The 288,358-nt window shown below is 44.1% G+C and overlaps 4 protein-coding genes and 2 long non-coding RNA genes across 12 annotated transcripts; 3 read left to right on the top strand and 3 right to left on the bottom strand.

The window, feature by feature from the left end:
• Positions 1-22,760: 22,760 nt before the first annotated feature.
• Positions 22,761-50,160, bottom strand: KDELR2 (KDEL endoplasmic reticulum protein retention receptor 2). Its single transcript, XM_056536582.1, has 5 exons — positions 49,888-50,160; positions 43,701-43,801; positions 34,871-35,029; positions 25,164-25,416; positions 22,761-23,583 (listed from the first exon to the last, which is right to left on the bottom strand). Exons 1-5 carry the CDS (start codon positions 49,976-49,978, stop codon positions 23,549-23,551), a joined length of 639 nt encoding a protein of 212 aa, XP_056392557.1. The 5' UTR covers positions 49,979-50,160; the 3' UTR covers positions 22,761-23,548.
• A 33,330-nt stretch (positions 50,161-83,490) lies between these two features.
• Positions 83,491-195,367, bottom strand: OTOA (otoancorin). 3 transcript variants are annotated; one of them, XM_056536572.1, is made up of 29 exons: positions 195,318-195,367; positions 189,457-189,542; positions 164,655-164,683; positions 164,139-164,169; positions 162,365-162,392; positions 162,172-162,256; positions 161,357-161,488; positions 160,376-160,611; positions 158,004-158,107; positions 147,379-147,485; positions 145,708-145,847; positions 143,537-143,660; positions 127,360-127,575; positions 125,378-125,545; positions 119,402-119,542; positions 116,839-116,894; positions 114,402-114,519; positions 113,063-113,136; positions 110,622-110,751; positions 110,200-110,390; positions 110,006-110,108; positions 104,174-104,303; positions 97,478-97,665; positions 97,236-97,391; positions 89,447-89,589; positions 87,594-87,730; positions 86,213-86,310; positions 85,786-85,984; positions 83,491-84,756 (listed from the first exon to the last, which is right to left on the bottom strand). In XM_056536572.1, the coding sequence occupies exons 1-29, from the start codon at positions 195,350-195,352 to the stop codon at positions 84,692-84,694; spliced, it is 3,450 nt and encodes a 1,149-aa protein (XP_056392547.1). In that variant the 5' UTR covers positions 195,353-195,367; the 3' UTR covers positions 83,491-84,691. The 3 variants fall into 3 exon arrangements, with proteins under 3 accessions (XP_056392547.1, XP_056392548.1, XP_056392549.1); XM_056536573.1 differs by having other exon boundaries at positions 110,015-110,108; XM_056536574.1 differs by lacking the exons at positions 189,457-189,542; positions 195,318-195,367 and adding an exon at positions 168,657-168,841.
• Positions 87,676-110,174, top strand: LOC130285241 (uncharacterized). Its single transcript, XR_008847304.1, has 3 exons — positions 87,676-87,781; positions 104,023-104,209; positions 110,051-110,174. It is a non-coding gene; the product is annotated as an uncharacterized LOC130285241 (long non-coding RNA).
• Positions 158,524-189,582, top strand: LOC130285242 (uncharacterized). Its single transcript, XR_008847305.1, has 4 exons — positions 158,524-158,658; positions 160,378-160,437; positions 161,384-161,470; positions 189,299-189,582. It is a non-coding gene; the product is annotated as an uncharacterized LOC130285242 (long non-coding RNA).
• On the top strand, positions 195,168-243,745 carry IGSF6 (immunoglobulin superfamily member 6). Of its 4 annotated transcripts, none has more exons than XM_056536580.1 (6): positions 195,168-195,249; positions 228,672-229,001; positions 236,245-236,348; positions 240,197-240,256; positions 240,341-240,421; positions 243,637-243,745. In XM_056536580.1, exons 1-6 carry the CDS (start codon positions 195,195-195,197, stop codon positions 243,688-243,690), a joined length of 684 nt encoding a protein of 227 aa, XP_056392555.1. In that variant the 5' UTR covers positions 195,168-195,194; the 3' UTR covers positions 243,691-243,745. The 4 variants fall into 4 exon arrangements, with proteins under 4 accessions (XP_056392555.1, XP_056392556.1, XP_056392554.1 ...); XM_056536581.1 differs by lacking the exon at positions 195,168-195,249 and adding an exon at positions 223,242-223,929; XM_056536579.1 differs by lacking the exon at positions 195,168-195,249 and adding an exon at positions 223,242-224,028.
• METTL9 (methyltransferase 9, His-X-His N1(pi)-histidine) lies at positions 220,695-254,398 on the bottom strand. Of its 2 annotated transcripts, none has more exons than XM_056536575.1 (5): positions 254,049-254,395; positions 248,321-248,511; positions 247,286-247,495; positions 245,386-245,570; positions 220,695-221,338 (listed from the first exon to the last, which is right to left on the bottom strand). In XM_056536575.1, exons 1-5 carry the CDS (start codon positions 254,205-254,207, stop codon positions 221,136-221,138), a joined length of 948 nt encoding a protein of 315 aa, XP_056392550.1. In that variant the 5' UTR covers positions 254,208-254,395; the 3' UTR covers positions 220,695-221,135. The 2 variants fall into 2 exon arrangements, with proteins under 2 accessions (XP_056392550.1, XP_056392552.1); XM_056536577.1 differs by lacking the exon at positions 220,695-221,338 and adding an exon at positions 243,706-243,881 and having other exon boundaries at positions 254,049-254,398.
• Between the last annotated feature and the right edge of the window lie 33,960 nt (positions 254,399-288,358).

The raw sequence follows: 288,358 nt of genomic DNA, 5'->3' as shown, positions 1-288,358 counted from the left end.
TTAGGTCTCCCCCTTTTTTTGTCCGACAACTGCTTTACCTGGGACGAGGACACCGGGAGTGAATGGAGGGTTTCCTCAAAGGCAGGCAGTACAGCAGGAGTGGGAATGGGGAGGGAGGGCAGAGGGAGAAGCTTGGCACGGGGCAGTGTGTCACCAGGACGGGGGCCATGAGGAGGCACTGAGGCTTGCCTGACGGGACTGGGAGGGGGGGAGAGGCATTTCTTATGGCAAGCAGAGTCCCAGTTCTTGATCTCCCCGGTGGTCCAGTCAAGGGTGGGAGAATGAAGCCGGAGCCATGGCAGACCGAGGAGGACCTCAGAGGTACAGTTGGGAAGGACGAAGAATTCAATCATTTCGTGATGGGGTCCAATACACATTAAGAGGGGTTTTGTGCGGTAACGCACGGTGCAATCCAATCTGACTCCGTTGACCGCGGAAATGTAGAGCGGCTTGACGAGACGGGTCACAGGGATGCCGAATTTATTCACCAAAGACTCCAAAATAAAATTCCCAGAGGCACCAGAGTCCAAGCAGGCCACGGCTGAGAGGGAGGAGTTGGCAGAAGGAGAGATCCGCACGGGCACCGTGAGACGTGGAGAAGCAGATTTTGAACCAAGAGACGCCACACCCACGTGAGCTGGGTGCGTGCGTTTCCTAGACGTGGAGGACGAATAGGGCAATCCACCAAGAAATGCTCGGTACTGGCACAGTACAGACAAAGATTTTCTTCCCTACGGCGATTCCTCTCTTCCTGGGTCAGGCGAGACCGATCCACTTGCATGGCCTCCTCGGCGGGAGGCCCAGGCGTAGATTGCAAAGGATACTGTGGGAGAGGTGCCCAGAGATCTAAGTCTTTTTCCTGGCGGAGCTCCTGATGTCTCTCAGAAAAACGCATGTCAATGCGTGTGGCCAAATGGATAAGTTCTTGCAGGTTGGCAGGAATCTCTCGTGCGGCCAGCACATCCTTTATGCTACTGGATAGGCCTTTTTTAACCCCTTAAGGACCAAGGACGTACCGGTACGTCATTGGTCCTGCTCTTCTGATATAACGCGGGGTTACACAGTAACCCCGCGTCATATCATGGCGGGCCCGGCGTCATAGTGAAGCCGGGACCCGCCTCTAATAGCGCGCAGCGCCGATCGCGGCGCCGCGCGCTATTAACCCTTTAGCCGCGCGCTCAAAGCTGAGCCGCGCGGCTAAAAGTGAAAGTGAAAGTTCCCGGCTAGCTCAGTCGGGCTGTTCGGGATAGCCGCGGCTAATCGCGGCATCCCGAACAGCTGACAGGACAGCGGGAGGGCCCCTTCCTGCCTCCTCGCTGTCCGATCGCCGAATGACTGCTCAGTGCCTGAGATCCAGGCATGAGCAGTCATGCGGCAGAATCGTTGATCACTGGTTTCTTATGAGAAACCAGTGATCAATGATGAAGATCAGTGTGTGCAGTGTTATAGGTCCCTATGGGACCTATAACACTGCAAAAAAAAAGTGGAAAAAAAAAAAGTGAATAAAGATCATTTAACTCCTCCCCTATTAAAAGTTTGAATCACCCCCCTTTTCCAATAAAAAAAAAAACACAGTGTAAATAAAAATAAAAATAAACATATGTGGTATCACCGCGTGCGGAAATGTCCGAATTATAAAAATATATCATTAATTAAACCGCTCGGTCAATGGCGTGCGCGCAAAAAAATTCCAAAGTCCAAAATAGTGCATTTTTGGTCACTTTTTATATCATTTAAAAATGAATAAAAAGTGATCAATAAGTCCTATCAATGCAAAAATGGTACCGTTAAAAACTTCAGATCACGGCGCAAAAAATGAGCCCTCATACCGCCCCATACACGGAAAAATAAAAAAGTTATAGGGGTCAGAAGATGACAATTTTAAACGTATTAATTTTCCTGCATGTAGTTATGATTTTTTCCAAAAGTCCGACAAAATCAAACCTATATAAGTAGGGTATCATTTTAATCGTATGGACCTACAGAATACATATCAGGTGTCATTTTTACCGAAAAATGTACTACGTAGAAACGGAAGCCCCAAAAAGTTACAAAACAGCGTTTTTTTTTCAATTTTGTCGCACAATGATTTTTTTTCCCGCTTCACCATAGATTTTTGGGCAAAATGACTGACGTCATTACAAAGTAGAATTGGTGGCGCAAAAAATAAGCCATCATATGGATTTTTAGGTGTAAATTTGAAAGAGTTATGATTTTTTAAAGGCAAGGAGCAAAAAACGAAAATGCAAAAACGGAAAAACCTCCGGTCCTTAAGGGGTTAAAGGTCGCGCAGAGAGCCTCGTTATTCCATGATAATTCGGAAGCAAGAGTACGAAATTGGATGGCGTACTCGCCCACTGAAGAATTACCCTGGACCAGGTTCAGCAGGGCAGTCTCGGCAGAAGAAGCTCGGGCTGGTTCCTCGAAGACACTACGGACTTCAGCGAAGAAGGACTGGACTGTGGCTGTGGCAGGATCATTGCGGTCCCAGAGCGGTGTGGCCCAAGACAAGGCCTTTCCTGAAAGAAGACTCACTACGAACGCCACCTTAGACCGTTCTGTAGGAAACAAGTCCGACAACATCTCCATATGCAGGGAACATTGAGACAAAAATCCACGGCAGAGTCTAGAGTCCCCATCAAATTTGTCCGGCAGGGACAAGCGGAGGCTAGGAGCGGCCACTCGCTGCGGAGGAGGTGCAGGAGCTGGCGGAGGAGATGGTTGCTGCTGTAGCAGAGGCAGAAGTTGCTGTAACATGGCGGTCAACTGCGACAGCTGCTGTCCTTGTTGGGCAATCTGCTGCGATTGCTGAGCGACCACCGTGGGAAGATCAGCGAGACTCGGCAGCGGCACCTCAGCGGGATCCATGGCCGGATCTACTGTCACGATTCGGCTTACAGGTTGTGGATCCTCTGTGTCAGCGAGGGATTGGCGTGGACCGGTTCTAAGAGGCTACTGGTGTTCACCAGAGCCCACCGCAAAGCGGGATGGTCTTGCTGCGGCAGTAGCAACCAGGTCGTATCCACTAGCAACGGCTCAACCTCGCTGACTGCTGAGAAGGCGTGGGACAGAAGGACTAGGCAGAGACAAGGTCAGACGTAGCAGAAGGTCGGGGCAGGCGGCAAGGTTCGTAGTCAAGATGGATAGTAGGAGTTCAGGTAACACAGGCTTTGGACAACACTAAACGCTTTCACTGGCACAAGGCAACAAGATCCGGCAAGGGAGTGCAGGGGAAGTGATGTGATATAGCCAGGGAGCAGGTGGAAGCCAATTAAGCTAATTGGGCCAGGCACCAATCATTGGTGCGCTGGCCCTTTAAGTCTCAGAGAGCTGGCGCGCGCGCGCCCTAGAGAGCGGAGCCGCGCGTGCCAGCACATGACAGCAGGGGACCGGGACGGGTAAGTGACTTGGGATGCGATTCGCGAGCGGGCGCGTCCCGCTGTGCGAATCGCATCCCCGACGGCCATGTCAGTGCAGCGCTCCCGGTCAGCGGGACTGACCGGGGTGCTGCAGGGAGAGAGACGCCGTGAGCGCTCCGGGGAGGAGCAGGGACCCGGAGCGCTCGGCGTAACATTCTCAGTGCTGTCTGTCAGTAATAGCGCCCACATATAGCATAACAGTGATCTTCTCAGTGCTGCCAACCAGTAATAGGGCCCACATATACAATAACAGTGATCTTCTCAGTGCTGACTATCAGTAATAGCTCCCACATATACTATAACAGTGATCTGTGCTGCTTGTCAATAATAGCGCACACATATACTATAACAGTGATCTTCTCAGTGCTGCCTGTCAGTAATAGCGCCCACATATACTATAACAGTGATCTTCTCAGTGCTGCCTGTCAGTAATTGCACCCACATATACTAACAGTGATCTTCTCAGTGCTGCCTGTCAGTAATAGCGCCCACATATACAATAACAGTGATCTTCTCAGTGCTGCTTGTCAGTAATATTGCCCACATATACTATAACAATGATCTTCTCAGTGATGCCTGTCAGTAATAGTGTCCACATATGCTATAACAGTGATCTTGCTGCCTCAGTGCTGCCTGTTGTCACGATTCGGCTGGCTGGAGGTGGATCCTCTGTGCCAGAGAGGGATTGGCGTGGACCGTGTTGGTGGACCGGTTCTAAGTTGCTACTGGTATTCACCAGAGCCCGCCGCAAAGCGGGATGGTCTTGCAGCGGCGGTAGCAACCAGGTCGCATCCACCAGCAACGGTTCAACCTCTCTGACTGCTGAAGATAAGCGCGGTACAAGGGAGTAGACAAGAGCAAGGTCGGACGTAGCAGAAGGTCAGGGCAGGCAGCAAGGATCGTAGTCAGGGGCAACGGCAGGAGGTCTGGAACACAGGCTAGGAACACACAAGCACTGGCACAATGGCAACAAGATCCGGCGAGGGAGTGCAGGGGAAGTGAGGTATAAGTAGGGAGTGCACAGGTGATAACACTGATTAGGCCTGCTGCGCCAATCAGTGGCCCTTTAAATAGCAGAGACCCGGCGCGCGCGCGCCCTAAGGAGCGGGGCCGCGCGCGCCGGGACAAGACAGACGGGGAACGGGTCAGGTACGGGAGCCGGGATGCGCATCGCGAGCGGGCGCCTCCCGCGTCGCGAATCGCATCCCGGCTGGGAGTGATATTGCAGCGCACCCGGTCAGCAGGTCTGACCGGGGCGCTGCGAATGAGAGGATGCTGCGAGCGCTCCGGGGAGGAGCGGGGACCCGGAGCGCTCAGCGTAACAGTACCCCCCCCCCCCCCTTGGGTCTCCCCTTCTTCTTGGAGCCTGAGAACCTGAGGATAAGACTTTTGTCTAGGATGTTGTCCTCAGGTTCCCAAGATCTCTCCTCTGGGCCACAGTTCTCCCAATCCACCAAAAAAAATCTTTTACCTCTGACAATCTTGGAGGCCAGAATCTCCTTCACAGAGAAGACGTCAGACGAACCGGAAACAGGAGTGGGAGAAACAACTTTGGGAGAGAAGCGGTTAAGGATGAGTGGTTTAAGGAGAGAGACATGGAAGGCATTGGGAATACGGAGAGAAGGAGGAAGAAGGAGTTTGTAAGAGACAGGGTTAATCTGACACAAGATTTTGAAAGGACCAAGATAGCGTGGTCCCAGTTTGCAACTGGGGACACGAAAGCGGACATACTTAGCGGAGAGCCATACCTTGTCTCCTGGAGCAAAAATGGGGGGAGGTTTTCTCTTTTTATCAGCAAATTTTTTCATCCGGGATGAAGCCTGTAAAAGAGAATTTTGGGTTTCTTTCCATATGGTGGAAAGATCACGAGTCACTTCATCCACAGCGGGCAAACCAGAGGGCAAGGGAGTAGGGAGGGGAGGAAGAGGGTGACGGCCGTACACCACGAAAAATGGGGATTTAGCAGAAGATTCGGAGACTCTGAAGTTGTATGAGAATTCGGCCATGGTAGAAGATCTGCCCAGTCATCCTGGCGGGAGGAAACAAAATGCCGTAAATAGTCACCCAGGACCTGATTAATTCTTTCTACTTGCCCATTGGATTGGGGATGATAAGAAGAAGAGAAGTTTAATTTGATCTTGAGCTGTTTACAGAGGGCCCTCCAGAATTTAGACAAGAATTGGACGCCTCTATCCGAGACGATATGCATGGGCAAACCGTGAAGGCGAAAAATGTGTATAAAAAATTGCTTTGCCAACTGAGGCGCTGAAGGAAGACCAGGAAGAGGAATAAAATGTGCCATCTTGGAAAATCGATCAACGACCACCCAAACAACTGTGTTGCCACGGGATGAGGGCAAGTCCGTAATAAAGTCCATACCAATCTGTGACCAAGGCTGTTCAGGAACAGGCAGAGGATGAAGGAGACCAGCAAGCTTCTGGCGAGGAGTCTTATCCCGGGCACAGACAGTACAGGCCCGCACGAAATCAACAACATCAGTCTCCAGAGTCGGCCACCAATAAAATCGAGAGATGAGTTGAAAGGATTTTTTGATGCCCGCATGGCCTGCGAGGTGGGAGGAGTGTCCCCATTTGAGAATCCCGAGACGCTGGCGTGGAGAAACAAAGGTCTTCCCTGAAGGAGTTTGCCTGATGGAAGCTGGAGAAGTGGAGATCAGACAGTCCGGAGAAATGATGTGTTGCGGAGAGGCCTCTACTTCAGAGGCATCAGAAGAACGAGAGAGGGCATCGGCCCTAATGTTCTTGTCAGCAGGGCGAAAATGGATTTCAAAGTTAAAACGGGCAAAGAACAACGACCACCTAGCCTGGCGAGGGTTCAGTCGTTGGGCAGACTGGAGATAGGAGAGATTCTTGTGATCAGTGTATATAATAACTGGATATTTTGATCCCTCAAGCAGGTGCCTCCATTCCTCAAGCGCCAATTTAATGGCCAGTAGTTCTCGATCACCAATGGAGTAGTTTTTCTCCGCCGGAGAGAAGGTCCTAGAAAAAAACCCACAAGTAACAGCATGCCCGGAAGAATTTTTTTGTAGAAGAACTGCTCCAGCTCCCACTGAGGAGGCATCTACCTCCAATAGAAAGGGTTTAGATGGGTCAGGTCTGGAGAGCACGGGAGCAGAAGAAAAGGCAGACTTGAGATGTTTAAATGCGTCTTCCGCTTGAGGAGACCAGGACTTAGGATTGGCGTTTTTCTTGGTTAGAGCCACGATAGGGGCCACAATAGTGGAGAAGTGTGGAATGAATTGTCTGTAATAATTGGCGAACCCCAAAAAACGTTGGATAGCACAGAGTCCGGAGGGGCGTGGCCAATCTAACACGGCAGATAGTTTATCTGGGTCCATTTGTAGTCCCTGGCCAGAGACCAAGTATCCTAGGAAAGGAAGAGATTGACATTCAAAGAGACATTTTTCCATTTTGGCATAAAGTTGATTGTCCCGAAGTCTCTGAAGAACCATGCGGACATGCTGGCGGTGTTCTTCTAAGTTGGCAGAAAAAATCAGAATATCGTCCAGGTAAACCACAACACAGGTATATAGGAGATCACGAAAAATTTCATTAACAAAGTCTTGGAAGACGGCAGGGGCGTTGCACAGGCCAAAGGGCATGACCAGATACTCAAAGTGTCCATCTCTGGTGTTAAATGCAGTCTTCCATTCATCCCCCTCTCTGATGCGGATGAGATTATAAGCACCTCTTAAGTCCAGTTTGGTAAAGATGTGGGCGCCTTGTAGGCGATCAAAGAGTTCCGAGATAAGAGGTAAGGGGTAGCGTTTTTTTACCGTGATTTTATTAAGTCCGCGGTAATCAATGCAAGGGCGTAGGGAGCCATCTTTTTTGGACACAAAAAAAAATCCAGCTCCGGCAGGAGAGGAGGACTTGCGGATAAACCCCTTTTTTAAATTCTCCTGGATGTACTCCGACATGGCTTGGGTTTCTGGAGCAGACAGAGGATAGATTCTGCCCCGGGGTGGAGTAGTACCCGGGAGGAGGTCAATAGGACAGTCATAAGGCCTGTGAGGAGGCAAAGTCTCTGCTTGCTTTTTGCAAAAAACATCAGCATAGTCCAGATGGGCCTTAGGAAGACCAGATACCGGGGGAACCACAGGGTCACGACTGTGAGTACTGGGAACCAGTTTAAGACAGTCCTTGTGACAAGAAGTACCCCAGTTCTTGATTTCTCCTGTGGACCAATCAAGGGTTGGGGAATGGCGTTGAAGCCACGGTAATCCAAGAAGAATTTCTGAAGTGCAGTTAGAGAGGACCAAAAATTAAATTTTTTCGTGATGGGGTACGATGCACATTAGGAGAGGTTCCGTGCGGTAACGCACGGTACAGTCCAATCTTTCATTGTTAACAGAATTGATGTAGAGGGGTCTGGCGAGACTGGTCACCGGGATGTTGAACCTGTTGATGAGAGAGGCCAAAATAAAATTTCCTGCAGATCCGGAATCCAAGAAGGCCATAGCAGAGAAGGAGAAGGTAGAAGAAGATATCCGCACAGGCACAGTAAGGCGTGGAGAAGCAGAGTTCACATCAAGAGCTGTCTCACCTTTGTGCGGAGTCAGCGTACGTCTTTCCAGGCGGGGAGGACGGATAGGACAATCCTTCAAGAAATGTTCGGTACCGGCACAGTACAGGCAAAGATTCTCCATGCGGCGTCGTGTCCTCTCTTGAGGTGTCAAGCGAGACCGGTCAACTTGCATAGCCTCCACGGCGGGAGGCACAGGAACGGATTGCAGAGGACCAGAGGAGAGAGGAGCCGGGGAGAGAAACCGCCTCGTGCGAACAAAGTCCATATCCTGGCGGAGCTCCTGACGCCTTTTGGAAAAACGCATGTCAATGCGGGTGGCAAGATGAATAAGTTCATGCAGGTTAGCAGGAATTTCTCGTGCGGCCAGCACATCTTTAATGTTACTGGATAGGCCTTTTTTAAAGGTCGCGCAGAGGACCTCGTTATTCCAGGATAATTCGGAGGCTAGAGTACGGAATTGGATGGTGTACTCGCCAACAGAAGAATTACCCTGGACCAGGTTCAGCAGGGCAGTCTCAGCAGAAGAGGCTCGGGCAGGTTCCTCAAAGACACTTCGAATCTCCGTGAAGAAGGAGTGTACAGAGGCAGTGACAGGGTCATTGCGGTCCCAGAGCGGTGTGGCCCATGACAGAGCTTTCCCAGACAGAAGGCTGACTACGAAAGCCACCTTAGACCTTTCAGTAGGAAACTGGTCCGACATCATCTCCAAGTGCAGGGAACATTGTGAAAGAAAGCCACGGCAAAACTTAGAGTCCCCATCAAATTTATCCGGCAAGGATAATCGAAGGCTGGAAGCGGCCACTCGCTGCGGAGGAGGTGCAGGAGCTGGCGGAGGAGAAGATTGCTGGAGCTGTGGTGATAGCTGCTGTAGCATCACGGTCAGTTGAGACAGCTGGTGGCCTTGTTGCGCTATCTGTTGCGACTGCTGGGCGACCACCGTGGTGAGGTCGGCGACAACTGGCAGCGGGACTTCAGCGGGATCCATGGCCGGATCTACTGTCACGATTCGGCTGGCTGGAGGTGGATCCTCTCTGCCAGAGAGGGATTGGCGTGGACCATGTTGGTGGACCGTTCTAAGTTGCTACTGGTATTCACCAGAGCCCGCCGCAAAGTGGGATGGTCTTGCAGCGGCGGTAGCAACCAGGTCGTATCCACCAGCAACGGCTCAACCTCTCTGACTGCTGAAGATAAGCGCGGTACAAGGGAGTAGACAAGAGCAAGGTCGGACGTAGCAGAAGGTCAGGGCAGGCAGCAAGGATTGTAGTCAGGGGCAACGGCAGGAGGTCTGGAATACAGACACAAGGGAATGCTTTCACTGGCACAATGGCAACAAGATCCGGCGAGGGAGTGCAGGGGAAGTGAGGTATAAGTAGGGAGTGCACAGGTGATAACACTGATTAGGCCTGCTGCGCCAATCAGTGACGCAGTGGCCCTTTAAATAGCAGAGACCCGGCGCGCGCGCCCTAAGGAGCGGGGCCGCGCGCGCCGGGACAAGACAGACGGGGAACGGGTCAGGTACGGGAGCCGGGATGCGCATCGCGAGCGGGCGCCTCCCGCGTCGCGAATCGCATCCCGGCTGGGAGTGATATTGCAGCGCACCCGGTCAGCAGGTCTGACAGGGGCGCTGCGAATGAGAGGATGCTGCGAGCGCTCCGGGGAGGAGCGGGGACCCGGAGCGCTCGGCGTAACACCTGTCAGTAATAGCGCCCACATATACTATAACAGTGATCTTCTCAGTGCTGCCTGTCAGTAATAGTGTCCACATATGCTATAACAGTGATCTTCTCAGTGCTGCCTGTCAGTGATAGCGTCCACATGTACTATAACAGTGATCTCAGTGCTGCCTGTCAGTAATAGCACCCACATATACTATAACAGTGATCTGTGCTGCTTGTCAATAATAGCGCACAAATATACTATCACAGTGATCTTCTCAGTGCTGCCTGTCAGTAATAATGCCCACATATAACTATAACAGTGATATTCTCAGTGCTGCCTGTCAGTAATAGCACCCACATATACAATAACAGTGATCTTCTCAGTGCTGTCTGTCAGTAATAGCGCCCACATATAGCATAACAGTGATCTTCTCAGTGCTGCCAACCAGTAATAGCGCCCACATATACTATAACAGTGATCTTCTCAGTGCTGCCTATCAGTAATAGCTCCCACATATACTATAACAGTGATCTGTGCTGCTTGTCAGTAATAGCGCCCACATATACTATAACAGTGATCTTCTCAGTGCTGCCTAATAGTAATAGTGCCCCCATATACTATAACAGTGATCTTCTCAGTGCTGCCTAATAGTAATAGCACCCACATATACTATAACAGTGATCTTCTCAGTGCTGCCTAATAGTAATAGCGCCAACATATACTATAACAGTGATCTTCTCAGTGCTACCAGTAATAGCCAGGGCAGGATTATCATTGGAGCTTTTGGAGCTCCTGCTCTGGGCCCCCCGCACGGCCAGGAAAGAAAGGGGACCCTACTCCCCCGGGCATCATCAAGAATAATACTGCCCGTAGGAATGTCCATCAGAACTTAACTTGGCGGGAACGCTCTGCCTTGCAAGATCTCAGCAAGTCGGACGACAGACTGACATGGGTGGGGGCGTTGTTTTTTTTTTTTCAAAAAGAGCTTTATTATTGTCAGTATTGTTTTACACACATCTTAACAATATCTGTAGTCTGCATTATAAGTCATGCAAGGAAGAAAAAAAAAAAGAACAAAGAAAAAAGAAAAGATAAAGAAAAGTTTAAAAATAAAATTAAGTTAAAAAAAATATATAAAAAATAAATAAAGTAAAATAAAAAAAATAAAAAATTTGCCTTCTCTACTTTCGAATCCATTCTCTCCCCTATATTTTCTCTCTCTTTCTCCTTCTCTTCCCGGCCTCTTTTCCCTCCTTATAGCTTCTCAATCCATCCCTCCCTCCCCTTCCGATAGTAAAGCTGATAGTTTATTACTTAGTTGTTCCCATATTTGTGTTTCTTTCTTAACCCTATTTGAACTACTCAACCTCCGCAATCTCAATATCTCCATTGTACCTACATATTTTAGGGAATTTATTATTTCTTTTAACGAGGGGGTCTCCTGGGACTTCCATTTTTTAGCTATTGCCAGACGAGTTATAGATAGTATATGAAATGTTATTATTTGTTTAAAGAGTGGTAATTTATCTAATCTTAATGATAGCAGGGCTACTTCTGGTCCTCATGGTATTTCTTTTAATAGTTTCCCCAATAAATCCCGAACCTCTCGCCAAACCTGGCATATGGGTTTACAGTAGGGGTGTGAATCGCCAAGAATTTGGCGATTCGATTCGAATCGCGATACCAGTGTGGCGATTCGATATATCCCGATATATCGCGATACCGTCTAGGTGACGATACATCGCGATATATCCCGATTCTGTCTAAAAAACAATGTCTTTTACACTTTTATTAAAACTTTATTTTTATTTAATTTTTTTTGTACACTTTATTAGTCTTTTAGGAATCATTAGATTCCTCAGACAGATGAATAGAGTTCTATTGAACTCCATTTATCTGCGATCCATTGATAGAGTCTGGTCCAGCCAGGCTCTATCAATGGCAGAGCCACGGAGAGCATACACATCTCCCTTTAGACGCCGCTGTCAGCTTTGACAGCGGCGATCTAAAGGGTTAATAGCCAGCCGCGGCGATCGCCGCATGCTGGCTATTAGCGGCGGCCCCCGGCTACTGAGAACAGCCAGGGGCCGCAGAGTATGGAGCGGGCACGAGTCGGGAGCCGCTCCATACACACTGCAGAGCACCGCATGCTGGATACTAGCGGCGGTGAAGCATCAGCGGCCCCCGGATACTGAAATCAGCCGGGGGCCGCAGAGTATGGAGCGGGCACGAGTCGGAGCCCGCTCCATACATCCAGAGCGCCGCCGCCGTGTCAGATCCGGCTGACAAAATATGGAACTTGTATCTCCTGATGCCCGGGACATGCTTTCTGTGCATCAGGAGATACAAATTCCACATCACTAAAAGAATCGATTCAAAAATATTTTGAATCGATTCAGTATCGGCAAGTGAAAAATCGCGATAATCGTGGGAATCGATTTTTTCTTACATCCCTAGTTTACAGTTCCACCATATGTGCAATAAAGACCCCTCTTCCACTCCCCACCTCCAACACAAATCTGAAATCCCAAGTCCCATTTTCACCATTCGTTGTGGAGTAAAGTACCAACGATAGAGCAATTTACGGGACACTTCAAAGTGTGCTACACAGTGTGAGACTTTGGTTGGGAGAGAGGAGGACGGTGACCATATTTCTATGGGTATCTCCATACCTAAATCCTTCATCCAGTCTTGTTGGAATTTAGTTAAGCACTGTGTAAGGTCTTGTAAGCTAATGAGATTCCCCCCTTATTCCTCCCCTGATTGGAGAACACTATCCCAAAAGATAAGGAAGGGGGCTTCTCCTTGAATTTAAATGTGTTAATTAAGTGGCGCAACTGTAAATATTAAAAAAAATTCTCTACTAAGAAGCTTATATGGGTGGGGGCATTGTTAACCTTGACAAGGGCCTGTATCGCAAGTTAAACATGGATATGCTTGGTGATTATGCTACATACAGACCCTTGCTGAGTGATCCTACCCCCATATTTAGGGAACATCTTAAAAGCTTTGCAGACTTTGGGGTCACTTTACGGTGAAAGAGGCTGAATTCATTCTTGTCCAACATCCCGTGACCCCCATTTTTCACTCCCTTCCAAAAATCCATAAAGAGGTTTTTCCTCCCCCGATGTGTCCCATAGTAGCTGTCATTTCCTCCCTCGACAAACGTTTATGCGCATGGGTTGAGCTGTGACCGCTGATCGGGGAAATGCCAGGCTACATTAAGGATACAGGACACCATCTTTCTGTGTTTGATAATGTGGTGTGGCAACCTGGTTGGGTTTGGGTCACTGCTGATGTTACATCCTTATACTCAGTGATACCGCATGATCAAGTTGTGACTGCCCTTGCCTGGTTCCTGCACACATATTCTGGGTACTCTGGTGGTTTGCAGGAATTCATCGTTGAGGTGGTGACATTTTTACCCACACACAATTTTTTTATGTTTGATGGCGATTTCTTCCTGCAAACCACCGGAGCATCTATGGGGGCTAAGTTCTCCCCCTCTCTGGCTAACATTTACATGTGTTGGTGGGAGAGGGGGACTCTCTTTTCTCCCCATAATCTGTTTGCACCCCAGATCCGATGGTAAGGCCGCTACATCGATGATCACCTGTTTATTTGCGGATCCGATGTAGCGGCCATTGAGGTCTTCTCTCAATACCTCAACACAAATAAGGCGAATTTGCGCTTCACAGTATCTTTGGGGACTGAGGAGGTCCCCTTTTTGGCTCACAAATTATATGGGTGCTCTGAGACAGGAAAAATTGTTACCCGCTCATTCCGCAAACCCAGTGCAGTTAACTCTATTCTTGAAGCTGCCTCGTGCCATCCACCCCATGTGGCAAAAAATGTGCCTGTTGGGGAGATGTTGCGGGATAAGCGTATTTGCACTTGCGATGCAGATTTTGAAGGAAGCTAAAGAAATAGGAGTACGTTTATTGAAGAGGGGGTATCAAGAATGGCAGATCATAATTATAGGTCCGTTCTTGCTGAGGGATACAGGTGTGTGTCGAAAGAGCACCGACTATAGGTCAGTTGGTCTCTCCTAGTCTTTTTACATCTAAAATTGTTTGACCATCCACGTGGCTGACCAATACAGGCAGTTATAAATGTGGCCATGGAAGGTGTGTATGTTGCAGTATCATGTTCATATCTAAAGAATTTCGCTCTTCCTCAGGAGAGAGCGATGGAAAACGGCAGTGATGGAATAAAGGGTGGTTGTAGATATCATTTAATTCAAAAAGCCCCACAAAAAGGTTGGCGAAGCTAGGGGCAAAACGAGTCCCCATAGCTGTGCCCTTATTTTGTTCAAAAATCACTTGGTTGAACTCAAAATAATTATGCTTGAGGATAAACACGATTGCATCCAGAACAAAAGTCTTTTGAGGAAGTGGCATATCTGGATCTAGAGATAAAAAATGATCAATGGCTTTGAAACCTAAATTGCGGTCTATTACCATATATAGGGAGACAATCGTCCTCCCAGGGTACTTGTTTGATGGCCCGGATGAAATCTGCAGTATCTTTCAGATAGGAAGTAAGGGAGAGAACAGGTTTCTGTAGTAAAATATCTACATAGTGAGATAGATTACAAGTCAGTGAATTTATACCAGATATAATTGGTCTCCCTGGAGGTTTAGTGATGCTATTGTGCACTTTTGGGAGAAAGTAGAAAATTGGGAGAGATGGTTCATTGATCAAAATGTAATTCATTTCATGTTTGGTTAGAATTCCAGTTTCATATCCTTTAGTGATTAGTTTTTTCAGAATAGCAGCGTATTCCGTAGTAGGGTTGTATTTGAGTGGTTTATAAAAGGTGGTGTCTGATAGAAGTCTTTCCTGCTTCGGTGATATAATCTATTCTGTTCATGATGACGATTCCTCCACATTTGTCTACTGGTTTTATAATTATGGAGTTATTTTTAGCTAGAGATTTTACTGCTTTTCTCACCTTGGTAGTGAGATTTTGATTTTGGAAGTTACTAGGGGACTTAGTGATGTTTCCAAGATCCCCTAGAACTAGTGTAGAAAAGGTGTCAAGGAAATTATCTTTGTGTTGAATGGGGTTAGAATTCAACACAAAGATTTGGGTCGCAGGTTGGCGGGAATGGGCAAAGGAATGCAGGGTGAGTCGGGAGTAGTATTATTGTTGGATGTATCGGGGGGGGGGGGGTGCATTCTGTTTATTGATGGCAAAAAAACTTCTGATGGTTAGTTTTCTAACAAATCTATTGGTGTCTAAAAAAAAAGTTTGAAGTCATTACTAGTATTAGCATGGCATCAAGATAATCCCCTATCTAAAACTGATTTCTCAGTGGTATTTAGAATGTGTGTTGATAAGTTGAAGATCTTGACAGTGTTAGCTTCTGGTGTTATATGTGTTGTATATGTTAGTATTTCTTATTTTCTTTTTCTCTTCGTTTTGGTTCGTCTTCCTCTGCATCCTCTCTTTCTGATAGTTTTCCTTTTGGGCTTATTGGTGGGGCTAAGTGTACCTGCTCCATCTGTTGGTGTTTCTCTAGACTGGTGATTTCCAAGTGCTGAGGAAAAGGGGACTTGGTGGTGGGTAGTCCTATAAAAACAGTGGTATCAGTGAGGGGATACGTTTGGTTGGGTGATGTAGAGGGTGCTCCCTTGGGGGTAAAAAAAACATTTGTTCAGAGGCGCGTCTGCTATCAGGTATGTAAGGTGTAGCATGTATGTATGGTTAAAAGGGAATCCTCCAGAGAAATTTCTGAGGTGTCAAGAGAAATGTTAAGAGTAGATAAAACTTCAATGGTTGGAGAGTGAATCTGAGCTACACAACAGATGTAGGGTTTGTGTGAGCCTGCAGTGGTAGCAGGAGGTAGAATATTTGGAGGTTGATGGGTAGAAGGAGGAGGAGAGTTATGGGCCTGAGATGAAACTGTATTGGAAATGATATTGGAAGTGGAAAGGTATAAAGCAGATGTGATTATAGTCTGAGTATAGGGTTTTGATTTGGGAGATGTGAAATTGTGTGTACCAATAGGTGTGTTTTGGTTCTGCGGTTTGGTGGATAATGACCAGATTGGTTATTGACAACTCTGTCTGGGAGGATGGGCCGGTTTGGTTCTGGGGTCCCTCAACTTACAATAGCCTTAGGTTACAATATTTTCAACATACAATACTTACTCTGCGCTATAACACAGGCCTTTATGCCTTTTTGTTCAATGTTTGCACAGACAGCAGAAGAGAAAACAAACTGTCTCACTACTCTGTGTTATTACAGCTATGGTGTTAGGCGTGTGCCGTAAAACAAGATTGGCCGGTTTCACATAGATGTAATATGGATGCTATTTTGCGTCTGTATTTCCACTGCAAGTCTCGGCCTGAGCTCAGGTGTTATGACCTGCGTTCAGGTTTGGATTTGCCTACGGTCGCAAAAATGCAGCCTTACTGACTTTTTAAAAACAATTGCAGAATTATGAATGAAGCTCTGACATATAATGACAGGCAGGAACTCTGGCAAGATACTGTGCATAAGATAGGTCTCATTCATACTGGCCTATGGGTTTAAAGGGAACCTCAGAAAAATATTAAATAAGTGTCTATAAAGTGTAAAACTTGTATTTGCTATCCTTAAGCTGTATTTTAAGTAAATAAATGTAAATGTTTACCTTAGCACCCAACTGACATTTCCGTTATTTTGTACTTAACACATCTACACTAGGACTTATAGGCCCTGTCAGTAACATCGGCTGCTAGTTGTATTACCGAGTGATATACACTTAAAACTCTGTCTGTAATATTTAACTATATGTATTCAGGATGTAATATCAAGACCAGTTTTTTTTTTTTTCAAACAATGTGTCTCCTGCTGTTGCAAAACTACAACTCCCAGCATGCCCAGACAGCCTTTTTTATTTTAAAAGTTGTAGATTTGTACCAGCTATATATCTCCAAAGCCACCACACTTCCTGGATGTGTTGTTACCTGTAAACAATCCTGCCTGATATACATGGATCCTGTTGCCTCTGTTGTTTTCTCTGGCTGCTTGGTATTCTTTGCCATCCTTCTCTCCCATTTCCTACATTTCCCAGCAATCATTGCAGCTCTGCTCTGCCAGTTAGCTTACTCTCTGAGGGCAGCCCCAACCCTTCCGTTCTGAGCAGCAGAGAGAGGCTCAGTGTTTGATTGGCTGAGGCTGCGCACACCTTCCTGTTCTCAGCACTAAAGAGATCATGACTCATCAGTGCAGGGTAGAAACCAGCAGGTGGCTGCTTTAAGAAAAGGATTTGGAGAAAGACAGAGTGGATGGCAGGATGATGTAATTCCCTCACTTCATGCTTGTAAATAACAGTCAAAGAGGGGAAACTGCTCTATATAGCTAATAAATGATATTTAGACAATTAAATAGGTTGATGAGAGGGAAAGGATGAGCTATGGGTTTAATTCCCAGGAGTTCTCCTTAAAGACTACAGTCACATGCAGAAGATTGCTTGGAGAAATTTCTGACAGAAATTCAGTTCCTATCACATGGATTTCGTTAAAGCCTTATGACAGCGTTTCCAAAGCAGTGTGCCTCCAGCTGTTGCAAAACTACAACTCCCAGCATGCCCGGACAGCCTTTGGTTGTAGTTGTAGTTTTGCAACAGCTGTAGGTACCCTGGTTGAGAAACACTTCCTTACGGAGATGAATACATTCCCATATATTTCTGAAACAAGTCATTCACAAGTCATGTTAATATACCCTCGTGTTCACAAATTATATTGGCGTGCATTATGGCACAAAATATATGTAGAAAAAAAAACATTTCAATGTGTGCCCATTGTTTTCTAGGGGAATATCCACTGCAGTTCATACTGTGGGTTTTCAATATGGCAGAATAAGGGTCGTGTCACTTATTCTGATGTATTCCTCAGGAACACACCAGCCACCGATTATCCCCGTTGAGCTACATAACCTCCCTGTTGCTTTCTTACCTGATTGACATAAGTAAGCCATTTTGTTCATTTTCCCAGCAGGTCTTGAAATAGCCGGAGCAAGACATTGATCACATCACCGCTGCCCGAATGTACTATTCCAGACACTGTATCCCTGTTGATACAGACATGAGACTAAAAGCATCAGATGGGACAGAGGTGAATAGAGTGATGATCCCAATCTATGTAAATCCCTGAGGAATAGGCCTGGTCCTATTATACAAGAAATGACTGATGGTATGCCGATAACCTGTGTAATATGTAAGTGCCTTATCCTAATATGACTCGGCCTCTATAATGCGGTTACTCGTCAAGCACAGATAATGTAGTACATACCTTTATAACGTGACATAATGCACGTCTATATTGTTTGTGATCCCATTACACTTGCTTATGTATCTATATAAATCTCACCTTGTGCATGTATGTTCCAGTATAACTTGCAAATAATGCAGGAACATACACAAACACATATGGTGAGATATTTTGATGTAACTTGGTACATGCTACTTATAGGGGGAGTTAAATCAACCCTAACCCATCCCCCATGCAAGTGTGGGGTTTCTCTCTTAAAGAAATACTCCGCCCCTAGACATCTTATCTCCTATCCAAGGGATAGGGGATAAGATGCCTGATTGTGGGGCTCGTGCCACTGGGGACCCCAGGGGATCTCCCTGGGGTACCCGCAGTTCATTTAGAGCGTCAGGTGCAGCTCCGGAGGCTTGTGACGCCCCCCTCAATGCAATTCTATGGGAGGGGCGTGACATCACGAGTGGGGCATGACCGTGACGTTTTGAGCCTCTGCCCGGCATCAGCAGTCATACGGCACGCAGCTAACTTCGCTCTATGCACTGGATGTCTGGGGTCCTGCCGCTGGATAGGGGACAAGATGTCTAGGGGCGGAGTACCCATTTAAGTCTCATGCAAGTCTATGGGACTTCCAGTAGATCTTCTGATCTAGTTACTCTTGGTCTGCACATTCACAATGGCTTTTAAACATCCTGCCTCTGGACCAATGTGATGGTAAAGTATGATATAACTGTCTGGAAGGAAGGTGCTGGGTATGAGCTATAAGGACAGGATATGAAGCTACTGGAAACTACTCGGTGAACGGTCTCCAACGTCATGAGGTATTCCCACAGGACTGGTGTAGATCAAGCCCCTTCCTGCATGTCTGCAGCCTCTAAAGGTGGGTGGGACGCTGACGACAGCTGCATAAACAGCATAGGCCATGGTGTCAGACTGTTGGTGCAATTCTTCTTAAAGGAGTACTCCGCCCCTAGACATCTTATCCCCTATCCAAAGGATAGGAGATAAAAGGTCTGATTGTGGGGGTCCCGCCACTGGGAACGCCCGTGACCTCTCCTGCAGCACCCCTTGTCATCTGCCGCCAGACATCCTTTGGATAGGGGAGATGTCTAGGGGCGGAGTAACCCTTTAATGTCAATGGGAGTTGCACAAACTGCATAAAACGGCCTGCTCAGCTGTTTTCAACTACCTCCAGGGGTAGCAACCAGGACTCAGGGTGCCTCAATCTCCACCTAGGAGGGAGTTACATCTATTGGAAGTATATATGGTATTATCCTATTGATTTGCAATAAATGTCCATTTATGAATAACCCTCACAGTTACTTAACAAGCAAAACAAAACCTTTTGACATGTCACAGAGACACGTCAAAAATGTTGATTGGTCAAAGACTTAATGGGGCCACAGGACATTGATCACAGAGTTGGTGAGTGGCACGTGATCATGCTTGGAGGGTCTCTGAACTTAGATCCCGGGAGATGGAAACTCTGGACATGTCTTTGTAACTTGTCAAAGTTTTTTATTTTTTTATTTTTATGACAGGCACACTTCAAATTATTTAAAGTTTATCTTAGTGTATCTTCTAGCAGCTGCCATAGCAGGAAATAAATAAGAAAAAGTATGTTAAAGAAAAGGTATTTTTCTAATATGTAGTATAAGCAGAAATCAACAAGTAAAAAAAATCAGATCATACCTATCTCCATAGCAGTCTCATTACTACATTACAAGATGTGGCAGAGATATATTGGGACGTGTAAAGTGTCAGTAAGATGTCACTGATTAATGGGGTTCTTCTGCACCCTCTTATGTAATTCCTTCTCCCTCCTATGGCACCACTGCTGAGTTTTCAAACCACCTGTCTAGATTAAGGGTAGGTTCACACTGCGGAATAGTAGCTGAATCTCCGCTCGAGGAATTCAGTGAGCGGAGGTTCAGCCGGCGGTGTCAGTAGGACCGCGTGGCACTGCGCCGTCACCATTGATGGCTATGCAGTGCTCACGGACTTCCGCACAAAGAATGAACATGCTCTTTCTCTGCGTGGAACAATTTCAGCGGCGAAATTGTCTGCTGCTGAGAATCCAGTGTGAACGTATCTCACAAAAAGACCCATTCACACAGATGCTAACGTTCACTGTGCGGAATTTTACTCGTGGAATTCCGCTCACGGAATTCCACAGGGATTCCGCAGTGTGAACATACCCTAAGAATGTATACAATTCTTCATGTATCTTTATAAGGGAATTCTGACACAAAGCTCCCTTCACACAGACATAATGCTTTGTGACAAAAACCTGTCCTTAACCATCCCTTGGGGCAACTCTGTGCATATAATTGAGTATTCCTTCCACTTAATGAATATTTCATCTAGACTAAGGCTGCTGTCACATTTTTTTTTTAACCCCTTAAGGACTCAGGATTTTTCCATTTTTTTTCCTCCTCACCTTTTAAAAATCATAACCGTTTCAATTTTGCACCTACAGATCCATATGAGGGCTTGTTTCTTGCACCACCAATTGTACTTTGTAATGACAGTCATTATACTAAAAAATCTACAAAAATAAAAAGTGGGACAAAATTGACCAAAATAAATAAATAAAATTGCTGTGATCTCAAGTTTTTATCAGCACCATTTTTGTTTTGATGGGACTTTTTGAATACTTTATATTAAAAATTTATAAAAAGCTAAGTAAAAGGGGTGATTCAAACGTTTATTAGGCGTTAAATCACTGTTATTAACTTAATTTTTTACACATTTATAGCCCCCATAGGGGACTATAACATGCAATCTCCTGATTGCAGACAATGATCAATCTCAGGCATGGAACAATGAATCGGCAATCAGACTAGGAAGGTAGAGACCCTCCTTGTGTCCTCTCAGCTGATCAGGACACCGCGGTTGTACCAGTATTAGCCACGGGTCCTGGCCATTGCTACTTGCTGGGACCTCATGACAGAGAGGAGGGAGGGGGAAGGAGATGAGCTCATCATACTCCAGGGGAAATGGCCCCAGCCTCTCAGAGAAATGCAGAAAAACTCATCACAGTAATACATAGATCTAGAGGTATTTAGCATATTAAAGGGTTACTCGGCTCCCCAGCATCCGGATCTCAATGTTCTGAACGCTGGGTGCTGGCTTCAGTGTTCATGCCCGCCCCCTCGTGACGTCACCCCCCTCAATGCAAGTCTATGGGAAAGGGCGTGACGGCCGTCGCGCCCCCTTCCCGTAGACTTTCATATATTTAAGTCTGCATACCACTCCATTATGGAACTGGTTCCAACAGCCAGCTGCTCCCGCTCCAGGATGACACCAACCTCTCTGTACTTTACAGCGCTGTGCCTGCCAGTGCAGCAGATGAAGGTGAGCACTGTATTGAAAGAGCTAGAGCATTACAGAGCACCATATCTGCTTCCCCCACTTTTTCCATAAATATATATATATATATATATATATATATATATATATATATATATATATATATATATATATATATATATATATATATATATATATATATATATATATATATATATATATATATATATATATATATATATAGTAATCTAAGGGGATAGAAAAGTACTGCCGGGTGACCGAAAATTATCTATTTCGGTGTGTACTTAAGCAAGTTACTTGTTGCTGTCAAATGACTTTCATAGTTTGGAGGTGGAGAACGCCTTGTGTACTTGTTAAGTTTCTTTTTTTTATCTTTATAACAATGATAAGTTGGAAATTTAGCAAACCATAATACTAAGTAGGAAATAGTAGGGTGGAAGGAAATAATGTGTAAAAGTGAAGTCTTCTGGGATTGCAAGAAGCGTCAACCCATTGGAAGGGTAACAAAAAAAATGGTGATAATATCTGCTACTTGTCTGGGGTGGGGAGTAGGTTGGGGATTTGGAGGGATAACATGTGAAGGCTTCTTTTAATGTGAATTTTGGACATTAAAAATAAAAAAAGTTAAAAGGAGAACCCCAACCAAAACAAATGAATCCCCTATCCACATGATAGGGAATAAGTAGCTGATCTCGAGGGGTGGGACCATTGGAACCCCCGTGATCTCCAGAACAGGAGCCGGCTCTCAGTGAAGTGCATGTGCTGCAGACTGCACGTGCTCAATTCATTTCTATGCGAGTGCTGAAGAGACCAGAGTACAGAACTCTGGCATCTCCAGTGCTCCTATAGAAATAAAAGGTCTCCAGGTAACAAACAGACAGACAAACAAACAAACACACACACACACACACACACACACACACCTGTGGTACCTTTTTCAGAGATCATGTTTGTTTGTTTTGGTTAGAGTTCTCCTTTAAAAGGTAAAAAAAAAAACAAAAAAAAAAAAAAAACATTCTATCATAGAAACAAATGCAAGGTTAATTTTGGCCCTAAATGATGTGAATAGTTGGAAGGAAGAGAACACCTTGTGTACTCGTTAAGTGAGTGCGCTAAACAGACAAGAAAAACTCAGTTTTGAACATATATACTTTTACTTCAAACCTTGATATTTCATATCAATTTCCTTTTCAACACAGAATGTACTGCATGGGTAGATTCCAGAAAACAGTGAGACGTCAGGAATGTTGTGACTGAGAAGCTATCAGAGGCCATACCCATTGATACCTTGATAGATGCTGAGAGTTGTAGTTCCAAAAACTTGTCACATGTAAGCCACTGGCATACGAAAGTGTGAAAAGGGCTAGAAATCATATATATGTTTTTATCCATGACAGGGCCAGAGCTCAGTGCCTGCACCAATAAAGCCATTGTTCATCAGAACCAATGTCCTATTCATCACTTTCTAGGGACAAAAAATAAAATTAAAATAAAACGTTTCAAAATTCAGTTTTTCTATAAAAAAAAAAAAAAGGTACACGGTTCCTTTCAATTATTTAATGGCACTTCTCTTTAGGGAATCTCTCTGTAAATACAAAGAAACCTACACATACACTTAGTGACACGTATAAAATGTCTGAGTTGTTTATCCCATAAAGGGACATAACCCAAGTACCCTGCAACATGCTGACATTGACACACTGCAATCCATACGCTTTATTCCGAGAACCCTTTCATGAATACGGCTTAAAGGAGACAAATATCCTTAAGAGATTGGATTATTTCAACACGAGCAGGTTTTCCTCCCCAAGAGAAAATAAATTATAGTGGAATGACTGGAAAATCTTGGAGTTATTAAAAACAGACTAATAGCATTGAAAGAAAAAAATATGACAAATCATGGACTCTAGAGAGTCAGTAACTGGGGAGGAAAATAAACTGCAAAAATCTGCACTTAAATCTAGTTGCTGTAAACTGCACAAAAAAAAGTCACTTTTTTTTAACAACTATTGAATTGAAACTGCGCTCTGGATCTATTACAGTATACCTTTTATGTAAAAAATCTTTATACATCATAATAAAAAACAAGGAAGGCAAGATGCGTAAAACAAATCAGCTGGTATCCGAGAGTCAATCATTAAACCACTTTGCTGTTGGAGGGGCTGGCATCACATTCTGTCCCGGGGCCTCTCCGGCAGCAAATAGGGCAATTCTGCATAAAAAAGTAGTGTGTATCTGACTCTGCTTCAGGCATCTTACACCTTCGCTCATAGTAAAGATTGTTCTGTCCAAACAGTGTGGAGGACAGCCGCTGGTCCGATCTTTGGCACTTATGCTGGCAAACTCAACTTCTTTCCTTTTAGTACTGTAAACAGATAAAAAGAAAAATAGATCAATAAAGTTGTAAACTTTATACACAACATTGACCAAGCAGACTTTGTTTAGGTATTAATAGGAGATCAATAAGCACCCAACACCCCAAGGACTCCCCCTCCCCAAATCTGCAGAATGAAGAGAAAGTGGTTCTTGAGTCAGAACTGGGACCTTTTCAATTTCCATCAAGCCACAGCAGTGCATCCTTAAAGGGGTACTCCACCCCTAGACATCTTATCCCCTATCCAAAGGATAGGGGATAAGATGTTTGATCCAGCGGTGGGACCCCCGTGATCTCAGTGCTGCACCGGGCGTTCGTTTAGAGCGTCGAGTTCAGCGCTGGAGGCTCGTGACATCACGACCGTCAAGCCCCCTTCCAGAGACTTGCATTGAGGGGGCATGGCCGCGACATCACGAACAGGGCATGACCGTGACATCAGAAGCCTCTGTCCTGCATCGCCAGTCATTTGGATGTCTGGGGTGCCGCAGCAGAGATCGTGGGGGTCCCCAGAGATCAGACATCGTATCCTATATCCTTTGTCTAGGGGTGGAGTACCCCTTTAAACTGTCCATACACAAAAAAACTGCTGTTTCCGAACCTTTATTCAGCTGACAGCAATCTCTCCCCATAACCCCATAATCATGCACGCTCAGCTAGACCATGTGTGCATCTGTTCTCAGTTGAGAGAAAGTTGCTTATCTCCCCAAGAACAAGAGGATTAGGGTAGCTAATATTTAAAATTCCAGATCCTTCTCCTATTCACTTGCATTGCAACTAATAACAGTATGGTGACTGTAAGTAGAGGAAATCAATGGAGACACTAGTGTTTACCTGTATATAGTGGTCCCAGATGATTGGCAGGGGTCCAACTCCAGGAACCACTGTCGATCTAATATTTATGGCCTATTCTGAGGACAGGCCATCAATTTTTAAATAACCACAGTGCAAGCACCAACCGAACACAGTCAAAAACCAGGCAGTGGTTATTTTATTAAAAATAAAAGTTAATATAGGGAGACTAAGTGGTTAAAATGGTAAAAAATGTATATATATATGGCAAGCTCAGGGATGACAGAAACCTCCCGTGGAGCAGAATATGTGTGTGTGTGTGTGTGTGTGTGAGTCTCTCTCTCAACTGGCTCCAGAAAGTTGAACAGATTTGTAAATAACTTCTATTAAAAAATCTTAATTCTTTAATTTCTTCTGAGCTGCTGAAGTTGAGTTCTTTTCTGTCTAAGTGCTCTCTGACACGTGTCTCGGGAACTGCCCAGAGTAGAAGCAAATCCCCATAGTAAACCTCTTCTACTCTGTGCAGTTCCCGAGACAGACAGAGATGTCAGCAGAGAGCACTGTTACCAGACAGAAAAGAACAACTCAACTTTAGCAGCTGATAACGACTGGAAGGATTCATTTTTTTTTTTATAGAAGTAATTTACAAATCTGTTTAACTTTCTGGAGCGAGTTGAAAAAAAAATATATATATATTTTTCCTGGAATTTTTAACACAAACTGAAAGGCATACGGTTCCCTGAGCCAAGATAATGCGTGATTTGGAAGAGAAGCGCACTCACCTTTTGTAACATACAAGTAGAAGAAGTCGCAGTACAGAATGGTTTGCACCACTCCTGCCACTATGGCAATCAGGTCGAAGAAGCCTTCAAAGGAATAGCGCCAAATCCAGTTGAAGAGATACAAGGCACGGTACAAGCCCAAGAAGAAGAGGTAATGGGTAGTGATTGTCTCCGCTTCACCCGTTTTGCTGATCATGAAGAGCTGAGGCAGGATGGCCACGGACTCCAGATAAATGGAGAAGGTCCATAGGATCTGCAGAAAACATAGGGGGAGGTAAAAGTGGAGATTATTATAGGTTACAATAAGGCAGCCACACAACACCCATTAAAATTGTTTTTTTTTGGTCCCCTTCTATTTAGTTGATATAACGGTAAAACTAATGGGGATTGCAGCAGTGAAGGCTGTACTAACCACAAGGGAAAAGTTAACCAGTTACCCATAGCAACCAGATTGTTGTTTCATTTTTATAAAGGCTTCTGAAAACTAAAAGAAGCAATCTGACTGGTTGCTAAAGGTAACAGAACAGGTTTTGATAAATCTCCAATGGTTTTAGTCAGAAAACATTGTAAATGCGTACAAGGGAAGTTACAGCAACATTCCACTAGAGGGAGCGATGAGCAGACAGCATAAGATTAACCCCTTAAGGACTCAGCCCACTTTCAATTTAAAGGGTTACTCCACTGGAACACTTTTTTATTTTTTTTTATTTTTTTTATCAACTGGTGCCAGAAAGTTAAACAGATTTGTAAATTACCCCCATCCCCGGTGGCATAATTACCCTGGTCGGGTCCACGCTGCTGCAGGCCTCCGGCGTGCGTCCCCTGCGTCGTTGCTATGCACGTCGCGGCGCACTGACGTCATGCGCCGCGCCGTTCAGCGCATAGCAACTACGCTGGGGACGCACGCCGGAGGCCTGCAGCAGCGCGGACCCGACCCAGGTAATTATGCCACCGGGGATGGGGGGAGGCAATGGGTGCCGCTGCCCCTTCTCTCCCCCTGGCTGTCGGCGCCGCTTCTCTCCCCCTGGCTATCGGCGCCGGCAATGGGGCGCCGGCACCGATAGTTAGGGGGACAGAACGGGCAGCGGCACCAATAGCCAGGGGGATAGAAGGGCCGACAGCAGCGCTGTAGACCCCAGGAAAGGCAGGGGGAGAGAAGCAGGCAGCGACGGCCTCTCTCCCGCTGCCTCTCCTGGGGGTATATCGGGGTATACACGCGCACACACGCACCCTCATTTTACCATGGATATTTGGGTAAAAAACTTTTTTTACCCAAATATCCTTGGTAAAATGAGGGTGCGCGTTATAGGCCGATGCGTGGTATACCCCAATAAATACAGTACTTCTATTAAAAAAATCTTAATCCTTCCAGTACTTATCAGCTGCTGTATACTACAGAGGAAGTTCTTTTCTTTTTGAATTTACTTGCTGTCTGACCACAGTGCTCTCTGCTGACACCTCTGTCCATTTTAGGAACTGTCCAGAGCAGTTTGCTATGGGGATTTGCTCCTACTCTGGACAGTTCCTAAAATGGACAGAGGTGTCAGCAGAGAGCACTGTGGTCAGGCAGAAAAGAAATTCAAAAAGAAAAGAACTTCCTGTGGAGCATATAGCAGCGATAAGTACTGGAAGGATTAAGATTTTTTTAAAAAAAAATTTAAACAGAAGTAATTTACAAATCTGTTTAACTTTTTGCCACCAGTTCATAAAAAAAAAAAAAAAAAAAAAAAAAAAAGAAAAGTTTTCCAGTGGAGCACCCCTTTAAGGATAATTTTTGTTCTAAAAATAAATTTTTCACCTACAGACCCATATAAAGGTCTTGTTTTTTTGAGTCACCAATTGTACTTTGCAATGACATAACTGATTTTATAACAATCAGTGGCGAAAGAAAAAAACCAAAAACACCATATTGCAACTTTTTAGGGCTTGTTTCTACGCAGTGCACTTTTCTGTAAAAAAAAGACACATTATCTTTATTCTGTAGGTCCATACGGTTACAACGATGTACAATTTATGCAGATTTTATTTGACTACTTTCAAAAAATTATAACTACATGCACCAAAATTAGTATGTTTAAAATTGTCATCTTCTGACCCCTATAACTTTTACATTTTTCAGTATACGGGGCTATATTAGGGCTCAGATTTGCACCGTGGTCTGTAGTTTTTTTCTGTACCATTTTTGTTTTAATGGGACTTTTTGATCACTTTTTATTAATATTTTTAGGTATATGAAGTGACCAAAAAATGCACAAATTTGGACTTTGTTTTTTTTTTTTTTTTTTAAAGTGTACGCCATCGACCATAAGGGTTTTGCTAACTTTATATTTTAATAGTTCGGACATTTACGCACACGGTGGCACCACATATGATTTATTATTATATTTTTTACGGAATTTTATTTTAAAAAAAATATAGAAAAAGGGGGGGGGGTGAGTCAAACTTTTATTAGGAGGGGCTTATAGCTTATTCACATTTATTCTCCTGTCATCCAGTTAGCTGATCAGGACATGGTGATTCTGTCGCAATAGTCCCGATCAGCTCCACTGAGCTGCCAGGATAGTTTCACTTGAGACACCGCAATAAACTTTGAATGTGGCATATAAAGGGTTAATGCCAGGCAACAGCTCAATCGGCAGTGCCTGGCATTATCCCTGGGTCCTTGCTGCTGATAGCTTGATAGTTTGAACTGTTCTCCGCTCGTGAAAACGTTTTAAACCCTGGTAACAGGATCAGGGTGTACAGGTATGCCCTTGGTCCTTAAGGATTCGGGAATGGGGGCGTACCTGTACGCCCTGCATACTTAACTGGTGAAATAAGAACTCGGGAACTTTTGTTACTGTTGCTTATATAGGGAAGCATAGACTATTAGAAATTATAGTGGTTCTTGTGTAAGTCTTCTGCTTACCTGTTTTACTTGATGTGGCTGGTATGGCTTTACAGCCATCACAGATTATTTTCTTATACTGCCTACATTTCCCATGAATCCTCTGGCTTTACAGAGAGGGTGAGGAGTTATAGCATTGCCCCATGTCCCCTAATAAGGCTGCTGAATTCACCCAGGTGAAGTTATTAGGCTTGTAAGTGGGTTGTGGTGGGTTTACATTATGTGACCCCATAGTGATAGCAGCAGCATACATATAAGAGGGGTCTGGGAGCTAGCAGGATTCATCTAATCGATGATGTCATCCTGTAGATCACAGGAAGTCAGCTGATCCAGGACAGACCACCTCCTTTGAAACATTAAAAGGGGTTTTCCAGTAAAAACTCCTAACGCAGGGAGTCTCAATGGTTGGACTCCCCGCAATCAGATAGGGGATAGAATAATTCCACCTGAATTGCAGCAGGCTGGTGATCATGTGGCCTAGTTACAAAAATTAAACAGATGCAGCTGTGCTGGCATAAAATAAATGGCACTATATGACTAGTGATCGTGAGCATGCATGATACAGGGGATAATCTTTTCACTCCCAATGGGATGTAAAACATTGAGCGCTCAGATATGTCTGAAAGCCCTATAAAGAAATCTAAAAAATGAAGTCAACATGTATACTGGGGGAGGACGAGGGTCTCTCCTCATGATTTGTGGAGGTTTCAACTAGAGATAAGCGAACTTACAGTAAATTCGATTCGTCACGAACTTCTCGGCTCGGCAGTTGATGACTTGCATAAATTAGTTCAGCTTTCCGGTGCTCCGGTGGGCTGGAAAAGGTGGATACAGTCCTAGGAGACTCTTTCCTAGGACTGTATCCACCTTTTCCAGCCCACCGGAGCACCTAAAGGCTGAACTAATTTACGCAGGAAAAGTCATCAACTGCCGAGCCGAGAAGTTCGTGACGAATCGAATTTACTGTAAGTTCGCTCATCTCTAGTTCCAACAGTCAGACACGTTATTCTCCATTCTCTGGATAGGGGATAACATGTCTAGAGGGGAGTACCCCTTTAAAAGGATAGTATAAAGGATAGGTCTCGGCACTCACTGTTCTTTGCAATTCTTTGTGTTTATTCACACATGTAAACGGTTTACAGGACGCTGTAAAGCGTCCTGTAAACCGTTTACATGTGTGAATAAACCGTTTACATGTGTGAATAAACCGTTTACATGTGTGAATAAACCGTTTACATGTGTGAATAAACCGTTTACATGTGTGAATAAACCGTTTACATGTGTGAATAAACACAAAGAATTGCAAAGAACAGTGAGTGCCGAGACCTACCCTTTATACTATTGACTTTATTGTCTGCGTGCACCACGAATTTACACGAGTGCCGACTCCAAAACTGATATCTCCTTTAAAAGGATACGGAGTGGACCTTCTTACTAACCAGCTTCAGAGTATCGATCCCCTTATTACAACACAGGATATTCTCCGTATACAAGACCAGATAACTCCTTTAATTATTCACATAGTTCTTGGTTAACTTTGTACCTTGCTGTCGTCTTAATCCACCGAACCATCTATGTCAGTGTTTCGCAACCAGGGTGCCTCCAACTGTTGCAAGACTACAAGTCCCAGCATGCCCAGACAACCTTTGGCTGTTCTATGTTAACAATAGGTGCACTTTTGCAATGTTTTTTTTTTTTCCTTCTAATGAAAACACTTAGCAAAAACCTTACACATTGTGGGGGAGATCAAAACCTGTCCAGAGGAAAGTTGCAGAGTTGCCCATAGCAACCAGATTGCTTCTATCATTTTTTTTGAACCTCTTAAGGACCAAGCATTCCGTTTTTTGCATTTTTGTTTTTCCTCACCTTTTAAAAACTATAACCCTTTCAATTTTCCACCTAAAAATCCATATTATGGCTTATTTTTTGCGCCATTTCTACTTTGCAGTGACATTATTCCTTTTACCCAAAAATCAACGGCGAAACGTAAAAAAAAAAAAAAAATAATTTGTGCGACAAAATTGAAGAAAAAACACAATTTTGCAAATTTTGGGGGCTTCCATTTCTACGCAGTAAAATTTTCGGTAAAAATTACACTATTATTCTGTAGGTTCATACGGTTAAAATGATACCCTACTTATATAGGTTTGATTTTGTCGTACTTCTGGAAAAAAATCATAACTACATGCAGGAAAATTTATACGTTAAAAGTGTCATCTTCTGACCCCCATATGCGGAAAAATAAGTTATAGGGATGTATGAGGCTCATTTTTTGCGCCGTGATCTGAAGTTTTTATCAGTACAATTTTTGTTTTGATCGGACTTTTTGATCGCATTTTATTCATAAAAAGTTACCAAAAATAAGTTGTTTTCGACTTTGGAATTTTTTTTTTACGTGTACACCATTGACCGTGCGGTTCAATTAACAATATATTTTTATATTTATAGGTTTATATTTTTTTTTTTTTAATTTATGGGAAAAGGGGGTGATTCTGGTTTATTAGGGAAGGGGTTAAATAGCTGATCGAAGCAGGGACCCCCGCAATCTCCGGGACAGGACCCTGGATGTCTTAGAGAGGAGCGGGTGTCATCCACAGGTAGACTGCATGACCTCCATTCATTTCTATGGGAGCACAGATGATGTACCAATGAAGCACGCGCTCCTGCTTCAGCACAGTGATCGTAGGGGGTCCCAGTGGATCGAGGATAAGTTTATTTTTGCTGGATTTCTCCTTTAACCCCTTAAGGACAATGGACAAAATATTTACGTCCATTGCCTTCTCCCGTTATACGAGATGAGCACGCTTCATACTCTGTGGGTCCCGGTCCAATCTGTGCTTTGATGCTCCAGCCAGGCTTTTAAGGCTGAAGCAATTGAGCACAGATAACGCTAGTCAATGCTATGGCATAGCACTGAACAGTGTATGCAGAAGATGAGGTGTTCTTTTTAACGAAAAGTGCACTGTGTACAATTGGAAGCACCCAAAAGTTACAAAATGCCATTATTTATGCACACGGCGAACCAAATATGTTTTTCAATATATAATATATATATTTATTTTTATATTATTTTTTGGCACATTTTTAATTTCCCCATAGGGGACTATTTATACCAATCACTTGATTTGCTAATACTGTTCAGTCCTATGCATAAGGCAGACCAGTATTTTCGGCGATCTTCTGCTCTGGTCTGCTGAAAATCAAATTAGAGCAGAAGATGCCGGGACGGCCGGTAGAGGCAGGTGAGCGGACCTCCGGCCACCATGTTAGCTGATCTGATCCCTGCGTCCGAGCCGCGGGCAATCAGATTAGCCTAAAATGTAGCCGCACTTCCATGATCTGTACTGATCATGGCATCTGAGGGGTTAATGGCGGACATCCACACGATCACAGATGTCAGCCATTACTTGCAGGTCCCCGGCTGGAGATGGGACCTGCCGTACATGGCCCGAGCATGGCTCAATTTTTTTGAGCGTTTGTACTTTCTAATGACCCCTTTTTTTTTTATCATAAAATGTGCGGTAAAACAAGAAAAATAAATTTATTGAAAATAAATCTTCAATTGTGCAACTTTTGTGGGCCATTTGGGTTTTACACAGTGCACTTTATGGTAAAACTGACATGTTCTCTTTATTCTGTAGGTCAATATGATTGAAACGACACAATTTATATTGCTTTTTATTATTGTAAAACTATTCAAATTTTTTTTTACATTTCTTTAACAAAATCACTATGTTTAAAATTCTCCAGACCCCTATAATTTTTTTTTTTAGTTTTCTGTATATGGGGCTATGAGGGCTCATTTTTTGCCCTGTGATCTGTTTGGGACAATTTGATCACTTTTATTGCATTTTTGGCATATAGTTTTTTTTTTTTTTTTTTTTTTTTTTTTACACTTAGGCCATTGACTGTGCTGGATCATAAACATTATATTAATAGTTTGGACAATTTAAACACTGATACCAGATATGTTAACTTTTTCAATTTTTTTGTAAAATTGGAAAATAAGGGTGAATTTTTATTAGGGGAGGGGGTTTTATAGACTTTTACTTTACACTCTGAGTCAGATTGCATTCACTGTATAATGCTATGCCTGTGGCATAGCATTATACAGTGTAATCAGCAATCCACTGATACAGCCTAGCTAAACCAGTGAATTGGTGATCGGAGACCTTACCAGGCAGGGACCCTCCTCCACCATTTTAAGCTATCATACGATAAGCCCCATGGTACATTTTACTTACAATTTTTTCTTTTTGGTTATTAAATGGTTATTAATTAATCATGGCATCTAAAAGGGTTAATGACTGTCAGCAGCGGGATAACTGCTCTGAAGCACACGCAGCTACAGGTACACCCTCGTGCGTTAAGTCCCTGAAAGGCAAGGGCGTACCTGTACACCCTGCGTCTGCAACAAGTTATCCTACGCTTTTCTGCTAAATCTTATAAAGGGGTTAAATTGTATTAAAAAAAAAAAAAAAAAAAAAAAAAAAAAAAAAAAAAAGCAATGTTTTTCTTTTTTACAAAAACAGTACCAAATCTGTCCGAAGGTTAAGGGTTGTATTGCAGCTCAACTCCAATGAAGAGAATGGGTCTAAGCTGCAACACAACACAGGTTTTGTCCTGTTTTTTGAAAAAAGGCAGTAGTGTCTTTTCTGGATAATCCCATTTATTTAATTAATGAAATTTATTTAAAGTGGTACTCTGGTCCTGAGACATCTTATCCCCTATCCAAAAGGATAGGGGATAAGATGTCTTACCGCAGGGGTCCAGCCGCTGGGGACCCCCGCAATCTTGTATTCACAACCCACCTGTTTGAGCTGCACGCCGCGGTGCCAGCTCACAAACAGCCGGGTGGCGACCACGGGGCCGGAGTATCGCGACATCACGACTCTGCCCCCGTGTGACGTCCCCCCCCCCCCTGCTATGCAAGTCTATGGGAGGGGGCGTGAGGTCACACGGGGGTGGAGTCGTGACCCCGGGCCCGTTGTCGCCACCCGGCTGTTTGTGAGCTGGTGCCGCAAGCAGCTCAAACAGGTGGGTGGCGAATACAAGATTGCGGGGGTCCCCCGCAGTTAGACATCTTATCCCCTATCCTTTGGATAGGGGATAAGATGTCTCAGGACCGGAGTACCCCTTTAAGATGCAACAGAGCAATAGAGTTGGTTGCAAAGTCCACAAAAAAAAACAAAACTATTTAGTACAACACCACATATATATTGTGCCTTGTAGTGACACATCCTGGCATGATTGACCTGAAGAGGGGTGCTACACCCTCAAGACGCATTGTCTGATTGCTTTAATAAACTAACATTTATTTGATATCTGCTCTGGAATTATGGTTATTTGTAACCTTATACTGCGGGTAAGTGCTAAAAATGCATCCCGTCTTTGCATGTGTGCATTCTCTCCACACTACGTCATATCCTGGCCTGTGGGGCATCAGTCAGGTGCAGGACTGTGTGAATCCTCAGGACACTATAGCACATGCAGTACTATAAGTTTCATAGTTAGTTTGGGTAAACTTGACGGACAAGTGTCTTTTTTCAAACAAGTTCTTTCCATACATAATGGTAGAATACATACTGTGTATCCCAAACTTCTGGGCAGTTTCTATATGGGAGGAACTGAAAATAATTAAAGTGGTTTATCTAACTCATAAAGTTATTTCCTGTCCACAGGATAAAGGATATGAAGCTAAACGGTGGAGGTCTGACCACCGGATCATGAGAATAGAGGAGGACTACCCCTTGAATAAATGGAGCGCACCACACGTGCATGGTCAGCGTTCCATTCTGGGGAGAGAATTACTAAACTGGGTAAAGCAGAACCTCCAAAAATTGCTTTTAGACGTTGTATGGCTGGAGCATCAACATGTGTTTTATGATATAACAAACGTGGGAAAAATAAAATAACAGACTAAAAACTAAAAGAAACAAAAGTGCTAATCTGTCAATGTGAGTATTTTCCACTACATTTACATCTCTGGCCTCAAATTTACACGCACTTCCAACTTTACAGAGCATGTGTCAAAGTGCTTGCAAGTTTCAAGCGACAAGCAAAATTTAAGGAACTACAAAAATTTATTTTAAAAGTAGTATGTGCTCTTTAAAAATAAAAAAAAATTTCAACAAAAAAAAAAAAAAAAAAAATAATAATAATTTGATGTTGAAGAGACGAATCAAAAGTTTTTTTTAAATCGGTCAGGGTCTGTGTGTTCAGACCCCGACCGATCAGAAGAACGATCCGCTAAGTGTTCTCTCAGGACATGTCAAAAGTTTTTCTTAATTGACAGATACTCTAAGGGGGAGATTTATCAAAACCTGTGCAGAGGAAGAGTGGTGCAGTTGCCCATAGCAACCAATCAGATTGCTTCTTTCATTTTCCACAGGCCTCTTTAGAGGCCTGTGGAAAATGAAAGAAGCAATCTGATTGGTTGCTATGGGCAACTGCACCACTCTTCCTCTGCACAGGTTTTGATAAATCTCCCCCTAAGACCAGAAGTAAAACAAACTACAATAAAATAATGACTAATTCTGCAAGGTATATTGACAAACTAGAATGAGGTTCAAAGGTGAACCTCTCTTAAAAAAGGGATATATTTCAAAGATTCCATCCTCAAACATATGGAAAGTCATTAGTATTAGCAAGCCTTTTATTAATAGGGTTAAATGGGGCTAAAAAAACCTACAATACAAAACTGTCCTCACGTAGTGGACCCACAATACACGAGTTAATAAATTGTTATTGGCTTAGTGGATATGGATCTGACACTTTACTTGAGAAGGTGAGATCACTGCTAAAGTATAAACAGACCTACCTCAAGGGGAGAGAAATCGTGATTGACAAGGACGGACAATCCACCGACCGGAACGACTAGGAACTCCACTCTGAAGGTGTCATGGTTCCCATCATACGTGGCCTTGAACTTCATGTATATCAGATAGACTGTTGCATATGCGCAGCCAATATAGATGAGCTGGTAGAAAGCAAAAATACCACATAAGATAACATAATGCAAAGTTATATATTTCTCAATATTATAATAAGCTGTAAAGCGATTTTAGGCCAGACAGTTCTAACACACACAGATCTGGATTAGGCTGGGTCCACACTACGTTTTGTCCCATACGGGAGCGCATACGGCAGGGGAGAGCTAAAAGCTCGCGCTCCCGTATGTCACCGTATGCGCTCCCGTATGTCATTCATTTCAATGAGCCGACCGGAGTGAAACGTTCGGTCCGGTCGGCTCATTTTTGCGCCGTATTTGTGGTCAACCACGGTTTTAGGTCCGGTTGTAAAAGCGCATACGGCGCAAAAATGAGCCGACCGGACCGAACGTTTCACTCCGGTCGGCTCATTGAAATGAATGACATACGGGAGCGCATACGGTGACATACGGGAGCGCGAGCTTTTAGCTCCCCCCTGCCGTATGCGCTCCCGTATGGGACAAAACGTAGTGTGGACCCAGCCTTACCCGCAGCTCTGAGCTGATGAGAAGACTGTATATAGACTGCTCAGTGCCGAGAGGTGATCCCTGCGCGGGGTCTCATCACACAGTAAAGATAACAAGGTCGAGCCATTCGTTAAAAGGGGTACTCCACTGGAAAACATCTTTTAAATCAACTGGTGCCAGAAAGTTAAACAGATTTGTAAATTACTTCTATTGAAAAAAAATAAAAAAAAATCTTAATCCTTCCAGTACTTCTTAGCGGCTGTATACTACAGAGTTAATTATTTTCGGATTTATTTTCTGTCACGACCACAGTGCTCTCTGCTGACACCTCTGTCCATGTCAGGAACTGTCCAGAGCAGGAGAAAATCCTCATAGCAAACATATGCTGCTCTGGACAGTTCCTGACACGGACAGAGGTGTCAGCAGAGAGCAGTGTGGTCATGACAGAAAAGAAATCCCAAAAGAACTTCCTCTGTAGTATACAGATAAGTACTGAAAAGGATTAAAAAAAAAAAAAAAAAAAAAAAATATTCTGGCACCAGTTGATTAACAATATAAAAAAATAAAAATAAATAAAAAAAAAAAGTTTCCCACCGGAGTACCCCTTTAACCACCACATATAACAATGTTTCCCAACCAGGGTGCCTCCAGCCGAAGGCTGTCAGGGCATGTTGGGGGGTTGTAGTTTTGAAACAGCTGGAGGCACCTTGGTTAAGAAACAATTACATATACAATAACCTTACAGACCGCTGCTTTTACCCAACATGCCCCTCTAGTTAGTTTTCACAGTTAAAATGATAAAGTTCCGCTTTAAACATATGTTCAAGTTTAAATTTAGACAGAATCTACATAAAAATCAGAATCACTCAGTAATTACACTGCATTACTTGTACAGTGTGCACTATAGTCTACTCAGCTCGGATTTCCCAGCATTCCCTGCTGACTCCGTGTACACCACCACAACTGCTGCTCCATTCACATGGTGAAAGTTTCTGAACCGTCAGCTGGTATATAGTCGCCCCCCCTATCCCCTGCTGCACTTGTCCTAATGGTGGTAGGTTCCCATTGAGCAGCACTTATTGCTTTCATCACAACTTGCAGAAAATGCCCACTCAGCTGGCCAAAAAAGGTGTAATGCCATTCAGTATTTGCCTTTGCCAACAGATAAACCAGGATGTACTGAGAAGCAGGACCAGGCAATGGCATGCAGCATGGGACGGGGGATGGCGAGCATTTAAAAAAAAGTTTTTACTCCAACATGAGAATTAAAAGGGGTACGCCGCTACTCAGCATTTGGAACAGACTGTTCCGAAAGCTGGAGCCAGGAGATAGTGATGTCATAGCCTCGCCCCCTCATGATGGGGTGGGGCTATGACATCAGAAGCTCCCGGCGCTGGCTCCAGCGTTCTGAACAGTTTGTTCCAAACGCTGAGCAGCGGAGTACCTCTTTAAATAAATAAAATGTTGAGGTGGTCTGGGAATGCAGCTTAGCAAAATTAATTTGAATAAGCTGGAATACCACATAGCTTAAAGGGGTACTCCGGTGCTTACACATCCGCTACACAAAAGGATACGGGATAAGATGCCTGATCGCGGGAGTCCCGCCGCTGGGGACCCCCGTGATCTTGCACACGGCACCTCGTTTGTAATCAGTCCCCGGAGCGTGTTCGCTCCGGGACTGATTATGGTCGACCGCAGGGCCGGCGGCGTGTGACGTCACGCCTCCGCCCCCGTGTGACGTCACGCTCCGCCCCTCAATGCAAGCCTACGGGAGGGGGCGTGATAGCCCCCTCCCGTAGGCTTGCATTGAGGGGCGGACGTGACGTCACACGGCGCCAGCCCTGTGGTCGACCGTAATGAGTCCCGGAGTGAACACGCGGGACTCCCGCGATCAGGCATCTTATCCCCTATCCTTTGGATAGGGGATAAGATGTGTAAGCACTGCAGTACCCTTTTAAATAGCCAAAAGCTTGTTTTACTTAAAACTATCCGATCCATCTTCCCCCATATACATGCACACTCAGAAATGGGAAGTGGGAATAAGCCTCTGGTGACAGCTTATGATCCTTCTTCCCACCAGGGGGACACACTAACATCCCCCACAAAAATTCCCTGGGTAGCCCAGCATAAGGCCACCATTTTTCTTTCCTCTGAACTCCTTTAGTGCAGGGACCACACGGGGAATACATTGCAGTTTCTTTTAGCACACAATTCCTACATTACCAGAAGTGTGGATGGAATTTTTAAGAAATTTCATTCACACACTGGGGGAAAGAAATAAAAATTTCTTCAGAATCTGACGGATTTTATATTTTCAAATTTTTTTTTCTTCATTTTATGTTGCGGATACTCTGAAGATTTATTGTAGTCAAAATCCACAGTAATATTGTTCTAAACTGAAAGAAAATCCATGATTCATGCCAATTTTTCACTGTTGATACCATGCAAAAACGCTGCAGAAATTCCACTATGGAAAATTTGACGTGCATCTGCTGTGTGTGACCATAGGGTGCCCCGACAGGTTGCTCAGCAATTGTGTTATTGCAATTCTACTTGCAACACGCAACTTGCAGCAAATCCAGGTGCAGAACAGCACTATGGCTGCAATGTTTAAGGCTATGTTCACACTGCGGAATTCCGTGAGCAGAATTCCACGAGTGAAGTTCCGCACAGTGAACGTTAACATCTGTGTTAATGGGTCTTCTGTGAGACCCAATCACACTGCGGAATTTCAGCGGCGGAAGTCCGCGAGCACTGCATAGTCGTCAATGGTGATGGCGCAGTGCCGCATGGTCCTACCGCCGCCTGCCGGTGTCCCTTAGGCTAAGTTTCCACTTTGTTTTTTTCTGGCCCCCAAAAAAATGCAAGAGAAAAAAATAAATAAAAACGCCAGAAAAATGCCATGGCATGCTTCTGTGTTTGTCATTTTCTTCTTGTTTTTTTTTTTAAAGGAAATGTATCTTTTCTTATAACGAAATTTGAATACATTTTTAAAACAGATCAATTTATGTGGGCAGGCAGGGCCCTGAAAATGTAGCAGACAAAAAAAAATACAGTAGTTTTAAAAAAAAATATATAATATATATATATATTTTTTTTGGCAGTACTATGAATGAGTGAGTGGCCGGCCAGCGTACAGAGCAGAGATGCGAGCGCAGGAGAAAGCCGCTCCACATCTCAGGGATGAAGGACGATCGCAGCGGGTGTCAGGAGCACACTCTGCTCCTTGCAGGGAGCTGTAGTATCTGTACTAATAGACATATGGCACCGGTATAACTCTTGACACCTGTTGCAATCTGTCTATTAATGTAGGTACTACAGCTCCCAGCATGGAGCAGAGTGTGCTCCATGTTGGGAGCAGTAGTATCTGCAGTTAAGGAAAGATCACAGCGGATGGATGTACCTCCTGACACCCGCTGTGATCCTCCTGTATAATGTAGATGGGGGTGGTCGGCCGCTCTCCTATGGTCCCCTGCACTGCTAATATATGTGTGGGAAATATGAATAGGTGTGTGTAAAATATATGTTATATATTTTACTAGGGATCGACCGATTATCAGTATGGCCGATAATCACGATTTTGGGCATTATCGGTAATTATATTGCCGATAAGCCGATAATGCCCCGCCCCCGCACCGCCACCCCCCTCGACCCGCCGCACCCCCGACCCCCCACCGTGATGCTAGGCGATATACCGGTATGGATTTTTGCCCATACCGCTATACAGGTCGGGCCCCTCCCCACCCCCTGAGTCAATAAAAAAATTTAACTTACCCGTAATGGGGGTGGTCCGGGTGTAGTGTCCGGGGGCGTTCCGGGTGGAGGGTGAACCGGTCCGGGCTGTCCTTCTCCGGCGGTCATCTTCTCCACTCCGGGCAGGCTCCGGCCTAGTACGCTGCATAGACGCCGCGACGTCAAGTGCGTTGCTGCGCACGGGCGTCACTGCGCAGCGGCGTCTATGCAGCGTACTAGGCCGGAGCCTGCCCGGAGTGGAGAAGATGACCGCCGGAGAAGGACAGCCCGGACCGGACCACCCGGAATGCCCCCGGACACTACATGAACGATGGATGGATGGATGGATGGCCGGACCACCCTGACAGGTAGGAGAAAGAAGCGGGTGGCGGCAGCGGCCTATGGCCCCGCAAAAGCCACTGCAGATCATTGATTTAAAGCGCCCGCTTTAAATCAATGATCTGCAGCGGTGTCGCAAGGGGTTAAATAGCCGATAACTTATACCGGAATATCGGTATAAGTTATCGGCTCTAACCTGCACCGATTATCGGTATCGGTCCTAAAAAACCGATATCGGTCGATCCCTATATTTTACACACACCTATTCATATTTCCCCACAGAGAGTTGTGATTGGCTGGAACCATCCAACCAATCACAGCTCTCTGTGGGAAATATGAATAGGTGTGTATATATATGGCAGTGCAGGGGACCATAGAAGAGCAGCCGCAGCTATACATTATACAGGAGGATCGCAAAGGATGTCAGAAATGACAGCCGGGGTGGTCAATTAGTACAGGTACTACTACTCACATCATAGAACAGTGTGTTCCAAGCTGGGAGTAGTACTACTACTACTTAAAAAATTTTAAAAAAATAAATAAATGAAAAACACACACACTAAATTTTTTATTATTGTCGGCTAAATTTTTAGTGCCTTGCCCGCCCACATAAAGTTGATCCCTGTTTAAAAATTAATAAACATTTTGTTACAAAAAAAGATAAAATTTCGTAGCCCACGTATGTGGGACACTTACTGTTTGCAGTCGCGGTTTTCGAAGCCTCATAGTTTTGTACCGGAGCACATCTCTAGTTGTTCCGTGACCTTAATAGCCTGTCTGGGCCCTACTTTTTTGCTTATTTTCTAATTTCTGTTCTTATACTTGTTATTGGGCTCCGGCCCCTGTGATATTGTTGTATTTGGCCGATAGTATTGGGCTTCAGCCCTTGTGATACTGCTTACATGTTTTCTTTGTTTTTGAATTCATGTCTATGAAAAACTCTTAAAACGCTAAAAATTACAGTTGACCAAAAAAAAAAAAAATTTATAATTTCGTTAAATACAATTTTTTCCATCACTACTGTATATTTTTTTTTGGACTGCTGCAGAGGTACAATATCGACCAAGTAATGGCTGAACAAACACTCTTACTAATAAATACGGTAATATCAAATGTACCAAGAAAATGTCTCATGCACTATGAGCCTTATCAAAGCAAAACTTAATCATATACCCCCATGTTTAAGCAATATTAGCCAGGTAGTAAATCTAGGTAGTTTAACATAGAAATGAGAGCTACAATGCTCAAAATCATATTCCTAGTAACACCAACTGTATCCAATCCTGCAAATACCTATATACCTAGCATGACCTGTGAAAAGTAAACATAGGACTGGCCAAAGTGCTATTTGTAAATATACTAGAAAGTGCCTAAGTGCTTACCCATATTGTCAGGGTGCCTCTGCGCCCAAACGCTGTTTCGTGCCCCCCATTTTTTAAAGGGGCCACCGTCACTGAGACTTAAATCTTCCTGCCCTATATTTACTACCTGGCTAATATTGCTTAAAGGGGTACTCCGCTGCTCAGCATTCGGAACAAACTGTTCAGAACGCTGGAGTCGGGAGCTCGTGACATCATAGCCCCGCCCCCTCAATGCAAGTCTATGGGAGGGGGTGTGACGGCCGTCACACCCCCTCCCATAGACATGCATTGAGGGGGGGGGCGGGGCTATGACGTCACAAGCTCCCAGCTCGAGCGTTCAGAACAGTTTGTTCCAAATGCTGAGAACCGGAGTACCCCTTTAAACATGGGGGTATATGATTAAGTTTTGCTGTGATAAGGTTCGTAGTGCATGAGACATTTTCTTTGTCCATTTGATATTATATATTAGTAAGTGTGTTTGTTCAGCCATTACTTGGTCAACATTGTACCTCTGCAGCAGTCCAGGCATTGTTCTTGTATCCACCTAGTCCATACGTTGAGAGTTGTATTTAAAGGGGTACTCCGGCGCTTAGACATCCCCTTTGGATAGGGGATAAGATGTCTAAGCGCCGGAGTACCCCTTTAACATGTAATATATTTTCAATAAAGACTTATGGTATTAATACAAGTGGTATTCATAACTCCATTTTTTCTTTTGGTTGTATATGACTTTATATGTTTTACATCTTGGCAAAACAATAGTTTTTCTATTATACTTTTTTATTTTTTTAAATAAAGAACATATTTTATTGAAGTAAACTGCCTTCTAAAATCCCACCACTAGGGGTCCCCATACCTGCTGGGACACTGATATGTCCCACAGCAGCATGAGCAAGAATACAGGAGAAACACTGCTGTAACAGAGGTTTACCAAACACGTGCCTCCAGCTGTTGCAAAACTCCAACTCCAAGCATGCCTGGACAGACAATGGAAGTCTGAGCACGATGGGAGTTGTAGTTTTGCAAAAGCTGGAGGCAGAGTAAGGGAGGGGGAGGAATTATCACAGTGCAGGCAAGAGATGGACATGTCCCCTGCCTTTGAGACAATTGAAAAGACATTGAGCAGCTGTAATATGCTATATTTAGTGAAATATGGATGATAGAGACATAAAAATTACATGTACATGATCAAGATCAAGTACATGAGGTACCGATCATTTTTTTTTTTTTTGTTGGGATCTGACAGGTACGCTTTAAAAAGGCCAGAACTGTAATATAGGCTTTTACCAGAAATGTAATTTTTTTTAAAAAAATCTGCTTACCCCTCATATGCACAGTATAGGTACGGGTATATCACAATGGACATAGAGAGATTGCTGCAAGCCAAATTCTTACTCCTCATGTCCAAACAAATAAGATACTCCACCTACAAAAGCTTCTTCATTTATTACATCAACTGGCGCCATAAAGTTAAGTAGATTTGTAAATTACTTCAATTAAAAAAATCTTTACCCTTCCAGTACTTATATGTTACAGAGGAAATTCTTTTATTTTTCAATTTCTTTTTTGTTTTGTCCACAGTGCTCTCTGCTGACACCTGATGCCCATATTCGGAACTGTCCAGAGCAGGAGAAAATCCCCATTGCAAACCTATGCTGCTCTGGACAGTACCTGACACGGACAGAGGTGTCAGCAGAGAGCACTGCGGACAAGACAAAAAAAAAAAAAACAGGAGGTTTCCACCAGAGTACCCCTTTCATGGATTCCCAATAAAAGTCCCATTTATTTGAAGCTAGAGGATTTCTTATTTCCTTACCAAGAGCCACCAGATCTACAGTTAACTGATTAATACAGCTCACAGAGGCCATCATGCTGCATGGAGTAAAGGGGCAGCTCTTCCAGTAACTGGACAGCTAAAATAGGACAATGCTCATTTACTACATAGTCTTCATGAATATGCCTTCAGAGATTTTATAAACTACATGACAATGTGAATTATATTCTTGTGGATTGTTTTCTGTTCAAATTATTAGAAAGCAACGTATGTATGCTTAAAAAAAAAAAAAAAAAAAAAAAAAAAAAAAAAAGGAATGCCAAATGGAGAGACAAGACATTATGAGGCAAACCTGCAATAAACACACGTTCCCTTATTGCTATTCAGCCGCCTATCATCATAACAGCTTATTGAAGAGCTATTGAGAACAGGGAGTAATGACTACAACAATCCTTCCAAGCACAGATTCTAGATGAGATATACAAGACCAGGCAACAAAGTATAATCGTATAAAAGCTCCTATGGACCGGATGTATTCTTGGAGACCCGTGTGTAAATCTTCATCATACTGGCCAGATGACTCCATAAACCTGGACAAAAAGCATCAGCCAGGTACCCAAAAACAAATATTTATTATCGGCACCAAACTTTTTGTGTCTTTTTATGTTGCCATCTGATTTATGAAACAATAAAGCAGATCAGCGCCACCCACAATAGGATCTTATTTTGCACAGAATTTTACTGGGGTAATAAGCTCCAGAAATCAAAGTCCAATCGACTAATGGACTTTTTTTGGGTGGACAAAGATGTCAATTTTTTTTTTATTGGAATGTGGAAGTTATAAGCTGAATCTCTGTAGTGTGCATGGACCCCAAGACTCCGTTGTGTGAATGGGCGAGCTGCAGGTTAGAGATCACCAAGATAACCCAATAACCGATTGTAGCACCTTGCAGCGTCTGCAGAGATCTGTTGGACTACATCATCTTACCTTCATAGAAGTGTTGTACAATGAAATGAACGATGTAAAAAGATCCAGGTACCGAGTAGTAAACACCATCGCAAACAGAAGCTGACTCTTTCCAGAAATACCTGCAAATGACAACATACATTAATAAGAAAAAATGTCAAAAAATAACACACACATTAATTATATATATATATATATATATTATATATATATATATACACACACACACACACACACACACATACACACACACATACACACACTATAAGTGTTCCAGCACTATTGATTCCAAACTATTATACGGACCTGGCTTACAGGTGAAGGCTGCTGGGCTAAATATACAGCAACAGGAGAATACAGCAGCACCCTGCTAGCACAAAGATATAGATAAAACATGAGTATATAGATACAACATGAGAAGCTATTCAGCTATGGTGCAGTAATGAAATAGTGAGATACTTAGCTTACAATTTGGCGGCCGAATAGCTTGAACCGTCCCACCTGTGGTGGGACGGTTCAAGCTATTCGGCCGCTAAATTGCAAGCTAAGTATCTCACTATTTTATTACTGCCCCATAGCTGAATAGCTTCTCATGTTGTATCTATATCTTTGTGCTAGCAGTGTGCTGCTGTATATATCAGAGAGAGTTGTGTCTGATTGGCTCATTAGAACCACAAGACTGAGGTCAGGGATCAAAGAGGGTTCTGATGGGCCCAGTTTCTGATACAATAGGGACCCTACCATAACCATGAGGCCCACATGAAGTGGACACATATAACCTGTGTGTTTCATTTTACAGCAAAGATTACAATGTACTAAGCCCATAAAACTGTGATCAGTTCTTTATAGAGGACAAGGAGAGAGGTTAAACACTTATATTCCAGTCCTGCAAAACGTTTTGTATCAGGCCTCCTCCAGACATCATGGGCATGAGGGAGTATAAGTGGCTCTATCAGGGGTCTTGGTCTTTGAAAATTAAGTGACCCAATCATTGGAATTAGAGCAGGATGCCACTGAACACCTGCTCTTTTGCATCTGTTGGTGTTATTAGGGGGTCAATAACTGCATAGGTTCATAACCAGGGCTCTAGTCCTGCAGGAACTCATGGGAACGGAGTTCCTGCACTTTTTTCACAGCAGGAACTCAGTTTCCATTAGAAGGAGTCCTGCAGGACCAGCCCTTAAAGGCATTGTATACCCTATACAAAGGATAGGGGAAAAGATGTCTGTGGCACCCTAGACATCCGATGCATGGAGTGAAATTTGCTCCATGAAGAATGACTGGCGAAGGGGGGCAGAGGCTCGTGACATCACGGCCATGCCCCCTCAATGCAAGTCTATGGGAGGGGGCATGACGGCCGTCATACCCCCTCCCATAGACTTGCATTGAGGGGCTGTGGCCGTGACGTCACGAGCCTCCGGCGTTGCACCCAAAGCTCTAAACGAATGCCGGGTGCTGCAGGGAGATTGCGGGGGTCCCCAGCGGCGGGACCCCTGCGATCAGACATCTTAGCCCCTTTCCCTTGGATAGGGGATAAGATGTCTAGGGGCAGAGTACCCCTTTAAGTGGAAATCTTGGAAGAGTTCCCACACTTTTTTCCCCAGGACTTGACCCCTGTTCATAACTACAGTGATCCCTCAACATACAATGGTCATCCTGGAACCAATTAATATTGTAACTTCAGGGGCCACTGTATTGTTGATTAAAAGGGGTACTCCGCTGCTCAGCATTTGGAACAAACTGTCCCGAACACTGGAGCCGACGCAGGGAGCTCGTGACGTCATAGCCCCGCCCCCTTATGATGCTACACCTCACTCCCTCAATGTAAGTCTATGGGAGGGAGTGTGACGGCTGTCACACCCCCTTCCAAGAGCTTAACAGCAGAGTACCCCTTTAAGGTCCCAGTTGGTCCCTTGAATATCCAAGTGAAACTGATTGGGACAAAGTTGTGCATTTTTATTTCCTTCTATACGGATCCAATTTTGTTGTGAATTCATAAAACTGGGCGATTACAGGTAGTTTATGCCTAGGTGCACAGTTATGATGGCATGATTATTTGTGTGTGACTAGGTGCCTCATCTATCTTGTGGCTGGCTTAACCCTTTTTTGGAACCCATTAGGACAGGTCATTTTTATCCAAATTTTTGCTTTGATCACAATTAGAGACAGTAATTTGATTCATCACAAACTTCTCGGCTCGGCAGTTGCTGACTCATCCTGCATAAATGAGTTCAGCTTTCAGATGCTCCAGTGAGAGACTCTCCTAGGACTGTATCCATCTCTTCCAGCCGGAGCACCTGAAAGCTGAACTCATTTATGCAGGATGAGTCAGCAACTGCCGAGCCGAGAAGTTTGTGATGAATCAAATTACTGTAACTTCACTCATCTCTAGTCACAATCAAGGGGTATTCTATATTTAAGTAGATATATAAAAAGTTACATTTTATACTGTTGCTACAGTGAATCTTCCTGTATCATGCCAGACTGCTACTTCAAGTGCCCAGGAGGAAGTTCATCCATAAGTGTCCTGGCCCCTCCCCATAGCTCTGAGTGACAGCTCTATAGACCTCCTGATTGGACACTGGAGCTGTCACACAGAGCAGTGAGGAGGGAACTGGGAAGCACTCACAGGCACTTATGAAGAATCACTGTTAGCCCTGTGTACACCAATAATGACTTTGAAAACCTAAGCGTTTTGCGGCAAAACCATATATATCAGCGCATAATGACCTCTAAGCATCTCTCTACCCTAAGGCCAGTTCTTGTGAAATTGGCCCCAAGGTTGAGATACTATTGTCCTGTATCATGGTGGCCCTTCAATATGGTTTCCCTTCTGTATTCCAACACTGACTGCTGTGGATGAATCCCAAAAATAATAAAATCAATAAATAAGCAATGGTAGGTGTATGTTACTTCACTCTAAAACTAGGGACCAGCACACACTAGTTATTCAGATTGTGGGGGCAATGGCTAAGAATTATCAGTATCATATAGTCAACCTAAGACTATGCATTATAGCCAGAACGCTATTTCCTGGCGCTTCTGCACGCAGACTGGTTTTGCGCGGAGCAGCAGGGCAGTCACACAAACATTGTTAAGGATTTCTCATTTTTGTGCAGATTAATAGGAATGCCGGATGTAGGTCTCTCTTGGCCGCACAGAGGGGCTCATTCTCAGTAAATATGTGCCATCCCAGCTGCCAAGTGTCGTAAGCTCCTCTCCAAGATGCGGCCTGCAGATACAAGCAGGGAACGCGATGCACTGCTCACTAATGTGCTGTATACAGGGGAATCTAGCACTCAGCACTTTCCCTATCACTCACTCATCTCTATAGTGATGAAGTACGTGCCGCCATCTCTCCGCAGACACCTGGGACCTAATGCAACCTGCCTTTTATATCAATGAGGATGGGATTTCCAACAAGGGCACCTTCAGCTGTTAAAAACTACAACTCCCAGCATGCCCTGACAGCCGAAAGATTGGTGTCTATTTATAAGCTTAACTAGACACTTCTGGACCCCAATGCTAAATCTCTAACAGGCCCCACATATTATGCTCTATTATAATGTTGGTGGATTTGAGCCCCCACCCCAAACAAGGTTCTGGGTGCTATGTCTACCTCTGCAAAAGTGGTTGTCATCTTTAAGAAAATGGAAAAAAAAAAAAAAATAGATATCGAGAGATATAGAGATATATACACACACACCCACACACCTGTCCATGCATTCAGGTACACAGGGGCGAGAGAAGTCTGATTGCACAAACTATATAGTAAAGCCAAATGGAAAGTTATTAATTAAAGAAGGAGGAGGAAAAAAAAAAAAAAAAATATATATATATATATTCCCTCTTCTCCCTCCCCTTTTGTAATGTCTTGTATTTTTTGTTAAACCTGTATGCAATAAAAAAAATTATATATATATATCTCATTGCTATGCCCTTTTGCATGACTATTATATTATAAACCTGGATAAAGTTTAAAAAAATATGTCTATATTTACAGTGTAATATGACAGCAAGTGATCATCCCCCAACTTTCCTACGAACTGATAGACACAATTGGGTAACCATGTTATTATTAGAGAACATGACGACTCACTTGTAACTCCTATTTATTAGGAACGTCCTTTTACATTTTATAGCAATGCAGCCGCACAACGGAGAAGAACAACAAGTCAGGAAGCGGCAAGACGCAAAAAAAAAGTGCAAAACTGCGTCCCTGGGGAAAGATCTGTCCAATCATCTATACACAGAACAGATCTCACTCATTAAATAGCTCAATAAGGGCATAAACAGAGTCTGTATCCAAAGATCATTCCGCTCAGGATTAGATACACTGTAGCCCGGCACCATGCTGACACCGCAGCAGGTAGCCAATACCAGAGGTGATGATGTGGCTGTATCCTCCTCACCGATAACATTGTCACACAAGACCTGCAAGGATGCCAAATCTCGCAGACTCAACAGGGGGGGGGGGGGGCTCCCCTTCTCTATTATGGACAGTGTCAGGAAAGAAGGGGTTAATAGCCGACATGTAAAACAGGATCTCGTGGATCAGGGTCTCGCCACGCCTTACAGCCGGCTGCCACGTCAGAACCACACACACACACAGAGCACAAGCCGGAGCCTATCCTGTAGAGCATGCACTGATTCATTGCCTACCTACAGCAAATGCATCAGGGCAGGCCTGGCAGTGCGGATGTGCCCGCTCATCGTGGGCAGAACACAGCCCTGGGGAAGTGAAGTCGAAAAGATTTATCTGCAAGTGCAATTTTGGATCCTGAATCTACAGTATTTACCAAAACCCCCTCGCAAAACTACAATTCCCATCATGCCCTGACAGCCGCAGGCTGTCAGGGCATGATGGGAATTGTAGTTTTGCAACAGCTATAATGCCAGACGTTGGGGAAACTCAAGATACTTATCTACAGAAACACAAGATACTCATCTACAGTGCAGAATTCCGTAGCCTGCGGTTATTCTAAACAGATCTAAAAGTCACCTAGAAGTGACAGCGTCTTCCGGATGTGACTGGAGGGCAATGAATGGACAAACAGCACAGCAACCTATAGTCCGGCGCTTCCAACTAGAGATGAGCGAACTTACAGTAAATTCAATTCGTCACGCACTTTTCAGCTCGGCAGTTGATAACTTTTCCTGCATAAAATTAGTTCAGCTTTCCGGTGCTCCCGTGGGCTGGAAAAGGTGGATGCAGTCCTAGGAGACTCTTTCCTAGGACTGTATCCACCTTTTCCAGCCCACCGGAAAGCTGAACTAATTTATGCAGGAAAAGTCATCAACTGCCGAGCTGAGAAGTTCGTGACGAATCAAATCTACTGTAAGTTCGCTCATCGCTACTTCCAACCAGTGTGCCTCCAGCTGTTGCTAAAGTACAACTCCCAGTATGCCCAGTCAAGAGTTTTTGGCTTTCCAGGCATGCTGGGTGTTGTAGTTTTGCCACACCTGGATGCACACCGGTTGGGAAACACTGGACTATATAGTCACCAGGCACCAAAAAGTTATAGCTGACAGCAAGCCATGTGACGCCGGAACGCCAATAGTGAGCCTTGCACTGCGGGTATACTTTGCTTATTTTTAAGGATTCGACTTTGGGAAAAATAAAAAGTTAAAAGAAGACTGTACAGTGTGAATTAAGTCCTAAATCACTGCACACAGGTCACCCCAGGACAATAAAAGCCGCACAGTGTGAATCAAATCCTGCAACCTGCTTGCTCTGGGTATCACATGTCCCCCCCCAGGCCTATGATAGAAGCTGCACAGGGATCACATTGTAGACTATGACAGTGTTTCCTAAGCAGGGTGACTCCAGCTGTTGCAAAACTACAACTCCCAGCATGCCCGGACAGCCAAAGGCTGTCCGGGCATGCTGTGAATTGTAGTTTTGCAACAGCTGGAGGCACCCTGGTTGGGAAACACTGGACTATGACGTGGCCCTATATAAGGTTTTCCTGTATAGGAGGGTACAGCTGGCACTGCCCTCTGCACAGACATACCAACAAGACCCATGCTTGACTTCTATGCAGAAAATATGAAGCAAGAAGAACAAGTTGCAGCATAAAAATGGTATATGGTACATAAAGGAGTGTGCAGCACTGGCACCAGGGGGGGGGGGGGGGTGCATGCCAAGGAAAGTGCATTAAGTGCACTGGGCACAGACTGGCACCTCCAGGTTGGGGGCATCACTTACCGGCACAGGACCGGGTCTTCCAGATCTTCAGCAGCAGGATAATGATGGCTGCCAAATGGGACAAGTCCCCGCTTAACCTGAAGATGTTCATTGTGCTAGAAGATGTGGGATAAGGGACGTACGGTGACCCGGGGAGGGGAGAAGAGAGGGCACAGGTGACCGGGGACCGCGGAGACGAGCTGTGTCGCTGCAGCCGCTGACTTCAATCCGTTAAAATGGCGAGCGCCGAGCTTACGTGGCCCGGGGACGTGGCCTAACTGCAGCGAGCGCACTGCATGCTGGGAAACAGCGCTCAGGCAAGGGTGACGTGTAAGGGACCCCGCCCATAACCGTCTGTCCCACAAAGCCACGCCCCTTAAAGGCGTCTTGTCCTGGAATGTTCTCATTCTGGTGTGTGTTTCTTTCTGCTAGTGCAGCCCCTTACTCCAGTGCTGAGGGGACCACGTGTGTCTGCGAGGCTTCTGGAACTGCTCTCACTTTGGTCAAATTCTAGAACCGTCTTTACTCCCAGGTTGTCACCATATAAATCTCATTGACATTTCTTGCCATTTAAAGCGCCACTGTTATGAACTTGGGGCTATATAACCCACACGCCTTTGTACTGTGTGCAGAAGGTGTGTACAGCACTGATTTTACCTTATTTCTGTCAGTTTTTATCACCCCAAAAAATGCTTTTGATTGCAGCCACACGCAGTGGGATAGGCGTGGCGTGAGGTAAGCTATGCCCCGCCGCCACCGCCACGCCCACCCCTGTATGTCATCACTGGGACCGCTGTGTGATCGACACACAGGTCCCAGCGCATGCGCTCTTCAGCTCAGCTAAGGCTGCTTTCACACTATGAAAAGTACCCGTTATAAAATAGCAGGCGATTGCGGGGTTAAACCGCCATTAGAAAATCCCTAACATACGTTAGAAAATCCCATAATAGTCTAGGATTTTTCTAATAGCCGTTTTAACCCGTTATCGCCCGTTATTCATAACGGATGTTATTTTATGACGGGAGAGAGTAACGGGAGAAATAGGGCATGCATCCGATTTTCTAATGGCGGTTTAACCCCGCGATCGCCCACTATTTTATGACGGGTGTTATGTAACGGGTACTTTTCATAGTGTGAAAGCAGCCTAACGTGCGAGACAAAAACAAGTTTATTCAGATATGCACCTTTTATAATTTATGTACTGTACTCTGTGTCTACTATCTTCTTGTTTCTTGTTTCTTCTCTCCTGCAAATACGCGCAGGACAGTCCCCATTACTAGAGGCAGAGAGGACGTGCGCGCTCTGGCTCTAGCACTGCACAGGTGCACTGAGGAGGCAGGCGGCGGGAGTGAGCGCTTCCCTGGATACCATATGCCGCGGTGCTTGTTAGCTGAGGGGCGCATGCGCTGGGACCTGTGTGTCGATCACACAGCGGTCCCAGTGCTGGCATACAGGGGTGGGTGTGGCAGCGGCGGGGCATAGCGTACCTCGTGCCTAGTGTTGCTCGCGAATATTCGCAATGCGAATTTTATTCACGAATATTCGCGAATATAGCACTATATATTCGTATTTACGAATATTCGTTTTTTGTTTTTTTTTCACAGTACACATCACAGTGATCACCCCTCTCTGCTTCCAGCTTTTGTGGTGTAAAGAAGGCTCTAATACTACTGTGTGAGACTGGTGTGCGAAGTTTCGCATATGCGAAAATTTGCATATGCGAATTTCCCCTTATGCTAATTTTGTATATGCTAATTTCCGCATATGTTAATTTTCGCATTCGCGAATTTTTACATATGCGAAAATAAAACGAGAATATTACGAATATGCGAATATTCGCGAATATATGACGAATATTCGTCCATATATTTGCGAATATTCGCAAATTCGAATATGGCCTATGCCGCTCAACACTACTCGTGCCACGCCTATTCAACTGTGTGTGGCTGCAATCAGAAGCATTTTTTGGGGATGATAAAAGCCGGCATAAATAAGGTAAAACGATGCCGTACACACCATCTGCACACAGTACAAAGGCGGTGTGTAGGTTATTTAGCCCAGAGTTTATGACAGTTGGGATTTAACCCCTCCCGACCCCTCGAATTTTTATTTGTGGCTTACCTTTTGTTCCTCCTCACCTTCTAAGACACATTTTGTATTTATTTTATTTATTTGTTTGTATTAGTGCTTATTTTTTTGTGGGACAAGTACTTTTTACTGACACACTTTATTTTATCATATAATGTACTGGCAGAGTGCCCCTGGTTGCTCTTCCTACCTAAACATTAGGAAAAAACAGCAATAAAGCTCTTGTTCTCATATCCCATCCTCATATCCCGTCCTCATATCCCAACCTCTTATTCCGTCCTCATATGTCATCCCCATAGTCCATTCTCATATCTCATCCTCATATCCCAACCTTATATCCTAACCTGATATACCGCCCTCATATCATTCTCATATTTCGTCCTCTTATTCCATCCTTATATCTTGTCCTCATATCCCGTCGTCAGGTGGGACTGAGCTGTAATGAAGAAATTCTAGGCCAAAAATAGAAGGGGGTTCGGTTGGGCTGGGGGGGGGGGGGACGTTGGGGGACATGGCTTGCAAGCCGAACCGACACATTCACCCGAAGATGTGCAGCTTGTGGAGTAAGGAGGGTCTGAGCTGTGATGAACCGATTGTGGTTGAGGGATCTGGGATGTGGGTGTATTGGGAAAAAATTGTGTTTTCAGCCTTGAGCTAAAACAAAAAAAGGCAGGAAAATAGAATGGACCTGCCTTGTGGGAGGGGTATGGCTCACAGGTGGGTCGTGGCTTAAAATTTTGACTGATGCACTCACCAGGAGATGTGGAGCTTGTGAAATAAGCTACTGGAAGTCCTATAGACTTGCATGGGATTTTAGACAAAAATGGGGGTGGGTAAGCGTTAATTTAATTATCCTATATTTTTAGTTGACTTATAAGTAACATGTGTACCAAGTTTCAGCAAAATATCTCCAGCCATTTGGAAGTGATGTTGAAACATACAGACATATATACATATGTTAAATTTTACATATATATATATATATATATATATATATATATATATATATATATCTATAGATAAATTCCAAAACTAGAACAAAAGTTTTGCATATTGAGCTGTAGTTTTTTAACAGAACTATTTTTGTGTGGTTCTGACTTTTTGACCACTTTTTACTCTGGGATGTGATGTGACCAAAATCAACTATTTTGGCATTTGGATTTTTTTTTTTTGTCTTTACACCCTTCACTTGTGGGATCAGGAATGTAAATATATAATAGTTTGCACAATTCTGCATGTAGAAATACCAAATCTGTTTATTTTAAGTGTTTTATTTGGAAAATGGGGTGATTAAAATTTTCATTAGGGGAGAAAAATATAAAAAAACATTTTTTACTTTTTTTTTTTTGTTTGTTGCAGTTGCAAATTCCATCACCTCTGATCTGGTTTGCATGTGCAATGATCGTTGCATGTGCAGTGATCATCGCACTGTACAAAGTTTGGAGGATTTCACCCAAAAAGTTGTCTCCAGTCCATGCTGTGAGGGCATTATGCTTAAGTTTCCAGCTCCAAAAAAGGAGTGCTGCTTAGATAGAGGAGAAAGTTGAACAAGGACCCCTCTGCATACACTAATTTCTTCAGTGACCTACAGCCAGAGTTAGTGCTGTGCAGCTAGACACCTCACAGAAGTTTCTTCAGTGTATGCCCTGGGTATAAGGTATTGTGCCAATAAGTAAAAGTATTTCCATACGCCAACCTGTGTAGGCCCATCACAGTACAGTTTAATTGGGCTGTTCCTGTGTTATATCTGCAACAATATTTACACGAGTTACACTACTTACATTTTCAGTCAGTGTATCCAGTCAGTGTATCTGCTGTAAAAACAAGTCTTCAGGGGACAGTGACCAACTATTCTGTGCTATTATTACTATTATTATTATTATTCTTATTATTAGAATGTTATTACTGGCCTTGTACAGAACATTCAGTAAAGATCGAAGTTTTTCCACATTATCCAAGTGTCCGGAGTCATGCACTTCACCCTATGAGAACACCTCTGACAAAAGTTTGCTTGAGCTCACAGGGGAACATCAGGTCAGCTATACACCCTGCCATCTACCCCCAGGGGACTATTACACCTAGCTAGCCTACTCTACAACCTCTGCCATGCGCTGCATTTCAGTAAAATAATATTTTACTACATGCACGAAAATGAATATGTTTAAAATTTTCATCTTTTGATACCTATAACTTTTTATTTTTCGGTATCAGGCGGTATCAGGTCTCATTTTTTGTGCCGTGACCTGAAGTTTATAGCGGTACCATATGTGTATTGATTTGACTTTTTGATCGCTTTTTATGAATTTTTTCCTGATATAAAAAGTGACCCAAAATACGCTATTTTGGTCTTGGAATTTTTTTGCGCGTACGCCATTGACCGTGCAGTTTAATAACAATATATTTTTATAGTTTGGACATTTCCGCATGCAGCGATACCACATATGTTTATTTTTATTTACAGGTTTTTTTTTATTGGAAAAGGTGATTCTTACTTTTATTAGGGAAGGAGTTAAATGATCTTTATTAACTTTTTCACACTTTTTTTTGCAGTGTTATAGTGGCTATAGCACGGCACATACTGATCTACTACACAGATCATTGCCGTGATCAGTGTTATCGGCGGTCGATTGCTCAAGCCTGGATTTCAGGCTTGGAGCAATCAATCGCCGATCAGACACACAGGAAGCAGGTAAGGCACCCTTCTGCTGCGTCCTAGCTGATCGGGACATCGCGAATTCACCGCGATGGTCCCGATCAGCCCGACTGAGCTGCTGGGAGTGTATTTTTGTTACTTTATACACAGCGATGAACTTTGAACGCCTTGTCTAAAGGGTTAATAGCGTGCGGCGCAATGATCGGTACCACACGCTATTAGCCCAGGGTTCAGGCTTTCATTAGCCGCCCGGACCGGCCCACTATGACGCGGGGCGTTACAGACCGGGATCGGGGCGTACAGGTACGCCCTGCATCCTTAAGGAGTTAAAGGAGTTTTCCAGCTCTTGTGAAAAACATACTCGCCATACTCACCCCTCTACTAGCTCCCGCCAGTGTGGAAGTGCCTCCCTGATATTTCCTTATGTTTAACACATGATCACTAAGCTAAGTGTTTGGCTGCAGTGTGGTGTCTCGGGGTGTGAAGGTGATGGTGTATGGGGCAGGTGTTATTAACTCCTAAATGTTCGTGACTCCCGGGCGTGGTTTTCCCGGTAACCACCCGAACGGTAGTATCACTATCCCAAGGATAGGCAGGGCAATAATAGTCCAAGACCAGGTTAGGGTTAACGGTAGCTTTACTGAGGTAGACAGATGGAAATAGTCTTTACAGCTAGGCCAGGATCCCAGAGAGGTGGCCAGTATCACAGAAGGACCTCGCAGCTTGCTGGGACTTGTAGTGACTTTGACAGACTTTAGGGCAGCCACGCTGACTATAATAGACTTGACTGTAGGTAGTGACGGCAGACATAGATGAGTTGACTTACTGGCATGTGGCTGTAGGTAGGCTTGAGGCCTCCAGATGTGCTGGACACTAGCACTGAGACGTCAGGTCTTTACTGTGCCTCAGGATCTAAGAGAGAGATTGTAATGGCTGGACCTCTAAAGGGGGGCTGAGCCAGAAGCCCATAGGTCAAGCTGCAGGTCACCTGGTTAGCTGGTGCTCTCTGGGTAACAAACACATCATGTGAACACATTATCATGGGACAAACTCAAAGGTCCTTAACCTCTTAAGGACCAAGGACGTTCTGGAACGTCCCCGCACCCTGGGCTTTAAGGACCAAGGACCTTCCAGAACGTCGTGGTGTTTCTCCGGTCTCTGCCGCGCGCCGGGCAGAGATCGGAACGGCATTCCTGCTGAAATCCTTCAGCAGACATGCCGCGCAAATGCCGAGGGGGGTCCCGCGACCCCCCCATGTCGGCGATCGCAGAAAATCGCATGTCAATTAAGACATGCGATTTTCTCCTATTCCGGACTGATCGGGTCTCTGGTGACCCGATCACCCGGAAAATTGTGATGATCTGACCTGTCAGTGACAGCCCAGATCATCCTGAAGGGTAGGAGTGAAGTCGCAATGCTGCGATTTCCACCTATCCCCTGCCATTGGTCAGAATTGATTCTGACCAATGGCAGAGCAGGACAGTGGGTTGCCATGGCAACCCCCCATTCTGCCCACCCCTGGATGTCGAGGGGATCGTGGGAAGAAGATGGAGGTCGGTACCTGCAGGAGAAGATGCCTGGAGACCCCAATCTTTGCTGGAGACTGCTGGATCCTGGGTCAGGTAGGGAAACTACTGTGGGGGAGGGGGGAATTGAAAGTGAAAGTAAAGTGATCTTTACTGTGGCAACCACTAGGAAGGCCAAACTGCAACTCCCAGCATGCCCAGACAGCCAAAGGCTGTCTGGACATGCTGGGAGTTGTAGTTTTGCAACATCTGGATGGTCACAGTTTGGAGACCACTGTTAACTGTTACAGTGGTGCCCAAACGGTAGCCCTCCAGATGTTGCCAAACTACAACTCTCAGCATGCCTAGACTGCCCAGGCATGCTGGGAGTTGTAGTTCTGTAACATCCGTCCATTCAGATTTAGCAATTTTCATGACATTTTTGAAAACTGCTGCTCTACTTTGAAGCCCTCTAATTTTTTCAAAAAGCAAAAATATGTCAATTTTATGATGCCAACATTAAGTGGACATTTTGTATTTGTGAAGAAAAATAAAATTTATTGGGAATATCCCTTTTCCTTACAAGTAGAGAGCTTCAAAGTTAGAAAAATGCAAAATTTACAAAATTTTCATGAAATTTGGGGATTTTTCACCAAAAAAAGTATGCAAGTAACGCCGAAAATTTGCCACCAAAATAAAGTACAATATGTCACGAAAAAACAATCTCAGAATCAGAATGATAACTAAAAGCATTCCAGATTAATGTTTAAAGTGACAGTGGTCAGATGTTCAAAAAACGCTCTGGTCCTAAGGTGTAAAATGGCCTGGTTCTTAAGGGGTTAAAGGTCCTTAATACATAACACAAATAACACTATACATAAGATACATTTCTATGGGGGAGACACTGCAGGAGGGCTCCTAGGACATTGAGGGACTCAATCTGACAGGGCCTAGGTACTGTACATCACAGCAGCATGGGGACATCACAGCAGCATCTGGTGCTAAGTGCAGGGGCGTCATCGGGGCACTTCTGCTGGGCAGTGGCAGCACACAACCTGTGGACTGGTATGGTGCAATCTAGAAAGAAAGCTGCCATGTTTTTCTAACCCTTAACAACCCAATAAAAGAGAGAAGAAGAGCCCCCCCTGTTTGACAATCTTACAATATGTATAGGGGTTATCCTGGTGTCCCTGAGCATTGTGCAGAAAGGAGCCCATAATCTTTCTATGAGGCGCTAGCTTCTTCTCTTAAAGGGTACCTCTCATCAAAAAAACTTTTGATATATTATAGATTAATGTAGGCAGAATAACTTTACAATTGCATGTTATTAAAAAATATGCTTCTTTCTATTTAATTTTCCACTTTGAAGAAATGACCACTAGGGGTCTCCCTACCAGTCCTGGCAGCAAGCATTTCAGACTCATTCTGGAGTCCTAAACACTACGAGCTGCCAGTCTGCTTTGTTCACAAAGGAGAACACTCAGAGCTGCCAGCCTGCTTTGTTCACAGCCTGTTTGGCTGTGAACAAAGCAGGCTGGCAGCTCTGAGTGTTTAGGACTCCAGCATGAGTCAGAAATGCTTGCTGACAGGACTGATCGGGAAAAATACAATAGAAAGAAGCATATTTTTCATTAACATGCTATTGGAAAGTTATTCAACATTCATTAATCTAAAATATATCAAAAGTTTATTTGATGAGAGGTCCCCTTTAATCTGCTATCATTCATCTCATCACTGCATATTCTGTGATTTTAATCACCTCTATAGAAATCATAGCAGTTCATGTATTGTGTGTTATTTGGCTGCCTCTTTGTTCAGATTGCTTCTCAGAGTAATTCTCCAGTATTGCGGCATAAGTAGTTTTCCATTGTCACTATCGCCTGATCTTCTCAATTACACAGACGTCGCCAACATCTGAATTGATATTTTGTGCGCTAGTAGTTGGGTATAAGAATAAATAAAAACAAAGCAACAATTCACTGCCAAAAGCGGCAACGGCATTCACTTATACTGTGATAAAAGGGTTGTCATAGTAACTGCCAATACCACCGTAATTATTTGGAGAGAAAACTAACAAAATAATGTATAGAGGAGTGAGCGAAAACAAGTGTTACAAATGAGCAGGGCAAAGATAAAATGTATTGATGTGTTATGTGTATAGGGCCTAAGGCCTGTCATGTGTTATCATTATATATATATATATATATATATATATATATATATATATATATATATATATCTCCGGAACACAGGGCTTGTACAGTGGTCCCTCAAGTTACAATATTAATTGGTTCTGGGACGACCATTGTATGTTGAAACCAGAACACTATGGAAACCTGGTAATTGGTTCTAAAAACACCAAAATGTCATCCAAAAATAGGAAAAAGTGAGAATTAAAGAAAAATAAGTAGATAACTAATACAGATAAAGCAAATTCTTACATAGAAAAGTAAGAAAGATCTGCTGGGAGCTGTAAATCACTGTCTATGCCAGTGTTTCCCAAGCAGGGAGCCTCCAGCTGTTGCAAAACTACAACTCCCAGCATGCCCGGACAGCCAAAGGCTGTCCGGGCATGCTGGGAATTGTAGTTTTGCAACAGTTGGGGCCACCCTGCTTGGGAAACACTGGTCTATGTAGAGGACAGGAGCTTCTTCAGGGTCCTGTAAGTAAAAAAGTAATGGAGTCGCCCTCACCTGGTGTCCAAAGGAGCAGCTAACCCTGGTACAGGTAAAGTGTACAGAACATGTAATACCTCCCTCTACTGTAGGGGGCGTTACCAGACACCAGTCAGTGCATACGCTTCAGTAATGCAGGGGTTTTACCAGTGAATGCCCATTTTGATTGGTCGGTTCTTCCAGCCATTGACATGTTTCACAGATCTGGACTGTCTGTACATTGCATGTTGAGTCTGGTTTCAACTTACGATGGTCCAGAAAAGACCATTGTATGTTGAAACTATTGTATGTTGAGGCCATTGTAAGTTGAGGGATCACTGTACTAGGTTATCAACATTCCTGTGTATTACAATATTGTTATTTACAATGTATTGATGGTAAACTTATATAGTCTATACATATACATTTACTTATATAGTCTATACATTATGTAAGTGAATATCAGATTTAAAGCCACTTTATGGACTGTAATATCAGTAATTCCCTGGCAGGATATTCTTAGCAGAAATGTTCTCTTTACAGTCAAGATCCTATAATAACACTGCAGGGGTTGAGGTCATTCAGATTCCACACTATTGCATTACTTTTGCGACACTCAGTGACTTACGACTGGTATTTATCAATGCCCTCCTGCCAGGCGATGCTGTGATACCTGCCAGACGATGCTGTGATACCTGCCAGCGACTGCTGAGAATGCCTGTCACGATGCCGGCTGGCAGGTAGTGGACCCTCTGTGCCAGAGAGGGATTGGCGTGGACCGTGCTAGTGGACCGGTTCTAAGCCACTACTGGTTTTCACCAGAGCCCGCCGCAAAGCGGGATGGTCTTGCTGCGGCGGTAGTGACCAGGTCGTATCCACTAGCAACGGCTCACCTCTCTGGCTGCTGAAGATAGGCGCGGTACAAGGGAGTAGGCAGAAGCAAGGTCGGACGTAGCAGAAGGTCGGGGCAGGCAGCAAGGATCGTAGTCAGGGGCAACGGCAGAAGGTCTGGAAACACAGGCAAGGAACACACAAGGAACGCTTTCACTGGCACTAAGGCAACAAGATCCGGCAAGGGAGTGCAAGGGAAGTGAGGTAATATAGGGAAGTGCACAGGTGAAAACCCTAATTGGAACCACTGCGCCAATCAGCGGCGCAGTGGCCCTTTAAATCGCAGAGACCCGGCGCGCGCGCGCCCTAGGGAGCGGGGCCGCGCGCGCCGGGACAGAACAGACGGGGAGCGAGTCAGGTAGGGGAGCCGGGGTGCGCATCGCGAGCGGGCGCTACCCGCATCGCGAATCGCATCCCGGCTGGCAGCAGGATCGCAGCGCCCCGGGTCAGAGGACGTGACCGGAGCGCTGCAGCGGAGGGAGTGAAGCGAGCGCTCCGGGGAGGAGCGGGGACCCGGAGCGCTCGGCGTAACAGTACCCCCCCCCTTGGGTCTCCCCCTCTTCTTGGAGCCTGAGAACCTGAGGAGCAGACTTTTGTCAAGGATGTTGTCCTCAGGTTCCCAGGATCTCTCTTCAGGACCACAACCCTCCCAGTCTACTAAAAAAAAATTTTTCCCTCTGACCTTTTTGGCAGCCAAAATTTCCTTGACCGAGAAGACGTCCGAGGAGCCGGAAACAGGAGTGGGAGGAACAGATTTGGGAGAAAAACGGTTGAGGATGAGTGGTTTGAGAAGAGAGACGTGAAAGGCATTAGGGATACGAAGAGAAGGAGGAAGAAGAAGTTTATAAGAGACAGGATTAATTTGACACAAAATTTTGAAAGGACCAAGATAGCGTGGTCCCAACTTGTAGCTAGGGACACGGAAGCGGACATATTTAGCGGAGAGCCATACCTTGTCTCCAGGGGAAAAAACGGGGGGAGCTCTTCTTTTCTTATCCGCGAACCTCTTCATGCGTGAAGAAGCCTGTAAGAGAGAATTTTGGGTCTCTCTCCATATAATGGAAAGGTCACGAGAAATTTCATCCACAGCGGGCAGACCAGAGGGCAAGGGGGTAGGGAGGGGGGGAAGAGGGTGACGGCCGTACACCACGAAAAATGGGGATTTGGAGGAAGATTCAGAGACCCTGAAGTTATACGAAAATTCGGCCCATGGAAGGAGATCTGCCCAGTCATCCTGGCGGGAGGAAACAAAATGTCGCAAATAATCACCCAGGATCTGGTTAATTCTTTCTACTTGTCCATTGGACTGGGGATGATATGCAGAGGAAAAATTTAATTTAATCTTGAGTTGTTTACAGAGAGCCCTCCAGAATTTAGACACGAATTGGACCCCTCTATCCGAGACAATCTGGGTAGGCAACCCGTGAAGACGAAAAATGTGTACAAAAAATTGTTTAGCCAACTGAGGCGCAGAAGGAAGACCAGGAAGAGGGATGAAATGTGCCATTTTGGAGAATCGATCAACGACCACCCAAATAACGGTGTTGCCACGGGAAGGGGGTAAATCAGTAATAAAATCCATACCAATCAGAGACCAAGGCTGTTCGGGGACAGGCAGAGGATGAAGAAAACCAGCGGGCTTCTGGCGAGGAGTCTTATCCCGGGCACAGATAGTGCAGGCTCGCACAAAGTCCCCAACATCCGTCTCCAGAGTCGGCCACCAATAGAAGCGGGAGATGAGTTGCACAGATTTCTTGATGCCCGCATGACCTGCGAGATGGGAGGAGTGACCCCATTTGAGGATTCCGAGGCGTTGGCGTGGAGAAACAAAGGTCTTTCCTGGAGGAGTCTGCCTGATGGAGGCAGGAGAAGTGGAGATCAGGCAGTCAGGTGGAATGATGTGTTGCGGAGGGAGATCAACTTCTGAGGCATCCGAGGAACGAGAGAGAGCATCGGCCCTAATGTTCTTATCGGCAGGACGAAAGTGAATCTCAAAATTAAATCGGGCAAAGAACAGAGACCACCGGGCCTGGCGAGGATTCAGCCGTTGGGCCGACTGGAGGTAGGAGAGGTTCTTGTGGTCGGTGTAGATAATAACAGGAAATCTTGATCCCTCCAGCAGATGCCTCCATTCCTCAAGTGCTAATTTAATGGCTAGAAGCTCTCGATCCCCGATGGAGTAGTTCCTCTCCGCTGGAGAGAAGGTCCTAGAGAAAAAACCACAAGTGACAGCATGCCCGGAAGGATTTTTTTGTAGAAGAACAGCTCCAGCTCCTACTGAGGAGGCATCAACCTCCAATAGGAAGGGTTTGGAAGGGTCAGGTCTGGAGAGCACGGGAGCCGAAGAAAAGGCAGACTTGAGTCGTTTAAAGGAGTCTTCTGCTTGAGGAGGCCAGGACTTGGGATCAGCATTTTTCTTGGTTAAAGCCACGATAGGAGCCACAATGGTAGAAAAATGTGGAATAAATTGCCTGTAATAATTGGCGAACCCCAAAAAGCGTTGGATAGCACGGAGTCCGGAGGGGCGTGGCCAATTTAAGACGGCAGAGAGTTTGTCTGGATCCATCTGTAGTCCCTGGCCAGAGACCAAATATCCTAGAAAAGGAAGAGATTGGCATTCAAACAGACATTTCTCAATTTTGGCATAGAGTTGGTTGTCACGAAGTCTCTGAAGAACCATACGGACATGCTGGCGGTGTTCTTCTAGATTGGCAGAAAAAATTAGGATATCGTCCAGATATACCACAACACAGGAGTATAACAGATCACGAAAAATTTCATTGACAAAGTCTTGGAAGACGGCAGGGGCATTGCACAGTCCAAAGGGCATGACCAGATACTCAAAGTGTCCATCTCTGGTGTTAAATGCCGTTTTCCACTCGTCCCCCTCTCTGATGCGGATGAGGTTATAGGCGCCTCTTAAGTCCAATTTAGTGAAGATGTGGGCACCTTGGAGGCGATCAAAGAGTTCAGAGATGAGGGGTAAGGGGTAGCGGTTCTTAACCGTGATTTTATTAAGACCGCGGTAGTCAATGCAAGGACGTAGGGAGCCATCTTTTTTGGACACAAAGAAAAATCCGGCTCCGGCAGGAGAGGAGGATTTACGGATAAAGCCCTTTTTTAGATTCTCCTGGACGTATTCGGACATGGCAAGAGTCTCTGGGGCAGAGAGAGGATAAATTCTGCCCCGGGGTGGAGTAGTACCCGGGAGGAGGTCGATAGGGCAATCATAAGGCCTGTGAGGAGGTAGAGTCTCAGCTTGTTTTTTGCAGAAAACATCCGCGAAGTCCATATAGGCCTTAGGGAGACCGGTTACTGGAGGAACCACAGAGTTACGGCAAGGGTTACTGGGAACCGGTTTTAGACAGTTCTTGGAACAAGAGGACCCCCAACTCTTGATCTCCCCAGTGGACCAATCCAGGGTTGGGGAATGAAGTTGAAGCCAGGGAAGTCCAAGGAGAATCTCCGAGGTGCAATTGGGGAGGACCAAAAGTTCAATCCTCTCATGATGAGATCCGATGCTCATAAGAAGGGGCTCCGTGCGGAAACGTATGGTACAGTCCAATCTTTCATTATTTACACAATTGATGTAGAGGGGTCTGGCGAGACTGGTCACTGGGATGTTGAACCTGTTGACGAGAGAGGCCAAAATAAAATTTCCTGCAGATCCAGAGTCCAAGAAGGCCACTGTAGAGAAGGAGAAGGCAGAGGCAGACATCCGCACAGGCACAGTAAGACGTGGAGAAGCAGAGTAGACATCAAGGACTGTCTCACCTTTGTGCGGAGTCAGCGTACGTCTTTCCAGGCGGGTAGGACGGATAGGACAATCCCTCAGGAAGTGTTCGGTACTAGCACAGTACAGGCAGAGGTTCTCCATACGGCGTCGTGTCCTCTCTTGAGGTGTCAGGCGAGACCGGTCGACCTGCATAGCCTCCACGGCGGGAGGCACAGGAACAGATTGCAGGGGACCAGAGGAGAGAGGAGCCGAGGAGACGAAACGCCTCGTGCGAACAGAGTCCATATCTTGGCGGAGTTCCTGACGCCTTTCAGAAAAACGCATGTCAATGCGAGTGGCTAGGTGAATAAGTTCATGTAGATTAGCAGGAATTTCTCGTGCGGCCAGAACATCTTTAATGTTGCTGGATAGGCCTTTTTTGAAGGTCGCGCAGAGGGCCTCATTATTCCAGGACAATTCTGAAGCAAGTGTACGGAATTGTACGGCATACTCGCCAACGGAAGAATTACCCTGGACCAGGTTCAACAGGGCAGTCTCAGCAGAAGAGGCTCGGGCAGGTTCCTCAAAGACACTTCGGATTTCCGAGAAGAAGGAGTGTACAGAGGCAGTGACGGGGTCATTGCGGTCCCAGAGCGGTGTGGCCCATGACAGGGCTTTTCCGGACAGAAGACTGACTACGAAAGCCACCTTAGACCTTTCAGTGGGAAACAGGTCCGACATCATCTCCAGATGCAGGGAACATTGGGAAAGAAAGCCACGGCAAAACTTAGAGTCCCCATCAAATTTATCCGGCAAGGATAAGCGTATCCCAGGAGCGGCCACTCGCTGCGGAGGAGGTGCAGGAGCTGGCGGAGGAGATGACTGCTGAAGCTGTGGTAGCAACTGTTGTAGCATAACGGTCAGTTGAGACAGCTGTTGGCCTTGTTGCGCTATCTGTTGTGACTGCTGGGCGACCACCGTGGTGAGGTCAGCGACAACTGGCAGAGGAACTTCAGCGGGATCCATGGCCGGATCTACTGTCACGATGCCGGCTGGCAGGTAGTGGACCCTCTGTGCCAGAGAGGGATTGGCGTGGACCGTGCTAGTGGACCGGTTCTAAGCCACTACTGGTTTTCACCAGAGCCCGCCGCAAAGCGGGATGGTCTTGCTGCGGCGGTAGTGACCAGGTCGTATCCACTAGCAACGGCTCACCTCTCTGGCTGCTGAAGATAGGCGCGGTACAAGGGAGTAGGCAGAAGCAAGGTCGGACGTAGCAGAAGGTCGGGGCAGGCAGCAAGGATCGTAGTCAGGGGCAACGGCAGAAGGTCTGGAAACACAGGCAAGGAACACACAAGGAACGCTTTCACTGGCACTAAGGCAACAAGATCCGGCAAGGGAGTGCAAGGGAAGTGAGGTAATATAGGGAAGTGCACAGGTGAAAACCCTAATTGGAACCACTGCGCCAATCAGCGGCGCAGTGGCCCTTTAAATCGCAGAGACCCGGCGCGCGCGCGCCCTAGGGAGCGGGGCCGCGCGCGCCGGGACAGAACAGACGGGGAGCGAGTCAGGTAGGGGAGCCGGGGTGCGCATCGCGAGCGGGCGCTACCCGCATCGCGAATCGCATCCCGGCTGGCAGCAGGATCGCAGCGCCCCGGGTCAGAGGACGTGACCGGAGCGCTGCAGCGGAGGGAGTGAAGCGAGCGCTCCGGGGAGGAGCGGGGACCCGGAGCGCTCGGCGTAACAATGCCTGCAGGGAGACGGAAGGGAACTGGATTCCTTGGCAGCCTTACAGGTTTATTATTGGATTATTCCAACTTCCAAAGTGAGCAATTTCAATGATAACATTATATCAGAGAAAGGCTTAGAGAACAATTCCAGAAAGTCATAGTATATCAGGCTCCAAATTAAATTGTCAGTATTAAAGCTCCTATACACCATTTATTTTAGTATTTTTATTTTGCTAATATTTTAATGTGTCTTAAAGGCCATCAGTAATGAATTAAAGGGGTTCTCCACCATAAGGTGATTTTAGTACATACCTGGCAGACAGTAATGGACATGCTTAGGAAGGATCTGCACTTGTCTTGGGGCTAAATGACTATGTTGTAAGATTACCATAACACTGTGGCTAGGCTGGCTGTTTGTGAACTGGTATTTCCTGTTTGACTTTTCTTTTTTTTTTTTTACTACAAATCCCACAATTCTATCTTCCTCCCTCCCACACATCAGCCACCCCACCCATTGAAACATAAATGAGCTGCATCCATTCAAAAGACCTGTGGTTTTCAATCAGGGTGCCTACAGCTGTTGCATTAGTTGCAGATTTATCTCTCTCAAGCGATCCCTCCACCCATTGAAGCAGACAGGCTCCCTGTCGTTAGCTGACTAGTGAATCAGGTCTCGGCCGCATTGCAACCTGGGAAAAATGTGAGACAACAGTCATTTTGTATGCTGTTAAAAATAAATATTGGAGTGAAAATCACATAAGAATTGTGAGAAAACCATCACACACAGGTACAGACACTATATTATGAACTACACTGACTTTACAGCCCCTGTAGCATAGTCAAATAAAAAAAATTCCTGGAATATCCCTTTAATACTTGTCCCCTATTCATAGGATAGAGATAAACGTTTGATAGCAGTGGCTCCAAACACTGGGACCCCTCGCAATCTCCTGCATGGGGCCACGGCTCTGCTGCGGCTCTCCCGTGCAGGAGGTGTGCCGGTCGCAGCGTGACGTCACGGCTGACACGCTTCCTTCATGTAGTGCTATGGGAGAGGCAGCGTTCGTGCCTCCCCGCCTCTACCATAGAACTGTATGGGGAGGGGGTGTGGAGGGAGCATACCGCCGACCTCTCTGAGGTCTCTTAGCCGCTCACATAGAGCGACAATGCGGGCCTGTTTGGGAGATCACGGGGGTCCCAGCGGTCAGACCCCCCCGTGATCAAACACTTATCCCCTATTCTGTGGATAGGGTATAAGTTATAATTCGCTGCAGATGTCCTTTAATCTAGTAAAATACTTAATCGCTGCAGGTTTTCTGTTGTACATGGGAACGTGAAGTTTTATTCCCATTTTATAAATTGATGCTGTATCACTAGGATATGTTATCTGGGGCCTCCATCTTAATCTTGAGAATGAAGGGGCTATAGTCCTTTTTTAGCACGGTATCCACTTATAAATTATCCCTGCACAGTGGCGCTCTTGGCCACCAAGCTCTGTAGGGATCTGCAACCAGTCTTATTTCCCAGTTAAGCACTATTCACATGCCGGAATCTCCGAGCGTTTCCCGAAATATTCCACTCGGAAATTCCGTTGCAGCAGTCTCCCATTGTTTTCAAAAGGATTCAACTGCACCATGAACACAGCAGAGTTCCCGCAGCGATAACATCTGCCAAGGAAATTAAAATTCTGGACATATCATTTTTTTCTGTGGAATACAGTTGGAAATGCATTGTTGTCTACAGAGACAGCGCATTTCTAAGCCGTCCTAGTGCTGGCTTGTTCTGCTGGCACCTGCCACTTTTAGAATGTCTGTCCAGAACTTTTCTGTATGAAAATTTTGCTGTGTGAATGGGGCCTAAAGGAGATGCAGCATGAGCCCAGCACTGCAGACCCTTTATTATCAAGATCGGCGGGGTCTCCTAAATCAGGCTTTGACGAATCATAACCTATCTTAAAAAAAAACATATGTATTATTATTAAAATAATAAACCATTTTGACAGTTTTTCAAATAAATATAGCAAAGGCTATACATATATATATATATATATATATATATATATATATATATATATATGGTATACTTGAAAAGGGTGGACTAATCAGAACAATTGAATATTCACAGCAGCTCAGAGTATTTCAGGAATTAAACTTGTAGCTTGAGAGGTGATGAATAGCTCATAGTGCTGTGTGTTCGTCACTCTTTGGCCTTTATTATCAGTATATCTAGTGTACCACTACTTAAAGGGGTATTCTAGTAAAAAACATTTTTTTCCCCATATCAACTGGCTCCAGAAAGTTATACACTTCTATTAAAAGGTAAATTACTTCTATAAAAAAAAAAAATCTTCATCCTTCCAGTACTTGTCAGCTGCTGAAGTTTAGTTGTTCTTTTCTGTCTGATATCAGTGCTCTCTGCTGACACCTCTGTCTGTCTCAGGAACTGTCCAGAGCAGGAGAGGTTTGCTATGGGGATTTGCTTGTACTCTGGACAGTTCCTGACATGGACAGAGGTGTCAGCAGAGAGCACTGTTGTCAGACAGAAAAAAACTCAACTTCGGCAACTGATAAGTACTGGTAGGATTAAGATTTTTTTTTTAAATAAAAGTACTTTACAAATCTGTTTAACTTTCTGGAGCCAGTTGATATGAAAAAAAAAAAAAAAGTTTTTTCACTGGAATACACCTTTGAATAAAAAGCATAACTTTATTACTTCCTAAGGCTATCCTCACATCAACGTTCAGAACTGCGTTCGCTAATTCTATTGAAATTACGGGACTGTAGTAGAGATGAGCGAACTTACAGTAAATTCGATTCGTCACGAACTTCTCGGCTCGGCAGTTGATGACTTATCCTGCGTAAATTAGTTCAGCCCTCAGGTGCTCCGATGGGCTGGAAAAGGTGGATACTGTCCTAGGAAAGAGTCTCCTAGGACTGTATCCACTTTTTCCAGCCCACGGGAGCACCTGAAAGCTGAACTAATTTATGCAGGATAAGTCATCAACTGCCGAGCCGAGAAGTTCGTGACGAATCGAATTTACTGTAAGTTCGCTCATCTCTAGACTGTAGTGGAGAAAAAAAAATCCTGCATGTCAATTTTTTTTTCTTTGCTAAAATATTGAAAAATAACAATCGGGCCACATTCAAAGTGAACGGGACCTGTCAGGTTACGTTGGTGTTCTGTCCTAGCCCCAATATTAGCAGTTGTACCATAGATCCATACCGGAGCTCCACAATGCTGATGTGAACAGATACACTGAGCTTATTAAATCACATTCTTTATGTCTTTATGATACGTATAAGGACAGCATTCACCATCTAGGCAGCTCTGTGATTTTACATTGTGTGTGCTGTATCCGTGTAATGACTCAGGTAAGTCTGTAATGAATGGGTAGTCACTTGCTTAAACGCCACCCATAGCTTCCAAGTCATATACACCCGTGTAAGCCTTACAGAGATGATGTGTCCTTAAGAACCTCACAGTCACTGTGTTGATTCTGCTGACATGGAACAGTCCCTGGGTGAGGCCACAGAATTGTCACTGTAGAGCAAATACAGGAGCTCACACAATGGGGGCCAATCTGGAAGCCTGCTGCTCAAATCTCAATGCCCAAATGAAATTAGTCAGCAATTAGTCAGTCATCTATTATACTGGTCTCTTATGGAGAAGATGTGCCTTGGGGCCCACTTAGGCACCAGGGCCCCGGTGCGACTGCTACCTCTGTACCCCCTATAGCAGTGGTCTTCAACCTGCGGAGCTCCAGATGTTGCAAAACTACAACTCCCAGCATGCCCGGACAGCCAACGGCTGTCCGGGTATGCTGGGAGTTGTAGTTTTGCAACATCTGGAGCTCTGCAGGTTGAATATCACTGCCCTATAGTATGGCCCCTGGAAGTAAAGGATGCAATGGGATTGGGATCCCACAGGTCCTGCAAGACCCAATATAAAACCAGTAGGAGCAAGTGTTTTTTAGTCTGGAGCAGGAACAAAACATACAGTGGATCCCGCGAAATCCTACAAACTTCTGAAATGGCACAGGGGACTGAAAAAATAACTCAGAGGGCTGATGAAATGGCACAGGTAGGTCATAAATGGCAGGGGAGGGGGAGGGGGGGTAGGCTTGTCATGGAATGTGGGTGGTAGTGGAACATGAAAGGCCATATCCACTTAGTGCAATCCTAATCCAAGGTTAGGGGTACACATTGGCACATTTTCTGTTGCAGAAAATCTGCAGCATATGTGCAAAGTCAGAAGTGAATCCATATGGAAAGGGGAAGTATAACACTTTAATTGATATTTCCCCTTCCAGCCAGATCTACTTCTGCCTTTGGCACATTTTCTGCTGCAGAAAATCTTCAGTGTATGTGTAACAAAGAGACTTTCAGGGAAGACTTTCCTAGCAAAATGCACCACAATTATGGCTCCAACTGCAGCAACAATTTTTTGATGGGCTTTAGACACTTTTTATACTTCACCAGACGTTTTTTTTTTAAATGATGCCTAAGGGGAATCATAACATTTATGTGGCATTCTTTGGGTAAGTTTACACAGCAGATACATCTTTTGGAGATTATAGATGAAAATGCTTACATTAAAATAAAATGTGATTGTGAACATACCCTTTAGGTGGAAAGGAAATATGTTGGAATAAGGCCAGACTATAGGTAGCGTAAGTTTTACTGTCTAGATACTAGGTTTATAAGGGAAAACTAGACAGTTTCTGATTGGTACAACTAGGCTACAGCCCGGTTCTGCAGAAATTCATTCTGTTTCCAGCCTCCGCAGAAAGAATTAACATGTTAAAGGGTACCTCTCATCAAAAAAACTGTTGATGTATTATAGATTAATGTATGCAGAATAACTTTACAATTGCATGTTATTAAAAAATATGCTTCTTTCTATTTAATTTTCCACTTTGAAGAAATGACCACTAGGGGTCTCCCTACCAGTCCTGGCAGCAAGCATTTCAGACTCATGCTGGAGTCCTAAACACTACGAGCTGCCAGTCTGCTTTGTTCACAAAGGAGAACACTCAGAGCTGCCAGCCTGCTTTGTTCACAGCCTGTTTGGCTGTGAACAAAGCAGGCTGGCAGCTCTGAGTGTTTAGGACTCCAGCATGAGTCTGAAATGCTTGCTGCCAGGACTGGTAGGGAGACCCCTAGTGGTCATTTCTTCAAAGTGGAAAATTAAATAGAAAGAAGCATATTTTTGCTTGCTGACAGGACTGATTGGGAAAAATACAATAGAAAGAAGCATATTTTTCATTAACATGCTATTGGAAAGGTATTCAACATTCATTAATCTAAAATATATCAAAAGTTTATTTGATGAGAGGTACCCTTTAATTCTTTCTATGGAATCTGCAAGGCATCAGAGTGGCCCTAGTGCTGGTATGTTCTGCCAGCGCTTGCTGTCTCCGGAGTGTCCACTCGGAAATACAGCAGCTGATAAGTACTGGAAGGATTAAGATTTTTAATTTACAAATCTGTTTAACTTTCTGGCACCAGTTGATTTGAAAACATTTGTTTTCCACTTGTTTCCACCTGAGTTCCCCTTTAACCTGTGTCTGTCCTATACTAAACTCCAATCATAACCCGACAGCCTCAATATAATGTAGTTTATCCAAGAAAATTGTAGCCAGCCATATGTGTAATATCTTTATTTTTATGCATACGTTTATTTTTTATGCAATAGAAATCACGTAAAGATTCTGCAGCTTTCCCATGTGGCCCAAAGTGAAAAGTCCTTGCTGAAATTAATAACTAGAACGCTGACTGTATTTGCTTTAAGGGAGGCAACATATAGCTTTCCAAGATCTCCAGAGTGACTAGTAATTGCAGATTCCGCATTCTCATTCCACCTCCTCCGGTTGGTGACAATTGCCTCTTAAGTTCTCATCTTTGTGACTTGCCTTTTAAATCACCTATTTGCCTGAAATCCCTCGTCTGCCGGATACATATCCTGTGAGACCTTCATCCACCTAGCAACAACCCCGGCTTAGTGGTTCTCAAATTTCTATCCTGAACCAGTTTTTCGCTCAGTCTCAGTCACCAAGATGAGAAATGACTTCCTACGACTTCTATACAGCAGACACATTCACACAGTCCAGGTCACTGTAAGGCTGGGTTCACACCATGTTTTTGCAATACAGTTTTTTATCAGGTATTTGATAAAAAAAAAACGGATTCCTCAAAACGTGACTAAACTGTATCCAAACGTGTGTACAAAGTTTTATCTGTATATGGTTGAAAACCGTATACGGTTTGAAAAATGATGTCCGGTTGCATCCGTTTTTTAAGAAAAAAAAACGCATAAGTTTTGAACTTTTCATTCCATTATGAATAAAGTTTCACTTGTTTGATTGAAATTCCAAGAAAAAAAACTGTGCAAATTCAAAAACTGTATGGTGAAAACCGGATGGAACCGTACGCACATACAGGTCTGTACAGTTCCCATTGACTCCCATGTTTAAAAAAAACGTATACGGTTTTTCACCCGGACCAAAAACCGTGGTAGGCCACGGTTTTCTGTCCAGAAAAAAAAAAAGTAAAAAACCGTGTGGTTTGAAAAACGGAGACAACCGTATACAATATGGTGCATACAGTTTTGAATGGGAAGTCTATGGGCACGGTTTGCTGTACGGTTGCATACGTTTAAAAAAATAAAAACATATCCAAAAACTGTATAGAAAAATCGTGGTGTGAACCCACCCTGACAGTAATTATTACCTGTCAAAGGAAAATGTTTTAGGAGCATAAAAAACATTAACATTTCTTTAGAACTTCAAAAAAAATTGTCATTTCTCTCTAAAACAAAACATAAACGGATGTCTGGATATGGGGGGAGATTTATCAAAACCTGTGCAGAGGAAAACTGGCCCAGTTGCCCATAGCAACCAATCAGCTCGCATCTTTCATTTTTATGAAGGCCTGTGAAAAATGAAAGAAGCAATCTGATTGGTTGTTATGGGCAACTGGGCAAGTTTTTCTCTGCACAGGTTTTGATAAATCTCCCCCATGTTGTATGAAGCAATCACCTCATCGACCTGCACCATCCCTTTTCAAGCAATGCCGTCCACGCGGAACCTATTCTTTCTTTTGGGGGTCTGGGATCCAGAATTTCCGAGGCGGAAAATTTTGCAATGTGAACAGGTCAACGGAAAACCTATTGACACCAATGTTAAAATTATGCAGCAGAATTTCTGAGCGGATTTCTGCACGAAAATTCCATAGCGAGAACGGGGTTAAAGGGGGCGGTTCATGTGTTTCTCTTCAAGAATGTAATGGTAGAACAGATGATTTTATTTTCTTCACAACAGAGGCATAAACACTTGATGGTTACAAACACATAGGCCCAGATTTATCAACCTGTGTGAGAAAAAAAGTGGAGTGAATTTCCCACAGCAACCAATCACAGCTCAGCTTTCACTTTACCTCAGCTTGTTAGCTGAGCTGTGATTGGTTGCTGTGAGGAAATCCCTCCACTTTTTCTCTCACACAGTTTGATAAATCTCCCCCATAGAGAGGCACAATAAACATGGTGGTTACAGGTCACGGATGGTGGCACAAAACATTTGAACATTGCAGAATTTAATTCAAGGTTCACTTTATAGCAGATGAGGGATTATGTGATGCTCCACTGAGCATCAGGCTGTGTCCAAAGTCAACTTTCACCCATAACAGTGAAGCAGTGGTCTCTTGGAGGTTACCTCAAAACCTGCCCCACCTTTGCGTTCCTTATTGCAGCAGTCACTTCACATAGGTTTGCCCTGTGTGTGTGTACATGAGAAGCAGCACTGTTTTTGGCCATTACTTGCATATGGTTTATTTTAGCAGATGTCTGCTCTGCAGGCTTCATCTATAATTTGCAGTTCTCCCAGAGCTGTCGACAGTGCTATTTCCATAGACTTGAAATGGCTTGTCTTGCAGGCTCAGGACAAATCTGTGCTGATTTTCAGAGTGGTCACAGAAAAGGGAGGGGGGGGGGAGACATGAAAAAGCTTCATAACAGGAGAAAGAAGCATTTTTGTCTGATAAGATATATTTCCAGGTTTCTTAAATTTGCTTGTACTATTGGCCTATGCTAAGTTTGTTCAAATGACAGTGCCTATTTAAAGTGACACTGTGGCTTCTTGGTACCATGTCTGTCACCTGAAAAGTACTGCAGGTGCAGATTTGGGCATTGTACTGTTTTCCCAGCAACTAGACAGCTCTGTCTGCTTCTACATGTTCTGTCCTGTCTTGTGCTACATCTACCACCGCAAATTGCTAATTATGGTGGAGGTGCGTCTACTAGATTGTGACAGTGTTACTTTATTTGTGCCGCCATCCTATAATGCAGCGTCTAGAGCCTGGTTGTAAGTGCCCCCTCTGCTCTGTACCACTGGCTGCCACTAGACCTGCTGCCTGTGGCCATTTTACATAGTCTATAGCAGTGGTCTTCAACCTGCGGACCTCCAGATGTTGCAAAACTACAACTCCAAGCATGCCCGGACAGCCGTTGGCTGTCCGGGCATGCTGGGAGTTGTAGTTTTGCAACATCTGGAGGTCCGCAGGTTGAAGACCACTGGTCTATAGGCTGGGGGCTAAATATCGTAACCTCTACTGACAGATGGGCACAGCAGTCTGCTATCTTGCTTATATTTCCATATAAAGTCGTATTCTTTCACATTTTTAATCAGTGCCGCAGTGAAAGGTATTGCCATGGTAAGAGATGGAGCGTGCTTCTCCGGCAGAGCTTTTTTTGTGTAAACACTGTAATTATTAAGCATCAAAGTGAGAACATCATGTTATGCAGAAAGTGGCATCCCACAGGCATTATTCATCTGTGATACAGCGGCATCCCTTGGGCACTGCTACATTTTACGACAAAACACACATGGCAGGTCATCTCGTAATCATCTGCTCGGCGTTGAATTCACTTGTGTGAAGGAAATAATAATGATGTGAATATTGTTACCACAAACCAATGCATGCCGCAATGAAATAGTGTAAAACCTTCCGACCTACTCTACGAAAACTTGTGTAGAAAAAAAAACAGAGGTATTGCCCATAGAAATTAGGGAATTTAAGCTTTTATTTTTTGCAGCAAATGAGGCACCATCCAGATTGTAACACTATATTATATATATATTATACTGTATCTAGGTCCAACTTTCCATACTGACTCATATTATGTAAGCTTCATAGAGGTGGGATCCCTGTTTTCTAAACTCATAACCACAGTTTATAATATCATAGCTGCCTGCAGCCACTAGAGATGAGCGAATTTACAGTAAATTCGATTCGTCACGAACTTCTCGGCTCGGCAGTTGATGACTTATCCTGGATAAATGAGTTCAGCTTTCAGGTGTTTCGGTGGGCTGGAAAAGGTGGATACAGTCCTAGGAAAGAGTCTCCTAAGACTGTATCCACCCTTTCCAGCCCACAGGAGCACCTGAAAGCTGAACTCATTTATGCAGGATAAGTCATCAACTGCCGAGCCGAGAAGTTCGTGACGAATCGAATTTACTGTAAGTTCGCTCATCTCTAGCAGCCACCACAATGTGAAGCTTACTACTTTAATATTAATATTTAATGGCTATGTACACGGAACAGAATTTATGCGGAATTGCTACTTCCCTCCACTACTCCTGCTGTGCCTCCGTTGTCCTGCTCTGGTCCCCCGCAGCAATCGTCTGCCTGAGTCTGCAGCGTGACATGTCGTCTACGTAAGTGCCCAGGCCCAAAGTGTCAGACTGCAGCTCGCTAGCTACAGTGATGTCCTGCCTCGGCCAGCGATTCGCTGAGCAGCAGTATGACCCACTGGGCTTCTGTAGACTCAGGAAGATAATCTCTGCAGGGAACCGGAATAGGACACCAGAGGCACCGCAGGAGCGCTGGAGGTAAGTAGATGTTTAAAGGAGAAGTATCATGTAAGAAAACTTGTAGTTTTGCAAAAGCAAATATGTATAGTGACCTCCAGACTCACCCCAGCATCAGATGTCGGGGAGAAAAGAATTGGGCATGTTAGATTAACTTCTTCCTCATTCCTCCCATACACATGCACGCTTAACTTGGCCGAGCATGCACATGTTTTGAATGGGGAGAGGGGAGAAATCTGCTGCCAGATTTCTCTGGCGACAGCTTATCTTCTCAAGAACAATAGGATTGGGCAGTAGAAATCTAACATGCCCAATTCTTTTCTCCCCATCATCTGATGCTGGGGAGAGTCTGGAGCAGGGATGTGGGATTCCTATCGCCCGACGCCCGGGACATGCAGTTCCGGTTGCCAGGCAGGTGAATTTTTCAGGCTCTTAGCCATGAAATCCCCCTGACAAGCATGGCGGCACTCAGAGGGGAGTATGGAGCGGGCTTCCGACTTAAGCCCGCTCCATACTCTGCAGCCCCCAGCTGATTTCAGTAGCTGGGGGCCGCCGCTAATAGCCAGAATGCGGCGATCCCGCTGACAGCGGCGTCTAAAGGGACATGTAAATGCTCCCTGGTGGGCTAGTGGGGTGGATCATCCCCCCTGAAGCGCGATCACGGGGGGCGATCCACTATAGAGGTAGCCAGAAGGCTTACCTTTTTTCCCTGGTGTCCATGGCTCTGTCATTGATAGATCCTGGCTGGACTAGGCTGTATCAATGGAGCACAGAGTGTGCAGAGTTCAATAGAGTTCAGTAGAACTCCATTGATCTGTATGAGGAATCTAATGATTCCTCCTAAAAGTCCCCTTGGGGACTAATAAAGTGTAAAAAAAAAAAAAAAAAGTTTAATAAAAGTTTAAAAGACACACATTAACCCCTTCCATATTAAAAGTTCAAATCACACCCTTTTCCTACATAAAAACATGTACACATAATGTAAATAAACATATTTGGTATCGCCGCATGCGTAATTGTACAAACTATTAAATATAACATTATATATCCCATATGGTAAAAAAAAATACCAAACCCCAGAATGGCAATTTTTATAATATCCCAGTAAAAAGTTAAAACCAATTAAAAAGTCAGATCAATTCCAAAAATGGTACCGATACATAAAAACTCAAAAAATGAGCCTGGTATACGAAAAAAAAAAAAGCTACAGGGGTAAGAAAATAGCAATAATTTTTAACAAAAAAGTTCAGAATTTGTAAAACATGACTGAAACTACAAATCTGGTATTGCTGTAATCAGGACAACCTAAAGTATCAAAATAACATGTTAGCTCAACCACAAGGTAAATGGCGTAAAAAAAAAAAAAAGAAAATTTTTATTTTAATTTCACCTCACCAATATTATTTTTTTTTGTTTCGGAGCATATGGAGCATATGTTATGGAAAACTAAAAGGTATCATTACAAAGTACAATTGGTTTTGCAAAAAACAAGCCCGTCTGTAGGTGAGGAAAAAACGAGAGTCTAAAAGCGAAAATTGGCCTGGACAAGTGGATCGGCATGAGGGAGGGCAGGGTGGGCCATTAATTTGGATACACCTTAATAAAATGGGAATGGTTGGTGATATTAACTTCCTGTTTGTGGCACATTAGTATATGTGAGGGGGGAAACTTTTCAAGATGGGTGGTGACCATGGCGGCCATTTTGAAGTTGGCCATTTTTAATCCACACTGGCACGTTCCCTGAGTTTTTCCAGCAAGATGGTGCACCACCACATTATGGGTGTCAGGTCCGAGCATTCCTAGATGAACAGTTTCCTGGAAAGTGGATTGGTCGTCTTGGGCCAGTTGAATGGCCCCCAAGGTCTCCCGATCTGACCCCCTTAGACTTTTATCTTTCTGGTCATTTGAAGGCAATTGTCTATGCTGTGAAGATACGAGATGTGCAGCACCTGAAACTACGGATACTGGAAGCCTGTGCTAGCATTTCTCCTGCGGTGTTGCTATCAGTGTGTGAAGAGTGGGAGAAGAGGGTTGCATTGACAATCCAACACAATGGGCAGCACATTCAACACATTTTATAAGTGGTCAAAAACTTGTAAATAACTCATGAAAGAATAAAGTTACATTAAAACCAAGCACATCATTGTTTTTCTTGTGAAATTCCCAATAAGTTTGATGTCTCACATGACCCTCTTCCTATTGAAAAAACAAAATTTGGATTCAAAATGGCCGCCATGGTCACCACCCATCTTGAAAAGTTTCCCCCCTCACATATACAAATGTGCCACAAACAGGAAGTTAATATCACCAACCACTCCCATTTTATTAAGGTGTATCCATATAAATGGCCCACCCTGTAGATTGGGCTCCGTTTTAGTTCCTTGGGCAAGTAGTTTTTTTTTTCATTTTTTTATTTCCACACCCCTGTGGAGGCCACTATACATATTTGCTATTGCAGAACTACAACTCTTAGCATGCCCGGACAGCGTTCGGCTGTCCGGGCATGCTGTGAGCTACAGTTTTCAACAGCTGGAGGCACACTGTTTGGGAAACACTGCCTTACATGATCAGCCCATCTCGGTAAAGTTGGCAGGTTTGGTTGACATTCATCTAATGTGTATGGTTAGCTTTAGCATACCTTTACACGTGTGTTTATTTATTTTCTGCCGCTTATTTTCTGCTATTAATTCAATGATAAAATAAGCAGCAGAAAATCAGCTAAGGGTCTATTCACACTACAGAATCTATCAGGGCTAGGAAAAAAGTGACTTTCTGACTGCAGTGTATGTTCTGTTTATCTGTGTTTAAGCATTCCTCTTCCCTTGGGGCTTCAGGGGTTCAGTATGAATTTCGTCATTCCATCAACTTGAGCTTCTTTCCAAACAGAGCAGCCCTGTTAACACCTCTAACCTTTCCATATGCACAGTAAAGAAGAGGCATTAACAATAGTGCTATTTATCTAGCAGAGGTAAATAAAGGAAGGAATACGCAGAGTGTTAGTTGCTTTCCAGTCATTCTAGAAAGTTCAGGAATGCAAAAGTTTTTTTGTGCTATTTGTACCGATATAACCAGAGGTTCTAATAACAGAGGTACGATATTGGCCCTCATTTACTTAGAAAATCAGGTTGTAAGTCTATCTTGCTTTCTTACCCGACTGCTTTTTTCCTCTGGTATTTATTATTATGTCGCATCCTGTTTGTCGCATTTGGTTTTTGTTGGTTTTGGTTTCCAACTCCTCTGAGTTGTCGGGAAAAAATCCACAACAATTCAACAAATTCGGGTTGGAAACCTTTATAAATTTGTGGGAAAGCTCAGAAATGTCGGGTTATGCCCCTTTATCGGGTTTGGGAGAATCCACATCGGGTCCGTCTGGAAAAAATGTTGCATCATGTCGCAGACTGGCGCACGATGTCTGCGACATGTCGCAGACAAAGATGCGCCAAAAAAAAACGACAAAACAAGTCGGGTTTAGAATAGTAAATGAGGGCCATTGTGTCAAGCTTCCATCTTGAATCAAAATGATTCAATTTAAATGGATTCTCCAGTGGAAAACATTTTTTTTTTATCAACTGGTGCCAGAAAGTTAAACAGATTTGTAAATTAAAAAAAGATATATAGTAAGCGCTGTACTTGTTTATAAAGAATATTGACTGGAATTAGTAACTGACCTGGATATTGGCTGAATAGAACGTGTCAGTAGAACTGTCAGTTGCACATAAGGAAGCAGCATACAGGTAAGTAGCTTCAGTGTTACTGTGGAGCAGAAGGAAAGTGTGATTAGCTATTAATTAGTACTTTTTTCCATAATTTGGTCCGCTGTATACTATTGAGTTATCTCGGACACAGCTGTGACACGGCCCGCGGTCATCGAGAGTGCAATTATGTCTTGTTAACAGTGGTAGTGCGGCAAGATACTACTACGATCGCAAGTTCACAATGTGGCGATCAGGAAACAATGTTTCTAAAGTGCCTATGGAGAGAAACGTTCGCTATTATGTTTCTACTGTGCCCCGTACCTGCTAGACAGCTCGCGCTGCGTTACGGAGCCGTCAGTGGGTCTGTGGAGTGGATCAGAGGAGCTGCTGCGTCCGGTCGCGCTGAAGTGAGCTCTGGATGGTGGTGCTCCAGAGATTGCAAGTGAAGTTTTCAATGATCCTATAGTAGAGCTTCTTCTCGGGTGATCCGGTCAGGTTAAGGGAGCGTGAGAGGCAGTGGGAATGGGCCCCGGCCGCAGTGGGAATTCCTACGTCTTTGTTGTGTTATAGAAAGGCAAATAATTCCAGTTCAGCATTTAAGCCATGGGGAATTAGAGAATTAAGATTGAATATCCATTTTGTTTCATTACGGGATAATTGTGAAATGTAGTTGCCACCCCTCCAATGGGTGGCGACTAGTTCAAGTCCAAAGAATTTTGAAGTTTTGACGGATTGATGATGCATAAGTTTATAGTGTGAGGATAGGGGGTGACCCTCATATCCTCGCTGGATATTGTAAATGTGTTCCCTGATTCGGGTGCCTAATTGTCTTTTAGTACGTCCTACGTAGATTTTATTGCAGGGACACCGTATAGCATAAATGACCCCCTGTGATTTACAGTGAATGTGGCTTCTTATTTTGTATTCCACCTGTTCTTTACTGCTCATTACAGTTGTTGTGGGGTGTTTATTTTCCATGGCCATGCAAGCGTTGCACATTTTGCATGGGTAGAAGCCATTTTTTAGGGGTAAAAAATTCTTATTGTTTTTTCCATTGTTATGATTAACTATGGATTTGTTTTTACAGTAGGAGCTATACGGTGCTTCAGGAATAATTTCCCCCAATATTTTGTCCTCCATCAGTTTATCCCAATGCTTTTTCACTATTTTTTGATAAATGAAACTTTGTTTGTTATATTGCGTTATGATTGGTATATTCATTTTACTATTTTGTACTTCTTCTTTATTGGTTTTATCCCTTGTTACTATTAGTTTTTCTCTATCCATATCTGACACTTGCTGCTGGATTTTGTTCAGATTCTCTTCTTCATAGCCCTTGCTGATGAATTTTTTCTTTAGTTCTTCCGACTCTTGGCTATATTTTTGTTCCTCCGTGCAGTTCCTAAGGAGTCTTAGAAACTGGCTTTTGGGAATGTTTTTCAGCCACACAGGTAGATGGCAGCCGTCCATCTGAATAAAGGAATTGCTATCTGTAGGTTTGGAATATGTGTGTGTAATCATCTGATTATTTACAATAGTTATAGTCAAATCTAAAAACTGAATTGAGGAATGGCTGAAGGAGGCCGTAAATGTTAAAAAAAAAATAATTTTTATTAATTTTTGTAAAAAATGTGGATAAACTATCAGGACCCCCTTTCCAGATAAATAAAATATCATCGATGAACCTCCGCCAGAGGACGAGGTTGCGCTCAAGTTACCCCCCCCCCCCCCGGGAAGATGGATGTTTCCTCCCGCAAACCTCGTCCGCATAGCGGTCCCCCATCTTTGGTTAAAAAACGTGTCTTCATATTTAAAATAGTTATGGTTCAGTATAAAAGTAATACACTCGCCAATGTATTTAATTTGGTTTTGCGGCATATTTTGTTGTTTGTTTAAAAAATGTTCAGCTGCATGTCGGCCTTTTTCGTGTTCTATTACTGTATAGAGAGATATAATGTCCAAAGTCCCTATAATGTATTCCTCTCTCCACACGATATCTTTAAGGAGCTGTAAGACATGAGCTGTGTCCATTAAAAAAGCTGGTAGTTTAGAAACACATGGTTGGAGATGGGTGTCAATGTATTTAGATAAATTCGCTGTAAGACACCCTATGCCCGATATAATGGGTCTCCCCAGAGGGTTTTCTAAACTCTTGTGGACCTTCGGTATCTGGTAAAATATGGGAATCTTAAGGTCATTTGTAGTAATAAAATCTTTTTCTTGTTTTGCTAAAATCCCTGTTCTTTTTGGTATTTGCATGTTGGGTCACTTCTTAGCTGCTGGTATGTTTGAGCATCTCCTCATAGGTGTGTACATTCCTGGTGATACATGTCATAGTTTAGTATCACTATGCTCCCCCCTTTGTCCACTGGACGGATCACTATGTTGTTATTTGTCTGTAATGTTCTGAGTGCTTGTTGTTCATTCATGATTAAATAGTTTTTTTGGTATTTCTGGTTGATCTTAATTTTTCTAAGGTCCCTGGTAACTAGGCTTTCAAACGCTTGCATAGCTTCAGAATACTCATATTGTGGAAAGAATGTCGATTTTTTCCTAAGGCTGCATTCACATCACGATTTCTCCAATTTCTCCATCCGACCTGAGTACACGATTTTTATAACTTAAAATCGTATGAAATCGTATATAAAGTCGAATCCATTGTTCTCCAATAAAAAATCGGAACCATTACACACATCCGATTTGATCCGCATCTGATTTCACACGATTTTTGTTCAGGTCTGAAATCGTGGTCAACCCCGATTTCAGGCCCGAACAAAAATTTTGTGAAATCGGATGCGGATCAAATCGGATGTGTGTAATAAATCCGATTTTTTAATGGAGGTCAATGGATCCGACTTTATATACGATTTCATACAATTTTAAGTTATAAAAATCGTATACTCAGGTCGGATGGAGAAATCGTGATGTGAATGCAGCCTAAGTTCCGTATGTATATATGGAGCAGTATTGGAATCAATTGGAATATTCTCGGTGGTTTTGGGGTTCTTTATAAAATATTTTTTTAGAGACAAGTTTCTCATAAATTTCTTTAGGCCTATGTAGGCATCGAGTTTATTGATAGAAGAAGTTGGTGCAAACTTCAGGCCTTTTTGAATGAGTGCCTGTCCTGTGCTCAGGGTATAGTTACTCAGATTATACATTTTTTGTTGCTGTTCTAGATCCCTTTTATTGATATCTTTTTTTGGGAGCGTTTCTCGCCCCTTTTGCCTCTTTGTCTATGGTTAGGCCTCTTCTGTGAAAAAAATCATGTTTGATGTTTCTCTGTGCATAACATTTATTTTTTGTTTCGGCCTTGTGTCTCCCGTTTTGTCTATATATTGAGTTGTAATTATACTTGTGTTTGGTTCTTCATGTTGGAGTGGATAATATCTATTTTCCCTTTGTAGGTTATAATGTGTAGATTTTTTTTTAGGAGTAGTAGTTATAGCATTCCTTGGAGTTTTTATTATACTTTCTGTCTCCAATGGATTCTGAGAGGTGGGGGTTTGACTTGGTATAGGGTCATGTATTGTTAGAATGGACAAATTGAGTTCATTAGGGTATTCTTGCTCTTCCCCCACTACATCTATAGTTTCAAGTTCTTCATAGTTGAAGGATCTTTCTTTATTTGTCTCAATGCTAGTGTCCGTGGCATCTCTAATTAGTTTTCGCTGTTTCTTTTTGATAATGTCCTCTTCTTTCTGTCTGATCCTATGTTGTATATTTTTAGATAATTTATTAACTTCTTCATGGTCAGTGTATGTCTGATATTGTGAAATAGTTGTGCTAAAATTTGTTTATTCTTCATCAGACCTTTTTTGCTTTTATTAATAATGAACAGGACAGCCTGTTTGGAAAATTCATGTAAAAGGCTGTCCCACTCATCAAGCGTGTCCAGGTCCCCCAGGTCTCCTGAGAGGGCCTTGTGTATTATCAGACCCTTAGGGACTGTATCCCTTTCTAAGTACTGTTCTAATGTCGCCACCTCCCACATATCTCTCATCTCAGTGATGAGTAGTCTCTCTAATTTTAGGCTTTGTGGACCTTTGAGGTCACCATAGTAACGTCACTAGTATCCAGCTCATTCAAACTTTAATCTCATAGCAGCGTGCACGCAGGTTGGTAGAAGCGCCACCAGCCGGGGCGCATTCCCACTGCCTCTCACGCTCCCTTAACCTGACCGGATCACCAGAGAAGAAGCTCTACTATAGGATCATTGAAAACTTCACTTGCAATCTCTGGAGCACCACCATCCAGAGCTCACTTCAGTGCGACCGGACGCAGCAGCTCCTCTGATCCACTCCACAGACCCACTGACGGCTCCGTAACGCAGCGCAAGCTGTCTAGCAGGTACGGGGCACAGTAGAAACATAATAGCGAATCTCTCCATAGGCACTTTAGAAACATTGTTTCCTGATCGCCACATTGTGAACTTGCGATCGTAGTAGTATCTTGCCGCACTACCACTGTTAACAAGACATAATTGCACTCTCTATGACCGCGGGCCGTGTCACAGCTGTGTCCGAGATAACTCAATAGTTCACAGCGAACCAAATTATGGAAAAAAGTACTAATTAATAGCTAATCACACTTTTCTTCTGCTCCACAGTAACACTGAAGCTACTTACCTGTATGCTGCTTCTTTATGTGCAACTGACAGTTCTACTGACACGTTCTATTCAGGAGGTAACTCCTGGCTAGAGTGTCCTGAAATAATTCTGTTACAAGTTGTACACCAGACAAGATGTTGGGCTGAAGAAGGAAAAGCAGAAGGAAAGCATGAAAGGTAGTGAATTTTTTTTTTTTTAACAATATATGTCAATTTATTAGACAGTGGAAAATAAGTATCATCATCGGACAATCCCTTTAACAAGAGGCATTTCTAAGCATTCTTACATACAATAATGCTGGGCTTTAAGTAGATGTTTCAGACTGGAAAAACATGGCTGCTTCTCTCCTATAAATAGTGACATAAATGTCCTGTTGTATTTGGGTATCTCAGCCGTTCCCATAGACAATAGATGGAGTGTGTGCTGATACACCACTTCATTTAGTGGGGAGAGGGGTCCCTGTTCTAGAGATCACGGGGTGGCAGAGGTTGGATCCCTACAATCAGACTCTTATCCTCAATCCTCTGGATAGGGAATACATTTTTAGTGGATGAAATACTCCTTGGAGAGGAGCTACAACTGTTGTCAAAACCCATGAACAAGTATGGTGCTGTTTCTGAAAACAGTAGCCATGTTTTTCTTATTCTTTGAATATCAGTGTGGCCCCTCAGAAAGCTATAGGTACCCTGTTATGGCTCTATTAATCATCTGGAATAATGCTGTATGACCTTAGGTGGACTTCTATACTTTCCAATTCCCTTATGTACCAAAAATGGGACATTTGAACTTCTCCCATAGAGCTCACTTTTCGGCAAGGTTTGCATATACCTCATTTTGCTGGTTTTCAACATTATCGGAACTGTTGTCAGGTATGGACTTAAAGGGGTACTCCGATGGAATTTTTATTTTATTTTAAATCAACTGGTGCCAGAAAGTTAAACAGATTTGTAAATTACTTCTATTAAAAAAATCTTAATCCTTCCAGTACTTATTAGTAGCTGTATACTACAGAGGAAACCCCTCTAACTTGTGGTAATTTACATATGTTTTATTGCTGAATGTCCTTGTATTGGAAGTGTGGTCAACTGCACTTTCTAATATAGATCCTTTTGGTAAATGTTTGGTCCATTATAGGCTACATCTGGTGTATACTGTACGTGGTGTAACCCTATCTGTACACTGCTCATGCTTTTCACATATACTACACCTAATGGACCACATACTGTAAAAGGATTTTATTTTGCTTACAGAAATGTCTGTATCACAGTAAATATGAAAGGCAACGTATGAAAGAAAAACAAGACACTGGTCTGTTCTGTCATGCCCAATATGGGTGAATAAAGACACAATCCCAATATAATGTGAGGAAGCTTGTAAAGAGCAGAGAGGGCTCCTACGATATGGAACAGGAACACATCACTGACCTCATGTATACAGCAAGTGACAAACAAAAGCAAAGACAACGCAATAGTCAGTTGTTATTATGACACCTGGAAGAAAAAAAATGGAGAAAATTATAGTGTCATTTTTTTTTTTACTGAGAATCATGCATTGTTTTCTTGGAGCATTTAGTACTAGAGATAAGTATTATAACAGCTTCCTATATATGAGACATTAGAAGCTGATATAAAATAAGGCCTGGGAGTTCCACTTTTATTGTCTCATTTGAGGCCAATGTAGAGAATATTCATTCTTCTCTGTTACCAGTAATATCAGATAAAAAATATATACACTGCGTGAACATCAAATGCATCATCTGGGATACAGAACTAGAAATAAAATAACAAAAAAAGCTCACTTACCAATTTAATGTTATAGAAAAATTGTGCCAAACCGGTCTTTGCTGCTCAGAGTCCCATGTAGACACAGCAGCAGTGGCTCTGTCCATACAGGACATGCATCAAATGACTACAATGATCCCTCAACTTACAATTGCCTCAGGTTACAATATCTTTAACGTATAATTGCCTTTTTGGAATATTGTAACTTGACACCAGACTCGCCATACATTGTTACAGACAGTCCAGATCTGTGAAGAGTGTCAATGACTGGAAGAATTGACCAATCAGAATGGGCATTCAATGGTAAAACACCTGTATTACTGAAGTGCATGCACTGACTGGCTGTCCGGTAGCGCCCCCTACAGTACATGGCGGCCATGCTACCTTTTGTAGACACAGACAAATGTCTGGTGTATGGTGAGGTGCAAAAAGTGTCTAAAATACATTATAAACCTGGTGCAAGGCATAAATGCCAGGGTTTATTTTGCACAAATTGAGCTATATACTGGCACATGTAGCCTGGTAAATCTCCCACATTGTATCCAAAGTGCTGTAACATCTTGTAGCAGCAAAGACTGACATAAATTTTAAGTAAGTACAAGTAAATAGTCACGTTTTCTTACTTGGAGTATTTGGAAAATGCCCCTAACCTTTAAAGTGATATCACCATACATAGCGCAGTTTACACCCATAAAATGCACATAGTAACTAAGGGTATTCCAATGGCTCACTACTTACTCTTGGATATAAGGAGTGTGGTTGCGGTGGTTGTAGTGCGTATTGTCACTGGTACTGATGTGTTGGTGCCAGCTCTTCTGCCCTCTAGAGCCTCCCTAAGGCTGTGCATCTGTACGCTGTTCAGCTGAGCACGCTGGGATTCTGTAACCATTGCTCCATTTTCAGATCCAAGGTTTAGAATCTGCTCAGGTGACAGATCCTTATGGAAGAAAAGTATTAGCATTTACATTAAAATGATTAGATTCTCAAAATAAAATGTATATATAATAAAGTGTCATGTTTAAACTAAGCTCATCGGTGTGATCCATCCGGCTACCAATATACTGTATGTCTATGGAGATTACATGGCTGTGAGCTTGATATTGGATCTGTTTTGGAGTATACTTTTGGCTTACATACATTTAAAAAAGTCTGTTTATTTTATTACCTTAAAAATCTCCCCAGGTATAAGTTTAATGGCAGACGGCTGAATATAGGGCATAAGTCTAGGATCAAGAGTCCTGAAATCTTCTTTGGTAAAACCAGCTGAAATAAGAGACCACATAACAAAAACATTAGTGAATACTAATAGTACAAACTATTGCTTGTGAGGTCTTGTATTTCAGAATAACGTACAGTGTATAGAGTAGTATGCAGCGCTTTTTACATTATGTCAAATAGATCATCTTTTCTCTACATACAGTAACATAACTCTAATCCAGCATTAATAGGGTGTTCTGGATTACTGGACAGTATACAGCTTATATATATATATATATATACCGTATTTTTTGCCGTATAAGACGCACTTTTTCTTCCCCAAAACTGGGTGGAAAAAGTTGTGCGTCTTATACGGCGAATACACCCCTATCGCGGCGGTCCCTGCGGCCATCAACGGCCGGGACCTGCGGCTAATACAGGACATTACCGATCGCGGTGATGCCCTGTATTAACCCTTCAGACGCGGCGATCAAAGCTGACCGCTGCGTCTGAAGGGAAAGTGACACTAACCCGGCTTTTCAGCCGGGCTGTTCGGGACCGCCGCGGTGAAATCGCGGCGGTCCCGAACAGCCTGACTGAATAGCCGGGTTAGTGCTTACAGGACACCGGGAGGGACCTTACCTACCTCCTCGGTGTCTTCTCCGTTCAGGGATCCCCTGTATGGCCGGCGCTCTCCTTCCTCGTCATCACGTCGTCGCGTACGTGCGTCGGCGTGTGTAACGACGTGATGGCGGCGACGGAGAGCAAGGATACCCGGCCGACAGCAGAGACGTTCCGGAGCGACGGGGACACAGGGACAGCGATGGAGCGACATCCAGGGCAGCGGTGACGGGTCCGGAGCGGCGGGGACACGTGAGTATTACCTCCTATGCAGTGGTCTTCAACCTGCGGACCTCCAGATGTTGCAAAACTACAACTCGCAGCATGCCCGGACAGCGTCCGGGCATGCTGGGAGTTGTAGTTTTGCAACATCTGGAGGTCCGCAGGTTGAAGACCACTATTGGGTTCAAAATCTTTATTTTTTTAGATTTTGCACCTATAAATTGGGTGCGTCTTATGCGCCTATAGGACGAAAAATACGGCATATTTATTTAATTTTTTTTATTGTACACAAAAAATAAACTATAACACAAAATGTTACAATAGTCTCCTGTTTTTCTGGAAATTGGAGAACGCCAGATTATCAATGTATTCTGCGTTGGGGACATCGCCTGAATTATCAGAAGTTTGGAATTATTAGTTACCGGATTATTGGCATTTCACTGTACAACAATTTCCATGAAAGCGGTAAAAGGAAACATAGAGCGCAACGTCTACATTTATTTCACCTGTTATGTAGCCAACGTCATTCAGAACAAAATGGCTCCACTTTTCAGTTTTTCCATAAATCTTCTCTGTCCTATTTTTAAAAGCTTGTAGGATTCTTGGACTACAAGGGAATGATCCAATTCTTGAAATAATTGAACTAAAGAAAATGAGAAAAAATCATCTGATAGTTTACATCATAATGTCTAAAGTAAGTATATATATAAGTTCAATTCTTAAAATGGCACCAGAGAGCTATAAAGATCAAGTATAATGAGTATATAATAACATTTAACCATCCTATACATGGCCAATATAGAAGGAGATTTATCAAAACCCGAAAAGTTGACCAGAGGTCTTTTTAATAATTAAAAAAACAATCTTATTGGTTGTTATTGGTTATATGGGCTACTGGTCAACTTTTCCTCTACACAGTTTTGATAAATCTCACCCATTGTGCATATATTCCAACAGTAGCTTCACCTATATTTGTAATGTACCATAGTTGGGGATTATTATGCTATTGTTTCATAGATATGATTAAATGGGCACTGTCACTTTAAAAACTTTTTCTATGTCCAAGAGACATGTCAAAAGTCTTGATCGGTTGGGGTCTCTGTGTTAGACCTAGCAGCAGGGAAGAGAAGTGCTGAGCGAAGCTGTTCTCCTGGTTGTATCTAATGATCAGTAGGGGTTTGAACATATAGGCCCAAATTCATTGAAATGTGTGAGAAAAAATATAGTGATTTTCCCATAGCAACCAATCCTAGCTCAGCTTTCACTTTACCACAGCTCGTAAACTGAGCTGTGATTGGTTGCTGAAGGAAAATCACTCTATTTCTTCTTTCACGCAGTTTGATAAATCTGGGCCATAGACCATAGTGGGAGGGGGGGGGGGGCATTATATGGGAGTCGGAGTTCAAATCATTTTTAACGGTGGAATCCGGTTGAATGAATGGCGGGGCTCCGATAGGTGGTCTAATGTAGCTATATGTCTATACAGTGTGGAGAGGATAACCAATTTTGCCATCTTAGGTGGAAAGATTCATTCTTAGCGGATAATAATGCTAATATTTTTTCAAAAGAATAGGTTTTGTTTATTTTGTGTATGACTGCAGTTAGTTGAGGGATATTGGGGGTCTTCCAGTGTGATAAAAGAGTTGTTTTGGCTATTATGCAGACAATGGAAAAAAGGTCCCTGTAAGAGGGTGGGATATGTGCCATGTCCAAAAACAGCAACACAAGTTGGGGGGACTAAAGAACCGGGCAGGGGAAAAGAGATGATATCAATTTTTTGCAAGCCACCCAGAAAGGTTGTATTCGGGGGCAACTCCAGAGAATATGTAGTAGGGAGCCTTTATGACCGCATTGCCTCCAGCAGTCAGAGTGAAATTCCACTGTAATCTGGTTTTAAGGGCACTTTCAATATGTGAGGAACATTGGAACGCCTTATATATTTGTCTAAAAGAGGCACACCAGTCATTCTCGGTAAATGATATACCAAGATCCCTTTCCCACAGTCTGGGAGGATAATGTTTATGAACGTGTGTCATCATTTAGCGAAAATGATAATTTAATGATAAGAAAGTGAATGGAGAGGTGACTGGTAAAGATTTTGAGGGACAAGGTGCATGGTGATCAGCGTCTGCAGCTGATCAGCAGAGTTGCCTAGAGACCCCTACCAATATAATATTGATGGCCTATCCTATGGATGCGCTATCACTTATGTAGCTTTGGAAGACCTCGAATGCACATGCTGAATGGGAAAAAAGAAATGAGAACATACAGATTGGTAAAGTCATCATAGAATATTGAATGTGCATGCACAGACCGCACAAGTATGGTATGACCTTCATAATCCTTTAGGACCACATACCTAAACTCCAGTGTGTTCATCTGCTCGATCTGCTCAGCATCAGCAGCACAAACACTGCATCCCAATCCAGCCAGTTCAAAGCTCTTCAAATCTTTCATTGATTTTCCGGAATCATTTAAGAAACCATTAAGTATGGACTTTGCCTGTAAATTATAATAGATAACTAATAATGATGTTTATAAACATGAATGTACATTAAAATATTGTCATCTTGAAGGGTTGGGCCCCATTCACACCACATTTTTAAAGTATAAGAGCAACATACCTCAAAATGTGATGTGAATGGGGCCTTAAAGATCTAGATCAGTTCCCCAATACAAGGCAATAAGATAGCCCACAAAAAGGTCTAAAGGATGGAAAAGGTTAAACAATAGTGGACCGTGCTGGTCCGTACATTTAATATTAAACTTCAAGCATTCAAATTGTCTGCTATATTCAAGATACAGAACCTCCTAAAAGGGGTTATCCAGTCTTACAAAATGTTATCCTCAGGATAGGCTAATAATACACTGCTCAAAAAAATAAGGGGAACACTTAAACAACACAATGTAACTCCAAGTCAGTCACACTTCTGTGAAATCACACTGTCCACTCCGGAAGCAACACTGATTGACAATCAATTTCACATGCTGTTGTGCAAATGGAACAGATAACAAGTGGAAACTATAGGCAATTAGCAAAACACTCTCAATAAATGAGTGATTCTGCAGGTGGTGACCACAGACCACCTCTCAGTTCCTATGCTTTTTGGCTGATGTTTTGGTCAGTTTTGAATGCTGGCAGTGCTTTCACTCTAGTGGTAGTATTAGATGGAGTCTACGACCCACACAAGTGGCTCAGGTAGTGCAGCTCATCCAGGATGGCACATCAATTTGAGCTGTGGTAAGAAGGTTTGCTGTGTCTGTCAGCATAGTGTCCAGAGCATGGAGGCACTACCAGGAGACAGGCCAGTACATCCAGAGACATGGAGGAAGCGGTAGGAAGGCAACAACCCAGCAGCAGGACCGCTATCTCCACCTTTGTGTAAGGAGGACCAGGAGGAGCACTGCCAGAGCCATGCAAAATGCCAGTGCAAAAATGTGCATGTGTGGTATCCCGGTACAGGACTTTGTCCTGTCCCTTGTCTAAAGTCCCCTCAGCTAGAGTCCCTTCATTTCTATAGGCCTCTCCTGCAGGGCTTACCCTTGGTCGCCTCATGTAAAGTGTGTTTATATTTATTTAATGTATAGAAAATATATGTACAGGACCTTAGTGGTCACATGATGTACAATTGTGATGTATAAAATGTACAAGGACCTTAGAGGTCATGTGATGTACCCAGAGTTCACTGGGTTCATAACTTACAGGTTTGCTGACCAATGAGCTTTGTCCAGCCCCTTATTATATAAAGGGCTGTAGCCACTAAATTCTCTCTCTTAGTTCCTGATTATCAAGCAAGCACAATCAACTCAGCAGAAATCTCAATTCATCTAGGCCCAAAGCCTAAGAACCTGCAGCTACAAAACGTGAGTTACCAAAGCTCAAACTACCAAATCCTGTGTGACTACTATCAGCTCAAATATTCTAAAATAGTAGCACAGTGGCTAGCATCAAAAGCTCTTTGCTTCCAAGTCCCAGCAACCTGTGAGGAACCTGTATCCCGGTTCACTCTTGAAAAGATTGTTATGTTCAATACTGTTGCATAAAATCTGCAAGTAAAGTTTCTTCAGTTTACTTCATAAAATCTGCTGTGGACATTCCTTTATTTTTCCCTGCTGTTTGTGGGACAGTTGGCGGTAGGAACATTAGTATTGAGGAAACTTCACCCTGGAGTCACGACATTTAAGCGTTAATACCACCAGACCCTACACTACCACTGCAACACCCCAGTCACCGTTACTCTCCTGGTTTACCACAACTCTTTTGGCGTCTTACGAACAGGATACGGGTGTGTGCCTAAAAGAGCTTTGCTACCCTGATAAAAGCCATAGTCCTCCCCCTATTCAGAAATGTGCTTTATGAACTGAGGTTTTAGTCAGTTTTGAATGCTGGCGGTGCTTTCACTCTAGTGGTAGCATTAGATGGAGTCTACAACCCACACAAGTAGGTAGCGCATGTAGCGAATACAATTGCGCCCAAAAGTGTACGGAACGTTACTGTTGAGATTGTGCTTAGCTGGGGCGCAAGAAAAAGTAAGGGGGGTGGTGAAGATTGTCTTTCTGTGGCCATGTGCAAAATTTGCAGCAAAGCCATGCTGTGCTCTCCACTGCAACGAGTACCTGAAAAGGTAAAAAATTTACCAGAGAAGCACGCGAAAATGTCCCGCGCTGGTCTGCGACCCGCCCCTGGGCGTGGACACCAAGTACACGTTGCAATTCCGAAGTGGAACTGTAATCTTCTACTTGTGTTTGCCGGGGGACAGGAAGTCAGAGCTGCACCGATGATGTCCTTCCGGCTGGCGGCCATCTTGTGGGAGCCCCATATAAAAGAAGCCACGCGGCCAGAACTCAGTCTGGAGTTGGCAGCGAGGTGCACAGACAGTGCTTAGCCCAGTGCTACACGTGAGGAGAGCAGCAAGATGGCGCTTGAGCAGAGTAAAGTTGCCGCGGCCGCAGCGCAAATTTTCAAGGATCTTGTCGATCGCTTGCAGCGGTTGTCCATTGGGGCCGAGGAGGCCTGCAACCTACCACCACTACCCGAGGACAACGAGTGGCCGGCTACCCCGGAAGGGGCATCACCTGGGACATCGGAGACGGCATCACCGGTGAGACTGTCCCCTCACCACCGGACATGGGGGTCCTGTGCCGAGATCCCAACAGAAGACTCAGATGTGAGTACCCTGGTGGAAACCGCTTTCTCTTCCTCATCTAGCCCAGAGAGGTCGGTCCCCTTGTCCCAAGTCACCCTGCCTAGCGCAAAATGGGTGTTCCGCGACGACCCTGAGCTGAATCAATAAATGTGGGACCATGTTCTTCCCCAGCCAGGGTAGTCTCATCCACCGGTCCCCACAGCTCAGACAGAAAGGGCCCACAGGGAGACAGAAATTAACAGCATAATTGAGAAGCTAAAGGCTGAACACAGAGAGCGATATGGGCCAAAACATCTCTCATATGAAGACAGGGTGGAGCAGCAGAGTGATACCAAGAGGTTGGAGGCTCTGTACATAAGAATGCTGGATTATCCACGAGAGGGTGAAGCACCCTTAGAGCGCAGACGCGGCACAGTGGTCAAGTTTGACAAGGCCAGAGGCTTCAGGACCCTCCTGGACTGCCGACACAGTGGGACAATCTTAGTTAACTGGAGGGCCGTGCAACGGGACTATCTGCCCAAAAGTTATTAATCCCTGGAGCGAGGGGATATTGTTGAAAACACCCCAGTCAAAAGTCTGCAGGGTGAATGGGCTTCAGCAGTGACAAGACCAAAGAACCCGGCACAAATTCCCTTCACGTACTTCCTTTCGGACGACTGGGACGCAGATCCCCACGGAATCGGGCCGATGAGGCTGCTTAAAACAGCCTGTGAAGAGGAGGAGTACAGAGCACCCATCATGTACCCCAAGTATTTGCCGTAGTCCTGTTTCTCTGCAGCAGCTCTAGCAGAGGATGTGCCCAAGCCTACTCCCTCTGAGGAGGTGAGGCCTAAGCAGCAGGCACCAACAGATGTGCCTAGGCCTACTCCATGCCCGGAGGTGTGGCCTGACCAGCAGGCACCAACAGAAGTGCCGCATCCTACTCCACCCAAGGAGGTGAGGCCAGATCAACCGGCACCAACGTGGTACCAGTGGCCTCAGCGGCTGCTATTTATTTTGTAGTGAGTGTTAACCCCTCTGTTTCACAGTCAAAGCTCACCAATGTTTCATGGGACACCTCTATTCGTCCCCTGAGAGAATCCCAACCTCGTGCTCCTCGCTACATATCCCAGAGCAGGAAGCACGCTGACAGGCGAGGTTGGGAGTCAAGAGGATACCCCGTTTAAAGTCATTAGTTTCTTTTGTTTGCTTACCATTAATTCTGTGATACCCCAGTACCTTTGTTTCTCTACAGACTGCTCTGTTCCGGATGTAACCTGTTCAAGAAGAAGTGCCTGGCAGGACTATGCCAAGAAGTTACCTGTTCAGTAACGTAACCACCTAAGCTTGTGCCTGTCCCCAGGCCGAGAGACTCCATGCCTGAGGAGATCCTTGTAAGTTTATGCCCGGCTTCCGTACAGCCGTGATGTTTTTGGACTCATAACGTAGGTGGACTGCTGATCCTTGCGTGTCTGTTTTTGTAAATATCCTCCTAGTAATCTATTTTTGTGCATAAAATGTTGCACCCTACAGCAGGTAAATGTTACCTGAATGCATCAAATGTTGTGCTGCTATGAAGTAGCCCTTGTGTTCTAATAAATAAATGTCCGTTATTATAAAAATGTCAAACCAATGTAAATGGTTATTGTACAGAAATATCCATTTCCTGTACACAAAGTATCTATTTTTTTTTTTTCAAGTGTTATACTGTTTACTTAGAGGTGCCCTCCCACAAATAGTGTCACCCTCCCCAAGGAAACATTCCCATCAGATATCAAGACTGACTCTATTCATTCACTACAGTGTACATATAGTACATTACATGAACTTACTTTCATAGAATCCAGTACACATAACTTAAAAAAAAAAAAAAAAATATATATATATATATATATATATATATATATATCTCACAAAAACAAAAACTTAAGCCTTAGGCACTGTAACTTGCTCTACCTCTGTTATGCTCTACCACTGTTATGCACTAATGTCATGCACTAAAATGTTCTTTTGTCTTTTACGTGTTCAGGATGCTCTTCCTGGCCAGAAGGTGCTCCTGTAGTTAATCAAAAAATACACGTATCCAGAAAGGTAACATTATGTTAATTGTTATCTAGACCAGAGTTCTAGGGGTAAGTGTGTAGTACCTATAGACCCTAGTAGCTAAGGCATTGGGCAGAAAGCCTCAGGCAACCCAATCCGCAACCAGTGTATAACTCTAGAGAATAAATATGTGGTATAATAAATATTTGGTATAACATTTGCTATCTGTCAAAGAAAAAAATAGTGAGATCTGTTAGAGTGTGTAGAAGCATCACCGTTATTATACATACTTCATCGTTAGAGATTAAACAGTCAAAAATCTGTCAGTCAAAAGTCCGATATCCTTAATATTATGCATAGTCAATAATGCATATTCTTATATGCTAAACTGAAAAAAATATATAAAAAACCCAAGGTGATATCATCCTGTTTATGGAATCCTGTTAGTGAAAATAGTACTAGTATTGTTTCATCTTTATAGAGTATTATATCTTGTTTATAACTTGTTTGCATGTAAATTTTGGAGCTTATATGGACATTTCACTATGCACAAAGACTATATACCATTATTCATCTACAGCCTGAATATGGACATTTGCATTTATGCTCAGGACTGCATCCGGCCCTATGGCCATTCCGTTCCTCTATCCTAGGGGACGTACGTCGAGAACGACTTATGTCAAGTAAGGGGGTTTGTGGTGTCCCGGTACAGGACTTTGTCCTGTCCCTTGTCTAAAGTCCCCTCAGCTAGAGTCCCTTCATTCCTATAGGGCTCTCCTGCAGGGCTTACCCTTGGTCACCTCATGTAAAGTGTGCTTATATTTATTTAATGTATAGAAAATATATGTACAGGACCTTAGTGGTCACATGATGTATGATTGTGATGTATAAAATGTACAAGGTCATGAGATTTACCCAGAGTTCACTGGGTTCATAACTTACAGGTTTGCTGACCAATGAGCTTTTTCCAGACCCTTATTATATAAAGGGCTGTAGCCACTAAATTCTATCTCTTAGTTCTGGATTATCAAGCAAGCACAATCATCTCAGCCGAAATCTCAATTCATCTAGGCCCAAAGCCTAAGAACCTGCAGCCACAAAACGTGAGTTACCAAAGCTCAAACTACTGACTCCTGTGTGACTACTATCAGCTCAAATATTCTAAAATAGTAATGATAATGAAGAGGATAAGGAATGAATCGCACTCACCATTGAGATGTCCCAAAGAAACCGATCCTTTATTGCATGGATGGTAATAGCAGCATGTTACAGAAGAATAAACTTCATGCAGCGGGGAGTGAGAGCAGCCGCTCTCGAGACGCAGGGGTACACAGGTGGGTGGCAACTAGTTTCGCGTCAGCCGACGCTTCTTCCCGCCAGGTGTATTCTAAAATAGTAGCACAGTGGCTAGTATCAAAAGCTCATTGCTTCCAAGTCCCAGCAAACCTGTGAGGAACCTGTATCCCGGTTCACTCTTGAAAAGACTGTTATGTTCAATACCGTTGCATAAAATCTGCAAGTAAAGTTTCTTCAGTTTACCAAATAAAATCTGCTGTGGACATTCCGTTATTTTTCCCTGCCGTTTGTGGGACGGTTGGCGGTAGGAACATTACTATTGAGGAAACCGCACCCTGGCGTCATGACATTTAAGGGTTAATACAACCAGACCCTACACTACCACTGCAACACCCCAGTCACCGTTACTCTCCTGGTTCACCGCACGTGTCCACTCAAATGGTCAGCAACAGACTCCATGAGGGTGATATGAGGGCCTGACGTCCACAGGTGGGGGTTGTGCTTACAGCCCAACACCGTGCAAGACGTTTGGCATTTGCCAGAGAACTCCAAGATTGGCAAATTCACCACTGGTGCCCTGTGCTCTTCACAGATGAAAGCACTTTCACACTGAGCACATGTGACAGACGTAACAGAGTCTGGAGACGCCGTGGAGAATGTTCTGCTGCCTGCAACATCCTCCAGCATGACCGGTTTTGCGGTGGGTCAGTAATGGCGTGGGGTGGCATTTCTTTGAGGGCTGCACAGCCCTCCATGTGCTTGCTAGAGGTAGCCTGACTGCCATTAGGTACCGAGATGAGATCTTCAGACCCCTTGCGAGACCATATGCTGGTGCAGTTGGCCCTGGGTTCCTCCTAATAAAAGACAATGCTAGACCTCATGTGGCTGGAGTGTGTCAGCAGTTTCTGCAAGAGGAAGGCATTGATGCTATGGACTGGCCCGCCCATTCCCCAGACCTGAATCCGATTGAGCACATCTGGGACATCATGTCTCGCTCCATCCACCAACGCCACATTGCACCACAGACTGTCCAGGAGTTGGCGGATGCTTTAGTCCAGGTCTGGGAGGACATCCCTCAGGAGACCATCCGCCACCTCATCAGGAGCATGCCCAGGTGTTGTAGGGAGGTCATACGGGCACGTGGAGGCCACACACACTACTGAGCCTCATTTTGACTTGTTTTAAGGACATTACATCAAAGTTGGATCAGCCTGTAGTGTGGTTTTCCACTTTGATTTTGAGTGTGACTCCATATCCAGACCTCCATGGGTTGATAAATTTGATTTCCATTGATCATTTTCGTGTTATTTTGTTGTCAGCACATTCAACTATGTAAAGACGAAAGTATTTCATATGATTAGTTCATTCATTCAGATCTAGGATGTGTTATCTTAGTGTTCCCTTTATTTTTTTGTACAGTGTATTAGTTTGCTTGACAGCAAGCAGTGATCTTGAGTACCATGAGCTGTTGAGTAGCCTGCAGTGACTGAAGAGACCCAGCACAGCACAGCAGACTGAGGAAGGAAGTGAATGCATAGTGAAAGAGGCCCAGCAGTTGCCTTGGACACTCCCCTTCCTTAGCAGTGGATGTCAAACTGAGTGAGCAGCAGAACAGAAGGATCTATGAGCCAAATACAGAAGCTAGACATATAAAACAATGCCAGAACCCTACGCTGCACATACCTGTAGAGGAGTCCATTCTGTCTGCTGGGTGAGTGCAGACACCATATCTGTAGAGTGTAGGTGAAGCTCATGTAACTCTCTGACACTCAGAGCGGTGGCTATACGTCCCAGCACTGTCATGTGATAACTTCTCCATTCTGACAACGGCCCCCACACCTTGGAACATTCACAAGTGCATGTCAAAAAACTTTACAATCTTATCATCCCAATCAATTTGACAATATGAAGCTTTATCACTATACCAGTTTGGCCTTTTCCTTTAAAACAAATAGCTGAGACTGATTGAGACTTCTTAGAACCCCAAGGATGTGAACACATTTGGCGAAGGTGTCTACGGTCATGCACTGCAACTCCTCAGATGTCCAGAATGCATTGGCCTCACCCAGTACCATCACTGTCCCAGCAGATGGCGCTCTGATGCCTATACAATCTATATGTAAAAAAACATGAACATATTTGATTGCATAAGTGTTACTTAGGTAGGTAGTCACCGACTGATCATATACTGTATATTTCCATGGATACATCTGGTTGGATGGTTTTAGTGAACAGAATAGCCCAGAGTAGTATTTGGCTAAGCACCAAACACTTATTCATTTAGAGAGATCAGGGCTTTTACTTTTTCGAAAGATCAAGTTAGCATACTGTAGCCTGTGCAGTGGGAATCATCAGCATGATAAATACATACCGTATTTTTCGCTGTACAAGACGCACTTTTTCTTCCCCAAAACTGGGGGGAAAAAGTCGTGCGTCTTATACGGCGAATACACCGCGGCGGTCCCTGCTGCCATCAACGGCCGGGACCCGGGGCTAATACAGGACATCACCGATCGCGGTGATGCCCTGTATTAACCCTTCAGACGCGGCGATCAAAGCTGACCTCCGCGTCTGAAGGGAAAGTGACACTAATCCGGCTGTTCAGTCGGGCTGTTCGGGACCGCCGCGATTTCACTGCGGCGGTCCTGAACAGCCCGACTGAATAGCCGGGTTAGTGCTTACAGGACACCGGGGGGGACCTTACCTGCCTCCTCGGTGTCTTCTCCGTTTAGGGATCCCCTGTATGGCCGGCGCTCTCCTTCCTGGTCATCACGTTGTCGCGTACGTGCGTCGGCGTGCGTAACGACATGATGACGGCGATGGAGAGCGAGGATACCCGGCCGGCAGCAGAGACGTTCCGGAGCGACGGGGACACGGCGACAGCGACGGAGCGACATCCAGGGCAGCGGTGACGGGTCCGGAGCGGCGGGGACACGTGAGTATTACCTCCTATGCAGTGGTCTTCAATCTGCGGACCTCCAGATGTTGCAAAACTACAACTCCCAGCATGCCCGGACAGCCAACGGCTGTCCGGGCATGCTGGGAGTTGTAGTTTTGCAACATCTGGAGGTCCGCAGGTTGAAGACCACTATTGGGTTCAAAATCTTTAATTTTCTAGATTTTGCACCAAAAAATAGGGTGAGTCTTATACGCCGGTGCGTCCTATAGGGCGAAAAATACAGTAGTTATATATGGGTGCAGAATTGGTTACAAAATCAATAGGAAGGAACTATATGACAATCACCAAACACTGTTGGATGGCAGAGGGCCCATATACAGTTCCTGCACCAGGGCCCACAGGCCTTCAGCAACGTTCATATCTTCATTTTCTGGTCCCTTGACTGGGAATTTACTGTGAATGTATATCCTAGCCAGATACAAAAACATGTTCTTTTTTCTAATCTGTTTCTATTTTCTGATTATACATTTTTTATAACATTTTCTGGCAAATTATTATGAGGGCTTCCATCTTGCCTGAGCTGCTTTTAACAGGATTTTAAGACATGTCTTACAGTAAGCCCCATAGACACAATAGTACGGCCCAGACCCTATTCAGTACAGTGGGACAGTTTTCCAGGAATCCTATGTCACCTGTGTAGGTCATTGTTTAGGGAGGTTAAGATGATGAACTTTCCTATCTATCTAGTGGTGTCACCTTTCATTGATGGAAAGTGTTCAGTACAGAACATGAAGACTCAGCTTATTATTATTATTATTATTAGGCCTAGTGGGCAGAATGAAAACAGCAAGATTTCAGGATTATTTTAGATAGATAAGAATTAGAAAAAAAAACATATTCAAACAATAGGTACATTTTCTGATGACACATTCCCTTTAAATGGCTATTCCAGCTTTGAACACATATACACAGGATAAGGGATAAGTGTCTGAATATGAAGAGATCAAACCACTGGGACCTCTCATAATCTTGAGAATAGGAACCCGAGTCTCACATCAGAATGGAGTGGCAGCTCACACATGTGCTCCATTCTCTATGGGTGCTGGAGATAGCAGAATACAGGAGTTGGCTCCCATAAACAATAAATCGAGCAGCCTTGCTCCATTCTGACAAGAGACTTAGGTACCTATTCTTGAGATTTTGGAACGATCAGCAGTACCCCTCCACGATCTGACATTTATCCCCTAACCTGTGGATAGGGGATCCATGTTAGAGGCTGGAATACCTCTTTAATGTGTCCCTATCATTTACTAAAATTATCGCTATGATAAACAAAGTTGCACTGACTCTATTGCTTTCTAAAGTGTCCCTGTCATTTAACAAAACCTTTGACATTTCACAGAGACATGTCAAACATTTTGATTGGTGAGGAAAATGTTCAGACCCCCTTTAATTGTTAGAACACTCAAACCCCAACGAATCACAACTTTTGACATATCTCTGTGAAATGTCAAAAGTTTTGTTAACCCCTTCATGACCCAGCCCATTTTCACCTTCAGGACCTGGGCATTGTTTGAAAATCTGACCACTGTCACTTTAAACATTAATAACTCTGGAATGCTTTTACTTATCATTCTGATTCCGAGATTGTTTTTTCGTGACATATTCTACTTTATGTTAGTGGTAAAATTTCACTGATATTTGTATCCTTTCTTGGTAAAAAATCTAAAAATTTCATGAAAATTTTGAAAATTTTGCATTTTTCTAACTTTGAAAGTCTCTGCTTGAAAGGAAAATGGATATTCCAAATAAATTACATATTGATTCACATATACAATATGTCTACTTTATGTTTGCATACAAAAATTGACGTGTTTTTACTTTTGGAAGACACCAGAGGGCTTCAAAGTTCCGCAGCAATTTTCCAATTTTTCTCAAGATTTTCAAAATCGTAATTTTTCAGGGCCCAGTTCAGGTTGGAAGTGGATTTTAAGGGTCTTCATATTAGAAATACCCCATAAATGACCCCATTATAAAAACTGCACCCCCCAAAGTATTCAAAATGACATTCAGTAAGTGTTTTAACCCTTTAGGTGTTTCACAGGAATAGCAGCAAAGTGAAGGAGAAATTCTAAATCTTCATTTTTTACACTCGCATTTTCTTGTAGACCCAATTTTTTAATTTTTACAAGGGGTAAAAGGAGAGAAATCACCCTAAAATTTGTAACCCAATTTCTCTCGAGTAAGGAAATACCTCATATGCATATGTAAAGTGTTCGGCGGGCGCAGTAGAGGGCTCAGAACGGAAGGAGCGACAATGGGATTTTGGAGAGTGAGTTTTTCTGAAAGGGTTTTTGGGGGGCATGTCCCATTTAGGAAGCCCCTATGGTGCCAGAACAGTGGACCCCCCCACATGTGACCCCATTTTGGAAACTATACCCCTCATGGAATTTAATAAGGGGTGCAGTGAGCATTTACACCCCACTGGCGTTTGACAGATATTTGAAACAGTGGACTGTGCAAATGAAAAAATTTATTTTTCATTTTCACAGACCACTGTTCCAAAAATCTGTCATACACCAGTGGGGTGTAAATTCTCACTGCACCCCTTATTACATTCCGTGAGGGGTGTAGTTTCCAAAATGGGGTCACATATGGATATTTATTGTTTTGCGTTTGTCAGAACTGCTGTAACAATCAGCCACCCCTGTGCAAATCGCCTCAAATGTACATGGTGCACTCTCCCTTCTGGGCCTTGTTGTGCGCCCCCAGAGCACTTTGCGCCCACTTATGGGGTATCTCCGTAGACAGGAGAAGTTGCATTACAAATTTTGGGGGTCTTTTTTCCCTTTTACCTCTTGTGAAAATGAAAAGTATAGGGCAACACCAGCATGTCAGTGTAAAAAATTTATTTTTTTACACTAACATGCTGGTGTAGACCCCAACTTCACCTTTTCATAAGGGGTTAAAGAAGAAAAAGCCCCCCAAAATTTGTAAGGCAATTTCTCCCGAGTACGGCGATACCCCATATGTGTCCCAAAACTGTTGCCCTGAAATACGACAGGGCTCCAAAGTGAGAGAGCGCCATGCGCATTTGAGGCCTGAATTAGGGATTTGCATAGGGGTGGACATAGAGGTATTCTATGCCAATGATTCCCAAACAGGGTGCCTCCAGCTGTTGCAAAACTCCCAGCATGCCTGGACAGTCAATGGCTGTCCGGCAATACTGGGAGTTATTATTTTGCAACAGCTGGAGGCTCCGTTTTGGAAACAGTAGCGTACCAGACGTTTTTCTTTTTTTGGGGGGAGGGGGGGCTGTGTAGGGGTATGTGTATATGTAGTGTTTTTTACTTTTTATTTTAGGTTAGTGTTAGTGTAGTGTAGTGTTTTTAGGGTACAGTCACATGGGCAGAGGTTCACAGCAAGTTTGCCGCTGGGAGTTTGAGCTGCAGCGCAAAATTTGCGCCATCTCAAACTTGCAGCACTCACTGTAAACCTCCGCCCATGTGAGTGTACCCTGTAAACATCCAGCTGTTGCAAACTCCGAGCATGCCCTTTAGCTGTCCGTGCATGCTGGGATTTGTAGTTTTGCAACAGCTGGAGGCACACTGGTTTGGAAACACTAAGTTAAGTAATAAACTTTCAAGTGTTTTGCAACCAAACTTAGTGTTTCCAAACCAGTGTGCCTCCAGCTGTTGCAAAACTACAACTCCCAGCATGCATGGTCTGTCAATGCATGCTGGGAGTTATAGTTTTGCAACAATTGCAACAGCTGGAGGCACTGAGGTAGGAAACGGACAATGTTTCCCAACTAGTGTGCCTCCAGTTGTTGCAAAACTACAAATCCCAGCATGCCCAGACTGCCCAGACATGCTGGAAGTTGTAGTTCGGCAATATCTGAAGGATCTGATGTTGCCGAACTACAACTTCCAGCATGCTTGGGCAGTCTGGGCATGCTGGGAGTTGTAGTTTTGCAACATCTGGAGGTCCACAGTTTGGAGAACACTGTATAATGGTCTCCAATCTGTGCTCTTCCAGATGTTAGAGAACTACAACTCCCAGCATGCCTGGACAGACTGAGCATGCTGGGAGTTGTAGTTTTGCAACATCTGGAAGAGCACAGATTGGAGACCATTATACAGTGGTCTCCAAACTGTGGACTTCCAGATGTTGCAAAACTACAACTCCCAGCATGCACAGAAAGCCAAAGGCTGTCTGGGCATGCTGGGAGTTGCAGTTTTGAAACTCCCAGAGGCAGCAGTGAGATCGCTTTACGGCGATCTCACTGCTACCAATGAAGATGCCGCCCTGCTGCCGGAAACTCACCTCCGGGACGCAGCGCCGCTGGGACCGCCTGGAGGACTCCGCTCGCGCCGGGACCGCTCGGGACACCGCATGGCCGGGTAAGTGACGCCGGGGGACGGGTCAGGGACACTTAGCAGATCGGTGTGTGTCCCGATCCCCTTGATCGGGACTCACACACCGCACTGCTAAGTATTCTCATAGCGAAACGCTGCTATCAACTAGTCAGATTTGATTAGCTGATAGCAGCGATCCCTGGGGGGGGGGGGGGGGGGGAATGAAACCCCCCCGTGGTCGCATGGTAAGATGGCTGGGTATCAGTGATAGCCACCATCTTACCGGGCGCTGCGGGATGCCGCGAGTATCGGCAAAAATGTTCATGACATACCTGTATGTCATGGGTCGGGAACACCTTGCCACCCATGACGTACAGGTATGTCATAGGTCGGGAAGGGGTTAAAGGGGTACTCCGGTGGAAATTTTTTTTTTTTTAATCAACTGGTGCCAGAAAATTAAACAGATTTGTAAATTACTTCTATTAAAAAATCTTAATCCTTCTAGTACTCGTACTTAGCGGCTGTATACTACAGAGAAAATGCATTTATTTTTGGATTTCTCTTTTGTCACAACCACAGTGCTCTCTGCTGACACCTCTGTCCATTTTAGTAACTGTGCAGAGCAGGAGAAAATCCCCATAGCACACATATGCTGCTCTGGACAGTTCCTAAAATGGACAGCAGAGGTCAGCAGAGAGCACTGTGGTTGTGACAGAAGAGAAATCCAAAAAGAAAAGCATTTCCTCTGTAGTATACAGACGCTAATATGTACTGGAAGGATTAGGATTTTTTTAATACAAGTAATTTACAAATCTGTTTAACTTTCTTGCACTAGTTGATTTAAAATAAAAAAGTTTTTCACGGGTTTACCCCTTTAAATGACAGGGACACTTTATAGAGCAATAGAGTCAGTGCTTTTGGTCATCATAGTGATAATTTTGGTCACTAGATGTCATGAATAAGGATGACTTTGATCTACACCATGATACAAGTGACACAGTTCCAGGTGTAATCACTTTTTTGGGAACATTAATGGTTCTTGTAAAAAATAATTTGTTGTTACCCATCACAAAAGGTTAGGTGCTATTACATATTAATGTAATAGAAAATTTTAAAAATGTAGACATTTCAATCATGTAGAAAGAAAACTAGATTTTTATGATCTTTCAGCCAAGTCTCAGAACAGGACCTCATCAGAATTCTTCTCTTTTAGATCTTCATTATCAATGCTATTAGATATCCGAAAAGACATTTGTCTGCCGGTCGGTGAACAATGAGGCTTTTGAATACCAAGGAGAAGAAGAAAGATTGCATGCTTATGACGTCTGCAAAATGTGACTAACACGCAGGATAATAAGCTTTACCTGCTGTCTGGTCAGGCTCAGATATGTTGGCACCAGGTAAGTGAATGGAATGGAATAATCCTGATAGCATCTCCTCACTCTGAGCAATGCCGGCTGCTGCTGATACAATCTCTGATACCAGCTTCTGGAACTAAACACAAGTTAGGAGAAAAGGGTACACATATGAAATGTCATATACACCAAGTCTCAGGAAAGGAAACTTGCATCTATTCAGCTGACCGGGTCATGACATTTGCAAAGTTCTTACACGTTTAATTTTGGAACATTTAGTCCCCACCTACCGATATGTGCTGAAATTCTGAGGAAACTGAGGCGTACAGAAAATGTAGAAAACCTTTTCCAGCAAATTGCTGAAAATTACCATAATTAAAATCTAGATTCCTTCTAAATACTGTCATTACCTCATTGCTTAATTAATTGCTTCATGAGTTCTGCTCAGGCTGTGTTCACACATCGCAGTTGTGTCACAATAATGCCATGATTTTTTTTTTTTGCATCAGTTTCTGAAATCATGACAAAAATGCCATTGTTTTATAACAATGAGTGCAACAAAAATTGCAGTGTTACTGCTACAGAACTGTACGGACACAGCCTTATGGTCACCTTATTGCTAGTTTACACAATAGATTTATCAGACCCGTCATAAAAATATTATGGAGGAGATTTATTAAAACCTGTGCAGAAGAAGAGTGGTGCAGTTGCCCATAGCAACCAATCAGCTAGCTTCTTTCATTTTTAAAGGGCCTGTGAAAAATCAAAGAAGCAATCTGATTGGTTGCTATGGACAACTGCACCACTCTTCCTCTACACAGGTTTTGCTAAAGCTTGCAACACTCACGTTTCAGGAGACAGGAACACAGGTGGATGTGGAGCCGATGGACCTGTGTGGCAGATGACTTGGACCGTACCAGGGAGCGGAGTCTAAGGTGCAGCTGGTTGCTACCCCTGGCACGGCTCGACCACACAGGCGGCTGAGGAGATGCAAGGCACAGGAGGGATAAGACAGCTTATACTCAGGCTAGCAGAAGGTCAGGGCAGGCGGCACAGTAGCGTAGTCAGGACGTTGCAGGAGGTCAGTAGACAGGCGGCAGAGGAGCAAAGTCAGGTCACAGAGCAAAGGATCAGATACACGGCAAGGCAATAACAGGAATGCTTTCTCTCAGGCTCAAGGCAACAAAGATTCACCAGGGAAGAGAGGAGGGTGGAGGAATTTAACAATGAGCCACAGGTGAATTACACTAATAAGTGCACTGGCCCTTTAAATCTTAAAGCTCCAGCGTGCACGCGACCTAGGGGACGGGGACATGTGTGCCGGAGCAGAGAGGCAGAGGCCGGAGAAGCACCAGGTGAGTGATGGACGGGGGCTCGCATGCCGGCAGCAGCAGGTAACGGGACCTGCGTGTGCGGCCGGAGCGCATAACGTAACAACACCCCCCCTCTCCCTTTGGTCTCCCCCTCCATTTACGAGTCAGGAAACTCCTGAGAAGGTCACAGGCTAGGATATTCTCCTCAGGCTCCCAAGATCTCTCCTCAGGACTGTAACCCTCCAGTCGAGAATTGTTTACCTCTAAAAGTTTTTGTAGCAAGAATCTCTTTAACCTTGTCAGAAGATCCGGAGACAGGTGGGGGGACAAGATTCTTCTGAGAAAACCGGTTTATGACAAGAGGCTTGAGAAGAGAGATGTGGAAGGAATTGGGAATATGTAACGTAGCAGGTAAACAGAGTTTGTAGGATACAGGGTTGATTTTTTGTGGAATCTGGAAGGGACCAATGTAGCGAGGACCGAGCTTGTAAGAGGGGATCCTGAAGAGGATGTACTTGGATGAAAGCCACACCATGTCACCAGGAGAGAAGGACGGAAGAGGTCTTCTACTTTCATCCGCTTGCGCCTTCAGCCTGGGATAACGATTGTCGGGTCTGTTGCCAGATGGTAGAGAACTCACGGACCAGCTCATCAACAGCAGGTACACCAGAGGAAACTGGGAGAGGAAGAGGAGGATGGAGATGGAGTCCGTAGACAACAAAAAAGGGGGACGACCTTGTGGACTTGGAATCCTTATGATTATATGAGAATTCAGCCCTGGGGAGAAGGTTGACCCAATCGTCTTGACGAGCTGAAACAAAATGCCAAAGATAAGTGTCTAGGATTTAATTAACCCTCCCCACCTGACCGCTAGACTCAGGGTGGTAAGCCAAGGAGAAGTCCAGATTGATGTCTAGACGGTTCCAAAGGGCTTGCCAGAACTTAGAGACAAACTGCACACCTCGATCCGAAACGATATGCTGAGAAAGACCATGTAAACTAAAGACATACTTCGCCATCTGTGGGGTAGAAGGAAGACCTGGTAGAGGAATGAAATGAGCCACCTTGGAAAACCAATCTACAATGACCCAGATGACAGTGTTATTATGAGATGGTGGCAAATCGGTGATTAAATCCATGGCGATATGCGACCAGGGAGTCTCTGGAATGGGTAAAGGCTGTAAGAGTCCTGCAGGTCTCTGTCGAGGAGTTTTGTCACGGGCACAAGTTTACCAGGAACGAACAAAATCAGAAACATCACCAGTAGTGCCGGGAGATAAGAAGTAGAGTCTTGCGTATTCCAGCCTGCTGTCAAGGAAGAATGACCCAATTTCAGAACCTTGCGTCTCAATCTGACAGGCACAAATGATTTCCCTGGAGGAACTTGCTGAATCTCGGCAGGAGCGGCAGGAATCAAATGGCCAGGAGGGATAATATGCCTAGGTGTGGAGTCCACACCAATGACGTCAGACGACCTGGAAAGAGCATCAGGCCCGAGTAAGAATGGCACCCGCTCCAATAGAAGAGGCATCAACCTCCAAAGCAAAGGGCCTCTCCAGATCAGGTCTTGTAAGCACAGGAGCAGAGGCAAACACAGACTTTAAATGGAAGAAGGCCTCTTCAGCCTCTTGAGGTCAAGATTTAGGATTAGATGCCTTCTTTATGAGAGCCACAATTGGAGCAAACAAGGATGAAAAATGTGGGATAAATTGACGATAATAGTTTGCAAATACCAGAATGTGTTGAATAGCACGTAGGCCCGAAGGACGAGGCCAATCCAATTCTGCAGATGATTTATCTGGATCCATCTGCAGGCCCTGATGAGAGACAATGTAGCCAAGAAACGGAAGACTAGATTTCTCGAACAGGCATTTCTCCAGTTTGGCGTATAGGTGATTCTTCCGTAGTCTCTGAAGAACCAGACTAACATGAGTACGATGCTCCTGTAAGTTGGAAGAGAAGATCAGGATGTCATCTAGGTATACGACAACATAGGTGTAGAGAAGATCACGGAAGATATCATTGACAAACTCTTGGAAAACGTCTGGAGCATTGCAGAGACCAAAAGGCATTACGAGATACTCAAAATGTCCGTCACGAGTATTGAAGGCCGTTTTCCATTAATCTCCATTGCGGATATGAATGAGGTTATACGCTCCGCATAAGTCCAACTTGGAGAAGACCTTGGCACCACGTAGATGATCAAAACGTTCGGAGATAAGAGGGTAACGGTTCTTGACCGTGATTTTGTTAAGTTCCCTGTAGTCAATGCATGGACGGAGTGAGCCATCCTTCTTCTCTACAAAGAAGAAACCTGCTCCAGCAGGAGAAGAGGACTTACGGATAAATCCCTTTTGGAGATTCTCCTGGATATACTCAGCCATGGCTTTAGTCTCAGGAACCGATAGAGGGTATATCCTTCCACGAGGAGGAGTGGTACCAGGCAGAAGATCTATAGGGCAGTCGTAAGGACTATGTGGAGGAAAAGGCTCAGCCTGTTTCTTGCAGAAAACGTCAGAGAAATCTTGGTAAGGTGCTGGCAGGCTAGGTAAAGGAGGAGGACGAGAAACAATTTTAGACTGAACTGATTGGAGGCAAAGATTTTGACATGATTGTCCCCAATGAATAATCTCGCTAGTTTCCCAATCCAGTTGCGGAGAATGGTGTTGCAGCCAAGGAAGGCCAAGAAGAATATCTAAAGTACAGTGTGGCAGAACATAGAATTCAATCTTTTCTTTATGCATTACTCCCACTTGCATGACGAGAGATTCTGTACGGAAGTGAACCATACAGTCCAGATTTTGTCCATTAACAGAGGAGATGAACAAAGGCTTGGCAAGCCGAGTAAGGGGAAGATGATACTTGTGGACCAAAGAAGCATCAATAAAGTCACCTGCTGATCCAGAATCCAAAAATGCTGCAGCGCTGAAGGAAGACTTGGCTGAAGCGAAGACTTGTACAGAAATAGTTAAGTGAGGAGGGGTAGTATTCACACCTAGGGATGCCTCTCCCACGTACCCTAGGTGCTTGCATTTCCCAGATGCTGTGTACTGTCCTTGAGGAAGTGCTCCGGGCTACCACAATACAAGTATAAATTCTCACTGCGTCGTTGTGACCTCTCCTGTTGCGCAAGACGAAAATGATCCACTTGCATAGCCTCCACGGAAAGAGGCGCAGGAAACTGAAGAGGTGGACGTTGAAACACGGGTGCCAGACGAGTATATCCCTGTATTCGGGCAGGTTCCCTCTCTAAGCGCAGTTCTTCCTGTCTCTGAGCAAAACGCACATCAATGCGAGTGGCCAAGTGGATAAGTTCAGACAAAGAGGATGGAGGATCACATGCTGCAAGGCCATCTTTAAAGGGGTAATCCGGTGCTTAGACATCTTATCCCCTATCCAAAGGAAGCCGGGGCAGGAGAAGCACAAGGTGAGTGACGGATGGGGGCTTGCATGCGGGCGCATCCCGCGATGTGAGTCCCAGCACCGCCGGCAGCAGCAGGTAATGGGATCATGAGCTCACGGCCAGAGTGTGCTGCCGTAGCGCATAACATAACAAATCTCCCCCATATGTGTTTAATTTTGTGACCACCACTTTATCAGTAATGAAAAAGACTGGAAGGTTTGTCATAGTCTCCTCTCACTCAAAGGGAAACAGTAGTCATAGTGAAAAAGTAGTCTAATCTGCAGCCTACATAAAATGGTGTTCTGAAAATTCTGTAGCCTGATAAATAATGTGGGAACATATTTTGTAACCATTGTTTACTTTTATAATTTCAAGGTTTAGTGCTCCTTTAAGGTCCTTATGTTTTAATAGACAATGTCATTTTAACAAACTTTACATAGATCAATAGTGCAAATGAATAAAAGCAACTTTGTAATATATCTCATAAAACAAAAATGCTTCTTTCTTCTGTTATCAACCTCCACTCCCTGGCTGATAAACTCATTCACTCTGAGAATCAGCTCAGCCTTGTCCTGTGTCTGCAAGACAAGCAATACAAGTCGACAGAGTGAGGAGGGCAGAGCTTTTCCCAAAAGCTCTTGGAAGAACTGCAAATTATATATATAGCATGCAGAGCAGAAATCTGCTGAAATATACAAGTTATATAATGGGCAGAAATAGTTTGGCTTCTCATGTACATACATAGGGCAGCTTATCCTGAAAGGTACATTAAAAAAAAAAAGAATATATATATATATATATATATATATATATATGATTATGGGTGGTGGATTTCAACATGACTGATGTATTTTTGTTTTAGGAGAGATATGCCACCACTAGAGGCATCTACCTGCATCTTAATCCCCTCTTTCCTTTCAGAACACAAGCATCTTTGGTTGAGCTAAACATGTGTATGTATGGGGCTATCAGGAGAGACATCTATCCAGTGTATGGCCAGCCTTGGGCAACATATTTGGCATTATAAGACTCAGATAGGCACTCTTCGTCTAGCATACACTATGCATATTTAGATATTAAGTATTTAAAGGAGAACTCTAATTTTAAATCATGCTATCTACGTACAGTAGGTACCTTCCCAGTTATAATCATTATCTCCTCTTTCGACAGGAGATTCCAGAAAGGTGCCATATCTTGAACTGTTTCAGACGTCCAGTTTAATGGATTTCTACAAAAAACGAAGATACTCTGATAATATAGCGAGACAACGTGTCCTATCTGTGGACACAGAGCTGACAAACTAATAGAATCTTGCTTACCCATAATGTTCCTGAATTCTGTATTTAATTGCTTTACTTTGTTCCTGGCTGAGGTTCAAGCAGGTCTTCAGCTGACTCAGAGCTGCCTCAATTACATTTGAGGATATCCCAGTCTCTATAATGCTCGGAGACAAGTGACAGATGAGATCCCCAAGTATATCTAGCTGATACACATCGGCAACAGAATTGTTCTGAAAGACAGAGGATCTGTTATTTATTTACTTGTGGCTGCACTGATATGTCAGAGATGGCATTAAAGGCCAGATTACAGTCAGTGATTCTCCACAGTATGTGGGTGGCTTTACAGTGTGGGTGAACTGAAGCCAGACACTTCTCCATGAGACGGTTATCCAAAAAATGATCTTGAATTATGCATTGGGCTGTTTGAGCTCCCCATAGAATTGCGGTGTAGAGACTCTTACCAGACATTGATTCACTTTGTTAATCACAAAATCCTTCTTGCTTGCATGTACCAGCAAATAGTTAACATCCATCTTCCTTAGACCCATTAACCACTGTCTGCAGGGAAGGGGAGAAGCAGAATATTCTGTCCTGAAAGTAAGAAGGTGATCAACAAAGTCTAAGTAAGCTACTACGAAAAGGCACAGCAATCGGGCACAGCTTGTTTGGGTCCCTGCAGGGTTGGTGCAAGGATTTTTGCCACCCTAGGCAAATGCTAATTTTGCCGCCCCCTTGACTCTGCCCATTGTTACACCCTTTGACACACCCCACTTTACTACTGGGGTGACACACTGTAAAAACCCTCCTCCTCATGCTGCTGGCTGAGCGAATGGTTTGGATGCTGGTTGTCTAACTTTCTCGCAGCAATTTGAACCAGCATTTGTAGCACACTGCGCCAAAATAAACCTGCAAACCTGACAAACCATGGCTAAACAGAAAAGGGGGAGTGATCGTCTGGAAAAAGGGGCCGTGTTCTCACAATCCAACCTATTTACTTGGATTCACACAAAAGCCTGTGAATTAATGGCTGGAAATTCCCATAAAGAAAAAGCTGGAGTGGAGTCCAGAATTGAAGCAACATCTACATTGAATCTACACTAATAAAAACCCAAAACTCTTAGTAAATCAGCTCCAATATTCCTGGTGCATTGGCTAATGTAAATGGTTTACAGTAGGAAAATGTACCCGAAATATAATTAAATTTGAAGCATTTCTGTCTTAAAAAATAATAAAACATTTGAGAGTGTTGAGACCTCCTCTGATCTGTAGTTATAGCCAGGAGAACGGGACTGCTTACAATGGAGCCCCTCTTCTACAATGAGTTAGATTTTGCTACCAGCTAGAGAGTAAAACACACAGCTGCATGCTTCTCCCACCTATATCTAGAGACCGGTGAATCAGTGCTGAGACCCCAACAGATCAAAACTTTTTAACATGTCAGATTTTTATTTAAATTACATTAATGCTTTAATTTCAATAGGTCCTAAGTTCTTTATGAGAATCAGAGCTCTATTTTTGTGATACAGTAAATCTACCTGATTCCATTTAGGCTAGAGCAACACAGCAACTTTAGGCACGACACAGATCGGGGGGGGGCCAAAGGTCACTATGTCATGATCTAGGATCCTGCTGCATCACAGCTTACAGAAGTAACTGGGGTTGTAGAAATGTGTGCAGTGAATCCGCTGTGTAGCCAATCAGACTATCTGACACATATCACCAACTCATAGTAACAAGTTATAGACAACCAATTCAGTAAATTAATGTTCTTATCATTTCAAGTTCTAGAAAAGGAAAATTCCCTTATAACAGACCTAAATGTTTTTTTTTTTTTTTTTCATCTAAGACATTGAGGGCATATTGTTAGAGCTAAACTGCTGTGATACCCACGGGTTGTTTCTAAGGACAACTTTTCCAGGGACTATATGATTTATGGCCTATCCAAAGGATAGGCCATCAATCGCCACCACTATACAATGAATGGTGCAGGGATTCTGGCCCCGTTCACTTTGTAGTAAGGGGCACCAAAAAGCTGATGCAGCAGTGGTGTTGGGGGAGCTCTATGCCATTTTACCAGTTTTTGTCCCAGTTTTTTTCATATTGGTGGCGGTTAAAGGGGAACTCCACTGGCCAGCGTTCGGAAGTAAATGTTCCGAACGCTGTTTTTGTGCTGCTGGGGGCTGGCCACGGCCATGCCCCCTCACTGCAAGTCTATGGGAGGGGGCGTCACACCCCCTCCCATAGACTTGCATTGAGGGGGCATGACTGTGACTTCATGAGGGGGCGTGGTCAACCCCCCGCAGCATGAAAACATTTACTTCCGAACCCTGGCCAGTGGAGTTCCCCTTTAAGCCAATACAAGGGATGGATCTTTAAAGTCTGGGCAGTATAGCAAAACTTTTTTTCTTCTCATTTTTTTGGACCTCTTGCTATAGTTAAACTGCATGCAAAATTTCATCAAAGTGCAAAGGGGACACGCTCACATAAAATTCTGGAATTCTACTTATATTTGCTCTTCACATTTTTGGGTGTTGACTGTAACGTATGTGAATATCACTTCAATTTTGCTAAGAATAACAAGCCGCTATATTTAACCCGAAAGAGATTTTGTAATGTCGGAAATGTTGTAATAGTGCCCATTTGTGTCTCATCTCCCCATCACGAATGCAGCACAAGTCCCATCTTATGTGTATACTGATATGTGGCATCACTGCAGGGCATGGAATGACCCAGGTGATAACATATTTTTCATTTCTCTTCACTGCAATAAAGATGAAAGCAGGTTTTTTTTTTTTATTTGCCTTGGGAGGAACTAAGCGATGTTTCCCCCTTCCTCATTTACATAAGCAGCAGTATACCATTAAAGAATTCTTTCCCAAATCCTTTGAAGTTCTAAACTTACGGAAGCACAGCCAGCAGGAATGGAGGTATGGTTGCTTGGGAAACCTTCCAATATTTCCATGCCAGACAATGGATCTGAAAAGTCAGACAAAAATGTAGGTACTGTAAAAGGAATACATGCAATATCAGTCAAGTAACAGTATTCAGACACATGATCACTACCAACCATGAGCGACGCCAAGAATTCTCTAAAACAATGTAACAATGCAACGCGTTTCACCGCGCATGTGCGGCTTCATCAGGCATCTGATGCCTGATGAAGCCGACCATTCGCTGTGAAACGCGTTGAATTGTTACAATGTTTTAGAAAATCATATATCCCACCTGTGGTTGTTCTTGTCAGCACCGTATTTCAAACCTGCAGCTCCTTACAGAAGTCCCCGATTTGTTCATCCAGAGAGTAAAGTGTGGTACTGGACGCTTCTCATCGTAAAATCCACAGCCCAGTTGGGGTCTGAACACTCAGACCCCAAGAGATCAAAACTTTTGACGTCTCTCTCTGACAAAGGTTTTTGAAATGACAAGGACGCTGCTCCTGAGCCCTAATGCAAAGTCTGTAACAGCGCCCCCTACCAAACATGTACCATTGAATAGAAGGGTGTGACGGAAGGACCTTAAAGGAAAACGGTCACTAATCTCCCCCCGCACTAACCAGAGGTACTGACTGGTAGTGCAGGGGATGCTGATCAATATGCTGCCTACCATGCCCGATCCGTCCAGCCGTTCGCCCATTATCTTAATTATTCCTGATATGCAAATGGTCTTCTTGGCACAGGCGGGGTTACATGCCTCCATCTGGCACTGTGACGTCAGCACCGCTCGTCCGCAGCACCGCCCGGCTTAGGCTGGGTTCACACAATGTTTGTTTTACGTACGGTTTTAGGTCCAATTAGAGAACCGTACACGGGGGCAAAAATGAGCCGACCGGAGTCATTGAAATGAATGGGGTTCCAGCCAGATCTGGCTTGGGTACGGGAGCGGCCGGTTTTCGCTCCTCCCAACCGGTTCCAGCACCCGTACACTACATACGTAGTGTGAACCAGCCCTTATGAATATTCATAGAGCGGCAATGCGGGGGCGCCGTTTGGGAGACCCGCCGCGATCAATCACTTATCCCCTATCCTGTGGATAGGGGATAAGTTGTTTTTTGCTGCACATGTACTTTAAATTCCCTTTAGGCACTAAGGCTTGGGTGCAACTGCTACTTCTGAGTTGCTGTAAACTAAGACACCCCACCACCACACATTTTTTCTATCTATCTCTGAAGGTTTTTCCTATAGTGTTATGATGTGTAACTGTACAGGGGGAGACTACATACAGTTCAATGCAGCACAATTTACCTGATGTGGAGAAAGTAATGGCAGATTCTTCTCTATTAGCTTGTAGTGGTTCAGGAAGGTCGGCTTGCTCATGTTGTCTATGTATTCACATGTCAATCCTTTCACCAGCTGCCCTGTGCTAGAAAACATGAGGGGTAAAATAGCCTTCACTATGAAAAGTTTAGAATAGGGAGGGGGCGAGCTGTTCACTGGCCATTTAAGGGACTCCAATAGTGGGCTCAACAAAATCAACAGAGAAAGCCATGTGTGTAATGTTTTACTAAATATGATTCTTTCTAATAATATAATGCAATAAAATTAAGTCCAGAGAGAATTCAGCTCACCCAGGAATGGCATCAAACTAGGTACATAGAAGAAAACAGGTAGATAGCCAGCACTTCATAACACTTAAAAAACTTTTAAGTGACAAGTATACTTTAAGCTATGACCAAGGATCTCCAACGATCCGAAACGCATCAGATTCATGCTATCTCTTGACTTTTCCATTTAGTCTGTACGCAAAGCTGGAATGGCTCTTTTAAATTGCTTGGAATAAACACTAAGTTTTATGGAGTGCTGGCTACCTACCTGTTTTCTGCAAATATTATATTGATAATTCTGTTCAATGTTTCTATCCATAATGCTATCTCTGATTTTGTAATGAAATCCATCTAATGGCAACCTGTCACTAGTTTTATGCTGCCAGAATCACACACACACATATATATATATATATATATATATATATATATACAGGGTGGGCCCTTTATATGGATACACCTTAATAGAATGGGAATGGTTGGTGATATTAACTTCCTGTTTGTCGCACATTAGAATATGTGAGGGGGGAACTTTTCCAGATGGGTGGTGACCATGGCGGCCATTTTGAATTCAACTTTTGTTTTTTCAATAGGAAGAGAGTCATGTGACACATCAAACTTATTGGGAATTTCACAAGAAAACAATGATGTGCTTTGTTTTAACGTAACTTTATTCTTTCATGAGTTATTTACAAGTTTCTGACCACTTATAAAATGTGTTCAGTGTGCTGCCCATTGTGTTGGATTGTCAATGCAACCCTCTTCTCCCACTCTTCACACACTGATAGCAACACCGCAGGAGAAATGCTAGCACAGGCTTCCAGTAGCCGTAGTTTCAGGTGCTGCACATTTTGTATCTTCACAGCATAGACAATTGCCTTCAGATGACCCCAAAGATAAAAGTCTAAGGGGGTCAGATCGGGAGACCGTGGAGCCATTCAACTGGCTCACGATGACCAATCCACTATCCAGGAAACTGTTCATCTAGGAATGCTCGGACCTGACACCCATAATGTGGTGGTCACCATCTTGCTGGAAAATCTCAGGGAACGTGCCAGCTTCAGTGCATAAAGAGGGAAAAACATAATCATGCAGCAATTTCACATATCCAGTGGCCTTGAGGTTTCCATTGGTGAAGAATGGCCCCACTATCTTTGTACCCCACATACCACACCATACCATCAATTTTTGTGTTCCAACAGTCTTGGAGGGATCTATGCAATGTGTCAGACCAATAGCGGTGGTTTTGTTTGTTAACTTCACCATTCACATAAAAGTTTGCCTCATCACTGAACAAAATCTTCTGCGTAAACTCAGGGTCCTGTTCCAATTTTTGTTTTGCCCATTCTGCAGCACCTGAAACTACGGATACTGGAAGCCTGTGCTAGCATTTCTCCTGCGGTGTTGCTATCAGTGTGTGAAGAGTGGGAGAAGAGGGTTGCATTGACAATCCAACACAATGGGCAGCACATTGAACACATTTTATAAGTGGTCAGAAACTTGTAAATAACTCATGAAAGAATAAAGTTACGTTAAAACCAAGCACATCATTGTTTTTCTTCTGAAATTCCCAATAAGTTTGATGTATCACATGACCCTCTTCCTATTGAAAAAACAAAAGTTGGATTCAAAATGGCCGCCATGGTCATCACCCATCTTGAAAAGTTTCCTCCCTCACATATACTAATGTGCCACAAACAGGAAGTTAATATCACCAACCGTTCTTATCCATATAAATGTCCCACCCTGTATATATATATATATATATATATATATATATATATATATATATATATATTCTGAATGACTGTGTTGTTTTAGAGTGATCATAGTTGTAACTTCAGCCGGGAATGGGGCTTTGAGTCCACTGGTCCTGCTTGACAGATCTGATTTGCTTCATATTGCCTGTAGTTCGGGTAGCATGAAACTAGAGACAGGTTCTCTTTAATGTTTTACTGGGTTCCCAAGCCAAATTTAAGATAAATTAAACACATTTTTTTTTTTTTGGCTTGGCTTTTACCACTGGCTAACTGGTGGTGGGGTCCTAGTAAAAATAAAAAGGAAAAACAAAGTTCAAAACATCATTCATTAGTTTATAGTTGACATTCTAAATAATACTACATTGTGGAGCACTTTACCTCAGCAGATTCACCAATGGTACCTTTGGCAATAGTAAGTCAAACAATAGAAGGGCCTGTAATACAAGATACATGAATGGATGTACAAGATAAATGACAGAAAACATCCCTTACAAATATTTAAACCATTTCAAGAAACAACATGTTACGTGATGCCGTAAGCCATATAGTTCTTTGTGGTACTGAGCTCTAATAGAAAACCAACTAACAGGTGCGTAGAGCCTTACTGTATCGCCATAAGATTTCATTGTGATTTTTCATGGATGATGAAGGGAACCTGTCACCATAAAAATATGGTACAATCTATTAACATCATGTTATAGGGCAGGGGGAGCTGAATAGATTGATATATATGGATATAATTATGTATAAAAAGATTCAGTATAACTTGTTCCTGCTTATTCTGGGGTTTGGAGTGCATTGGGCAGTGTCACTCCATGATTGACAGTCTTCTCTATGGGGGAGATTTATCAAAACCTGTGCAAAGGAAGAGTGGTGCAGTTGCCCATAGCAACCAATCAGATTGCTTCTTTCATTTTCCACAGGCCTCTTTAGAGGCCTGTGGAAAATGAAAGAAGCAATCTGATTGGTTGCTATGGGCAACTGCACCACTCTTCCTCTGCACAGGTTTTGATAAATCTCCCCCTATGTGAGCATGCAGAGACAAATAGCTGTCAGTCACATTTTGGGTCCACCCACTGGACTTCTAACCTCAGAATAAGCAGAGATTGAAATGGGAATAGCACAGGATATATCTAAAGCACAACTCTAATGATGTTCTGGCAGAAAGATACATATAGCCTGTGAATTGCCCACTAATAAAGCGAACAACGAACAGTCAACGGATTTGTCAGAAGTCCCATAGACTTGCATGGAACTTCAGACGAATCTGTAGATTGCTCACTTTAGCAGAGTTCAACTCGCGGGCTAGTGTTGCCATCATCAACTGGCTCCGGAAAGTTAAACAGATTTGTAAATTACTTCTATTAAAAAATCTTAATCTTTCCAATAGTTATCAGCTGCTGAAGTTGAGATGTTCTTTTCTTTCTGACAACAGTGCTCTCTGCTGACACCTCTGCTAGTCTCAGGAACTGTCCGAAGCATTAGAGGTTTGCTATGGGGATTTGCTCCTACTCTGGACAGTTCCTGAGACAAGCAGAGGTGTCAGAAGAGAGCACAGGTTTTGATAAATCTCCCCCTATATATCAATCTGCTCAACTCATCCTGCTCAATATCATGGTGTTGGAAGATCAGATGGCTTATTGAATGTTACAGGTTCCCTTTAAAGGGGAACTCCGATGGAAAACATTTTTTTTTTAAATCAACCTGTGCCAGAAAGTTAAACAGATGAGTAAATTACTACTATTAAAAAATCTTAATCCTTCCAGTACTTATTAGCTGTTGAATACTACAGAGGAAATTATTTTCCTTTTGGAACACAGAGCTCTGTGCTGACATCATGACCACAGTGCTCTCTGCTGACATCTCTGTCCATTTTAGGAACTGTCCAGAGCAGCATATGTTTGCTATGGGGATTTTCTCCTACTCTGGGCAGTTCTTAAAATGGACAGAGATGTCAGCAGAGAGCACTGTGGTCGTGATGTCAGCAGAGAGCTCTGTGTTCCAAAAAGAAAATAATTTCCTCTGTAGTATTCAGTAGTTAATAAGTACTGGAAGGCAAAGATTTTTTAATAGAAGTAATTTACAAATCTGTTTAACTTTCTGGTACCAGTTGATTTAAAAAGAAAATAAAAAGTTTTCCACCGGAGTACCCCTTTAAGGATATTGCAGCTATGTGCCATTAAAGCAGTGGTCTCAAACTGTGGCCCTCCAGATGTTGCAAAACTTCAATTCCCAGCATACCCGGACAGCCAACGGCATGCTGGGAGTTGAAGTTTTGCAACATCTGGAGGGCCACAGTTTGAGACCACTACATTAAAGTGACATGAAATGTGATCCAAAGTAGTAATATTATGATGGGGGGGGGCAAAAGAATTCTCAGTCAAGGAAGCTGTACATGTACCATTTTTGTGCACTTTTTGAAGTGAAAGCAAGAAGTGGAGGGAAATTATATTAGAAAAATACGTCTTCTCATATTAGAATCCACTCCTAGTTTTGGCTTCAAAAACAGCAGCGGTGAAAGCAGCTTAATTCTGTTAAAAAACGCTACAGTCTGCCTCTGAGCAGCCTGAAATGGCTGATAACAGAAAACAATCATGACAAATTGAATAAAAAAATTTAAATTTTGGTTTCGGATCCTCTTTGAAAATCCATGGTATTAATGAACAAAAGCTGTCATGTTGCTTTCTGTCAAGTGGTGACAGGTACCTGCGGCAATTCCTTGAACGCTACTACAATCGCTGTCTCGAGAAGTACTTGCACAACATCAAGTTTATCTATAAGAACCACATTAGTGAATCCTCTTACAGAAGAGAAAAATGACTGCAGATTGTTCTGTCCTCACTCCCGGGGGACTTCAGCATTGCCAAGGCCTCTGTGCGTCTGCTCGCAGCTTGAATGGATGCTCATGGATGAAGGGCACTTGGGTTAAATATATAATTACCTGACTCCTTCTCATCTCTTTGTCGTGCAGTTCTGTAACATCCAAGTCCCTTTGTGCCAGCAGTTGTGAGAGAGACACTTGCTTGAAGAACGCTCCATTTATGTCTGACAGAACTGTGTGAAACTCTCCAGAAGACATCAGCTAATGAGAAGAGACACAGTACGGACATATGACAGCGATCATGGGCTACAGCGCGACATTTTATTGTAATGCTCTAAATGGCATGATAGGGAACAGTAGAACTACTATGCAGGTTACGTAGATTTTTTGTGCTCTAAATGTTATGGACAGGAACAATATAACTATTCTTCAGGTTACGAATTTCAGTCTAAGGGTAGGGTCACACGTAACGGATCCGTAGAGTCTTTTACGCTGTGGATCTGCAGGTAACCCAACCCATAGTGTGCTTCCAGCTGTTATGAACCCCCCTGCCTTGTCCCGCCCCCTGGTCTTCTCGCAGCGGGGTTGATAAGAGCTGGAGGCACAATATGGGTCGGGTCACCGGCAGATCCGCAGCGTAAAATACTCTGCGGTAGGGATCGACCGATTATCGGTTTGGCCGATATTCTCAAGTTATCGTTATCGGCAATTACCTTGACGATAATGTGGGCACTTTAAATCAATGAACTGCAGTGGCTTTGGCGGGGCCAGTGACCACCGCCTGCTTCTCTCCCCCTGCCTGTCCTGGGGTCCTGAGTCCAACCACCACTACTGCCCCATTGCCTCCCCCATCCCCAGTTTTATAATTACCTGTTCCCGGGGTCCGCACTACTTCTGGCTCCTGCGGCGTCCTGCGCTGTTGCTGTGCGCTGCGCAATGACGAGTGACGTCCTCAACACGACGTCACCGTCAGTGGCCCGGCGCACTGTGTCAGCTTAGGACGCCGCAGGAGCAAGAAGTACTGTGGACCCCAGGAACAGGTAATTATAAAACCGGGGATGGGGGAGGCAATGGGGCAGCACCGGCGGCGGTCTCTGGCGAGAGGATAAGCAGGGGGAGGCAATTGGGCAGCGTCAGTGGTTGGACTCAGGACCCCAGGAAAGGCAGGGGAGAGAAGCGGGCGGCGGCAGTCTCTGGCCCCGCAAAAGCCGCTGCAGTTCATTGATTTAAAGTGCTCCCGGGGGGTTAAAATGCACAGAATATCGGTATAAGTTATCGGCCTGAAAGTTCACAGGTTGTCGGTATCGGCTCTAAAAAAAATCAATATCGGTCGTTTCCTACTCTGCAGATCAGTTACGAGTGACCCTACCCCTAAGGCTATGTTTACATGGCAGAATTTCCTCATTATAATCCGCACAGAATTTCTGCATGTGTTTATAGCTTATTCACTTCAATAGGACTTCACAGTCAGATTCACACAGCAGTATTTTCGCTGCGGACATTCCGCAAAAATATAAGTCATGTCTTGTATTTTTGCGGACTTCGGCTGCAGAAGCCCATTGAAGTCGATGGGGCTTCCCCAACACAACCCCCCCCCCCCCAGTAAATGCGGATTTGGTGTGAATTTCCTGGGAAAATAATGCAGATTCCATGCAAAATTCAACATTTGCATTGAATACAGGAACTTTTTTTTTTTTTTAACTGTAGTTTTTATTAAAGATTTTCACATAAAAAACAGAAAGTCAATAAAACGCAATCAAAGCATAATCCGGGACAGTGCTCAGTGCGATCACATCAGGGGGCACTTTTTTTATGTGCATTGAATTCTGCAATTTTTCCGCATATGACTGAAACATGCCGAATTCCGGGTGAATTAATGTGGCCGTGGAATTCACGCATCTTTGTGGAATTTCTGACATCTGAACATAGCCTAATAAGCATCATAAAATAGAGCCAGGGGTGGTGAAGGTGATTCTTGTATGAAAATGCAGCTCAACAATGAATGTTCAAGGGATTTTCTACAAAGAATGAAATGGATGCAATTTATGGTTTCAATTGACTTTTTATGAAGAAATAATCACTAGTAAAACGGCAAAAGAAATGATACATTCAGTTGGGGGTTAAAGGGATGTTCACACAGGGCAGATGCACTGCAGGTTTTCCATCCATATTTTGCAGGTGGAAAAATCCCTAGAATTTCCATCAGGAAAATTACATCAAATTGTGCAGATTTGTTGTATTTTTTCGTGTAGGTTCTGAAGAGAACAAAACATGATCAACACTGGTTACCAGTAAAACTGTCTTTTTTGCCTATAGCGAACAATCAATAAGTCAGTTTAGTAAAGGGTCTCTTCACACGGCAGAATTTCCGCAAGCGGATTCCGCCTCAAATTGAGGCCCAATAGACTTCTATGGGATTCCACACTCCAATTCTGAATTTCCGCATGCAGATTCCACACGGATTCTGCACCAATTCCGCCCTAGCCAGAAACCACCCAAATGAATGCGGAAACAGAATTGCTGCAGATGTGTGGAAATTCTGCCATGTGAATAGACCCTTAGGCTGGGTTTATACCCCAAAAGTCTGTCTAGAGATTCCAAGGGTGGCCTGCGTGACTAAATCAGTTGGCGCTAGGACTGTGCGGACATTGCTACTCCCATGGAAGACAATGTGTGGATTCGACAGAAAGAATTATTAAGATCATTCTTCCGGCGGCAGAAGCTCCACTGCTGAAATTCCATGCTACACCAGAATTTCCAAGCATAATTTCTATGGGGAATTACGCTCGGAAATTCTGGTCTAGCAGAATCCCATTGCTTCAGGCTAGGTTCAGACTGAGGAATCTCTGGCCTGAATCACTTGGAACCCAAGCGGAATCAGTCAGCGCTAGGACAGGCCTGTCATTGAGCCTCCCATAGATGGCAATGTATTTCGTGTGGATTCCACCAAAAGAATGAGCAAGATCATTCTTTTTTCCAACGCTTAAATTCCATAGTGCGCACTATACAGTGGAATCCTATTGGCAGAAATGGGATTCTGCTGCACCGGAATTTCCAAGCATAAATTCTAAGCAAAATTTTGTTCGGACATTCCTCATTCTGAACCTTGCCTCATCTTTATAGACAGTTTTGATATAGGAGGCCCGAAGTTTTTACTGCAAATTCCACAACACCCCATTTCATTGCAGATTTTGACTTTCCCATCGAAGTCAACAGGAAAACATCCACAACAAATGTGCATATCTCCAAAATAAAATGGTATGCTATGAGTCTATGAGACAGCGCAATTCCGAGCGGTCCTAGCGCCAGCTGGTACATTCAAATGTGTGGAATGACTGCCTGTGTTTTCGGGCTAGACATTCGACACATTTTCGGCCATGGAAGGTGCCCCACTTTGGATACTTCCTATCTCAGAGTTTCCTAACCAGTGAGCCTCCAGCCGTGCAAAACCACAACTCCCAGCATGCTCAGACAGCTTTTGGCTGTTCAGGCATGCTGGGAGTTCTGGTTATGCAACATCTGGAGGCACAATGGTTGGCAAAACACTGCCCTTTCTAGAAGGGGGATTCAGCTTGTACCCTTTATGATGATCTATTATCCTATGGGGTCCCATTGAACTACTGAGTATTAATCAAGTCTGTAGGGCTTGCTATGTACCCCAAAATTAGAGATGCTCCTTGTAGTGCTATTCACTCCTCAAAAAGGGGACCCCCAGGTAGTGCCCCATAAATCCTGGACACACTATTATATGTTGTATAACTCTGATTAAAATACACCTATAAGCTGAGTGCATTAATATTATGGAATTGCATTAAAGGGGTATTCCAGGCCAAAACTTTTTTTATATATCAACTGGCTCCGGAAAGTTAAACAGATTTGTAAATTACTTCTATTAAAAAATCTTAATCCTTCCAATAGTTATTAGCTTCTGGAGGTGAGTTGTTGTTTTCTGTCTAACTGCTCTCTGATGACTGACGTCCCGGGAGCTGTGCAGTTCCTATGGGGATATTCTCCCATCATGCACAGCTCCTGGGACGTGACATCATCATTGAGCAGTTAGACAGAAAACTTCAGAAGCTAATAACTATTGGAAGGATTAAGATTTTTTAATAGAAGTAACTTACAAATCTGTTTAACTTTCCGGAGCCAGTTGATATATATATATAAAAAAAGTTTTTGCCTGGAATACCCCTTTAAGAGCAATTGCTAAATATATTGGTATTAGCTAAACAAATGAGCACAGGTAAGAGCAGAAGAACGGGATAGGTTGGAGTTAGTAGTCTGTAGTTAGCTTACAGACCACCATACCGGTGTTTCCCAACCAGGGTCAACAAGCAACGGCTGTCCGGGCATGCTGGGAGTTGTAGTTTTGCAACAGCTGGAGGCACCCTGGTTGGGAAACACTGCACCAGACAATAGACAGCCAGACAACTGACAATTTTAGTCATGGTCAAACCAAGAGGATTGAAGTCCATCATATCCATTGGTGGACCATCAGCTCTCCGCAGCAGATCCCTTTCACATTTCCCAAAATATTTCATTAGGGGGACAAAATGTTCCAAGGGATCAATAACCTATTAAAAAAAAAAAAAATCTTAAGAGGAAATAATAAATCAATCTATACTTGACCTATGTGACATTAGTCATGTATCTGAAAAAGCTTTTTAGATTCATTTAGTAAGAGGTCAGACAGCACAGAACATTAGATTGTGCTCCTTGAGTACATCCTTGAAGCAACATCTAACATATCTAATCAGTTAAAAGACAACTCAAAAGGTTGCATGAAGTAAAATAGCTACAAGACCAGTCCTGAGCACGTCTGAATGTTACTATTTTTATTTTTCTGTGTTAAAATGAGTTTGTCCTTAAATGGGCACTGTCAGATATAAAAACTTTTTATATGTTGCACATCTTGGCAAAACAATAGTTTTTATAATATACAAATTTTATTAAAGAAAACTGCCTTTCAACATCCCACCACTAGGGGTCCCCATACCTCCTCCGACACTGATGAGTCTCACAGCAGCATGAGTGTGTCCAAGGGTCATGGACACAAGATGGCTGATTGACAAGACTGTAGGAGGAACACAGCCTACAGCAATATGCTGTAATACAGAGTTTTGCCAAACGTGTGCCTCCAGCTGTTGCAAAACTACAACTCCAAGCACGTCTCGACAGTCAAAGGATGTCTGGGCATGCTGGGAGTTGTAGTATTTCAAATGCTGTAGGCACACAGCTGAAGGCAACACTGCTGCAAAAAAAGAGTTATCCAAACACTGTAACTACCTCGTACCCTTGCTGCTCTGTCCGGCAGCCTCCCTTCAGTGTCCCCTGGGTTCACTTGTACTTGTTTCTCCCCTGTACATATGTTCTGCATTGTTATGTATTATAAAATGTAATGTTGCTTTAAAGAGTTGTACCATGTGATATGTCATGTGATTGTTACCCAGGAGGTACCAGGTGATCCCAAGAGTGACCTATGGGCTCCCTGCTAGTCTTCCCCATATAAGCCCTGCGTGGTATCGAGGATAAACCACACCCTGGCATCACGAATACAAGGGGTAAATGCCATCTGCCCCTAGGGTAACAACATCTGCCCTCATCACACCCCGTTACCACAGCTATTACAAAACCTACAACCTGCATTTTCAGCTGTTGAAAACTAAAACAATAAAAGCGTTACCTCACCTTCCTTGCTCCCTTGTAGTGTCTGGTATCAGGGCACCCCATCTCCAGCAGTGACACTGCTTTCCCCCAGCTGCAGAGCGCAGCTTTTACAGCCTGGGCAACTGTCAGTGCTGCTCACCAATCACTGGCCAAGGTAGGACACAACTGCAGCCTGTGATTGGCTGAGCAGAGCTGTGACGTCACGTCCACAGCTCCAGCCGGCTAATTGAAGCAGACTGTCAGTGGAGACTGATTGGAGACAGAGCACCCTGATACTGGTGACTACAAGGGAGAGGAGGAAGGGGAGTTAAAGTTTTATTGTTTTAGGCAGCCTTGGAAGATTAGATTAAAAAGATATTCCCCAGACAACCCCTTTAAGCCAATTCATTAGCCCTAATGACATGATAAAAAAAAAAAGTCTCCAGTTACCTTACTTAGGATGCTTTCTTGTTGTGTTGGGGTAAAATATGGCAAGTGCTGGGCAAGTCCACTTTTCAGAGCTATTAAAAGATCCCGGGAATTCATATCATAAAAGTAATCCGCACTGACTCCTGACACCAGTTCTCCCAGTTGACTTATATTGGAATATGTTAAAACCTAGTATGAAAAATCATATAAATAACAAATGTTAATATAGTGGCCTGTGGCCACAAAATACAACAAATATGTTCATATTAGGCAGGGACGTTGCTTTAGAGCATGCGGATACAGATGCAGCTGCACCTTGCTGCCTGGGAAAGCCCAAAGACGCCTCTGTCACCAAGACACCAACATTTTGAACCGCCCCATGTAGGTGAGTGGTCCCCTTAGATATTTAACACCAGGGCCCAGGAGCTTAAGCGTCACTGTCAGTCAGGGTCTATGTGCTGAGACCCCCTGTGATTGTTAGATATAGGCAGCAGCTTCCCTATACGGCTCGACCCTCAGTCTGTCTGATTGCAGGAGGCGGGCTCCATTATAAGGCTATGTTCACAAGATGGAATTTCAGTGCAGAATTCTGCATTGGAATTCCACACGGAGATTCAGCAGCAGCAGAGTCCCATTGATTTCCATGGGATTCTGCTGCATAGCAGAATTTTTGCGCACGGAAATGCATTGCTGTCTATGAGACAGCGCATTTTCTGACAGAGCTGTCAGGGGAATGTCCGCATGGAGATTTTTTGTGGGAACATTCCCCCAATCTGAACATAGCCTTAGCCTATGTTCACACTAGGGAATGTCCGCATGGATGCCGGGATAAATGCCGATGCTAGGACCACACAGGACATAGATGGTTATGCATTCCGTGGTGTCCGCTGAAAGAATAAACACGATCATTCTTTCTGCAGACACGGAAAACTGAATTTACGTCCCAGAAACATGTGCCATGGAAATTCCGCCGTGTGCACATGGCCTCAGTCTATGAAGCCCGTCTCCTGAAATCATTTAGATTGAGCACCCAGCCGGGGAATGAAGCATGATCATATGGGGTCTCCGCACTGAACTTTTTGACGTGTCTTCACAAAATGTCAAAAGTTTATTTAAATGTCAGTAATGTCTTATGAAATACTTGTGACTGAGAGTCTTTGGACTTGGTGCAGGCTGGTGGATTATGAAGTTAGGCTCAGTTCACATCTGACAGGCAACATCCGTAAACAGTGCCTGAGGGACCACAACGACTTGTACGCCACAGTGTCCTTCATTTTACTAGAAATAATAGCTCTCCACGCTGTGCTATCTTTTCAAGCAAATATATCATTTGCGACAGAACCTCCGATATGAACAGGGCCTTATCATCGCCGATGTGTTTATGCTTCCAAATGTCTTATTTTCTGCTTGTGCCATAGACATCTCCTATTAATGAACACTACACACATTACATAGCAATGCTCCGAGAGACGTAAAGTGCACTTAAAGGGGTAATCCGGCCCTAAGACATCTTATCCCCTATCCAAAGGAGAGGGGATAAGATGTCTGACCGCGGGGGTCCCAGCGCTGCCAGCTCACAAACTGCCGGGTGGCGACCACGCGGGCTTTATCGTGACGTCACGACTCCGCCCCCGTGTGACGTCACCCTCGCTATGCAAGTCTATGGGAGGGGGCGTGACTGCCGTCACGCCCCCTCCCATAGACTTGCATAGCGGGGGTGGGATGGGGCGGGGAGTGATGTCACCTGGGGGCGGAGTCGTGACGTCACGATACTCCGGCCCCTTGGTCGGCACACGGCAGTTTGTGAGTTGGCAGCGCGGCGCGCAGCTCGAAGAGGTGGGTGCCGAATGAAAGATTGCGGGCGTCCCCAGCAACTGGACCCCGCGGTCAGACATCTTATCCTTTGGATAGGGGATAAGATGTCTTGGGGCCAGAGTACCCCTTTAAGAGCAGTTGGAGAGTCTTTCTACCTGTACTTTAATGTCTATCTACATCCCCATTACCTTCTCAGAGTGGAGAAACTTTCTCGTAAGGACTATAATCTGGCTCTTAGTCCACCCTGACACTTGCTGCAGTGTTAGAATGGCGCTCTGTACAGCTTCTGGGGACAATGATTCAAGCTGGGATATGGTCAGTCCAACCACGGCGTCGGACAGAGAGCCCAGGCTTTCATTCAAGGTCTGGTTCAACACGGCTATTTGAAGGAACTGAGACTTTAACTGCAAAACAGAAAATATTTGGGTTTACACTGACTTCAAGTTCAACTTAAGGAAAAAGAAAAACGAAATCAATTCTTTGTTTTACATATATATGACGAGATTGCGCAACAATCATTGATATCTAAGGAATAATTTCATAGTGTAAACAATCTATAAGCAAATCTGTATTTTTTTTTAGTTACATAATTCTATAACATGTTCATCATTTAATTTTAATTAATTGAATTATGTTTACAATATTTGCTTGTACTTTTGATCTTTACAAAGATTGCTCAAACGACAGTGTCTTAATGAAAGTAACACTTTAAGAAAATAATTGGTCAAGAATTATTTATATTTACACATACAGGCGAAATATATATATATATATATATATATATATATATATCTATATATATAAATCTATATACATATATATATATATATATATATATATATATATATATATATAAAAAGAAGAGACTAGAGATGAGCGAACTTACAGTAAATTCGATTCGTCACGAACTTCTCGGCTCGGCAGTTGATGGCTTTTCCTGCATAAATTAGTTCAGCCTTCAGGTGCTCCGGTGGGCTGGAAAAGGTTGATACAGTCCTAGGAAAGAGTCTCCTAGGACTGTATCCACCTTTTCCAGCCCACGGGAGCACCTGAAAGCTGAACTAATTTATGCAGGAAAAGTCATCAACTGCCGAGCCGAGAAGTTCGTGACGAATCGAATTTACTGTAAGTTCGCTCATCTCTAGAAGAGGCCTGACTTACTGACTCATCAACGCCCAGCCTAAACCCATGGACCTAGAAAGCTGAATTTTTTCACATGTGTTGTTTTTAAGACGTAGACGAGGAATAAGAAAGGATTTTTCGACATTCAACCCTTAAGGGATTGAAAGTTTGTATGGAAGTCCGTCATTTTTGAAGCTAGAAGCATGAAACTTTGTTTTTAGGCTAACAATTAGAGATAAAGAAACACGTGTTTTAAGATTTTCTAAAATTCCACCCCTGAAGGGGTGAAACGGGGGTTCGAAGTTTGTATGAATTAACCCCTTGCCGCAGAACACTGGGTATACCCGGCGCTGCGGCACGGGAGGGTTATGAAGCTAGCTTAGGAGCTGAGCTCGCATCATACCCGCACTGTCCCGATTGCTATCAGCAGCCAGGAGCCGTGGCTGATGCCGGACATTGCCTTTCCAGCAGATGTCCAGCATTAACTCTTTAGATGCGGCCATCAAAGTTGAAAGAATTCGGGTTGTTTGGATGCCCGTAGACTTTACCCAGAGTGGCCTCATTACTATAGGATCGTAAAAAGTAAATCTATGTTACCCCAAATTTAACACGAGCGAAGCCGTGGGCAAAAGCTAGTAAAACATAATATAATTTTGGCTACAATGCCGCTACTTTTTGAAAAGTTCGGCTTGCTATCAATGAACTGAAACATTATTGTTTACATCTGCAACCCTGATCATGTACGATTCACAAAAATGCAGAACAAAACTGTATTACGCCCCCTTCTGGGCAGACATTTCACAGGTGCTGGTGCTGGCAGAACAAGCCGATACTATGATCGTTCGGAAATGCGTAATCTCCATTTCCGAGTGGATTCTGCAGAAACAATGAACATGTTCATTCTTCCTGCGGAGTCTGGAATTTGAATTCCCACAGCATTTAAAGGGGTACTCTGCCCCTAGACATCTTATCCACTATCCAAAGGAAAAGAGGATATGATGTCTGATCTCTGTGCAGCACCCGGCATTCATTTAGAATGCTGACTGTGGGCGGCGGGGGTCGTGACGTCACGATCACGGCCGCCTGCTCCAAGCGTTCAGAACAAAATGTTCCGAAAGCTGGGGCAGTGGAGCACCCCTTTAAATTCTGCTGTGTGCACAGTGTAGCAGAATCCAATTGAAAACATTGAGAGGCTGCTGCAATGGAATTTCCAAGTGGAATGTTTTCTGTTAGGAATGATCCTGCTAGGAAATTCCCTTGTGTGAATGGGGCCATACAGTCATACATGACATGAGCTATACTTTGTTAGGAAACAATGTCACAATCTAAATGCATAATCTAAATCCACAGAAGGAAGCTGCACGCCAAACAAACATGGTTTTATTCAACCATACATACGTTTCAAACCTACAATTTATGTGGAGTGTGAATCCAGTATTATGGATTATAAATCTGTTAACAGTGCCTATAGTACTTTCCTTTAACTGAATGTATAATCTGATGCCAGCACCCACCCCTTCCTCACTGTATTCCATACCATTCTTTGTTTTCTTAGTATACATCAACGGTAAAGTAATATTTTCCGTATGTTTGGTTCTGGCTCTGTAAGTAGTATGGTAGGCCTAAGCATAGCATGAGGATGACTGCAGTGCCCAAAGTCTGCCCAGACTGCTTGAGATGAGTACACTGGTCCCTCAAGTTACAATATTAATTGGTTCCAGGACGACCATTGTATGCTGAAACCATTATATGTTGGGACCATAATTCTATGGAAACCTGTTCTGAAGCCACCAAAATGTCATCCAAAATAGGAAAAAGTGAGAATTTAAGAAAAATAAGGAGATAACTAATATGGATAAAGTAAATCCTTACATATAAAAGTAACAAAGTAAATCACTGTCTATATAGAGGAAAGAAGCTTCTTCAGGGTCCTGTACAGTACACACAGTGTCCTAAAAAAGAAAAATGGAGCCGCCCTTACCTGGTTTCCAAAGGAGCAGCTAACTGTGGCACAGGTAAGGAGTACAGAACATGTAATACCTCCCTGTACTGTAGGGGGCGCTACCAGACAGGAATTCAGTGCATACAGTTCAGTAATACAGTTGTTTTTTTTTTTTACCAGTGAATACCCATTCTAATTGGTCAGCTCATTGAAACGTTTCACACATCTAGACTGTCTGTAGCATTGTATGTTGAGTCTGGTTTCAAGTTACAATGGTCCAGAAAAGACCATTGTATGTTGAAACTATTGTACAGTGGGGATCAAAAGTTTGGGCACCTCAGGTAAAAATTAGTATTAATGTGCATAAAGAAGCCAAAGAAAGATGGAAAAATCTCCAAAAGGCATCAAATTACAGATTAGACTCTCTTATAATATGTCAACAAAAGTTAGATTTTTTTTCCATCATTTACACTTTCAAAATAACAGAAAAAAAAAATTGTGTCTGCAAAAGTTTGGGCACCCTGCAGAGTTAACATCTTGAACTGCCCCCTTTGGTAAGTATCACAGCTTGTAAACGCTTTTTGTAGCCAGCCAAGAGTCTTTCAATTCTTGTTTGAGGTATCTTTGCCCATTCTTCCTTACAAAAGTCTTCCAGTTCTTTGAGCTTTCTGGGCTGTCTGTCATGCACTGCTCTTTTAAGGTCTATCCATAGATGTTCAATTATGTTGAGGTCAGGAGATTGTGAAGGCCATGGCAAAACCTTGAGTTTACACCTCTTGATGTAATCCCCCGTGGATTTCGAGGTGTGTTTAGGATCATTATCCATTTGTAGAAGCCATCCTCTCTTTAACTTCAGCTTTTTCACATATGGCATCAAGTTAGCATCCAAAATTTGCTGAAATTTTATTGAATCCATTTTTCCTTCTACTCGTGAGATGTCCTCTGTGCCACTGGCTGCAATACAACCCCAAAGCATGATTGATCCACCCCCATGCTTAACAGTTGGCAGAGGTTCTTTTCATTAAATTCTGTTCCCCTTCTTCTCCAAACGTACCTTTGCTCATTAAGGCCAAAAAGTTCAATTTTAACCTCATCAGTCTACAGAACTTGTTTCCAAAATGCATCAGGCTTGTCTATATGTTCATTTGCAAAGTTCAAACGCTGATTTTTGTGTTGAGGACGTAGAAGAGGTTTTCTTCTGATGACTTTTCCATGAAGACCATATTTATACAAGTATCTCTTTATAGTGGAATAGTGTACCACAACTCCAGTGTCTGCCAGATCTTTCTGGAGGGATTGTGCAGTCAAACGTGGGTTTTGAATAGTTTTTCTCACAATCCTGTGAGCTGTTCTGTCTGATATTTTTCTTGGTCTTCCAGATTTTGCTTTAACTTCCACTGTTCCTGATGACTGCCATTTCTTAATAACTGTCACGATTCGGCTGGCTGGAGGTGGATCCTCTGTGCCAGAGAGGGATTGGCGTGGACCGTGCTGGTGGACCGGTTCTAAGTTGCTACTGGTATTCACCAGAGCCCGCCGCAAAGCAGGATGGTCTTGCAGCGGCGGTAGCAACCAGGTCGTATCCACCAGCAACGGCTCAACCTCTCTGACTGCTGAAGATAGGCGCGGTACAAGGGAGTAGACAAGAGCAAGGTCGGACGTAGCAGAAGGTCAGGGCAGGCAGCAAGGATCGTAGTCAGGGGCAACGGCAGGAGGTCTGGAACACAGGCTAGGAACACACAAGGAAACGCTTTCACTGGCACAATGGCAACAAGATCCGGCGAGGGAGTGCAGGGGAAGTGAGGTATAAATAGGGAGTGCACAGGTGAGAATACTGATTAGGCCTGCTGCGCCAATCAGTGGCGCAGCGGCCCTTTAAATGGCAGAGACCCGGCGCACGCGCGCCCTAAGGAGCGGGGCCGCGTGCGCCGGGACAACACAGACGGGGAACGGGTCAGGTACGGGGGCCGAGATGCGCATCGCGAGCGGGCGCGTCCCGCATCGCGAATCGCATCCCGGCTGGGAGTAATATCGCAGCGCACCCGGTCAGCAGGTCTGACCGGGGCGCTGCGAATGAGAGAACGCTGCGAGCGCTCCGGGGAGGAGCGGGGACCCGGAGCGCTCGGCGTAACAGTACCCCCCCCCTTGGGTCTCCCCCTCTTTTTGGAGCCTGAGAACCTGAGGATAAGACTTTTGTCCAGGATGTTGTCCTCAGGTTCCCAGGATCTCTCTTCTGGGCCACAGCCCTCCCAATCCACCAAAAACAATTTTTTCCCTCTGACCGTCTTGGAGGCCAAAATCTCCTTCACGGAGAAGACGTCAGAAGAACCGGAAACAGGAGTGGGAGAAACAAGTTTGGGAGAGAAGCGGTTAATGATGAGTGATTTAAGGAGAGAGACATGGAAGGCATTGGGGATACGAAGAGAAGGAGGAAGAAGGAGTTTGTAAGAGACAGGGTTAATCTGGCACAAGACTTTGAAAGGACCAAGATAGCGTGGTCCCAGTTTGTAACTGGGGACACGAAAGCGGACATATTTAGCGGAGAGCCATACCTTGTCTCCGGGAGCAAAAATGGGGGGAGTTCTTCTTTTCTTATCGGCAAATTTTTTCATCCGGGATGAAGCCTGTAAAAGAGAATTTTGGGTCTCTTTCCATATGGTGGAAAGATCACGAGTCACTTCATCCACAGCGGGCAAACCAGAGGGCAAGGGGGTAGGGAGGGGGGGAAGAGGGTGACGGCCGTACACCACGAAAAATGGGGACTTAGCAGAAGACTCGGAGATTCTGAAGTTGTATGAGAATTCGGCCCATGGTAGAAGATCTGCCCAGTCATCCTGGCGGGAGGAAACAAAATGCCGTAAATAATCACCCAGGACCTGATTAATTCTTTCTACTTGCCCATTGGATTGGGGATGATAAGAAGAAGAGAAGTTTAGTTTAATCTTGAGCTGTTTACAGAGGGCCCTCCAGAATTTAGACACGAATTGGACGCCTCTATCCGAGACGATCTGCGTGGGCAAACCGTGAAGACGAAAAATGTGTACAAAAAATTGTTTTGCCAACTGAGGCGCTGAAGGAAGACCAGGAAGAGGAATAAAATGTGCCATCTTGGAAAATCGATCAACGACCACCCAAACAACTGTGTTGCCACGGGATGGGGGTAAGTCTGTGATAAAGTCCATACCAATCAGTGACCAAGGCTGTTCGGGGACAGGCAGAGGATGAAGGAGACCAGCAGGCTTCTGGCGAGGAGTCTTATCCCGGGCACAGACAGTACAGGCCCGCACAAAATCAACAACATCCGTCTCCAGAGTCGGCCACCAATAAAAACGAGAGATGAGTTGCAAGGATTTTTTGATGCCCGCATGGCCTGCGAGGTGGGAGGAGTGTCCCCATTTGAGAATCCCGAGACGCTGGCGTGGAGAAACGAAGGTCTTCCCTGGAGGAGTTTGCCTGATGGAGGCTGGAGAAGTGGAGATCAGACAGTCCGGAGGAATGATGTGTTGCGGAGAGACCTCTACTTCAGAGGCATCAGAAGAACGAGAGAGGGCATCGGCCCTAATGTTCTTGTCAGCAGGGCGAAAATGAATTTCAAAGTTAAAACGGGCAAAGAACAACGACCACCTGGCCTGGCGAGGGTTCAGTCGTTGGGCAGACTGGAGATAGGAGAGATTCTTGTGATCAGTGTATATGATAACTGGAAATTTTGATCCCTCCAGCAGATGCCTCCATTCCTCAAGCGCCAATTTAATGGCCAGTAATTCTCGATCCCCGATGGAATAGTTTCTCTCCGTCGGGGAGAAGGTCCTAGAAAAAAAACCACAAGTCACAGCATGCCCGGAAGAATTTTTTTGTAGAAGGACAGCTCCAGCTCCCACTGAGGAGGCATCTACCTCCAATAGGAAGGGTTTAGATGGGTCAGGTCTGGAGAGCACGGGAGCAGAAGAAAAGGCAGACTTTAAATGCGTCTTCCGCTTGTGGAGACCAGGACTTGGAATTGGCATTTTTCTTGGTTAAAGCCACAATAGTGGAAAAGTGTGGAATAAATTGTCTGTAATAATTGGCAAACCCCAAAAAACGTTGGATAGCACGGAGTCCGGAGGGGCGTGGCCAATCTAAGACGGCAGAGAGTTTATCTGGGTCCATTTGTAGTCCCTGGCCAGAGACCAAGTATCCTAGGAAAGGAAGAGATTGACATTCAAAGAGACATTTCTCCATTTTGGCATAAAGTTGATTGTCCCGAAGTCTCTGAAGAACCATGCGGACATGCTGGCGGTGTTCTTCTAAGTTGGCAGAAAAAATCAGAATATCGTCCAGATAAACCACAACACAGGAATATAAGAGATCACGAAAAATTTCATTAACAAAGTCTTGGAAGACGGCAGGGGCGTTGCACAGGCCAAAGGGCATGACCAGATACTCAAAGTGTCCATCTCTGGTGTTAAATGCAGTCTTCCATTCGTCCCCCTCCCTGATGCGGATGAGATTATAAGCCCCCCTTAAGTCCAGTTTGGTAAAGATGTGGGCGCCTTGTAGGCGATCAAAGAGTTCCGAGATAAGAGGTAAGGGGTAGCGTTTTTTTACTGTGATTTTATTAAGTCCGCGGTAGTCAATGCAAGGGCGTAGGGAGCCATCTTTTTTGGACACAAAAAAAAATCCAGCTCCGGCAGGAGAGGAGGATTTGCGGATAAACCCCTTTTTTAAATTTTCCTGGATGTACTCCGACATGGCAAGAGTCTCAGGAGCAGACAGAAGATAGATTCTGCCCCGGGGTGGAGTAGTACCCGGGAGGAGGTCAATAGGACAGTCATAAGGCCTGTGAGGGGGTAAAGTCTCCGCTTGCTTCTTGTAAAAGACGTCAGCATAGTCCATATAAGCCTTAGGAAGACCGGTTACAGGGGGAACCACAGGGTCACGGCAGGGAGTACTGGGAACCGGTTTAAGACAGTCCTTGAGACAAGAAGTACCCCAGTTCTTGATTTCTCCTGTGGACCAATCAAGGGTTGGGGAATGGCGTTGAAGCCACGGTAATCCAAGAAGAATTTCAGAAGTGCAGTTGGAGAGGACCAAAAATTCAATTTTTTCGTGATGAGGTCCGATGCACATTAGGAGAGGTTCCGTGTGGTAACGCACGGTACAGTCCAATCTTTCATTGTTAACAGAATTGATGTAGAGGGGTCTGGCGAGACTGGTCACTGGGATGTTGAACCTGTTGATGAGAGAGGCCAAAATAAAATTTCCTGCAGATCCGGAATCCAGGAAGGCCATAGCAGAGAAGGAGAGGGTAGAGGAAGATATCCGCACAGGCACAGTAAGGCGTGGAGAAGCAGAGTTGACATCAAAAACTGTCTCACCCTTGTGCGGAGTCAGCGTACGTCTTTCCAGGCGGGGAGGACGGATAGGACAATCCTTCAAGAAGTGTTCGGTACTGGCGCAGTACAGGCACAGATTCTCCATGCGGCGTCGTGTCCTCTCTTGAGGTGTCAAGCGAGACCGGTCAACTTGCATAGCCTCCACGGCGGGAGGCACAGGAACGGATTGCAGAGGACCAGAGGAGAGAGGAGCCGGGGAGAGAAACCGCCTCGTGCGAACAAAGTCCATATCCTGGCGGAGCTCCTGACGCCTTTCGGAAAAACGCATGTCAATGCGGGTGGCCAGATGAATAAGTTCATGCAGGTTAGCAGGAAGTTCTCGTGCGGCCAGCACATCTTTAATGTTGCTGGATAGGCCTTTTTTAAAGGTCGCGCAGAGGGCCTCGTTATTCCAGGATAATTCGGAGGCAAGAGTACGGAATTGGATGGCGTACTCACCAACAGAAGAATTACCCTGGACCAGGTTCAACAGGGCAGTCTCAGCAGAAGAGGCTCGGGCAGGTTCCTCAAAGACACTTCGAATCTCCGTGAAGAAGGAATGTACAGAGGCAGTGACAGGGTCATTGCAGTCCCAGAGCGGTGTGGCCAATGACAGAGCTTTCCCAGACAGAAGGCTGATTACGAAAGCCACCTTAGACCTTTCAGTAGGAAACTGGTCCGACATCATCTCCAAGTGCAGGGAACATTGTGAAAGAAAGCCACGGCAAAACTTAGAGTCCCCATCAAATTTATCCGGCAAGGATAAACGAAGGCCGGAAGCGGCCACTCGCTGCGGAGGAGGTGCAGGAGCTGGCGAAGGAGATTGTTGCTGGAGTTGCGGTAATAGCTGCTGTAGCATCACGGTCAGTTGAGACAGCTGGTGGCCTTGTTGCGCTATCTGTTGCGACTGCTGGGCGACCACCGTGGTGAGGTCGGCGACAACTGGCAGTGGGACTTCAGCGGGATCCATGGCCGGATCTACTGTCACCAGAGCCCGCCGCAAAGCGGGATGGTCTTGCAGCGGCGGTAGCAACCAGGTCGTATCCACCAGCAACGGCTCAACCTCTCTGACTGCTGAAGATAGGCGCGGTACAAGGGAGTAGACAAGAGCAAGGTCGGACGTAGCAGAAGGTCAGGGCAGGCAGCAAGGATCGTAGTCAGGGGCAACGGCAGGAGGTCTGGAACACAGGCTAGGAACACACAAGGAAACGCTTTCACTGGCACAATGGCAACAAGATCCGGCGAGGGAGTGCAGGGGAAGTGAGGTATAAATAGGGAGTGCACAGGTGAGAATACTGATTAGGCCTGCTGCGCCAATCAGTGGCGCAGCGGCCCTTTAAATGGCAGAGACCCGGCGCGCGCGCGCCCTAAGGAGCGGGGCCGCGCGCGCCGGGACAACACAGACGGGGAACGGGTCAGGTACGGGGGCCGAGATGCGCATCGCGAGCGGGCGCGTCCCGCATCGCGAATCGCATCCCGACTGGGAGTAATATCGCAGCGCACCCGGTCAGCAGGTCTGACCGGGGCGCTGCGAATGAGAGAACGCTGCGAGCGCTCCGGGGAGGAGCGGGGACCCGGAGCGCTCGGCGTAACAATAACATTCCGAACAGAGGATATTGACATCTGAAAATGTTTTGCTATCTTCTTATAGCCTTCTCCAGCTTTGGGAGCGTCAACTATTTTCAGTTTCAGATTTCTAGACAACTGCTTAGAAGAACCCATGGTGCTGATTGTTGGGGTTAGGTCAGATGAGTCTGGGCATTTAAAACCTTTGAGATTGACATCACCTGGTCTTCCCAGATGATGATTGAGAACAATCCATGACACTGGCAGGTCTCAGCTTTGCAAAGGGGGCAGTGCATGCTATAAATTCAGCAGGGTGCCCAAACTTTTGCAGACGCCATTTTTTTGTTTTCTGTTATTTTGAAACTGTAAATGATGGAAATAAAATCTCACTTTTGTTGACATATTATAAGAATGTCTAATCTGTAATTTGATGCCTTTTGGAGATTTTTCCATCTTTTCTTGGCTTCTTTATGCACATTAATACAATTTGTTACCTGGGGTGCCCAAACTTTTGATCCCCACTGTATGTTGAGGGAGTTCCATCTGCAATTGTGTCAAAACGAATGGAGATTAGCTCAGAAAAAAATAGTGCACATACTATTTTTTTCTGATAAAATACAGGATCCCGACAAACCCCATTCCAGTCAATAAGATCCGGTGGTGACCTAGTGGAGTCAGTTGTGCTCCGATCCATTTTGGGGCAGTTCGATTCGAAAAAAGAGCCGACCGGACCCAGAATGGGACGGAGCACAATAACAATGTAAACCTAGCCTTACATGTGGACCAGCTTATCACTTAGAGCTCCCTAGTGTCATGTAAAATATTTTGAATGATGTTTCATTACGAATGTTCGAAATCTAAAACAGAAATTGTACGCACGTGCAGAGTTGGGAGCTAGATAGGGGTTGGTAAGAAGCTTACTGAAGTTGATAAAAAGAATTATATCAATTGGCTCCAGAAAGTTAAACAGATTTGTAAATTACTTACAATTACTCTGAAAAAATCTTAATCCTTCCAGTAGTTATCAGCTGCTGAACTTGAGTTGTTATTTTCTTTCTGACAACAGTGGTCTTTGCTGACACCTCTGCTTGTCTCAGGAACTGTCCGAAGCAGGTTTGCTTTGGGGATTTGCTCCTACTCTGGACAGTTCCTGAGACAAGTAGAGGTGTCACACAGAGCACTGTTGTCAGACAGAAAAGAACAACTCAACTTCAGCAGCTGATAACTATTGGAAGGATTAAGATTTTTTTTAAAGGAAGTCATTTACAAATCTATTTAACTTTCTGGAGCAAGTTGAAATAAAAAAAAAAAAAGGTTTTTCCTGGAATACCCCTATAAGTGAGGTAGGTGGGAAAACAAGGAAAATACAACAAAAAATTGATGATTCTGACAATTATGGAATCAGTCAATGTGGGGACACATGAAATATGTCAAACATCCCATATAGATAGGTGAATTTTGTCTAGACAAGAATATCACTGCAGGGCTATTCTTTCCATCAAATCTGATATAATATACAAAGACTTTGAATGTATTTTCAATGCAAGTGTGATCATAGCATAATGTCATCACACTATTTTTTTTGTGGTATTAAAGGCATCTAATGGTACTAATCTAATGGCATCTAATGGTAAAGGTACTATTGTTTGAGTAGTATTATGGCAGTGTTCCTATTTATTTTCGTACTTCCAAAAATGAGTTTGCATCCCTTTCCCAAGCACAGCTCCCTGGAGCCAAGGGCGCTAAGGTAACATGGACCCCTGAGGACTCTGCCACCTATATGTAGGGTACATAGGTACTATAAGGGTAAGCTAAGCATCCAAACTAGAAAGTGATATATGGTGACCCACGGTGATGGCGGGACCACGGGGGTAGTAGTGTAGGTGGAGGGGGCAGGATGGTATTAACCACATGGGCAAGGTGTTGTTAACCCCTAATGTTCGTGACGCCAGAGTGGTTTTTGGGTACCGGAACCACACGAACGGTATCTCCGCTATTCCAACGGCTAGGCAGTGAAGGGAGAGTCCACAACCAAGTTATGGTTTAACGGAAGCTTTAATGAGTTAAGAGAGATGGAATTATCTTCACAGCTCGGCCAGAATCCCAGAGAGGTGGCCAGGAACATAGAAGCATAAATAAACAGGGAGCCTCCAAGGAGGTGGCGGACATCAGGAGGCGCTGGACACACTCGGAAGGTAGAATCAACTTTAATCACCCATCATGCAAAGCGTTTAACAGATTATCTGCCTGATGAAGCAGATAATCTGTGAAACGCGTTGCATGATGGGTGATTAAAGTTGATTCTACCTTCCGAGTGTGTCCAGCGCCTCCTGATGTCCGCCACCTCCTTGGAGGCTCCCTGTTTATTTATGCATCTTTCCAAAGGTGGAACGGCTGCCGGCATACTCACACACAAGTTCTTTTCCATTGTTACACTTGGCGAGTGTAACATTCTGGGTGAGCATTACAATTACCTTTGTTCACCCTGGTTTTTAGTGGTAATGCGCTAGGTAGCGCCCTCTCTATTCCTCTGCAGGAACATAGAAGGACCTCGCAGCTTGCTGGGACCAATTAGACTTGTAATAGACTTTAGATGCTTGACTTTAGGCTTGGCTAGACTGTAGATAGTGACCGCAGACATAGACTTGACTTACTGGAATGACTGTAGATTTGAGGCCTTCCAGGTGCAGGACACTAGCACTGAGTTATCTTGTGTTTCCTGTTCCTCAGCAGGGAGCATAAGGGTATGTTCACAGTGCGGAATTCCCACGGAATTCCGTGATTGAAATTCCGCACAGTGAACGTTAGCATCTGTGTAAATGGGTCTTCTGCGAGACCCGTTCACACTGCGGAATTTCAGTGGTGGACAATTCCGCCGCTGAAATAGTTCCGTGCAAAGAAAGAACATGTTCATTCTTTGCGCGGAAGTCCACGAGCACTGCATAGCCATCAATGGTGACGGCGTAGTGCAGCGCGGTCCTACCACCGCCGCTGGCTGCCAGACTGAATCTCCACTCACTGAATTCCACGGGCGGAGATTCAGCTACAAATCCATAGTCTGAATATACCCTAAGAGAGAGAATTGTAATGGCCGTCCCCTTATATAGAGGGGGCTGAGCCAAAGCCCATAGGTCAAGCTGCAGGTCATAGGTTAAGCTGGTGCCCTCTGGGTAACATCATGTGATAACATAACATGTGACATCTCACAGGTCCTTCAGACATCTCACAGGTCCTTTAGACTAGCTATACATTAATACACTGATAATAAATGACACCGTGGGGAGACACTGCAGGAGAGCCCCCAGGTCACTGAGGGACTCAACCTGACAGGGCCTAAGGGTAGTACAGAACCATGTTCTGCACTGGGATATTACAAATAAGATATATACTGCCAGGCATGCTGGGAGATGTGGGGACACACTGTTTAAAAAAAAAAAACACTGCCCTACATTGTGTACAATAGTGTTTCCCAACCAGGGTGCCTCCAGCAGTTGCAAAACTACAACTCCCAGAATGCCCGGACAGCCAAAGGCTGTCCGGGCATGCTGGGAGTTGTAGTTTTGCAACAGCTGGAGACGCACTGTTTGGAAAACACTGAGTTAGGGTATGCAGGAACCCATCCTTGGTTGAACTGCGGTTGGGAAATATAAATTTGTAAAGCAGTTGTGACATTATTTTTTACTGTTCATATTGGTTAAAACACATTTACTGTTTGAATGTGTTTATATTAATGAATTGTCAACCTGCTGTTTAGACTAGGCAGTACTGCGTTCTCAAAGTTGCAGTGACTTTTTTCAAGTTACAAGGGTGCATGATAGAGGGATCACTAGAGACTGCCTAAAGTCCAGGCTGCAGAGATAGGTCACAAGATCGGGTGGTGCTCAGCTATGTGGGCCTGTCTGGAGAGCAAGAGTGGTGTTCCATCGTAACTGAGTCAAAAAGAGAGGTCTAAGGCCAGGTTCACATAACGGAATTTCCGACCAGAATTTCGTTTCAAAATTTTGGTTGGAAATTCCGCTTCCTGAGTGTAAAATGCGAGTTAATTGGGTTTTGCGTTAACCCATTCACATTGCGGAATTCTCTGGGCAGACTTTCTGTCCGAAAATTCCAATCTAAAAGTTCTGTCAGAACATTAAACTTGCTCAATGTTCTTGCGGAATCCGTGCTGCAGACATTGCGGTCTATCGGGATGCAAATGTGTACGTGGCCGCATTCGGAATCTTCAGACGGAATTTTTCTATTCTGTAGTGTGAACTCGGTGTTATGGAAATTGAAGGTTGGGGCCTAGTCAGAGTGATGGTCGGCGGCAAGGAACAAGGAATTGTACAGGGGGAGATTTATCAAAACCAATCCAGAGGAAAAGTTGCCCATAGCAACCAATCAGATCACTTCTTTCATTTATTAGAGACCTTTTCAAAGAAAAGATCTGATTGGTTGCTATGAGCAACTCAGCAACTATTCCTCTGGACAGGTTTTGATAAATCTCCACCTGTGTCCATCAAGTTCAACCTAAATCCCTACTGTGTTGATCCAGAGGACAGCAAAAAGATTCCCACAAGGCTGATGCTAATTGCCCCATGACAGAAAAAATTCCATGGATCAATGTTCTATCCACATAAATCTAGTATCCATAACCTGTTGTTGTGGACCACCAGTGTATGGCGGGACCACGGGTGTAGCGGTGTGAGTGGTGGGATCAGATGTAGTAACCCTGGGGGCAAGATGTTGTTAACCCCTAGTGTTTGTGACGCCAGTGTGGTTTTAGGGTTCCGGAACACCACACGCCCGGTTCCTCCGCTTTCCCAGTTGCTAGTAGTGAAATGAGAGTCCACAACCAGTTATGGTCAAACGGAGGCTTTACTGAGTATAAGACAGATGGAATTATCTTCACAGCTAAGGCCAGATTTCCCAGGTTGTGGCCAGGACCCAGAAGGACCTCGCAGCTTGCTGGATCAATATACCTGTAATTAACTTGACTTGAGATTGGACTTGACTTGACTATATGCAGGGCTTGATTAGTTTCAATGACAGCAGACATAGACTTGAGACTTACTGGAATGACTGTAGCTTTTGGGGTCTGCCAGATGCTGATCACTTGCACTGAGATCTTTGGTGGTTGCTCTGCTCAGTAAAGACTGATGGTACAAGAGAGTGAATTGTAATGGCTGCCCCTTTATATAGTGGGGGGCTGGACTAAAGCCCATTGGTCAAGCTGTGGGTCATAGGTTAAGCTGGTGCTCTCTGGAAGAACATGTGACAACAAATCATGTGACTTCATAACATAACATGTGACTGCATAACATAACGTGACAGACTTACACAGGTCCTTTAGACCTCCCACAGCAACTCTGCTCTATCTATACATTATAAGAGAAAGGAGAGAAAAAGAGAAACCACACGGGGCGCCTGGTGCATTACCCTAATAAAACAAGGGGTCAGGGGGCTGTGCTCAGTAATGAGCTCACCTTCAGCGCATAGGATATGCGCATGTAACCCCACAACATAGAATACAGATAATTCCTGGGGTTGCTGCGAAGCCGTAGGGATATTCCAGATAAACCGGGGTCTATCCGTTAGTGAATGTAGAAATAAAGGGAAAAAAAGTCCCTCTTTAGGTGCTGCTTTCCCCATAAAGTTGAAAATTGTCTCAAGGAAGAATGTTCTTTATTAACCAATGATGCGTTTCAGGATTAACCCTTCCTCAGATTGGCATAATTACATAGACAGACAAACAGGGTTTAAATACACACAAAAAGACCGCCAAACAATTTAAAATTTGGGGGAGGGGTTAATCAATACATAGGTATATATCTATACATTAGGAGACTGTCTAGGCATTAAAGTGATATACTGATATACACAACATTATGGAGCAACAGGGGGAGACCTTGCAGGGGAGCCCCCAGGTCACTGAGGGTCTCAAGCTGACACGGCCTAAAGGTAGTATAATATATATATATATATATATATATATATAGTACAGGGACATCACACTGTAATATTATTATTTATTTTATTTTTTTACAGCTTGATTATTTTTGATTGTTAGATCAGCAAATCTCCTTTATCGAAAGAGCGTTATTGATCATTCAGTCATTACAAGTCATACAATAAATTACAATCACACAAAGCATGACAGTACAATACACAGCACAGGTTCCCTAAGCTATACATCGCACACCATGCTACTCTAACACTCCGCTTAATCCAGTCACCATTTTAACACCTGAGTTAGATCATACTCTCCCGTCGGGCCTCCCTTGACCTACCTACCCTCTTACTGGGTCTCAGGCCTCCTTCTGCAAGTCACTGTTTTCTTATTACACTAGTGAAACATGAGTTTATTTCTACTTAATGAAGTCTTTTTATTTTGGATGCGCCCACCTTTTGTACGTCAGCTCGGAAGCCCCTCAGCTGGTTGCATTTTATCATTTGATGCAATAGAGCTTTTGCCATCACAGGTTCTAGATCTTGTATATCATCGTAGAAACAGATGAGTAAGCCCAGCCTAAAATTCAGAAAGGAACAAACGTCACCAATGTGGTCATGTAGATGGTGTAGTAAGCTTTCTACCCCACAACCTCTGCAGCCTGTTCACTAATAAAGTCATGTATAGTACACAACAGCAAGCAAGGGTGCACAACCTGTACCCGGGCTGCGCGGGCAGGGTGCTATAATATTCTGACAGATTATGCACATTACAAGGTGGAGCACGTGTAGTCGTGCGCAGGCATGAACTTTATATATGTAACACTGTACAATTCTACAATGTCATGTCTACAGGACAGTTGCTCCACTGTGACAAATATGCTTTCTCTGTATGCTCCGGAGCTGCAAGCAGTTGGCACAACCGCATAGTCTTTAGCATGCCCCCTCTATCCTGTTTGCATGGTTAATTCATCATTTGTCAGACATAGGCATAAAGATTATCTAAAATCAGTAACAAGGCCTGTCGCTATGCTGAGGGGTCAATAGGCTGCAGAACTTGGCTTTAAAGAGGTACTCCGCTGCTCAGCGTTTGGAACAAACTGTTCCGAACGCTGGAGCCGTCGTCGGGAGCTTGTGACTTCCTAGCCCCGCCTCCTCATGACATCACACCCCCTCAATGCAAGTCTATGGGAGGGGGCCTGACCCGTCAGGCCCCCTCCCATAGACTTGCATTGAGGGGGCAGGGCGTGATGTCATGAGGGGGCGGGGCTATGACATCACAAGCTCCCGACGGCAAAGTTTATTTCAAATGCTGAGCAGCGGAGTACCCCTTTAACTTTAGTCATCGTGGGTCCTAACAATGTATTCCGGTACTCAGATACCCCAAAGACTTATGTTAGGGCGCAATAGGTGGATGAATCAGCAGTCATGCAGGAAATCCATACAAGATAGTATCAAATGCCAGGAACACAAGTACATTTGTACTCACCACAAGATAATGGAAGTCAGTAGAAGTAGAAGTCATTTTGCAGGATGATTCAGATAATGTACAAATAACAAAAACACACAACAGGACAAAACTGACTAAAAGAAATACTCTGCAGTATATCAGAGAAAGTTTCCAACGCTAGATGATTACTATCACACATAGACAGCCTGGACCAGACAAACATATGGCAGCCATGCAAAGCAAACAATATCAAACCATATCAAATAAAATATTCAATAAAAACATAGTCAAGATATAGATCAACAAACACAGCCTCTTGACAACAGGAGACAATCACTATTTAAAGGGGTATTCCAGGCAAAACCATATATATATATATATATATATATATATATATATATATATATATATATATCAACTGGCTCCAGAAAGTTAAACAGATTTGTAAATTACTTCTATTAAAAAATCTTAATCCTTCCAATAGTTATTAGCTTCTGAAGTTTTCTGTCTAACTGCTCAATGATGACGTCACATCCCGGGAGCTGTGCATGATGGGAGAATATCCCCATAGGAACTGCACAGCTCCCGGGACGTGAGTCATCAGAGAGCAGTAAGACAGAAAACAACAACTTAACTTCAGAAGCTAATAACTATTGGAATGATTAAGATTTTTTAATAGAAGTAATTTACAAATCTGTTTAACTTTCCGGAGCCAGTTGATATATATAAAAAAAGTTTTGGCCTGGAATACCCCTTAAACCAAAATGACCAGCAAGCGGATTCATTGTATAGACTGAAGAAGCACCATAAACCAGACGCAACCAAAACCTGGCATGGACCAATTTTCCGACAAATACTAAAACTGCTGCCAGCAACTGAATAAATGCCAAAGTAGTAGAAGATGACATGACAGAAAAACTTCAGCCAAACATAACAGGGCCCAGAGCCTACAATGTACGATATACTAATAGGCAAGAGAGGGATCATGTAAACATGATAAACAACATTTGAATTCCAAATTTTAAGTTGCACTCCTAATGTACCCCTAAAAAAAAAAAAAAAAAAAAACACCAAATGTGCCCCCGTTATGTCAAATTCTTTTCCTAAGAACCACCCATTTTAGAGTCCAGCATGCAGGACTGCAATGCAAAAAAATGCTTCTGAAATGTGTTCTTACCTATAGAGAGTGGATATGTTCCTCATATCAAACCCAGATGAATTCATTAGCTCTAGGAATGCTTTAGCTAGATCTTGTGTAATATCGTATACCGTATCCAGCTGCTTGGTGGCATTGTCATAACTTATAAATATCCGAATCTAAGGACAGAAAAAAAATCCAACAACATTTCTATTCATAAAAGTAGTTTCTACAGTGCATGTAATGAGGGTTCCGACACAACTGACAATGGGAAAGCAATGGGCTGTTTAGAATTTTTTTTTAAATTTTAAATATTTGGCCAAAATGGAAACAATTAAGACGTGTTTTACTCTGGAGGAGGCAGCACAAACGTTTATTGTACTGAGAGTATATCAATATATATATATATATATATATATATATATATCAATATATCATTTAGAGAAATATGTAATACTTCTATCTTGCGATGAGACTGTACGGAAATGAAAACTTCGCTTTTGGTTCTGCTGTACATTATAATCAATCATAAGCAATCACCCTGTGATCAGCATTTGTTGGTGACCTTTCTAAAAAAAAAAACATTGGGCAACTTCTTCAGAAGGGTGACAACCAACATATTTGTTCTTACTAGTCACTTTTGCAAAAACGGCCACTGCAACAGAGCAGATGCTGCCTCTGACATACAGAAATCACATGTTTATGATTACCGTATATCCTTGAGTATAAGCCGACCCGAATATAAGCCGAGGCCCCTAATTTCACCCCAAAAACCCAGGAAAAGTTATTGACTCGACTATAAGCCTAGGGTGGGAAATACATCATCCCCCATGTCATCATCCAGACCCCCTTTCATCATCCAGACCCCCTTTCATCACCCCCCCCCCCCCCCCCTTTCATTTATCACCGCCTGTCAATCCCTTCATCAGTGGCCTTCAACCTGCGGACCTCCAGATGTTGCAAAACTACAACTCCCAGCATGCCCGGACAGCCATCGGCTGTCCGGGCATGCTGGGAGTTGTAGTTTTGAAAACTCAGGAGGTCCGCAGGTTGAAGACCACTGCAACCTTCGTCATCATCCACCCCCCCCCCCTTCATCATCACTGTCCAGTGGGGAGGGTTAGTCGTTCCGGGCTGTCCTTTTTCACCGGGGGGCCCTCTTCTCCGCTCCGGGCCCGGCCCCGGACTAGTGACGTTGCCTTGACGAAGACGCACAGGGACGTTCATGCGCAGGGAGGCCCCCCCGGTGAAAAAGGACAGCCCGGAACTACTAACCCTCCCCACCGGACGGTCCCTGCAGCATAGATGGCCCGGACCGGCTCACCTTTCCTTCCCACTGAGGGGAGGTGAGTAGAAAACTAAAGGGGGGGTCTGGATGATGACGAAGGCCGCAGTGGTCTTCAACCTGCAGACCTCCAGAGGTTTCAAAACTAAAACTCCCAGCATGCCCGGACAGCCATCATGCTGGGAGTTGTAGTTTTGCAACATCTGGAGTTCCGCAGGTTGAAGACCACTGAGAAGGGATTGACAGGCGGAGAGTTCACTCGAGTATAAGCCGAGGGGGGCGTTTTCAGCACGAAAAATCGTGCTGAAAAACTCGGCTTATATTCGAGTATATACGGTAATAACAACATAATATTGTTGTTGTTATTATTATTGTTATTATTAATAATAATAATAGTAAGGTTGATAAAATTATGAATGGCTTACCTCAATAATGCTGATCTTCTTGATTTCATCCAATGGTAGATGTACCATGAAACGTCCCAAAATCCACAGGCTCTCAGCAGTCACCCATGATATGGAAGCATTGACGTCTGTGTGGGGAATGTACAGGAATTTATATTTATGGACTGTATGTGATATAATGGAATATTGCTAACTCTGATGCAATAATAAGTCGAAGAAACAAATCTACGTTTAGTTGATAGAAATGTCCCACCGTAACTTATGTATAATGTCCAGCCTGGTATATGTCAGATTCATCTACTGTATATGCCAACTTAGCAAACACACAACAAGAACATCCCCTAGAGTGGCCAAAAATAAAAAGCTCTACAGCTTTGATGATGCAGGGATTTTTTGTTTTTGTGTTTTTATTTTTTTTCTCTTTGCCTTTTAAAATCCATAACTCTTTCAAATTTTCATGTACAGACCCTCATAAAGACCAATTGTACTTTTTAATAACATCATTCATTTTTTTCACAAAATCTATGAAGCCAAATACATTTTTGGGGCAAAATTAAAAATAACTTTGGGAGCAGGGGGGGATTTGTTTTTACGCAGCGCACTAAATGGGCAAAATGACATGTTATTTTTATTCTGTAGGTCCATACAATTAGAACAATATCCAAGTTATATAGGTTTTGTTTGATTTTATAACTTTTCATAAGAAAATGAGTATGCTTAAAATGATCCTATTCCAAACAGTATTACGATCGAACAGCACGGAGGCAGGTCGGGACCCTTCGGCCGTCATGTCAGCTGATCAGGACCCCTGCGATCACACTACAGTGGTCCCCATTAGCTTGACTAGAAGACAGGTACTAGCAATTTACTGGCTTTAGGTCCAGTGATAGACTTTGATGGCAGCATCTAAAGGGTTAATAGCCTTGCAGCAGCAATCAACAAAACACACAACAGGACAAAACTGACTATTAGCTGCAGTCTGTGGCTATTAATACCAGCCGGGGGCATCCTAAACGTAGTGGGATCGCTTCAGAATCTTGCTCAAAAGCCGGTAAACCCCCCCTCTGGGTGTACCCATACGTCCTGGTGAGGGAAGGGGTTAGGGAGATTATAAAGTGTGCTATGTCAGAAGCATACGTATGTATAACAAAGAATGATATATAAACACAGCCATATCTTCCATGAGGCCACATGAGTTTTTGGCCTTGGGAGTGGCCGTAAATCATAATGTGGTCCTGCTTGAACACAGCAATCACTGGGCGAGCTGGATAATGTGTATGCACTTGTTATATGCAGCAGACCGTTCTTACTTCAATAACAAATTTCAATTTTAAAGGGGTATTCCGGGCAAAAACATCTTATCCCCTATTGAAAGAATAGGGGATAAGATGTCTGATCGCGGAAGTCCCGTCGCTGGGACCCCCCGCGATCTCCCTGCAGCAGCCCGCATTCTATGCGTAGCTGTGTCTGCAGTTTCGGAAACCTCCGGGCTTCTGAGACGGGGACGTGACGTCACGCCATGCCCCCTCCATTCATGTCTATTGGAGGGGGCGTTGCAGCCGTTACGCCCCCTCCCATAGAAAAGAATGGAGAAGGCGTGACGTCACGTCCCCATCTCGGAAGCTCGGAGGTTTCCGAAATTTCAGAAGCAGCTACGCATAGATTGCGGGCTGCTGCAGGGAGATCGCGGGGGGTCCCAGCGGCGGGACTCCCGCGATCAGACATCTTATCCCCTATCCTTTCAATAGGGGATAAGATGTTTTTGCCCGGAATACCCCTTTAATCTCTGGCAGCAGGAAAGCTACAATTGGCCCTATAGAAATAATCATATACTGTGATGTACATATAGATTACTTTTAGACAAATTTATGACAAGAGTTTCTTACGTAACCCATGTTAGGCAGAAACTTCCATTTTTAGTGCCCCAGTGCAAAATCTGTATTCAGACCCTCCTACCAAATATTTTTAACCCCTTAAGGACCAGGCCATTTTACACCTTAGGACCGGAGCGTTTTTTGCACATCTGACCACTGTCACTTTAAGCATTAATAACTCTGGAATGCTTTTACCGAATATTCTGATTCTGAGATTTTTGAGATTCTGAGATTCTGAGGTTTTTTCATGACATATTCTTCTTTATTTTGGTGGTAAATTTTCAGCGTTACTTGCATCCTTTTTTTGTGAAAAATTCCAAAATGTCATGAAAATTTTGAAAATTTTGCATTTTTCTAACTTTGAAGCTCTCTGCTTGTATGGAAAATGGATATTCCAAATAAATTTTATTTTTATTCACAAATACAATATGTCCACTTTATGTTGGCATCATAAAATGGACATATTTTTGCTTTTTGAAAAAGAGGGCTTCAAAGTAGAGCAGCAATTTTCCAAAATTTCATGAAAATTGCAAAATCTGAAGGGACAGATGTTACAGAACTACAACTTCCAGCATGCCTGGGCAGTCTAGGCATGCTGAGAGTTGTAGTTTGGCAACATCTGGAGGGCTGTAACAGTGGTCCCCAAACTGTGACCCTACAGATGTTGCAAAACTACAACTCCCAGCCTGCCCAGACAGCCTTTGGCAGTTTGGCCTTCCTAGTGGTTGCCACAGTAAAAATCACTTTACTTTCATTTTCATTTCTCCCCCCCACCGTCGATTCCCTACCTGAGCCGGGATCTCCGGTGAATATCTGCGATGATTGCCGGGCCCTACGAGTCTTCTCCTCCAGGTACCGGCCTCCATGTTCTCCCCCCAGTTCTGCCTGACATCCAGGGGTGGGCAGAACAGGGGGTTTCCATGGCAACCCACCGTCCTGCTCTGCCATTGGTCAGAAACAGTTCTGACCAATGGCAGGGGATGGGAGGAGATCGCAGCATTGCGACCTAACTCCTACCCTGCAGGATGCTGGGGCCTGTCACTCACAGCTCCGAGCATCCCTATTTTCCAGGTGATCGGGTCACCAGAGACCCGATCAGCCCGGAATAGGAGAAAATCGCATGTCTGAATTGACATGCTATTTTCTGCGATCGCCGACATGCAGGGGTCCCAGGACCCCCCTAGGCATTTGCACGGCATGCCTGCTGAACGATTTCAGCAGGCATGCCGTTCCGATCTCTGCCCGGTGAGCGGCAGGGACCGGAAAACGCCATGACGTTGTGGGACGTCATTGGTCCTTAAAGCCCAGGGTTCCACAACGTCATTGGTCCTTAAGAGGTTAAAGGGGTACTCCGGTGGAAATTATTCTAATTTTTTTTTAATCAACTGGTGCCAGAAAGTTAAACAGATTTGTAAATGACTATTAAAAAATCTTTACCCTTCCAGTACTTTTTAGCAGTGTTTGCTACAGAGAAAATTCTGTTCATTTTTATATTTCTTTTTTTTTGTTTTGTCCACAGTGCTCTCTTCTGACACCTGATGCCCATATCAGGAACTGTCCGGAGCAGGATAAAACCCCCATTGCAAACCTATGCTGCTCTGGACAGTTCCTGACACGGACAAAGGTGTCAGGAGAGAGTACTGTGAACAAGACAAAAAAGAAATTCGAAAAGAAGCATACAGCTGCTAAAAAGTACTTGAAGGGTGAAGATTTTTTAAAGGGGTACTCCACCCCTAGACATCTTATCCCCAATCCAAAGGATAGGGGATAAGATGTCTGATCGCGGGGGTCCCGCTGCTGGGTACCCCCGGGATCTTGGCTGCAGCACCCTGCCATCATTACTGCACAGAGCAAACTCACTCTGTGCGTAATAACGAGCGATACAGGGGCCGGAGCATCGTGACATCCCGGCTCCGCCCCTCATGAAGTTACGGCCCGCCTCCTCAATACAAGTCTATGGGAGGGGGCGTGACGGCCATACCCCTTCCATAAACTTGTACTGAGGGAGCGGGCCGTGACATCACGAGGGGCGGAGCTGTGCCGTCACAATGCTCCGACCCCTGTATTGCCCGTCATTACGCACAGAGTGAGTTTGCTCTGTGCAGTAATGACTGCGGGGTGCTGCAGCCGTGATCCCGGGGGTCCCCAGCGGCGGGACCCCCCCCCCCCCAATCAGACATCTTATCCCCTATCCATTGGAAAAGGATAAGATGTCTAGGGGCAGAGTACCCCTTTAATAGAAGTCATTTACAAATCTGTTTAACTTTCTGCCACCAGTTGATTTAAAAAAATATATATATTTCCACCGGAGTACCCCTTTAAAGCCACAAAAACACATATGCTACATATAGTTTATTCAGTGAACACAGAAGGCAGATGTATCCAACTCCATGGAGGCCTATGCTGAACCTTGTGTATACCCGATTTCTCTGGAAATCAAAAACAGTTTTCGACTATTGAACTTTGATACTTTATTAAAACCTACTTTATTAAAATTAATGAATTATTGCCGAACACCAACAATCCTGAGAGATAAGAGGCAATTACTAGACAGGAAACCATGTTTTGGTGGAATTTATAATAGAAAGTAATTGGGGACAGACAGAAAACATTATTTTCCTTGAATACCTCATGTCAGGTTACGGTTCTAGCAGCTTTAACAACAAGGACAGACAGCATCAAACTATTATGATTTTGAATATATTATCTGTCCTAAAAGCTAATTCAAACTAATGAGTACCGTGACCGTATGTCTACATCAAAGGGACAATGGGGGAGATTTATCAAAATCTATCCAGAAGAAAAGTTGCAAAGTTGCCCATAGCAACCAATCAGATCGCTTCTTTCATTTATAACAAGGCATCTGCAAAATGAAAGATGCAATCTGATTGGTTTCTATGGGCAACTGGGCAACTTTTCCTTTGCACAGGTTTTGATAAATCTCCCCCAATGTGTCCTGGTGTATAATTTTATTCACTGTTTAGATATATGAGAAAAGTTCTGACAATATCACCAAACAATTCCGTAATGCAACCAGGAACATTATTAACCCCTTAAGGACCGGGGTTTTTCCGTTTTTGCACTTTCGTTTTTTGCTCCTTGCCTTTAAAAAATCATAACTCTTTAAATTTTGCACCTAAAAATCCATATGATTGCTTATTTTTTGCGCCACCAATTCTACTTTGTAATGACGTCAGTCATTTTGCCCAAAAATCTACGGTGAAAAAGAAAAAAAAAATCATTGTGCGACAAAATTGGAAAAAAAACGCAGTTTTGTAACTTTTGGGGGCTTCCGTTTCTACGTAGTAAATTTTTCGGTAAAAATGACACCTTATCTTTATTCTGTAGGTCCATAAAATTAAAATGATACCCTACTTATATAGGTTTGATTTTGTCATACTTCTGGAAAAAATCATAACTACATGCAGGAAAATTAATACGTTTAAAATTGTCATCTTCTGACCCCTATAACTTTTTTTATTTTTCTGCGTATGGGGCGGTATGAGGGCTTATTTTTGGTACCATTTTTGCATTGATAGGACTTATTGATTTTATTCATGTGGTAGGCCTCTGGGGTAGGGGTAGTGTAGTCAGGGTCTTGCTTCAGTATATCAAGGGTTAAGGTTAACCCTATGGTTCGTGACGCCAGGCTGAGGGCTAGTATGCTGAGGTAATTCTCCGGCCTATCGCCTCCCTTCCCAGTAATGATAGGTGCATGCATAAAATGACTGAAGGTCCACAAGGTAGTTGAACTTGAACAAAGACTTGCGGTACATCCAATGAACAGTAACAGTCTCATTAATACAGTCTCCATACACTTCAGTGACTGACAGTTGTTGCGGACCTTGACTTTTGATATAAGTCTCTGAATTTAAGGTTATTTGCGAAGATCCGTCCGGATTTAGGGGTTAGATACGGTCCGGTGATCTTGCAGAGTGCTTAGGGATTGATTCACTCACAGTTTAGTAATGAACAGCCGTCGCCGCACTCACTGATGACAGCAGCGCAGATCCTCCTCCGTCAACAGCCCACGAGGAAAGAAGAGAGTAATGGCCGCCGCTCCCTTATATGGGCAGGGCCGTTTTGGATTGGTCCAAGTCAGCTGTCACTCACCGTTACATAGCCTGATGGGTAACCACCTGACCTCCTCCAAAGGTCCTTGAACTACAAACCATAGAGTCTTTGGAACGCATCACGTGACCCGCAGGTCCTGCGACGCTAACTAGGTAAGTACACTTACTATATAAATATATACACATTAAATTTGAATAATTTTAATTACAAAAGGGGTGTCAAGGGGCTAGCTAAGGATGAGGACCCCACCTAAACCTAGGGACTCTGACTTTGGGGATCTCACCACAAGGCAACGGGTGCAACCCCCTTACTTAAAATAAGTCGACCCCGACGCCTGTCCCCTAAAGCAGAGGAACTAGGACAGACTAAAGCAGGATCTCTAACTAGACAGAATCTATATGACAAACTTTTATACACATTAGGTACTTTTAAACCTACTAGACATTTTCTAGGCATTTTAAACATTTTGTAGACTAGTAATCCTACTAGACATCTAAGAAGGCTTCTAAGACTCTTATGAAGTTATCTAAGCAATTATTAAGCTATCTAAAAAATTATGAAGCTATCTAGACCTTTAGTTTCTAGCTTCTAAGACATTTTATTAAGTTTACTATACATTTTAAAGCTTACTAGACAATTAGGCAGCTATCTAACATTTAGTTTCTAGCTCCTGAGACATTTTATTAGCTCTCTACACATCTTTATGAGGCTAACTAAACGTTAACACAGCTCTTTAAACCTTTAGTTTCAAGCTGACTAAACAATTTTATTATCTCACACATTTTATTCGCCAACAATGAGTTACCTGTTAGTACACATAAGGTATACTGGCTAGCTGTAAGCTATGTCACAGTAAGATTGGCTGCTAGGGTCCATTGGCTACACGCTACTTACCCCTAGAGCACTTCACATAACCTACCTAGGTTACTTTAAGAATTAAGTGCTTCATTTGTTGGCTCGCAAGAGCACCTACTGGCCAGGTAGAGCATCTCACACACGCAAAGAAAGATAAGAAGAAAGTGTACCTAACAGTGGCAGGAATTGAATTACAATAAGCTACAATCCCTAAAGTGTTTTCTTAAGTGAGATATTTACTTTGGTGTATGTACTAGAGTAACTTGAAGTAGTACATTTAAGTCAGTTAGTTAAGGTACTATGTGTGCAAGTACTATTTTAAGGGCAATCTTACCTATTATTTTTGTTGAGACAGGTGCTAGCGATGGGCGACAGCAATAATACTACCCTCGGAGGAGTCGGGGGGTCACCTATTTAGCAACTACTAAACACCTTTAGAACTTTTTATACATTTGTATGTACAAGAACCATTTACGTTTTTAGTGTTGAGTGTACACGTGCAACACACTGACATTTTTCATGTTCAACTCTGACTCACTTTTTATGTACATAGACATTAGACTATCTTTCTATGTACACCCTTACCTATTTTTTATGTACACAGTCATGAGGATACCTTCCCGTGTACAAGAACCACATACACATTTACTACACAATTTACACAATTATCAACACTCCAACATGGTTCAGGCGCATTCACCTGATAAGTGCAACATTTAGCATAAGAGTTCTTATGAAGCTGCTGGTGTATACATAAAACAGACGTGTAAGGATCAGCAGTCCACCTACACTAGGAGTCCAATTAACCCCTTAACGACGCAGGACGTATATTTACCACATGGAACACTGCTCTCCACCATGTCTGTACTCTCCGGCTCTCTTTGCAGACTGAAGAGGTCGCTGTGCGTGGCGTCTTTTCTAGTGGGCTTCCCCAAAATGGCGTCCGTCAGGAAGAACGTTATCGGTGAAGTCCCGACTTCCGGTCCCTCCAGAGACGACTCCTGCATCTCCAAGTTCCCTTTCAGGTGTGACACAGCAACTTGGCAGCCACGCCCAGGGACAGGGCGTGGCGAAGCGCGGGCTTTCTTCGCGCGCTTTTCCAGCAGCAGTTCGGCTCCGCCTGTGCCGACCGGACCAGAGGATCGCAGCATGAACTCATTGCGCAGTTTACACATCTTAGTTGTAGATTAATTTTCGCCTCCCCCCTTAATTTTCTCGTGGCCCCCTTCTATGGTGCACCACAAACACCGCTCCCGTACAGAGCAACACGGTTTACAGCACATGAATAAAGTTTGTTTTCTGGGGGGAGTACACTTTCACTAGTGGCAACTGTAGTAGGCACACACCCGAATCCTGTTCGTGCAACGCCAAAAAGGCTTTGTGGTAGGCCTCTGGGGTAGGGGTAGTGTAGTCAGGGTCTTGCTTCAGTATATCAAGGGTTAAGGTTAACCCTATGGTTCGTGATGCCAGGCTGAGGGCTAGTATGCTGAGGTAATTCTCCGGCCTATCGCCGCCCTTCCCAGTAACGATAGGTGCATGCATAAAATGACTGAAGGTCCACAAGGTAGTTGAACTTGGATAAACTTTACTTAAAGACTTGCGGTACATCCAATGAACAGTAACAGTCTCATTAATACAGTCTCCATACACTTCAGTGACTGACAGTTGTTGCGGACCTTGACTTTTGATATAAATTTTAGGGTTATTTGCGAAGATCCGTCCGGATTTAGGGGTTAGATACGGTCCGGTGATCTTGCAGAGTGCTTAGGGATTGATACACTCACAGTTTAGTAATGAACAGCCATCGCCGCAAGGCTCAGGCCTAAACTCACTGATGACAGCAGCGCAGATCCTCCTCCGTCAACAGCCCACAAGGAAAGAAGAGAGTAATTGCCGCCGCTCCCTTATATGGTTCTGTGGAGATAAGTCTTGGGATAATTCATCATGGCGGTCTAGGCCAGATAGTAAGGAAATGGAAAAATGTAAAACTCTGATCAGAGAAGACTCCCCTGTGATACACTAAGAGAAGGCATCACCTGTGAGTGACAGGATGTAACTGTAATCACTTATATAGTCTGTAGAGCTTGCATACAGCTGGTATCTACTACTACAGCTGGTATCTACAACGACTATGGGGCCGGAGTATCGTAACGTCACGACTCCGCCCCCGTGTGACATCACGCCCTGCCCCCACAATGCAAGTCTATAAGAGGGGGCGTGACGGCTTTGGATAGGGGATAAGATGTCTTAGGGCCAGAGTACCCCTTTAAGAATGTATACAGAGTTTACTGTCAGTCACTGATTAGGACCACCCACTGGACTCCTAAGCCCAGGTAAGTACGGATTTCAGTCAATAAGTTACAAGTTATCCTGAATGAAGAAAATGAATAAAGAAAAAACGGTGCCTTTCATTGTACAGGTCTCCTTTAAACAGGTCTTTCACTTGCTTTTGATGGCACAGTCTTATTTCATAGTTGCAGAGGTAAGAGAAGGAACCACCATTGCTTTTGTTTATTTGCAGTTAAGCAATGCGCAAGGGGACAGCAGGCAAGAAGGCCATCAGATGCCTGCCAAGCATAAGTCTGGTTGTTGATTCTCTAAAACTGGAGAACAAAGTTTACATGCTGATCAACTGACTTTTCTCATGGGCACATGAACCCACATATAGGCACACCATGCCATATTGACAGCCCTCTGAACCCAAATGAGCAGAACATCATCATGCCACTGGAAGAGAATGCTCAGAATAAAAGTATCTAGAAAAAAGTGTAATGTCCCAGTACAGAACGTGGTCCTGTACTACACTTTGGCCCTGTCAGGTTGAGTCCCTCAGTGACCTGGGGGCTCTTCTGCAGTGTCTCCCCCTGCTGTTACTACAATGTTATTCATTGTAATAGGTAAATAGTCAGTATGTTAATGTATAGACAGTATAAAGGACCTTTGGAGGACTAATGTAATTGTCTAAAGGACCTTTGAGATGTCCCATGTTATGTTATCACATGTTACCCAGAGGGCACCAGCTTAACACATGACCCGCAGCTTGACCTATGGCTTTCTGGCTCAGCCATCCTTTATAAGAGGGGGAGCCATAGCAATCTCGCTCTTACACTAGACTTTTTCTGAGGAGCAGAGAAACCAGATGTCTCAGTGCTAGTGTCCAGCTACCTGGAAGGCCTCCAATCTACAGTCACTTCCAGTAAGTCAAGTCTATGTCTGCTGTCGCTACCTACATTCCAGTCAAGCCTAAAGTCAATTATCTAAAGTCTATTACAAGTATAATTGGTCCCAGCAAGCTGCAATGTCCTTCTGTGTTCCTGGCCACCTCTCTGGGATTCTGGCTGAGCTGTAGAGACTATAACAACTGTCTGACCTCAGTAAAGCCTCCGTTAAACCTGGTCGTGGACTCTCATTTCACTGCCTAGCCATTGGGATAGCGGAGATGCCGTTTGGGTGGTTCCCAAAAAACACTCTGGCGTCACGAACATTAGGGGTTAATAACACCTTGCCCTTGGGGTTAATACCATCTGCCCCATCCACCTACACCGCTACACCCCGTGGTCCTGCCATTCACCGATGCTCACCCCAAAAGATTAAAAGAAAAAATAAATCTATCGATGAAAAGCAGGTTCCTTTCAGTAGTATTTGAATCCTCCAGTTTGTGTATTGGACATTGTAAGGTGCATACACTTGTCCTAAGATGCTCCTTCTTATGTGCCCTAAAGCTGAGGTCAGACAAACTCGCTTCACTGATTTCAGCTTCCTATTCACAGACTATCCTCTTACCAGGCCATTGTAGGATACACACGCTCTTCTGTATGACAAGGACAGCACAGTAAAACTTACCATTGCCTGCATAGGATTTCTGCAGAACTTGAGTCATCCATTCATATAGGGCTCTCCGGTCATTGGCCTTCAGCTTATCATACAGACCCCGAAATACAGATGAACTACAAAGATAAAGAGGTAAGTTATCTTCTGTTATGTTACTATTATTATTTTTTTCTCCTCCATGTCTTTATTCTTAGTTAACGATAATAATACATAGTATTTCTATCACCCGAAATTTTTCTCATTGCAAATGTGACTGCTTATGAACTTTATATCATTTCCAGGCAAATGTATGTGATATCCTAAAACAGATTCTTTCTCTTTATTTTAGGATGTTGGGTGTGTAAATCCTAGCTTGACATGTTTTTTCCATACCCTATGACATCAGTTTGTGGATCCTATGACTGCGGATGATCTAGCTGCAAGGACCTAGGGGGAGATTTATCAAAACCTGTCCAGAGAAAAAGTTGCCCAGTTGCCCATAGCAACCAATCAGATCGCTTCTTTCATTTTTCACAGGCCTTCATAAAAATGAAAGCAGCAAGGCCTCTGCAAACTGAAAGAAGCGATCTGATTGGTTGCTATGGGCAACTGGGCAACTTTTTCTCTGGACAGGTTTTGATAAATCTCCCCCCTAGAATCAGTCACTAGTCCTCTTTTGCCCTGAATGGTAAATACTTCTCCAGAAATTCAGCCTATTTAAGCTCAACATCCCGAATTCTAGTCTTTCTAATGTAGAGTTAACCTTAATGTTCTGTTGGGGGCACATACCAGGGGTAGGGAAGAAACGTTTGTTGAATGTTGATTTGACAGATTCCTGTCACACAGTTATAATGAAGGAGATCACAGATCACCTTCCCTATACAGTGCTCCCTCAAGTTACAATATTAATTGTGTCCAGGACGAAAATTGTATGTTGAAACCATTGTATGTTGAGACCATAACTCTATGGAAACCTGGTAATTGGTTCTGAAGCCCCCAAAATGTCATCCAAAAATAGGAAAAAAGTGAGGATTAAACAAAAATAAGTAGATAATACAGATAAAGCAAATCCTTACATAAAAAAGTAAGAAAGATCTGCTGGGAGCTGTAAATCACTGTCTATGTCAGTGTTTCCCAACCAGGGAGCCTCCAGCTGTTGCAAAACTACAACTCCCAGCATGCCCGTACAGCCAAAGGCTGTCCGGGCATGCTGGGAGCTGTAGTTTTGCAACAGCTGGAGGCACCCTGGTTGGGAAATGCTGGTCTATGTAGAGGAGCTTCTTTAGGGTCCTATACAGAACACGCAATGTCCTAAAAAAGTAACATGTAACCGCCCTCACCTGGTGTCCAAAGGAGCAGCTAACCCTGGCACAGGTAAAGAGTAGTACAGAACATGTAGTACCTCCCGTACTGTAGGGGGCGCTACCAGACACCAGTCAGTGCATGCACTTCACTAATAAAGGTGTTTTACAAGTAAAATGTTGAGTCTGGTTTCAAGTTACAATGGTCCAGAAAAGACCATTGTATGTTGAAACTATTGTATGTTGAGGCCATTGTAAGTTGAGGGACCACTGTACTTATAATGCCTTATAAGAAAGGTAAGGCTAATAACACTGTCCTGTCCAAGTCGGAGGCACTGTTCATGGCCTCCATCGCTGATTCTGTTTAATGGTAAACAAAGCTGGTCAGTTCACTGCACAACAGACACCAATGGACATTTAAGGAGTTATTCAAACGAAAGTTTAGAAAAAAAAGTAAAAAGGTGCTCAGGCTCAATGCAAAACAAAACTAAAGCTAGAGAGGTACCTTCTGCACTCACCCGCTGCCTCCGGTAACACTGCTCCTGGTTTCCGGTGCTCTTTCACGTGCTGGGGCCCAATATGTCAAATGCCACTCTGCCAATCAGTAGCCAGAATGGTGTCTCGCCAGTGATTATCTGAGTGGCAATTGACTTATTCAGCATGCTTCTCTTACTGGTGCTCGTGCCCAACACGTAACATTGATGGTCAGCCAATCACTGGCTAAGGCGGGACACTGCTCTGGAAAGTGATTGGCTGAGCGTCAATTGATGTATTGGGCCCCAGCACCCAGAAGAGGATACCCCAGCATTAGGTCCCAGCACCTATTCGTCAGATAACTCCATTTAGTGAGGTCTGTTGGGTTTCCCATAGGGAGTTAGTTCAATGGACTAGTTGAAAAAATACTGCATGCTGCATTTTTTAAACAGGTAATTTGGGTGAATTCTAAGACTAAGGCCCCGAATGGAGCCTCCAATGCAGATGTAAACCTAGGCACAAGGAACAAGCATGTATATAGCCACCTTAAATAGCTATGACTGATGTCTTCCAAGTACAATACATTATATAATAGCACTATTGAATAGATGTTACAAACAATATACTTACAGATTTCTGAAAGGATCATCTGGTATCTCAGTTGGCAATCTTGCGATCACATCACTTTGCAGGTAAGTCCCACCGTACAAATGTATGACCTGACCTAGTATTTTCACACACACAGCCGAATACAGTACTGGAAGGCATTTCTGGATGGTGGTATTGAATAGACTACGATTTCCTACCGGGGACTGGAAGATTTCATTCCGCATGGTCTCAAAGTCCACATCAATACCAGCAATTCCCTTGGCATAAAAAATTGATAAGAATTATTTTGTGATGAAAAAAATAAAATAAAAAACAAGAATCACTCAACTATACAAAAACCATCTACAACCATCTACATCTGATGGGATATCTTAAAGGTTGTCTGATATACAAAAGCGATTTTCAAATAACAATTCGGAAATTATGAGTTATGGGGGGATGGGTGGTCCCCAATCAGGACCATAATCTGTTAGCCAGAGTACAGTATCTCTCGTTCCGGACAACTAAACAACTGTGTAATGCTTTTTCCCCCCTTGTGGTGGCACTGTCGGTCACTTGATGCAGAGTTCCCCAAAAGATTTCAGCTAAATACTTTGGGTTCCAGTAGTTATAGTAAGGGCCTCAGTTTATTAACTACATCAATGCTGTCTCACCTACAACGGACATACCTGTGGTCATCAAATAAATATATCAAATAAATTGGAACAACGCAAACAGAATCTGACTGGCTTATTAGATGGGGATGCTTTGGTGCTCTAGAAGACAATTTTTGGGGGTCTTAGTTTGGAACCAGTCATTATGGTCTGATTTATCAAATAATTAAACTTTACTGATAAAATGGCCTGTGTATATACAGGTTCTGTACAGACATAGGGTGGCCCAAGGGTCTCCAGTACAATACTGAATGCAGATGTTCTACCACCATGATCTTGGATACAGCTGATATGATATTCTGATTTGTACTCATTGGTTAAAGAAGATATTGCCAACAGATTTACTTACAAAATTCTCTTTCCTCCCACTGAAAAGATATTCCATGGCTCTTGCGAATAAGTGAGGATCCAGATGTTCTAATTCAGACAACACAAGTTCTGGGTCATCACTAAGATCTGCCAGGTACCTTCTTATTGATATCTTAAGAGAAGAGCACAGGATAAGCACTCTCATACAATAGGGATTGTGCATAGAACAATATCAGTATAACCAGAGGTACTTTCATAGCAGTCACTCATTATACATGTAACACAACAGATACGATTGAATCACTAGAGGCAGTAGATAAACATTTTAATATAACTATAAAAGTAGAAACAAAAAGATATCCGGCACTCACCGCAACAATAAAGGTCATTCAGCTTCTCTCCTGGAACTCCAACAGACGGGCTGACAAGGCTGGCGTGGGGCGCTCAGAGGTGACTGCCGGCGGCTTCACGCAGCGTGGTGCACTTCTTCCGGCCTCAGGGAGGCCAGAAGAAGCACACCATGCTGCGGGAAACCGCCGGCAGTTGCCTCTGAGCGCCCCACGCCAGCCTTGTCAGCCCGTCTGTCGGAGGTCCAGGAGAGGAGCTGAATGACCTTTATTGCTGCGGTGAGGGCCGGATATCTTTTTGTTTCTACTATTATAGTTATTTATGGAGGCTTATTGATACTGTCCTAGCACCACCGCTGGTCGTTGCCTTGAATACCCGCAGTGCAGATCCACGTTTCACAGCTGTGAACTGCAATATGGAATGGTAATGGTGCCGCTATTGTTTTCTATAGAAGTGCAAACATATAAATATATAATAAGCCCTCAACGAAAAATTTTCATATATTACCTGGAGGCTGAATATATAGGAAGGATTTGGTGTGGAGAGATAGCGCAGGATTTGGTCTTCTAAATCTGGAGTCCATTTGTTTAGACTACAAAATGAAAGGGATATCACATTGGAAGACACTGAACTGTCTATACATGGCCCCCATGCCACAGTTCTTACCAGTTTTAGATTAAAAATATTAGGTATAAATTACCTTTGAAATTGCATTATCTCTAGGAGACCTGAAAAAAAACAGAGTGGGGCATATTAACTAAAGTGTCTACACCTAAAACATGTAATAAAATGTATCAAAATATAAACATAATTACCGTATTTTCCGGCGTATAAGACGACTGGGCATATAAGACGACCCCCAACTTTTACAGTTAAAATATAGAGTTTGGAATATACTCGCCGTATAAGACTACCCCTCTACCGCGATGTACGGTACCTTACCAATGATTGGCTGGTTGCTGTATAAAAAAGCCTGCTTGGTTTGGTCAGCTCTCCCTGCCTGCCCAGCCTGCCCTGTCTCCAAGACTATTAAAGCGGTACATGCCTCTTTCACCCGTCTGGCCCGCCCTTGTATCCCATTAACGTACCTCCTCTCCTTCTCCACCTCTCTGATCTCACAAATGCACACCAGCGCCGCCTGTCAGATTTTGAACCGGCGCACTTGTGCCGCCTCTCAGATCTTGCACATTCACGCCTGCGCCGCCTCAGATTTCGCACATGCTCACCGCTTCACTGAAGTCCTCAGGAGCGAGATCTGAGAGGCAGAGAAAGAAGTACCGTAATAGGATACATACAAGGAAGAGCCGGATGGTTGAAAGATGCGCATTTTTCTGGGCACAGCGCTGCTCTCTCTATCCATACCCTGGGTGCCCCGCTCTATCTCTATCCATACCCCGGGCATCCCGGCCGACTGCAGCACACGCCCTAAAAGACGTTACCCGGCGTATAAGATGACCCCGACTTTTAAGAACATTTTCCTGGGTTTAAAAGTAGTCTTATACACCAGAAAATACAGTATGTTTGATACTCTTTTTGGGAACCTCCCTCAACAAAAGGGGGCACTTTGTGGAAAAGGAGATTTAGGAGATTAAAATGCAAAAAAATATGCTAAAATTGCTTTTGCATGTTGGTGCAAAGTAGGTCAACTAATAATTGGTATAGAAAAATCAGAATAGTCTGATCTGAAAAGACAAAATATGTAAAAAATGTAATTCTCCCATGGTTACCAAGGGGACTACTCTTCAGATTGTATAAAAGTCTTCTACAGACTGCCACGCTTAAACCACAATTCCCGATCACACGGAAAAAAAGAACTTAAAATCAGCGTGAATTCTGTCTGATATTACTCAGTGTGCACTAGGCTGACTGGTCTATTCTATACTTTACATTTAATTATTAAATATGCCCTAGTATCTTTATTTTTGTGAAGACCCAAGCAAGTGCCAGATGGGGGTTTGAGGTTCTAAAGTTTTTTTTCTTTTCCCACTTACAACATGTTCGCACAGCAAATAGCTGTGAAAACCGCACTGGTTTCCACTGCAAAAACCATGCAGTGTCATTGTGAGAAACTCGGCTCCCATTGACTTAAATATGAGGAGGGGAACTGCATAAAAAGATGTAACATGTCAGCCTCAGACTCGCAATGAAGTCAAATTATGGCAGAATTTTGGTGCATTGGGCCTTACTGTACCTGTGTATGTTTAGATAACAATAATTCTGTACATATGACATCTAGTTAGGTCTGCTATGGTTGAGTCCTTTTGTGTTTTTTTCCTATGTTTTTTCTTTATCCAGCATATAATGCTATAGTGTTGAAAGTACATGTAAATAAATATGTTAAATATTTTCTGCACAGTTTTAGGGATTATTGTCTTTTTGGTTGTATCTGTTGGGCTGTGTTTTTGTGGACTTAAACTCCTATAAAGTTAAATTTTTATTAGAAATCAGAAAAATGTTTGCAAAAAGGCCATTACCATTTAAGTACTTCCCAGATATCAATTCATTCTGTAAAATAAAAACATTCAAAAGCTAAGTCACTTTATATGAACAACCATTAAAGGGGTACTCCACCCCTAGACATCTTATCCCCAATCCAAAGGATAGGGGATAAGATGTCCCCAGCGAAGGGACCCCCGCAATCTCAGCTGCAGCACCCCAGACATCCTGTGCATGGAGTGAACTTCGCTCTGTGCCGGATGACTGGCGAGGCTGGGCAGAGGCTTGTGACGTCACGGTCACGCCCTACTTGTGACGTCACGGCCATGCCCCCTCAATGCAAGTCTATGGGAGGGGGCATGATGAACATCACGCCCCCTCCCATAGACTTGCATTGAGGCGTGGCCGTGACCTCACGAGCCTCCAGCACTGCACCCGACGCTCTAAACGAACACTAGGACATCTTATCCCCTATCCTTTGGATAGGGGATAAGATGTCTAGGGGCGGAGTACCCCTTTAAGACAAGACGAGTAATGTAATAAACCATACTGACCAGCCCTCTTATCACTTGTTCAGGCAAATCTGTAGAGAAGAAGAAATAACAAAAATATGTTATACAACAAGAATAGGTTTGAAACATTGTGGCAGTCTGCTATTAAAATTATATATTGCTAAGATATGATACAATATTATTTTTAAAGACGCACTCTAGTTATTTTGTATTGCCTGTCAGGGACTAAGGTGGTACGTTTATACACTCCGGCTGTCCTGTGTATCTCTATATGAAAAATGACTTCTTTCCTAACCAAATGAACTCTACATAGAAGAGAGGCATGGGCATTCAGCAGAACCAGTATGGCCTTTAAAGGGGTATTCCAGGCAAAACCTTTTTTTATATATATCAACTGGCTCCGGAAAGTTAAACAGATTTGTAAGTTACTTCTATAAAAAAAATCTTAATCCTTCCAATAGTTATTAGCTTCTGAAGTTTTCTGTCTAACTGCTCAATGATGATGTCACGTCCCGGGAGCTGTGCATGATGGGAGAATATCCCCATAGGAACTGCACAGCTTCCGGGACGTGAGTCATCAGAAAGCGGTTAGACAGAAAACAACAACTCAACTTCAGAAGCTAATAACTATTGGAAGGATTAAGATTTTTTAATAGAAGTAATTTACAAATCTGTTTAATTTTCCGGAGCCAGTTGATATATAAAAAAAAAAAGTTTTGGCCTGGAATACCCCTTTAAAACCCCTTAAGGACCAAGGGCGTACAGGTACGCCCTTGGTTCTGCTCTCCTGATATAACGCGGGGTTACACAGTAACCCCGCTTCATATCACGGCGGGCCCAGCGTCATAGTGCAGCCGGGACCCGCCTCTAATAGCGCGCAGCGCCGATCGCGGCGCCGCGCGCTATTAACCCTTTAGCCGCGCGCTCAGAGCTGAGCCGCGCGGCTAAAAGTGAAAGTTGCCGGCTAGCTCAGTCGGGCTGTTCGGGATAGCCGCGGCTAATCGCGGCATCCCGAACAGCTGACAGGACAGCGGGAGGGCCCCTACCTGCCTTCTCGCTGTCCGATCGCCGAATGGCTGCTCAGTGCCTGAGATCCAGGCCTGAGCAGTCATGCAGCAGAATCGTTGATCACTGGTTTCTTATGAGAAACCAGTGATCAATGATGAAGATCAGTGTGTGCAGTGTTATAGGTCCCTATGGGACCTATAACACTGCAAAAAAAAAGTGAAAAAAAAGTGAATAAAGATCATTTAGCTCCTCCCCTATTAAAAGTTTGAATCACCCCCTTTTCCAATAAAAAAAACACAGTGTAAATAAAAATAAAAATAAACATATATGTTATCACCGCGTGTGGAAATGTCCGAATTATAAAAATATATCATTAATTAAACCGCTCGGTCAATGGCGTGCGCGCAAAAAAATTCCAAAGTCCAAAATAGTGCATTTTTGGTCACTTTTTATATCATGAAAAAATTATCAATAAGTTCTATCAATGCAAAAATGGTACCGTTAAAAACTTCAGATCACGGCGCAAAAAATGAGCCCTCATACCGCCCCATACACGGAAAAATAAAAAAGTTATAGGGGTCAGAAGATGACAATTTTAAACGTATTAATTTTCCTGCATGTAGTTATGATTTTTTCCAGAAGTACGACAAAATCAAACCTAAATAAGTAGGGTATCATTTTAATCGTATGGACCTACAGAATAAAGATAAGGTGTCATTTTTACCGAAAAATTTACTACGTAGAAACGGAAGCCCCCAAAAGTTACAAAACGGCGTTTTTTTCTCAATTTTGTCGCACAATGATTTTTTTTCCCATTTCACCGTAGATTTTTGGGCAAAATGACTGACATCATTACAAAGTAGAATTGGTGGCGCAAAAAATAAGCCATCATATGGATTTTTAGGTTCAAAATTGAAAGAGTTATGATTTTTTAAAGGCAAGGAGCAAAAAACGAAAATGCAAAAACGGAAAAAACCCCGGTCCTTAAGGGGTTAAATGGCAAAACAATGCTATGCAGTGAGGCAAATTGTACCACCTTACTCCCGGGCAGGCAATACAAAAAACAAAAAAACAAAACAGTGCTTCTTTAAATGGGCACTGTCATTAAAACTAATTTATGCTATTGCACTCCTTATGGTAAATAAAAAATGTTTCTAATGTACTTTGTTTAAAAAAAATGATGTTTTCTATGTTTTATTTGTGTTTTAAAAAATCTGCCACTAGGTGTCTCCCTACTTTTCCAGAGCACATTTCCCCTGATCCCTTGCACAGACTTTGGACTCCTGCTGGCCTGGCAGAAGTCCAAAATCAGGAATTGCAGCCTGGAGTGCTGAGGGGTGTGTGCAGCCTTAGCCAATCATAGCCCATCTCACACTAAACTGCTGTGGGCTGTGTGTAGCAGAGTGAGGGAGGAAGTTCTCCCCTGTATGGCTTCAGATGATGTCACACGTGCTGGGGAACGCCCCTTCTCAGCTTGTGTGAAGTTGGCACCCCATGTTTGCAAAAGATGACTATAAATACACCATTCGTTTGTGCTGCGTCTGTGCTGGTTTGTGCCGCAAAAATGAACGTTGGGCCGGTTTGGTTCCTGAGATATTGCGAGTTAGATTTTTATGAAGCCCCACCGCTTTCCACCTCATGTTCTTAAATTTTAAAAACAAATACACCATTCGTTTGTGCTGCAAAAATTAACATTTGGTTTCCGAGATATTGCGTGCTCGATAGGCTGAAACCTTGGCCACTTTCCACCCCATATTCTTAAATTTTAAAAACAAATAGACCATTCGTTTGTGCCGCTTTGGTTTCCGAGATATTGCACGCTCGATAGGCTGAAACCTTGCCCACTTTCCACCCCACGTTCTTAAATTTTAAAAACTAAATACACAGTTTGTTTGTGCTGGTTTGTGCCATTAAAATGAACGTTTGTGCGGCTTTGTTTTCCGAGATATTGTGTAGGTTAGATTTGCTGAAAACCCGCCCACTTTCCACCCCATGCTCTTAAATTTTAAGAACAAATACACCATTTATTTGTGGAACAAAGAGAGATGGATCCAGCTCGTGCAGATAAAAAGATTTTAATCCATAAGACAAGGAGGATACAAGTAACGCGTTTCAAGCGCTGAATGCGCTCTTAGTCAACCATTTATTTGTGCTGCGTTTGTGCATTAGCATTTCTGCCGCTTTGGTTTCCGAGATATTGCGTGCTAGATTTGCTAATACCCCATCCAGGCAAGGATTAACGTTGCACCAAAAAATATAGTAGTCATCAGAAAAGTTAATTTAGCATTAAAGTGTACCTTTTTATTTAATGTAGTGTAAGGATTCCTCCTTGGGGATTAGCTCGGGGATCGTCCTGGACCACGCCACAGGATGCGTTTCTTCTCAATAAACCAGCAAGCAAACGGTTCTAATGCAAATCTGGCACCTTGCCAGTTTTATTACACAGGTTGCAGGGAAAGAAATAAACAAAAAGCAGGAACAAACAAAATCCTAGACCGTCTGGTCACTGACTACACAGATCAGCTTGTCCTGACTAACAACCGCTGAGCTACCCTCAGCCGGTTAAACATATGTCCCCTGCAACCTTTTACTCACAATTCAGGTCACTCTCTTTGAGCCACTCAGCTCGGGCTGTGTACTCCTCAGCAGCCTCTGTCTCTTCCCTACAGCCCGCATGCTGTCTCCTAGGAAGAGCCCCAACTATTCTGTTCCTTTTCCTTTTAAACACACACTTTCCCTTCCTGATACCTCATTAATCAGGCCACAGGTGGAGCATTCTGCAGAGATAGCAAGGGAAATACACCCTTTCCTTGCCACACTGCCACAGTAGATAATAACATTATATGTATCAAAGAATCCCTCAGAAGTATGTTACCGGCCCCACATTGATGTAATTCATGGATAGAAATGGAGAGTAATTCCCCTGGAGCAGAGAGTAAGGCTCAAGCCGCAATGAAAAGCTGGGGTGCAGGTGTCAGGGATATAGATGCATGGAATAGTATAGCCTTGATAGAAGATTAGGAACACAGCACTCACCAGGTGGATTTTCAAAGGTGCGTCTTCTTTATTGAATAAAATCCATCGGCATACACAGGCAGGGAGTAGGTGAACTGGCGTGCAGGGGGGAAGGAGAGAGGCAACGGACCGTTGCGCACATGTAGCGCTTTGTCAGGCCATACGTCATGCCGCAAGTGGGAGTGCTCTTAAACCTGTGCATCCAGGTGTCTCTAAGGTAACAGGTAAACACATTACAACGAATATATATAAAAACACATAGAGATAACAATTAGCATTAAAAGCAATGACCTACTATGCGAGTGGGCGACAGGAGTTATGTAGCAATTTTAGGGAGTAATAAATACTCCCATTTCATTGTGTTCATTTAAACCGAGCTGACCTAATGCTTCAGTGCGGAGAATCCACCTGGATTCCTTAATCATTAGTTTCTGATGTCTATCTTTTCTTCCATTGGTTTCTTCTATTCTCTCTATGGCTGCGAATTTCATGGCACCGGGATCCCCTCCATGGTATTCTCTCATATGGGATATAAAGCGGGTTGCCCCGAACCCCTGTGGTAAGAGACCTAATGTGTTCACAAATTCTGTGAAATAATGGTCTAGTGGTTTTACCAATGTAGAATCTGCAACAGTCACAGATCAGACTGTACACCACGTAGTTAGATCTACAAGGGATGCACTGCCTGACCTGGACTGTGTAGCCACCTAGTTTGAAGTAGCATTATATTTGCAAAAGGAGCACAATCTACAGGCAAAAATTTCCCATAGGGCGGCTGTCTGTTAACCAGTTGGATTTCCTAGTTTTATTTTTCCTTTTGTGTTTTTTTTATGAAATCATGGATTTTTGTATTTTTTTTTATATGTAACAATTGGTGGATCGCAGATACATTTCTTTAAGCCATCGTCTTGCTGCAGCATGTACCAGTGGGAAGAAATCGAATTTATGATGTAGGTGTTCATTGGTGTGTTTTTAAACAAAAAAAACTATTCTGTTCTTTTTTTCTTTATGTTTTTTTTGTTAGCAAAGTTTGTCTAGGCACTATTCCAAATGCTTGGAAAGTAGAACACCTGCAACATTTCTTGAATCTCCATATTCAGCCCGCTTTATATCCCATATGAGAGAATACCAGCTTATCCTGGAGAAAAACAGGCAGGAATATGTGCAGGTCACAGAAGACCTTTGAAAAGCAAAATGTGAGCTAAGAACCAGGTTGTCGGATCAACAATTCAAATTATTCATGATGAATCTGGAAAAGAAAATAAGTCTATTGCAGAACACCATTAAAGAATCCAAGAGGAATAAATTTATTAGGGACAAAAAAAGACTTTGACCTCCATCAGGAATTTACCTGGAATAAACAACGCCCCTCACAAAATTAGGGACAGGCTGGGAATAAAAGAAGAAGGGGATACAATAAAAATAAAAAGAACAGAAAGCCTCCCAAGAAGTCTGACTATTTTACCACTGAGTCAGCATCCAGTGGTTCAGAGGAGATGACAGCCACACAAGGTCAATCTGGTGCCTCTAATAATTTTTTAGACAATTCCCCCAGAGGAGAACCAGACGAAGGGGGCGAAAAAGATATAGGAGATCCGTGAAAACAGCAACAAAAAAGGAATTTTGTAACTTGGAGAAAGTAACAGCGGAGAACATAGTTATAAACCTCCCGGACTTCACCTTGAGTGATGCATGTATCTCCATTCTGAACAAGGGCTTAAAGTGTACCTGTCGTCAACAAAAACTTTTTGTGTAATGTAGATAATACCATTATATGTATATTTGTAATATACATTGGTTAAAAAATGTGTATATTTTTGTCCCTATAGCTATTGTTTGTGTGTATCTATGAGGAGTCCAAATACAGGAAGTGAGGGCAGGACAAGCAGGGCTCTGTGCACGGAGGACAAGCAGGGCTGTCACGGTTCGGCTGGCAGGAGGTGGATCCTCTGTGCCAGAGAGGGATTGGCGTGGACCGTGCTAGTGGACCGGTTCTAAGTTACTACTGGTATTCACCAGAGCCCGCCGCAAAGCGGGATGGTCTTGCAGCGGCGGTAGTAACCAGGTCGTATCCACTAGCAACGGCTCAACCTCTCTGACTGCTGAAGATAGGCGCGGTACAAGGGAGTAGACAAGAGCAAGGTCGGACGTAGCAGAAGGTCGGGGCAGGCAGCAAGGATCGTAGTCAGGGGCAACGGCAGGAGGTCTGGAACACAGGCTAGGAACACACAAGGAAACGCTATCACTGGCACAATGGCAACAAGATCCGGCGAGGGAGTGCAGGGGAAGTGAGGTATACATAGGGAGTGCACAGGTGAACACACTAATTAGACCAACTGCGCCAATCAGTGGCGCAGTGGCCCTTTAACCCCTTAAGGACGCAGGACGTAAATGTACGTCCTGGTGAGGTGGTACTTAACGCACCAGGACGTACATTTACGTCCTAAGCATAACCGCGGGCATCGGAGCGATGCCCGTGTCATGCGCGGCTGATCCCGGCTGCTGATCGCAGCCAGGGACCCGCCAGCAATGGCCGACGCCCGCGATCTCGCGGGCGTCCGCCATTAACCCCTCAGGTGCCGGGATCAATACAGATCCCGGCATCTGCAGCAGTTCGCGATTAAAATGAACGATCGGATCGCCCGCAGCGCTGATGCGGGGATCCGATCATTCATAACGCCGCACGGAGGTCCCCTCACCTTCCTCCGTGCGGCTCCCGGCGTCTCCTGCTCTGGTCTGTGATCGTGCAGACCAGAGCAGGAGATGACCGATAATACTGATCTGTTCTATGTCCTATACATAGAACAGATCAGTATTAGCAATCATGGTATTGCTATGAATAGTCCCCTATGGGGACTATTCAAGTGTAAAAAAAAATGTAAAAAAATGTAAAAGTAAAAGTAAAAAAAAAGTGAAAAATCCCCTCCCCCAATAAAAAAGTAAAACGTCCGTTTTTTCCTATTTTACCCCCAAAAAGCGTAAAAAACATTTTTTATAGACATATTTGGTATCGCCGCGTGCGTAAATGTCCGAACTATTAAAATAAAATGTTAATGATCCCGTACGGTGAACGGCGTGAACGAAAAAAAATTTTAAAAATCCAAAATTCCTACTTTTTTAATACATTTTATTAAAAAAAAATTATAAAAAATGTATTAAAAGTTTTTTATATGCAAATGTGGTATCAAAAAAAAGTACAGATCATGGCGCAAAAAATGAGCCCCCATACCGCCGCTTATACGGAAAAATAAAAAAGTTATAGGTCATCAAAATAAAGGGATTATAAACGTACTAATTTGGTTAAAAAGTTTGTGATTTTTTTTAAGCGCAACAATAATATAAAAGTATATAATAATGGGTATCATTTTAATCGTATTGACCCTCAGAATAAAGAACACACGTCATTTTTACCATAAATTGTACGGCGTGAAAACGAAACCTTCCAAAATTAGCAAAATTGCGTTTTTCGTTTTAATTTCCCCACAAAAATAGTGTTTTTTGGTTGCGCCATACATTTTATGATATAATGAGTGATGTCATTACAAAGGACAACTGGTCGCGCAAAAAACAAGCCCTCATACTAGTCTGTGGATGAAAATATAAAAGAGTTATGATTTTTAGAAGGCGAGGAGGAAAAAATGAAAACGTAAAAATTAAATTGTCTGAGTCCTTAAGGCCAAAATGGGCTGAGTCCTTAAGGGGTTAAATCGCAGAGACCCGGCGCGCGCGCGCCCTAGGGAGCGGGGCCGCGCGCGCCGGGACAGGACCGACGGAGAGCGAGTCAGGTACGGGAGCCGGGGTGCGCATCGCGAGCGGGCGCCACCCGCATCGCGAATCGCATCCCGGCTGGGGGCGGTATGGCAGCGCACCCGGTCAGTAGATCTGACCGGGGCGCTGCAGTAGCGAGGATGTTGCGAGCGCTCCGGGGAGGAGCGGGGACCCGGAGCGCTCGGCGTAACAGTACCCCCCCCCCTTGGGTCTCCCCCTCTTCTTGGAGCCTGAGGACCAGACTTTTGTCTAGGATGTTGTCCTCAGGTTCCCAGGATCTCTCTTCAGGACCACAGCCCTCCCAATCAACCCAAAAATTTTTTTTCCCTCTGACCGTCTTGGAGGCCAGTATCTCCTTCACGGAGAAGATGTCAGAAGAACCGGAAACAGGAGTGGGAGAAACAAGTTTGGGAGAGAAACGGTTGATGATGAGTGGTTTAAGGAGAGAGACATGAAAGGCATTGGGAATACGAAGAGAAGGAGGAAGAAGAAGTTTGTAAGAGACAGGATTAATTTGGCACAAGACTTTGAAAGGACCAAGATAGCGTGGTCCCAGTTTGTAACTGGGGACATGAAAGCGGACATATTTAGCGGAGAGCCATACCTTGTCTCCGGGAGCAAAAATGGGGGGAGCTCTTCTTTTCTTATCGGCAAACTTTTTCATGCGAGATGAAGCCTGTAAAAGAGAATTTTGGGTCTCTTTCCATATGGTGGAAAGATCACGAGTCACTTCATCCACAGCGGGCAAACCAGAGGGCAAGGGAATAGGGAGGGGGGGAAGAGGGTGACGGCCGTACACCACGAAAAATGGGGATTTAGCAGAAGATTCAGAGACTCTGAAGTTGTACGAGAATTCGGCCCATGGTAGAAGATCTGCCCAGTCATCCTGGCGGGAGGAAACAAAATGCCGTAAATAGTCACCCAGGACCTGGTTAATTCTTTCTACTTGCCCATTGGATTGAGGATGATAAGCAGAAGAGAAGTTTAATTTAATCTTGAGTTGTTTACAGAGAGCCCTCCAGAATTTTGACACGAATTGGACGCCTCTATCCGAGACGATCTGCGTGGGCAAACCGTGAAGACGAAAAATGTGTACAAAAAATTGTTTTGCCAACTGAGGCGCTGAAGGAAGACCAGGAAGAGGAATAAAATGTGCCATCTTGGAAAATCGATCAACGACCACCCAAACAACAGTGTTGCCACGGGATGGGGGTAGGTCTGTAATAAAGTCCATACCAATCAGAGACCAAGGCTGTTCGGGGACAGGCAGAGGATGAAGGAGACCAGCAGGCTTCTGGCGAGGAATCTTATCCCGGGCACAGACAGTACAGGCCCGCACAAAATCAACAACATCCGTCTCCAGAGTCGGCCACCAATAGAAACGAGAGATGAGTTGCAAGGACTTTTTGATGCCCGCATGGCCTGCGAGGTGGGAGGAGTGACCCCATTTGAGAATCCCGAGACGTTGGCGTGGAGAAACGAAGGTCTTCCCTGGAGGAGTTTGCCTGATGGAGGCTGGAGAAGTGGAGATCAGACAGTCAGGAGGAATGATGTGTTGCGGAGAGACCTCTACTTCCGAGGCATCCGAGGAACGAGAGAGAGCATCGGCCCTAATGTTCTTGTCGGCAGGGCGAAAATGAATTTCAAAGTTAAAACGGGCAAAGAACAACGACCACCTGGCCTGGCGAGGATTCAGCCGTTGGGCAGACTGGAGATAGGAGAGATTCTTGTGATCGGTGTAAATGATAACTGGAAATTTTGATCCCTCCAGCAGATGCCTCCATTCCTCAAGTGCCAATTTAATGGCCAGTAGTTCTCGATCCCCGATGGAGTAGTTCCTCTCCGCCGGAGAGAAGGTCCTAGAAAAAAAACAACAAGTGACAGCATGCCCGGAAGAATTTTTTTGTAGAAGGACCGCTCCAGCTCCCACTGAGGAGGCATCAACTTCCAATAGGAAGGGTTTAGATGGGTCAGGTCTGGAGAGCACGGGAGCAGAAGAAAAGGCAGACTTGAGCCGTTTAAATGCGTCTTCCGCTTGGGGAGACCAGGACTTAGGATTGGCATTCTTCTTGGTTAAAGCCACGATAGGAGCCACAATAGTGGAAAAATGTGGAATAAATTGTCTGTAATAATTGGCGAACCCCAAAAAACGTTGGATAGCACGGAGTCCGGAGGGGCGTGGCCAATCTAAGACGGCAGAGAGTTTATCTGGGTCCATTTGTAGTCCCTGGCCAGAGACCAAGTATCCTAGGAAAGGAAGAGATTGACATTCAAACAGACATTTCTCCATTTTGGCATAAAGTTGATTGTCTCGAAGTCTCTGAAGAACCATGCGGACATGCTGGCGATGTTCTTCTAAGTTGGCAGAAAAAATCAGAATATCGTCCAGATACACAACAACACAGGAATATAAGAGATCACGAAAAATGTCATTAACAAAGTCTTGGAAGACGGCAGGGGCGTTGCACAGGCCAAAGGGCATGACCAGATACTCAAAGTGTCCATCTCTGGTGTTAAATGCAGTTTTCCATTCGTCCCCCTCCCTGATGCGGATGAGATTATAAGCACCTCTTAAGTCCAGTTTGGTAAAGATGTGGGCACCTTGAAGGCGATCAAAGAGTTCTGAGATAAGAGGTAGGGGGTAGCGGTTCTTTACCGTGATTTTATTAAGTCCGCGGTAATCAATGCAAGGACGTAGGGAGCCATCTTTTTTGGACACAAAGAAAAATCCAGCTCCGGCAGGAGAGGAGGATTTGCGGATAAACCCCTTTTTTAAATTTTCCTGGATGTATTCAGACATAGCAAGAGTCTCTGGGGTGGACAGAGGATAAATTCTGCCCCGGGGTGGAGTAGTGCCCGGGAGGAGGTCAATAGGACAGTCATAAGGCCTGTGAGGAGGTAAAGTCTCAGCTTGCTTTTTGCAAAATACGTCAGCATAGTCCATATAAGCCTTAGGGAGACCGGTTACAGGGGGAACCACAGGGTCACGGCAGGGAGTACTGGGAACCGGTTTAAGACAGTCCTTGAAACAAGAAGTACCCCAGCTCTTGATCTCTCCTGTGGACCAATCAAGGGTTGGGGAATGGCGTTGAAGCCACGGTAGTCCAAGGAGAATTTCGGAAGTGCAATTGGAGAGGACCAAAAACTCAATTTTTTCGTGATGAGGTCCGATGCACATTAGGAGGGGCTCCGTGCGGTAACGCACGGTACAGTCCAATCTTTCATTGTTAACACAATTGATGTAGAGGGGTCTGGCGAGACTGGTCACCGGGATGTTGAACCTGTTGATGAGAGAAGCCAAAATAAAATTTCCTGCAGATCCGGAATCCAAGAAGGCCATAGTAGAGAAGGAGAAGGTAGAGGCAGATATCCGCACAGGCACAGTAAGGCGTGGAGAAGCAGAGTTGACATCAAGAACTGTCTCACCTTTGTGCGGAGTCAGCGTACGTCTTTCCAGGCGGGGAGGACGGATAGGACAATCCTTCAGGAAGTGTTCGGTACCGGCACAGTACAAGCAAAGATTCTCCATGCGGCGTTGTGTCCTCTCTTGAGGTGTCAAGCGAGACCGGTCAACTTGCATAGCCTCCATGGCGGGAGGCACAGGAACGGATTGCAGAGGACCAGAGGAGAGAGGAGCCGGGGAGAAAAAACGCCTCGTGCGAACAAAGTCCATATCCTGGCGGAGCTCCTGACGCCTTTCGGAAAAACGCATGTCAATGCGAGTGGCTAGATGAATGAGTTCATGCAGGTTAGCAGGAATTTCTCGTGCGGCCAGAACATCTTTAATGTTGCTGGATAGGCCTTTTTTAAAGGTCGCGCAGAGGGCCTCATTATTCCAGGATAATTCGGAAGCAAGAGTACGGAATTGGATGGCGTACTCGCCAACGGAAGAATTACCCTGGACCAGGTTCAGCAGGGCAGTCTCAGCAGAAGAGGCTCGGGCAGATTCCTCAAAGACACTTCGAATTTCCGAGAAGAAGGAGTGTACAGAGGCAGTGACGGGGTCATTGCGGTCCCAGAGCGGTGTGGCCCATGACAGAGCTTTCCCAGACAGAAGGCTGACTACGAAAGCCACCTTAGACCTTTCAGTAGGAAACTGGTCCGACATCATTTCCAAGTGCAGGGAACATTGAGAAAGAAAGCCACGGCAAAACTTAGAGTCCCCATCAAATTTATCCGGCAAGGATAGTCGTAGGCCGGAAGCGGCCACTCGCTGCGGAGGAGGTGCAGGAGCTGGCGGAGGAGATGATTGCTGAAGCTGTGGTAGTAGCTGCTGTAGCATCACGGTCAGTTGAGACAGCTGGTGGCCTTGTTGCGCTATCTGTTGCGACTGCTGGGCGACCACCGTGGTGAGGTCGGCGACAACTGGCAGTGGAACTTCAGCGGGATCCATGGCCGGATCTACTGTCACGGTTCGGCTGGCAGGAGGTGGATCCTCTGTGCCAGAGAGGGATTGGCGTGGACCGTGCTAGTGGACCGGTTTTAAGTTACTACTGGTATTCACCAGAGCCCGCCGCAAAGCGGGATGGTCTTGCAGCGGCGGTAGTAACCAGGTCGTATCCACTAGCAACGGCTCGACCTCTCTGACTGCTGAAGATAGGCGCGGTACAAGGGAGTAGACAAGAGCAAGGTCGGACGTAGCAGAAGGTCGGGGCAGGCAGCAAGGATCGTAGTCAGGGGCAACGGCAGGAGGTCTGGAACACAGGCTAGGAACACACAAGGAAACGCTATCACTGGCACAATGGCAACAAGATCCGGCGAGGGAGTGCAGGGGAAGTGAGGTATACATAGGGAGTGCACAGGTGAACACACTAATAAAACCAACTGCGCTAATCAGTGGCGCAGTGGCCCTTTAAATCGCAGAGACCCGGCGCGCGCGCGCCCTAGGGAGCGGGGCCGCGCGCGCTGGGACAGGACCGACGGAGAGCGAGTCAGGTACGGGAGCCGGGGTGTGCATCGCGAGCGGGCGCCACCCGCATCGCGAATCGCATCCCGGCTGGGGGTGGTATCGCAGCGCACCCGGTCAGTAGATCTGACCGGGGCGCTGCAGTAGCGAGGATGTTGCGAGCGCTCCGGGGAGGAGCGGGGACCCGGAGCGCTCGGCGTAACAAGGGCTCTGTACACTGAGAACAAGCAGGGCTCTGTACACTGAGGACAAGCAGGGCTCTGTACACTGAGGACAAGCAGGGCTATGTACACTGAGAACAAGCAGGGCTCTGTACACTGAGGACAAGCAGGGCTCTGTACACTGAGAACAAGCAGGGCTCTGTGCACTGAGGACAAGCAGGGCTCTGTGCACTGAGGACAAGCAGGGCTCTGTACACTGAGGAAAAGCAGGGCTCCATACACTGAGGACAAGCAGGGCTCTGTACACTGAAGACAAGCAGGGCTCTGTACACTGAGGACAAGCAGGGCTCTGTACACTGAGGACAAGCAGGGCTCTGTACACTGAGAACAAGCAGGGCTCTGTGCACTGAGGACAAGCAGGGCTCTGTGCACGGAGGACAAGCAGGGCTCTGTGCACGGAGGACAAGCAGGGCTCTGTGCACTGAGGACAAGCAGGGCTCTGTACACTGAGGAAAAGCAGGGCTCTGTACACTGAGGACAAGCAGGGCTCTGTACACTGAGGACAAGCAGGGCTCTGTACACTGAGGACAAGCAGGGCTCTGTACACTGAGGACAAGCAGGGCTCTGTACACTGAGGACAAGCAGGGCTCTGTACATTGAGGCTCCATGACACGCCCCTGGCTCACACAGCAGGATGATTGACAAGTCAGGAGTCCTGCTTCTCCTGCCCTCATTTCCTGTATTTGGACTCCTCATAGACACACAGGCAATAGTTTCAGGGACAGCATTTTTTCACCAAAAAATATACACATTTTTGAATCAATGTATATTACAAATATACATATAATGGTATCATCTACATTATATCAAAAGTTTTTGTTGGCGACAGGTACACTTTAAATTTTGGCCTCAATGAACCCTTTGATTACACCTCCTTTGAAGAAGACTTTTTTAGGGCCATTCGTAAAATCAGCATAAAAAAATGATTTGTCACCCACTCCCAATCTAATAAAAATGTGTCACATTTGCAGCCAAAAGAGGGAGAAATCCCCTGTGTTATTGGACCATTGGGGTTCATGGTAACCAATGAGGCAGATGCACGAGATGAATCTGTTATACGAATGCTGACAAAATTGGGAGGGGAAGTCTGTGATGGGGATGACATGATGGAGGGGAATACATTTTTTTACAGGAGGAAATCCCTCCAGCTTTAATCCGCCGTTAGCCCCTGGGAGTGCTATCAATCTGTTTTACAGATCAGTGTGTAAGGATGTTAAAGGGGTACTCCACTGGAAAACATTTTCATTCAAATTAACTGGTGCCAGAATGTTTAACAGATTTGTAAATTACTTCTATTAAAAAATACCAATCCTTCCAGTACTTATCATCTGCTGTATAATACACAGGAAGTTGTTTTCTTTTTTAATTTCCTTTGTGCCTGACCACAGTGCTCCCTGCTGACACCACTGTCCATTTTAGGAACTGTCCAGAGTAGGAGAGAATCCCCATAGCAAACTTCTCAAGCTCAGACAGTTCCTAAAATGGACAGAGGTGTCAGCAGAGAACACTTGTGGTCAGGCAGAAAGGAAATTCAAAAAGAAAAGTACCGTACTTCCTGTGTATTATACAGCAGCTAATAAGTACTAGAAGGATTGGGATTTTTTAATATAAGTACTTTGCTAATCTGTATAACTTTCTGTCACCAGTTGATTTAAAAGAAAATGTTTTCCAGTGGAGTACCCCTTTAAAGCTCTCATCTATCCCACAGCAGCTGCTAACACCCCCCCTAAAGAAAGAATATCTTTAAAATGTCTAGCAGAACAAAAGGATATTGTAATATCAAAAGCTGATAAGGAGGGTGGAGTAGTGGTATGGCGAAAATCTGATTACAATGCAGAGGTGGAAAACCAACTCGGCAACGTGATGGTTTATGAAAAGCTACCACAGGATCCCACTAACAAAATTATGGATAGACTAAGGGGACACCTACGTTCCTATGTTGAATAAAATATAATCACAGAAAAATTAGCTGAACATCTCCTCCCTAGAAAACCTGCTAAACTGAGGTGGTACATATTACCCAAAACCCAAAAGAATGTCTCCCCCCTTCCTGGCCGCCCCATCGTGGCGGGCATAGGAGCCCCCTTAGAACATCTGTCAAGCTATATTGACTGGCTCATTGCCCCCCTACTAAAACATATCCCAACTTACATCCGTGACACAGGGGACCTAATTGGGGTTTCACAGGATTTTCGATGGCAGAGTGGCTACAGGCTCGCTTCTATTGATGTGGAGAGCCTGTATAGCCACACCCCACAGGATGCAAGTATACAGGCAGTCTGCAAATTCCTGACCTGCACTGATAAATCCCCTGAATTCACCAATTTTGTGGCTGATTCATTGGCCCTTATTTTGCATAGTAATGCTTTTCAGTATGAGGATCAATGGTACAGTCAGTGGATGGGCGCGGCTAAGGGGACACCCGTCTCATGCTCGTTCGCTAACCTGTTCCTTGCTATGTTTGACAGAAGATACATATTTTCTATCAATAATCCTTTTGCCAAATTTATTAAAAACTTCCTCCGTTTCGTGGACGACATATTTGTCGTCTGGGACGGAACGGAGGAAGATTTTTTAACTTTCGTTCATTATTTAAATGAGGTGAATGATGTAAATATGACTTTTACATCCGCCTTTGCAGATGACTCTTTGGAGTTCTTGGACGTAAAAATTAAAATTGTAAATGACTCTTTAGTCACTTCAAGTTACCACAAGCCTTCCTCCAAGAACTCCATATTACACTCACATTCCTCACACCCAGATCATACACAAAACGCTATTCCCTTAAGCCAATTAGTCCATTTAAAAAGAATTAACCATGATCCCAACAATTTCCAGAAGCAGGCCGAGGAAATTGAATTTCGTCTTACACAACGAGGCTATCCAGCAAGCATTTTGAATAGTGCTAGAAACAGAATAGATAGTGTCCACATTTTGCTAACAAAAAAACATAGAGAAAAAAAAGAACAGAATAGATTTTCGTTCAAAAACACCTATGAACACACATCAAAAATGGGATTTCTTCCCATTGGTACATGCTGCAGCAAGACGATGACTTAAAGAAATTGCCTCTTTTATTCCCAGCCTTTCCCTTATTTTGTGAGGGGCGTTGTTTATTACAGGTAAATTCCTGATGGAGGTCAAAGTCTTTTTTGTCATTAATAAATGTATCCCTCTTGGATTCTTTAATGGTGTTCTGCAATAGACTTATTTTCTTTTCCGGGTTCACATGAATAATTTGAATTGTTGATCCGACAACCTGGTTCTTAGCTTGCATTTTGCTTTACAAAGGTCTTCTGTGACCTGCGCATATTCCGGCCTGTTCTTCTCCAGGATAAGCTTCTGGAGATTCAAGGAATGTTGCAGGTGTTCTGCATTCCAGGCGTTTTGAATAGCGCTAGGAACAGAATAGATAGTGTCCCTAGACAAACTTTGCTAACAAAATAACATAAAGAAAAAAAGAACAGAATAGTTTTTTTAGTTCAAAAACACACCAATGAACACCTACATCATAAATTCGATTTCTTCCCACTGGTACATGCTGCAGCAAGACGATGACTTAAAGACCATTATTTCACAGAATTCGTGAACACATCAGGTCTCTAACAACAGGGGCCAGGGCAACCCACTTTATATCCCATATGAGAGAATATCTTTGGGGGGAGGGGGGGATCCCGGTGCTATGAAATCCGCAAACAACATAGAGAGAATACAAGAAACCAATGGAAGAAAAGATAGAATCAGCAACTATGGTTAAAGAATCCAGGTGGATTCTCCGCACTGAAGCATTAGGTCAGCTCGGTTTAAAGGAATGCAAAGAAATGGGAGTATTTATTACTCCCTAAGATTGCTACATAACTCCTGTCGCCCACTCGCATAGTAGGTCATAGCTTTTAATGCTGATTGTTATCTCTATGGGGGAGATTTATCAAAACCTGTGCAGAGGAAAACTTGCCCAGTTGCCCATAGCAAGCAATCAGCTTGCTGCTTTCATTTTTAGGAAGGCCTGTGAAAAATGAAAGAAGCAATCTGATTGGTTGCTATGGGCAACTGGGCAAGTTTTCCTCTGCACAGGTTTTGATAAATCTCCCCCTATGTGTTTTTATATATTCTTTGTAATGTGTTTACCTGTTACCATAGAGACACCTGCACGCACAGGTTTAAGAGCACTCCCACTTGCGGCATGACATATGGCCTGACGAAGCGCTACGTGCGCGCAACGGTCCGTCGCCTCTCTCCTTCCCCCCTGCACGCCAGTTCACCTACTACCTGCCTGTGTAAGCAGCTGGATTTTATTCAATCAAGAAGATGCACCTTTGAATATCCATTGTAATATACATTGGTTAAAAAATGTGTATATTTTCGGGTGGAAAAATGCTGTCCCTGCAGCTATTTCCTATTTGTCTCTGTGAGGAGATCAAATACAGGAAGTGAGGGTGGACAAACTGTGTAGGCTCCTGGCTTGTCAATCATCCTCATGTGTGAGTCCATAGCATGTCACAGAGCCCTGCTTGTCCTTAGTGCACAGAGCCCCTCTTTTCCTCAGTGTACAGACCCCTGCTTGTCCTCAGTGTACAGAGCCCTGCTTGTCCTCAGTGTACAGAGCCCTGCTTGTCCTCAGTGTACAGACCCCTGCTTGTCCTCCGTGTACAGAGCCCTGCATGTCCTCCGTGTACAGAGCACGGCTTGTCCTCCGTGTACAGAGCCCTGCTTGTCCTCAGTGTACAAAGCCCCGCTTGTCCTCAGTGTACAAAGCCCTGCTTGTTCTCAGTGTACAGAGCCCTGCTTGTTCTCAGTGTACAGAGTCCTGCTTGTACTCAGTGTACAGAGTCATGCTTGTCCTCAGTGCACAGAGCCCTTCTTGTGCACAGTGTACAAAGCCCCGCTTGTCCTCAGTGTAAAGAGCCCTGTTTGTCCTCAGTGTAGAGTCCTGCTTGTTCTCAGTGCACAGAGTCCTGCTTGTTCTCAGTGCACAGAGTCCTGCTTGTTCTCAGTGCACAGAACCCTGCTTGTTCTCAGTGCACAGAGCCCTGCTTGTCCTCAGTGTACAGAGCCCTGCTTGTCCTCACTACACAGAGCCCTGTTTGTCGTCAGTGTACAGAGCCCCACTTGTCCTCAGTGTACAAAGCCCTGCTTGTTCTCAGTGTACAGAGTCCTGCTTGTTCTCAGTGCACAGAGCCCTGCTTGTCCTCAGTGTAAAGAGCCCTGCTTGTCCTCAGTGTACAGAGCCCTGCTTGTCCTCAGTGTACAGAGCCCTGCTTGTCCTCAGTGTACAGAGCCCTGCTTGTCCTCAGTGTAGAGTCCTGCTTGTTCTCAGTGCACAGAGTCCTGCTTGTCCTCAGTGCACAGAGCCCTGCTTGTCCTCAGTGTAAAGAGCCCTGCTTGTCCTCAGTGTACAGAGCCCTACTTGTCCTCAGTGTACAGAGCCCTGCTTGTCCTCAGTGTACAGAGCCCTGCTTGTCCTCAGTGTACAGAGCCCTGCTTGTCCTCAGTGTACAGAGCCCTGTTTGTCCTCAGTGCAAAGAGCCCTGCTTGTCCTCAGTGTACAGAGCCCTTCTTGTCCTCAGTGTACAGAGCTCTGCCTGTCCTCAGTGCACAGAGCCCTGCTTGTCCTCATTGCACAGAACCCTGCTTGTCCTCAGTGCACAGAGCCCTGCTTGCCATCAGTGTACAGAGCCCCGCTTGTCCTCCTTGTACAGAGCCCCGCTTGTCCTCAGTGTACAGAGCCCTGCTTTTCCTCAGTGCACAGAACCCTGCTTGTCCTCAGTGTACAGAGTCCTGCTTGTCCTCAGTGTACAGAGCCCTGCTTGTCCTCAGTGTACAGAGCCCTGCTTCTCCTCAGTGCAGGGACAAAAATATACTTATTTTTTAACCAATGTATATTAAAAATATACAGTACAGACCAAAAGTTTGGATACACCTTCTCATTCAGAGTTTTCTTTATTTTCATGACTATGAAAATTGTATATTCACACTGAAGGCATCAAAACTATGAATGAACATATTATAAACATAACAAAAAAGTGTGAAACAACTGAAAATATGTCATATTATAGGATCTTCAAAGTAGCTTTGCTTTGATTACTGCTTTTCACACTCTTGGCATTCTCTTGTTGAGCTTCAAGAAGTAGTCACCTTAAATGGTTTTCACTTCACAGGTGTGCTGGTGTGGAGGAGGAGGAGGTGTGATGGTGTGGGGGTGCTTTGCAGGTGACACTGTTGGGGATTTATTCAAAATTGAAGGCATACTGTACCTGCATGGCTACCACAACATCTTGCAGCGGCATACTATTCTGTCCAGTTTGCGTTTAGTTGGACCATCATTTATTTTTCAACAGGACAATGACCCCAAACACCTCCAGGCTGTGTAAGGGCTATTTGACCAAGAAGGTGAGTGATGGTGTGCTGTGCCAGATGACTTGGCCTCCACAGTCACTGGACCTGAACCCAAACGAGATGGTTTGGGGTGAGCTGGACCGCAGAGTGAAGGCAAAAGGGCCAACAAGTGCTAAGCATCTCTGGGAACTCCTTCAAGACTGTTGGAAGACCATTTCAGGTGACTACCTCTTGAAGCTCATCAAGAGAATTACAAGAGTGTGCAAAGCAGTAATCAAAGCAAAAATTGGCTACTTTCAAGAACCTAGAATATGACATATTTTCAGTTGTTTCACACTTTTTTGTTATTTATATAATTCCACATTTGTTAATTCATAGTTTTGATGCCTTCAGTGGGAATCTACAGTTTTCATGGTCATGAAAATAAAGAAAACTCTGAATGAGAAGGTGTGTCCAAACTTTTGGTCTGTACTGTACATTTAATGGTATTATCTACATTATATAAAGTTTTTGTTGACTAAAGGTCCACTTTAAGGGATTAAAGTAGCAATATTTGGTTTATTATGATATGCACAGGGTTATTACTTCATACATCGTGACCGGTCAGTGTTGGGAAGAGGTTATACCTGGCAGAGGTGGTAATGTTTGTATGTGCATCTCTGCTACCTGAGATGTAACTCCACCTCAAGTAATGTCATAGGGATGTCATAAGCTAGGGACGAGCATTCTGAGGTGGCTAATGCCCATTCTGTGTACATTTCATTATGCAGAATGGAGGTTATTGGCTGAGCAGCATTAGTTGACACTCTGTTGAGCTTCGGCTTCCACCTTTTTCAGAAGCTTGACACCAGACCACTGACCCTGGAGGGGACTGCAAATTCGTAAAGAGTCACTGATGAACAAGGTCATGGTACTCCTGGATTTATAACCTCTACAGCCAAGCACTAGTGCTGTTAGTTGTAGTAATTTTTTTTGATGGATGTACAGAAGCCCAAACCACAACTTATGTGATGTAACTGCAAAATGAATATATAGAAAGTTAAATCCAGTGGAGGATTGTGGACAGACATTAAAGGGGTACTCGGGTGGAAAACTTTTTTTTTTTTTTTAAATCAACTGGTGCCAGAAAGTTAAACAGATTTGTAAATGACTTCTATTAAAAAATCTTAATCCTTCTAGTACTTATTAGCTGCTGAATACTACAGAGGAAATTCTTTTCTTTTTGGAACACAGAGCTCTCTGCTGACATTCATGACCACAGTGCTCTCTGCTGGCATCTCTGTCCATTTTAATAACTGTCCAGAGCAGCATATGTTTGCTATGTGGATTTTCTCCTACTCTGGACAGTTCCTAAAATGGACAGAGATGTGAGCAGAGAGCACTGTGGTCATGATGTCTCGCGATTCATGGCCCCATCTATCCTCCCCTCAATACGGTACAGTCGGCCAGGCCCCTTTGCATAAAAGCAGCCCCAAAGAATGATGTTTTCACGATGCTATGTGTTCCAAAAAGAAAATAATTTCCTCTGTAGTATTATGCAGCTAATAAGTACTAGAAGGATTAAGATTTTTTAATAGAAGTCATTTACAAATCTAAGATGCAAGGAGAAGGTGAAAAAAGTCGGCAAACTCACAAGGCTTCTTTTTCAGGGTTGCTTCTTTATTAAATACTCACATATAAAACATCGTGCAGAGGGGGAAGAAGCTCGAATATCGAGTGAAACAGATTATGTCGCCTGACAGTGAATACCCCACACTGTCATCCTCTCTCCCCCTCTGCACGATGTTTTATATGTGAGTATTTAATAAAGAAGCAACCCTGAAAAAGCCTATTCATCCCTAGACCCAGGTTCTATTGGTGGTCAGCAGCTGTGCCGGACATTGAACTCTCTGTGTTTGCTTAATTTACAAATCTGTTTAACTTTCTGGCACCAGTTGATAAAAAAAAAAAAAAAGAACCCCTTTAAGAGTGTGTCCACAGTAAAAAATTTCAGAGCTGAATTGCGCTTGTGAATTCCACTCAGAAATTCCAGTACAGCAGAATCCCGTTGTTGTCAATGGGATTTCGTGGCACCATACACACTACGAAATTTCAAAAAATAAACATGTCCATCTTTTCAGCAAAATTCTATGGGGACTGGCAATGTCTGTGCAGTCCTAGCGCTGTTCTCAGAATCTCCACCAGGAATTTCTCCAGATAGAGATTATGCAGTGTGAACATGTCCATAATGAGATTTCAGAGGGACAGGTAAGCAGTACAGCTACACTATAATTTAACGGCTATTATTCCTAGGAAACATTGTATAGCCATATTTAGTTGCAGTATTCCATGTTAACCATATTTAATGAAAAAAGGCATGACAGGGGGAAAAAAAATAATTATTGTGAACCAAAGTGGCACAAATATAAATTTTTGTGGCACAAACGCAGCACAAACGAATGGTGTATTTGTTTTTAAAATTTAACAGCATGGGGTGGAAAGTGGGCGGAGTTTCAGCATATCGAGCATGCAATATTTTTGTGGCACAAACCAGTACAACTGCAGCACAAAGGAATGGTGTATTTGTTTTTAAAATTCAACCATGGGTTTCGGCATATGAAGCACGCAATATCACGGAAACCAAAGCGGCACAAACGTTCATTTTTGCAGCACAAACCAGCACAAACACAGCACAAATTAATGGTGTATTTGTTTTTAAAATTTAACAACATGGGGTGGAAAGTGGGCGGGGCTTCATAAAAATCTAACTCGCAATATCACAGGAACCAAACCTGCACAAACGTTCATTTATTATCTATGGGTCCATCACAGGTTTTCTATGGTAAAGCACTACATTGGGGGTTGGGATCCTGGGTAAACTTGGAGGCGGTATTAAATATGTTGTGGCAGTCACACACTATACCTGCAGGTCCACCCTAGGAGGCCTTAGGAGGCATTTCGACTTTAGTCAACTCAACTACCAGGTACACTACACCACCACCTTAGAGGTGCACCATTCACTGCTTGACTGTACTCCACGTGTACTTCATAATGTCTCACCTAGCTTTCCCAGGCTCCTGAATGGTATATCTGCTTCATAGAGAAACCACATGGCCACTATTACTAGCCCATAATGTTTGCAGGAGCTGGTGGGATTGAACACATGTTGCGGGAGTTGGTAGGATTGGAACATACACATTACAGGAGTGGGCAGTAATGGTCAGAAATTCATTGGGAGTTGGCTGGAGCGGAATTATGAAAACAGTCGTGCAGGGCTCTAGGCTGCAGATATACCATTCAGGAACCTGGGAAACTAGGTGAGACACTTCTAAATCTGATACACTGCTGATTTTGCAGGTCTACCTACTTACAAAGCATGAGGTCTGTATTTTTTATTGTAGGTACTCTTCAATTGTGAGAGACAAAATCTAAAACAAAAATCCAGAAAATCACATTGTATGATTTAAAAAAAATGTATTTGCATTTTATGACATGGCAACTATTTGATAGATTCGAAAAGCATAACTTAATATTTGGTACAGAAACCTTGCAATCAGATCAAACATTTCCTTTAGTTCTTAGTTATTGACCAGGTTTGCACAAACTGCAGCAGGGATTTTGGCCCACTCCTCCATACAGACCTTCTCCAGATCCTTCAGGTTTCGGGGTGGTTGCTGGGCAAAACGGACTTTCAGCTCCCTCCAAAGATTTTTTATTGGGTTCAGGTCTGGAGACTGGCTAGACCACTCCAGAACCTTGAGAAGCTTCTTACGGAGCCGCTCCTTAGTTGCCCTGGCTGTGTGTTTCGGGTCGTTGTCATGCTGCCACGACCCATCTTCGATGCTTTTACTGAGTGAAGGAGGTTGTTGGCCAAGATCTCGCGATACATGGCCCCATCTATCCTCCCCTCAATACGGTACAGTCGCCCTGTCCCCTTTGCAGAAAAGCAGCCCCAAAGAATGATGTTTCCACCTCCATGCTTCACGATTGGGATGATGTTCTTGGGTTTATACTCATTCTTCTTCCTCCAAATAGGGTGAGTGGTGTTGAGACCTAAAGGCTCTATTTTTGTCGCATCAGACCACATGGCCTTCTCCCATTCCTCCTCTAGATCATCCAGATGGTCGTTGGCAAACCTCAGACAGGCCTGGACATATGCTGCTTCAGCAGGGGGACCTTGCGTGCACTGCAGGATTTTAATCCATGACAGTGTAGTGTGTTACTAATGGTTTTCTTGGGGTCCTAGCTCTCTTCAGGTCACTGACCAGGTCCCGCCATGTAGTTCTGGACTGTTCTATTACCTTCCTCATGATCATTGAAGCCCTACGAGCTGAGATCTTGCATGGAGCCCCAGACTAAGGGAGATTGACCGTCATCTTGAACTTCTTCCATTTTCTAATAATTGCGCCAACAGTTGTTTTCTTCTCACCAAGCACTTGCCTATTGATTGTCCTTTAGCCCATCCCAGCCTTGTACAGGTCTACAATTTTATCCCTGATGTCCTTACACAGCTTTCTGGTCTTGGCCATTGTGGAGAGGTTGTAGTCTCTTTGAGTGTGTGTACAGGTGTCTTTTATACAGGTAACAGGTTCAAACAGGTGCAGTAAATACAGGTAACGAGTGGAGAACAGGAGGGCTTCATAAAGAAAAAATAACAGGTCTGTGAGAGCCGGAATTTTTACTGGTTGGTAGGTGATCAAATACTTATGTGATGCAATGAAATGCAAATACATTTATTTTAAATCATACAATGTGATTTTATGGATTTTTGTTTTAGATTCCGTCTCTTACAGTTGAAGAGTACCTATGCTAAAAATTACAGACCTCTACATGCTTTGTAAGTAGGAAAACCTGCAAAATCGGCAGTGTACAAATACTTGGTAGAAAAAATGGCAGAATTATCCTTTTTTTATCTTTATTCTCCTCAGACATAAACAGTATAAAACGGCACTAATGTAATGCATTTTGAGCAAAATCTCTATTGTAATGCACATGGAATTGGGTTTCATAACTTTAAAGGGGTAGTCCAGTGGTGAAAAACTTATCCCCTATCCCGGCTCTCCGGCCAGATAGCGGGTGTTGACCCCCGCACGAAGCGGCGGCCGACACGCCCCCTCAATACATCTCAATGGAAGAGCGGGAGATTGCCGAAGGCAGCGCTTCGGCTCTGCCATAGAGTTGTATTGAGGGGGCGCGTTGGCCACCGCCTCGTGCGGAGGTCGACACGCCCCCTTCCCGCTGGCTGTCGGGGCTCCGTACAGGAGATCGCAGGGGGCCCCAGCGGTCGGACCCCCCGCGATCTGCAACTTATACCCTATCCTTAGGATAGGGGATAAGTTGCTCACCACTGAGTCACCACTGGACTACTCCTTTAACAGTTGACAAGTTTGGGCTATAACAAAATCCAGACACTCTGATATAGTAAATGCTTAAAACATTTTTTTTTTTTGCAGTGACTGTGTATGATACATGTTTCTACTTTATTACCATATATACGGTATACAAATCATACAGGACAATCTAAACTCCAACATGCCTGTTATCATGCCTAATCACCAGCACCAGATCTGGAAAAATTAAGTAAACACCTGATAGCAAATTCCTTTGATACCTGAAAATGGAGAACTCTGTGCGGCTACAATCCTTTTCTGACTATAAATCACCATGAGGAAGCAAAAGAAAATCCCTGTGAGCATCCTACAAAGAAAACACCAAAGCATTATGTAGGTGCTTGGAAATAAACGAAAAAAAAAAAAAAACTCATACGGTAATGTCCACACGATGTATTTTGCCAAAGTTTTGGCAAAAATCCGCCATTTTTCTATTAAACTTAACAGTAATTCATTGTGTGACCAAGGCCTTACCTGTACAGTGGGGATCAAACGTTTGGGCCCCCCCAGGTAAAAATTTGTAGGCATCAAATTACAGATTAGACATTCTTATAATATGTCAACAAAAGTTAGATTTTATTTCCATCATTTACACTTTCAAAATAACAGAAAACAAAAAAATGGAGTCTGCAAAAGTTTGGGCACCCTGCAGAGTTAATATCTTGTACTGCCCCCTTTGGCAAATATCACAGCTTGTAAACGCTTTTTGTTATCAGCCAAGAGTCTTTCAATTCTTGTTTGAAGTACAATTCCAATAGCAAGAAAGAAGTACAGGCAACTCACCACGTTGTAGAATTTCACTCTGTGTTTATTGCTGGGACATGCAGGCAAAGCGGCTCCACGCCGCACCGGGATGCCGAGCGCTAGTGCGTATACGATGACAGCTGTTTCTTTCCACTTGGGAACTTCAACAGATCGTCTCCATTCACCTGTGCACGTGACTATATATCTCCTCCTTCAATCGTGATGTCCTGCCCAGGTGAGCGGAGTTACAATCTTACAAATAAGTTTATAAGAGTTATTTTGAAAAAATAACAATAAATACATTCCATATTTTTTTAAACTAGTGAAGATAGCAAAATTGCAGTGATACATTGTTAAAAATTATGTACTAAAAACTATTTGTAACCATACTCAATGCTCAGAGGAAGACTCCCATATCTATTCTGTCGTTTAACCCCTTCATTTCTTGAGCTCCTGTTCTCAATATCCATCGGGCTTCTATTTCCCTCAGTTTTTTCACATTGTCCTGATCTGTTTTTATTTTTACTTTTTCTATGCCTAAAAATGTTATGTTTTTTATATTTCCTGCATGTTTCATAATTATGTGCTCAATTAATCTTGGTGAACCCTTTCTTGTCTCTATGGAGTGCATGTGTTCTCTGAATCTGACATTCATGAGTCTAATAGTACTACCTATATAGAACCTCATGCACTCACATACGATCGCATAGATCACGTTTTTAGTCCGTTATTTCCTTTTTAACCCCTCCTAAGTTTACAAAGTTACTTGTCATGAAATGGTTACACCAATTACAGTTACCACATTTTTTATTTCCTCTAATTAGTGACTTGTTTAACCAATTTTCTTCTGATGTTCTTTTTTCTATTATTTTGCTTTGTACTAATTCATCTTTTAGATTTTTAGTTCGCTTGAAAGCTATCATTGGTTTTTCTATTTTTAGATTCCCTAGAATCTGGTCTCTCTCTATAAGGTGCCAATTTGTCAGTATAGATCTTTTTATGACTTGGTGAATGGGACTGTATTTAAATGTAAATGTGAACCTTTCCTTTTTTGATGTTATCTCTTTAATTTTTGTGTGTTTTCTGTGTCTCCTGTTTTTCAGTAAGGTGTTTCTGTCACTTTTCTTTACTCTCTCTACTGTCTTTTTTAGCATTTGTAGTGGGTATCCTCTGTTTTCTAGTCGGTTAACCAGTTCTTTAAGCACTGCGGAATCTGTAGGCGCTATATAAATAAATAAATTAAATTAATAAATTAATTAAATTAAAAATAAATTAATTCTTCAGCTTGTGTGTTGAATGCTTCTTCTGTATTATTGATCCGTCTGAGTCTAAGTAATTGTCCATATGGTATTGCTTCTTTTGTGTGAATGGGGTGGTAGCTGGTATAGTGTAGCAATGTGTTACTTGCGGCTTTTTTCCTGTAGCCTATTGTGGTTAGTGAATCATTTTGCTTTTTTATGAGGAAGTCTAGAAATTCTAGCTCTGTGTTGCTATGTTTCGAGGTAAAGGCCATATTCATTTGGTTACTGTTAAGATAACTGATGACATTTTCAAAGTCTTTTGGTGTGCCCTTCCAGAGCATGAACACGTCATCAACAAAACGTGAGTAGTGTCCTATGTGCTCTAGGAAGGGGTTGGCATTTGTGAAGACGTACTTTTCCTCGAAAGCTGCAAGGTACAGGTTTGCCAGCGTACAGGATACCGGGGTCCCCATGGCTGTACTGCCCCGTTGGGCGTACCACTGCTCCCAGAATTGGAACAGATTATTTCTCAATATGAAATTAATTGACTCATAGATGAAATCTATAAAATACTCAGTTTTTCCTGTCCGGACTAAGATTTCCCTGATGCACTCGACCGCCATCTCCTGTGGTATCCTAGTAAAAAGCCTTATAAAGCTTAGTACAAAGCAAAATAATAGAAAAAAGAACATAAGAAGAAAATTGGTTAAACAAGTCACTAATTATAGGAAATAAAAAATGTGGTAACTGTAATTGGTGTAACCATTTCATGACAAGTAACTTAGTAAACTTAGGAGGGGTTAAAAAGGAAATAACAGAGTTTATGTTTTGCAGGTCTAAAAACGTGATCTATGCGATTGTATGTGAGTGCATGAGGTTCTATATAGGTAGTACTATTAGACTCATGAATGTCAGATTCAGAGAACACATGCACTCCATAGAGACAAGAAAGGGCTCACCAAGATTAATTGAGCACATAATTACGGAACATGCAGGAAATATAAAAAACATAACATTTTTAGGCATAGAAAAAGTAAAAATAAAAACAGATCAGGACAATGTGAAAAAACTAAGGGAAATAGAAGCCCGATGGATATTGAGAACGGGAGCTCAAGAAATGAAGGGGTTAAACGACAGAATAGATATGGGAGTCTTCCTTTGAGCATTGAGTATGGTCACAAATAGTTTTTTAGTACATAATTTTTAACAATGTATCACTGCAATTTTGCTATCTTCACTAGTTTAAAAAAAATATGGAATGTATTTATTGTTATTTCTTCAAAATAACTCTTATAAACTTATTTGTAAGATTGTAACTCCGCTCACCTGGGCAGGACATCACGATTGAAGGAGGAGATATATAGTCACGTGCACAGGTGAATGGAGACGATCTGTTGAAGTTCCCAAGTGGAAAGAAACAGCTGTCATCGTATACGCACTAGCGCTCGGCATCCCGGTGCGGCGTGGAGCCGCTTTGCCTGCATGTCCCAGCAATAAACACAGAGTAAAATTCTACAACGTGGTGAGTTGCCTGTACTTCTTTCTTGCTATTGGAATTGTACTTACCCTGAGTTTCTATGTACAAAACCTTCAGTTTACGCCTCTTGATGTAATCCCCCATGGATTTCAAGGTGTGTTTAGGATCATTATCCATTTGTAGAAGCCATCCTCTCTTTAACTTCAGCTTTTTCAAAGATGGCATCAAGTTAGCATCCAAAATATGCTGAAATTTTATTGAATCCATTTTACCTTATACTCGTGAGATATTCGCTGTGCCACTGGCTGCAATACAACCCCAAAGCATGATTGATCCACCCCCAAGCTTAACAGTTGGACAGAGGTTCTTTTGATTAAATTTTGTTCCCCTTCTTCTCCAAATGTACCTTTGCTCATTCCGGCCAAAAAGTTCAATTTTAACCTCATCGGTCCACAGAACTTGTCTCCAAAATGCATCAGGCTTGTCTATTTGTATATTTGCAAAGTTCAAATGCTGATTTTTGTGGTGAGGACGTAGAAGAGGTCTTCTTCTGATGACTCTTCCACAAAGACCATATTTGTACAAGTATCTCTTTATAGTGGAATAGTGTACCACAACTCCAGTGTCTGCCAGATCTTTCTGGAGGGATTGTGCAGTCAAACATAGGTTTTGAATTGTTTTTCTCACAATCCTGCGAGCTGTTCTGTCTGATATTTTTCTTAGTCTTCAAGATCTTGCTTTAACTTCCACTGTTCCTGATGACTGCCATTTCTTAATTACATTCTGAACAGAGGATATTAACATCTGAAAACGTTTTTCTATCTTCTCATAGCCTTCTCCAGCTTTGTGAGCGTCAACTATTTTCAGTTTCAGATTTCCAGACAACTGCTTAGAAGAACCCATGGTGCTGATTGTTGGGGCAAGGTCAGATGAGTCTGGGCATTTAAAACCTTTGAGATTGACATCACCTGGTCTTTCCAGATGATGATTGAGAACAATCCATGACACTGGCAGGTCTCAGCTTTTCAAAGGGGCAGTGCATGCTATAAATTCTGCAGGGTGCCCAAACTTTGCAGACACCATTTTTTTGTTTTCTGTTATTTTGAAAGTGTAAATGATGGAAATAAAATCTAACTTTTGTTGACATATTATAAGAATGTCTAATCTGTAATTTGATGCCTTTTGGAGATTTTTCCATCTTTCCCTGGCTTCTTTATGCACAATAATATATTTTTTTTTTACCTGGGGTGCCCAAACTTTTGATCCCCACTGTACTTTAGCAGTTTTTACATCTGCCCAATAAATGATACTTTGTTCTTGTCACATTATAGATCTGTTTGGGGGGGAACGATGGAGATATAGCTGAAATGATTCGTCTTTTCCTAAATCTAGCACTATGGACCCAGACCATAGCTGCATTTTCTATTCCTCCCCCACAGGCATAGATTTAAATCAGTATTTTTCAACCTGTGGCTCTTCAGCTGTTAAAAAAAAAAAACTACAACTTTTATAAAAGCTGGTAAACTGCAGGTTTTGGAACACGGAGGTAAATTAAACATTTGTGTCAGCTTGAAGCCACCACTAGATGGGGTTTTCTGTATATGCATTCATGATTGAGATCAGTAAGGAAATGTATACGTTTGTATACAGCAAGAAGATTATCAACCATATAGGCCTAGTTTGGACCATCACTCATCTCATGAATGATCCAAAAAATTTTTGTACAGCCCTAATTTAAAGGGGTACTCCCATGGAAAACTTTTTTTTATCAACTGGTGCCAGAAAGTTAAACAGATTTGTAAATGACTTCTTTTAAAAAATCTTAATCCTTCCAGTACTTTTTAGGGGCTGTATACTACAGAAGGAATGCTTTTCTTTTTGGATTTCTCTGATGTCACGACCACAGTGCTCTCTGCTGACTTCTGCTGTCCATTTTAGGAACTGTCCAGAGCAGGAGAAAATCCCCATAGCAAACATATGCTGCTCTGGACAGTTCCTAAAATGGACAGCAGAGGTCAGCAGAGAGCACTGTGGTCATGACATCAGAGAAATCCAAAAAGATAAACATTTCCTCTGTAGTTTACAGCCCATAAAATGTATTGGAAGGATTAAGATTTTTTAATAGAACTAATTTACAAATCTGTTAAACTTTCTGGCACCAGTTTATTTAAAAAAAAAAATTTCCACGGGAGTACCCCTTTAAAGTGTGTGTTGGTCAATGCATTAGGGCTCTATGCCCTCTAGTGGTCGCTGCAGACAGACAGAATTTTATCGCTTGCGTGTGATTTGAAAATCTGTGGCAGGAGAAAAGAGTTCTAACCACTATAAAGATTATAATATCAGATGAATCTGGAATTTTTTTTTTAACAACATAAAAATCTAAATAGTGTTTGTATATGGATATTTTATTGTTCAAATACTGTATATGTGATTATATTTTTGTATCCAAAAATGCAAAGTACAGTTCCTTTCTAAATGTGTTGGACTAGTCTGGGAAATGCACACCGATTTGTCTAGAGAAACATTTGGGAATACAATGTTCCATGTGACAGGTGAGGAAATAAGACCTCTGCAGCACAGAACAAAGTATTACAATATACCTACTGTACTTGCTGAATACCTTAGGAACCGTGCCAGATCTAGCTCCTTATACATGAAGGTTCCTTGTAGTTTTCCCCTATGGTGCCTGCGCCCTTTGCCGGGATTCACCCTTTAACTACTCAACATCTCATTCCATTTACTTACATGGGTAAGATTCACAAGGTTTCTCCTGTTCATGTATGCCTATAGATGAATACAAAAACAGTTATTGTGTTTAAAGTGTACCTGTCAGATCCCACAAAAAATAATAATGTGTTACTCTGTACCTAATCCTGACCACGTACATCTAATTTTTATGTCTGTATCACCTAAATTTATTTTAAAAATCCCCCTCTTCATTATCTCACAGTGTTGGAAATTCTCTCAGGGGAAGAGGGCGTGTCCCTCTCTTGTGGTGGTGGGAGGTGATTGGTGCTGTAATGGGAGGGGGCGTGTCCCTTCCTTGTGGTGGTGGGAGGTGATTGGTGTGTGATGGGAGGGGGCGTGTCCCTCCCTTGTGGTGGTGGGAAGTGATTGGTGTGTGATGGGAGGGGGCGTGTCCCTCCCTTGTGGTGGTGGGAAGTGATTGGTGTGTGATGGGAGGGGATGTGTCCCTCCCTTGTGGTGGTGGGAGGTGATTTTAGTGTGATGGCAGGGGGCGTGTCCCTCCCTTGTGGTGGTGGGAGGTGATTGGTGTGTGATGGGAGAGGGCGTGTCCATCCCTTGTGGTGGTGGGAAGTGATTGGTGTGTGATGGGAGGGGGCGTGTCCCTCCCTTGTGGTGGTGGGAGGTGATTTTAGTGTGATGGGAGGAGGCGTGTCCCTCCCTATGTGGTGGTGGGAGGCGATTGGTGTGTGATGGGAGGGGGCGTGTCCCTCCCTATGTGGTGGTGGGAGGTGATTGGTGTGTGATGGGAGGGGCATGTCCCTTCTTTGTGGTGGTGGGAGGTGATTGGTGTGTGATGGGAGGGGCGTTTCCCTCCCTTGTGATGGTGGGAAGTGATTGGTGTGTGATGGGAGGGGGCGTGTCCCTCCCTTGTGGTGGTGGGAGGTGATTGGTGTGTGATGGGAGGGGGCGTGTCCCTCCCTTGTGGTGGTGGGAAGTGATTGGTGTGTGATGGGATGGAGCGTGTCCCTCCCTTGTTGTGGTGGGCGGTGATTTTAGTGTGATGGGAGGGGGCGTGTCCCTCCCTATGTGGTGGTGGGAGGTGATTGGTGTGTGATGGGAGGGGGCATGTCCCTTCCTTGTGGTGGGAGGTGATTGGTTTGTGATGGGAGGGGTCGTTTTCCTCCCTTGTGGTGGTCGGAAGTGATTGGTGTGTGATGGGAGGGGGTGTGTCCCTCCTTTGTGGTGGTAGGAAGTGATTGGTGTGTGATGGGATGGGGCGTGTCCCTCCCTTGTGGTGGTGGGAAGTGATTGGTGTGTGATGGGAGGGGGTGTATTCCTTCCTTGTGATAATGGGAGGTGATTGGTGTGTGATGGGATGGGGCGTGTCCCTTCCTTGTGGTGGTGGCAGGTGATTGGTGTGTGATGGGAGCGGACGTGTCCCTTCCTTGTGGTGGTGGGAGGTGATTGGTGTGTGATGGGAGGGGGCGTGTCTCTTCCTTGTGGTGGGAGGTGATTGGTGTGTCTGCTCATGCAGCCTTGTCCATGAGTAATCTCTTCTCCATGACTCATGGACAAGCCTGATGCTGCTGCAGGACTGGTGGGATTTTGAGGAGCCGTTTTCTTTTCTACTTATTCGAAAAATTTAAAACAAACATATTACAAAATGTCTTTTTCATCAATAACAACATATAAAACGTTTTTGGATCTGATAGTGCCATTTAAAGTGGTACTCCGGACCTAAAACATCTTATCCCCTATCCGAAAGAGATAAGAGAAAAGTTGGGAATACCCCTTTAAAGCAGACCTGTCAACAGGAAAACAAAGATGTAAATAAGCGTGTAGCTAGATTTGGCTAGTAATCATGAATCTGGGCATACCTTCTTAATTCAGTAGTCATCCCTATCAACAAAATAGAAGCCTTTCTGTTATTATGCAAATGAGGCTTACATGGCCAGTGGGTGTTCCACAGCACAGCAAAAGCACAGGCAAGTCCAGCCCATATTTCTCCCTATCATGCCCACATAGCCTGCTTGCCTCCGCCGACCTTGTTTGACTCACAGGCACTAAATAAAGAGGACATGGGCTGGACTTACCTCGGCTCTTGCCATGCTGGGAATCGCCCCCTGGACACTTGAGCCTCATTTACATATTAAGAAACAAGCTTATTTTTGGCGCTACAACAATAATACAGTGACCCCCCAACCTACGATGGCCCCGACATATGATGAAATCGACATACAATGGCCTCTCAGAGGCCATCGGATGTCAATGTCAGCATCGACATACGATGCTTTTTTATGTCGGGGCCATCGCATTAAGTGCTATCCGGCAGCGCCAAATGCTTAAGCTGCTGCCGGATAGCAGCTTAATGTTCCCCGTGTGGTGCGGTAAGTATTACTTACCCCTCCACAATGCTACGGGGTGCCCTCCGGGTCCAGCGCTGGTCTTCCGGTGTCTTCTCGGCCCTCTCCGATGACGTCAATACGCTGCTGCACACGTCATCCAATAGGAATGGCGTACGCAGCGGCGTAATGACGTCGCTACGCAGGCCCAGTAAGGCCTTGCGGAAGACAGAAGAGGACCGGAGAAGACAGAAGAGGACCGGAGAAGACAGCAGAGGACCGGAGAAGACAGCAGAGGATCGGAGAAGAGGACCGGAGAAGACAGCAGAGGACCGGAGAAGACAGCAGAGGACCGGAGAAGACCAGGAGAGCCCAGCGGAGGCCGGGGTCACCATCGGGAGCGGCGGGACACCATCGGGAGCGGTGGGAACAGGTGAGTACAGCTTCCTACACTTTACATAGCACAAATCCCTCAACATACGATGGATTCGACAAACGATGGCTCGTTTGGAACGAATTACCATCGTATGTTGAGGGACCATTGTACAGGTAAGCCAATAAGCCTGCTGATGACTAGTCCTATCTAGCCATGGACCTATTTACACCCATTTTCCTGTTGAAAGGTCCACCTTAAACAGCCAAGGTATCTCCTATCCCAGTGGTCTCCAACCTGTGGACCTCCAGATGTTGCAAAACTACAACTCCCAGCATACCCGGACAGCCGTTGGCTGTCCGGGCATGCTGGGAGTTGTAGTTTTGCAACATCTGGAGGTCCGTAGGTTGGAGACCACTGTCCTATCCATGAGAACAGCCAAGCTCCCTGGATACTTGACATGGGACACCTGTGTTGGCCTATTCTCTCCCTGCAGTAAAAATATACTGGGCAGGAAAAGGGCCCCTTAGCGATTGCCAATATACCTTTTTACGGTGAGTACTGATGCATCATACACAGAGTGCGTTGTACATTACTCTAAACCCATCACAATACTGCTCCAGATTTTTCTCCATCACACCTTTCATCCACAATTAGTCAGATCTCTTTGAACCTGACATCAAACCTTCATTCTGACAGCGCTTTGTTATTCCTCAACATTGTATCACAGTCCCATTGTTTCCTGGTCCTCAGGCAGAGTTGAGAAATGTTAAAGGGGTTACCCAGGAAAAACTTTTTTATATATATCAACTGGCTCCAGAAAGTTAAACAGATTTGTAAATTACTTCTATTAAAAAAAATCTTAATCCTTTCAGTACTTATGAGCTTCTGAAGTTGAGTTGTTCTTTTCTGTCTAAGTGCTCTCTGATGACACCTGTCTCGGGAACCGCCCAGTTTAGAAGCAAATCCCCTGAGCAAATCCTCTTCTACTCTGTGCAGTTCCCGAGACAAGCAGAGAGCACTGTTGTCAGACAGATAACAACAACTCAACTTCAGCAGCTGATAATTATTGAAAGGATTAAGATTTTTAATAGATGTAATTTACAAATCTGTTTAACTTTCTGGAACCAGTTGATATACATTTTTTTTTTTTCCTGGAATACCCCTTTAAGGCATCACAAAACTGAAGAGGTCTCACATCTTATTATCAAAGGATGATAAAAGAGGAGGGCTGAAACTGGCAGAATCATACATAGAAGCTGTGACTGTATACATTACTATACATTACTTTCATTGCGTTATAGATAAAGAGTGTTATAATTTAGATCATAGGCCATGGCAGTGTTCCCAACTAAGGTATCTCCAGCTGTTGCACAACTACAACTCCCAGCATGCCCGGACAGCCAAAGGCTTTCTGGGCATGCTGGAAGTTGTAAGGCTTAATAAAAAGGCTTAAAGAAAATAACCTTATAACAAAGCGCCAATATGGGTTTATGCGGGATTGGTCCTGTCAGACTCATCTGATCAGCTTCTATGAGGAGGTCAGTTATAGATTGGACAGGAGTGAAGCTGTGGATGTTATATATCTGGATTTTTCTAAGGCGTTTGATACTGTGCTGAATAAAATGGGTTAGTACATAAAATAAGGATGCTGGGACTAGGGGCAGATATATGGAAAGGGGTTATAGCAACAGATTTGTAAATTACTTCTATTTAAAAATCTTAATCCTTCCAGTACTTATCAGCTGCTGTATGCATCACAGGAAGTTCTTTTCTTGTTGAATTTCCTTTCTGTCTGACCACATTGCTCTCTGCTGACATCTCTGTCCATGTCAGGAACTGTCCAGAGCAGCATAGGTTTGCTATGGGGATCTGCTCCTGCTCTGGACAGTTCCTGATATGGAAAGAGATATCAGCAGAGAGCACTGTGGTCAGACTCGAAAGAAATTCCAGAAAGAAATACAACTTTTTGTGGAGCATACAGCAGCTGATAAGTACTGGAAGGATTAAGATTTTTAAATATAAGTAATTTATAAATCTGTTTAACGTTCTGGCACCAGTTGATTAAAAAAAAAATAATAATTGTTTTCCACCGGAGTACCCCTTTAAAGAGTACCTGTTAGCAAACCATATTTTCTAAACTTACTCAGATTATATTCCCTAACTACTCCTAACACCCCTCCTACACTTAATTTTTTTTTTTACCAAGCTCTGTATCATACCTTTCCCCTTGCTTACATTTTGTGAGCTCCCGGCAGGAGAAAGTGGGCGTTCCCCAGCAGGACCAATGTCACTAAAGCCTGTGAGAGCTGTGCCTCGCCATTCTCGCCACTTCCTGTGTTTGGTCTCCTGCCAGGCAAGGAGGAGACCAAACTAACTGTTTGACTTGCGCAGGGAACAGAACAGAGCCACCTAGCGGCCATTTTTTCAATCACATTTAAAACATATAAAGGTTGGGAATTTTAAAGGGGTTATCCACCATAACGTTATTATAGTACATACCTGTCAGGCTATCTGGGTATTTCCCATTGGAATTTAGTCTCTTAAACTACACATCCCATAGTTCCATGCTTGTAAGTGTGAAGTTACATTCCTCCCTCTCACACATCAGCCACCCCACCCATTGCAGTACAAAAAAGCCCAAAAGACCACTGTTTTCTAATCAGGGTGCCTACAGCTGTTGCTAAATTATCTCTCTGTCGCTCCAACCAGTGAAGCAGGACAGGTTCCCTTTGCACAACTGACTAGTGATGTCAGGTCTGCAACCTGGGAAATCCCAAAACATGAGTACAGTAGTTTTGTATGCTTTTAAAAATAAATATTGGGGTGAAAATGACATAAGAATTGTGAGAAAACCGTCACACACAGGTACAAACACTATATTATGAACTACACTAACTTTACAGCCCCTGTAGCATAGTCAAATAAAAAATAATCCTGGAATACCCCTTTAACAGCAAGTAAAAAGCAAAGTGTCTTATACTTACATAAGGAACCATATATTAAAAGTTTAGTTTGGTGACAGGTACTCTTTAATGACCTTGTAGAGGAGGAGTAGAATTTCAATATTTGCAAATGATATAAATTGGGTAAGGTGATCACCACAGAGGATGATAATATAATATTACAGAGGGATCTGGGGAAGCTGGAGGCATGGGAACAGACATGGCAAAAGAGATTTATTGTGGATAAATGTAAGGTTATGCACTTGGGCTGTAAAAATAAAATGTACAATTATGTGCTTAATAATAAGACATTAGATAAAACTTCTACCGAAGAGGACTTGTGGATATTGGTGGACAGTAAACTTGACTTTAGTGATCAGTGCCAGGTAGTGGATGCCAAGGCTAACAAAGTCATAGGATGTATCAAGACGAGGATAGAGGCTCGTGACAAGGACATAGATTTGCCTCTGTATAAATCACTAGTCAGACCACATATGGAGCATTGTGTCCAATTTTGGGCCCCTGTATATGATAAGGACATGGCCAAAGAGGGTGCAGAGGAGGAAGACAAAGATAATTATTATTAATTAGGATCACAGGACCAAGACAGGTTATCAAGCTTGGGGTTATTGGGGGAGATTTATCAAAACCTGTGCAGAGTAAAGGTTGCCCAGTTGCCCATAGCAACCAATCAGATCGCTTCTTTCATTTTTCAAAGGCCTTGTTAAAAATGAAAGAAGCAATCTGATTGGTTGCTATGGGCAACTATACCACTCTTCCTCTACACTGGTTTTGATGAATCTCCCCTATTTAGTTTGGAGAAAAGACGTCTTAGGGGGATATGATCACAATGTACAAATATATGAATGGACAGTACAGAGATCTTTCTAGTGATCTTTTTATACCTTGGCCGGTAACCATGACAAGGAGGCACCCTCTACGTCTAGAGGAAAGAAGGTTTCACCATCATCACAGATGGGGATTCTTTACTGTAAGAGCAGTGAGACTATGTAACTCTCTGCCACATGATGTTGTGATGTCTGACTCAAAGTTCAAGTGGACACTAGATTTTTGGGGATAGAACATTGCTCCAGGGGTTAAAGGGGAACTCCGGTGGAAAAAAATGTTTTCGAATCAACTGGCTCCAGAAAGTTAAGATTTGAAAATTACTACTATTTAAAAATCTTAACCCTTCCAGTACTTATCAGCTGCTGTATTCTCCAGATATACTACAGAGAAATGTGTGAAGTTTGTTCCAGTCTGACCACTGTGCTCTCTGCTGACACTTCTGTCCGTGTCAGGAACTGTCCAGAGCAGAGAGGTCTTCTATGGGGATTTGCTTCTACTCTGGACATTTCCTGAAATGGACAGAGGTGTCAGCAGAGAGCACTGTGGTCAGACTCGAAAGAACTGTCATATACCTCAGAATATTCCCCAATGCATACTGCAAACACTACAAACATCATACCACAAAACACTGTATGAAAACACTGTGATAAAATAGCAGCAAAAGTAAAAAAAAAATCCACTTTTTACCCCTTGACTATATATATATATATTTTTTTTTAGAGAAAGAAAGAAGAGGGACAACAGCGTCCCTTCCATGTCACAGGCAGATACAGGTACAGCTTCTTAGAGAAATTCACTAAACAGCAACTCATCTTCCTGGCCCCTAAAAGTGCGAGCACCAGAATAATAATATAGGTTCCCCCAGCAGTCTGTGCAAGATAACATACTACAATGTACATAAAATCCCGTAGAAAGATAAATGTCTAGGTACTAACCTCAGCTCGTAGTCTTCCCAACCACGCAGACCTGTGTGCGCCCAATACTCTGGAGATCCTGTAGCAGCAGAAAACTTCAGCTCTGTGTAATAAGGTCAGTGGCGTCAGCGGTGGGATTGTAATATATATACCGGGGGGAGTTCACAATACAACCCCAGATCTCATTACAGTCTGACCAGGAAATCGGATGACACAGGTGTTCTTGTGGCTGCAGCCGTACCTCGCCCCACACAAGGTCCCTGTTCTTACGCTTGTATCCAGATTGATTTTTTTTCTAGAATGTATTGTTGGATCTCTCTATATTTCTACTGATGTTTTATGTGCTGACAAAAGTGTTTTTATGCTTCCACTCCTGCTGGAACTGAATCACATTTTTGGTTAAAACAAAGAATGAAGAAAAGAAATTGGCAGGGAATGCAGATGACAAATTACCCCAAAATATCACACATGACCAACTACCTTTTCAGCGCCACCTGCTGTCAGAAGGGACACACTTTAGCCCCTTCCTGACCCATGGCGTACATTTCCGGCATGGATCGGGTGAGGGAGCCAAATCCATCCATACTAGACCAGTCATTTAACTGTTTGAATGCTGTGATCAATAATTATTTCAGCATTTAAATAGCTTTTGTCATGTGTCCCTGGTGTTGAGTGATCCAGTTGGCAACCATGGCCTCAGCACCTGCTGTGACTCGGCTATTGATACAGCCTGTACCAATAAAGCATTGATTTCATAGATGCATAAGGTTGTATTCACACCACGTTTTGCAATTACGGTCACGGATTCAGCTGGGAAATGTGAAAACCCGTGCTCCCGTATCCTAGCCGGACCCGGCCTGCATCTCATTCATTTGAATGAGCCAACTGGAGTCAGATAGTTGACTCCGGTTGGCCCATTTTTGCCCTGTATACGGTTTGCTGGCCGGACTGAAAACCCTAGCATACCCAGACCTGGTGCAAGAATTTATGCCACCTTAGGCGAAAGCTAATTTTACTGCCCTTGACCCTGCCCATTGGCTCCTCCCGATGTATGGAGGCAGGCATGATGTCAGGATGTTGGAGGGACCTGTCTGCCTGTGCTCCTCCAGCAGACTGAAAAATGCTGATTATAGTACGGGTGGGGTGGGGGTAGCGTGGCGGGGTTTTGCTCCATGAGCACATGCTTTGGATGAGCTGGTGCTTCGGATGCTGGCTAACTTTATTAGGCAGAGCAGCACCCCAAATCAAAAGGGCGCTCTAGGCGGCTGCCTATTTTGCCTATATTTTTGCCCAGCTAGGATACAGGAGTGCCCGGTTTTCACATTTCCCAGCCGGATCTGGTGACCTTGGTGTGAATGCAGCCTTACATTGATCTAAATAAGTAATCGAAAGATTGCTTACAATAGGCCTCTAGTGGGGTTACAAAAAGTCTTAAAAAAAAGAAAGAAAATGTTTTTAAAAATTATCACAAAAAAGGGAAAGATGCCTGGCGCCGACAAAAGAAAAACATTTTTTTTTTATTATATTATTATATATTATTGTCTGGGCATGCTGGGAGTTGTAGTTTTGCAGAAGCTAGAGACACACTGTTTGAAACCACTGGGTTAATGCTTTGCAAAAAATAAAAAATAAAAAAAAACATATAAAAAGTTTTCAACTCTGACAGTGCCCATTTAAAATGTATATATCGCCACATAAATGTCTAAAGCAGTGTGTCCAGCTTCTCTTACCAAAGGCTATCAGGTCTTTCTGCAAGGTGAAGCTACTATCAACTGGCTCCAGAAAGTTAAACAGATTTGTAAATTACTTTACTATTAAAAAAATCTTAATCCTTTCAGTACTTATGAGCTGCTGAAGTTGAGTTGTTCTTTTCTGTCTAAGTACTCTCTGATGACACCTGTCTCGGGAACTGCCCAGAGTAGAAGCAAATCCCCATAGCAAACCTCTTCTACTCGGTGCAGTTCCCGAGACAAGCAGAGATGTCAGCAGAGAGCACTGGTCCCAGACAGAAAGAACAACTCAACTTCAGCAGCTGATAATTATTGGATATTAAGGATTAAGATTTTTTTAATATAACTAATTTACAAATCTGTTTAACTTTCTGGAGCCAGTTGATATAAAAAAAAGTTTTTTCCTGGAATACCGCTTTAAGGTATTAGCACCAGCAGTGACTGGTGTCAATTTAGATAAATGACTGACAATATATAGTTGCATCAAATCCGCTGCAGTGGTAGGTGCTTTTGCAGCAGTTTTAAAGGCAGACCCACCCCCTCTGATATACTTATGTAAAGTTTTCCAACCAGTGTGCCTCCATCTGTTGCAAAACTACTATACCCAGCATGCCCAGACAGCCGTTAGCTGTCCGGGCATGCTGGGAGTTGTAGCTTTGCAACAGCTGGAGGCACCCTGGTTGGGAAACACTGACTTATGCCCTAACACATCTTGAGGGCGGCACATCCTGCTTTTAGTGATTCAGCTTCGCAGTTAGAACATTGCTAGAACACCACATGATCTGTTTATATGTACATGTATTCTGCTCACAGTACCTCTCGGGAAATAGTGTGAATTAGATTTTCCTAGCCGCAGGTTTCTTATTGAGGAACAGAAAAAAAAAAAAAAAAAAAACTGGATAAAATAAATCGGGATAGACATATTTCGTTTTCAATCACTCTTGCTCAGAAAAGAACAATTTCAGAAAAATGTTATATTAGAACAAATAATAAGGAACAAGCTGGATTAGCAATTCAAATGGTCACTATTGTTTCATTTCTCTCAATGTGTTAGTCTATGTAAACTGTAACATTTTTGTATATTTTACTTCCTTTACCAAAAATAACTCTTACCCCAGAAAAAACTGCTATAATGTCTTGGCCACTAGGTGTCACCCTTCCTTACAATCTGCTGTCCACTGCCTGTTGTTAGGGCAATTCTGTCTCTAGTAAAAGACACAGGAAGACCGAGCACAGGAAGTGAAAGCAGGGCATAACATCTGCTCTTTGCTGCAGAGGGAAAGAAAGTGGAAAAGACTGTGTATCTGTATACTGTGTCCATTCTCTAGAGCAGGGTTCTCAAACTCCCGGCCCATGGGCCATTTGCGGCCTGCAGAACGAAAGTTTGTGGCCCGCGCCAGGTATGTAGTGAAGAAAACGGTGTCTTGAAGCAGTTTTGTGTCCTGAGCAGAGCAGAGACTGCACACGCCCCCCATCAACCAATCACAGTGTCTCAGCACTCAGCACAGTGACTCAGCACTTTCCTCAGCTATTCGGGACACAGAACGCTTCAAGACACAATTTTCTTCACTACTCCGGAGAGGAGAAGCGCAGTGCAGGACAGGTAAGATTGTCTATGTGTGTGTCTGTCTATGTGTGTGTGTGTGTGTGTGTGTGTGCATGTGTGAATGTCTGTCTGTGTGTGTGTGCATGTGTGTGTGTCTGTCTGTGTGTATGCGCATGTGTGGATGTCTGTCTGTCTGTCTATGTGTGCGTGTGTCTCTGTCTGTCTGTCCATGTGTGTGTGCATGTGTGTGCCTGTCTGTCTATGTGTGTGTGCATGTGTGTGTGTCTGTCTGTCTAAGTGTGTGTGCATGTGTGTGTCTGTCTGTCTGTGTGCATGTGTGTGTGTCTGTGTGAGTCGGGGGGGGGGGGGCGAACCTTGTACTACCGAATGTGGGGAACCTGCTGCCTACCTAATGTGGGGAACTTGCTGCCTACCTAATGTGGGGAACCTGCTGCCTACCCAATGTGGGGAACCTGCTGCCTACCTAATGTTGGGAACCTGCTGCCTACCTAATGTTGGGAACCTGCTGCTACCTAATGTGGGGAACCTGCTGCCTACCTAATGTGGGGAACCTGCTGCCTACCTAATGTGGGGAACCCTCAGAAGTAGCACCCCCATCATCCGTCAGCTCATGCTATTACCACACGGGGTAGGGAGAATGGGGGGGTTGCTGGTGGATGATGGGGGTGCTACTGCTGGTGGAGGGTGTTGCTGGTGGATGATGAGGGGCGTATGATGAGGGCATTATATGTAATGGGCGCATGCGGCCCAGCCTCACCCAGCTGCTACCTCCAGTGGTCCCTGGATAATTTGAGTTTGAGACCCCTGCTCTAGAGGATCCTCACCGTCCCTGAAAGATAAATCAAGGCTTGCCTCATATTTCAGCTGCACTGAAGTGCTTCGTGCAACCCGCTTCCTTGCTGAGCTGTGTGTACACTATGCTGCCACCTGTCTGTATCTAATCTCCCTCTATCTGTAGTCTTCAGCAGCAACTCATTGCTTAGTGTAACCCCTTCCTTGCTGTGCTGCTGCTGTTACTTTAATTTCTGCAAACTCAGCACCTTGTCAGTGAATAGGTTATCCAGCAATAAAAATTATTGTTTGTCGGCAGCACACCTCCACGTGTAACAAGTAATGTGCCACTGACATAAAAGGAGGTGAAGATCTGACTCCAAATAACTGGGCCATGTATAGGATCTTTACAATGAGTGCAGATCATGCTTATATTAGGCAATTATCTGCCCCTGTACAAGGAGTCACAAGCCTTGAAACATTGCTGTAAAAGAAAGGATACATTACACGGTGTCCATTTGTCAAGATCACTCCTGTAAGCTCTATTAGAAGAAGATAACCCCTTAAAATGCTGCAGACACAGTATACATAATTGCACCCAAGTGTATTTTCCTATAGAATGCTATTTCACTGCTGTAGCATCTTGTTGTAAGTCTTATAACCTCCTCCATAAAGTGCTCACTCCTGCATTTCAAAGCCTTATACAGCAAAGAGGCTTTCTCTAGCAGATGGTGCTGTACGTTCGTCCATGTACACAGGAGAAGTCTCTTAATGATCCGCCGTGTGTCACCAGTAATGTTTCTGACAGCGCGGAGCCATAATTATACCCAGCAAGCCAGCACCATCCCGCCGGGCAAGGTCACTACTTATCATAATGGACTCAGATGTACCAGTCAGAAAGAAACAACACTTATTGATTTTCGTATTCTACCAAACACTCTGTGCTTTGTAGAAGTAAAACGACTGCCTACAATATGTAAGTTTGGAGTGTCTACTAAAATTAAAAGATAAATATAATTAATATTAATAATGAAAGAAAAAGATAAAGAAGAAGCTGGGGCCCCATGTATCAATATTATTTGCATATGCATGCCATTGCTTCAATTTGTCACATTTAAAGGGGTACTCCACAGAATTTTTTTTTCTCTTCATTATGCCCGGCCTGCAAAAAGAAAACTTTTAACTCACCTCCTGGCGATCCTTTGATATTGCTCTCCCATCTTCTGGGCCATGGTCATCTTCTGCATTCTGGGGCCCGAAACGTCAGACTGCGCTGAGCTTATCACCGGCCGCAGGAATGTCCCGCCTTGGTCAGTGATACGCTGGGCGGCAGTGTAATGTAACAGGCCCGGGCACCAGGAGAAAGGACAGGCCCGGGCCCCTTACATCACACTGCCACTCAGGGTATCACTGGCCAAGGCGGGACATTCCTGCGGCCGGTGATACGCTCAGCGCAGTCTGACGTGTCGGGCCCCAGAATGCAGAAGAAGACCATGGCCCAGAAGATGCAGGAGAGATGGATCAGCAGAGGATGAGTTAAAGTTTATTTCTCTTTTTGCAGCCCAGGCATAATGGAGAGATAAAACAACTCAGTGGAGTACTCCTATAATACTGCAAAACAGTAGGTGCTTTTGATTTGTTTGGTTTATTGGGGCATTTTATGCTAGGTTGCCAAAAGGGCCCATGCACACTATGGATTTTCCACTCAGAATTAACACTGCTTGTAGCAAAATGCCATTTATCTCAATAGGATTCTGCTGCTCCGTGCACACTACAGTGGTTTTGTAACAAAACTTCTGACGCGGGTCCAGATATCACCGAAAGAATGAACATGTTTATTCTTTCAACTAAATCCCCCTGGAAAAGCCCATTAGTTAGTGGGACTTTACATTTCAAGGGTTAATTTCCTCTGCAAATTGTAATTAAAATTAACCCTGATTGCAGGAGATGTGGATCCGCTGATGAATTTAGCGAGAAAATTCCTTGCTAAATTTTCATAGTATGCAGGGGCCCTTAAAGGGGTACTCCCGTGGAAAACTTTTTTTTTTTTTAAATCACCTGGTGCCAGAAAGTTAAACAGATTTGTAAATTACTTCTATTAAAAAAATCTTAATCCTTAAAGTACTTTTTAGGGGCTGTATACTACAGAGGAAATGCTTTTCTTTTTAGATTTCTCTGATGTCACGACCACAGTGCTCTCTGCTGACCTCTGCTGTCCATTTTAGGAACTGTCCAGAGCAGACGCAAATCATCATAGCAAACATATGCTTCTCTGGACAGTTCCTAAAATTGACAGCAGAGGTCAGCAGAGAGCACTGTGGTCATGACATCAGAGAAATCTAAAAAGTAAAGCATTTCCTCTGTAGTATATAGCCCCTAAAAAGTACTGGAAGGATGAAGATTTTTTTAATAGAAGTAATTTACAAATCTGTTTAACTTTCTGGCACCAGTTGATTTTAAAAAAAAAGTTTTCTAGGAGTAGTCTATTGCAGAATATTCCCACTCTGTTGTGCTTGGGCAAAAAAAATAAAAATGAAAATAAACTTTCACGCACCTTCCTGCGTACCCCCAGAGCACCGTTCCAGCTGATCGGTCCTCCGGTCCCGCCTTCTTCCTGTGCACGGATCGTCACACGGAGCTTAGCCTATCACCTATCTAGGCAGGACATCACTGCGGCCGGTGATAGCCTGAGCGCCCTGTGACCATCCATACAAAAGAAGAAGACCGGACCAGAGGACCGATCAGCTGTAGCAGCGCTTCGGGGAACGCAGGAAGGTGAGTAAAAGTTTGTTTTCATTTTTTTTTTAAGCCCGGGCACAACAGAGTTGGAATAGTCTGCACTAGACTACTCCTTTAAGCTACAGACAGACACAAATGTTGTTTGGCATTTGTTTGTTTTTTTGCCTAAAAAAAATGGCACCAAAAAATGCCCTTTCTTTCTTTTTTCTCCTCTGATGCAGTTTTGTAAAAAAAAATTAAAAAAATTGTCCATTACAGTAATTTTTTCCTGCATTTTTCACAAGTCATGTTATTCTTAAATCATGTTTAATATTATCCAAACTCCATAAGACCAATGAAGGTCTACAGTGTATAAACTAGAGCCCTGCATTGGAATCACGATCCCATGGGACCCACCCCAAAATGTGCGGGTGTGGCTGGTCAGGAGGCTGCTGTGGGCGGGAGCGGGCGTCAGGTGCTATGCCTGCGGGTCCCGCAAATCCCACACTGCTGCAAAAAAGGGAAAGATGCCTGGCGCCGACAAAATTAAAAATGTATTTCCCGCCCCGGCCTGCACGCTTGTGTTTCCCCTCCTCCTGCAGCGCCGTGAGTGAGGTGCTGGCCAGGAAGGGGATCCACGCTTGCACATCTCGGGAAGGCGATGCTGCTCTGGAACCCCAGCTCAGCTTCAGGTACCCCAGTCCTCCCTGTCACTTGTCCTCCTCTCTGTCACTCCTGTTTTCACCCCTGTTCCCCCCCATTCAGTCGTCTGTAACCCCTGTTCCTCCCATTCAGCCCTCCTACACCCCTGCTATACACATGGATTGCACCCTAGTTTCTGTACTACATACACTAGGGTGCAATGCTCTGCACATATGCCCATTTATATAGCAATGTACATTGTTAGCGGGAGCGGGCGGGATTGGGCACAGATGTTAGCAGGAGTGGGTGGGATTGGACAAAGATATTGCGTGAGCGGCGGGAGAGGAGAAAACACCCTTCGAGAGCGGGCGGGAATGGACAGAAATTTACCGGGATCGGGATTTTAAAAAAAACAGTCCTCCACAGGGCTCTAGTATAAACCCCCTTTACATAAAACCAATATATCTTTATTGTAACTCCTTTTATGGTCCTTTTAATTAATATTTAAAATGATTTAAAAGCATTGGGCCTCGTTCACATGGGGAAAATTTGTGGAATGTCCGTCTGGAAAATAAGGGCATTCATTCCAGGAAATAGCATGTTCCACTGATGCAAGGACGGCTCAGAAATGCGCCATCTCCATAGACTGCAATGCATTCCTGAGCGGATTCTGCCGAAACAATTGACTTGTCAACATATGCAATGGAAATTCCACCGTGTGCACAGTGCCGCAGAATCCCATTGAAATTAATCGTATTCCACTTAAAAATTCCTTCGTGTAAACATACCCTGAAATGTTAGTGGAGGCTGCAACATGCAATGGAAAATTCCACTCCAAGAACAAGCCTTAAAGGGGTACTCCGGTGGAAAACTATTATTTTCATATCAACTGGCTCCAGAAAGTTATACAGATTTGTAAATGACTTCTATTTAAAAATCTTAATCCTTCCAGTACTTATCAACTGCTGTATACTACAGAGGAAGTTGAGTTATTCTTTTCTGTCTAAAGGAAGAGAAGAAAAAAAGAGAGAGAGGACAGCGCCTCGTGTAATCCTGCAAGTAAGGAGAAGGGGTGACAGTCTAAAAAATGGACTCTCACCTGTTACACCTCTTGGTTTTGTGCATATCACCCCAAATTCCGGGGTACCAGGGAACTGCAAGCGGACCACAGTGCTCTCTGCTGACACCTCTGTCCATGTCAGGAACTGTCCAGAGCAGGAGAGGTTTGCTATGGGGATTTGCTCCTACTCTGGACAGTTCCTGACATGGACAGAAGTGTCAGCAGAGAGCACTGTGGTCAGACAGAAAAGAACTACTCAACTTCCTCTGTAGTATACAGCAGCTAATAAGTACTGGAAGGATTAAGATTTTTTAATAGAAGTAATTTACAAATCTGTTTAACTTTCTGGCACCAGTTGATATAAAAAAAATTGTTTTTCACTGGGGTACTCCTTTAATGAAAATAGGTCATAAGTCACCATTTATTGCACAACGCTCTCACATTTTTACATTGTGAATTTCTTAGCAGAAATCAGATTTGTGTCTATTTTCTATCTCACTGTGTTTATGATCATAGTGCGCCATCTACTGACAGTGACATGTACAGCTTCTTGCTTATACCAAAACAAGGTATCAACATATCTACAGCAGTGCATGGGTAAAATAGGAACATTTCAGCACTTAAGAGTTTGGTGAAAACCAGAAGCAGACAGTTCCAAAATACAGAAAAAGGACCAAATCTTTCCATTATAGTTCTTCAGACTGTCAGTTCTATCCTGGATTTAGTTATGAATACTGACCAAACAATGAACACAATACTATGGCCTAAATTTACAAATGCAGGATTGTGGCACAATTTATGCCAAAAATTGAGTTACAAAGTGTCTGCCTGCGCCACATTTACTATTAACTTATATACAAGCAGACACACTGAAGCGATGTGCGAGTCGCCGCGCATGCGCCCTATGAGCTAGGCCGAGAGCTGCCGCGATGTGCGAGTATAGTGCGCATTCGCACGGCAACGTGCACATTGCAATGTGTCTGCTCGTAGCAGCGTATTGCCACTCTGAGCAGGCAACTGTAAGGGCAGAAAGGGTCAAATGTAAAGAGCGGCAAAGTACAAAGTCAGCAGATAGGAGCAAAGTTTGAGAACAAGCAACAGGTCAGGTCACAGGAGACTACGTCTTAGATGGTGATTGGCTGAGCGGGCCATCACTCCTGTACGTCTCTGAAGGTAGGAGCTGGAGACATCATGGGCCTGTTGTCCCGAGAGTCAGGCGCCATAAAGGAAATCACAGGGGATCAAAGCAGTTGGACCCCCCATGATCAGACACGTATCCCCAATCCTATAAATATGGGATAAATATCCCCCCACTCCCCGAAAAACTCCTTTATGGTCTATTCACACGTACAGTATTCTGCGCAGATTTGATATGCAGGATTTTCTGCTGCAGATTTCAATGTAAACTAAATGACTGAACACAGCTTCAAATCCTGCGCATCAAATCTAAGCAGAATACTGTACGTGTGAATAGACCCTTGAGGCAGAATTATAAAACTATCCAGAAGAAAATAAATAAATAAATAATGGTCTTTGTTGCCCAGAGCAGCCAATCACAGGGCAGCTTTCCTTTCGGCTTGATGGAATAGTGCTGAGATCCATGCTGTTCCATCCAGCAAACCCCAATTCATATGTCCGGCGGCCAAAGTGACAAACATCATTAAAAGAATTAAGGCGTAGCTGTCATTTCAGGTGACTTTTCCTGATAAGCATCCCTGTGTGTATACATGAGGGAGCAGCACTATTTCTGGACATTAAAGGGGTAGTCCAGTGGTGAACAACTTATCCCCTATCCTGAGGATAGGGGATAAGTTTGAGATCGCGGGTGGTCCGACCGCTGGGGCCCCCTGCGATCTCCTGTACGGAGCACCGACAGCCCATGGGAAGGGGGCGTGTCGACCTCCGCACTTCTCCGGCTATGCCATAGAGATGTATTGAGGGGGCGTGTCGGCTGCCGCTTCGTGCGGAGGTTGACACCCACTATCTGGCCAGAGAGCCTGGCCCCCGTACAGAGAGATCGCAGGGGGCCCCAGCGGTCGGACCCCCGCGATCTCAAACTTATCCCCTATCCTTAGGATAGGGGATAAGTTTTTCACCACTGGACTACCCCTTTAATTTGTAAATGATGCTTTTTAGCAGATTTCTGGTGTACAGGCTTTATCTATAGTTTGCAGTTCTCCCCGAGCTATGGCTATGCTGAAGTGGGAGGATGAATAGCAGAGTGGAAGGAATATACTGAAGTAATGCTATCCATCCACCAATCCACTGCAGCATAGCCACGCCCACTGGAGACCATGTGACTTATAACATACCGTCTCTGGCCACATGGAATGCTGGAAAAGGTCTGAGACAAAAAAACAAAAAAAAATTAAAGGGTTACTCCGCTCCCCAGCATCCTGAACATTGAGTTCCTAACTCTGTGCGTGGGCTTCCATGTTCACGCCCGCCCCATCATGTGATGTCACATCCCGCCTCCTCAATGCAAGTCTATGGGAAGGGGGCGCGACGGCCGCCACACCCCCTTCCCATAGACTTTCATTGAAGGGGCAGGCCGTGACATCACGAGGGGGTGGGCGTGAACATGGAAGCCCACGCACAGAGTTAGGAACTCAATGTTCAGGATGCTGGGGAGCGGAGTAACCCTTTAAGACTTGCACTACAGCACTTCTGGATGTAGGTTCCATGCATGAAAATGGGACAAAGCTGAATGGAGCTCCGAGACAAATGTAACCTAGCCTTACTTAGCATCATGTGCTTAAAGGCTGATGAAAAAGAAATCCTGGAATACCCCTTTAAGATATGACATGAACAATGAAACTAAATCTAAGGCTAGATGCACAGAAGACCGCATATTGCATCATATCCATTTTCATCATATAAAATTTATAGGTTTTCTATGAAAAAGGAAGTACAAAATGTAACTTCCCTTTTGTCTTTTATAACTGACTATTTATGCACATAAATGGAATTTGTCGGCTCTGTATACTGCTAAGTGTACACACAACAGTGTATCCTAAAAAGCTATCTGGAAGTGCAGTCAGGGCTTCAGGATTAGACATAACTAAACATTACAAGGTTGCCCATTGATATTTCAAATGTAGTGTCACTTCCTGTATTTGGACCCTGCATTTGAGCCCAGGCAATGGAACTAGTTTTTCTTACAAGTTAAAGGGGTATTCTGGTTTCAGAAAACTGTATTTAAAGGGTTACTCTGCCCCTAGATAGCTTATCCCCTATCCAAAAGGATAGCGGATAAGATGTATGATCGTGGGGATCCCGCCGATGGGACCCCCGCAATCTCTCCTGCAGAATCCCCGTTCCTAAGCTGCGCGGAGCGAGGATCGCTCCGTGGCTGATGATGGGCAATACAGGGGAGAGAGTATCGTGATATCATGGCTCCTCCCCCTCATTGCAAATCTATGGGAGGGGGCGTGACGGCCGTTGGTAAAGAACTACAGGAAACGTTTGATCTCTGTAGTTGCAAACAAAAGTTTCTGTACTAAATATTAAAGGGGTTATCCACCATAAGGTGATTTTAGTAGGTACCTGGCAGGCAGTATCTACCTGGCAGGAAAGGATCTGCACTTTTCTTGGGGCTAAATGGCTATGTTGTGAGATTACCATAATACTGTGGCTAGCTTTTTGTGAACTGGTGTTTCCTGTTTGAATTCTCTTTTTGACTACAAATCCCACAATTCCATTTTCCTCCCTCCCACACATCAGCCACCCCACCCATTGAAACATAAATGAGGTGCATCCATTCAAAGACCTGTGGTTTTCAATCAGGGTGCCTACAGCTGTTGCAATAGTTGCAGATTGATCTCTCTCCCATCAAGCGATCCCTTCACCCATTGAAGCAGACAGGCTCCCTGTCATCAGCTGACTAGTGAGTCAGGTCTCGGCCGCATTGCAACCTGGGAAAAATCTGAGACAACAGTAATTTTGTATGCTGATAAAAATAAATATGGGGTGAAAATCACAGAAGAATTGTGAGAAAACCATCACACACAGGTACAGACACTATATTATGAACTACACTAACTTTACAGCCCCTGTAGCATAGTAAAAAAAAAAAAAAAATCCTGGAATACCCCTTCAGGACCAACACAAGTAAACCTGTACGCCCCTGAAAGACCAGGCCTGTTTTTTCAAATCAGGGATGTCTGTCTTTATTAGAGAATAACTCTGGTAACGTTTTGCCAATCACGATAATTCTGACATTGTTTTTTTTGTCACAAGTTGTCCTTCATGTACATAGTAAAAGTAAGCCGATATCATTTGTAGTTTTTTTTTTACAATGCAAAAAATCATGAAATTTTAAAAAAAATTAAGATTTTTTGCTATTTTAACACTAATAGGTTGCATATATTTATACTTACTGACCAAATAGTTCATGAAACTTTTACTTTCAGATGTCTACTTTATTTTGACAGCATTTTTTTTGTTTTTAATTCACATTTTAAATTAATTAGAAGCCTAACAATTTAACTTGAAATTTTGAAAATTTGAAAAGTACATCTTTTTTTTATGTGCTATGCAAGGTTTGCAGAAATTTGAAGGTGGTAGAACATAGGAATACCCCCTAAATGACCCCATTTTAAAAACTAGACCCCTCAATGTATTCGCTAGGGGGTACAGTGAGTATTTTAACACCATAGTTTTTTGGCAGGAATTATTACAAAGTCAGTGTTAAAAATTCAAAATTTGCATTTTTTCACAAATGCATCATTTGTGGGACATATTTTTTGTACATCGCTTCTGATATTGCAAGAAAGGCACCCTATATTTTATTACGCTGCTCCTCCCGTGTTTGGAAATCCCCCCGCTTAGGCCATATTTGGTTCCTTGGCCGCTTGGTAGGACCCAGAAGGAGAGAAGCGCCATTTGGCTTTATGGGCATCATTTTAGGCCGAATGGAATATAGGCCGCACTTCATGCCTGCAAAGGGTTTTAGCTGCCAGAACCATATAAAACTCCCTCAAGTGACCCCATTTTGGAAACTACACCCCCTAAAGTATTCATCTAGACCAAAAGTGTACTTTGAGTCCTTATTGTGTGGCTGGAATGGATACAAAATCAGTGGCAAAATTTAAATTTTCTTTTTTTTTTTCACAATTGCATCATTTGTGGGACATATTTTTGGAACATTGCATCTGAATATCTGAAAAGTAGAAACTGCGCCCCATATTTTATTACGCTGTTCGGCCCGTGTTCGGTAATACCCTCGCTTAGACCATATTTGGTTGCATGGCCACATGGTGGGACCCAAAAGGAGAGGAGCCCCATTTGGCTTTCAGGATATCATTATACAAATTATAGGCCGCACTTCTACTTGCAAAGCATTCTAGCTGTCAGAACAAAACTGCACCCCCAGATGTGACCCCATTTTCGAAACTACACCACATAAAGTATTCACCTAGGGCAAAAGTGAGTATGTTGAGCCCTTATTGTATGGTTAGAATAATTTCAAAGTCAGTAGAAAAACTAGAAATTAGCTTTTTTCCCACAAATTCTTTATTTGTGGGACATCATTTTGGTAAGTCGCTTTGAAATGGAGGAAATACGCCCCATATTTTATCACCCTGTTCGTCCTGGGCTGAGCAGTACCCCTACTTAGGCCATATCTGGTTGCCTGATCGCCTGGTAGGACCAAGAAGGAGAGGAGCCCCCTTTGGCTTTCAGGACATCATTGTATTTATTGTCCCCATTCATACTGCGTTTCTGCAGTATAGGTGTCCGTTGTAATGTCAAAAAAGGGATGCCAATGTATAATGTAGCCGTCTCATTCAGAAATAAATGGAGCTGCTACAGTATACGTCAGCATCACTCTTTTTGACGTGATGCTGTCGGATACCTCTAACACTGCACAATCGCAGTATGAACGGGACGCAGATCGCAGTATGAACGGGACGCAGTGTAGGGGCACAGAGCACATCCGCGGCTTATTTCACACCGCAGATGCCCCGCCAGCAGTCACAAGGGTGAGATCACTGCTGTGGCTGGGTAGCTCAGTGTGTCCGCTCATGACTGCCGGCGGGAAATCCGCCGCTATGAGTTGACACACAAAGCTACCTAGCCGCAGCAGGGAGCTCATTATCGTGACTGCTGGCGGGCATCCGCAGCATGTAAAATGCTGCGGATGTGCGCCGCGTGATCCTACACATTATGCATTTTTATTTTTATTATATTTATTTAATAAATGTATTTTTATTTATTTTTTTACACTTTTTTTTAATTTTTTTACATTTATTGTCTTTACACTTTCTTTTTTTCTTTTATTTATTTTATATTTTTTGTACACTTTTTTTTTTAATGATTTGGAATACTTAGTATTCCAAAGCATTGCAGTTATATGCTGTCTGCCAGTTTTATACTGGCAGGCAGCATATTAGGACGTGCCCCAGGCAATAACCTGTCAGGAAACCTGTCAGGCAATAACCTGGTCGACCTGGGGTCCTAGTAAAGACCCCGGGCTGCCCAGGTAAGCAGCAGCACCCTGCGATAGTTGCAGGGTGCTACAGGAGAGAGACCGAGGGAGCCCCCTTCCTCTGTCAAAAATCTTTACAGCTCGCGGTCGCTTCCGACCGCGGCTGTAAGGGTTAAACTGCCGGGACCGAAGTTTTCTTCTGTCCCGGCAGTAACGCAGGTCCCCGCCCGCCGGGGATTACACACAGCACCCCGCGATCGCGCTGCGGGGTGCTGCAGGGGTGACAGAGGGAGCTCCCTCCCTCTGTCATAACACTTACAGCTCGCGTTCACTTCCGACCGCGGCTGTAAGGGTTAAAATGCCGGGACTGAACTTTACTTCAGTCCCGGAATTGCGTCAGGGTCCCAGCTGTGTGTTACAGCTGAGTCCCTGCTGCGATCTCGTGGGTGCACTGGGCAGCACCCACTAGAGCCATGGACGAGTATAAACGTCCTAATGGCTGAACGTGCATTCAGCCTGGACGTGTATACACGTCCATGGTCCTTAAGGTGTTAAGTTATGCTTTTCTGATGTATCAAATACTTATATCATGCAATAAAATGCTAATTCATTTTAAAAAAAATCATACAATGTGATTCTCTGGATTTTTGTTTTAGATTCCGTCTCTCACAGTTAAAGAGTACCTAAGATAAAAATTACAGACCTCTACATGTAAAATCGGCAGTGTATCAAATACTTGTTCTCCCCGCTGTATGCATATAACTTTATTGGGACATGAATGAATGATCTGTGGTCACAGCAGGCTAACTTGTGCTGAGCAATGTCACTGGAAGAGGAGCAGGCAGGGAATGAATGGCAGGTGCCGCAACCTCACCTGCAGTAAAATGAGATGTTCTGCAAAAGCTCTGGGCAAGGAACTGACAGGAGTGCTGTGAAAGAGAATAGGAAGGGTGGGAGGATTGTGCTGAAGAGCTGAGGAAAAGCAATGCATTCTGGGAATTGCAGTACTGAGCAACTGGTCAACCAGGAAATACAACCTGTACAACAAAAAGTACAGAACTAAGACCCACAAAACTAATGGATTTTTGGTGGTTTCAGAACTGGGTCCGAGAAGTAAATCATGCATGCCTCTGCAACATTTTTATGTTTTTTTTAAACTGATCTCAGAGTACCCTTTTAAGTTTTAAACATTGGTTAGAAAAATATTTGCATAAATGTAAATCTGCACAAACAGCTGTGTAACGCACTTATCGTACAATGGTAGATACAATGCTAGACAAGTTTTCTATTTTTAGAAAGCATTGCATTGTGGGAGTACAGATAAAGTATACAGTTTGGTCCAATCCTTGACTGGAGAAATGCTCTTAAAGAGGTACTCCCATGGAAAACTTTTTTTTTTTTATCAACTGGTGCCAGAAAGTTAAACAGATTTGTAAATCACTTCTATTAAAAAATCTTAATCCTTCCAGTACTTTTTAGGGTCTGTATACTAAAGAGAAATCCAAAAAAGAAATGCATTTCCTCTGATGTCAGGACCACAGTGCTCTCTGCTGACCTCTGCTGACCATTTTAGGAACTGTCCAGAGCAGCATATGTTTGCTATGGAGATTTTCGCCTTTTTTTTGTCTTGTCCACAGTGCTCTCTGCTGACACCTGATGCCCATATCAGGAACTGTCCAGAGCAGCATAGGTTTGCTATGGGGATTTATTTCCTGCTCTGGACAGTTCCTGATATGGGCAGAGAGCACTGAGGTCAAGCATAAAAAAAAAATGTTATTAAAAAAAGAAAAGAATTTCCTCTGTAGCATACAGCTGCTAAAAAGTACTGGAAGGGTAAAGATTTTTTAATAGAAGTCATTTACAAATCTGTTTAACTTTCTGGTACCAGTTGATTTAAAGAAAAAAAAAAAAAGGTTTCCACTGGAGTACCCCTTTAATTTAGCGGGCAGCTAAAACACAAGAAACGCCAATCGGAAGCAGGAGAAAGAGAACTGCCCTGCGATCAGGCACAGACAGAGCGGCTGCCACTGGGGATTAGATGAGGAGAGTATGTGGGTTCATTTGTTTTCAACGTGCAGAAAGATATATAACAAAAATGTATTGTTGCAGAAAAAAGTCATTTAAAGGGAACCAATCATCAGATTGTACCCTATATAACGCTTGGCAAAGCGTTATATAGGGTAAAATCTTTATTTTCACCATTCCCGGGGGACGCTCCTGCCCCCAGGGATGGTGAAGATATGAAGTTATAAACTAGTCACCACCGCTGCCGCCGTAAGTAGTCACCTGGGCGGGGAGCTCTTTTCATCTACTCCCGTTCTTCGGCCGGGAGCGACGCCCCCTCCGCTTGATTGACGGGCAGAGTCATCGCTCTGCTCCGTATGTTCAGTGAGCGGAACAATGACGCGGCCCGTCAATCAAGCGGAGGGGGGCGTCGCTCCCGGCCGAAGAACGGGAGTAGGTGAGAAGAGCTCCCCGCCCAGGTGACTACTTAGGGCGGCGGCGGTGACTAGTTTATAACTTCATATCTCCACCATCCCTGGGGGCAGGAGCGTCCCCCGGGTATGGTGAGGACAACAATTTTACCCTATATAACGCTTTACCAAGCATTATATAGGGTAAAATCTGATGATTGGCTCCCTTTAAGGACCGTTCTAGTTCTCAGAAAAACCCTATACCAGTGTTTAACAAACAGGGTGCCTCCAGCTGTTGCAAATCTATAACTCCTAGCATGCCCGGACAGCCAAAGGCTGTCCGGGCATGCTGGGAGTTGTAGTTTTGCAACAGCTGGAGGCACCCCGCTTGGGAAACACTGCCCTATACTGTTGCTTTACCTGCAGTAGTTCTGTATGTAAAGGATCAGCTGAACCAATCCTGCTCATACTGGTCCAACTAGCCACGGACATCTGCGTGTCTTCACCCTGGTTTATCGCAAACCATTTAAATAAAGGAATCGCACAAACAATAGTCTTTGGACGCTTTATTGACATGATTAAAAAAAAACATGTGCTTTGGGCTTGTAGATCATACAGATTTCTCACATGGAAGATTCTGACATCTCATGTTCTAGATTTTATTGCAAGAGTTGATTTCTCGTAATAGACATTGAATTCTGACATTGAACAACATGTAACGACATTTGTTTGATGCAGCGGACGGTTGTTCTGTCACATAAAAAATATGTTCACTTTTGCTGGAAAAAGGTAGCACAGTTGAGTCAATTAAAAAAAGATTCCTATTGGAGATTCTGTACATGTACAAACACAGACACTCACATATATACTTATATATCCGTCATATAAACATGGCCCTGTAGGAGATACAAGAAGATTTTGGCCTCGAGGATTATTGATTTGCCTTGGGCAAACTATTCTTCTGGTCCAAGCGAAAGAAAAAAAAAGGACACAACTTCCTACACCGGCCGGAGAACGAAAACCACATCGTCCAAAACATAATAGTCATTGTACATATCACCTTCACATAAATAGGGGAGTTTTGTAAATGCTTCGACAACAAACCCTGCTTCCTGGAAGACGGCAGCCAGACTGTTCACTTGTTCTTCCCATACGGTTCCGTTCACTTCCATGATTTCTGATGGCTTCTCCCATTTGCCTCCTATTAGTGTACAGAATGGTAAGGATTAGTATTTTCAGCATTATCAATGTGCTTTAATGCAGTGGTTCTCAACCTTTTTGGCCACTGTACCCCATAAGGCTGAAAGTATGTCTGCGGGGTACCCCCTCGCGCGAAACTTAAGCATGAGGGGTACCCGCGGACAAAAGGCGCGTGCTTACCTTTATACCAATGCGATACTTAATCCCCATTTGCCATTATTCCCCCCTCCATCTTAATCCCTGTGTGCCATTATTATCCGATATGGCAAAAGGGAATCGGAGGGAGGGGGGGAATTATGGCACAAGGGGATAAAGATGGGGGGGGGGGGGGTGAATAATGGCAAAAGGGGATCAGAGAGAGGGGGGAATAATGGCAAAAAGGTGATTAAGATAGAGAGGGGAGTAGTGTTAATGGTTAAAGATGTGGGGGAGGGGGGAATAATCATTACCCCCTCCTCCGTCTTAATCCCCCTGTGTCATAATTCCCCCCCTCCCTCTGACCCCTTTTGCCATTATCCCTCTCTCCCCCTCCATCTTAATGCCCTTGTGTTATTCCCACCCATCCCCCCGGGCTAAAATCCCGCCCTCCCATACACTTTTTATTTTTTACATTGCCCGGCTTGTTCGTGTACCGCTCCCAGAGTCCCGTTCGGCGCCACACAGAAGGATGATGCCCCCCCTGCGCAACGTTAGGGGACGCCACACGTCTCCCCAGCAACCATGCAGCTCCCGTAAAGCAGCCGTGGCCGGAGCTGCAACCGCGATACTTTACTGGGCTGCCGCGGCCATTCCCCGCATTGCGCTGACAAATACTGGCCAATGCATGGCCTGTATTTGTCAGCGCATTGCGTACCCCCGCACAACCGGTGGCGTACCCCTAGGGGTACGCGTACCACCGGTTGAGAATGAATCAGAGCGACAGCTCACCTCCTCCTCCCTGCACCTGTGCACGGGCCTGATCAGCAGCGTCTCTGACCGTATGTGTGCACAAAGAAAGACAACGGTCCAGCACTGGTTTGCAGGTAAAAACAGCTTCTTCTTTTATTGGGTCAGTTTTGACAAGACAAATAAGCCGACGCGTAGAGAACCCCTGCTTGCTGCCTGATGTATTATCATTCATGACATGTCACATGGCCAAACACATCTTATGAATTTACGACATTCATTAACCAATCCAGAGTTTAAAATGATTTCCCTACATGTTGGGTTGTCAATAGCTTGTAATCAATTTATAAAATGACGCCTATTGCCAATAAATCTGCCATGTGGTGAAATCAGTAGCAAGGTAAGGCAAAAGCAAGGAGCATGATGGGCACCAACAGCGTACTACAAAATGACAGGATCTAGTGGATATAGTTTAGGGGAGCGTCATAAAGGTGGCATCAGAGAGCTGCCTTGCCTATCCTCCTTTCCAGATTTCTCAGTGGAGCCATGAATGGACTATTATTCTTCATACGTCTTCATGAGGCTCTTCGTAAGGATAAACATTATCCCTTTGGATCCACAAAGAAAGGACTCTGTGCAGCCAGCCAGCAGTGCTCTGTACAGCTTAGGGGCATTGGGGGAGATTTATCAAAACCTGTGCAGAGGAAGAGGGGTGCAGTTGCCCATAGCAACCAATCAGATCGCTTCTTTCATTTTCCACAGGCCTCTAAAGAGGCCTGTGGAAAATGAAAGAAGCGATCTGATTGGTTGCTATGGGCAACTGCACCCCTCTTCCTCTGCACAGGTTTTGATAAATCTCCCCCATTGACTCTAAAACAGCTGTCAACAGATATGTAAATTCTCCTTCTAGAGCAGTTGTCTCCAACCTGCGGACCTCCAGATGTTGCAAAACTACAACTCCCAGCATGCCCGGACAGCCAACGGCTGTCCGGGCATGCTGGGAGGTCCGCAGGTTGGAGACCACTGTTCTAGAGTGTTGTCTGACTTACATCCCCAGTCATGTCCTAAGGCTTTTTAGACTGACACACTGAAGGAAAGCTAACTCCAAAAATAGCATTAGAGAGCTGCTTTACATAACCTTCTTCCTAAAAATGGAGATTCTAGATTTAGGGACACAGCAGCAGCGACAAACTCCAGTCAAACCTATGACATTACGATCCCTTGGGCTGACTGTAAACAGGAGAGGACAGCTGATCCCGCTGATTTTGGCAGGCCCAGCTGACCATCTCAAGTAGACGGGAGCCTCCCCAATCTCCACGATATCAGAGGTCAGAAAATAGAAGGATTGGGCATGTTGGATTTAAACATAATGGATAGTTCTGTTTTCAGTAGCGATATCTGCCATAAGTCTTGCTACGTCTTACCCTTCCGTTGCCCATACAGAACACAAGCCTGCATGTTTACTGGGGGGGGGGGGGGGCTGTCAGCCAACCAGCTCTCTCATATGTACAGCCTGCTTCAAGCTTTACTTTGCATCATGAAGCAGATTTTTTTTTTTTTTTTGCCTTATTATTTAAATATTATCAGAATCAGTCTCTTGAATAAAATGGCTCCAATTAAAAGTTTTAGTCTAAATAACTGGAAAGACTGTAAGCAGGAAGTGTCCCAACCCCTACATGAGGTCTCTGACACGGACTGTTATCAAGGGTAAGTTCCCCTTTCAAAAGTAAATCAGACAAGAAATGGAGACAAGCGGCTTAGGAGGATGCGTTTTTCTTCAGTTCATCCTTCTATATTATCACTGTGGTAAGTGCTGGACTTGCTAGGATTCTCTATACAGCACAGCTCTATGACATTAATGCACCCATAACCCAATTCTAACATGACCGCAGCCAACAAACCTGGGCACATACAAATCAGTCGTTGGAGCTTGTAGTAAGGGGGGATGGGTACTGATAAAAGTAGTAAAGTACATTTGGTTGTTTGCAGCAATAATAGTTCAGCAATGTATGGACTATGGGGGAGAGTTATCAAAACCTGTGCAGAGAGGAAGAGTGGTGCAGTTGCCCATAGCAACCAATCAGATTGCTTCTTTCATTTTCCACAGGCCTCTTTAGAGGCCTGTGGAAAATGAAAGAAGCGATCTGATTGGTTGCTATGGGCAACTGCACCACTCTTCCTCTGCACAGGTTTTGATAAATCTCCCCCTGTGTTTGTATAAAAGGAAACTAGTAACACTAATAGTAGTACCATGTAAATATCCTATAAAATCTATTTGTGATTACAGATAATTATAGAAGTGAGAAGCTGCAGGATCAGTGGTTGCGCACGGCAAAGGCAGTAGTGTAACGCTGCAGCTTTAGCAGGGAGCAGTGCTCGCAACATCTGTCATACCCCTCTTGATCCTGTTTTAGTTTCCAGCAGTGGACTCAACCGGCGACCAGCTATTGTGGAACTACAACAACTAGTATGCCTGCATGCTGGGAGTTGTTTCACAACAGCTATAGTGGGACACTACCGATCTAGAGTATCTGTACCATAAATCTGGACATGGCAATGGTTTTTCATACAAACACCCGGGGCGGGGCGTACCGCATCGGGTGACCCCCTGACTGGCACTAAATAGCTGCACTCCAACTATCCCGCAAAACAACCCATCCACCCTCCTCAGAAATTAAAAAAATATTAAAAACATACTATGCCGCACCATGAATATCCGTACTCTGGAAGCTTTTTTTGTTTAATTTTATGACGTTGGTGGGTGGAGTTTTGCGTCGCTGCGCTGAGGCCGGAGTTTACGTCAGGAAGGAAGACAGGAAAACAGCGCAGCACCAACAGGCACATAAATAGTGAAGCCACAAAAAAAAAGGCTCAGTACGTTACCCACCCCAAAATGTGCATGAAGCTGTATTACGTATTTTCAAAATTAAAGTTATTAAAATAAAGTTATTAGCTATATAAATGTTTTCTATAATTAACATTAATGTAGTAGCTTTGTTTCATGATGCAGAACAAAACTACCACAAGAGGACATAGTTTTAAATTAGAGGGGCAAAGGTTAAAAAGTAATATCAGGAAGTATTACTTTACTGAGAGAGTAGTGGATGCATGGAATAGCCTTCCTGCAGAAGTGGTCGCTGCAAATACAGTGAAGGAGTTTAAACATGCATGGGATAAGCATAAGGCTATCCTTCATATAAGATAAGGCCAGGGACTATTCATAGGATTCAGATTATTGGGCAGACTAGATGGGCCAAATGGTTCTTATCTGCCGACACATTCTATGTTTCTATTCTATGTTTCTATGAGTGGGTGTTAATGTCCTTTTCTGCAGACGTTTGCACTTTCTGTAAGCCAGGTTGGACCTGGAATACATATGAGACTTTTAAATGGAGATGCAACTTTTTTTTCTTCATAAATAGCGACTATCGCATTTGATAAATACATGACCACTGCAAAGTAACAAAAAAAAAAAACTACTACATGAGCAGATTTCATGCTTTGGAATAAGCAAAAATCAAAAAGTCGCAGTTGCACGTGTGCTACTACAGAGCTTGATAAATCTTCTACAAGGCTGGGGTAAAATCACGATTTTTGGACTCCATTATAAAAACAGAAGCATGTTGCTGTGATTTTGTAGTAAATGCAGCAATAAACTGCCATCTGAGCACACAATGGGAACAAATGCTAAATTTACTCTCTCTAATGAGGTTTGTGGAAGACAGGTAGTAAGGGTATTGTTATTTGTCTAATCCTGCTCTTCCCCCTTTGGTTTCAGATTTTTCCCTACTATTTCTTAAGCCTGAATAATATTTTTATTATTATTTAACCAAGAGGAACATGTAAAATATAAATTGTAATATACCTTGTGCAGGTTCTTAAAGGAAGTGGGTGACACTTGGCTCCAAACACCGAAGAAAATCCCTGTGTTACAGGTTGGAGATTGCTGGCATAGTCCATTGAAAGGATAAAGAGTACCTATCATGATCTAAACCAGCGGTCTTCAAAACTGTGGCCCTCCAGATGTTGCAAAACTACAACTCCCAGCATGCCCGGACAGCCAACGGCTGTCCGGGCATGCTGGGAATTGTAGTTTTCCAACATCTGGAGGGCCACAGTTTGAAGACCACTGATCTAAACTCTCCCTAATCCCCCCCCAATCTGTCCCTGACTCACTGACACTATCCCTGTGTTTCTTAGTGTGAGGGAGGAAGCATAGAGGCTGTGATCACAGCATGGCTGGCAGCTCTGAATCTTCTCCTCTCTGTTTACAACTGCACGTGCAGAAAGATCGGAGCTCAGATAGTAAAATGAATGAGGGCCTGCAGTAAGGCAGAGTCAGGAGTATGCCCTGCTGTGCTATGAGCACAGTGCTGGCTCATGCCTGTCTGATTGACAGGCAGGGAGCAGCGCTGAGCTTGTCTGTGTCCCGGCTGCAGTCTGAGATTTCGGACTCCAGCAAGAGTCTGAAATCTATATATATATATATATATATATATATATATATATATATATATATATAAAAAAAAAAAAAAAAAAAAAGGCTTGTGGCCAAGACTGGTAGGGAGACCCCTAGTGGTCATTTTCTCCATGTGGAAAATTAAATAGAAAGAAGAATATTTTTTAATAACATGTACCGTATTTATCGGGGTATACCACGCACCGGCCTATAACACGCACCCTCATTTTACCAAGGATATTTGGGTAAAAAAAGTTTTTTACCCAAATATCCATGGTAAAATGAGGGTGCGTGTGTGCGCGTGTATACCCCGATACACCCCCAGGAAAGGCAGGGGGAGGGAGGCCGTCGCTGCCCGCTTCTCTCCCCCTGCCTTTCCTGGGGTCTAGAGCGCTGCTGTCGGCCCTTCTCACCCCCTGGCGTGCGTCCCCTGCGTCGTTGCTATGCACGGCGCGGCGCACTGACGTCATGCGCCGCGCCGTTCAGCGCATAGCAACGACGCCGGGGACGCACGCCGGAGGCCTGCAGCAGCGCGGACCCGACTCAGGTAATTATGCCACCGGGGATGGGGGGAGGCAACAGGGCAGCGGCGCCGGCAATGGGTGCCGCTGCCCCTTCTCTCCCCCTGGCTGTCGGCGCCGCTTCTCTCCCCCTGGCTATCGGCGCCGGCAATGATGGTCAGGGGGACAAAACGGGCAGCGGCGCCGATAGCCAGGGGGTGAGAAGGGCCGACAGCAGCGCTCTAGACCCCAGGAAAGGCAGGGGGAGAGAAGCGGGCAGTGACGGCCTCCCTCCCCCTGCCTTTCCTGGGGGTGTATCGGCGTATAACACGCACATAGACTTTAGGCTAAAAATTTTAGCCTAAAAAGTGCGTGTTATACACCGATAAATACGGTAATTGGAAAGTTATTCTTCATACATTAATCTATAACATATCAATGAAAGGTACCCTTTAAAAGGAGCACTCCGGGAAATTATTTTGTTTCTCCCTGCCAGTAACATAGTGAATCAGCTGCCTAATTCTTCTGTTATTTCGATTGGGAGTCCTGCAGCTTTAAATGTAAAAGGGCTGGCCAGAGTTAGAAAAATGCTAATTTTTTCTCAGCAAAAACAGCACTCCTGGACAACCCCTTTAACTTGAACCCAGTAGATGCACTTGTTTAGAGGTCTGCCAAGGCTGCCGTCTATCTGTTGTTGGACTGAATATTAGGGGTATGTGTGTTCTATCTGTGCACTGCAAGTAGAGAAAAGTGGACCCTACAAAATATATAGGGCAAACAATGGAATAAAAAAATGACAAGGTGAAAATGCATACCTGAAAGGCCAGGGAAATGATCAGAAAGAGTAAACTACTGATCTTGGCTAGAGATGAGCGAACTTACAGTAAATTCGATTCGTCACGAACTTCTCAGCTCGGCAGTTGATGACTTTTCCTGCATAAATTAGTTCAGCTTTCAGGTGCTCCCGTGGGCTGGAAAAGGTGGATACAGTCCTAGGAGACTCTTTCCTAGGACTGTATCCACCTTTTCCAGCCCACCGGAGCACCTGAAAGCTGAACACATTTATGCAGGAAAAGTCATCAACTGCCGAGCCGAGAAGTTCGTGACGAATCAAATTTACTGTAACTTCGCTCATCTCTAATCTTGGCTAATCCAACTGTATGAATAAATTGTATAATAAGCAATGCTCTAACATATAGAGGTTATTGGAATCATACTTTTTACTGGAAACAATCTATTGACATATGGGGGAGATTTATGAAAACCTGTCTAGAGAAAAAGTTGCTGAGTTGCTCATAGCAACCAATCAGATCGCTGCTTTCATTTTTGAAAAGGCTTCTGAAAAATGAAAGAAGCAATCTGATTGGTTGCTATGGGAAACTCAGCAACTTTTTCTCTGGACAGGTTTTAATAAATCTCCCCCATGATGGTTAATGGTTGGATTGGCCTAACTCTAAAACACTCAATATCCTGTTGCGTTTGTTTTCTAGGAGTCAGGAGCTGTACGGTGTCAGTGGACCAGGCTGAGTTTTTGGAAGTGTTACTGGACCAGGTTACTGCCAACATATCATGCCAATATACGCACAGTGTGTGTGCCGGTGAGAAAAAGATCTACTGGTTCCAATATCTAGCTTCTAAACATGGAGAAATAAAACAATCTGATCGGGTTACTGTGAAGAGCGAGGATGGCAACACCATCCTGAAGATCAACAACACAAGAGTTCAGGACAGTGGGATATATATTTGTGGTATTGCATTTTTAGGATCTTCAGGTCCTACTTTAGTGTTCACAGGACGAGGGACGACGCTAACAATACGAGGTAAAGCCGACTGACTAAGCCCTAATGGTAGACCAAAGATATTGGGATCAGCTGATGGTTAAACCCAAATTTATAGTAGTTTGACACAAAACATGAGGTTCTGAAATTAATGTGCATTGTAATTGTAATGTGCAAAAATATAGCAGACATCAGGAGACTAAAGCTACTTCAGGTTATTGGGGTACTCTGCCACTAGACATGTTGTCCCCTATCCAAAGGATAGGGGATAACCAGTCTGATCGCGGGTCCAGCCGCTGGGGCCCCCACAATCCCCTCAGTCCTAGTGGTCAGAAATGTTATCCCCTATCCTTTTGAAGCCCCAAAAACTTGTAACCCAATTTCTCTCGAATAAGGAAATACCTCACATGTGGATGTAAAGTGATCTGTGGGTGCAGTAGAGGGCTCAGAAGGAAAGGAGCGACATTGAGCTTTTGGAGAGTGAATTTTGCTGAAATGGTTTTTGGGTGCATGTCTCATTTAGGAAGCCCCCATGGTGCCAGAACCGCATAAACACCCCCCCATATAGCATACTATTTTGGAAACCACACCCCTCAAGGAATGTAACAAGGGGTACAGTGAGCCTTTACACCCCACAGGTGCTTGATGGACTTTCGTTAAATTGGGACGTGAAAATGAAAAATTTGATTTTTTTCACTAAAATGCTGGTGTTACCCCAAATTTTTTATTTTCACAAGGAGTAATAGTAAAAAATGCCCTCCAAAATTTGAAACCCCATTTCTTCTGAGTTTGGAAATACCCAATATGTGGACGTAAAGTGCCCTGTGGGTGCTCTACAATGCTCAGAAGTGAAGGAGCAAAATTTGGCTTTTAGAGAGAATTTTTCTGAAATGGTTTTGGGAGGCATGTCACATTTAGGAAACCCCATGGTGCCAGAACAGCAAAAGAAAAAAAACACATGGCACACCATTTAAGAAACTACACCCCTCAAGGAACATAAAGGGTGCAGAGAGCATTTCCACCCCACTGGCGTTTGACAGATTTTTGGAACAGTGGGCTGTGCATATGAAAAATAAAAAAAATTATTTTCCCTGATCACTGTTCCAAAAATCTGTCAGACACATGTGGGGGTGTAAATGCTCACTATACCCTTTGTTACATTCCTTGAGGGACGTGTTTTATTTTTTTGGGGTTTTTTTTGCGCTTATGTCAGAACTAGGGATCGACCGATTATCGGTATGGCCGATATTATCGGCCGATAATCACGATTTTGGGCATTATCGGTATCGGCAATTACCTTGCCGATAAGCCGATAATGCACCGCCCCACCCCACCCCCCCGGCCCGCCGCACCGCGGCCGCCCCCCCGACCCACCGCGTCGCACCCCCCACCATAGTGCTGGGCGGTATACCGGTATGGATTTTTGCCCATACCGCTATACCGGTCAGGCCCCTCCCCCACCCTCGAGTCAAAAAAAATAAATAAATAAACTTACCCATAATGGGGGTGGTCCGGGCCATCCATCCTTCCTTCCTGTAGTGTCCGGCCCAATTTCGGGTGGAGGGTGCACCGGTACGGGCTGTCCTTCTCCGGGGGACCTCTTCTCCACTCCGAGCAGGCTCCGGCCTAGTACGCTGCATAGGCGCCGCTACGGCGTGACGTCAGGTGCGTCGCTGCGCACGGGCGTCACTGCATAGCGGCGTCTGTGCAGCGTACTAGGCCGGAGCCTGCCCGGAGTGAAGAAGATGACCCCCGGAGAAGAAGGACAGCCCGGACCGGTGCACCCTCCACCCGGAATGCCGCTGGACACTACAGGAAGGATGGATGGCCCGGACCACCCTGACAGGTAGGGGGAGAGAAGCGGGTGGTGGCGGCGGCGGCCTATGGCACCGCAAAAGCCACTGCAGTACATTGATTTAAAGCGCCCGCTTTAAATCAATGACCTGCAGCGGTGTCGAGGGGGGATAAATAGCCGATAACTTATACCGGAATATCGGTATAAGTTATCGGCTATCGGCCCTAACCTCCACCGATTATCGGTATCGGCCCTAAAAAAACGATATCGGTCGATCCCTAGTCAGAACCACTGCAACTACCATCCATTCCACGGGAGAAAACAAGTGACAGTGCGGGGAGGAGACGCCGCTGGTCACTGATTTAAAGTGGCCGCGGCCGTGCTGTTAATACAGACGCTGCTGCGGCCGCTTTAAATCATCAGTGACCAGAAGACTTATCGGCGTATAACACGCAGGCAGCCTTTTTGCCTTAAAATTTTAATACGCCGATAAATACGGTATGTCTGCGGCCACAGCTACTCTGGATCAGGATGCAGGATCCTCCATTCCACCTTCCTCTGATTTGTCAGATGGAGAAGCCTCTGGGGTCCCTTCAATGAGGCGTAGTCGTGCCATTAAGATGTAAGGTGTTGAGTGGTATATTTGGCAATCTTGTTGACAAGTTTCCTATTTAATTCAACATTGTGGCTATAGGTTTGTTCATTTGTGGCAAGGTTTCCCAAATCCCAAACATAACGCTTGGTAAAAGGGGTTGTTAGTTACCAGGTCCTGTAAGCTACACTTCCAAACACTGGGATCCAAACGCGGGGATCGGGCTTCCGTGGTCCGTCCCACCCCCGTGTGACCTCATGCCCGCCCCTGGGAAGTTGCGCCCAGCCCTCTCAATGAAAGTCTATGGGAAGGGGGCGTAATGGCTGACACGCCGGCCGGGCGCGACATCACAGGTGAGGCCATGTTTTTTTCTATAAACTGCTAGGAAGAGACATGTCACTCAAACTGGCAGGCAGAGAGCAGCCACCGGGCCAGCCATTAGGACTAGTAACCAGTATTTTTAAAATACATTTACTCTGAAATAGTCGAGTGCCTCAGAATAATTCATAGTGTGCCATGATCCCCGTCTGCCCCTGTTTTACACTACCTGGGGTTTAAAGGGGTACTCCCGTGGAAAATCTTTTTTTTTTTTTTTTTTTTTTTTAAATCAAAATGGTGCCAGAAAGTTAAAACAGATTTGTAAATTACTTCTATTAAAAAAATCTTAATCCTTCCAGTACCTTTTATTGGCTGTATACTACAGAGGAAATGCTTTTCTTTTTGGATTTCTCTAATGTCACGACCACAATGCTCTCTGCTGACCTCTACTGTCCATAGCAGCATATGTTTGCTATGGGGATTTTCTCCTGCTCTGGACAGTCCCAAAAATGGACAGCAGAGGTCAGCAGAGAGCACTGTGGTCGTGACATCAGAGAAATTCAGCCCATAAAGGTAATGGAAGGATTAAGATCTTTCACTAGAAGTAATTTACAAATCTGTAACTTTCTGGCACCAGTTCATTTAAGAAAAAAAAAAAGTTTTCCACCGGAGTACCCCTTTATGCAACATAAAAGGGGTGACAGATTCCCGTTTAAGGGGTACTCTGGAGGAAAAAAATGTTTTCGAATCAACTGGTGTCAAAAAGTAATACAAATTAGTACATTCTGTCTATTTAAAAATCTTTATCCTTCCAGTACTTATCAGCTGCTATATCCTACACAGGAAGTGGTGTAGCTCTTTTCAGTCTGACCACAATGCTCTCTGCTGACAGCTCTGTCCATGTCAGGGACTGTCTAGAGCAGGATAGGTTTGCTATGGAGATTTGTTCCTTTTCTGGACAGTTCCTGATATGGACAGAAGTAGCAGCAAAGAGCACTGTGGTCAGACTTGAAAAAACTATACAACTTCCTCTGGAGCATACAGCAGCTGATAAGTACTGAAAGGCTTAAGATTTTTAAATACTTGAGTAAGTTGATTTTAACACTTTTTTTTCCCTCTGGACTGGATTTTTTTATTTTTAAATCAACTGGTGCCAGAAAGATAGATTTGTAAATTACTTCTATTAAAAAATCTTAATCCTTCCAGTACTTATCAGCTGCTTTATGCTCCACAGGAAGTTCTTTTCTTTTTGAATTTCCAGTGCTCTTTGCTGACACCTCTGTTCATGTCAAGAACTGTCCAGAGCAGGAACAAATCCCCATAGCAAACCTCTCCTGCTCTGGACAGTTCCTGACAGGGACAGAGGTGTCAGCAGAGAGCACTGTGGTCAGACAGAAAAGAAATTCAAGAAGAAAAGAACTTCCTCTGGAGCATACAGGCAGCTGATAAGTACTGGAAGGATTAAGATTTTTAAATAGAAGTCATTTACAAATCTATTTAACGTTCTGGAACCAGTTGATATAAAAAAAAAATTGTTTTCCACCAGAGTACCCCTTTAAAAGGAGATTTCAATACTAGAAAAAGAGAGCTAATTTCTTCCAAAAAAAAACTGCACCAAACCTGTCCTCAGGTTGTGTGTGGTATTACAATTTGGCTCCATCCACTTTAAAAGTAACTGACCTGCAACACTACATACAACCTGATGACAGATGTGTTTGTGTTTTTTTTTTAAAGAAATCAGCTCTGTTTTTTCTAATTCTTGACAACCCCTTTAATATAGACATGCAGCCCCTTTCACCTAGAAGCAGTTCTGAAGGCCTCTTTGTTGATTATTCGGGATATGATAGGAGATGTTTAGTGTGTACACTAGACGGCTAGTAGACTAGCTGGAGTCTTGCGGTGGTCATACAGGAATGTACGGAGTTGCACAATAAATGTAATTATGTCGACACAAAGATCAAAAAGTGATGCAATAATAATAATAATAATAATTGTCCTCCATTAAATGACATTCATTGTATAGATCAGGGGCATCCATTTTTCTTCAGTGGGCTACTACACGTATGTGTGCGTGGGCCGCAATTATTTTTTAATTGTTAAAATATATTGCGGGAGATTCATCAAAACCTGTGTAGAGCAAGGTTTCCCCAACCAGGGTGCCTCCAGCTGTTGCAAAACTACAACACCCGGCATGCTCGGACAGCCAACGGCTGTCCGGGCATGCCGGGTGTTGTAGTTTTGCAACAGCTGGAGGCACCCTGGTTGGGAAACACTAGTGTACAGGAAAAGTAATGCAGTTGTCCATAGGAACCAGATTAATCTCATTTTTAAAAAGGCCTCTGATCAGTTGTAACTCCATCACTCTTACTCTACACAGGTTTTGATAAATCTTCCCCAAATGGTCTCTAACATTATAATACTATAAATAATCTATAACATATAATCTATAAATTATATAAATATTTATTAGAGATACATTTACACAGTAATCTGCTGCAGTTTTGATGCTGCAGATTTCATGCCGTTAAAATCAATTCAAATAAATAAATAGTTTAAAGGGGTTATCCAGGGACATTTTTTTATATCTATATCTTTTATCTTTATCTTATATATTTTATATATATATATATATCAACTGGCTCCAGAAAGTTAAACAGATTTGTAAATTACTTCTATTAAAAAATCTTATTCCATTCAGTATTTATGAGCTTCTGAAGTTGAGTTGTTCTTTTCTGTCTAAGTGCTCTCTGATGACACGTGTCTCGGGAACTGTCCAGAGTAGAAACAAATCCCCATAGCAAACCTATTCTACTCTGTGCAGTTCCCGAGACAAGCAGGGATGTCAGCAGAGAGCACTGTTGCCAGACAGAAAAGAACAACTCAACTTCAGCAGCTGATAACTATTGGAAGGATTAAGATTTTTTTTAATAGAAGTAATTTACGAATCTGTTTAACTTTCTGGAGCCAGTATATATTATATATATAAAACATTTTTTTTCCTGGAATACCCCTTTAACACCGTATCAAATCTGTAGCGGATATGGTATGTGTCAAAGTACCCTAGGGGTACGTTCACACTACAGAATTTCCAAGCAGAAATCTGCTCTGAAAAATCCAGTGCAACATCCTCTCTCTTTTTTTTTTTAAATGGGATTCTGCTGCATGGTTCACATAGCCGAATTGCGGACTTTGGACTCGCTGGTAGAACAGATAGGTAGATTCGGCATAGTCGTCAAGTGCCGATGGATATTGCCATTTACACACAAAAAATGATCCATTGAAAAGTTATGATATTTACTTACACAGTATGGCACCACCTGGTGTTTAAAGTGTATATTAACATGCACATCCACTTACTATGCTGGGTGCTGATGGACACACATGCTCAGTCACTATTCCCGCAGACAAGTCTGTGTGAAACAGCGGTCATGTCTGTCAGGGAAGGATTAAAACCTCTGCTGTAATGTGACAATATAGCTGAGAAGACTACAGGGGAAGTAAGATACCATTAGGCTGTGAGCTGCCAGAAGGGGAAGGAGACTGGCTCTTTCCAGAGACCATGCTTAGGCTGGGTTCATAAGAAAAAAGGAAAAAAGGTATAGACCAGCTCACCGCTCCTATATGGATGGCACACTCGACACAATCAGCATAGAGTCAGTCTGGAAGCACGGAGGAAAACTGGAAGCACAGAGGAAAACACTAGAGCTGGGTCTCCAGGTGAGGCAATTCCAAGGATAACAGGGTATCCGTCTCCCAATAGAAATCGATAAAATCCAAATTTATTAGCATTCCTTAAAATGAAGGTAGGTGAAACACACTAAAAACACAAGCAAAACGCAGACGCGTTTCGACTCAATATTAAGTCTTAGTCAGACTAGTTAGGCTGGGTTCACACCATGTTTTTGTAATACAGTTCCCGTATCAGGTTTTTGATACCTCAAAATCATGCTAAACTGTATCAAAACATGTGTACAAATTTGAATCCGTATACAGTTTGAAAAATGATGACCGGTTGCATCCGTTTTTTTAAGAAAAAAAACGTATACGTTTTTAACTTTTCACTCCATTATGAATAAAGTTTCACTTGTTTGATTGAAATTCCAAGAAAAAAAACTGTGCAAAGTCAAAAACCGTATGGAACCGTACGCACATACGGTTCTGTACGGTTCCCATGTTGAAAAAAAAAAACGTATACGTTTTAATATGGTTTTTCAACCGGACCAAAAACTGTGGTAGGCTGAGGTTTTGGGTACAGGAAAAAAAAACCTGACAAAACCGCACAGGATGCAAAACGGACACAACCTGATGCATCTTTTGGAATACGGTTTTCAATAGAAAGTCAATGCATACGGGTTTTCAATACGGTTCCGTAGGGTTTTCAAATTGAAAATGTATACGGGAACTGTATTGCAAAAACGTGGTGTGAACCCAGCCTTAGCAGTATAGAACAGCTGCACCAAAAGGTAAAATAAAAGGCAATGGGTATTTTATGCTACATAGACTGATCTATTATATCATTTCAGGACTGTTACCATTGTATCAATATTAAAATGAGTAATACCAGCTATTTTCATTTATAGAAAAACCTGATGTGATGGTTACACCAACCAATACGGTTTTAATAGTTCTGTGCACGCTGCTTATTCTATACTGTATAGCGGTCTTTTCTTATTACTTCATTAAGGTAAGCTTCCTTCATTAGAGTCTGTGCTTTGCTGTGTGGGTCATGTATGATGTTCTATGAAAGTATACGTGGGGCAGACCATCCTCTCTGTCAGGCATGGAATGGGGGAGCTTGAATTTTTTCACAACAGGCAATGCTTAATGCAGAATTGTAGTATAAACCATGAGGCAGGGACAGTAGCCTTGTTCTCTGAAAACACAAGAGATGGATGTTAAAAGCCCACCAAGTGTTGGCATGTCACAGAGATATGTTAAAAGTTTTGATTGTTCAGGGTCTGAGTGTTCAAACCCCCCCCCCCCCCCCGCTTCAAGATCTCCAGAATAAGCCAGGAGAAGCGCATGGCGGTGTACTTCACTCACCAGCTTGCTGCGATCTCTGTTCAATTGCATAAGACAGGCTCCATTATAAGTCTATGCAGCCTATCTAGTGCAACTGGAGTGAAGCGCACAGCTGCATGCTTCTCCCAGCACATCCTGGAGATCTGTGGGGGCCTGAACACTAAGACCCCGAATGGGCAAAACTTTTGACATTTTTCTGTGAGGTGTCAAAATTTGGTTAAATACCGGGGACACTTAGTATAGTAGGTGCCATTGATTATAACTATCACTAATTAGATCAGATCTATAAACCAACACCAAAGAAAATAAAGAGAAGTGAGAATTATCTAAAAGTGTTGGATATAGTTTATAGAAGTGAGCATTACCTAAATAACTGAATATAGTTTATAGAAGTATGTATTACCTAAAGTGTGGAATATAGCTTATAGAAGTAAGCAAAGAGAGATCTTCAGCCACAAGAGGAAGATTTATTTCAGATATTTCTGTAAATGTAAAGCTGCCTAATAGAGACCATCAGCCTTTAGGGGGACTTTTGTTAGTCCAGTGTTTCTTTCTGCTAAGAAAATAATATTGAGTGGATCTAAAGCACTTTAAAGGGATTGCATAGAGTATTGTATATAGTGATCTATGATGCTGTAGCGTATTGTATATAGTGATCTATGATGCTGTAGAGTATTGTATATAGTGATCTATGATGCTGTAGAGTATTGTATATAGTGATCTATGATGCTGTAGCGTATTGTATATAGTGATCTATGATGCTGTAGCGTATTGTATATAGTGATCTATGATGCTGTAGAGTATTGTATATAGTGATCTATGATGCTGTAGAGTATTGTATATAGTGATCTATGATGCTGTAGCGTATTGTATATAGTGATCTATGATGCTGTAGCGTATTGTATATAGTGATCTATGATGCTGTAGCGTATTGTATATAGTGATCTATGATGCTGTAGCGTATTGTATATAGTGATCTATGATGCTGTAGCGTATTGTATATAGTGATCTATGATGCTGTAGCGTATTGTATATAGTGATCTATGATGCTGTAGAGTATTGTATATAGTGATCTATGATGCTGTAGAGTATTGTATATAGTGATCTATGATGCTGTAGAGTATTGTATATAGTGATCTATGATGCTGTAGAGTATTGTATATAGTGATCTATGATGCTGTAGAGTATTGTATATAGTGATCTATGATGCTGTAGAGTATTGTATATAGTGATCTATGATGCTGTAGAGTATTGTATATAGTGATCTATGATGCTGTAGAGTATTGTATATAGTGATCTATGATGCTGTAGAGTATTGTATATAGTGATCTATGATGCTGTAGAGTATTGTATATAGTGATCTATGATGCTGTAGAGTATTGTATATAGTGATCTATGATGCTGTAGAGTATTGTATATAGTGATCTATGATGCTGTAGAGTATTGTATATAGTGATCTATGATGCTGTAGAGTATTGTATATAGTGATCTATGATGCTGTAGAGTATTGTATATAGTGATCTATGATGCTGTAGAGTATTGTATATAGTGATCTATGATGCTGTAGAGTATTGTATATAGTGATCTATGATGCTGTAGAGTATTGTATATAGTGATCTATGATGCTGTAGAGTATTGTATATAGTGATCTATGATGCTGTAGAGTATTGTATATAGTGATCTATGATGCTGTAGAGTATTGTATATAGTGATCTATGATTGGTCATCAGACCAGTTATTAGGCCAGGAAATGCCACTATTAAACACATGTTTGTGAGACTCGGACCAACTACTCACAGCCCATGGACAAGAGTGGTGTTGTTTCTCAAAGACCAGGCTTTAGTAATCCTATGCTACCCCTTTGAAGATTCTTTGAAGATTCTTCCTTTACTGCACCAAATCCTGTATACTAAGAGCAATATTACCAAAATTACCAGTAGGAATATTATCACCATACATATTACCATCATACTCTTACTGACCAAATCCTGGCGCCAATAATATCAGTACCAAAAAAAAAAAAAGAAAAAATGGTCAGAACTAGAGATGAGCTCCGGTGGACTGGAAAAGGTGGATACATTCCTAGGAAAGAGTCTCCTAGGACTGTATCCACCTTTTCCAGCCCACCGGAAAGCTGAACTAATTTATGCAGGAGAAGTCATCAACTGCCGAGCCGAGAAGTCCGTGACGAATCGAATTTACTGTAAGTTCGCTCATCTCTAGTCAGAACCTCCAAAGAAAATGAAATACGTGCACAGGTGCGCTCTGCTAGTTTTATGTAATACCAGTAGACGATAAGGGACAAATATTATCGCCACACCAAGACCACCATTACTATCTTAGCATCTGCAGGACAAACATCTTAGACTGCGCATTTTTTCCAGTGCCCCTCTCCTCCCCCTCCCCTCTAAACAATCTCTTCATCTAAAAGCCCCCAAACTGTAATAATAGTGGGTAGGTTAGTAGGTCCCCCATTAAGTATGTATATCGCCCCACAGTAGACAGGTAGTTCCCCCATTAGGTAGATATGTCCCAGAGTAGTTAGTTCCCTTATTAGGTACATTCTCCCCCTCAATAGGTAAATACATTCTTAGGCAAACAGGTAAAAGGAATCACCAGATAGGTGGCTAGGTACCCAGCTAAGTGGTTAGGAAGCCCCCACCCCAGTAGCCAAATGTGTCCCTCCTTTGTGCCAGATTGGGGGGGGGGGGGGGTAAAATACTCACCTCCTGTCTATAGCAGCAATCTTCCTTGCAGAACAGCTGGGTCGCATTATTTCTCCTCCACAGCGCAGTGACATCATCGTGCTTCCACTGCACGGGGGGGGGGCAGAGGTCACGATCTCATGTCAGTGTAAGCAGCAGGGTTGCCACCTCCTATGGCTTACACTAACAGAAAGCTTTAACCTGCATGTGCATACAGGTTAAAGCAGCCCTCACTCGCCTGGGGATTTGCTCTGTTCCCCCAGTCTACTTTGCTATCAATCCCAAGATGCATCAGCACAGCATCACATGGGCATCATGCGCTAGGACCATTTATGCCTGTTAGAAAGACACTGTATTAATGCTACATTCTCCTAAGTAAGCTCAGAGACCACAAGGATACAGCCAGGGATGCTGAACTGTCATCTCCTCCATTAGAACTGTGTGAAATGAGAAGTATAATCATCACCATCATCTCTATCAGCAATGAGAGCATCTAACCCCCCCCCCCCCCCATAGGGAACTCGTCTGTGCAGGTTCATCATAAAGGAGATTTTAGTTGCGAAAATAGTGACCCATAGGAAGCCCAGAAAATAATGTAGTTTTCAGGGGGTCACCATGAGATCACATGATTGATTCCAGAAATTTTCATAGAAAAATAAATAATACTAGCTGAATTCTAACACAACCGGAGACCGCTATAAAATCTGCTCTTATCACTCGGTAGGTTTTGGTCATTTGCTTATACAGAAAACCTGGCAGACTGTTTTGAAGCAAATTATTAACCAGAATTCTAAATATTTTCCAGACAAAATGCAGAATCTGGAAAGCCATACGAAATAAGCCCGGTTTCACAATGGGAGCTGCTGTAAGTGATCACATATTTGGTCTGTGTAACCCCAAAAGTAACAAACCAGTATCCAACATACTAAATACTTCTTCCTTGCTACAGAAAACGTTTGGGACAAGAAGTGTCTTTCAGGCAATTGCAGCTGAGTATCACAAGAAATATGATCGGAAAACCCCAAAAAAAGTAAGTCAAAGACATCATCGCACATTAAAGGGGTACTCCACTGCTCAGCGTTTGGAACTGTTCCAAACGCTGGAGCTCATGACGTCATAGCCCCGCCCCCTCAATGCAAGTCTATGGGAGGGGGCGTGACAGCCGTCACGCCCCCTCCCATAGACTTGCATTGAGGGGGGTGGGGCGTGACGTTATGAGAGGCGAGGCTATGACATCACGAGCTCCCAGCGCCGGCTCCAGCATTCGGAACAGTTTGTTCCAAACGTTGAGCAGTGGAGTACAGTGACCACAGTGATATAGTTGAATCTGACAACCAATGACAAAAGCACCACACATCAATTTACCACCACCACTAGCCATGGAGAACCCCCTCCCCCAGGACAACCCCATTAGTGAACAGCTATTTATTTTTATTTTTTTTGGTTCTGTCTGTCCACAATGGATCAGCCTAAGCTTTTAATTGTTTTTTTAATTGACGTTTTATTTTTTTATTAAAATTTTTTATACCATTTACATTTTACATGAAATAACCTGTTAAAAGGAGTTTCCCAGGCAAGGAGGTATTTTTATCTAATGCATCTTGGTGCAATGAAAATAAAAAAGCAGCTATACTCACCTGTCCCGATCTGTCTCTGCTGTGATGCCGCCTGGTCCCCACTACTGTCCCATTCTTCCTGCGATGTTTCATAGACACAAAAGCTACCTGCTTAAATCGGTCACAGGTCTGGGTGGGCATTGCCTGTCTGAACCAAAAACTTCACAGGAACCAGGTAGTAAAGGACAGCAGCAGGGACCAGGTGCAGTCAGAGCAATAGTGGCTATGAAAGGGAGCAGGTGAGTATGACTGCTTTTTTTTTTTTTTTCCCACTACCCCTGAAGGCATTAAATAAAAATATCTCCCTGCTTGGAAAACCCCTTTAAAATAATTCTTCAGATTAGTACAAATGTGAGGATAGCTAAAGTGTGTAGATTATGTAATATACGCGCCATAAAAATTTTTAACACAATCACTTGCTTACTAACTTTTTTTTTCTATTAATTATATTTTTTCATCATTCCATTAGGGATTATTTTAGCACTTTATTTTTATTTACTAATAATGTATTAACAAACTCCTGTTTCATAGACTTCCCTTGGGCTACACTCAACTGTGCCCTAGCAGCAGTGCTCACTAACCCTTTCAAGCTCCATAAGGCTGACTGTAGAGCATTTCCTCAGTGTCTGATAGGGTCACTGGGTAACCTGGTATTTGTACAGGAGCAGGAACCCCCTTCAATCATGTCTCAGTCACGGAACCTCCGATCCTGCCTGTACTGTGGAGGATGCCCAAGCTGGAAGGGATAGCTTTGGTGTGAGCAGCCAGAGAGCTGTAAACTGACCAAAAGATGTTGCTGCAGACTGAGGGCACGTACCACTAGCTGTAGCTTTCATTTAGTTTGTATGAGCACCTTTAAAATGTTATGAATGACTTTCAGCTATAAGAGCAGGGGTGTGGAAATAAAAATAAAAAAAAAACTACTTGTCCAAGGGATTAAAGCGGAACACAATCTACTTGTCCCTCAAGAAAATCCACTTGGTAGATAAAATAATTTCAACCAAAATAGTACGATCCCCCCCACTAGACCACCAGGGATGGATATAAGATCCTTTAGACACTGCTGTTATCTTAGACAGCGGTGATCTAATGGTTTAATAGCAGCCATGGTGATCGCAGCATGCCGGGCTATTAGCGGCCGGAGAGCTGTAGCTCCTTTTACACCTGAGGGAAGCCCAGAAAAATCTAGATGTAACTTTTTGATCACCTTCTAAAAAATTGTCTCATATGAAGTGACCAAAAATGAGCAATTCTGGATATTTTTTTTACATTTACACCGTTCACCGTACGGTTTAATTTACATTATATTTTAATAGTCTGGACATTTCCACATGCAGCGATACCACTTATGTTTATTTTTGTACATTATTTTTAGTTAAAGAAAATTGGAAACTTTTATTAGGAAAGGGGCTTATTCACATATATACGCACTTTTTAAAATATTTTAATCACTAAAGGGATGTGGAATTCCTATAGCCCGATGCCCGGGACATGCAGTTCCAGGTGCCGGGCAGGTCAATTTTTCAACCCTTAGCCGGCATCGGGCAAGCATGGCCGGACCTGACAAGTGTGGCGGCGCTCAGCAGTCTGTATGGAGCGGGCTCCCCGGCTGTTTTCAGTAGCTGGGGGCCACTGCTAATAGCCAGCATGCGGCGATCACCGCGGCTGGCTATTAACACTTTAGATTGACTTTAGAAAGCTGACAGCGGTGTCTAAAGGGACATGTGAATGCTCCCTGGTGGGCTAGATCGCCCCCTGCAGCGTAACCGCGAGGGGCGATCCACTATAGAGGTAGCCGGAGGGCTTACCTCTGTTCCCTGCTGTCCCGGCTCTGTCATTGATAGATCCTGGCTGGACTAGGCTCTATCAATGGATCGCAGAGAACACAAATCAATGTAGTTCAATAGAACTCTATTGATCTGTATGAGGAATCTAATGATTCCTCCTAAAAGTCTAATAAAGTGTAAAAGTGCAAACATTTAAAAGACACACATTAACCCCTTCCATGTTAAAAGTTCAATCACCTCCTTTTCCTAAATAAAAACATGTAAACATAATAAAAATAAACATATTTAGTATTGCTGCGTGCGTAATTGTACAAACTATATAAACATTTTGTATCCCCTACGGTAAATGACGTAAAAGCAAAAGAAAAATACCAAACCAATTTTTATAATTTCCCAGAAAAAAAGAAAAAAAAACCACGATTAAAAAGTCAGATCAATACCAAAATGGTATTGATACAAAAACAGAGTATGGTGCAAAATGAGACCTCATACAGCCTCGTATGCGGGGGAAAAAAAAAAAAGCTACAGGGGTCAAAAAATGGCAAATAAAAAAATTCGAAAAAGTTCAGAATTTTTTTTAAGATTAGTAAAACGATACAAATCTGGTATTGCTGTAATCAGGCCGGCCTAAAGTATCAAATCAACATGTTATCTCAACCACAAGGTAAATGGTGTAGAAAAGAAAACCACCAAATTTGCTAAATTATCTTAACATGGTTGGCTACTCATCTAAAAGGCCACTTTTCATTACAGTGAACAGTGTTGGGTGACAGGTGAACTAATGTACTTAGAATTGAGCCATAGCTTCCTTCTAATCCTAAAATTCTTCTCCTTCTTAACAGAACCCGGTTGTAGAGGATGAGACAATCTACCAGAACACACAGGATCTACATTGAACTGTCTTCAATGTATTGACCAAACAGCGACAGAAGAAAAACATTTTTGTAAAAAGTTATTAAAATATTTTAGTAGTAAAACTTCACAAACGCTGACTGCTCAGGTCTGCTGATTTAGGAGTCAATCATTAGAAATCAGCAAGAATCCCCCCGTTCTCATGTTGTTAGAGAAATCAAGTCTAGAGAATTATCTGTAAATGAGAAATGAACTCATCATAGGAAGAATACATTGATTTAAAATTTGCACCATAGCATGCATATATATATATATATATATATATATATATATATATATATATATATAGTTACAAGGCATCCACGTGGCCACTGGGGCTAATCTACACCTGGATCCACAGCAAATAAAAATGATAATCTGTTGCAGGGATCCAAGGATCTGCCCCCTCCATTCATGTCTATGGGAGGGGGCGTGACAGTAAACATCAGCCAAGAGAAGTACTTGGAACATATCACGTGACTAGGAGGGACTCATATTGTAAGTCTGTTGGGCCTTCCTGTTCTTAGAGAGACAAGAGTGGGGAGTGAAGCGCATGGCCACATTCTCATCTCTCTGCTCGTTCTTATCATTAGTCAGGGTCCCTAGGACATAAAAGTTTTTTTTGATGGACAGGTAGGCTTTAAAAGGAAAACTGTCATAAGTTTGAGACGCTGAATATTTTGAGTCCTACCTTGCCCGAATGCGCTGTGCCGTTCGCCAGTTATAGCAGTTTTTCTGTATGTTTAAATTAGCTTCTAACTGGCACGGGCGGGGTTACTGCCTTCATCTGGCACTGTGACGTAACCACCGCCCGGCCCACAGCACCGCCCGGCTAATGAATATTCATATAATGTCTTACACTCTCCTTCTCATGCCGGCCGATACTGCGCATGTGCAGGATTTCCTACTATACCCGGAAGCGGTCTTGAGCGCTGCTTCATTAGTCCGGAGCAGCGCTGGAGTAAGGTTGTAGGCATTCATGCCTACCATCTATTAGCAATATAATGAAGCTGCGCTGAAGACCGCTTCCGGGTATAGTAGGAAATCCTGCACATGCGCAGTATCGGCTGGGATGAGAAGGAGAGTGTAAGACATTATATGAATATTCATTAGCCGGGCGGTGCTGCGGTTACGTAACAGTGCCAGATGAAGACAGTAACCCCGCCAGTTAGCAGCTAATTTAAATATACAGAAAAACTGCTATAACGGGCGAACGGCGCAGCGCATCCGGGCAAGGTAGGACTCAAAATGTGCAGCGTCTCCCTCACTATCCATATGACAGTTTTCCTTTAACTAGTACCAAATGCAAATTTACATGCATGGATTGCCATAGATGCAAGGATCATGGGATACATCCTGGGACCACTCTATTATTTACATGAACTCATTAAGTCACAGATTTGCTGAGGGGAAAAAATAAACAACACTTAGCACTTTTACTAATTTAATCCAGTCATTACCAGTATAATATAATTTGCTACTGATCAAGAGAATGGGGGCCCCTGGTCCCTCAAGTGACTGGCACATACCAGTGGACAGGAGATAACTTTTAATCTTGGGAAGATCCCCTTTAAATGCAGCGCAAAATTCACTAGACCATGCAAAAGATTCAGTAATACTTTTCCTTTACTTTCTTTTCCACCATATAAAAAATACCCTCTCACGCCAATCAGCATAAGGCGTGTTGTAAGGCTACTTACCATTTTCCACATAAGGGTGAAATGGCAGGACCAAGGCTAATATAACCCGACCTCGTGTTGGCTCAAGGACACTTCTCATCTCCTTCAATAAGGTCACGGGCTGGTGGCAGCGATCAAGAAGGTTTAAGCAGCTAATGACATCGTACTGGAAGCCAGTGCGCTGCCATTCATCAATATTAAGTACTCTAAAAATAAGAAAATATGTTTCACTTTATTAGGGGTAAAAAAAGAAAAGAAAAAATCTACTTTTGCCTGATACTGGGTAAATCCTAGTTTCCAAGGTAATAAAGGGAGGTTTAAAGGGGTACTCTGTTGGAAAACTTTTTTTTTTAATCAACTGGTGCCAGAAAGTTAAACAGATTTGTAAATTACTTCTTTAAAAAAAATCTTAATCCTTCCAGTACTTATCAGCTACTGAATACTACAGAGGAAATTCTTTTCTTTTTGGAACACAGAGCTGTCTGCTAACATCATGACCACAGTGCTCTCTTCTGACATCTCTGTCCATTTTAGAAACTGTCCAGAGTAAGAGAAAATCCCCATAGCAAACATATGCTGCTCTGGACAGTTCCTAAAATGGACAGCAATGTCAGTACTAAAATGGACAGCGATGTCAGTAGAGAGCACTGTGGTCATGATGTCAGCAGAGAGCTCTGTGTTCCAAAAAGAAAAGAATTTCGTATGTAGTATTCAGCAGCTAATAAGTATTGGAAGGATTAAGATTTTTTTTAATAGAAGTAGTTTACAAAAGCTGTAACTTTCTGGCACCAGTTGATATAAAAAAAAAAAAAAAAAAAAGAAGTGTTTTCCACCGGAGTACCCCTTTAATAGGACACTACACCTTATGGAGATTTTAAAATGTTTCTCCAAAGTATGCAACCAGTTGAAAACATCTGTTCGCCATCACTCAAGCACCCACTTATATAAACGCACTCTTGATGCACGGAGAATATCCATTCACTGGTAAACTGGCCTTTGGAGAGCACTATTCACAGGAGGCTAGAGATCTCCAATCAAAAACTGAATATTGCTCAAAGGGGTACTCCGGTGCTTACACATCTTTTCCCCCTATCCAAAAGGATAGGGGATAAGATGCCTGATTGCGGGAGTCCCGCTGCTGGGGACCCCCGGGATCTTGCATGCGGCACCCCGTTTGTAATCAGTCCCCAGAGCATGTTCGATCCGGGTCTGATTACAGGCGACCACTGGGCCGGAGGGGTGCGACGTCACGCCTCCGCATGACGTCACGCTCCGCCCCTCAATGCAAGCCTACAGGAGGGGGCGTGACAGCTATCACGCCCCCTCCCGTAGGCTTGCATTGAGGGGCGGAGCATGATGTCACACAGGGGCGGAGGCGTGACGTCACACGCCGCCGGCCCGGTGGTCGCCTGTAATCAGACCCAGAGCGAACACCCTCTGGGGACTGATTACAAATGGGGTGCCGCGTGCATGATCCCGGGGGTCCCCAGCGGCGGGACTCCCGCAATCAGGCATCTTATCCCCTATCCTTTGGATAGGGGAAAAGATGTGTAAGCACCGGAGTACCCCTTTAAAGGGGTATTCCGCTGCTCAGCATTTGGAACAAACTGTTCCGTACACTGGAGCCGGCAGCTCGTGACATCATAGCCCCACCTATCCCAAGATTGCTGAGCATTGTTCCAAAGTCCTATAGACAGTGTGGTTGTGGTTGCTGAGCTTGCAAATTGGGGGGGGGGGCAATGTACCTCTGTTCTCCTAATTGGTGTGTTTCACAGTACACCACTCAGCTAGTTATACCCTATCCTGTGTATATGGAATAACTTTTAATTTCAGGATAATCCCTTTAATAAAGAAAAAAAATCTGTCATACACAATAAATTAAGCCAAAAGAATTCATTTCTACACATGTGGGAAAACATACCTGTACTTTTTCTTCTGCAGTTGCCAGATCATAGTCTGGGACATCTCTGTAACATAAATTTCCTCAAAATGTGGACTCATGACTTTGGTTACTTCACCATCTCCAGCACCTAAATCCAATAGTCTGTGAGATTTCCAATCCGGGCCAACTTTGAGGAGTCTCTGGAACTGCTCTGGTGAAAAGACAAACATGGACCCCCTACCAAGGAGCCTGTAGACAAAAAGGAGAACATTAAAGGGGTATTCCAGGCAAAAACTTTTTTTTATATATCAACTGGCTCCGGAAAGTTAAACAGATTTGTAAATTACTTCTATTAAAAAACCTTAATCCTTCCAATAGTTATTCGCTTCTGAAGTTGAGTTGCTGTTTTCTGTCTAACTGCTTTCTGATGACTCATGTCCCGGGACGTGACATCATCATTGAGCAGTTAGACAGAAAACTTCAGAAGCTAATAACTATTGGCAGGATTAAGATTTTTTTATAGAAGTCATTTACAAATCTGTTTAACTTTCCGGAGCCAGTTGATATATATATAAAAAAAAGTTTTTGCCTGGATAACCCTTTAAAACGTGGTTACAACTTCACTCAATAAGAAATCCTAGTCATAAAGCTGTCAAATAATGATCTATATAGTATCCATCCATAATTAACCCTTTCCTTCAGTTCACAAGGCATCTATAGCCACTGCTTCTTTGTTACAAAAAAGAATATTGTGCTATTGCCAACCAGTGACCTGTATAAAAAATAAAATTGCGGCCCTAGCTTACAGACATGCTGCTCCTGGGACAAAGATTTCCCTGTTCTATCTGCCCTGAATGTATTTGTCCGGCTATAATAAGAATGATCTAGTGCTCCAAGTCTAGGTGACATAAGCCATCAGCACAGGCAATGTAACTCCACTAGATTGCAGGTCACTATGGACATGTTGGAAACAGCTAAGTTTTGTAGCTGTTGTGTCCAGAAGTTGTTAATGCCAGGTAGAGTAGAATGGGCAGCACTGGAAGGGTCTCTCTGGATGAAGGTAACACATCTCACCCATTAATGGAGGTTCTAGACATAAACATGCTGAAGACTGAGGACATGAAGGAATGGTAAAGCTGTATAGACAACCAGCCGGACTTCTCAATGCTCCTGTTCAGGAAGGTTTGGGTCCCTTGGTCCAAGTAGCACTGGATAAAAATTGGTTGAAGCTCTTCCCTTAATTTCTCTTTGTCACATAAATACCACTGTAAAAAAAAAAAAAAAAAGGGATGGGAGAAGTTAGCAGGGTTTCATTAAAGGTATATGTTCTAACACAGCTTTCAGAATATGGAATAAATGCAGATTATAAATCTTGGGGTAACAGAACACAATGTACAAATCTATGAGATCTTTCTAGTGATCTTTTTATACCTTGGCCGGTAACCATGACAAGGGGGCATCCTCTACGTCTAGAGGAAAGAAGGTTTCACCATCATCACAGATGGGGATTCTTTACTGTAAGAGCAGTGAGACTGTGGAACTCTCTGTCACATGATGTTGTGATGTCTGATAAACAAGTTCAAGGGGGACCTGGATGTTTTTCTTAAAAAAAATATAACATCACAGGTTATGGATACTAGATTTATGTGGATTAAATGTTAAACCAGAGATTTATTCTGCCATATTGAAGACAGGACAGAACAAAAAAAAAAAAAAATTATTAAACACTGGTGATACATACCGTATTTTTCGCCCTATAGGACGCACCGGCGTATAAGACGCACCCTATTTTTAGGTGCAAAATCTAAAAAATTTAAGATTTTGAACCCAATAGTGGTCTTCAACCTGTGGACCTCCAGATGTTGCAAAACTGTAGTAGTTTTGCAACATCTGGAGGTCCGCAGGTTGAAGACCACTGCATAGGAGGTAATACTCACGTGTCCCCGCCGCTCCGGACCCGTCACCGCTGCCCTGGATGTCGCTCCATCGCTGTCGCCATGTCCCCGTCGCTCCGGAACGTCTCTGCTGCCGGCCGGGTATCCTCGCTCTCCATCGCCACCATCACGTCGTTACGCACGCCGACGCACGTACGCGACGACGTGATGACGAGGAAGGAGAGCGCTGGCCATACAGGGGATCCCTGAACGGAGAAGACACCGAGGAGGCAGGTAAGGTCCCTCCCGGTGTCCTGTAAGCACTAACCCGGCTATTCAGTCGGGCTGTTTGGGACCGCCGCGGTGAAATCGCGGCGGTCCCGAACAGCCCGACTGAACAGCCGGATTAGTGTCACTTTCCCTTCAGACGCGGCGGTCAGCTTTGATCGGCGCGTCTGAAGGGTTAATACAGGGCATCACCGAGATCGGTGATGTCCTGTATTAGCCGCGGGTCCCGGCCGTTGATGGCCGCAGGGACCGCCGCGATAGGGGTGTATTCGCCATATAAGACGCACCGACTTTTTCCCCCCCAGTTTTGGGGAAGAAAAAGTGCGTCTTATACGGCGAAAAATACGGTATATCCTAAGAATGGATAACAGCGGGATCTACCACCAATTCACACATATACCGACTACCCAATAATACCAAAACATCAGGACAAACCTGTTCCACTTCAGAGGGGAATCTTACAGAGACATAGAACGTACCCTACTCATGAGATTATACTGTACTAACACTGGCTACTATAATTTACAGATGAACATAAAACATATCCAAAAATACATATACAAACAAAACAAGAACAAACCATCTAAACTTTATTTTTCCTGGATATGTTTGCTGTATGCGCCAAACATGATAGGAACCTTTACTATAAAAGGGCCTTTGCTATTGGCCATAGAAAACTGTACTATAGGTGTCTTTAACCCCTTAAGGACTCAGCCTATTTGGGCCTTAAGGACTCTGACAATTTTATTTTTACATTTTCGTTTTTTTCCTCCTCACCTTCAAAAAATTATAACTCTTTTATATTTTCATCCACAGACTAGTATGAGGGCTTGTTTTTTTTGCGCAACCAGTTATCCGTTGTAATGCCATCACTCACTTTACCATAAAATGAAGGTTTCTTTTTCACGCCGTACAATTTACGGTAAAAATGACGTGCTATTTATTCTTTGGGTCAATACAATTAAAATGATACCCATGATTACATACTTTTCTATTACTGTTGCGCTTAAAAAAAACAAAACAAAAAAAAAACTGTTTAACCAAATTAGTACGTTTAAAATCCCCCTATTTTGAAGACATAACTTTCATTTTTCCGTATAAGCAGCGGTAAGAGGGCTCATTAAAATGTTATTTAAAAAAAAAAAAGCAGCTATTTTGGCTTTTTTTTTTTTCACGTTCACCGTACGGCATCATTAACATATTATTTTAATAGCTGGGATATTTATGCACGCAGCGATACCAAATATGTATGTGTGTATATATATATATATATATATTTTTTTTTTTACACTTTTTGGGGGTGAAATAGGGAAAATGGGACAATTTACGTTTTTATTGGGGGAGGGGGTTTTTCACTTTTTTTTTTTTACACTTTAATAGTCCCCATTGGGGACTATTTATAGCAATCATTTGATTGCTAATACTGTTCAGTGCTATGCATAGGACATAGCACGGATCAGTATTATCGGTCATCTTCTACTCTGGTCTGTTCGATCTCAGACAAGAGCAGAAGACCAGCGGAGGCAGGTGAGGGGACCTCCGGCTGCCATGCTGGATGATCGGATCACCGCGGCAGCGCTGCGGGAGATCCGATCATCCATTTTAGTGTCTGCAATGCTGCAGATGCTGTGATCTGTATTGATCATGGCATCTGAGGGGTTAATGGCGGACATTCGCGCGATTGTGGATGTCCACCATTATGGGCGGGTCCCTGGCTGCTATCAGCAGCCGGGACCTGCCGCGCATGACACGAGCATCAATGCTCGCGGTTATGCATAGGACGTAAATGTATGTCCTGGTGCGTTAAGTACCAGCTCACCAGGACGTATATTTACGTCCTGCATTGTTAAGGGGTTAAAGAGAGTATTCATAATTAAAAACATATCCACTCTCCATAGGGGTCAAACTACTGGGAACCCTACTGGGGACTCTCCCTGCTGAGTGCTCCAGCCCCCTCCTTCCAAGACATACTAGTCTCGACAGTGACAGCACACTCAGTCAATCACCGGCTGAGGTGGGCCCTTAATAACTAGATCACCCCTGATTTAATAGAATGGGGTTCCCTGTTCAGGATTTTCATATCTTGGCCATAACAGACAGTTACAAAGTGCATTTCTGTCAGGAGGGCCTGTCCTATACTACACAGACAACCCACTGATGTGTAGTATTTTATTTCTCCAGTGATAGCATTGCAGGAACAGTGAACATTTAGGGCTCATTCACACTACGGAATCTCCACCCGGAGATATTCCAGAGCAGAAAATCCTTCTGGAGTGGGAATGGGCAAAACAAGCCGGCGCTAGGACTGCTCCGAAATGTGCAGTCTCGATAGACTATAATGCTTTTCAGAGCGGATTCCGACAAAAGAATGAATAGGTTTATTTGTTTGGCAGATTCTGGGGTCCGAACGTTCTGCCGCTGAATTTCCATAGTGTAAATGGTGCAGCAAAACCCTTTTGAGAACAATGGGAGGCTGCTGCATTATATTTTTCAAGCGACATATGTAAATCCAGCCTAAGAGCTAGGGAGACTGCAACGTGGAGACCCCCTTCAATACAGTACAGCGTGAACTACCTTGAGGATTCATGTTATAAAAATATACTATAGCAGACATACACTGTACTTCAAGTCACTGTACTGTGTGTGTGTGTATATATATATACACACACACACACACACACATCTATATATTAATAGATATATGGATATACACACACACACACACGTGTGTATGTATATATGTATATTTTAGGGATGCCTTGATGCCAATACTGGTATTGGGACCAATACTGGATAATGTCCCTGATACATAATACATACCTGTCGGCGGGACCCCGTATCATGGAGGTGGGGTAGGCCCACTGCACTCTTTGGGTGGCTTAAAAAGTGGCCAGTTCAGACGCCTGTCTCACCGGCCAACTACCTAATCCGCTCGCTAGCCGCAGGACACTTGTCCCGGATCCCCCGGCCACTAAGTGATCCCAATATAGGCAGAGCTTCATGGAGCACTGTTTGCCTTTCATTACGGGGAGAATTATATCCCCGTTCTCAGTTGTCTGACTCTCACCGATCATCATGTTATCCTTCTGTAGAGAATATACAGACAGGGAAAGCTGGGTGACAGGTAGTAAATATACAGTGCCCTGTGGGGAGTCAAAAAGTTTACATAAAATAAAAGCTTTTCTTATTATATAAAAAAAAAGTCTTTCCCTAATAAAAGCTGAAAACACCCCCTTATTACCATAAAAAAAATTAAAATAAAGTTAAAAATAAATAAATAAATCAGTAATTGGTATCAACGACAACTTAAAAAAAGTATTGGTACTTGGTCTTACAAAAACTTTATCTACGGGACATCCCTAATATGTGTGTGTATATATATATATATATATATTATATATAATGCAATAGGGGCATAGGAATTCCTGCCAGCTTAGTGCCAAGGAACGATGTGCAGGAACGGGTGCAGTAAGATTCATAGACTAAAATCCATGTATTTTTTCCCCAGAACACTCTTTAAACCACCTATGATCCTAGGGACATAATAGAACCAATTCATATTCTTATTGTTACCAGATTGACCTTAATAAAAACACGGTGACGATTAATGAACGAATAATAAGAATACACGGAGGCGATGGAGAGAAGCCATTATAGACACAATGAATGCTAATAGGAAAGTGCCTGGAGGTGACGGAGAACAGAACAAGGGATGAGACGGCGTTCCTGCCCCTTGTGGCCTGACGGTGAGAAGTGCATGCCCGTGGTGAACAGACGGCGCTGCTCTGCCAGACAATGAGCAGGAGAGGAAGTCCCACAAATCTCCTGACGAACAATGACAAGAACACGTCACCCGTGGCCCCGTGAGGTCTGGGTGCCTCCTGCGTTCCATCACACGGGCTCCGACGATTTGTATTGTGCAAAAGTCAAATCAGGTCTGGTAGCGCCATAGCTTATAATATACACCTTGCAACGGACGGGCAAGTGCGAACAAAGGAGATGGGACATAGCAATGGAAATGTAGATGTAATGAAGATCCTGGGGGGACGTAAGAAGATCCTGGGGGGACGTCAGTGAAAGGGACTTAAAAGGAAACTCCGACAGGGCACAATCGGGTCCTTATACCGCCAAAATATAAATTACGATGTCCTTTATCATGTTGAGAAGCAGCTGTCATCAGGCATCAGTATAGTGGTCCTCCTAGTTGCAAAACTACAACTGTGGACGTCCAGCTGTTGCAAAACTACAACTCCCAGCATGCCCAGACAGCCAACGTTTTGCAACAGCTGGACGTCCGCAATTCGGGGACCACTGCCCTAGTAGATAGGCTATCAATGTCTGACCACTGGGGCTAAAGTGCTAGACTCCTCCAGAAACAGTGCCGCCTCTGGTCACAGGCAGTAGAGCATCAGGACGTAAATTAATGGGGTACAGAACGCTATTTCTTTTACACCTATTGAGGGGTCCCATGTCCGACCGCCATCTAATTCCACTATGGGACAATGCAACTAAAAAGGATTCCCCCCAAAATGTGACAAGATATGACTGCAAGTATGTGACCAGCTATAGGACAGGCACAATGGCCGGCAGCCACCTGTCCCCACCACCCTTCTTCCCCCTCCCCCATAGTGGGCACACACCTGGTGGCTGATTTCCCAGTAAGGGGCCTGGTTCTGGCTCAGCATGTTCATATATAAGGATCTACTCAGGTGACTCCTCAGGTACCGGCTGCTCCACATCTTCTTCACCACGGCCAGGCAGAGCACGTAGGTGAGTACCCAGCCGAGGAACAGTTTCATCTGAGCAGCCTCGGCCGATGTCCCCCGAAACCGAGCCCGTCCATGGCCCACATCGGCCCGAAGAGGCGACTGTGATGGGTGGGAGGAGAGCAACCGTGCTGGGAAAGGAGGGGTGAACGAGATGGAAAAGAGGGCGGAACCGTAATCACTGCTCTCTGTTTCCACACGGACATTTTCCAGAGGCTCGCACACCACGCAGACTGCAGAGGGCGCTCTAGCTGCGCTGAGATGCCTGGCTGTACCAGCGAAGCGTTTGTCTATGGTAAATACGCTGTACGCGTCAGGGAAGTTTTATGATGACGTAAAAGACGTGCTATGTCTACGTTACCTAACCTCTGGCGAAACTACAATTCCCGTCATGCCTCGACAACATTTTGACTGTGTGGGCATGATGGGAATTGTAGTTTTTCTAGAAACGTGGGATTTCGCTGTCTAGCTGACACATGTAATACAAACACCGGTGTTTTCCGCACAGTGTGCCTCCAGCTGTTGCAACATGCTGGGAGTTGTAGTTTTGCAACAGCTGGAAGCTCACTGTGTGGAAAACACAATAGGGATCTAGAGAAGCTGTTTTTGGATGATTTGTTTTCAGCACCTCAGCAATTATTACAGGGTTGCCTAACCAGGGTGCCTCCAGCTGTTGCGATATTACAACTCCCAGCATGCCCGGACAGGCTCTGTCTGGGCATTCTGGGAGTTGTAGTTTTGCAACAGCTGGAGGCACCCTGGTTGGGAAATCCTTTTTCTTTTCTTTTTTTAAAGCAGAAATGTGTTCCATTTTTATTTGCAGATAACTTGTGTGAAAAAAAAAAAAAAAAAAAAAAAGACTTTTAGACTTGAGCCTTCCTAATGCTCTATTTCCAAATCACTCTCGTGGAGTCTTTTCTTTAGCATGGTTACAGTGCTAAGGAATTTATCAAGAGATACAATTTTACATTGTCTCATCTTGCACAACACACATTTACAATTTTTGCGCAATCCAATACCATCCCCTTCTACCCGTAGGAAAATGCTTCCCCTAAGTACTTTGTTTTTTTTCATTATTTTTTATTGTATGTTAAATAAAGTGTTAATTAGATTAAAAAAAAAAAAAAAAAAAGCACATGAAATAAAACAACTCTGTTAGACAATGTTGACACAGTCTGCCCTGACATTCCGCAGTGGGTACCAGCAAAACATGCCGACGTTAGGACCGCTTGGAAATGCGCCACCTTCATAGACGGTAATGCATTTCCGAGTGGATTATGCAGAAAAAATTGACATGTCAATTCCTTCTTCGGAGGCCGGAATTTTCGTGGCAGATGTTTCCGCCTCGGAAATTCCACTATGGACACTGGAAAACAATGGGACAATGGGCTGAAATGGATTCCACTTGGAAATTTCAATGTGTGAACATAGCTTTATGGAGATAAAGGGCCTTATGAATAATCTAGTTGGTGTGGAATCAGCCCTGCCCACATAAAAATGCCATGTAATCAGCTGCCTAAATGAGTGCCAATCTACTTGATTGGCGCTTTCAGTGGGCATGGGTCTGCCTGTGTACTACTTAAAAGTGGCCATACACTATCAAAAACTTATCTCTCCTGACCTCCCCATACACATGAATATTTGGCGCAGGCTAACAGTCATGTGTTGTCTATAGGGAGGGGAGGGGTAAGCTGCAGCTACTCATCTCTGCTGCTGGTTTAGTCATTCAGGAGCAAAATGTTAGGCAGCAAAAATCCAGCATGCCTACCCCATCAGTGGAGACTTGAGAGGCTGCCATACACCTTTGATTAGTGTCTCTCAACCAGTGTGCCTCCAGCTTTTGCAAAACTACAACGCCCGGCATGCCCAGACAGCAAAAGGCTGTCTAGGCATTCTGGAAGTTGTAGTTTTGCAACAGCAGGAGGCACACTGGTTAGGAAACGTTGCTTTATATAGTCAGCTAAAACCACCAATGGTAGCAGGTTCAGTTTAGTCTCAGATGTATGAACCCCTGTATTCAGCTGCCAAAATTAAATATTAAAAGACAGAGAAGATAACATGGCCAGTCCTGCCATGAATAACACTGGGCTACTACTAGTAGTGCTACCCCTTCAGGATCGGGCTAATTTTTGTTTTTGCACTCTTGTTTCTTCCTTCTGACTTTACTAGTCATAATTCTTTTATTTTTCCATTTACACACCCTTCTGAGGACTTGTTTTTTTGTGGGATCAATTACTTCCTTCATTTTTCCATAACGTATACTCCAGAACCAAAAAGATAAATATTTGTGGAGTGATATAAAAAAAAAAAAAAAAAAAAATGCAGTTTTGTAAATTTAAGGGGGATTCTTTTTTTTGCACCATTAACAGTTGAAATGTTATCTTGATTCTTTAGGTTGGTACGATTACAGAAATACCCAATTTGTATAGTTTATGTCATGTTTTTTTTACTGATTTAAAAAAAATTCCAAACTTTTTTTTTAATTACTTTAATTTTATGACCTCTACGTGTACGAAGTGAGTATGAAGTGATCGCCATAGATCGTGGCATCTATAGGGATGATGTCAGATGCCGCTGGGTTTGTGGGGCTCATTGGAACCCCTCAGTGCAATCACAGGGGTTTAATGAATGCAAATGGTGTCTGAAGGTCTCTTTCCTTCCTCTGGCAAAAAAATCCCGTCTTCATATCTCATCCACATTTCGTGTCCTTGTGGTGAGGGTGTGATGAGGGCATATGTTATTACCCTAGGGCAGTGCTTCTCAATTATTTTCTGTCATGCCCCCCCATAGGAAGAAGAAAACATTTTGCTCCCCCCGCACGACTGTAAATAGTATCATTTGTCTATAAAATTGTTATACACCTCTGCATAACACTGTATCCTTATTAACGTATATGAGGCTCTGTACACTGACAACAATCAGGGCTCTGTGCACTGAGGACAATCAGGGCTCTGTGCACTGAGGACAATCAGGGCTCTGTGCACTGAGGACAATCAGGGCTCTGTGCACTGAGGACAATCAGGGCTCTGTGCACTGAGGACAATCGGGGCTCTGTGCACTGAGGACAATCGGGGCTCTGTGCACTGAGGACAATCGGGGCTCTGTGCACTGAGGACAATCGGGGCTCTGTGCACTGAGGACAATCGGGGCTCTGTGCACTGAGGACAATCGGGGCTCTGTGCACTGAGGACAATCGGGGCTCTGTGCACTGAGGACAATCGGGGCTCTGTGCACTGAGGACAATCGGGGCTCTGTGCACTGAGGACAATCGGGGCTCTGTACACTGACAACAAGCGAGGCTCTGCACACTGACAACAAGCGAGGCTCTTTACATGGAGGACAAGCAGGGATCTGTACCTGAGGACAAGCAGGGCCTGTACGAGAGAGAGCAGGGTGGCGGGCGCACTGCCCAGTGGCACAGTGAACTCCGACATGGTGGGCTGCTGCGCTTAGACGTGAGGTCACGTCACCCCGGTGACGTGACCTCACGTCTGAACGTAGCAGTGCGCCATGCTGAGTTCAAAGCGCCTCTCCCAGCCAGCCACACTGACAACCCAGGGCCGTAAGTAAGATCCAGCTGTAGAGTTGCTAGGCAACCGACGCCGTGTGGGATTCTGCTTGCGAGTGAGTCGGGCCCCCCTTTACCGCTGGATCCGGGGCTAGACACGGGGCACATAATGACTCAGACGCCAAGTTACGGAACAAGGGAAGCTTTACTTAAGTAGACAGTTAGGCCCAAGGAGGTGACCAGTGACTTCAGAGACTCTAGGGCTCGCTGGGACTCATAGTGGATTTGGACAATTTGCTGCAGGCATACGATGATTTGGTACAGACTGATCTTGACTGACTTGATTAGACTGACTTCACCCCGTATGTAGCTTACCAGGTTTTGACATTCACCTGTGGGGCACTGGATTAGTGAAAGCGTGGCTGCGTGGTAGGCCTTGGGTCTCCTCAAGACACCAGACACTCTCTCAGGACTTGACTGTTCTGCTCCTCAGCTAAGACTAACTAGCTAGCTCCACCTGGGTTTATATGGGGGAGACTCGGGAGGGGTCCCATAGGTCACCCTATTAGTCACGTGATCACTGGTACCTTCCTTGCTTACAACACTTGGTAACAGTATTTAAAGGCACAGAACAGTATAAAGACATTATAATAGATAACACAAGGTATAATTATCCATTTACATTACATAGGTTAAAGAGGGACTCAGGGGACACCATAATAGAGTCCGCCTGACAGGACAGCAAGGGTACAGGGGTCAACTCCTGTACTGGGCAACCACATCCTTATCATGTCCTCATATTCTGACTTCACATCCCATCCTTATATCCTGCCCTCAGGTGAGGCTGAGATGTGATGAAGAGATTGTAGGCAGAAAATAGAAAGGGGCGTGGCTTTGTGGAAGTGGGCGTGACATACAAAAAAAGGTTTGAAAATAGAGTGGGTATGGTTTTGCTAGAGGGGTGTGGCTTTTGGGAGGGTGTGGCTTGCAAGCTGGACTGACGCACTCACCCAGAGCTGCAGAGCAGTGCTTGTGGAATAAGGTACCAAAAGTCCCATAGACTTGTATGGGACTTAAAACAAAAACCCCCACCCTCACATAAGGTTGTAGGTTAGGGTTAGTTACCCCTTAACGACAATGGACGTAAATGTACGTCATGGTGCCGTGGTACTTAACGCACTATGTCGTACATTTACGCTCCGATATGACCGCAAGCACCGAACCGCTGCTCGCGTCATGCGCAGCAGGTCCCGGTTGATAACAGCAGCCAGGGACCCGCCTGTAATTGCCCCTCAGATGCCGTGATTAGAGATGAGCGAACTTACAGTAAATTCGATTAGTCACAAACTTCTCGGCTCGGCGGTCGCTGACTTTTCCTGCATAAATTAGTTCAGCTTTCAGGTGCTCCCGTGGGCTGGAAAAGGTGGATACAGTCCTAGGAGACTCTTTCCTATGACTGTAACTACCTTTTCCAGCCCACTGGAGCACCTTAAAGCTGAACTAATTTATGCAGAAAAAGTCAGCAACCACCGAGCCGAGAAGTTAGTGACGAATCGAATTTACTGTAAGTTCACTCATCTCTAGCCATGATCAATACAGCCGAGGCGATCCGATCATCCAGCATGGCGGCCGGAGGTCCCCTCACCTGTCTCAACATCTCCCGGGGTCTTCTGCTCTGGCCTGAGATCGAGCAGACCAGAGCAGATCACTGATAATACTGATCAGTGCTGTGCCTTATGCATAGCACTGAACAGTATTAGCAATCAAAATATTGCTATAGATAGTCCTATGGAGACTATTAAGGTGTAAAAATGAAAGTAAAAAATAAATAAAAATAAAAAAGGGAAAAAAATGTGAAAAATCCCCACCCTTAATTAAAAAAAAATTAATGCATATATTTGGTATCACCACGTGCATAAATGTCCGATCTATTAAAATATGATGTTATTGATCCCGTTCGGGGAACGATGTGAACGTAAAAATAAAAAAAAATTCACAAAATTGCTGCTTTTTTGTCACATTTTATTCGAAATATTAATAATAAAAATTACTAAAAGTTTTATATACTCAAATGTGGTATCAATAAAAAGTACAGATCATGGCGCAAAAAATTAGCCCTCATACCGCCGCTTATACAGAAAAATGAACAAGTTATAGGTCGTCAAAATAGAAGGATTTTCAACATACTAATTTGGTTAAAAAGTTTGCGATTTAAAAAAAATAAAATTTTTTAAGGGCAACAATAATAGAAAAGTATATAATCATGGGTATCATTTTAATCGTATTGACCCACAGAATAAAGGACACATGTCATTTTTACCGTAAATTGTACGGTGTAAAAACTAAACCTTCCAAAATTAGCAAAATTGCGGTTTTATTTTTTATTTACCCACACAAATAGTATTTTTTTGGTTGTGCCATACATTTTATGAGTTACGATTTTTAGAAGACGAGGAGGAAAAAAGAAGATGCAAAAATACAATTGGTCTGGTCCTTAAGGTCAAAATGGGTTTGGTCCTAATGGGTTAAACTATCCTATATTTTAGTGGACATATAACATATGTAACAAAAGCTATCAAAATATCTCCAGCTGTTTGGAAGTAATGCACTAGGTGACTGTTTGTTTGTATGTCTTCTTTTTACTTCCTTTACTATTAGGCTAGGTTCAGACTACGGAATTTCCGCCTCCAATTCCGCTTTGAAATTTCAGGCGGTAATTCCGCTTGCTAAAATGTATAGTGTAGTGAATGGGTTTCCGTTCACAAATTCACACTTCGGAATTTGTGAAGCGGAATTTATGAACGGAAAATCCACTTGGTAATTTCCGCCTGAGGAATGGCGTTGCTCTTTCTTCAGGTGAAAATCCGTGTGGAACACATTGCAGTCTATTGGAGACAGCAGTGTCCGCACGGTCCTAGCGCCGAATGATTCAGTCAGCGCTGGCTGCACTCGGAATCTCCATCCGGAAATTTTCTGCCCGGAGATTCCGTAGTATGAACCTAGCTTTAACCCCTTAAGGACCAGGCTATTTTATACCTTAAGGACCGGAGCGTTTTTTGCACATCTGACCACTGTCACTTTAAACATTAATAACTCTGGAATGCTTTTAGTTATCATTCTGATTCCGAGATTGTTTTTTCGTGACATATTCTACTTTAACTTAGTGGTAACATTTTATGGTAACTTGCATCCTTTCTTGGGGAAAAATCCCAAAATTTTATGAAAAAAATGAAAATTTTGCATTTTTCTAACTTTGAAGCTCTCTGCTTGTAAGGAAAATGGATATTCAAAATAAAACATTTTTGGGTTCACATATACAATATGTCTACTTTATGTTTGCATCATAAAATTTATGAGTTTTTACTTTTGGAAGACACCAGAGGGCTTCAAAGTTCAGCAGCAATTTGGAAATTTTTCACAAAATTTTCAAACTTGCTATTTTTCATGGACCAGTTCAGGTTTGAAGTGGATTTGAAGGGTCTTCATATTAGAAATACCCCATAAATGACCCCATTATAAAAACTACACCCCCCAAAGTATTCAAAATGACATTCAATAAGTGTATTAACCCTTTAGGTGTTTCACAGGAATAGCAGAAAAGTGAAGGAGAAAATTCACAATCTTCATTTTTTACACTCGCATGTTCTTGTAGACCCAATTTTTGAATTTTTGCAAGGGGTAAAAAGGAGAAAATTTTTACTTGTATTTGAAACCCAATTTCTCTCGAGTAAGCACATACCTCATATGTCTATGTTAATTGTTCGGCGGGCGCAGTAGAGGGCTCAGAAGGGAAGGAGCGTCAAATGGTTTTTAGGGGGCATGTCACCTTTAGGAAGCCCCTATGGTGCCAGGACAGCAAAAAAAAAAAACACATGGCATACCATTTTGGAAACTAGACCCCTCAGGGAACGTAACAAGGGGTAAAGTGAACCTTAATACCCCACAGGTGATTCACGACTTTTGCATATGTAAAAAAAATAAAAAAAATGTTTTACCTAAAATGCTTGGTTTCCCAAAATTTTTACATTTTTAAAAAGGGTAATAGCAGAAAATACCCCCCATAATTTGTAACACAATTTCTCCCGAGTACGGCGATACCCCATATGTGACCCTAAACTGTTGCCTTGAAATACGACAGGGCTCCAAAGTGAGAGCGCCATGCGCATTTGAGGCCTAAATTAGGGATTGCATAGGGGTGGACATAGGGGTATTCTACGCCAGTGATTCCCAAATAGGGTGCCTCCAGCTGTTGTAAAAGTCCCAGCATGCCTAGACAGTCAGTGGCTATCTGGTAATACTGGGAGTAGTTGTTTTGCAACAGCTGGAGGCTCCGTTCTGGAAACAGTGGCGTACCAGACGTTTTTCATTTTTATTGGGAAGGGGAGGGGGGCTGTGTAGGGGTATGTGTATATGTAGTGTTTTTTACTTTTTATTTTATTTTGTGTTAGTGTAGTGTTTTTAGGGTACAGTCGCACGGGCGGGGGGTTCACAGTAGTTTCTCGCTGGCAGTTTGAGCAGCGGCAGAAAATTTGCCTCAGCTCAAACTTGCAGCCGGATACTTACTGTAATCCTCCGCCCATGTGAGTGTACCCTGTACGTTCACATTGGGGGGGGGGGGGGGGGGGACATCCAGCTGTTGCAAAACTACAACTCCCAGCATGTACGGTCTATCAGTGCATGCTGGGAGTTGTAGTTTTGCAACAGCTGGAGGCTCCGTTTTGGAAAAGGTGGCGTACCAGACGTTTTTCATTTTTATTGTAGGGGTATGTGTATATGTAGTGTTTTTTTACTTTTTATTTTATTGTGTGTTAGTGTAGTGTAGTGTTTTTAGGGTACAGTCACACGGGCAGGGGGGTTCACAGTAGTTTCTCGCTGGCAGCTTGAGCTGCAGCAGAAAATTTGCTGCAGCTCAAACTTGCAGCCGGATACTTACTGTAATCCTCCGCCCATGTGAGTGTACCCTGTACATTCACATTGGGGGGGGGGGGGGGGGGGGAACATCCAGATGTTGCAAAACTACAACTCCCAGCATGTACGTTCTATTAGTGCATTCTGGGAGTTGTAGTTTTGCAACAGCTGGAGACACACAGGTTGTGAAACACCGAGTTTGGCAACAAACTCAGTGTTTTGCAACCAGTGTGCCTTCAGCTGTTGCAAAAGCTACAACCCCCAGCATGTACGGACAGCGGAAGGGCATGCTGGGTGTTGTAGTTATGCAACAGCGGGAGGCATACTACTTTGGCTGGGGATGCTGGGGATTGTAGTTATGCAACAGCTGGAGACACACTGGTTTGCTACTTAACTCAGTGTGCCTTCAGCTGTTGCAAAACTACATCTCTCAGCAGTCACCGACAGCCAACGGGCATGCTGGGAGTTGTAGTTATGCAACCAGCAGATGCACCACTACAACTCCCAGCATGCACTTAAGCTGTTTGTGCAAGCTGTAGTTACACAACAGCTGAAGGTACACTTTTCCATAGAAACAATGTGCCTCCAGCTGTTGCAAAACCATAAGTCCCAGCATGCCCATAAGTGCATGCTGGGAGTTGTGGTGGTCTGCCTCCTCCTGTTGCATAACTACAGCTCCCAGCATGCCCTTTTTGCATGCTGCGAGCAGTTGCTAAGCAACAGCAGGAGGCTGTCACTCACCTCCTGCTGCTGCTTGATCGCCGCACAGGTCAGTCCCGCCGTCGTCGCTCCTGGGGCCCCAATCCCAACATTAACGCCGGGGATCGGGGTCCCCAGCACCAGGGGTGCATGTCCCGCACCCGCTCACGTCCTCCGGAAGAGGGGCGGAGCGGGTGCGGGAGTGACACCCGCAGCAGGCGCCCTGATTGGTCGGCCGGTAATCCGGCCGACGAATCAGGGCGATCGTGAGGTGGCACCAGTGCCACCTCACCCCTGCAGGCTCTGGCTGTTCGGGGCCATCTCTGATGGCCCCGATCAGCCAGTAATTCCGGGTCACTGGAGACCCGATTGACCCGGAATCGCCGCAGATCGCTGGACTAAATTGTCCACTGATCTGCGGCCATCGCCGACATGGGGGGGCATAATGACCCCCCTGGGCGATATGCCGCGATGCCTGCTGAGCGATTTCAGCAGGCATCGGGCACCGGCTCCCCTCCGGCTAGCGGCACGGGGCCGGGAAAGGACAGGATGTACTCTTACGTCCTCGGTCCTTAAGGACTCGGAAACGGGGGCGTAGGAGTACGTCCATTGTCCTTAAGGGGTTAAAGGGGTTATCCAACTGGCTCCAGAAAGTTAAACAGATTTGTAAATTATTTCTATTAAAAAAATCTTAATCCTTTCAGTACTTATGAGCTTCTGAAGTTAGGGTTGTTCTTTTCTGTCTAAGTGCTCTCTGATGACACCTGTCTCGGGAAACGCCCAGTTTAGAAGCAAATCCCCATAGCAAACCTCTTCTAAACTGGTCATTTCCCGAGACACGTGTCATCAGAGAGCACTTAGACAGAAAAGAATAACCTTAACTTCAGAAGCTCATAAGTACTGAAAGGATTAAGATTTTTTTAATAGAAATAATTTACAAATCTGTTTAACTTTCTGGAGCCAGTTGATATATAAAAAAAAGTTTTTTCCTGGAATACCCCTTTAATGATGGAATGAACAAGGTATTTTTTGCCTGCAAAATTCCTGCTAAATGCTTAAATGTAGTGAGTTCCATTAAACCTTGCAACTAGAGATGGGCAGATTTAAAAAAAAATTTGATTTGGCTGAATTTTGCGAAAAAATTTGGTTCGATCCGAATTTATTTGCGGTGAATTTCTATTAAAAACAGATATTTCTGGGCTACAGAGAGCTTCAATAGGGATGTAGAACACTTTGCCTTGCCATAACACGCATAGGGAGTGTGCTGGGGTAGTGAAATAATACTGTTATTCAGTATAGCACGCAGATTACAGGCATCGGTATTAGAAACACTCCCGCAGAGTGGCACAATGACAGAGCCTGGATGTGGCAGCAGCATAACGAGAACATAGGGCGGCACAATAACAGAGCCTGGAGGTGGCAGCCTATGTAGGCTGCAGAGTGGCACAATAACAGAGCCTGGAGGTGGAAGCAGCATCACGAGACCATAAGACGTCACAATGACAGAGCCTAGAGGTGGTAGCAGCATGACGAGACCATAGGGCGGCACAATGAAAGAGTCTGGAGGTGGCGGAAGCCTATGTAAGTTGTAGAGTGGCACAATGACAGAGCCTGGAGGTGGCAGCACCATGACGAGACCATTTTGCGGTACAATGATAGAGCCTGGAGGTGGCAGCAGCTTATGTAAGCCGCAGAGCAGCACAATGACCGAGCTTGGAGGTGGCAGCAGCATGACAAGACCATATGGCGCAGAGCGGCACAATGACAGAGCCTGGAGGTGGCAGCAGCATAAGGAGACCATAGGGTGGCACAATGACAGAGCCTGGAGAGGGCAGCAGCATGACGAGACTATAGGGCGGCACAATGACAGAGCCTGGAGGTGGTGGCAGCCTATGTAGGCTGCAGAGCGGCACAATGATAGAGCCTTGAGGTGGCAGCAGCATGACAAGACCATAGGGCGGCACAATGACAGAGCCTGGAGGTGGCAGACACATGAGGAGACCATATGGCGGCACAACGACAGAGCCTGGAGGTGGCAGCAGTATGAGGAAACCATAGGGCGGCACAATGACAGAGCCTGGAGGTGGCGGCAGCCTATGTAGGCCACAGAGCGGCAAAATGACAGCCTGGAGGTGGCAGAAGCATGAGGAGACCATAGGGCAGCAGAATGAAAGAGCCCAAAGGTGGCATCACTAAAGTGATCAACAGTTTTTGCTTACAAACCTGGCTCCAGAAATCTACTTACCAACCTAGCTTCTGTCCCAGCCTGGTGCAGTGTAGTTCCCCCCCCCCCCTCTAGTGACACTGGGGGAGATTCATGAAGTTCTGTGCTGAGGAAAATTGACCAGTTACCTATAGCAACAGAGTGCTTTTTTTTTATTTTTCAGAGGCATTTAAAAAAAAAAGAAAGAAGCGATCTAATTGGTTGCCATGGGCAACTGGTTGACTTTTCCTCTGCACATGTTTTATTGAATCTCCCCCAATGTCATTAAAGTCTGAGTTACATCTCGAGGCCAGGGTGGTGAGTATGGGTCTGTTCTCATTATGCATTTCCTAAAATGTAAACAGACCATTTTTGACAGTGTCTTCCCACACAAAGATGGGGTTGTAGTTTAGTGTGGTGTCTGGGGTGTTGCAATGGTGTTGCAATGGTGTTGCAGGGTCTGGTGGTATTAACCCTGTGGGGTAAGGTGGTATTAACCCCTAATTTGTCATGACACCAGGGTGAGGTTGTTTTCTGCAGAAGGCTCTGCCGACAACTGGCCCAAAAGTGGCAGGAAAATAATGAAATGTCCACAGCAGATATTATGAGTGTCCGGATCCAGACTGGTATGCGGGAAGACACGGGTGGTGGATCTTCTGTGTCAGTGAGGTGATACCGTACCAGGGGAACGGAATCTAAGGGGTTACTGGTTTTCCCCAGAGCCTGCCGCAAAGCGGGATGGACTTGCAGCGGCAGGTAAACCCCAGGTCGTTCCACCCGATAGCGACTCAACCTCACTGACAGCTAAGACAGGCGCGGTACACAGGGACAAGGCAAGAGCAAGGTCGGACGTAGAAGAATGTCTGGGCAGGCAGCAACGGTTCGTAGTCAGGGGTAACGGCAAGGGTCTGGATACACAGGCAATGGAACATACAGAAACGCTTTCTCAGGGCACAAGGCAACAAGATACGGCAGGGACAGGAAGGGGAAGTGGGTTTATATAGTGTAGGGAGTGCTTGGAACTAATTGGGCCAGGCACCAATAAATGGTGCACTGGCCCTTTAAATGCGTGACAATGAGATAACTGGAACTTTTACTTAAACTTCTTATAAAACAGTCCTTACAATTATGCAGTTTCTCTATAGGCCACCGGGATGCAGGTGAGATTTATGCAGGCCACTGTGCTACTAATTGTATAGTTGAGTTGAATAGTAGTCACTAGGAATTTGTAGATGGAGCTTGATAACTCACGGTTTTGTAGTGGCTGCAGGTTCCTTAGGCTTTGGTCTAGATGAGATGAATTTAGTAGTATATGCTGATTGTGCTTGGCTGAAGTCCAGGAGATAAGAGAGCGAATTTAGAGACTACAGCCCCTTATATACTAAGGAGGCTGGACTAAAGCCCATTGGTTGAAAAGCCTGGAGGTCCTGTGCCCAGGGAACTCTGGGTACATCACATGACAGTATCACATGACCTAGAAAGGTCATAAACATTTATACAACCATGACAGTATATCACATGACCTAAGAAGGTCCTAAACATTTATACCACCTCTATATACATACTGAACAATAGGTACAATACATTTATAATGCATTATATGAAGGAGTAATTAATAAGAAAGGGGGGGGGGGAAGCCCTGCAGGAGAGCCCTGTGGAATGGAGGGACTCTAGCTGAGGAGACTTAGGACAGGAACAGGATAAGGTTCTGTACCGGGACACCACATTAGCAACACTAGGAGGTTCCCTTTTTAGGAAGACACTGCATTATGGGTGCTTTGCCCCAGGGAGAGCCATAATGTGCAAATCCATTTTTTGAGATGTTATTTTCTTCTCATTACAGATCCGTACATCCTACAGATGTTGTTGGATTCCGTGGACTACTTTGATGACTAGTCATTTTAAAAAAATTCAATAAAATGGTTAATGAGGGTTCGTGGGGGAGTGTTTGTGGCAATAAAATATTTTTTTCAAAGTGTTTTTGTTTTTCTTACTTCTCAAGCTTAGCAATAGTATAGAGAATTTTGGGTATCTCCCAACCAAATAATACCAATACTCCCAGTCAATTATGCAATCAAAAAGGGGGGGGGGGGAGAGGAGTGACTAAGACTTAACTTTTAATCAAGTAATCTTAAAAAATATATATAAATTATATGTGAATGTACGGTGTGGGGTAGATCTGATACTGTCTCCCCACCATAAAGACGCAATAATTACACACTGTTAAATGACCACGAGTGTTTAGTATTGTAATTTTAGCATCATAAATTATTTCCCTTAATGCCCGACGCGTTTCGGTCACCATCCATGACCTCCTCAGGGACAGGTAGGGTGTTTATTTCATATACCAAATGAGCCCTGCTTATAAGTGGTACAGTCCTAAGCCACGTCTACATATAGCAGGGAACAAAACACTCATCACAAGCAGGCAGTGATACAGTACCGCCTCTTGATATTACTTAGAATCCAGAGTCATAAATAGACAAATAGCGGACCCTGGAGCGCCTTGGATATGGTCAATCCCTGGAAAAAAGCACATATAGATACAAGCTGCTGTCAGGTCACGTCGCATAATCATTATTAACCTGAAAGAAAAAACAGCCGTGTTACTTACAGTTAGGCGTCTAACGATAATCTCCATGTGCATACCCGCTTGGTTGCGGGGAGCCGTACAGTCCTGTCGGCTTCTACAGTGCACATGGAGAGACGCCGCGGCGTTCTGTGTAATATCCGATCGCCGGGCGGAAGGGAGGCGGGGCCCGGGTGACGCAGCTTCCGGTTTACGCCGCCGATCCGGAAATGCGTAGCCGCTCTGTGTTAGAGAGCGGTAACTAGGCAACCCGATTAACTCCACTGTGCCCGGACAAAAGGACAGGGTTTACAGGAATGAGTAGAACCGAAGGTTTTTAAGCTAGCTCATACTGCAACAATGTAGCCTTACTTGTCAACGTGTTACCGTAGGTCAAAAGTGAAGAGTAAATCTGAAACTATTTGGGACATGTGTGGAGAAAATTGGAGGGGCTTATATAAATATCCAGGTAATATAAGGACATTTTATTTTATGACGGATGGGCACAGGCATAGAGACACGCATGGGGAGATCAGGCGAGAGGAGTCATCAAGACACAGTGACAAATGGGAAAAAGGGAAAAAAGAGAAGGGTCACCTCCTAGAAGATATAGAGGATGGGGGGTTTTTGCAGGGGCCTAGGGGACCTAGTGTGAAGCCTAGATGCAGTCTATACTATTCCCTAAGCCTAGGCGGGGTGGCCGCCCTAAGAAGGGCGGTCCCGCACAGGAACCTAGTCTATCACACCCTAGTAGTCCCTAAAATAAAAAAGGGGGGGATATACTGCATCATGGGTTGACTACAACCCCCACTAGCTACCTCTCCAAAATATCCCCCTGCCTATTCCCCGTCACTGTGTCTCAATGAAACTAGTGAAACACAGCATTTCATTCATGCCGTGTGGTGTAACGGTGTCAAGCGTATAAATCCAACGCGTTTCGCGTTGTAATAATAGTTGGTCTAAATCTCCACCGCGTATCGATGGACGCATATTCTCAATGCCATAGAAGCGCAGGTGTTTGATGTCGCCCCCATGGACTTCATGGATATGTCTAGAAATAGCTGTGTCTCTCTTGTTCCTCACATCGCCAACATGTTCGAGGACTCGTCTACGGAGTTCACGAATAGTCTTTCCCACGTATTTCAGACCACATGAGCACTCGGCTATGTAGATGACTGCTTTGGTACTGCAGTTGATAAAGGTTTTAATTCTATACATTCTGTTGAGCCTTGGTAGTGATATTTGAAGAGTTTTACTCATGTGTGTACAGGCTCGACAGTGACCACACGCATGTGAACCAGTTAGTGTGGTCCGGTTGAGCCATGTGGGGGTAGGTGGAATAGGTGAAAGATGGCTTTGAGTCACCATGTCGGCTATACTTTTGCCCTTACGGTATGTAATTTGTGGATATTCTCCTATTAAGGTACGTAGATCTTCATCCATAAGCAAAACACTCCAATGGCGCTGAATAATTTCTCTAATTGGGCCTGACATATTGTCGAATGTGCCAATAATTCTGCATATCCTGGATTCTTCCGTGTGTTGCTTGGGGACAAGTAACTGTTCTCTAGGGGTATCCTTTGCCGTTTTATATGCCAAGGTTAATACATGGTCGGGGTATCCCCTATCGCGAAATCTCCCCCTCAAGTCCCGTGCCTGCGCCTCAAAATCCGTCTCCTGTGAACAGTTCCTCCTGAGGCGGAGATATTGCCCCTTTGGAATCCCCCTTTTCAGGGGGCCCGGGTGGCAACTCTCCCACCTCAGGAGGCTGTTCGTGGATGTGGCCTTTCTATACACATTGGTGTAAAGGCCTCCTTCTCCATTTTTAGTGATAGTTACATCCAGAAAGTCTAATGTACAGTTGTCTACCGTGTATGTGTAGGTCAGCCCAATATCATTCCTGTTGATGGATTCCATGAACTCCTTGAATTGAATCTCCGATCCCGTCCATAGGACAAGGACGTCATCGATATATCTGACCCACAGAGGTACCAGATCACTCAGCCACTCCCTCTCCTCGACGAACGCTATTGTGGCCTCCCACCAGCCCAAATACAAGTTTGCGTATGTAGGCGCACAGGGACTGCCCATGGCAGTCCCTTTTAGTTGGTGGTAATAGCGTCCGTCGAAGAGAAAGTAATTGTGGCTGAGGATGAATTCCATCAAGATAAGTATGAACCTATTGTGATCTAACATATAGGTGGGACGTGTGGAGAGATAGTAGTTCACTGCTATAAGGCCTTTCTGGTGCGGGATTGATGAATAGAGTGCTTCCACATCAATCCCTCCTAAGAGTGTATTGGTGTCTACCTCTATTCCATCCAACTTAGACAAGAGATCCATCGTATCTCTTGTAAAGGAGGGGAGGGAGGTGACAAAATGTCTCAGAACCTTATCAACATATACCCCCACGTTTTGTGATATACTTCCAATGCCCGAGACTATTGGGCGTCCTTTTAATGGGAACATGCCCTTGTGAATTTTTGGAAGGGCATAAAACGTGGGGGTAATGGGAGCAGTGGGATATAGAAATTCATACTCCTTGTCACTGATAAGTTTGTTATTTCTTGCCTCCAGGAGTATGCCAGCCAGTATCTCTTTGTATCTTGCTGTAGGATCCTGTGTAAGTATCTCATAGGACTCCCTGTCATTAAGAATCCTATAGCACATTTTCTTGTATTGCTCCCTCTCCAGGACCACTATATTGCCTCCCTTATCCGAAGGTTTTATAATGAGCCTATGGTCATTTTCCAGCCCTTTTATAGCTTGTCTTTCTGCATAGGACAGGTTGTTACGGAGGAAGTGGTCCTGGAGTGAGAGAGTACTGAGATCCCTGGTGACCAATTCTCGGAAGATCTCAATACATGAGATATCGTTCATGGGTGGTTGGGTCTTGGATCTAGGTTTCAGATCCGTAAAGGGACCTTCACCCCTATTTCTTTCGCCAGCATCAAGTAATTCAGTTAAGTCTCCCAAAGTGGCCAAGTCATTTGGTGTAATTCCCAGGTCCAGGCACTTCTTTCGTTCGATATTTTTAAAGAATTTGTGCCAGCTAAGCTTCCTTGTGAATAGATGTATATCCTTGGTCCATAAAAATGGATCAAATTGGACTGTGGGAACAAATGATAGGCCCCTATTGAGAGCATTAATCTGAATTTCAGTTAGCGGGATATTTGACAGGTTTAAAACCTGTGGGGTGTTTTTGTCAGGTGGAGCTACTATTTGCCTTTGCCCACCGTAGGGCGGAGGAGGTACGGATTCTCCCCATCTAAAAAAGTAGTAGATGAGGAGGCTGAGGCCGAGTATGCCGGGCCTGATGTAATGGGGGTATTTCCGCATGTCTGTGGTGGGTTCCTGGTGGTTGCTCTAGATCGACCCCTTCCCCTATATTTTTGTCCCCTACCTCTGCCTCTTCCTCTGCCCCTTTCTCCTCTACCTCTCTCACGATCTGAGTAGTCAGTCTCCGAGGAGGAGGGCTCAGTTTCGGTATCCTTAGGAGGATATCCTTTGTCAAAGAGGGAATACGCCTTATTATCACGAAATTCTTGGAGGTCTCTTACGAACTGTGTGTGTTTCCGTTCTTTGAGGTGATAGCAAAATCTTTCTATAGTACTCTGCAGTTGGGTTTCCTTAGTCCCAAATTCCGGGTCCCCCTTAAACTTTGCTGTTACCTCTTGTTGTTCTTTTAATTTCCTTCCTGAGACCTCCAAGTTTCGTTTTTCCTCCTCCAATAAAATTTGAAGGAACCTAACTGAGCAGGTAGTAGCCTCCTCCTCCCACCTTTTAAGTACGTCTGATGTACGTAATCTGGCTGCGGGTAAGATGGATATCCGCAATCCACGAGGGACAATTTTATTTTTTATATATGATTCAAAGCTTTGAATTTCCCAAAAACTGGTAATGTATGCTTTATGGCAATGAGTTAGTTCCTTAAATGCTGCCTTAAGAGACGGGGTATATTTATTCTGAATGAATGCTTTGTCCGAAAAAACATCTCTAGCTTCACTAAGCCAATCATCTACATTGGGTGCACCAGTGATAAGACTAGCCATAACCAAAAAAGTAATTTAGTAATAGTATAGAGAATTTTGGGTATCTCCCAACCAAATAATACCAATACTCCCAGTCAATTATGCAATCAAAAAGGGGGGGGGGAGAGGAGTGACTAAGACTTAACTTTTAATCAAGTAATCTTAAAAAATATATATAAATTATATGTGAATGTACGGTGTGGGGTAGATCTGATACTGTCTCCCCACCATAAAGACGCAATAATTACACACTGTTAAATGACCACGAGTGTTTAGTATTGTAATTTTAGCATCATAAATTATTTCCCTTAATGCCCGACGCGTTTCAGTCACCATCCATGACCTCCTCAGGGACAGGTAGGGTGTTTATTTCATATACCAAATGAGCCCTGCTTATAAGTGGTACAGTCCTAAGCCACGTCTACATATAGCAGGGAACAAAACACTCATCACAAGCAGGCAGTGATACAGTACCGCCTCTTGATATTACTTAGAATCCAGAGTCATAAATAGACAAATAGCGGACCCTGGAGCGCCTTGGATATGGTCAATCCCTGGAAAAAAGCACATATAGATACAAGCTGCTGTCAGGTCACGTCGCATAATCATTATTAACCTGAAAGAAAAAACAGCCGTGTTACTTACAGTTAGGCGTCTAACGATAATCTCCATGTGCATACCCGCTTGGTTGCGGGGAGCCGTACAGTCCTGTCGGCTTCTACAGTGCACATGGAGAGACGCCGCGGCGTTCTGTGTAATATCCGATCGCCGGGCGGAAGGGAGGCGGGGCCCGGGTGACGCAGCTTCCGGTTTACGCCGCCGATCCGGAAATGCGTAGCCGCTCTGTGTTAGAGAGCGGTAACTAGGCAACCCGATTAACTCCACTGTGCCCGGACAAAAGGACAGGGTTTACAGGAATGAGTAGAACCGAAGGTTTTTAAGCTAGCTCATACTGCAACAATGTAGCCTTACTTGTCAACGTGTTACCGTAGGTCAAAAGTGAAGAGTAAATCTGAAACTATTTGGGACATGTGTGGAGAAAATTGGAGGGGCTTATATAAATATCCAGGTAATATAAGGACATTTTATTTTATGACGGATGGGCACAGGCATAGAGACACGCATGGGGAGATCAGGCGAGAGGAGTCATCAAGACACAGTGACAAATGGGAAAAATGGAAAAAAGAGAAGGGTCACCTCCTAGAAGATATAGAGGATGGGTTTTTTTTGCAGGGGCCTAGGGGACCTAGTGTGAAGCCTAGATGCAGTCTATACTATTCCCTAAGCCTAGGCGGGGTGGCCGCCCTAAGAAGGGCGGTCCCGCACAGGAACCTAGTCTATCAAACCCTAGTAGTCCCTAAAATAAAAAAGGGGGGGATATACTGCATCATGGGTTGACTACAACCCCCACTAGCTACCTCTCCAAAATATCCCCCTGCCTATTCCCCGTCACTGTGTCTCAATGAAACTAGTGAAACACAGCATTTCATTCATGCCGTGTGGTGTAACGGTGTCAAGCGTATAAATCCAACGCGTTTCGCGTTGTAATAATAGTTGGTCTAAATCTCCACAGCGTATCGATGGACGCATATTCTCAATGCCATAGAAGCGCAGGTGTTTGATGTCGCCCCCATGGACTTCATGGATATGTCTAGAAATAGCTGTGTCTCTCTTGTTCCTCACATCGCCAACATGTTCGAGGACTCGTCTACGGAGTTCACGAATAGTCTTTCCCACGTATTTCAGACCACATGAGCACTCGGCTATGTAGATGACTGCTTTGGTACTGCAGTTGATAAAGGTTTTAATTCTATACATTCTGTTGAGCCTTGGTAGTGATATTTGAAGAGTTTTACTCATGTGTGTACAGGCTCGACAGTGACCACACGCATGTGAACCAGTTAGTGTGGTCCGGTTGAGCCATGTGGGGGTAGGTGGAATAGGTGAAAGATGGCTTTGAGTCACCATGTCGGCTATACTTTTGCCCTTACGGTATGTAATTTGTGGATATTCTCCTATTAAGGTACGTAGATCTTCATCCATAAGCAAAACACTCCAATGGCGCTGAATAATTTCTCTAATTGGGCCTGACATATTGTTGAATGTGCCAATAATTCTGCATATCCTGCATATTCTCAAGCTTAGCCTTAGCCCCAAAAACAGCCAGCCCTGACCCCAAATTATTACCTTGATACCACCACCACAAGTGTACTGAGAAGATGCCGTACCAACAAGCCCAGATAATCAAAAATGGCGCTTTTGAGCCTTGGCGATTACAGTTTGATGTTATTTAGTCTGGCGAGGGCCAATAACAATGGTCCTCGCCCACCCTGGTAAAGTCCTGCTGCTGCTGCTTGGTTGATATTTGGAGTATGAAAATATGGGAAACCACACATATTTTTATTCATTTATCTATAGATGGCTGGATATATTGTATACCCCACAAGAGTTGACTAGCTCTGCCCTACAGTGTGAATAAACCCTTTCCTTGCTGGGCTGGTAGATAGAGCTCAGTCCAGCAAGGGCTTACAGTAAACCAGCAATGTATACACATTGCTGTTTTTACTGTAAATTCTTGCTAGATGTATTTATCCTGCTCAGCATGAGATGGGCTCTCGGCTATGTAGCTGCAGGAACAGCTCAGCACCCCTAAAAGCAGGAACTCCCGACTCCTGTATAATATACATTGGTGTGCTATACATTGATGTAAACTATACAGTCGGCAAATGTACTTACCTTCTTACACTCCATGTGCTGGGTGCCCTGCACAAGAAGACAAGTGGAAACCTAACCCAATAGAGCCCCTATAGTCTTAAAAAAAAGTCAGGATTTGCAACATATTTTATATCTTACCAAAAATGACAAAAATAATTTGGCTGTTCCCATGCAATGTTGTGACTTCTATTAACCTGTTGGGGATCACTGGCATATGGATACGCCCTTGCGTCCTGGTACTTAAGGACGCCCGTGGGAATTTCAATCCCCACCGCTAGCCTGACAGGGATCGGAACGGGATGCCTGCTGAAATCATTCAGCAGGCATCCCGTGCACATGCCTGGGGGGGGGTCATGAGATCAATTCAGATCGGCGATTTGTGGCGATTCCGGGCTGATTGGGTCTCTGATGACCCAATAGCCCGGAAAATAGGGATGATCGGAGCTGTCAGAGACAGCCCCGATCATCCTAAAGGATAGGGGTGCCACGTTCATTTCCCTCGCTTCCCGCCCCTGGATGTTGGAGCATAGTGGGGGAAGATGGCAGCGATGTGCAGGGGCCGTGGATGCGGCGCCGGTTACTTGGGTTCACACAGGGACCGGCGGCTGACAGGAGGCGCAGGCAAGTGGAGGCAGCGGCGGCGGTTTCCCTGATGCAGCAGTGAAGATTGCCATAAAGTGATCTTCACTGCTGTATCTAGGAGTTTCAAAACTACAACAAACTACAACAAAACTACAACTCTCAGCAACTCTCATCAACTCTCTTTGGCTGTCTGGGCATGCTGGGAGTTGTAGTTTTGCAACATCCGGAGGGCCACAGTTTGGAGACCACTGTCTTTCCAGATGTTTCAAAACTACAACTCTCAGCATGCCCAGACTGACCAGGCATGCTGAGAGTTGTAGTTCTGTAACATCTGGCCCTTCAGATGTTGCAGAACTACAACTCCCAGCATGCTTGGACAGTCTCAGCATGCTGGGAGTTGTAGTTTTGCAACCTCTGGAAGGGCACTGTTTGGAGACCACTATACAGTGGTGTCCAAACTGTAAGGCTCCATATGCCAATTCAAAGCATGCCGAGACTGTCCAGGCATGCTGGGAGTTGTAGTTCGGCAACATCTGGCCCTTCAGATGTTGCTGAACTACAACTGCCAGCATGCCTGGGCAGTCTGCGCATGCTTGGAGTTGAAGTCTTGCAACATCTGGAGGGCTACAGTTTGGAGACCACTACACAGTAGTCTCCAAATTGTTCTCCTCCAGTTTTTGCATAACTACAACTCCCAACATGCCCTTTGGCTGTCTAAGTATGCTGGGAGTTGTAGTATTGCAACAAATGGAGGCACACTGGTTGGGAAGCATTGTTTGCTTCCTAACTCAGTGTTTCCCAACTCGTGTGCCTCCTGCTGTTGCATAACTATAACTCCCAGCATGCACTGACAGACCATGCATGCTGGGAGTTGTAGTTTTGCAACAGCTGGAGGCACACGGGTTGGGAAACACTGAGTTAGGTAACAGACAATGGTGCGGAAACACTTTGGTAGGCTGTTACCTAACTCAGTGTTTCCCAATCCCAACCAGTGTGCCTCTAGCTGTTGCATAACTACAACTCCCAGCATGCACGGTTTGTCAGTGCATGCTGGGAGTTGTAATTTTGCCCCCCCCACGTGAATATACAGGGTACATTCACATGGGAGAGGGTCTACAGCAATTTTTCCGCTTCAAGTTTGAGATATGGCAAATTTTCCGCTGTAGCGGGAAACTCAATGTAAATCCCGGCCCGTGTTAATGTACCCTAAAAACACTGCACTACACTAACCCTAAATAAATAGTAAAACACTACATACACACTGCACCCCTACACTGTCGCCCCCCCCCCCCCCAATAAAAATCAAAAACATCTTGTACGTCAATTTTTTCAAAACAGATCCTCCAGCTGTTGCAAAATAACATCTCCAAGTATTGCCAGGCTGCCATTGACTGTCCTGGCATGTGGTGACTTTTGCAACAGCTGGAGGCACCCTGTATGGGGAAAACACGTACAGTATTTTTGGTGGAGGAGGCAAGTGAAATGCTTGCATCCGAGTACACCCCTATAAAAATCCCTAATTTAGGCCTCAAATGTGCATGGCGCTCTCTTACTTCAGAGCCCTGTCTTATTTCAGGGCAACAGTTTAGGGCCACATAATGGGTATCTCCGTACTTGGGAGAAATTGCGCTACAAATTTTGGGGGCTTTTACCCCTTATGAAAAGGTAAAGTTAGGGTCTACACCAGCCTGTTTATTTTTTACACTAACATGCTGATGTTGCCCCATACTTTTCATTTTCACAAGAGGTAAAAGGAAATAAAGACCCCCAAAATTTGTAACACAATTTCTCCCAAGTATGGAAATACCCCATGTGCGGGCGCACAACAAGGCTCAGGAGTGAGAGCACACCATGTACATTTGAGGCCTAAACTGATGATTTGCACAGGGGTGGCTGCTGGTTTCAGCGGTTCTGACATAAACGCAAAAAAAAAAATACCCACATATTACCCTATTTTGGAAACTACACCCCTCACGGAATGTAACAAGGGTATAGTTAACCTTAACACCCCACAGGTGACAGACAGATTTTTCAAACAGTGGTCCGTGAAAAAATGTATTATTCATTTGCACAGCCCACTGTTACAAAGATCTGTCAAAATGTTCACTGCTCCTTATTTCGTTCCTTGAGGCGTGTAGTTTCCCAAATAGTGTGCCATATGGGGAGTTTTTCACTGTTCTGGCACCATGGGGGCTTAATGATTTAGACATGCCCCGCAAAAACCACTTCAGCAAAATTTGCTTACCAAAAGCCCAATGTCGCCCCTTCCCTTCTGAGCCTTCTAGTGCACCCACAGATCACTTTACATCCACATATGAGGTATTTCCTTACTCGAGAGAAATGGGGTTTAAAATTTTGCAGGACATTTTCACCTATTACCCCTTGTGAAAATGAAAAATTTTGGCATTTTAGTAAAAAAAAATAAAAAATGTCATTTTCTCGTCCAACTTCAACGCAAAGTCATCAAACACCTGTGGGGTGTTAAAGGGGTTATCCACCATAAGGTGATTTTAGTACGTACCTGGCAGACAGTAATGGACATGCTTAGGAAGGATCTGCTCTTGTCTTGGGGCTAAATGGCTATGTTGTGAGATTACCATGATACTGTGGCTAACTGTTTGTGAACTAGTATTTCCTGTTTGACTTTTCTTTTTTTGACTACAAATACCACAGTTCCATCTTCCTATCTCCCACACATCAGCCACCCCACCATTGAAACATAAATGAGCTGCCTCCATTCAAAAGACCTGTGGTTTTCAATCAGGGTGCCTACAGCTTTTGCATTAGTTGCAGATTGATCTCTCTCCCACCAAGCTATCGCTCCACCCATTGAAGCAGACAGGCTCCCTGTCGTCAGCTGACTAGTGAGTCAGGTCTCGGCCGCATTGCAAGCTGGGAAAAATCTGAGACAACAGTCATTTTGTATGCTGGTAAAAATAAATATTGGGGTGAAAATCACAGAAGAATTGTGAGAAAACCATCACACACAGGTACAGACACTATATTATGAACTACACTGACTTTACAGCCCCTGTAGCATAGTCAAATAAAAAAAAAATCCTGGAATACCCCTTTAACCTGTTGGGGACGAAGAGAGTATGCATACGCCCTTGCGTCCTGGTACTTAAGGACGAAGGGCGTATCCATACACCCGTGGGAATTTCGGTCCCCGCCGTGTGCCGGGCGGGGACCGGACCGGGGTGACTGCTGATATCTATCAGCAGGCACCCCGTGCAAATGCCCAGGGGGGTCATTAGACCCCCCCATGTCGGCGATCGGTGCAAATCGCAAGTGAATTCACACTTGCGATTTGCGCCGATTCCGGGTCATTACGGGTCTATGGTGACCCGGTGACCCGGAATATAAGGGGGATCGCGGGTGTCTAAGAAACCCACGATCCCCCTGAAGCGATAGGAGTGAGGTGGCATGGGTGCCACCCCTCCTATCCCTGCTATTGGTGGTCTAGACGCGACCACCAATAGCAGATCGGGGGCGGAGGGGTTTACTTTTGTTTTCCCCATCCTGCCCACCCACAATAGGCGGGCCAGAACTAGGAAAACGAAGAGGAGCGGCGCCGAAGATCACTTGCCCGTCCGGAGGCTGCGGAGCGACGGTGATCGGCGGGCGGCGACGGAGATCTGCGGGTGGCGTGCGGCAGAAGAGGACGGCTCCCTGGATGCGACGGAAGCCGGTGAGTTGCCTAGCAACATCTCGAGGGCTACAGTCTGAGACGACTATAGTGGTCTCTAGACTGTAGCCCTCCAGATCTTGCAAAACTACAACTCCTAGCATGCCCACACAGCTGTTTGCTGTCTGGGCATGCTGGGAGTTGTAGTTTTGCAACATCTGGAGGTCCACAGTTTGGAGATAACTGTTCAGTGGTCTCTAAATTGTAGCACTCCAGATGTTGCAAAACTGCAAATCGCAGCATGCCCCAAACAGCAAACAGCTGTCTCGGCATGCTGGGAGTTGTAGTTGCGTACCTCCAGCTGTTACATAACTACATCTCCCAGCATGCCCTTCTGTGATCAGTACATGCTGACAATTGTAGTTTTGCAACAGCCGGAGGCACACTGGTTGGAAAATACTGAGTTAGGTAACAGAACCTAACTGAAGGTTTTCCAACCAGTGTGCCTCCAGCTGTTGCAAAACTACAACTCCCAGCATGTACTGACAGACCGAGCATGTTGGGAGTTGTAGTTTTGCAACAGCTGGAGGCACACTGGTTGGAAAATACTGAGTTAGGTAACAGAACCTAACTGAAGGTTTTCCAACCAGTGTGCCTCCAGCTGTTGCAAAACTACAACTCCCAGCATGTACTGACAGACTGTGCATGCTGGGAGTTGTAGTTTTGCAACAGCTGGAGGCACACTGGTTGGAAAATAATGAGTTAGGTAACATAACCTAACTGAAGGTTTTCCAACCAATGTGCCTCCAGCTGTTGCAAAACTACAACTCCCAGCATGCACGGTCTGTCAGTACATGCTGGGAGTTGTAGTTTTGAAACAGCTGGAGGTTTGCCCCCCCCCCCCCCCCATGTGAACGTACAGGGTACATTCACACGGGCAGGTTTACAGTAAGTTTCCTGCTTCAAGTATGAGCTGCGGCAAATTTTTCGCCGCAGCGCAAATTCCTAGCAGGAAACTCACCGTAACCCTGCCAGTGCGAATGTACCCTAAAAACACACTAACACAAACTAAAGGGTAAAACACTACATATACACCCCCTCACACTGTCCCCCCCAATAAAAATGAAAAATGTATTGTACGGCAGTGTTTCCAAAACGGAGCCTCCAGCTCTTGCAAAACAACAACTCCACGCATTTCTGGACAGCCACTGACTGTCCAGGCATGCTGGGAGTTTAGCAACAGCTGGAGGCACCCTGTTTGGCAATCACTGGCATAGAATACCCCTATGTCCACCCCTATGCAATCCCTAATTTAGTCCTTAAATGCGCATGGTGCTCTTTCACTTCGGAGCCCTGTCGTATTTCAAGGAAACAGTTTTGGGCCACATATGGGGTATCTCCGTACTCGGGAGACATTGCACTACAAATTTTGGGGGGCTTTTTCTCCTTTTACCCCTTATGAAAAGGAAAAGTTGGGGTCTACACCAGCCTGTTAGTGTAAAAAAAAAAAGTTTTACACTAACATGCTGGTGTTGCCCTTTACTTTTTATTTTCACAAGAGGTAAAAGGAAAAAAAGACCCCCAAAATTTGTAACGCAATTTCTCCTGAGTACGGAAATACCCCATATGTGGGCGTAAAATGCTCTGCGGGTGCACAACAAGGCTCAGGAGTGAGAGCGCACCATGTACATTTGAGGCCTAAATTGGTGATTTGCACAGGGGTGGCTGATTTTACAGCGGTTCTGACATAAACCCAAAAAAATAAATACCCACATGTGACCCCATTTTGGAAACTACACCCCTCACGGAATGTAACAAGGGGTACAGTGAACATTTACGCCCCACAGGTGCCTGACAGATTTTTGGAACAGTGGTCCGTGAAAATGAAAAATTTTATTTTTTTGTTTGCACAGCCCAATGTTCCAAAGATCTGTCAAACGCCAGTAGGGTGTAAATGCTCACTGTACCCCTTATTACATTCCGTGAGAAGTGTAGTTTCCAAAATGGGGTCACATGTGGGGGGTCCACTGTTCTGGCACCACGGGGGGCTTTGTAAATACACATGGCCCCCGACTTCCATTCCAAACAAATTATCTCTCTAAAAGCTCAATGGCGCTCCTTCTCTTCTGAGCATTGTAGTTCGCTCGCAGTGCACTTGACGTCCAAACAGGGGGTATTTCCATACTCAGAAGAAATAGGGTTACAAATTTTGGGGGGCATTTTCTTCTATTACCCCTTGTAAAAAAGTAAAATTTGGGGAAAAACCAGCACTTTAGTGAATTTTTTTTTTCATTTACACATCCGACTTTAACAAAAAATTGTCAAACACCTGTGGGGTGTTTAGGCTCACTGGACCCCTTGTTACGTTCCATGAGGGGTGTAGTTTCCATAATAGTGTGCGATGTGTTTTTTTTTTGCTGTCCTGGCACCATAGGGGCTTCCTAAATGGGACATGCCCCCCCAAAACCATTTCAGAAAAACTCACTCTCCAAAATCCCATTGTTGCTCCTTCGCTTCTGAGCCCTCTACTGCGCCCGCCGAACACTTGACATACACAGATGAGATATTTTCTTACTCGAGAGAAATTGGGTTACAAATTTTGAGAGGATTTTTTTCCTTTTACCCCTTGTAAAAATTCAAAAACTTGGTCTACAAGAACATGCGAGTGTAAAAAATGAAGATTTTGAATTTTCTCCTTCACTTTGCTGCTATTCCGGTGAAACACCTAAAGGGTTAACACACTTACTGAATGTCATTTTGAATACTTTGAGGGGTGCAGTTTTTATAATATGGTCATTTATGGGGTATTTCTAACCAGAAGACCCTTCAAATCCACTTCAAACCTGAACTGGTCCCTGAAAAATTCCGATTTTGAAAATTTTGCAAAAAATTTGAAAATTGCTGCTGAACTTTGAAGCCCTCTGATGTCTTCCAAAAGTAAAAACATGTCAACTTTATGATGGAAACATAAAGTAGACATATTGTATATGTGAATTAAAATATTATTTATTTGGAATATCAATATTCCTTATAAGCAGAGAGCTTCAAAGTTAGAAAAAGGCAACATTTTCAAATTTTTCGTGACATTTTTGAATTTTTCACCAAGAAATGATGCATGTATAGACGAAAATTTTCCACTAATATAAAGTAGAATATGCCACGAAAAAACAATCTCGGAAACATATTTATAAGTAAAAGCATCCCAGAGTTATTAATGCTTAAAGTGACAGTGGTCAGATTTGCAAAAAATGCTCCCGTCCTTAGGGTCATAATAGGCTCCGTCCCCAAGGGGTTAAAGGGGTACTCCGGTGAAAACCTTTTTTCTTTTAAATCAACTGGTGCCAGAAAGTTAAATAGATTTGTAAATTACGTCTATTAAAAAATCTTAATCCTTCCTGTACTTATTAGCTGCTGAATACTACAGAGGAAATTCTTTTCCTTTTGGAATTCTGTCTGATGACATCACGAGCACAGTGCTCTTTGCTGACGTCATTATAATAACAACAATAACCCTTAGTGGGATTTCAACCCAAGGCCCCAGCACTGCAAGGCAGCAGTGCTAACCACTGAGCCACCATGCTGCTATGCACGGTTGCTAAAATGGACAGAGATGTCAGCAGAGAGCACTGTGGTCGTGATGTCATCAGTGTTCCAAAAAGAAAGGAATTTCCTCTGTAGCATTCAGCAGCTAATAAGTACTGGAAGGATTAAGATTTTTTAATAGAAGTAATTTACAAATATGTTTAACTTTCTGCCACCAGTTGATTTAAAAGAAAAAAGTTTTTTCACCGGAGTACCCCTTTAAGGCTTACTGTACCACTTGTTACGTTCCTGTAGGGGTTTTAGTTTCCCAAATAGTCTACCATGTGGGGTGTTCTGGCACAATAGCGGCTTCCTAAATGCGACATGCCCCCCAAAAAACATTTCAACAAAATTCGCTCTCAAAAATCCCATTGTCGCTCCTTCACATCTGAGCCCTCTAGTGCGCCCAGAAAGCACTTTACATCCACATATGAGGTATTTCCTTACTCGAGAGAAATTGGGTTACATATTTTGGGGGACTTTTCTCCTTTTACCCCTACAAGAACATGTTAGTGTAAAAAATTAAGATTTTGAATTATCGCCGCCACTTTGCTGCTATTCCTGTGAAACACCTAAACAGAACAAAGAGATTAATAAAATCTGTAAAAATGTAATAAAAACAGCAAAAATTCTAAATGAGAGACAGGTGGCCAAAGAAAGCAAAGCTAATCCTAAATATTTTTTTAGATATATAAATGCAAAAAAAAACAAGGACAGAGCATGTAGGACCCCTTAATAATGATAATGGGGAGGTTGTCACGGGCGATCAAGAGAAAGCGGAGCTACTGAATGGGTTCTTTAGTTCTGTATATACTAGAGAAGAAGGAGGAGCTGACATTGGCCAGGTCAGTGCTGGTAACACATCATGTAATGTACTGAACTGGCTTAATGTAGAGATGGTACAAGGTAAGTTAAGTAATTTAAATGTAAGCAAATCTCCAGGCCCAGATGGATTGCACCCAAGAGTTCTTAGAGAGGTAAGTTCAGTAATATCTGTACCCCTGTTCATGATATTTAGAGATTCTCTGGTGTCTGGTATTGTGCCAAGGGACTGGCGCAAGGCGAATGTGGTACCAATCTTCAAAAAGGGCTCTAGGTCTTCCCCAGGAAACTATAGACCGGTAAGTTTAACGTGCATTGTGGGTAAATTGTTTGAAGGACTTATAAGGGATTACATACAGCAATACATAGGGGATAATTGTATTATAAGTGATAGCCAGCATGGGTTTACTAAGGATAGAAGTTGTCAAACCAATCTAATTTGCTTTTATGTAGAGGTGAGTAGAAGTGGAAGCCTTGACAGAGGAATGGCTGTGAATATAGTGTTTCTGGATTTTGCTAAAGTGTTTGATACTGTCCCTCATAGACGTCTGACAGGTAAGTTAAGGTCCGTGAGGACCGATTCGGGACACCCCAACGGTTGGATCCAATGCCGATAGAAGAGTTGAGCAGCAGTCTTGGCGGTAAGGTCCTTGACGGGGACCATGACTACCCACTTGGAGTAATGATCCACCATTGTTAGGGCATGACAATAGCCAGATTGAGTGGGGGCCAGTTTCACATGGTCCAAGGCAACAATTTGATTCGGTCTTTCTGTACAGATGGGATGCAAAGGGGCTCTTGCGTCCCTCCGGGGGTTCTTTATCACGTTGCACATGGAGCATTCGGCACACCATTTCTCGATGTCTCCCCGCATCACAATCCAGTAGAATCTTCTTCTGACTGTGATCTCCGTCTTATGGACCCCGAAGTGTCCAGATTGGTCATGATAAGCATTCAGAACCATGGCTGCATCCCTCCTGGGAACCACAATCTGGTGTATGCGGTCTCCAGAGACTGGGTCCAGGGAATTTCGGTAGACCAACCCCTTGTGCAGGAACAGGCAGTTTCTCTGCCGCCACATCCGCTTCAATTCGAAGTCTCCATGGGCCTTGCGCACCCAAGTAGGCACTCTCTTGTTGAGGCAATAGTCGAGGAGGTCCCCGATAACTCTGCTCTCATCCTGAAGTGTCTTCCAGGTAGACAGATCTTCAGAGACCTTGGGAGATTCAGGTCCATCACCCGCCTGGGCAGTTAGAGCATTCTGGCTCACGAACCTTCGGTAGAAGGGAGGCATTTCTTCATCTTCCCACACATCTTCAGCAGGAGGTGCTTCTCCAGGGGCCATGCGAGAAAGTACATTCGCATTGACATTGGTTTTCCGCTGCGGTACTTGATGTTAAAGTCATAGTTGGCCAACCTAGAGACCCAACGCTGTTCAAGAGCTCCCAACTTAGCAGTGTTCAAATGGGCCAAGGGGTTGTTATCAGTGTAGGGAGTAGCAGCCAGATAGTCTTTAAACTTATCAGTAATAGCCCAAACCAGGGCCAGGAGTTCCAGCTTGAAGGAGCTGTAGTTAGCATCATTCTTCTCAGCACCTCGAAGATGCCGGCTGGCATAGGCAATCACCCTCTCCTTGCCATCTTGCACTTGAGATAAGACCGCCCCCAGACCTTCAAAGCTAGTGTCTGTGTATAAACGGAACGGCAGGCTGTAGTCAGGATACGCCAATATGGGGGGTTCCGTGAGGAGAAAGGCATCCTCTTGTTCTTCAGCCCACTGGATGGGAAGCCTCCCATTATAATTATCCCGGGCAGTCCCTCTCAGTAATTCGGTCAAGGGTCCGGCAATTTGAGCAAAATGAGGGATGAAACGCCGGTAATAGCCAGCAAACCCCAGGAAACTTTGGACGTCTCGGAACGTCCTGGGTGTAGGCCACTCTTTCACAGCACTCACTTTGTCTGGATCAGGCTGGACTCCTTGAGCACTGACGACATGTCCTAAGTAGTGCACTTGAGGCTTTAGTAAGTGACATTTGGAAGGCTTAACCTTGAGTCCATGTTGGATAAGAACTTGGAAAACTTCTTTCAGGTGATCCAGGTGTTCCTGATATGTTCGAGAGTAGACTATGACGTCATCTAGATACAACAAAACACTCTGGAAGTTAAGGTGCCCTAAATATCGGTCCATTAGGCGTTGGAAAGTAGCTGGTGCATTGCACAGTACAAAGGGCATACTTTTGAACTCAAAGAGACCCATGGGGGTCACAAATGCGGTCTTCTCTCTGTCCTCTTCTGCCATTGGCACCTGCCAGTAGCCGCTCGTCAGATCCAGTGTGGAAAAGTAGGCGACAGACCCCAACGCAGTCAAGGATTCTTCAATGCGTGGTAGAGGATAGGCATCCTTATGAGTTATGTTGTTTAGCTTCCGGTAGTCTACGCAGAAGCGGATGGTGCCATCTTTCTTTTTCACCAAGACCAAAGGTGCAGCCCACGGACTCTGGCTTTCTTGGATGACATCGGCCTCTTTCATCTCCACCAGCATTTTCTTTATGGTCTGATACATCCCAGGAGCCACAGGGCGATGCCTCTCTTTAATGGATGGATTGTCTCCGGTGAGAATCTTATGTTTGATCATGGTGGTCCTGCGAAAGTCTGTGGGAAATTTGCTGAAAGCTTCTTGATGTTTTTTAGCCACCTGGATGACTCCTTCCACCTGTTCCTTGGGGGTATCTTCGTCTCCTATCTGCAGCTGGTTCCACCAAGGTTCCGCAGGGCTCTGATCAGGTCCAGGTTGGACCACCTGTGACTTCGAGACTACATCTCTGACGTCCAGATGGTGTAAAGTAGCCACTGGGATGTACTTGGGTAGCTGGACAGCAACTTGAGAGAGATTGATAAGCCTCACTGGGACCTTCCCATTCCGTACGGTTACCAGGCTTCTAGCAGCTCGCTAGAGCGCTTGGTAATCTTGATTTTTCACCCCGGGTCAGGCACGGCACCAAATAATTGTCTCTGTCTGTGGCTGTAGACTAATAGCTCGGGTATCTTGAGTCTTTCCTCAACAGATTTCTCCATGATGATTCACGAACTTCTGTTCTGCTTGGAGGATTTTGAGGTGGTGTTGGGCAGCTTGCCGGCCTAGGGGTGACAAGTGAGGGAGAGATGCATGCAGTGCACAGACAATATCATCAAAACAGTGTCTCATAATATTCATGCCTAAAATGAAATCGGCTGCTCCCTCATCTTTAACATTTGTGACGATCACCCCTTGCCTTCCTAACACGTTTTCCCACCTGCACCGTGGGCTCCCAGTAACCATGTCTGGGTACTGGTTTCCCGTTCCCTGCAATTACTCTGAAGTCCGCTTCCTGAGGGTCACACAACCTTTCTGGACCCCAGTACTTATAGAAAACCCCCTGTGGAATAGTGGATACCTGAGACCCCGTATCTATCAGAGCTTGTAACCGGACACCTTCAATCATCACCTGTACATAAGGACAAGCAGCTACATACATAGACAGTCCCTTCTTGTCGCTGGTGGATTCTGGACCTTCTTCCATTAAAGCCCAGCATTGGCTCTTCCAATGTCCAATCTTACCACAATGGCTGCAGGCAGGCCTCTGATTACCAGGCAGTCTCACAGGAGGGGTATTAGGTGGATCAGCAGGGTGGGGGTCAGGTTTCTTAGGTGGGAGTGTAGCAGATCTAGGGGGATTGGGCCGGACGGCCATTTCTTTAAAGGCCTCGGCTAACTGTTCAATGTCCTGCTTAATGTCTCGTAAATCAGCTGTCCCAGGGCTAGGAGGAGGTGTTGTAAGGGCAGGCTGAGAAGGGACAGGTGACTGGGGCGAGGTCCCGGGGGTTCTATCGCTTTAACCGCCAGTCTATTAAAAGCTGGGAAGGCCATATCGGGATTTTGCACAGCTAGCATCCTAAGTTGAGCCATGTCCCATTTATTCAATGCTCCCTCTATAAAACGGTCCATCAGCACTTGGTTACCCTGATCGGGCGTGATGCCATCCAGCTTCTGCACCACCTCTAATGCGTTCTGTAAAGCTACTGTATATGCTCTGAGAGTCTCACCTGGTTTCTGACGTTGCTCATATAGTCTGAGGCGTACTTCAGAGGGAGAATGAGATTCAAACACTTGAGAGAGCCCCTCGAAAATCTGTCCCATTGTGGCCTTGTCAGCTGCTGTCCAGGTGCGGAGTTCCTCCAAGGCCGGTCCCTGGAGCTGTCCTAGAAGCAACTGTACATGTTGATGAGGAGGGAGTGCATAAAAGCCGAAGATGCTGTAAATCTTCTCCCTAAAATCTCTCAACGTGAAGGGATCTCCGCTGTACGTGGGAAGGACGGGGTTTCCTAGGAAGATGGGGGCAGCAACAGGGGCTCCCAACATGTAGGGAGCAGCTGGGGATGAAGGTTGATCCGTTGGTGTAGCAGGAAGACTATGTTGTTGTCGGTCAGGCAGCACCGGTGTGGGTGGCAGCATTCTTCTGACTTGCATTGGGGACCTCATTGGCAGGGTCCCAGGAGCACCACCTTCCTGTTGGTCAAGTGGCGGTGGTGGTGTTGCAGGCTCTGACATTCTTTTATTGAGTGTGCTGGCGATTTAAATGAAGCTTGTATCTGTATGTCCCCAACTTTGGGCTCCGGCAAGATGGCCACCGCACCGCAGACTTCGGTGGGCAGAGTTTCTGAATCCTGTGCGCGGGAAGGCCTCGCGCCGGTTTTAACTCTTTTCAACGCGGATTGCAGCTAGGTTGTACTCTTCGCCTCCCCCCTTACTTTTCGTGTGGACCCATTGTAACGTTCGCCACACCCGCCATTCTTATTCATTAAACAGAGTCTCTTATATAGGGGGGAGTACAATTTCACTAGTGGCAATAGTAGGCACACACCCGAATCCTGTTCGTGCAATGCCAAAAAGGCTTTGTG

Source organism: Hyla sarda, chromosome 8, assembly GCF_029499605.1.
Source record: "Hyla sarda isolate aHylSar1 chromosome 8, aHylSar1.hap1, whole genome shotgun sequence".
NCBI classification, from domain to species: Eukaryota; Metazoa; Chordata; class Amphibia; order Anura; family Hylidae; genus Hyla; species Hyla sarda.
Note: the sequence above shows the minus strand (reverse complement) of the source record. Positions and strands in the feature narration are given on the sequence as shown.

What these genes read in the sequence shown, in the direction of transcription:
- KDELR2 (XM_056536582.1), bottom strand. Translation starts at nt 49,978, where the DNA reads ATGAACATCTTCAGGTTAAGCGGGGACTTGTCCCATTTGGCAGCCATC. An exon ending in ACGATTTCTCTCCCCTTGAG is followed by an intron (nt 25,417 to 34,870) that starts GTAGGTCTGTTT and finishes TGTTTTCTGCAG; the next exon opens with ATCCTATGGACCTTCTCCAT. An exon ending in CTACTTGTATGTTACAAAAG is followed by an intron (nt 23,584 to 25,163) that starts GTGAGTGCGCTT and finishes ATCTGTTTACAG; the next exon opens with TACTAAAAGGAAAGAAGTTG.
- OTOA (XM_056536572.1), bottom strand. Translation starts at nt 195,352, where the DNA reads ATGTATAAGGAGCTAGATCTGGCACGGTTCCTAAG. An exon ending in TAACTGGGAAGGTACCTACT is followed by an intron (nt 104,304 to 110,005) that starts GTACGTAGATAG and finishes ACTTGTGTTTAG; the next exon opens with TTCCAGAAGCTGGTATCAGA. An exon ending in CAGAATGGACTCCTCTACAG is followed by an intron (nt 89,590 to 97,235) that starts GTATGTGCAGCG and finishes TATAATTTACAG; the next exon opens with GCAAAGTCCATACTTAATGG.
- IGSF6 (XM_056536578.1), top strand. Translation starts at nt 228,605, where the DNA reads ATGATGGTTAATGGTTGGATTGGCCTAACTCTAAAACACTCAATATCC. An exon ending in GACGACGCTAACAATACGAG is followed by an intron (nt 229,002 to 236,244) that starts GTAAAGCCGACT and finishes TTTCATTTATAG; the next exon opens with AAAAACCTGATGTGATGGTT. An exon ending in TTTCTTATTACTTCATTAAG is followed by an intron (nt 236,349 to 240,196) that starts GTAAGCTTCCTT and finishes AATATTTTCCAG; the next exon opens with ACAAAATGCAGAATCTGGAA.
- METTL9 (XM_056536575.1), bottom strand. Translation starts at nt 254,207, where the DNA reads ATGAAACTGTTCCTCGGCTGGGTACTCACCTACGTGCTCTGCCTGGCC. An exon ending in ACTGGGAAATCAGCCACCAG is followed by an intron (nt 248,512 to 254,048) that starts GTGTGTGCCCAC and finishes TTTTTTTTACAG; the next exon opens with TGGTATTTATGTGACAAAGA. An exon ending in TCACCCTTATGTGGAAAATG is followed by an intron (nt 221,339 to 245,385) that starts GTAAGTAGCCTT and finishes GTACACTAATAG; the next exon opens with GAGGCAAATGGGAGAAGCCA.